The sequence below is a fragment of the Denticeps clupeoides genome, chromosome 20 (genome assembly GCF_900700375.1).
Source record: "Denticeps clupeoides chromosome 20, fDenClu1.1, whole genome shotgun sequence".
In the NCBI taxonomy this organism is placed as follows: Eukaryota; Metazoa; Chordata; class Actinopteri; order Clupeiformes; family Denticipitidae; genus Denticeps; species Denticeps clupeoides.
Genome location: NC_041726.1, coordinates 6,189,954 through 6,468,809, shown reverse-complemented (window position 1 = coordinate 6,468,809; position 278,856 = coordinate 6,189,954). Strand labels below are relative to the sequence as shown.

Here is a 278,856-nt window from a genome sequence, read left to right as displayed (position 1 = left end):
AGCCAGACTGGTTAGGATCCAGGAGGTTGTTCTGTGATAAATGGAGTGATAGCTGGTTGTAGACACAGCGCTCAAGGATTTTGGATAGAAACGAGAGGAGGGAAACTGGTCTGTAATTGTTAATGTCTGTAGGATCAGCAGTGGGTTTCTTTAGGATTGGAAGAACCCTGGCTGTTTTGAAGGCGGATGGTACGTGGCCAGATGAGATTGAGCCGTTTGATGAAGGCAATCTAAAACAAAGAAAAAGGAAGTTGGACAAGGCAAAACCTGATTGGTTGATGTGTTCTGAGACGTATTCTTGGCGCCAAAAGACTGGGCGTGTTTGCTGGTTCGTTCCTTCTTGGCCTCCACTGCAGCATAGTACCTAAAAGAAACCACAGGTTAATGTTAAGCACCACTGGTTTATGCATCTCTGGCATATGAACATGAGTTTGTGGGGTGCTCCGGGTTCAAGTTTTGTGTTATTCTAATGTCGCCCCAATAACCAGATTGTTTTCATCTGTGTTTCAGTTTATAAATGTATTCTGCTGTCATGTGTGCATTTACATTTACAGCATTTATCAGACGCCCTTATCCAGAGCGACTTAGAATCAGTAGATACAGGGACAGCCCCCCCCTGGAGACACTTAGGGTTAAGTGTCTTGCTCAGGGACACAATGGTAGTAAGTGGGATTTGCGCTGTCAGGTTTCACCTTTTTAGAGTGTTGAATATTTGAGTTTCAAAATCCCCTGTTTGTTAGTTGTGATTTGGCTTCCTTCCTTTCCTACCCTGCACTGATCCCCGACTAATAGTGCTGATTGGAATATTGGCAAAAAAGCTAACTTGTCTGTGTTTTTTTTTTTTTTTTTTTTTTTACTTAATTTAAGAAAGGTAAACCATTGTCATGCCTCACTGAAGTTGGACATTTATTGTGAGCTCAGATTTTACAAGAATTCCAATAATTTCCTATTTTTATGACTTATTAGCCATAATCAACAATACTGCAATACTTATGGCTAAATACTGATTATGGCTAATACTGCACTTAGCCATAATCAAAAATACTGCACTTGTAATGTGAATGCAGCACACATGAAGGTATTGTTTCTGAAAACAAGTGACCTTCTCCACAATGTCACTGTCCAACTCTGGACTGTACCCCTTGGTGAGGAAGTTCCCAGTGGCATCTAGCAGTAGAAAGAGCTCTTTTTGCGTCTTGGTGCTGTTTCCGGTGTAAAGGTGGTGCTCCAGCGGAACGGGTCTCTTCACCGTGCTGATGACATAGATGTTCCTCTTTTTGATGCGCCTTGGGAAAGAGAGACCACACACTTACAGAATAATAATAAACCAGGTATGTGTATGATACGGGTGAGTAGGGCTTTTAGGTGGTGAGACCCACCCAATCCACTCGCTAAACTCCAGCGCATTGGGCACCGTGGCGCTCAGCAGGATGATGCTGACGTGCTCCGGCAACATGATCAACACCTCTTCCCACACGACACCTCTCTGAGACACAGTTGGCCAGAGACCGAGACACAACAGGGAAATTGAATATTTCATCATCTTCAGTTTAGGGCTGAGAAACAAAGTCTTATTATAATAATATCACCCATCATAACAATTGCCAGGAAAGTAGTTACAATTCACATCAAATCTAGTGTGTTCTTACAATAAACATTGCATTTTAAATTGCTTCTGGTGTCATACCTCAGCATCGTTGATGTAATGAACCTCATCAAAGATCACCCATTCTAAATCACGTATGACCTCCGAACCGTTATAGAGCATCGACCTGGAACAGACACCCACAGTATGAGAATATACAGCAGTGGGGGGGTCAGTGGCTAATCTGTATCCCTCTTTGACATAAATAAAAAAAAAAAAAACACCTCAAAATCTCAGTGGTCATAATCAAACAGGAGGCTTCCGGGTTGAGCTGTACGTCCCCAGTCAACAGTCCCACGTCCCCAAACGTGTTCTTGAAGTCCCTGAACTTCTGATTGGAGAGTGCCTTAATTGGAGATGTGTAGATGGTCCTAGAAGGGAAGGCAAGTGAAAACATTAAGCCTGTCCAAGCAAACACAGACACATTGTCACATTTACAGCATTTACTAGACGCCCTGGAGACACTCAGGTTTAAGTGTCTTTCTCAGGGACACAATGGTAGTAAGTGGGATTTGAACACACTCACACACACACGCACACACACACACCTGGTCATGTGTTTCTGCGAGAGCGCAATGGCATACTCTGCCACCACCGTCTTGCCTGCCGAGGTGTGCGCCGCCACAAAAACTGAGTCATGTGCCTCCAGCCTCAGCACTGCCTGCTTCTGAAACACGTCCAGCTCAAACGGCCACTGCGGCACGTTTGTATCCAAGGCGGAAGAGACGAGCAAAAAAAAAAAAAAACATGAATTCTCTTTACTTTCAATAGTCAGGCTAAAACCATATCTTATTTTCTTCTGTTCTGATCTAATTCTAATCTAATCTATACTGAGCATCACCTTGATAGCCGGATCGGGGATACGCTTGGCGAAGTCGTCACACGGTGAAGTGATGTCAACGGGTATGGCCCATCTTTTCTTCTCACCCTCCTTCTCCTGCTCCTTCGTTTTTTTGGCTCCTTCCTCAATCTTTGTAGCAGTGGACGATGATGAAGGAGGGAAAGTATCCTTGGGAAGTAATATTTTTTTTAAATATAATTATGAGACTTAATAGTGAAAAAAATATAAATATTAAACCATATATTGGTTTAAGTAAAAGTGAAGTGATTGTCATTGTGAAACACAGCACACGATGACACAACGAAACGTGTCCTCTGCTTTTAACCATCACCCTTGGTGAGCAGTGGGTAGCCATGACAGGAGCCCGGGGAGCAGTGTGCGGGGAAGGTGCTTTGCTCAGTGGCGCCTCAGTGGCACCTTGGTGGTTCGGGATTCGGACCGGCAACCTTCTGATCACGGGTCCGTTTCCTTACCCGCTAGGTAAAAGAGTAAGAGTGGTTTAATATCATACCTTAATTCCAAGATCTTCCAAGCTGTTGGTTCTAGGAAATTTAGCTATGTCTTCACTTCCTGTTGTATCTCCACCTCCCACTTTTTCCTCACTCTCTGCTCCAACATCTATGGCATCGTCAAAAGTGGACAGCAGGGACATGAGGTTGACATCCCCAGTTGTCGCTTTGGCTTCTGCAGAGGGGACGTTGGACAAGTCAGAACTGTGCACAGGGACCAGTGAGAACTACGAGAGCGTTTCAGGAGAGGTGAAAGGAAGAGCGCCGCACTTGTCTCACTGAAATCCATCCCTGCTTTCAGTCCTGGGGGAACTGTGAGCAAACCTGAAAGAAATATATAAAGAAAAAAATATATAAAGAAATATACAACATGAGCAGAAAACCACAGCTCCTGGAAAACGGCCGAACGTTGTACCATTCGTAAAGTCAATGTCCTCCTCCAGGTCAGACCTCTGCTTTATCTGCTCCAGCGTCAGCTCCTCCATGCCGCCTGAAAAAGGTAAAAGACGATCATTTGCATAAGACCAAGAGGTGTCAGAAGACACAGACATGACGTGCTAGAAAGCCCTACCTGGCAGGAAAGGGTAGCTGGTATTACTTCCTCTAAGACTTTCTGATGGGGGACCTGGAGCCCTTTGCAAAGACAGTGAATTCTTGGCCGACAGGCCGGTGTTCTGCAACAAGACCTGAAGTAGAAGGAGAACGATTGGCATAATTTCAGCCAGAAATATCATTATAATTATAATACCAAAAGGTGTGTAGGCGAGGTTTGCCGTACCTCTGTAAAGTCCAGCAGCATTCCAGTAGTTTGGTCCCTCACCACTGAGATGCCGGAGTGCAGGGGAGAAGGGCCACAGTGGAGCAGAGAGTCCAGGTCTCGCTCCCTTTTCGTCAATCTGAAAGGGAGAAGAACCAACACACTGAGCATGACGCAGCTCTGTTCTAGGATGCCCTCTGGACCCAGCGCAGGTGGTGAGTGACAGGAGAATGTTCGCCCTGGTCATCTTCCCTGACAGCACTGAGCAGCTCCTTCAGTGGTAGGATATGTATGTGTGTGCGTGTGTGTGTGTGTGTGTGTGTGTGTATATATATATATATATATATATATATATATACACACACACACACACACACACACACACAGTACATATGTACACTTTATATTTTCATATATTTTAATACTCATCCACAGTTTTTTTTTTTATATTATACAGTCGGCATATTCTCTATGCTATAAATTTTTTGCTGCTCTTATATTGTACGGTCCACTTTCTGTCATGACAATATAGATTTCCCACTTGTGGAACTAATAAAGGATTATCTTATAAATGTTCTTTTTCTATTTTTATTTATAATCATAATCATAAGCATTTTAATGCATGCTTTATTAATTCCTCGGCATCAAACCTACTTTAGAAACTTTTCAAAGGCTGCATCAGTGTTGTGTATGGGAAGCCATGCCGGATCACGCAGGAACCGCTTCTCCACGTCCGTCCTGAGGTCATCAGCAAACGGAGGGAGCCCATGGGGGAGCTGGGGAAACAGGGAAAGGCATATGCTGACATATCCTCAGCTTCTTTCTTTTTCCAATTTTCCACTGCTAGCCTGTGACCACAAAGTCACAGGTCCAAACCTGTGACTACCATTGTGTCCCTGGGCAAGTGTCTCCAGGGGGACTGTCCCCATCACTACTGATTGAAAGTCGCTCTAAACCAATTGAACATCGGTTTCGAGGCCTATTAAAAGCTGGACAAACACGTCTAAATGAACCACTGACCGTGCTGAGGGGGGGTAGGGCCTGGTTGTTTGGCTGTGGATGGGTGAGAAGTTCAAACCTCCCTGAGCATCCCATCTCCAACAAGGATAGGGGCAGGTCTTCGGGCCCTGTAGAGGGCAAATCTTAAAAGGAGGAGAAACCAGTTCATGTGACGTGAACCCGTAAAACCAACACCACACAGCCTGCCTGTAATAACAACACTGGTACTAATAATAACATTCATTCATCTTAAAGCTCCGCGAAGCTGCCACGCACAGTCACCGGTTTAAAACAGCTGACTGCTAGCGACAGACAAAGCAAGTGTGCACAAACGTCTTAAGTTAAACGACCGCCTAAAATAAGTGGCATTTAAACAGCACATGGACAAACTTGCCTAGTCTGTCCATGTCGGCGCAGCTCCGCAAACTCTCGCAGTGACGCTCAGACCGGAAGTCGAGGGCGGAGGTCGATAAACCAGGCGTCGTCGTTCGAAACAGCAAACTAACAAAAAAATAAATATATATATATATATACATCAGTAAAGGCAACACGTTTATTTTGTTTCATTTTATAATAAAGTAAATATCAATAGCCCCGTTTAAAAAAAAAACTACCTACGTCACCGTTGTCGTCCAAAACAACTCGCTACGTCACATTTGTGCGCCCGCGATGGTTGGAAGCTTTGTCGAAATTTCTTTCAGACGTTAAGGTAACGTTTGAGCCATTTGGCTCTATGTTTACGTATGCTCTGCTGTACGTATTATAGTTTAATCACTATGAGCCGCTAGCTAGCATTGCCCGTGGACTGCAGGGTAAAGCACTCACCCTGCACTTTGCTCTCCAGTTTCTCATCTAGTTGAGTGGAGATGGTCGCGTTTCCCAGCTCTCTGACAGAGGAGGAAGAGTCGCTGCAGAAAAAGTATGCCAAATTGAAAAAGAAGGTGGGTAGCGTTTGCACAGGAGAATGCCGTGTTAAGCGACTGCAGAGAATTGCTGTGTCGGTATGAGCAGCTGCCCTCCACTTTCTCCATTCAGAAAAAAGCTCTGCTGGCCCTGAAGAAGCAAAGCTCCACCAGTCAGACAAATCAGGGAGGACTGAAGCGCAGTATGTAGCACGAACACAACCCAAATACATGCAATCTCCTCACAAACAGAAGGACTGACAATAATGTATCCATGCAATAAGATGAAATAATCGTTTTTGACACCTCAGGCCAAATGTTTGGACGCACCTTCTCATTCAATGTTTTTTCTTTATTTTCATGACCATTTACATTGGTAAATTCTCACTGAAGGCATCAAAACTATGAATGAACACATGTGGAGTTATGTACTTAACAAAAAGTGGAGATCTGGCCTCCACAGTCACCGGACCTGAACCCAATCCAGATGGTTTGGGGTGAGCTGGTCCAACAAGTGCTAAACACCTCTGGGAACTCCTTCAAGACTGTTGGAAAAGCATTTCAGGTGACAACCTCTTGAAGCTCATCGAGAGAATGCCAAGAGTTTGCAAAGCATTAATCAGAGCAAAGGGCGCTATTTTGTAGAAACTAGAATATAAAACATGTTTTCAGTTATTTCACCTTTTTTTGTTAAGTACATAACTCCACATGTGTTCATTCATAGTTTTGTAAGTTGTCATGAAAATAAAGAAAACACATTGAATGAGAAGGTGTGTCCAAACTTTTGGCCTGTACTGTATTTATACATTTGTAAAGTAATAGAAACTCTATTTAATAGTTGGTGAATGTATTCACTGTGAACAAGTGTTATGTAGAGCGTTGAGCATGGAAGAACAAAAAGAATAAAAGAAGCTCGGTTTGACCTCTGCACCTATTTACCACTCGGCCTGAATATATCGCACTAGCATTCATGGTCTCTAATTCAGTTCCCATAACCACTTTATCAGCTTTGTCGGACCAGCCAGTGCTGGACACAGCAACAGCCACTGAGCAAGCGAAAATGCTCATCAAGTCTGGTGCCATCAGTGCCATAAAGTCGGAGAACAAGAACTCAGGCTTCAAGCGCTCCCGAACGCTGGAATGCAAACTCAAGGTGAAATCGAAACCTTCACATATTCACTGTGGGGGTGTTAGATAATTGTAATGTTTTGGATGACTTGTTCATATTGTTTTTTTTATTTTTTGGTGTGTGTAGGATCCAGAAAAAGGTCCTGCCCCTGCTTTCCTCCCATTTCAAAGGAGTGTCTCAGCTGACGAGGAACCCTCTGAGGTTGGTTTGTGGGACCTTTTAACCAGCCTGCATATCCTGGGAAAACTCATTTCATCGAAATTTGATTAATTATAAAGTCTAAGGATTTATGACATTTTAAACTTCTTAAAATGGCTAAAATATATAACATAAAGTACCATGTTACACTGTATAATATTAGAAGTTTATCAGGACACTTATCTCTTATCTCACAGTCTGGCAAAAGAGCTCACAGGAAATCTCTGTATGAGAGGTAAGACTGTGCTGCTGCTGTTAAAAATACTTTTACAATCCTGGCCTGAAATATGTCTGATATATACGTATGAGGTGTTGTTTTTAACTTCTCACATTTTCAGTTTTGTCACCTCTGCGTCACGCGAAGATGGCGATGTCGGCATTCTGCCCTCCGCCACTCGGGAGCCTGACCGGGACAGAGAAGTGGACAGAGAGCGAGAACGGGACAGAGAACGGGAGCGGGATCGTGACCGGGACCGCGAACGAGACCGGGGCCGGGATAGAGAGAGAGAACGAGACCGGGAGCGGGACAGAAGCCGAGAGAGGGACAGGGAAAGGGAACGTGACCGAGAGAGGGAGCGGGATGGACCATCCAGACGTGAGTGTCCGCAGCATCTTTGTTCCAACAAATCATTGCTTAATCCTCAGTCTCCAAAGAAGGGAGGGATAGAGGGATATTTCAGAGGTGGGTTTGCAAATGTCAGATTCCCTAGTTCACCAATCAGAATGCTTGAATAAGCGATTTGGTTTTGCAGGAGACTTAGGACCAAAGTTACTATAATAGGAATAAAGTTTAAGAGGTAGAGCGTGCTTACGAACGTTCATTATTGTTTAAAGGGTCCGACTCGTATCCAGACCGCCGAGGTGCGCGGAAGGGCAACACTGTGTACGTGTATGGCAGCGGCCTGGTGGAAGACAGCCTGCGCACGGCGTTCGCTCAACATGGCAACATCATAGACGTGTCTATGGACTCCCCACGCAAGTACGCCAAAGGCTCTGTGGGTTCAGTATGATGGGATCTTGAATGGCAGATGGTTTTGAAACCACCGCGATCACGTTTGTTTTGCTCATTTGTAGCTGCGCCTTTATCACTTTTGAGAAAATGGAGTCCGCTGACCAAGCAGTCACTGAAGTAAGATCCACCCCTCCTTTTATGCTCATGGGCTGAAAGTTGTCAATAACATTAGATCTGATGGGTGGTGATGTCCGTCCCTCAGCTGAATGGAAGCACGGTTGGTGATGTCACCATCAAGGTCAGCATCGCCAGGAAACAGCCCATGTTGGAGGCAGCAACAGGAAAATCCGTCTGGGCGTCGCTCGGTAAATATCGATGTGTTCATGTCAATAGAGCAAACAGACCTGGTATTTTACAGCCAGAATGTTAACCGTCTCTCCGGCTTCTCTGTGTTTTTGTTAGCTGTGCAGAACAGTGCCAAGGGATCCTACAGAGACAAGAGAAACCAGGTTGTTTACAGTGAAGATTTCCTTCAGTAACATTACAGGGGGAAATTGGGTTTTTATTGCTTATTTTTGCTTACCAAAATGATGCTCGGCTTGCGTACGTCAGCAGTTTAGGTCATGGCAGCTGTGGTTCGATATTGTCTTTGTATTGTTCGCTCAATAAAGCTCGTCAATACAACTTTCCATGTGGTGAATTGTGTACAGATGTCCAATTAGACAGTGGCTCTGTCTAGTAAACATGCCATGGTGTGTAGCTTTTATGGTTTTTTCATCATTGGTGGTTGCATAATGTGCTTAAAATGTGTCCTCTGCATTTAACCATCACCCTTGGTGAGCAGTGGGCAGCCATGACAGGCGCCCGGGGAGCAGTGTGTGGGGACGGTGTTTTGCTCAGTGGCCCCTTGGTGGTTTGGGACTCGAACCGGCAACCTTCTGATTACGGGTCCATTTCCTTACCTGCTAGCCCACCCACTTCCCCATAATGTTTCAGGGAGGAAAAAGCATGAGAAATGGGAGGTAACATTTCCCCTCATGACGACTTAAGTGGACAAATTCCAGGACTGACCATCTGAGCTGCCGCTATCTGAACAGTCTTAACAGAATGACCAAAGCACTCCTTATTACATGCAGGGCAATAGACTGTTTAGGGGAACTTGTACTAATGTTAATCTCAAAAGTAAGTCAAATTTTCATGTTAGGGGACCTTTAATAGCCTGATTTCTTATGATACTGTGCGAAATATTCCCAATCCTTTTATACATTAATGGCATTTTCTGGGTTGAGGAGATCAAGATACTCTTGATGTAGCAATGATCTTTGAATTGTGGCTTGCTGCAGAGAGTTTTCAGGCACAGAGCAAGCGCCAGCCAATCAAATCAGTTTATTTAACGTGTTGGCCAATCATTCAGGCTTTATTACAGGAGCAGGAAACAACCACTGGTTGCTGCTCCTGTGCTTCCTGAATAGCAGCGTACAGTAAACCGTGTTAGTTTGATTAATAACACATTAATTCTGATAGCCCTACTAATAACGGATGTAATAGTCATGATTCATGATTCTAAAAATGATATTTCTATATATTTTACGCCCTCAGGTGAGGAGTGCAAAAAGAGGGGCCATTTTATCCAGTACATTGTCTAGATGAGAAGATTCTAGTAGCGTTTGCCAAGTCCCCTTCCCAAACCAGCCTTTTATTATACATGTGATGTTACGCTGGAGCCCCAACCACTGCTGCTAAACTCAAAACTCACAAATTCCAGAAGCCATCACTGAAACGGTCAGATTTATTAATGTGCTACAGAGTTACGCAGAAAGAACAGCTGGTTTTTCCCCGAACCATTTGTCTCCATGTCCTGCTTTCTTTTTTGTTACTGATATTCAGTGTTCAGTCTTTTGCTCACAGTGCAAAGAGGCACAAGTCTTCTAAACCAGTCTCGACCCTACGAAACCACTCGGCAAAAGCAAGGTACGGTGTAATCGTTCAACCATCACGTCCGTCTTGAGTTTAGCGCTTAATAACACTGTAACGCTCAGGCATTTCGGTGGCAGAACAGCCAGGTTGGCCAAGGCTCAAATCCCGCCTCCTCCCCTGTCCCCTCCGCCTCCGGCCTCGCTCTCTCTCTGAGCCTCCAGGCAGTTTTGGGCCGTGGTTTTGCCGTGCTGCTCCTTGAGGTGGCGCCGCAGGGCGGGCTTGTGGGCGAAGCGGACGTGGCAGTAGGCGCAGCGGTGCGGCCGCTCGCCGCTGTGCAGGTTCATGTGGTCGCACAGCGTCGCCTTCTGGGTGAAGGTTTTGTGGCAGAGGGGGCATCGGTGGGCTTTGGCACCGCGGTGGACGCTCATGTGCCGGTTCAGGTTGCTGGCGTGGGTGAACTGCTTGCCACAACACGGGCAGACGTACGGAAAGTGGGCGCCGCGCATGTGCAGAACCAGGGACTGGGCCGACGGGAACGCCAGGCCGCAGTGATCGCAGGCCACTGGTCCCGACGCACAGGAAGTGGAGCCGACAACGGCCACCGAATCATCAGCTCCGCCTTCCTCGTCTGCTGGCACTGCCACGACCCCCATGCCACCCTCGATGCTGGAATCATCAAGGCCATATCGTGCGGTTACGTCCTCCGAGCTGGGCTCCTCCCCAACAATCTCTTCCTGACCCTCGCCCACCGTGTACTCCATCCTGGGGGGGCTGTCCAAGTGCGACTGGGCAGCCAGGTAAGCGGAGCCAAAATCCACCGCTAAACTGCTCATGATCTCTGCGTGGGTCGGGAAGCGCCAGGCTTCCTGGTAGCTCACTCCCAGGGGCCTCCTTTCCCGAAATGAGCCACGCCTTCTGAGTTTAAAACCCCTCCCCCTGCTCACCCTCGGCTCGTGGAGGCGGCGTCTCCAGCGAAGACCCTCCCGCTCAAAGCCTCCGATGCGACTGATCGTTTCGACTGTCCCGTCCTCTATAGGCATGTCGGTCTCTTGACAGCGGTCCTCTAGCACGATGCTGGCTTCCCCTTGCTCCTCCTCTTGAGTGTGCCCTGGCTCCGCCCCCTGCTCATGTTCCTTGAGACACAGTTTGTAAGCCTCATACTCACCCCTGTCCTCATCTTCCTCCTGCTCTATTGAGGAACCCGACTGTCTTGCCTTAGCCAGGAAATATCAAACATGTCATATCATATTATTACTAACACAGCTTTTAGATTACGTGATTTGCTGTTTTGCTCAGTGTTGTGCCTCAGTGAGGTTTATTATTGTTTATTTATTAGTTATTTCTCGGCTAAAAACTGGATAAACCTCTTACCTTCATCTCAGGCAGAGAGAGAGCGCTTTGGTGTGGGGTAGAAGTGTGATTGCTCCCCAAGGCATGTGAGACCGCAGCAGGGCTTTCAGGGCGGGGTGACAGGCCGTCGTGTTGGGGTGATGAGGAGCTGGAACCATGGTCACTGTCACTCACCATCACCGGCACAGACAACAAGTCATCCATTTTGACCGACTAAAAGACAAAAAAAAAAAAACAATTTCCTTATTCAGATCATCCTAATTAGATATATCAAAGGTACATATTCATCTAGTGTACATGGCTTTTGATGAAGGGAGGAAACTTGATAACCCAGAGGAAAGGCAGGCATGAAAACTCTGCGCATTTAAATTTACATTTACAGCATTTATCAGACCCCCTCATCCAGAGCGACTTACAATCAGTAGTTACAGGGACAGTCCCCCCTGGAGCAACTTAAGGTTAAGTGTCTTGCTCAGGGACACAATGGTAGTAAGTGGGGTTTGAACCCACTAGGCTACTACCACCCTGCGCAAAGTCCAATGAGGCCACTTCTCTAACTCAGATTTGTGTTAGTGAACACAATTCGGACCAGCAACCTTCTGATTACGGGGCCGCTTCCTTACCCACTAGGCCACCACTGCCTGTAGTTACCGCACCTCAGGGTTAAGTGTCTTGCTCGGGGACACAATGGTAGTAACTGGGGTTTGAACCTGGGCCTCCGTGGCCACTACCACTTACTTCACTGGGACTGGGGTTCTTTGGCTGCAGGTACATACTGAGGGCGCCCCTGCATCTCTCCACCACATGCTCCATCTGCAGGTAGCTGGCTGCCGTCAGGTAGTTCACGATCTCTCTGGAGCTGAACTGCAGTGTGCCGGTGTAACAGGACTGGAGCAGCTTGCACACTACGTTGGAGCTGTGTAACACTGACACCTACAGGAATATTATACAATTTAATTACAGAGTGCTTCAAAGTGCAACTTCACATGCTAATTACAAGCGGAAGAAAGACAAAAAAGGCATGCAGGATTTCAACAAACTTTAACTGGACAACGGCATTATATTTGCTTTACTATGAAATTGCATCTCACAACTACTAGCCACTAGCCTAGGTGCAATTTCATACTAATTTTTGCTTTTATGTCGGTCTTATTGCTCCCCTAATACTGCATCTGAAGTCTCTTTCTGAAATTCAGCCTTCGTGCAGAATTACAGCCACTTTGATCCAGTCCCATAGTGAGATTTCCCAGGCTGCATAGTTTCAGTGTCTGTAGCTTTAAATATTAATGACATTACACATATTATATGTTTAAAAACATAAAATTGTAATATTTGGTTATGTTTGCAATATTTGCAAATTGGTTCCACTTGAATACTTGCAATATTGAGGTCTAAGAAAGTGAAGCGATTGTCACTTGCGATACACAGCAGCACAGCATTTAACCCATCACCCTGAGTGAGCAGTGGGCAGCCATGACAGGCGCCTGGGGAGCAGTGTGTGGGGACAGTGCCTTTGCTCAGTGGCACCTTGGCGGATCCGGAATTCAGCAACCTTCTGATTATGGGGCCGCTTCCATAACCGCTAGGCCACCACAGCCCCCTAAAGCAGTCACAAAAGCATTTCACTGCATATCATACCGTGTATGACCGTGTGTGTGACAAATAAAATTTGAATATGAATTTGAAGTGCGGCCTATAGAAGTAAGCAGGCATTCGCAGAAATTATATCATCAACACCATTCAGCAACAACAACATTTGGCACAGACAGGAAGTCGTGTCACCGTTTTTCCAGAAAAAAAACCCTTGTGATGACATTAGGGGACAAATTCCAGATTCCTTACACCTTTTCACATTTCAAGCCAATGCAGGACCATAGACAGGCTAGGGGAATTCGTATTATTATTAAATAATCTCTCAAAGTCAAATTTTCATGTTAGGGGACCTTTAAACAGTCGACATAATGTCTGTGCTATTGTTTTTTGCTGCTCTTATCTTGTACTCTCCTCTTCTGCCCTGACAATGTAAATTTCCCACTTGTGGGAGTAATAAAGGATCATCTTAGCTCATCTCTTATCTTATCTTAAAACGTTCAGTTCTGAATGCCAAAGAAATTAAATAAAAACCCACACCACACCACACCATCTATGCTGGGGAAATTCTTTTTGTGCACAATCCTCATATAGAAACATATAGAATTCCATTGTTAAAAATGAAATGTACACCTGAAATGTATAACCATTAAAATGTGTATTAAATGCATAATCAGTATCCAAGTTTGTTGTGATCCAGACATACGGCACGGTGAGACAAGGACAGTTTATTGCGAGGGCAGGTGCCAAAGGGTGGAATCACAGGGTCTGGCGCCCACCTGAAGCTCAGAAGAAGGGCTCAAGAGAAACTGGTCCCTGAGGAATGGCGAGCAGGCAGCCAGCACCACTTTGTGACCCCGGAACATCTGCTTCCCGCTGGCCACTATGGTTACGTCGCAGAAGTGCTGGTGGCTCCGGAGGGAGTTCATGTTCTTGAGGGCAGCGTCGCCATGTCCCGGCAACTGGAAACACACCACCTCCATCTAGGCGTCAAATCAGAAAAGTTCCTCGTTACATCTCCGAAAAGCCTGAACAACACAGACTGACTGCATACAGTGGCTCTAGGTTTGTGCTCGTGTGATCGAAGAGAATTTTTTTAATGTTTTTATTTTTTTTAGTAGGCACACTTATTTCAGTGGCCGGCACAAAAAGACAGGACCGTGTGTATGCATGTTTTTTTGTTTTTTTTTTGCCCGATTCTCCTTAATTACCTGTTAAAGGTATCCAGTAGGCTAAATGCCACCAGTGCATGGGCACAGAAAATTAGACAAATATTGAATGTATTCCATCTTCCGAATATTAATTCTGAAATATTTCAGGAATCAGCTGTCTAGTAACCCCAATAATATCCATGATGATGTCTAGGGTTCTGCTACAAGGACTCTTTAAACTAATGAATGATCTCCTGCAAGCAAAATACTGAATACTGTATTGCAGAACACAGAACAATTGGGAGAGAAGAACCTTTCTCTGCACGCATAATGTCAACGTTTACGACATTGTAGGGAAATTCTGCGATGAACGCATCAGGCACAACCAACATTTGATCGAATGTTGAAGACAGAAGTAGAGAAATGTGCGAAAGGGCACAGCGTGCGCGCCACCGTGGCGACCGGTTCAGTGGCGTGACCCTGACGCCGCAGGTTTAACACCGCGCTGCTCAACAGTAACACGAGCCACACTCAGGAGCAAGTTGCTAACTTCTTTATTACACTTGTTTTTACACTTCATACGCACATTGTGTTTTTTTTTTCTTCCAAACGCAACTGTACACACTCAACACGTGCACGGGTCTCTTGTTTTTTTTTTTTTTTTACGTCATACGTTCACTGCTGCGTATTTACTGCACGGCGCGTTGACATTTCAGGCAAAACGGCTCTTTTATAAAAAAAAAAAAAAGGCAGCACACGCACAACTTAACGCCAGCACGCTACGCGTTGTCTCCGGAAAGCCCGGCCGCGCTAAGGTGCACCGCAGTCGGCCGGGCGTCTGTTCCGGACTTTTGACAACACGGGTCCGGAGGCCCGGACAGCCCGGGCGTCGCGTTTCGGACGCGCCGCCTTTCGGGGCCGCGGTTGCCGGGGGCCGGCAAGCTACCTTGCCGAGCTAGCGACGCGAACAGGCAGCGAGTTCAGCAGCACTGCCGGGGACAGTCACTCTATTCGGCTTACCTGCTGTACGCGGGGAGAACGTTTAAAAGCGAAGGGTTTTGTAAAAAAAAATATCGTGTCCATATATATAAATATATGTTTACATGGAGCTTTCAGTTCATTTTAAAAGTGCGGCGATTCATATATCTATGTTTTAAGCGTTAATAACTAAAAGCGCAGCACGCGGCGCTAGTGGAGAAGCGCTGGTCCGCCGTGGTCGTACTTTAGCCCCGCTAGCTTGCCCGGCTGTCTGGTAACTTAGCGGACACCAGCCAACGACTTCCCCACGGCCCGTGTCAACAAGCCCGGCTCCCTGGCTGACAATTTAAAGGGGAACCGGCCTTTTCTCCGGGCTTCTCGGAAGATTATGGCGAACGTTAGACTGCAGCGAATTTCACATCATATTAAATATGTATATTTCGGGAATATATATATATATATATATATATATATATATATATATATATATATATATATATATATATATATATATATATATATAAAAAAACAGTACAGGCCACAAGTTTGGACGCACCTTCTCATTCAATGTGATTTCTTTATTTTCATGACCATTTACGTTGGTAGATTCTCACTGAAGGCATCACAACTATGAATGCATGAGGAGTTCTGTACTTAACAAAAAGTGGAGACCTGGCCTCCACAGTCACCGGACCTGAACCCCAATCCAGATGGTTTTGGGGTGAGTTGGACCGGAGAGTGAAGGCAAAGGGGCCAACAAGTGCTAAACACCTCTGGGAACTCCTTCAAGACTGTTGGAAAAGCATTTCAGGTGACGACCTCTTGAAGCTCATCGAGAGAATGCCAAGAGTGTGCAAAGCAGTAATCAGAGCAAAGGGCGGCTATTTTGAGAAAACTAGAATATAAAACGTGTTTTCAGTTATTTCACCTTTTTTTGTTAAGTACGTAACTCCACATGTGTTCATTCATAGTTTTGATGCCTTCAGTGAGAATCTACCAATGTAAATAAAAATAAATAAATAAAAGTGATTGTCACATGTGATACACAACAGCACAGCACACGGTGAAATTTGTCCTCTGCATTTAACGCATCACCCTGAGTGAACAGTGGGCAGCCGGGGAGCAGTGTGTGGTGACGGTGCTTTGCTCAGTGGCACCTCAATGGCACCTTGGCGGATTGGGATTCGAACCAGCAACCTTCTGATTATGGAGCCGCTTCCTTAACCGCTTGGCCACCACTGCCATGGTCATGAGATGGTCCAAACTCTTGGCCTGTACTGTGTGTATGTATGTGTGTGCATATATATGTATATATATTTCTCATTTTGCACGGTGGTTGTCGCTCAACTTGCCAGGGTAAATATAAACAAAAACACCAGTATTATAATACATATAATAATACCAACGTTGTATTGCGTGGCTACATTAATGCATTCATGAAATCTCGGCTGCTGGCTTACCTAAACCCTTTGTTACCGTAATGATTCACTAGTGACAAGTGCACGGCTAAATTAATTGTTATTATTATTAATATTTTTTCAATTAACCCTTTATTTAATTAGTTAATTTAGTTGGCTATCCGTGCACGCGTCCGTTCTTTTGTTCGGGCCGAAGCCGCCTTTTGTACGTCATGACGCAAAGTTCCTACGTCGGCGACGTGCTTACGTCAGACGTCTGGGTTTTTTTTTCCCTCAAAAAGAACATGTCGGTATCCGTACGGGTGGACGAGGTGAGAGACGAACAATGGCAAATGGTGTATTAAAAGACACAATTGTTACTTATCGGTGTCGTTTAGAGAGCCGAAATGCATGTCTCCATAGCAACGCGGCGACCGGACATCTTTGCTCTGTGCCGGTCCGCCAAGGGAAATGCGAACGGCGCTGCTGCAATGCCTCTAAATGAAAAGCTCTGTAAGCTCTACAGGTTTTAAGTAAAAGATATTCGCTTTGCGTTGTCGGTGAGGCTGAAGGGCCCATGTCTTTTGGTGAGTTTCACCTTTTGCTATAGAAACGCACGGCACCGGTCAGGTGCCCGTAGGTCGGCACCTAAGCTGCACGTGCATTAAATTTTCTGTCATATCTGCACATTCTGTATTTACAGAGTTCAGGAAATTTGAGTTGTGCAGGTTGTGGCACTCCGGCAGCCCGCATTCAGACGCCACTCACAGGCTTGCCTTTGTTTTGTAGGAATTGTCTGAAAGAAAGTCGGACCGATCCAGCTCTGATGAATCCGATCCAGGTACGTTTGCACGTGCACACGAGTGCACGCTTTCTGCGCTTTCGGTGGTAAAATCGCAGCAAAACTGTCACTGTTGTACAGGTGATCCATGTCCCTCTACATCTGGGATGTCAAAAAAGGCCAACATGGTGCCAGCAGAGGTGAAGCCGTCAAAAAGGAGCCAGAACAGCCAGTCAAGGGAGGGGGACGACGGCGACGCGCTTTCCATGTCCAGATGTTCTTCAGGGAAGACAGGTGACTTGTAGACACATCACAGGCGTTCCTTTTTTCTGTTGTTTGCTTTGCCCGACTGACACATTTTTGTATTTATGTAGCGAAGGGATCTTCATCTTCGACATCCTCATCATCGCCCTCTCACAGGGCAAAAATGAGTGTCTCAGGCCTTGGGAGTCGGACCCTTGCGACTGTTTCCTCCTCGCCCTTGTCGACCGCCTCGCCTGTTCTCCATCTGCCGAAGGTCCACCGAGCTCGCAAGACGATGAACCGGCCTCCCCCAACTCAGGTGGGCAAAGGCGGCATACTACCGCATACGTAGCATTCAAACGTGTACAAGCCTTAAATTAAAGTTATTTCGGCTGTTTAAAATCTTAAAAACTTGCTCAGGTGAGGTGTTTTGAGCAAGCGATTGTTCCGGCGGACCCCAAGGAGCTGATGACTAGTTTCAGTCCGGAGACAGGAACAGGTTGCTAGCAGATTTCATATCTCACATTTCATATCCCTCTGCAGAGTGCCCATGCATGTTCATTGTAATGCGTTAGCGCCTGTTTCGGTGTAGCGTTCGGTCGTGACCCCCGTCTCACCTTTTCATCTGGTCAGGTGTGAAGCGACGGAAGGTGGGGGCTGACACGGCTAGTCCTGTTAAAGAGAGGGTCGAGGCAGCCACACCAGACGAGACGGAGGTCAGTTGGGTAGCTGACCACTTTATTACATAATTATTACCGATAATCGGAACTTTTCCTTTCCGGAAAAGTAAAAAATGACTATTTAAGCGGTTACTAGTGGAAGCGTCCATACCTGCAGGCCGTGAGTGTGGCGTCCAGTCCTGAGGCTGCGGAGAAGGATGCCAAAGACCATGGCAGTGGTTGGCTGGAAGATCTGGACGACAGTGCCAGCGAGGAAGATTTTCATCTTCTGTACAACAGCTACGCTGGAGATGACGTCATGTTCTCGGACAGCAAGGTAGCCCAGCATAAGCTCATACATATCTTTCTAATGCTATGGGTGGGTTATATAAATATGGCATTATTATGGGAATGTATGCATTGCTCTGTAAATGGAATCCTACATTTATTTTATTATATGACCGCGTTCTTATTTTATGTGCTTATTACAATGATTTTGCAGTCTGAGGATGGCATGTTAGAAGATCAGCAGTGTGGGAGGGGTGAAGAGGAGTCTGGAAACCTCTCAGACCAAGTACGTGACCAGCAGCTTATAGGAAAAGTCTATGAAGAGTTTTTGGGTGCCAAGTATAAGAAAAAACGGACTAATTGTAAACTATTATCTCACCCCGTGACCAGAGTTCAGGGTCTGATCAGCATACGAGGACGAAGGAGAGGCGGAGCGAGTCACCATGGAGACAGCCAGGGCGGGGCAAGGGGAGAGAGCAGCCCACTGTGGTGGAAACCGATGAAAGGGGTAATAAAGAATGACAAGTTAAAGTTACACATTATGTACATTCGCTAGCTCGTGGCTAATCAGGGTTTTGGTGCTGATGCCCTGATGTCTCAGGCACAGAGTCCGGACCAGCGACAGCTTCGGCAGGTGGGTGTGGAGACTACACGGAGGTGCCTCTGGGCTCTCTAGACATCGCTGCCGCAGACAGCCTCACACTCTCGCCACAGCCAGGTCAGCGTTTTGTAGGCGATTGACTCATTTTCCTTTGGGATATTATGTTTTAGAGAAAGGGAATAAGTAAGTACTATCTTCCATGGTGTGGCATGAACTGTCGGGTTTTTTTTTTTTTTTTTTTTTTTTTTTGTACATGAGGATGTCTGCGAGTCAGGTGAGAATTGTGCTGAGGACCACAAGTGGGAACAGTTGACTGATTCTGTGGCTTTTGTGATTCCAGATGACAGCAGTGACAGTGGAGAGACAGAGAAGCTGGAGGAACTGCCACTCTGCAGCTGCAGGATGGAAGCGCCACGTGTGGATGGCCTGAGCGGCCCTGGCAATCGGACCTGCATGGCCACCGAGAGCATCAATGGAGAGGTGTGTATTTTGTTGTCAAAAGTGTTTTCAGTTCAACCAGTATTCACTAAACTAGCGTGTAATAAATATCACAGAGAATCCAACGATAGAATTATAGGGTCTTTTATCCAAAGCGACTTACAAGAGGAAGACACCAGCAATTATCATTTGGTTTCTTTAGATTTTGAGTTACAAAACTAAGAACCCTGATAAGGCCGAACTTGTCAAGAATAGAACATGCTAGGGAATTGTTAAGTGCTAGACAAATTATTATTTTTGGTTGTTGCTGTGTGAGTGCATGAAGGTTAGACTCGTCTGAAATACTTTTTAAACAAGTGGGTTTTCAAATGTTTCTTAAAGGTGGTGGTAGTCTAGGCTAGTCGAATGGAGCAGGGCAAGTTGTTCCACCAGCCAGGGACAAAAATGGAGAATAGAGCCGATTGGGATCAGAGACCCCGTGAAGAGGGAATTTTTTTTATTTTTCCACTCATCCCTTCATGAGGCCCAATTCATTCATGCCTTCATGTCGCTGGATGGTGAAGCGAGTTGCACTGCCTGCTCTTAATAAATCCCACTGCACATATCCGGCCCCTCTTTCTTAACCTCTTCACTCTGTGTATTCATCTGAGCCCATGTGAGTACCCACTAGGGGTTCTGAAAATAATCTTATAATCGATGAATTGTGATGCAGATGTGGAAAATTCTGCACCGATGCAGTTCATATCATAATCGATTATATCATAATGACATTGGTTATTTTTCTGGCAGCGGCATAAAAATTCTCATTAAAAAGGAAGGAGAATGGCTGCCTGATCCGAGTACAGATGTATTTTCATGCGACCAACAGATTTGAAGCAGTCTAGTGTTCAGTCTGCCCCTTCGAAACACACACACAAATGCAGGAAACGTAATAGCTGATGTAGATATTTGGACACTCAGAGGCTGATAACAACAAGAAGGATTGTGCTGAAAATGTATCATTCTTATCATTCAACCAGTTTATTGATCATCTCATCAAGTGGCTTTTGATGATTACAATAGTGAACATAGCAGCCATGAAGGTAAAAATAGGCGACTCTTTTCATCAGTGTTTCATCTTACATACTTCACTTTCTCCTGATACAACAAATACTAAATGTTTTTTGCATTTTATTTCTTCAAAATGGCTCAATTTTAGTAGATAGTTATATAGATACTTTACTCATCCCAGAGGGAAATTCACAGTTTCCGGCAGTTTAAACAAATAGGTTCGCACTGGACAGAGCGTATGTAGTACACACCATCTAGACATGTGAACATGGAACAAGATCTCCATAACCGCCACGGAGTAGGTGTGTCTAAACTTTCCTCTGGTGTATATATCTTTTTTTACTCTTACTCAGATTCAGAAATTTAGTTGTCTGCTGTGTAGAGGTGTTCACTTTTTTCCATGTTGTCTTATTACCCAGCTGGTGGGCTGCAAAAACACTGTCGTGAAGGGGGAGACCATGCGTCCGTCCAGCCGGGTGTCCCTTATGGTTCTGTGTGAGGGACATCGCTCACACATGGTCAAACATCACTGTTGTCCGGGCTGTGGCTACTTCTGCGTTTCAGTAAGTCCCTTTAAAGTGACAAAATGTCAGTCACAGTGTACATGGTGCTAGTCGAATTTACTACATTTAATATATATTTTCTATGAAATGAAGTAGATACAACTTGGTACAACCTTTTGTATTTTTGCAGGGGACATTCTTGGAGTGCTGTCCAGATCCGCACATCGCTCACAGGTTTCACCGTGGCTGCGTGTCGGTGCTGGGCAGTAGGCGTGGCCAGAGGATGGGCGTCTCCATGCTCTTCTGCCCTCACTGTGGCGAAGACGCCTCAGAGGCCCAGGAGGTCACCATCCCCCCCACTGCGTCATCGACGTCAACCGTCGTCACGGCATCCGCCTCCACCACTACGTCGCCACTTCCACCCCTTCACCCGTTGCCCGTAGGCAACGAGAGGCGGCCAGGGAGGCCCGTCAGGTGAGCAGGACAGACATGCTTATGAAGGGGTGGCCGGCCATGGCCCTTCAGGGGCAATTTGTTCCAAATGAGCGCTTGCCTCCTGAGAACATTCTTGTTACCAAAGACAGGAGAACACAGCCAATACATAAACACAAAAAATCCAACTTCAGCAAATATTCAGATTATTGATTTTTAACCAGCTTAGTCAAGTTATTTTCTAAATACAGAACATGGGAAGGACCTTTTTTTTTTTTTTTTTTTTTTTTTTTTTTTTTTTTTTTTTTTTCTAAATCACCCAGTGGACGGATGCGGGGGTGGGGAGATGTCAAGCGTCCCCCTGAGAAGGAGCCCCAGGCCCCCAGCCCAGCAGCAGAAACAACAGCAGCAGCAGCAGCAACAACAACGGACGCGGCCGCTCCAGCTGAAGGAGGCGTGGACAGTGTGGGACCCTCCCTTTGCCTGCCCAACGGGAAACCTGTCTGCCCCAGCGCACTACCTCCAGGAGACAAGCGGGTGGCGCTACAGAGGGCCATTCTCACCCAGGAGACTGAGAGGTGAGCGGCATTTAATACACATGAAATTAACATTTGACTTTCTAAATCCCACGTTCAGGGTCAGTTTTCGATTGTTTTCATTTTAGGAGCTAACTTTTTTACAAACTTTTAGAAATCTTGTGACATCACGTCTCCTTTTCTCATTTACTTGTCAGGAAGAAGAAGATGCGGTTCCATCCCCGCCAGCTGTATCCGGCTGCCAAGCAGGGGGAGGTCCAGAGAGTTCTCATCATGCTCAGTAAGTCTCAGTAGGCTCCTGATGAATCGTTTCAATCATCAGTATATATATATATATATATATATATTTGTTCTCCTGTGTGAAACGAGAGGTTTGCTGCTCTTTCTATCCAGTGGAGGGTATTGACCCTGCGTATCAGGCCGACTCTCAGAGCCGCCGGAGTGCGCTCCACGCCGCCGCACAGAAGGGTCTGCTGGAGGTCTGCTACCTGCTTGTACAGGTGCTTCTCTTTTTCGAACCTCCACTCTTCCGGCTCACAATTCTTGGTAGGTAGTGAGCTACAAATGGCTCACACAGTGAGAATATTTTTGGTTTATTTTAGGCTGGTGCTAAAGTTGATGCCCAAGACAAGACCTTAAGGACCCCTCTGCTAGAGGCCATTGTCAACAATCACATCGATGTGGTGAAGTTCCTGATCCAGAGTGGAGCCTGTGTTTACCATGTCGTAAGTGTCTATCTATAAGGTTAAACAAGTCAGGCTTTCAGTACGACACATGCGTTTAATAAATCTTTTTCACGTTACAATTGCTTTTACTTAATCTGCAGTCACAAAAGATGAACAAATTTCATATGTTTTTAATTGCACGTCTAATGTGATGTATGTAATCCTTGAGAAACAATTAATATCAGTTCCTTCTATTACCTGTATTGGAGCTGTACTTTGTATTTACTGAAATCAATTATTAATATACGTATTTTTTTTAAACCAGGAGGAGGACGGGTCTACGGGGCTTCACCATGCAGCCAAGCTGGGCAACCTGGACGTGGTCAATCTGCTGCTGGGAACGGGACAGGTGGACGTTAATGCACAGGTGGGGAAGAGGGCCAGAGGAGGGACGCTCTTGGGCTCAGGGCGGGGTGACGACACCCAACAAGTCAGTGTGTCTGTTTTTAACCTGCTTTTATCTGTGTGGGTGTTGGAGATGTAGTGACTTGATGTTAAGTATAGACAGAAAATTCTTAATAATTTTAATACTAATTGTAATTTAAGTGAATAATAAACAGGCTAGGATCATGGGCTTCATACTACTTGAGCATGTGTGTTGAGCGAATTACTATGATTTTCATAATAAATTTTTTTTGGTGTGTTCACTTGCCAATGATGACATTTCAAATCACCTTCAGAAAAATGTTCTATAGTCTAATACAATAACAGATATTATGTCGAACCTGCCAATCCCATATCTCGTCTTCTTATCCTGAATTTGACATTTTAAAAAAACCTGACGTTCACTCTGTGTTGATTGGTGTTCATCAGGATAGTGGAGGCTGGACCCCCATTATCTGGGCTGCGGAGCATCGCCACATTGACGTGATCAGGGCTCTGCTCGACAGGGGATCAGACGTTACCCTCAAGGACAAGGTCAGTCTGCGCCTGAGCCATACCCTATTTGCCAGGTGTGGAGATGCTGGTGGACAATCTACTGCTGGGCAGTTTATTTTATTCATAACATCCACAATTAATCAGATATAGATCATTATCACTTTCAATTTAAACCTCCCGGCCTGGTAACATTTGGCTCCACAGCCCCATAATATATTTTAGAAGCATGCTACAGGTTCCATTTTGCCAAATACAGCAATATCACTTTTTGATCATACACTTCCTTGTGATGCTTCGATTCCAAATAAGCACAAAAATATGTGAATCTCGTCTCTGTATCTTGCAAATTCAAAGGCATGTGTCATTATTATTCAGGTAAACAAATATATCTGTTTTTCTGCAGGATTTTCTCTTTCTACTGCTCTCTATTTTTATGAGGAGCAGAGTTCTCCCTATTACTTCATAATTGGTATTAAAGTTTTGCTATGCTGATGGAATCCATGTTGCGTTGTTCTGTGAAAGTGCACAGCTTTAAAGACGTTGGCCTGCCTTTCTCCGCAGGAGATGAATGTTTGTCTTCACTGGGCCTCCTTTGCTGGTAGCGTAGAGATTGCCGAACTCGTTTTAAACGCCGGTTGCCCGTTGTCTTCGGTCAATACGCACGGTGACACGCCCCTTCACATTGCCTCGCGGGAGGGCTACCTGGACTGTGTAACGTGAGTGATAACATAACCGTGATTGTAATTTTATTTTTATCATGATTGTAAAAAATTGTGTGTGTGTGTGTGTATATATGTATAAAATGACTTTTGCATAATGTTAATACCTTCAGGTTGTTTCTTTCGAGAGGGGCGGATATTGATGTCATGAACCGCGAAGGGGACACGCCTCTTACATTAGCACGGCATGAGTCACCGGTTTGGGTCGCTCTCCAGATCAACAGGAAGTTACGCCGGGGAATAGCAAATCGCATTGTCAGGACGGAGAAGATCATATGCAGGTAAACATGCTAAATACTGACACTTTTCAACATTCTTACAATTTTCCATGGATGACTTTTGATTGGTTGGAAGCTAAAGATTTTTCTTCAGTGTTCATCAATTCACACCCATTTTCTGCAGCGACGTTGCCCAGGGCTACGAGAACGTGCCCATCCCGTGTGTGAATGCTGTGGATGATGAAGGCTGCCCCTCTGATTATAAATACATCTCCGAGAATTGCGAGACGTCAGCCATGAACATCGACCGCAACATCACACACTTGCAGGTAGGGGTGGCCGGTGGTCGACAACTGCAGATCTAGATGCTTTAGATTCATTATATTTGTGTCATTTTATGCAATAAAGGGTTGAATTAAGCCATATCGCCCGGCCCTACTTACAGGTGACTCATGAGTGACATGAAGGTCACTAGATACATGTTCTGTTGTGTTGGAAGTCATTTTAAGACGATTGTTTTATTCTTCAGCACTGCAGCTGCTTGGACGACTGCTCTTCCAGTAACTGTCTGTGTGGGCAGCTCAGTATCCGATGCTGGTATGATAAGGTAAAAACTGTGTGGAACACTTCAGGAGATAGTTGGCGGGTCATTAATCTGAGAATAAGTCACCACTATTGTTGTCATGGCCCCCAGGACCATCGGCTGCTGCAGGAGTTCAACAAGATCGAGCCTCCTCTCATCTTCGAGTGTAACCTGGCTTGTTCTTGCTACCGAAGCTGCAAGAACAGAGTGGTGCAGGCGGGCATCAAGTAAGAAGTGACACGTTGTACAACATGAAACCAGTTCCAACTAAAATTATCCATCAGGTTTCAAATGGGGACCTATGGATTTTTTTTTTAATAATAGTCTCCATACTTTGTTTTGGTCTGTCCAATACTGATTCTATTTCTCCAAATAATGAATATAGAAGTGCTGCTGTTGATGGTTGGAATTTGCCTTCTCAGGGTTCGTCTGCAGCTGTATCGCACAGAGAAAATGGGCTGGGGCGTGAGAGCGCTGCAGGACATTCCCCAGGGCAGCTTCATCTGCGAGTGAGAGCCTCTGTTCATTTTTTTTTTTTAAAGAAAGTTGCCTTTATGGGTAATGTCATTGCGTCTTTTTTTTTTTTTTTTTTCTGCAATGGATCAGGTATGTAGGAGAATTAATATCTGATGCAGAAGCTGATGTCAGAGAAGACGACTCGTACCTATTTGACCTGGACAACAAGGTACTGTTTGCTCTCGCTTCTCACTTCAAAGCACTTTGTGCCTACTAATAAGACCATTTATTTTCTTTCTTTTTTCAAACTTTTTATTATGAAGTGCAAACATACAGTACAATGTTCAGTGTATAGTTGTATAGTTCCAAGTATAATGCGTTTTCTGTTTTATTTATATTTAAAGGAATTTCATAAATACACAGAAACCACATCAGTTACTAGATAAATAGGGAAATAAATTGGGATTCCATGTGGCCTTTTTTCCAGGATGGAGAGGTTTACTGTATAGATGCGCGTTATTACGGCAACATCAGCCGCTTCATCAACCACCTGTGTGACCCCAACATCATCCCCGTCCGGGTCTTCATGCTGCACCAAGATCTGCGGTTCCCACGCATCGCCTTTTTCAGCTCCCGGGACATCCTCACAGGGCAGGAGCTGGGGTCAGTCATTCCCATCACCAGTGGCTGTGTTACATTATGTAATAAATCGATCAATAAATCCCAATAAATCTTCATTCCACTGGGCTTGTGCTATGAACACATAATACTGGGAAATGTATTTATCCCCCTTGCAAATAAATAACACTTTTGAGACTAGGGATCAGCATATATATTATTGTGTCCAAGTAAATGAACACAGAAGAAAATGAAAAATATGGCCACCTAAAATAATTATACCACATTATCCAAATTAGCTGTGGAAACAGCAAAACCTTACACAATCATTTTGACCATAACCCGCACCAAAAGCATTGCTAAACAAAATGGAAAATCAGGAGATATTAGTAGATATATTAGTTATTATTAGTTAGGGGCCCATTTTGGCCTCATAGGTGCCATTTGAAATTTATCAGAGACAGAATTACGAATAACTCATTTGTTTCTCTTAATAGTTTTGGTGATTTATAATACAAACAGTATATAATATTAATTAATTTACATGAAGTACTGTATGTGTAATTATAATGATACAACACTAGTATAATCAGATTAAAAAACAAAATTAAGAAACATGTATTTTTATTTGTGCTGGAGATGTAGCTCAGCCGGTAGAGAGTGTGACTTACCATAGATAGTCCTGCTATCCTGGCAAATTCTGTGTGTGTCCTACTGACAGCATTCACATGACACTGTTATTTAAGAATCTTTAGGAGCATAAACTCAGAGGTAAGAGTGTATTAATATTGGACATGTGATCATTGTTTCAAATCCCCTATTCTAGGAAATAATTATAATATTATTATAATATTATTATTATTATTATTATTTTTATGTTCTTGATTTGTTTCATGGTTTCCAATCAGATTAGTACAGTATTGGTTTTGTGGGCTCAGGGTAGTGAGCGAATGAGAGTTAATCAAATTACTGCAAACTTTTAATTATTTATTTGATGTAATAGCTCCAAGATATATTTTTGTTGTGTCTTATAACACAGGTTTGACTATGGAGACCGTTTCTGGGACATCAAAAGCAAGTACTTCACCTGCCAATGTGGCTCGGAGAAGTGCAAGCACTCGGCAGAGGCTATAGCCTTGGAGCAGAGCCGGCTCGCTCGCATGGAGGCCTGCCCGGAGTCGGGAGGTGAATCGGGGGTGACCGTGCTGGGGAACTCCTAACACGCCTTTTTTTTCCCCCTCTTTTCCCCAAATGTGTCGCGGATGAGAAATTTCTCATGAAATAATGAACTTTTCACCTGCTGCGCTGTTACTTTCCACGATTGCTGGAACTGACTCTTGGAGAATCGTCCATGTCTATTAGGCATCAACAAACATGAAGGATTAACACTGTAATAGTTTTTTTTGTTTCTCTTAACAAAACACAAACTGGTGTCTTCTATTCTGAAGGTGTAGTACGACAGTACATGCAAAAACCTCAAATATTACAGTGCCACCCTGGTGCCATATCACATTTTGTGGTCTTACAGCATGTTGCAGATGTATGATGCTCAGTGTAGAGAGGACAAAACAATTGGAAACCACAGATTTCAGTTCTGTGTAGATTCATAGTTATTTCTTCTTTATTGGTCCATTTTTTTTTTATTCATGTCATTTAGATTCACCATTAAAAACATTTACTATTTCATAGATAAACGCCTGTCTCAGCTCTCATGTAATTATTAATGATGCGTATAATATGCGTGGTGTTTTTTGATTGGTACATAATTGTAGAAGCTGTGATGTTACTGTTATGGAGCATTGTGATTTTATTGCGATGTTCTCACATGGAGCCACAAAGGAATGTCTTGTTGCAAGGGCGGGGCTACGGTGCCAGGTATGCCTTTCGTTGCAGGTACCCATGTGACTATATCGCCTAGTAACTGGAGACGAGAGAAGTGAAAGGATTCACAGTAGCGCCTTGTTTTCTCAGCATACATCCGCCTCTTTTTTTTTTTCGTCCTTTTGAGGACAGGCCAACCCTCATAGACCTGGCCGCTTTTGAGAATGATTGATACGGTTGAAGAAAAGACGGATATTGATCAAAAATCCATTGATAAATTGGGGCATGGTAAGTTTTTTTTTTTTTTTTCAATCAGGCAAAATACAGAATACTGTATTTAAAATAAAATAAATAATACTCCCAGGATAATACAAATAATGTCCTAGTCCATGTACTGATTACTACTGCCATGTTTCTGACTATTTGTTTCCTGCCGTTACTTAATATCTACTGAATATATTATGCAGTTTATCATGGCCTTTCGCACCTTAAGTGTGTGGATCGACTTCCAGATGGCTGTTAATAATTTATACTTTAAAGTCTCAGTATTGTTGCCTGTGCTTCAAAGAAACTGGTGGTACTGAAGAGAAAATAATACAATACCAAAATGTAATTATTATATTCCACTCATTGTTAACATGTCGTTTTGAACGAGTGGGACCATGAAAAAAATGAACAAGGAAGTGACTCTTTAAGCATGCTGAGATTAAATTCTTTGTTAATTTCACGTGCAAAATGTCACAATTGAATGCGTGGTATTCATTAAACCAGAACAAAGGAAAAATATCAGTCATCAGCGCCTGAGCAAGACACTTAACCCTGAGTGTCTCCAGGGGGACTGTCCCTATAACAAATGCTTGTACATCAGTCTGGATAAATGTAAACTGTTGACCCAGTCTAACATGTACAATTTAGGCTTGTGAGAATTTACTAGCCTCATGAATAGCCGCAGGTGTTTTGGCCGGTTTTGACCCAGCAGTGACAGTGAAAGGCGTAAAGATTTTCACGTACTGTCAAAGCAAGTCACCCAAGCCTGGTTCTGGAGGAGCGACTGCCAAAACGTCTTCAATCGAACCCCACCTTCATTATGCCCAGGTGTTTCTTAACGGCATATTAATGAGCGTGGCAGGATGTGGGTTGGGCCAAAAACGGACCGTCAGACGTTCCTGCTGGACCAGGGTTTGCGAACACTCTGTTAAAGGTTATAAACTGTGTTAATTGTACATGTTACACTGGAGCTGCATTCTGTATTTGCCCAGAGCGCCTTACAGTCGGTAGATTTGTACGTGTTCAGACACTCGCCCCTCTCGACTGACTCCTGCCATCAGACTTTGACCTGATCCCACCCCTTTCCTGAGCAGTAATTGGACTCATCATCTCAGTGTGGTCATTTCAAGGAAAAGGAGACACACCTGAGTTTTTGTTCTCAACGACCATTTTATAGACATTTGGAAATAGTTTCATTATGTAATGAAACTTTTTTTCCCTTGACGTATTTGGTACAACTCCTATATACTAATTTACAGGAAACATTAAATACATGAAAAAAAAAAAACCCTCAAACCTTTAAAGCCAGGGTGATAAAATCAATAAAACGCACCAAAAAAAAGGTAGCAGCGGCCAGGCGGGGGCGCTGCGGACGCCTTCCACGCGTCTGGGGGGCGGAGCTTCCGCGCCAGGTGCGTCTCTCGCGGCAGGTGTCGGCGTGACGTCACCAGCTCGCCTAGTAACCGGAGTCGAGCGCAGCGAAAAGATTCGCACTCGCCGCGGCCGCCGCCGCCGCCACCGCCGATATATCGACCAGTTCACCGGCCAGCGCGCCGCTGCTGAACCGCGCTGGAAATGGGCAAAAAGTCCGAGGATGCGTCCGAATACGGTGAGTCAACTTCAGTGTTTTTTTTTTTTTTTTTTTTTTACATTTGTTTTCCAGTGGAACAAAGAGTGATTCGTTAAGCATTTGAAATGAATCCGCAGCAACATTTATTTCTTATGTAGCCCGAAATCATATACAGTATGACACCCCACACTTGACCCTTCTGCACACAAGGAGAAACTCCACTGTTAAAAAAAAAAAAAAAAGACTCTAGGAGAGGGAAAGGAAGGAAGGAAGGAGCGAGTCGGAGAGGGAGCCCCTTCCAGGGAAGACCGAGCCTGCAGGGTGGGTGAAGTCCCTTAGGCGGGGGAAGCCAGGCTCGGATTATCTTCTATTAATTTTTTGTTTTTATATTTTGCATTCATCTTTGACAACGGGAGGGACGTCAATCAAGAAACTGCCTCTTGTGTAAATATCGTTACGGAATATTTGTACAGTGTATGAATTATCACTAGTGAAATTATTATTTATTAAGTATTATGTCTATTTATTCATGCTGCATTGTCCACATTTGTTAAACTGAAACACAATAAAGCTTGAGGTGTGTTCCCATTTCTCAATAATGCCAGGTGATAATACCTCATGCTATGGAATTCTATATATTTATTAATTAATGAAGTTTTCATTTTAATTGTATGGCTTTGGCAGTGTTCCTCCTGGCGATTTGCATGTGTGTAAACTCAGTATATTGGGGAAATATCAGAGGCTCTTTGGATGTTTTGTATCTTACTTATTTAAGTTCTCCTGCAACTGGAAGCTCTGTCCGCCCATGGGCTGACAAACAGGTTCCTCTGTGGAGGTTTTGGGCCTGATGCTTCATTTCCTCCTGGAGATTTGTGTGTTTGTGGTACATATGCGGCCTCCATGGTTTCTCTGTGTTGGCTTATCGGTTGTAACAGGTCATGCAAGAAAAGTATCAGTCATCCTTGTGGTGGTGAAGATGAGGTCATGCAGGTGCCTGATCTTCTGGTTGATGAAGTCAGGCACATCTTGTTCCCATACTGCTTCAAAATTCCGCACAAAAAACACGTATTAATATACCTGGCAATAATCATAATATCTACCTGTTCTTCTGTTCATCCTGTTCTTATGTTTGGTCTGGTCGGGCAAGGCTGTTTTAATAAGAATATTTATGAAACACTTCGTCAGCTCCATTGTTTCATAGATTTGGTATAAAATCCTGCTCTCAAACCTTGAATTAGAATATAATAGATAAAAAGGATTAGGGCTGTATCTTGATATTTCGCTTGGTAAACCCTAATGGTCCGCTTTCATATATTGTGATTCCAGTCACCATTTTTAGTGTCATGTCCATCAAGAATGTTGCAATGCATTTTTTCTTTTTCTCAACATCTTTATCTACCCATCGCTACATAGTGCAACATCATGTTCATGTCCCATTAGTAAAAGTTAGCCACGTTCAGATCTAGGAAAAAAAAAAAAAAAAAGAGAATAATATACAATAACTGAGAATACTGACAGGACCATTCTTTTTTTGTGTGTGTGTGTTCTGTGACTTTTTTTTTTTTTTTTTTGTACATCAGCCTGTTACTTTTGTGTGTTTTCCAGTAGTAAAACTGACTTAAACTTTAACCCAAAATTAAAGAGAGACAAGACTGACCGGCCATCAGTTCCTCAGCTCTGGTGACTCTGCAGTTGTTTTCAGTCGTTTCTCTGCGTTCTCACTTCCCCAGGACGTCTGTTGTAGTTGTACTCTGTAACCATAAGTGATGTGTAATGTGAGTGGAAAGCAGGTCCTGGACTCTACAATTTCAACAACTTTAAATTTAATCTAGAAAATGCTTTCATCAATTTCAGCTAGGAGAAAACTCAGCAGAAAACTAATTAAAACAAGGTCCTTTTAAGAAAGACATAAATGTGTTTCAGATTTCTTTAGTTGATCTAGGGAGGAATGCACAACCAGTGAAAAGTTTGGATTCACCTACTCATTTATGGATGTGGTTATGTAATAAACAAACAAAAAAATAATTTTGAGGAGTTGCGTCTCTCCAAATGAGGGAACATTTGCTGTGATTGCAGCATTTCATGCTCCTGTTTAATTTCCCCACCAACTGAGGTTGGACGACGGGGACAGTTTCCAACAGTCCTGAAGGTTTATACTGAACTTTCTTATCGTTCACTCATGTTAATGAGCATCTCATCAAGCAGCTTTTGGTGACGACAGTGAAGGTAAAATAGGCGAATCTGAAACAACAACAACAACAACATTTATTTCTTATATAGCCCAAAATCACATACAGTATGTCTCAATGGGCTTTGACAGGCCCTACAGTTGACACCCTCCACACTTGACCCTTCTGCACACAAGGAAAAACTCCACACAAAAAACTCTAGGAGAGAGAAAAAAAGAAAGGAAGAAACGTTGGGAAGGAGTGATACAGAGAGGGACCCCCTTCCAGGGTAGAGTGAGCCTGCAAGTGGTGTCAGTGCAGGGTTGGATATGATATAATAATAAGTCCTACAGTTGTAGGGTTGGAGAAGTCCAGGATGTAGTCAGTGTCATGGTCTAGATTACGTGTCCGTAATGATGTTACTGGTCCATTTGAAGATCCCTGAAGCTGTAGTTGTAACGGTGGTGGTGGCTGTGGTGACCCTCTGGTTTGTTTCATGTTTTGTCCTTGTAAAGCAGTTGTCAGGAACCAGGATTTATTTGCTGGTCTGATCACTGGGGTCTGCCAGTAGTCTGGGCGCTTGATTCCGTGTCTCGGAGAAAAACAAACAGAAGCAGCGGCAGACGGTTGGACTGTACGACCGATACTGAAATATGTGGTATATTGGTGCTACAGTGGCCCGGTACCCTAACTAGGACAGCCTAACTGGTGAATTTAACTTTGTCTGTGTCTAACAGGGGGACTCTGTGATAAACTGGACTTTATAATTGACACTGCGTCAAAATCAAGTGAAATGAGGGTCTAGGACTTTAGCAAAAAGCCAGAGAAAACAGATAGGTTTTGAGATTGGATTTAAACACTGAGACTGTGTCTGAACAACTAATTCATCAAACATGCTTCACTTTCTCCTGATACAACGAATACTAAATATGTTTCCTGCATTGTACTCTTCAAAATGGCTCCATCTTAGTCTCCATAACTACCACAGAGTAGGTGCGTCCAATTTTTTTTTCATCTGAAAATGTTTGATCACCAATAAATCCCAGAGGCATTGTTCCCCACGTTTGTGTGGGTCAAAATGTCCGCATTGACATGATTTAAGCATTAAAACGTGTCATCAAATGTCTGACGTAGTGCTACATTTACGTAATTAATACCGACTTTAAAATCTGAAAATTTGGGCTTCATTATTCATTCTCTGAACTTCCTGGCAACTGGACTTGGTTCATGACGTTGTAAAAGAGTGCTTGTGAAATGCAAAGGTATTTTTCTTTTTTCCATTTCTCTGCTGTACCAGGAAGTGAGATTTTTATTAGATTAAAACCAGAAAAATCAGGATACACGCTAAAGTATCATACAGCAAGTGGTCACTAAGAATAACTAAATACATGGATAAACAGTGAAATGTGGCTGAATAAATTAAAAAAAAAATTTTTCTCCCCTTTCCTTTACAATACCCCACATGATATGTAAAGAAAAGCAGGACCATTACATTGCTGAAAACGTAATGGATAGGAGGTGGATTTTGATGCTATTCCCATTTATTTATTTATTTTATACTAGCCGTTCAGGATTTTTTTTCCTGTAATGTTGTATAATCTGTTGCTGATTAACTGTTGTGAACCAACACAAGTCCATTGTGGCTTCTAAGCAACAGATCATGGAGCTGACGAACTGGGGCGTTAATTTGTTGTCATCAAGTTACTCTTTAACCTGCTTCCTTTTCCCAAATCCTGGGCTGGACAGTCTTCCTGGAATCTATGAAAATGTCTACAAAAGTCCACCTGTCCCACGGATTCGATTAAGATGTTAAAGCTGATATGAACAGAAATGTTCTCATGACTCGTCTTTTTCTTTCTTTATTATTATTTTTTTGTATTTACATTTTGTTAATGGTTTTATTCCAGTCAAACAGGTTCATGGTTCAAACTGTCAGAGGTGTCAAATATCACTGAAACAGTATATTTGAATAAACATGAGTCTCTGTACGTGCATGATGTGGCAATAAATCATGACATCACAAGGGCCTTTTTTTTTTTTTTTTTTTTTTTTTTAATGATTCATCAAATATGTTCTTATCCCAAATGCCTATTTACCAAGGAACACGTGTTCATACAAAAAGCACATTTTTATCCATTTCATGAAAAATAATCACGTTGTACAGCCACACCTTTGAAAATTTTTCCTCTTCTCAGGAGAACCTTCCAATTTTGACCCAACCTTCAATGGACCCATTAAGAACAGGCGAGTACACATCGCATTACAGTTAATCCATATGTGTGCACAGGGACAAATAATGGAGAACAATACACACTGCTGGTACACTTTAAAAACGCGCACACGCACAAGCGTTTGTTCCTGGTTTAGCAGTGTATGTGTGGACCTGAAGGTACCACCCATTGGCAAACGAAACTCGAGCGTTTTGTTGGCCTGTTTTTAACCCGACATTGTGTGTCCTTTTCAGGAGCTGCACAGACATTATCTGCTGTATTCTCTTCATGCTGGTCCTCGTCGGCTACATGATCGTGGGAATTCTAGGTAACGCCGCGTCCCCCTTCGGGTAATCCTGGATGCCTTCCTGTCCGCAGATGTAGGAAACGCCCTCTTATCTCCAGTTTTATGGCTGGTTTTTAACGGGCCGAGGGCCATACTGTTAATGTCCTTCAGGACTACGTCAGGTGCCTCTGACATCTCTGAAGCTGTCGAACACGCGGTGAATGAGCTGTTGTGGTTTTATAATCTGGGGCATATTTTAGGTAAATATTGCTGTCCTGGTGGGACTCCCGTGCACACTTTCGTCTGAGTACGTACCTTATCTAAAGTCAACAAAGGAAATTGGGTTCTTGCTATCGTCTGAGTGTCATTACATTAGGTTAGTAGCCTAATGCCGAGAGGGTGAGGCTGCGGCAGAGATTAGACCCCCCCCTTACGCATGCCTTCATCCAAAAAAGATGAAATATTTAACCTATGACCTCTTCACCTTGTGCGAATAGGTTTTTCCCCCCGGCGCTCAGTCTCCACCGCTGCTGTCATGCCATTCAAATAACATTCAAATACCATTCTCGCATAGACAGAGGGCTTGGGTTTCCTCTCCTTTTTTTTTTTTTTTTTTTTTTCCCTCTCTCACATTCACCTGTTATGTTCCGAGTTTGCATGGTTTGTTGACTTATTTGTTATGGGCGGTAGTAGCCTAGTGGGTAACACACTCGCCTATGTACCAGAAGACCCAGGTTCAAATCCCACTTACTACCATTGTGTCCCTGAGCAAGACCCTTAACCGTGAGTGTCTCGAGGGGGGGAATGTCCCTGTAACTAATGATTGTAAGTCGCTCTGGATAAGGGCGTCTGATAAATGCTGTAAATGTAAAAAAAAAAAAAATGACTTATGTCTTGTAATAGACAATTATTTTTTCTTTGCTTCTGTTTGATTTGTGGTGTTTCCTTGCATTTGATTGCAAGTATTACCGCTCTAATGTAACGTTTCTATCCCCGTCAGCATGGCTATACGGAGACCCGCGACAGGTTCTCTACCCCCGGAACTCTACTGGAATGTTCTGTGGAATCGGACCAAACAGGTACGAGAGGTCACGCTGTCCTGTCCTCACATGGGACTCAGGGTTTTATTGTTTAGGATACAGAATTTAAACCGTGTCATGGTGAATCAGGTGCTCCTCTGCTCTGGAGTTTTTTTTGGTTATTTACAGACACCTATGATCTCTGTGTTCATGTTAATAAATGACATAAGACCCAATTCAAACCTGTCTTTAGTTCGAAGATGTAGACATGTATATAAATGTGGGTGATCATAATTAGTCATGTAAGACACTCGCCTCAAAGTCCCAGGTTCAAACCCCACTTACTACCATTGTGTCCCTGAGCAAGACACTTAACCCTGAGTGTCTCCAGGGGGGGACTGTCCCTGTAACTACTGATTGTAATCTGCTCTGGATAAGGGTGTCTTGTGCACAGATGAAAATGTAAAATATTGTCTCCTCCTCTGTACCACAGCGACAAGCCCAACGTTTTCTACTTTGACATCCTGAAGTGCGCAACGGCTACAAACATCATGGCCGCTGCCCTCAATGGACTGCAGTGCCCCACAGTTCAGGTTCTAAACGATTTATGCAAATTCTCACGCACAGCCTCATTTGTGCTAAGCGTCTGGTCCACATGCGCTTTGCTCTGATAAGCAAATGTTTCTATTTGTCTTCGTTGTCTTGCTTTTGCGTCATGTTGGGCCAAGAATTATGCCAGGAATTACCCTACCAGCCCTTTTCGGGAATAGTTTCCCTGAGCCATGAAACTGCTAACACAGTCGTAAATTCTGCCACATATGCAGCTTGGTTACTGTATAACTGCGCGCAAAAAGCAACAGGTAACATTCATTCACCCAGGCACACACAGACACACTAGCTAATGGACAAACAGACGTTTTCAGGCCCATTGGCCTAATTGAAATAAAATCCTCAATCCGCACCACACTCCTCAGCCCTTCTCCACAGACTCGTCCATAACAGAACCTTCCGTCCCCTGCAGCTCTGTGTGAATCAGTGTCCCAGTGATTTCTGGGTCCTGCCCGTCACGGCCTACCTTCCAGGCGCCCTTCCGCAGAACTTTTTCAAGCAGGAGTACTGCGTCCCCTCGCTTAACCTGTCCACCACTGCCCTGGTAAGAGGGTCAAATGTGTAAACAAGTAATAATTATTCTAAATATTCTAAATAATAAGTGTTTTTCGCTATGAAGAATAAACGTGTTTGGCTCCATGTGTTTCAGACGGTATCGCAGATTAAGGACAAAGAGCTGTGCTCATACTTTTATATGCCCACAGCCCCAGGTTGGTTTGACGCATTTATTTTTCTGAACCGCAGGTCATGTTCGTTTTATAGAGCTGTTTAGAAGATTGCCTTGGGAGTGTGTGTTTTTTTTTTTTTTTTTTTTTTTTTTTTTTTTTTTAACGGATGTCTGTCAATATCTAGAACCACCCGAATTCGGGATAATGTGGTGAACAGTAAAGTTTGTTCTCTGCACGGCTCTTAATATCTTTTATTCATTTATTTGTTCTCTAGTGTTAGGACGTTGCTTGCCAAACTTCAATAACCTGAACAACGCTCCGTCAAACTTCACCATCGGAGGGATGAATGCCAATCAAACCATCAGTGCGATTAAAAATTCCACCGGGTAAGGCTGAGTCGTGGAATCATGCGTAGATACCCACACAGAGAGAGCTGGTTATGCCGTGATAAAACACTCGTTTCTTGTTTTCTCATTGACAGACAAAATTCCCTGTGAGTCGCCAGAGCGTCTGGGTGGTTCATAGTTCCTACGGTGCCTTTAGAACACCTTAGAACCGTAGAACGTTCATGCCGTAGATGTAGAATTGTACGAAGTGCTCTGTGCCTCGCCAAAAGTGGATTTTTTGCTGCTGATCGGTTGGCTTGCATCGAGTTCGGCGCAGCCTGATGTGGGAAAAAACCCCCAGATTTGGTCAGCCAGTAGCGACTCGGTTTGGCGCAGCGTACTCGTACCTGTACAGTAGGATGGGAGGCTGTTAGTCATGTTGGCACTGTAAACACTGTGGTGTTTGTTGTTAGCGTTAGCGCTGCCACGTCATTATTTCCCGCCTCTTGCTTCCTCTCTCTTTGCATTTCTATAAGTTCTGAGCAGGTGCACTTTTCCATGTTTTACAACTTGAGGGCTCACTTTACTAGTTGCTTTTTAGAAACGTCTCAGCTTGGAACGTTTGGCTGCCACAGAGTGTTGACTTCTGAACGTTTGAACTGCATGCATGTACTGCAAAGTAATAACGTTGATTGCGTAATCCAGTTTGTTCTGCGGTAGAAACCAGTAGTCACTGTGCTGATCTTTCGAAGTGAAGACCGTCCGTCACTTCCTGTTTTCCATCATGCTAGTTTTTGTGCAAGTGGCTAGCCGCTTAATAATCTAAACCTCTTTTTCTTTTCTTCCCCCCCCCCACCAGAGATGTGCTGTCTGGCTTCAATATCAAGGACATCGGCGTTCGGATCTTTGAGGACTTTGCATCTTCCTGGCAGTGGATCCTCTTGTGAGTCCGGGTGCTCAGTTGTGGCCCTCTGGTGGCTGAGAAACCTAAAAAAAAAACCTTAAACTCTTCTCTAATGACACATGTGATATTTTAGGAACTATTTAAAAACGTTTTATATCTGCTTTTATCTCTTCTTTCAGGGGCCTGGTTATAGCCATGCTGGTCAGCTTGCTGTTTCTCCTGCTTCTACGCTTCATAGCTGCAATTCTGGTCTGGGTTCTCATTTTTGGGGTTCTGGCTGTCGGGGGGTTTGGTAGGTGTTAAAAGATTTTTTTTTTTTAATACACTGCCCCAAAAATAAAGGGAACACAAAAATAAGACATACCAGATCTTAAAGACTTTTGTTCTTTACATAATTAAATGTGCTGACAACAAAATGCAGGCTGACCCAACTTTGATGTAATGTCCTTAAAACCAGTCAAAATGAGGCTTAGTAGTGTGTGTGGCCTCCACGTGCCTGTATGACCTCCCTTCTACACCTGGACATGCTTCTGAAGAGGTGGTAGATGGTCTCCTGAGGGATCTCCTCCCAGACCTAGACTAAAGCATCCACTAACTCCTGGACAGTCTGTGGTCCAATGTGGAGTAATGTGGATGGAGCGAGACATGGTGTCCCAGATGGGAAACGGGCGGGTCAGTCGATAGCATCAATGCCTTCGTCTTGCAGGAACTGCTGATACACTCCAGCTTCATGAGGTCTAGCATTGTCTTGCATTAGGAGGAACCCAGGACCAACCGCTCCAGCATATGGTCTCACTGAGATCTCATCTCAGTACCTAATGGCAGTCAGGCTACCTCTGGCAAGTACATGGAGGGCTGTGCCCCCCAAAGAAATGCCACCCCACACCATCAGTGACCGACTGCCAAACCGGTCATGCTGGAGGATACTGCAGGCAGCAGAACGTTCTCCACGGCGTCGGACTGTAAGCACAACCCACCGGGGGTTGACCGTTTGGGTCATTTTGCAGGACTGGCAGCACACGGCCTGTTTTAGGTGTTCCCTTTATGTTTTTGAGGAGTGTATATACTTTTTATTTTAGTGTTTATATTTCTATAGATTTTAAAAATGTACTGAACAAGCTGCTTCCTGTGTTCTTCACAGGTATTTGGTATTGCTGGAATGAATACAACACTCTGAAGGGCTCCACGGTCACCTTCCAGGACGTGGGCTTCACCACAAACTTCAACGCCTACCTGCAAATTAAAGATACCTGGCTGGCCTTCAGTGAGTTGTAACATTTTAAACCAATGCTGCCTCTCTTCATGCCCCAGGGAAACCCTTAATGTCATTTTTACATCTCAGTGATCATTCTCTGCATCGTTGAGGGAATTCTTCTGCTGACCCTCATCTTCCTCAGGACCCGCATCCTCATCGCTATTGCCATCATCAGGGAATCGAGCAAGTATGAGGCCGGACATCAGCCGTTTTTTTTTATTTTTTTTCCCTCATTCTAATTTGCTGTGAATCAGCATGTGAAATGACCCGCGTTCTGTTGGATCTTTCAGGGCCGTGAGCTACATGATGTCCACGCTGTTTTTTCCGCTGGTCACCTTCGTGCTGCTGCTGGTGTGCGTGTCGTACTGGGGCATCACGGCGTTGTATCCTTGTGCTTTTTTGCATTTCTTGTGGCCACCTGTGTGTGTGTTTTCCATCTTGACTCACCTCTGCAGATATCTGGCCACCTCAGGAGCTCCAGTGTTCAAAGTGGTGGCTCTGAATGCAAGTCAGGGGGACTGCAGCGGCATCACTGGCAACCAGACCTGCGACCCAGTGGTAACACACGCAATTTAACTCTAATCTGAGACAGAACTACGCTCTTAAAGGGACTGTCTTTTTTTGTTTAAAATGCTTTATTCTTCCTTTCTCCACAGACCTTTAACTCGAGTAGTTATCCAACGTGCCCTTCAGCCCGCTGCATGTTCATCAACTACAACGCCGAGGGCCTCTACCAGAGGAACCTCTTCAACCTGCAGATCTACAACGTTGTGGCCTTCCTGTGGTGCATTAACTTTGTCATTGCGCTGGGCCAGTGCACGCTGGCCGGCGCCTTCGCATCATACTACTGGGCCTTCAGCAAGCCTGGGGATATCCCCACCTTTCCCCTGAGTCAGTCCTTCATTCGCACGCTGAGGTATGCAGAAGCTGCTCCTCTAGTGTTTTTCAGCCTGGTGGCCACCAGAGGGCGACCTAATTGTAGAAATACTTTCATTTATTAAACATATCAATCTGATACTAACTCGCTCTCCGAATGTACAGGTATCACGTGGGCTCGCTGGCGTTTGGGGCGCTGATCCTCACACTGGTCCAGATTGTCCGGATCATCCTGGAGTACCTGGACCATAAATTCAGAGGTTTGGCCTCCTTTATGATTCCCAACTAGTTCTTCATGAACATAGACACTGTGTTTGTGGTCTAAATGACGTTTCGTTGGCTTGTGTTGGTGAGCAGCAGCCCAGAACCCCTGTGCCAGGTTTGTGATGTGCTGCCTGAAATGCTGCTTCTGGTGTTTGGAGAAGTTCATCAAGTTCATCAACAGGAATGCGTACATTATGGTCAGTCATCGCTACCGTACACTGTTTTTTTTTTTTTATAATTTTATATGTATGTAGATCTATAAAAATCGAGATATCTGCATTAATATCTTCATATCTTCCAACTTGCCATCATAGAGGTAGGCACCTCACCCCCTTTACATTTTTTCCCAATTTCTCTCACAATCTTCACAGATTGCCATATATGGTAAAAACTTCTGTGTCTCGGCCAAGAACGCTTTCATGCTGCTAATGAGGAATATTGTGAGGTATGAGTTTTTTTTTTTTTTTTTTTTGCTTTTCAGGTTCTGGCCTTGTTTTGTTTAACCTTTTGGTAACTAATTTGATCAGGGTGGTGGTGCTGGACAAAGTCACGGACCTGCTGCTGTTCTTCGGGAAGCTGCTTGTGGTCGGCGGGGTGGGTAAGTGTTTGAAAGCTGAGGCTTCCTACCGCCCCCTAACGCTTCTCTGAACACAACTATTCATCAGTTAATCCTAACTTGTCGGCCTTCAGGGGTTCTGGCCTTCTACTTCTTCTCCGGAAAGATCCCGGTGCCAAGTGGCTCTTTCCAGGCGAGCAAACTCAACTACTACTGGATGCCCATCATAGTACGTGATTTCATCTTGGACCATCTTCAAAGTGACCAGATAAGATCAGACGTCCATCACTTACTTTGTTTACTTCTGTGACGTCACAGACGGTGATTGTGGGATCGTACCTCATCGCTCAGGGATTCTTCAGCGTCTACAGCATGTGTGTGGATACACTCTTCCTGTGCTTCTGTAAGTGCTGTCTTACTTACACAGAACATACACCTTAATCTGCGAGTAACGTCGACGTCACCTAATTTGCTCTCTCGTATCCTTCCCACAGTGGAAGACCTTGAGCGTCATGATGGATCCGTGGAGAAGCCATACTTCATGTCTAAAAACCTGATGAAGATCCTGCATAAGAAGAACAAGAAGCCCAAAGGCCAGAAAGACTGAGCAATGCATCCTTCGCATCTCTTTTGGGAATTGGCAGCAATCATTTGATGTGTAGCTGGTGTAGGTAACGATGCGTTATGGGGTTTAATTCCGACTGGAGTCCTGACTGTATATGTAGGGTGGAACATTCCTGTATGTTCCCTGATGACTGCAGTCTTTTTTTTTTTTAACTAACCATGTTGGGCAAAGGCACTTCATCACATTGATGTAATGTGTGAATTTGTTTTTCTTTTTGCACACATCACTTTTAGGAGAGCTGACCGTAGAATTTGCACACAACCATTTTTCTTTTTTATATTCAGCCAAGCTGGAAAACATCTTTCTTTGGATCTGGTTTGTATGACCTTGTGTGTTTTTGAATTTATGGTTGAAGGATTTCTATGTTCTAAATCCAGCAAAGCTATTTTAATATAAAAGAAATGCCATAGTCTGTACATTTTGTATATTTAAATACCATTGCAATTTTACAGGAAACAGCAATATTTATGAAACTGACTAGTGGATCACATAATAATGATTGTTTGTATACATGTTAAATAAAATATTTAATGCTTTTCATTGTAGCATTTCCCCCTTTTTTTTTTTTTTTTTGCAACGGTCACCCCATTTAATTCTATTTGTAATAGGCAAAATTAAGTGTTTTACATAATGGTTTGAACAAACATCAGACAAATAATGTATATTAAACATTTATTTAGCAATTTTTTTTTTTTTTTTTTTTAATAACCATCAACCATTTGCACAAAAGACTTGTTATACAAAGGTTATGCCTTCAGTTTTAGTGTCACATAAGAATGGTAATACAAACAGCTGGAGTGAAGAGACAGTGACTGAAGTGAGTCCACACAACATTCAATGCGTCAGAGCTCCGCCAATCACACAGCAGTTGATTATTTTATTTTTTACCCAAAATTAAAACTGGCCAATCGGCTATCCGGCTCAAGCTGCTCGTACCAGCCAATCGGCTTTCACGTGAGGGTGACAGGAGTGACTGATAGGACAGTGCAGTTGAAGGACCAAAAAAAAAAAAAAAAAAAAAAATCCCAATTTCATCCACGGCCACCAACTTTAAATCACTTAAACACAATTCCCATATATACACACAGGAGTATATATATATACATACACACCCCCACAGAGAAAGTATTACAAAAGAAACAGTTATGAACACACAAAGGAGGGTTTTTTTTTTTACTTAAAGGTGAGTTTTTGTAATGTGAATAAGCTTAGAAGGATATGAACAACGTTCCCCACAGTAATAACACTTTTTCCACGAAGCTGTCTGCTGGCCATTTTCTGCCATATGCGCGCACACACACACAAACACACACGTCAACCACACACACATACCTGCACATACTCATAACTTGGAACACTAAACAGCACACAGTGTGCGGCGTGCTACCACATTTAAACCGGTCGAACGGGTCCGCAGGAGGGACCCGATTGCCCAATTCCGAGGACAAATCCACTCAGATACACACCGACTTGTCTTCCGAGATCCCAACAGCTTGATGCAAAGTCCGTTTTCACGTAACCTTGCAAATTCCGCGATGCCCTTTGTGTTTAACGTTTTAGGTAAATGCTAAGACGTTTAGTGCACTGGAGAACACAGTGTTGTGGTTTTGTTCTGTGCTGAAATCTTCACAGACGCTTCTGTGCACCACCAAGATGTAGCTTTTGCGAAATGTTTCTTTGGCATTGAACAAGTTACTGTATTGGCCCGAACAGTAGACAACCTCTCCTTTTTCAAGATTCGTTACAAAATATATTGTATTTGGTACTTTGTTTTTTTTTTTTGTGTGTGTTGACCCTGCAGACGGCACCACAAATGCCAGCCGCATTTTATTACAATAAAAGTCTCATATTTGGACCAATTTGGTACTTTTCAGAGACTAGTGCGTGCTGCTGAACCTTCGGTGTCCCCCACTTCACCCAGTCTCAATGAAATAACACTACATAGCAGCGGTACTTTCTAATGTAGTTCCCACGATGCATTGCAAGAATTCGTTAAAAACGGGAGAAATAATCTGATTCCAGTTATGTAATACTGTCTATATACACCCACCCCGACCCAACACTGATACCTACTGCAGCTGAAGTCACTAAGTGCCATCCTCGACTGTGTGTGTGTGTGTGTATACATATTTTTACACATATAAACATATAAGTGACCAAGGGAGAAGGAAAATGAGAGAAAGTACTGCACTGTCACCACCAGACGCCAGCACATTTTAGTGCACATGTCCCCCCCCCCCCCCAAAAAGGTTTACGTTTTTTCATTTCTTCACCCCTCCCGAGGGAGGGATTCATCACATTTTATTTTATCCGTCTGACGACATTTCGGTCCTGTATGTGCAAAGGAGCACTGGTTTGTGTACGCGTGTGTATGTGTGTCCCTGTCCCATGACTACACCCTCTCACACACTCAAAATCCAGAAAAAGAAGAAGATGGCCAGAAACAGGAAACAGGAGTCTTGCCAGTTATTGCCGTTGTTGGGGTTCACGTTGGCATGTTGATCACCAGCATAATACGGTTCTGTGGGTAAAAGAAGACGCCGTTTTAATTGACGATGGCCACGATCAATATTATGTTGTGACATGTAACCGCATTGGTGGAGCGAGGAGGAAACAGCAGACACCATGTTCGGTTTGGAAAACATAATGGAAGACAGTAGAGCTGCGCAGATACAGCTGTTACAGATCGTACCGATACAGCTGTTAGAAAGGGAATGTGCAAAAAGATTTAATATCTATTCATATCTACAACAAGATTTTTTGAATATTTGTCATTTGAGTCACTGGTGCTGAAAAACGAGAAATGACACACAGTGACATGGTATGAAAAAAAAAAAAACAATATGATTGTTGTTGTTGTTGGATCACAGATCAGATAGGGAACAAATATGGAACTATTATGAAAGTAGCCCAAACTAGATTATTTTTTTTAATCTGAAATTATACAAAAGGACAAATTTAATCTGGGAGAGACTACTTCATTTGTACTCATGTTGTGAGAAGCTGTAAGAAAACTATATTGATACCGTTGGTGGAATGCTAGTTAATGCATTTTGCTTGCATGCCAACTGCTTTCAAAAGTGTAAACTGAAAGAGCAGATTACCACTTGCAGAGCTCTCGACTAACTTTTTGCACTGGTTGCACCTAACTAACTATTCCTTAGGTGCACCAGCACAAAAGTTAGGTGCACCAAATTTCCGACATCACGTTTAAATGAAATAGAAAGAAAATCTGCCTGTTGCTGAAAGGCAGCGGGGAGAGGGGACACTGGGCCAGTACATTTATCGCTTTATGCAACGTATTTTATTGATGCATTGTGCTTTTTGCATCATTTTACTAAGGCTAAGTCGTTCTGATTACTGCTAAAATGAAAGATAAGGCAGCGAAATGGATGCTAGCTTCTGGCGATTACAAAAACTAAATCTGAGGTGTGGAAAAAACTGTGACTATGAAAAAATTATACTTAAAAAATATTGTAACATGCGAAGCATATTGTTACAGTCATGTTGGCAGACATCTGCCGCCACGATAATGTTGGCTTGTGGTTTAAAAAGCTGTACTTGTCGAGTCAGTACAGGAATATCTGGACCTCAGCCAATCAGAGGAAGTGTCGCCCTTCGCGACCTCTGCTTGGTTTAGAATACGACACGGACCTAATATGCGTTTGTTGCATGAATCACATAGGGTTTACAGATTATTTTTTTGTCGCACCATTGAGAAATTGGTCACAGTTTAGAGCCATGAAGTTTTTTTGCATGCTAAAATTCTATTCTGACATTTGTGTTTTCTATTCCATCCAAATTATGAATTTATCTTATCTGTTGACAAGACGTCCTAATGTCTTTTTTGTTTAATAAAGGTCATAATCATTTAAAATGAATTCTCACCTGCTCTGTGGAAGGGGTCATTGGTGTTGAATATTGTGGTGAAAAAGCCGAAGGGAAAAGCACCGATACCAAATGACATGTGAAAGCCCGTGTCCCCAAATCCCTGGAAGGCCTGAAAAGCAATGAAGGGCTGCTTTATATTCACTGCAAATTCACATGCCCACAGTAGCCACCTAATATGACAAAAGCACCACTGAGCCATAACATCATGACCCCTTACAGGTGAATAAAATGAGTGACTGGTCATGGCACCCGGCAGTATATTACTCAAGTGAAAGCTTTGTCTTCTCTAAGGACTTGTAGCAACTACAGATGCCACCTCACATCTTACAGGCCACCCATTATGTCATGGGTGATTGGTATAAACGTGTGTGCGTGTGTGTGTATGTGTCTCTATCTATCTATCTATCTATCTATCTATATAAATTTTTGCCTCACTCACCCCTCTGCTTTCAGGTTCTGTTCTCTGTCCTTGGGGTCGGGGTGGGGTTTTCAATCTGTAACACACACACACACACACACACGGCCAATCAGCTCCGTCTACAATATCCAATTAATAGTTCATTTTATTACATTCCATGATCGGGTTACACCATGACAGTTTTACCATTAGGGCGAATGCAGACTCACATGCTCCATTTATTTTTTTCTAAAATGTCCCTCCATTTTTCACGAAGCACAGCAAAATAATAAAACAATAGTATGAAGTGGCTAAAAAAAAAATTCTTTACCAGAACTTCTTTACTCTAACTATTGTGAATGTTAAAATTCGTCGAGAGCTCGTACCTGGGGTCCTCCTGACTGGTGCTCCCCCTGCCATACAGTGGGATGACTTTGTCTCTGCTAATCCCTGCTTTACAAACTGGGCATTGCTGTCTACTGGGCCTGGTCTCCAGCCACTGAAACGAAAAGTACAATAAACAAATTAATAAATATTCTGAGGCTTCAAACACTTACAGTACCTGATAAAGTGCCTAATAAATCATGTGATGTGAGTAAAAAAGCAGAAAGTTTAAGCTTTCTGTGCTTTAAGATTTCTGTGTTACCACAGATATTAAACATGTAATATATATAAGAATTTAGATAGAAATATCCAAAATTTCACAATTCCATTTGATTACAATTATAATGCACCACAATAAACTCAAGTGTTCAAAAGCTACTACAAAAATAAGAGGCACAGAAAAATACATGCAACAATACACGTATGATGTATATTATATATATATACACACACAAAGCATTTAAGGGTGCCATATTGTTGTGCAGCATGAATATGTATATTGGGTACAGTTATACTGAATATAAAAGCAGAAATATTCAATACAAACTAAGCTGCATAACTACACATTATGTGTGCTGCAATGCAATATTATTGTTCTCCATCTGTACTTTTGTTTTTAGGCGATCATTCATTAGTTTACAGAGTTGGGAGAGACTGACACCCAGTTCTTGTACTTGATCACTAGTTGATATCATAAGATCTCATCTGAAATTAGACTGTAATGTGAAGATGAAAATTCTTTTTAGTTTCACTACTTCCTAAAACTTCTGCAGAGAGCCTTTGTGTATTAAACTCTAGACCTGAAAAATAAAATAAACATGAAATGGCTTAGTCGGAAAGCTACTGAAGTGGCGCTAGATAATTAGCCAGCACAGCCAACACTCACTGAATTATTGCTTAAGGGTTCAGAGTACAGTGCAGAGTGGACCGGCCATCGACAAAATCACATACGTAACTGACACCCAAGCAGGTGTGGGCTTCGGTCCTCACTGCCAACAGTGAGCCAACACGCGCTCGCGGCGCTTATCGTCTCGGGCCTTCTGCAGGCTCCGACTTACGCGACCAGGGACGTACAATCGTGCCATACTTACTTGATGCAGGCAGGGCCAGCTATATGGCAGGAGGCGGGGACAGCAGGAGGAAGGAAGGAAGGAAGGGGGAAAAAAACAAAAACAAGCATGAATATTCCGACCTTGGAATATGTTATCATATCAGTTGATGGTGATCAAAGTTTAAAATGCATTTAAACTAACGTTTTTATTGCCTTGCACAAAACAACCACCTCTGAAGTAAGACGTCTCGTGGCTTTCCTGGGGGGTCTTAGCCCACTCTGAATGGATTAAGATGAACAGCCCTGAACTGCACAGCGAAACTGTGAACTTGGAAGGACAACAAGGACCTTCCAAAAAAATAAAAAACTGAAACAAAGTTCATTTCAAGCGTCACGCATGTATCTAACGATGTTCGGCTTCCAGAAAACTCTGAAAAACGTCATCATGTCATCCAATCCCGTGACCCGAATCCTCCCCTGCTCCCTAATCCCGCCACCGTAAACTCATCGCGGACTATCTGGAGGCCGCACCATCCCTGCCCCGAGGCTCAGACCCACGCACGGCACCGTCAAGTCGGCTCTTAATGGGATTAGTGATAATGAAACGTTGGCTCCCCCAATCTCGCCGTCTCAGTTAATGTTGCGGGAGCAACAGTAAATAATACTGATCTCACGCAGTAAATGACACTGGAAGTACATTAAACCTTTTTTAAGGCGTTGAACGGTTTCCAGCTTCTGTTCCGAACTGGCTAACGTATCTCCAGACAGCCGGCTAGTGATTAGCCAGCTGGCTAACGCCAGTTGTGCATGACAAAATTCAGGAAAACAGAAAAAAAAGACATACATGATGGTACAAGGTGAACTATTCAAGCGTTTTTTAACGACAGCATGATTAAAAATTTGGTTAGAGTGAGGCTACAATAAATAAATTAAGATATGCTAACAATGCTAAGTTTACATTAGCTTAGTTTACCAAAGCAGGAACATCACTGACTAAACTGTCGTTAATATTAACAATAAGAAGACTAATTTTTCTTACATTTTTAACTACATTTCATACGATTTTGAACAACACCGGGACAATAAAGCAGCGAGCAGACCGGAGCCAGAAGCGCACCGTACCAGAACAGGTGTCCGCACAGGCTGATGACCGCGTCCCTGGCCGTGTCCAGGCAGATGTTGCACTCGAACGTGGCCCGGTCCCGCTCCCGCTCGCCCTCCCCGCCGCTGCCGCTGGCGCCGTCGCGCTCGTTGCTGCTCTCGCCGGACGGGAAGCCGCCCCTGCCGGCGGGCTCTCCGTCGTTCGAGGGTCCGGGATCCGCGGCCGCCATGGCTGTTTACCGGGGCAAAGTTGCGCGCTGCGCGACGGATCAGCATGAGATCGGAGCCACTCGGCAACTTCCGCCTCCGTGAGCGCCGGGGAGGGCGTGGCGCGCCTGACGTAAGAAGCGTCTTTACGGACATTCTCGGATCAGAAGTAAAGTGTCCGGACCGGGATTTTTGAGGCCACCGACCCGTAGAGACGTGCATTCAGGCGTGACCCACTCCCCGATACTCGGCTAGGGGTGCGACGATTCGAATCGATTCGAATACGATAATTAGAGCCTCGATATCGATGCATCACGATGCATGCCATACATTTTCTACATGGTCACACGAAGTTGCCTCTGCGGATGCTTTGATTTTGAGCAGAAAAATGTTTGTATTGTTCTCTTCCAAGATGGTGGCCTGTAACCACTAGAAACCTTTCAAAGTAAAATGTCTAAGAAGGTAAACGACAGCAACAGAAGGTAAAGAATTGAACTGACATTATCGTTCTGCAGTAATACAAACCAACCACAAATGTCGGTTTCTCAGTGCTTTATCAACTCAGTCACAGCATAGAAATGAGATGTTTTCTTTTGAAAAAGGTTACAGCCAATCACTCTGAAAGAGAACAATACAAATGCCTCTGTTGTCAATATTAAATTAAACAACATTTGTAATCGTAAACAATTGGATCTAACTATAGACCCGATTTATAGAAATATAATTTGTTTTAATGTCTAATACCTTTCTATTATTAATTCGGTACACAGTTGCATATTCAAAAATAAACAGTGAACAGCAATGCTGAGTGTAAAAAAAACAACCCTGATGTAATTGTGACATCTTAGTTCAAAACAGTTTTCTTTACAGAATTCATTTTTTTTATTTAACTGAATTAAACTAAAAATCCCATTTCACATGACACTGATGGGACTATTTAGACTGTGCACAGATGGAGAACTATGTTCTGCACTGCATCAATGCAATATCGATGCACATCTGCATTGCGATGCATCGATTATACGTTTAATTTCAACACCCCTATACTTGGCTGAATCAAAATTCTGGTCTGGATTTACAGTTTCGGCTCCTGGAATGGCCATTGCTGCAGTCCTTTATGTGTTACACTTGTGAAGCCCAAGTTATGTATATAGATTTTAACTGTTGATTATTCTCTTTCATGTAGACACATTTCCATAATATTTCTAACAGTGTTGCTACTCTTTTTATTTTATACTCCCGTTTATACATCTTAAGCAAAAATGTTCCAATCTTATACCTAATACACACCAAAATAAAAAAACCCTGGTTTAATTAGGATTAACACGCTCAATTTTTTAAACAAGTTCTTGAAACAATATGTTACTTATATATTATCTTACAATCAGTAGTTACAGGGACAGCCCCCTTGGAGACACACAGTGTCTTGCTCAGGGACACAATGTTAGTAAGTGGGATTTGACCCTGGGTCTGCTGGTTCATAGGCGAGTGTGTTACCCACTAGGCTACTACCACCCTACAAACGACAGTCTTGTCTGTCCTAATTAATCTCACCTATTAAATGTAATTAGAAACCTTATTTTTAAAGCCATTACCTTTGGTCCCTGTGAGTTCTCCTCTAACCTGATACATGTCCAGTGGCAGTTCAATGCATCTTAGATGTTGCCTAGAAATTATTTCCATTTATTTGGCACCAGTGCCACTTAATATTGTGTTGTTGTTTTTTTTGTTAATAAACCTCACCGTGTCATGCCTCTTCCTTGGTGTGACCATTAAACTGCCCCAAAAGACGGATTCACCAGTTCATATCCATGATAATCATTTGGACACTACTTACTTCAGATAGCGCCGTAAGACTTTATTAACACTGGAAATACAATACTGTTTTTATTTCAGTATTTTATTTTATTTACACTTGTATACAACATCTATATGTTGTATAGACAAATATTGTACAGAAGGTTTAGAAAATAAATAGTAGTTATACACAGTGTTTCACTAATAAATTCTAGATCTATATACTTGGTCTATATATAAGTACATAAAGTTGTTATTCAGGTGAGGACAACAGTATGGGCATATTACAGAGGTCTTTCTTCATAAAAAGGAAAAAAGCACCATAATGTGGTTTAGATGATATAAATCACTGACCAAAAATAGTATGTTTTATTAATACGGTAACCCATTAGAAATAGTAATAGTTCAGGTCTTACTATCTTGTTACATAATTTGATTTGTTTAAGAAAAGGCTAATTTAATAACTTGTAAGTGACAAAGAAAAAACAGTGCTTAATCTCACAGGCATTAAAAATGCAATGAACATCATTAAAATTACTCTGAAGCACATGGGCCACTAAATAGTACAGTTTTGATCTGAAACAGATAACAGTATTTATTAAAAAAACTCTTAAGTTCTGTGTATATACTGTTCATATATTGTTCATCCATCAGCGCTCAGCCGTCCGGTCATCAGGGTCCAGTGCAAATATTGCTGAGGCCTTAATGCTAGACATGCTTTTAAGTAGGCACTGCTTCAGTACTGCTGTTGCTCCCCAGGCCTAGGAAGATGAATCAGAATTTCATCAAACCTTCAGATGCTTCTGCCTTTACACAATGCATTCTCATTCTCATGCTCACGTCTGTGCTATCATTTAAAAAGACTGTATACATTGAAAATGATAACTTTGTCATTTGGAGATTTTGATTGATCATAGGCAATATTCTAACAATGCTATAAATTGATTGATCTGTAAAAATATTCTGTCACACTATTCTACTTTATGAAAATGTTGTGGAAACATCTTACTTGTTCTGTCAGCTGACCCTTGAAGACTCACATCGCTTCCATGGCCTACAGCAACAAAACACAGTAATGTTAAACCACATTCTGCAAATGAACAATAAAATAACATTATTATAGAGTAACATTACCTGAGTCTTGTAATTGGCTTGATCCTACAAGAGATTAATAAAAGCAATCAGAAAGATTCTACTGTGACCTTTATGTGAATACAAGACCATGGCACGTATTTTGCCTGTAGAACTAATGTATGTACAATACATATACATGTAAAACACATACTCATATTAAAATACACATGAAACCACATTGACCAGTGCCTAGACATAGAATCTTGTACCAGAATAACCTTAAGTCATGTAAGGTACGAGGTGTGGCCGCTATGGGTCCGATTTTTCTTTTACCTGTCCTGGTCAACACCTCGAACCCTATATCTGAATGGGAAATCCTTTTATTTAGTTATTTTAAAATTATTTTATGAACTGATTCCTTTTTCAATCCCACGTGAGTCCTATGAGGGTAAGTTAAAGTGCTTTATAAATAAAGTTGGTATAGGTATTGTATGTACATATCGTATGTATAATCTCATTACCACCAATGCAGAGAACCGAGCAACACAGTTTGAGATGTAGACTGAACGCTTACCCCACGTGCCACTTATGGGATTTGTGAGCACTGGATGTGTCACATTGTATTCATACTCTTGGAGGTCTGAATGCTGGATCTCAAGGGTCTTTGTCAGTGTATAAGTTCCGTCAGGGAGTTGTTCTGGCCCTCTGGCCTCAGTGGAAACTTCTTCATTCTTCTTCATGATAACCACATTGATGTTTTTTGGAAAGAAGCCTGAAGCTGTACACTTTAATTGCAAATGTCCTGGATCCACGTATTCTTCCGATACCTCAACAAATGGGGCAGTTGGAAGAGCTATGGCACATGAAAATCAGCATTCGTCATTTTGCATATTTTATATACAATTTATAATGCTCCTAATGTTCACAATAGTGCAAGTGGAGAAATATTTCTGTTTTTATACTATCAAATATTATATCATGGGAAAGTGTGCTTCTAAGGAATTGCAAAAGGCATTGTGATCACTACAGTACACTCCCATTCAAATTTGATACTGAGTAGATTTTATGATTACCAAATTTTCCAGTTATCAGCTGTGTCAGCTGTGCCAGTCCTGCATGATTCACCATGTAGTTATATTCCCCCAGCTCTGGCTCTGGAATCTCAATCGTCTTTGTCAGCTCATAAGTCCCATCAGGAAGCCTGGTTGGTCCGGTGAGATTAGTGGGCACCGCCACATTGTTCTTCTTGAAACTCATTTCTATGTTTTTGGGGAAGAAGCCAGTTGCTTTGCATCGCAGTTCAACCTTGCCTGGAGTCAAATAGGTAGATTCAAGAACATCTGGAGCTTCAGCAGGAGCTAGGGAACATGAAAAACAATGATCTCAGGAGTCGTTTCACTGGTCAATTTTCACGGGAAAAATCGTATTTTTTTATTTAAATGAGCTGCGAAATAAATGTTATGCAATTCAACTCCAACCATGGCAATTTGGCCTTCATCATTAGTTCATTTTCTGCCCCCATGCGGCTCTAATGTTCCACTCATTACGTTACAGTTTGGTTTAACTCAACCAACAATTTCATCTCATTCAATTTCTCTGAGTGTAGTGAGGCCATGTTAAATATCAAGACGCTTACCCCACTCGCCAGTTATGGGAGCTGTCAGTTCTGCGTGCTTCACTTCATATTCATAGCTTCGCAGGTCTGACTGCGGAATGTCCAGAGTATTTGTCAGCTTGTAAGTTTCATTTGGGAGTTTTTGCAGCTCGCTGGCGATGGAAGGCACTGGTTGATTGTCCTTCATGAACACAATTTTGATGTTCTTTGGGAAGAAGCCCGAAGCTGTACATGACAGCTTAAGAACGCCCGGTTTCAGGAATGATGTCGATCCCACAACATTTGGGGGCGCTGAAAGAGCTATGGCACATGAAAATTTGTATTATTCAATTTATTATTCAACATCAATCCGAGGGGTGACAACTATTTAGGCGCAAGTGACATTTTGCCAACTTTAAAAATATATTTTTTAATGAGAGTACAACATTTTTGAATTCTAATGGATTCATTTGAGTTTCACCCAAAATGTCACTTACACACATATGGCTCTCACCCCACGAGCAAGTTAAAGACAAATGCTACAGCTCTGGATCACGCAGCTCCTAATTTTAAAACACTGACCAGCCATCTTCTTACGGCGGCGAACAGCCAGAACTATGGTGGCGGGCACAGCCAGCAGAATGAGTCCAATCACAATGAAAACTGCAATCAGTTCAAAACGAGGCGTAACGTCACGGCTCTTATCTGCATAACATAAGAGGACATGGAGGAAGGTTAAACATGCACATGAGAAGGATGATAAGTTTTGTTACAGTGCTTCTCATATTGATTCAGTTTTTGTCATTCTCAGGTAATTAGCGTTGCTGGATGAAGAGAACAATAAGCAGTATAATTTAGCACTAAGTAACAGGGCATAGACAGAAAAGCCGGTTTGTCGATGTTTCTTCTCTCTGGTTGTGCTTTGGTGGCAAAGGACTCGCTCCACGATGGAAGAAGGTCAGACGTCTTACTAAACAGCTAAAGATGTAGCGGTGTAAGCGGCCCCTCCCGGTGGCGTGCACAGCTGAACCCTGCCTCGCACGGAACCGAACCTGACGCATGCCGCCTTCTGTCGATCCTGCATCAGACTGGTCCCTCCATCTCTGAAGGTAAAAGGAAAACATTCATCTAGACTCTTCTCCGTCTTGGCCCCTCGGTGGTGGAATGAACTTCCCCTTGAGGTCAGAACAGCTCAGTCACTGAGCACCTTCAAACGACAGCTCAAGACCTTCCTCTTTAAAGAATTTTTAGATTAAATTGTAATTTTCTTGTTGTCGAACTTGTGTACAGAATCTACAACAGAGTGAATAAAATAGATTGTATTCATAGTTGGGGTCCTAGCGAACCGGAATTGATCTCTTCATCGATGGTAACTTAAGCACGTTGTAAGTCGCTCTGGATAAGGGCGTCTGCCAAATGCCGTAAATGTAAATGTAAATGTAAAAGGGAACTGGCCAAGGTACATTATTTCAAACCCACACCAAAGTGGACTAAAGGAAAGGAAATTCCTGTTCCAGGAAGCTCGACTCATGGATTTTCCTAATATATGTATATATATTTTGAGGGAATGTATTAAGTGGGGCAGTGGTGGCCTAGCGGGAAAGGAAATGGACCCATAATCAGAAGGTTGTCCGTTTGAGCCCTGAACCACCAAGGTGACACTGAGGTGCCACTGAGCAAAGCACCATCCCCCCACACTGCTCCCCGGGCGCCTGTCATGGCTGCCCACTGCTCACTCAGGGTGATGGTTAAATGCAGAGGACACATTTTGTTGTGTCACCGTGTGATGTGCTTCACAATGACAATCACTTCACTTCGTTCTTCATCTTCATCAAAGGATGACTGGGATTGTGCATGCAAAGAGGACATCGACTTACCCACTAGATTTTTAATTTATTGATGATTAAAACGATCTGAAAAAAGCTGAAGTCGTTAATTAAGCAAAATATGAAAACATCACAGATAACGTAAAAGGCCCAATGTGTGTGCAGGTGAGATACAGAGAGAGAACTGTTAGATCCTTGGATCTGGATATTTATAACACTTACCCCACTGCACAATTACTGGTTTCTCAAGGCTCCTGTGGATCACCTCACATTCGTACTCTGCCTTGTCAGACTCGGGGATCTCCACGCTTTTCCTCAGCTGGTGGGTGTCATCACCGTTGGGCAAAACGTCACCAGTCCGCACACCGTCAGCTTCAGTCAGAGTAATGTTGTCCTTCTTTATATTCAGTTTAATATCTTTGGGATAGAAGCCTGTGGCGAAGCAGATCAGGAGAAGCTTGTCTGGAGAAGTTGTCTTCTTTGCCAATGGATAAACTCTTGGAGCAGCTTTAAAGATGAAAATATTAAAAATTTATCAGGTCACAGACACCAAACAACACCAGCAGTTTAGCTACAAGCAGACCGCAGCACTTACAATCTTTAGCAAATCTCTCAAGTTCTTTTTCCCCGTACTTCATGAATTTGCTGAGCCAGTCCACACACTCGCTCTCCAGGTAGCCCTTGGTGTACTGGTTGAGGATGGGCACCCCGTCCCACTTCTGTTTAGTGGGTACAGCTGCACTTGTTGGGGCGACCCACTGCAAGTTGGAGTCATCAAACGACAGGAAGTCCCTGCCGTCATAACTGTACTCGTCAACACCCTTCATGAATTTTGGTTTCCCATCTGCCTGCGGCTCGATCTCACAGCCATGTCTCCACTGCAGCACGTGAAGATCTAAAAAACAAAAAAAAAGTTATAAGGTTATAATGCCACTGTATGCATATGTACGTAAGAAAAATCAGTAAGGCCTTCTGACTCACCAGAATTATTTTGCTTCATGCGTTCCATCAGAATGTTGATGTTGACTTTGAACCACTGCTCCTTACTCCTCCGTGACTGAGTCCCTTTATCCCAGTAATCTTTTGTATTCCTTTCTTTCATCCAGTCCTGTTTAGGAACCTTCACCTTATCTCTGCTGTTGTAGTAGTCGATCTGTCGGTCATCCAGCAGGCCCATGGCCACAAATTCAAAGATGCCAGGAGCAGCCACGGGTTTCGACAGTGCAGTGTAGACATAGTAGAGGGAATGGCGCTCTGGGATCTGCTGTTCAGCTACAGTTTGGGCAAACAAGGACATCATACGTGCACTTATTTACAGGTTTGTAACTTTTACATAAGTCTGCGCAGTCCAAGTGTCCATGAACTTCGAACTACTGTACATACAAACACACACAATCCAGCTAGTCATAGAATCTGCTCTGTCAGCATTCCACAAAGTGTTTGTGGACAATGATTTGACACTCAATATGCAACTCTACCGGTCCATCCTGTGCATCAGGAAGTTGGTTTGAAACATTTTCATTTTCTTTTATAAAAATGATAATTTCTTTTATAAAAAAAAACACAGCCTAATGCTGTTTTGCAGGTTGTTTTTACACAACAAGAATTGTTACAGTCACACAACAATCAAGATTCGTTCAAATTTCAACCTCATAGCGATTAACATTTCATTAAATGACAAATAATGAATACTCACCACTTCCCACTACCAAAATGAAACAGACGAACAAGAAAATCCTGAGAAGTGCCATTCTGATCAACCTCCACATGCAGTTTTCCTCACCGTGACCCGAGATGAGGTGGGTCAGCAGCCACAATAGCCGCAGGACTCAGGATCAACAGGCTCTTTGGATAAACGCTAAAGAAAATGAATACATATAACCTTCACACCTCCCTCCTACATGCACTTCTCTTAAAATTACGAGCCAATGAGTTTACGGGAGCCTACAGTTCCACCTACATTAAAGAGCGTCATCTGTTGACTGGTGGAGTCATAGAGAATGAAACAGCTCTCGCACACCCTGCTGAAAGGTGTGTGGTTAACATATAGAATTTTTTCTGAACAGCAACTCAGAACCTTCATTTTTGATAGACATTTATCTATTTTCATTTGGAGTATCAATTTGAAAGACAAAACAATTAATTTCCTCTTGTTTTTTTTTAAATTTGGGTTAATTTGAAGTGGCCAGCAAGATTCATAAAACAAATGAATATTTTGTAAACAAATGAAAATTTCATAAACACTTTTCCAATCACTGAAACATACTTACAAGCAGCGAATCAAACGGAATGGGTAGGTACGATAGACTAGAAGAATGGGATGTGTATAGTTGTAGGCAGCCTGTCTTAATTTTAGATTTTGTCTAGTTTTTGGAATTGTCCATGTTTTTGAGCTGCATACTATGTGGGCCCATTTAGGAAATGTTTCAGACTTTTGTTACACAAACACACAAATATGAACAGAACGTGTCCATCACAGTGCTCCCTATTGGCCGTCATTTTTGTACAAGTATACCGCATACAAAGCAAATAAGAAACATATTTACAATAAACAATAAAAAGCATAACAATACCTTCAATGTATGTAAGAAAATGTTTTTAAAAAAAGTTTGCCCAGATTGTGAGGGACACAGCTACAACTATGACCAGTAGAAAGATTCCAATAAGAAATATGGGTTGTGGACAATTAACATGACTTTCATGAAGACAACAGAGGCTAAAAATAATCCAAAATTCAGAGAATGAGCGCCAGTGAGAATTCATTTATTTTGTTTATGTAAGGTAGCTGATAAGAATTACCCCAGGTCATAACTGTACTCATCTACATCAACACACAGTAGACTTAGGTAATGAGTAAAGGTCTGAGTAAAGGGAAGAAGGGCCTTAAGACAGATTTATTATAGCTTCAACACCCCCAAGCAGCCAAAATTCATGTTGTATGCACATTAACACAATGCAACCACTACAATTACACTAGATTTCAACTGACACAACAGACAGAAGGTTATGAAAAAAACATGTTTTAAAATGGTACAAAATATCATACATCATAACACAACCCTCTATAACATTTGTGAAATAAAAGTTACAAAATGAAATGACTGTAGTTATAAAAGAAATTTCACCGATTATTACCTACGGTTGTTTGAAATGTTATTTGTAATAAAACTGCAGAAGAGGATAGACATGGAAGAGAATTATCACCATCTGCTGTGACGTCTGATTATCATGCCACGATTACGCACACGCTCAACATTTATAAAAAAAAAGGTGAATTTCAATAAACAGAAGAAAGAGAAAAATGTACACACACCATGGAGAAATGGAAAACACCATAGCACTTGTGAAATAATATCAACACGGACCCCTGGTGCTCCAGCAGCACCTCAGTGTCACACTTTTGTTGGGGCCCGTGTCTGGTCATCATTGTGACATTCTGTGGTAAGTGTGCTGTGGGCCTCTAAGGAATTTTCCACAGCATTGAAATGATTGCCACATTAATTATTGCATTCACAGGACATGAAACATGAAATAACAATCTGATCATAATTGTGTGATTATTAAAAAAAAGGTGAAGTTGCTGTAGTTGGCGTCAAAACAATGCTGATCATTAATTGTTCCTGTAATTAGATAAAACAAAACAGGCAAAGTAAAAAAATTTAATAAACACAGGTGAACTCAAAAGTGCAACGAATTCATATAACATCTGTTAATAAGACGTAAATAATTTTAAAGCCATAGTTACATGCACGGCTCGACTGAAATGTTATTTTTAACTCTTTGTGCTATAGACTACAGATTATTTCAGACCAATTTGCTTTTATTGTCACATCACTTTTCATGCACGTCTTCTGGTCATTTGTTCTTCACACTATTCAGTTTGACAAATAAAGCTATCAGGATCTCCTTTATCATTCCACTGGTGATGCTTCATACCTTGCACAGCATCACCCAGCGGCTACTAAACGTTGTCCGCTTCATTATGCAACAGGGGATTGGATGTTTCGTCACTGCCAGCACTGCCTTGGCCTGGTCAAAGGGAATGAAATTAGGATGGAAAATTGGCAGCATATAAATATTCTCAACAAAGATTTCAATAATCTTACCTGAGTCTGTGCTCCTTTGACTACTTGCTGAATCTGAAAGAAGACAACATACCCTGGCTTAGGACATGTTACATGTCAAAAGTACACATCTGTTATAATTACATGGCCTGGTCAAATAATTATATGGACAAACAAATAATACAAAACATGAAGAAATACTTCAATCAGCTGCATCTAGCCACTGAATGTTGTCACCTTGATCTTTGGGGTTGTCTCTCCCAGCGCTGTCTAGGCCAGCAAAGCTGCTATGACCTAGTCAAAGGAAAAAGTTAAATACAGTCAGGTCCATAAATATTGGGACATCGACACAATGTTAACATTTTTGGCTCTATACACCACCACAATGGATATCAAATGAAACGAACAAGATGTGCTTTAACTGCAGACTATCAGCTTTTATTTACATATTTACATCTAAATCAGGTGAATGGTGTAGGAATTACAACAGTTTGCAGTTTGCAACAGCTTCCACTTGTTAAGGGACCGAAAGTAATGGGACAATTGGCTTCTCAGCTGTTCCATGGCCAGGTGTGTGTTATTCCCTCAGTATCCCAATTACAATGAGCAGATAAAAGGTCCAGAGTTCATTTCAAGTGTGCTATTTGCATTTGGAATCTGTTGCTGTCAACTGTCAAGATGAGATCCAAAGAGCTGACACTATCAGTGAAGCAAGCCATCATTAGGCTGAAAAAACAAAAGAAACATATCAGAGAGATAGCAAAAACATTAGGCGTGGCCAAAACAACAGTTTGGAACATTCTCAAAAAGAAGGAACGCACCGGTGAGCTCAGCAACACTAAATGACCCGGAAGACCACGGAAAACAACTGTGGTGGATGACCAAAGAATCCTTTCCCTGGTGAAGAAAACACCCTTCACAACAGTTGGCCAGATCAAGAACACTCTCCAGGAGGTAGGTGTATCTGTGTCAAAGTCAACAATCAAGAGAAGACTCCACCAGTGTGAATACAGAGGGTTCACCACAAGATGTAAACCATTGGTGAGCCCCAAAAACAGGAAGGCCAGATTAGAGTTTGCCAAACAACATCTAAAAAAGCCTTCACAGTTCTGGAACAACATCCTATGGACAGATGAGACCAAGATCAACTTGTACCAGAGTGATGGGAAGAGAAGAGTATGGAGACGGAAAGGAACTGCTCATGATCCTAAGCATACCACCTCATCAGTGAAGCACGGTGCTGGAAATGTCATGGCGTGGGCATGTATGGCTGCCAGTGGAACTGGTTCTCTTGTATGTATTGATGATGTGACTGCTGACAAAAGCAGCACAATGAATTCTGAAGTGTTTTCGGGCAATATTATCTGCTCACATTCAGCCAAATGCCTCAGAACTCATTGGATGGCGCTTCACAGTGCAGATGGACAATGACCCAAAGCATACTGCAAAAGCAACCAACGAGTTTTTGAAGGGAAAGAAGTGGACTGTTTTACAATGGCCAAGTCGATCACCTGACCTGAATCCGATTGAACATGCATTTCACTTGCTGAGGACCAAACTGAAGGGAAAATGCCCCAGGAACAAGCAGGAACTGAAGACTTATTATTAGAGGGTCTCACCAGATCCTTTTGCTAAAATGTGGCTGACAACTTGAGCAGATTCTGAAAATGCAGCACATGTCTTAAACATTCTGATTACAACAGCTCACATTACAAAATAAGACCTATCAGTTCCATTGGCTTAAGCATTTTGTCCTAAAAGGAACTATATTCATTGATGTGTGTGTAAAATTACATGACAATAAAGAAATGTTAAGGAAATGTAAAGCCCTGCCCAGTGTAAATGATGCAGAAATACTGAATTAAGCTATTCTTTTAAAGCCGTTCTCTATGGAGTAAAAAAAAAAATTTATATAGTAAACAAAATACTGACATATTGTTCAAGCTCCTGAAAATGCATCTCAGGTCTTTTATTAAAAATCCTAATTATAATACTTTGTATTTAGGCAAGAATTTGGACATGAGAACAGTAGATATAAATGTACTGATTTAAGATACAAAGGGGGACCTACCCGTTCCATTGGTTTTAGCATTTTCGCCTAAAAGGAACAATATTCATTGATGTGTGTAGCATCGAATGACAATAAAGAAACGTTAAGGAACTACCAAGTCCTGACCATAAACTAGTGTAAATGATGCAGAAATACTGAATTGAGCAATTCTTTTAAAGGCGTTTTCTATGATTCAGAAATGTAATATAGTAAACAAAAGACTGACATACATTCTAATTAAAATACTTTGTATTTAGGCAAAAGTTTATACATGAGAACAGTAGATATGAAAGTACTGACTAAAAATACAAAATGCGACCTACCAGTTCCATTGGCGTCAGCATATTTGCCTAAAAGGAACAATAGTCATTGATGTGTGTAACATTGAAAGACAATCAGGACATGTTAAGGAACTACCAAGTCGTGACAATAGACTAGTGTAAATGATGCAGAAATACTGAATTGAGCTATTCTTTTAAAGGCGTTTTCTATGATGCAGAAATGTAATATAGTAAACAAACTGACATATTGTCCTAGCTAAGTACTGAAAAATAATCTTTTATTTAACATCCTAATTATAACTGTGCTTGAATAATGATCAGTTTGCTCTTTAAACGATGACACCATCATCCCGGAGTTAAAGTTTAAAGTTCTCTACGTTAAAGTTCTCTATGTAATTAAAGTTCTCTATGTAATTTCTGAAGTTATGGAAATCTTTGACACGTAATTGTCTTATTTTCTTGTTCAATATTGGTGTTTTGTCTAGTTTGTTTTATTTAGGTTCACTTTATCTACTCCTGGTCTGACTGACTTATCCAACATACCAGACATCAACCATTTTCAAAAGGAACAGAAAAGCACGTACCAATTATTCTCCGCTTGTAAATGACAATCCCAACGATGAGACCTATGATGATAAGAACTACAATAATTCCCAGTATAATTCCCAGTATACCTTGACCTTGGTTTGTGGCATAGCTTCCATCTATAAAACAAAAGCAGAATAAATAATGATTTTATTGGATGAGCTATTTTATTATATCAATGATGTAAGTTATGTAGCTGATAAAAATTACCCCATTTCACAATTACTGGTTTCTCAAGGCTCCTGTGGATCACCTCACATTCGTACTCTGCCCTGTCAGACTCGGGGATCTCCACGCTTTTCCTCAGCTGGTGGGTGTTATCACCGTTGGGCAAAACGTCACCAGTCTGCACCCCGTCAGCTTCGGTCAGAGTAATCTTGTCCTTCTTTATATTCAGTAGAATATCTTTGGGATAGAAGCCTGTGGCGAAGCAGGTCAGGAGAAGCTTGTCTGGAGAAGATGTCTTCTTCGCCAATGGATAAACTCTTGGAGCAGCTTTAAAGATGAAAATATTAAAAATGTATCATGTCACAGACACCAAACAACACCAGCAGTTTAGCTACAAGCAGATCGCAGCACTTACAATCTTTAGCAAACATCTCAAGTTCTTTTTCTCCGTACTTCATGAATTTGCTGAGCCAGTCCACACACTCGCTCTCCAGGTAGCCCTTGGTGTACTGGTTGAGGATGGGCACCCCGTCCCACTTCTGTTTAGTGGGTACAGCTGCACTTGTTGGGGCGACCCACTGCGAGTTGGAGTCATCAAACGACAGGAAGTCCCTGCCATCATAACTGTACTCGTCAACACCCTTCATGAATTTTGGTTTCCCATCTGCCCACGGCTCGATCTCACAGCCATGTCTCCACTGCAGTACGTGAATATCTAAAATGACAAACAAGTGTAATTAGTACATTTATTCATAATAATCATACTTATTACTAATTATCAAGAAGGGTATAATTACACACTCAACAAAAATTACAGGACTATTACAATTTGATAGACATTTGCTACAGCAGTAAATCCTTCTGACTCACCAGAATTATTTTGCTTCATGCGTTCCATCAGAATGTTGATGTTGACTTTGAACCACTGCTCCTTACTCCTCCGTGACTGAGTCCCTTTATTCCAGTAATCTTTTGTATTCCTTTCTTTCATCCAGTCCTGTTTAGGAACCTTCACCTTATCTCTGCTGTTGTAGTAGTCGATCTGTCGGTCATCCAGCAGGCCCATGGCCACAAATTCAAAGATGCCAGGAGCAGCCACGGGTTTCGACATTGCAGTGTAGACATAGTAGAGGGAATGGCGCTCTGGGATCTGCTGGATTGCTGTATATGATGATACAGTCCGATTAGACAGGAACATGCAAACAGACCCAGCCGCCCGGCCATAGCAAATACATTCCCATTCGCATTACAGCAACATTATTAGTCTTTTATGAAGAAGATTAAAGTATTAATTATACGCTTGCAATGCATTTTAGACTCCAAGATCTATGAACATAAATACAATTAACTATAAATACTAAATACTTCATTTATGTTTTGTAAAATGCAGTCAAGTTATGTCTCACCAAGCTGTTTAGATGTTTGTAGCTATTCCAACACATTTTATGATTTCAAATAAATTTTATGATAGTTATATTGTGTTTCTCACCACCAAATTCATCAACTATTTTAGTCACAATATGAGTGCAAGAAAAAAGAAACATTAAAATAAAAATGCGACATACAGACACATTCATCATCTTGTATTTACAGTTTAAATTTTTTTTTAATCTCATGAATAATTAACAATGTAGTAATAACGTGACCTTGGATCTCTTTTAGATATAACCATGCATGTGAAAACACATGCATTAACATTTTCATATTGTCATTTCTACATGTGAGCTGGTTGCATAAAGGCCCGTCGACAAATTTACTTTCACTTTCAACTTTAACTTCATTTATTCATATCTTTTTTTCTAGAACACGACCTAGTTAACATGTAGTTAACATGTAACTACTGTAATCGTTCTAATAAAGTTCAACTGTTCACCAGTTTGTTTTTAAAGCATGGCAATACATCCAGAAAGGGATTAATCTGAAAGGAAGTAATTATTGAAAACGAATTAGCATTTTTCTGCACCGCACCTGTCGCAGATAGGACGCAAAAGGCGAAAACCACCGTCCTCGACATTTGTTACATCGCTCCGTGGCTGAAATGTAATAAAACGGCGTTCGTCGCGCCAGGCTGCGTCGCTCCTTCTCGCCTCCCGCAGTTCTCGCCACTTCTCGCCTTCCGCGTCTCTCGCCAATCGGCGTCCGCGGCTGCGCCATGTCAGCTGTAACCACGACGCGGCAGGCGCGCCGGGTATTTCTCGACAATCACGTGACGCCGCGCGGGGTTGACAGATCTGCTTCAATTAAACGTTTAGAATGTTGGGCTTTAAAAAAAAAATTATCAGCGATGAAACTATTTAATTTTTCAAACGCTACAATAAACCTTTAGGGCGAAAACGATATCAATTTAGGCGTCTTCCGTATCATTTGTTGTCACCCATTATGGTTGCTAGTTTCTCTAACATGATCTGGCAACATTTACCAGCAACGCCTGGCGTTCAAATTCCAGCTCAAGTTTTATTCTCACATACAGACAACAGTGCAACATTATTCCCCGCAGTGAAATTCTTCTACTTAGAACCGTCTCGTCTTAACACTTAAAGAAGATTATGAAATTTAGGCAATATCTAGAAAAAAATAATAATATATTTAATACTGTAATCATGGGTAGAAGCAGGTGAGTATTCTGCTGTGTGCTGTGGTTTCCTATAGCCTCATTAATGTCAGCAGATGGGGACTGAGTTTATGTCCAAAACCTCAAGTAGGTTTGCATGCAATTGTAAGGCTAACCCCTTAATGTTTAACTATACATAATGGCTATTTAATAAAACACATAGACCTGAAACTAACATTTTCATGTGAACACTTAATTGTTTTCTTTAAAAGAACATATGTATTCATTAAAATATATTTATTACATATTGTTGTCAGATCACGAGTATGTCATATAAACAGCATTATATTTACATTTACATTACATTTACAACATTTTTCAGACACCCTTATCCAGAGCGACTTACAATCAGTAGTTACAGGGACAGTCCCCTCCTGGAGCAACTTAGGGTTAAGTGTCTTGCTCAGGGACACAATGGTAGTAAGTGGGATTTGAACCTGGGTCTTCTGGTTCATAGGCGAGAGTGTTACTTACTAGGCGACTTCCACCCTACAATATATATTTTTTGCACTTACCACAATTCATACATTGTGTGAACATAAACAGCCTTTGCAGTGGTACTGGTAGTAGCCTAGTGGGTAACACACTCGCCTATGAACTAGAAGACCCAGGTTCAAATCCCGCTTAATACCATTGTGTCCCTGAGCAAGACACTTAACCCTAAGTTGCTCCAGGGGGTGACTGTCCCTGTAAATACTGATTGTAAGTCGCTCTGGATAAGGGCGTCTGATAAATGCCGTAAATGTTGCAGTAACACCAGTTTACAAAGAGCACTTCAATGAGAGTCATAAAAAAATAGCACACCGAAGTCATAAAGACATATTTTTTAAATAATAAAAATAAACCAAATGATTGTTGAATTAATTATTGTACTCACAGTACCCGGAACAGGGCAGAACAACATGTTCACAAATAATTGCAAAAGACCAAAATACGCAACCTGGCTGATCAACTAAAAAGTGCTAGTGCTACAGAAATGTCCAAGAATAAAAATATATATTTACTTTTAATTTTATGGTTTTATCTATTTTCTGACACCCTAACAGCCTAACAAATAGCACACATGAAGTAATATAATGTGTATATGTATATATATTTCTTTGCTGTTTAAGTGACTTTTTAATTCATGCTCGATTCACTTATTATACATTTTCAGAAATTACACTCTCAGTGTGTATCAAACAGCTTAGTGTACCAAACACAGTGACCAAGACCTCTAGTCTCTTCTTAGTCAGGAGCTTCAAGCTGCTTGATTTCTCATCAGAAGGTTTTGTTTATTGATCTCCCAATTTGTGAGACAGTGCTGCCTTGACCTGGTCAAACGCGAATTAAATCATGATAAGAAAAGGACCGCATATCAGTAACAAGTAACATGTCTGTAACAAAGATTAATAATAATATTACCTGAGTCACATCTCCTTTGATCACCTGTCATTACAGAATCATTGCTGAGGCCCACTTGAGGATCTGCAGATAATACAGGTCTGACATTAAACGTCATGAAAACATTTCTGCAAATGTAAGACATGTAAATCTATTCATGTCTTAAAACCAGGGGTGACCTACCAGTATTTATATGGATAAAGTGAAGTTTTTGTTCCTAAAAGAAATAACATTTATTTCTGTGATAAGACCACCCACTTCTTTTTCATTTTCAAAACAAACAGAATGAACAAACAAATGTAACAAATGAAGCACAAACCATTTCCACCAGCATGTAAATGGAAGGTATGGCTATGAGAACAAAAATTAACCCAATAATTCCCCACACGTATCCATCTTGAGAGCGGTTCCATCATGATCAGAATTTTACTGGATATCAGCTATTTTATTTATATTAATAATTGTCACATTTGAGGACATTTCCTGGTGCTTCAGTTCCATGTCTTCCTGACCAGAGTTTTGTATTTACTGTCTTGTGCTTCCCTGGTTGTTTTCATTTGTCAGAAATAATATAAAGGTATCCTTGTTGTGTCCTGTCCTCATTTTGTAATTTTTCGTTGGTCTGACATGTCCTGCATGTCCTGTTTTTAAGTGTGTGTGAGCCCCTATGTTTGTGAGTCCATCAAATGTGTCCTTCTGCTCCCTGACACACGTTCCTGACAATGATGTAAGTTATGTAGCTGATAAAAATTACCCCGTTTCACAATTACTGGTTAGTAGTAATAATTATATACTTTATGTCAAAAATGATTGATGGCATATCTGTATGAGGAAAAAGCGCGTGATTTATGACCATCTACCCTTCTACATTCTCCCCTTCTCCACTGGACAGTGGACACTGTGCGCGTAATTTATGGCCTTCCCCCTTTCAGCCTTCTCCATCGGACCCTGCGCGTAATTTATGACCTCCTTCCCTTCTCCCTGACCCTTCTCTAACCCAACCCATACATATGGCTAATGTGTTGTGTGTGTGTGTGTGTGTTTACCACGGTTGCATAGGGTAATAAAAGAGGCGTAGGATGTCTCTGAACAGAGTACAACAGATTCTGTTACAATGGGGAGCCCACTTGGTGCAGCTATGAAGAGACGTATTACGCCTACGCCTGTTACAAACAGGATAGTTTGTGATACACCATTTGCGCCAAAAAGGAGAAGGCCACGATCCTTGGTGAGTTTTCTTCAGAACCCTGGTGGCTGTGAAGAATACGAATGGATGTTATCCGATGGACGTGTCGGCGGTTATATTTTTGACAAGAAGGAGCGTCATGTGAGACTGTACTCGGTGGACACGGACCAGGAGTATACACCGGACGACCAATTGTGTGTGTCGTTTTATGCTGAAGACTGGTGTTTGTTCAAGAATAACGGGTGGAAAAAGATTGAAGATGTAAATACGGGGCCTTTCTACATATCGTGGACCGGTGCTACGGATCAAAACCACTACTACATGTGTGGTGGATGTCAAGAGCAGAAATCAGAGTCTTACATTTACGTGTGTAGTGGTAAGAATGTCAGTCGTGTGGTGCCTGACTGTGAACGCCGTGTGTATGGATCGCCAAAGGATGTGAAAGTGATGTACCCGTGGTGTGATGTGGCCATACTCCACAACGTCTTCAAGAAGATTGACAGATTGTTTAAATGGAGCGAGATTTTGGCCGGATACAACGAAATCAGGGTGTGTCTTTTTCATGGGGAGGCGGAGTGTGACAATGCCACGTCACACCCTGAACCACCCCCCACACCGGCTAGCCATTAAAAAGCAGAACAGGACCCCAGACCCCTAACACAATCTGGGTGATCACAGGTTCTGTTAAGTCATGGCTGTTAGACTGAATGGTGCTGCTGATGCTGTTGAAGACTGTTGTTGGATCGACAAACTGGGTGACAGTCTGGGGTTGCAGAATTTGACATACATGCCTGGACCATTGGTAGACATCCCGTCGTCGCAAACCTCTGATGAGAAGACACCACCGGCTGCGACACATGTGGGCGATGTCTCAAACCCGTGGGATGGCGACGAATTGACTAGTTCCACACTAAAAGCTTTTAAAACCATAAAGTTTTGCGTGTGCAGAATCCTTCAAAACATTATCGTACGACTGCTGCGGGAAACCTGTTATGGATGCATGGTGGACCATCCGAGTCAGACCCAACACCCGTGTCTCTATGAGCCGGAGGGATATTTCTACATTACCAACATGGACAAGATAAAGCAGAGACTTTTCCAGCCTGAGACGCACCACCTCATCACAAACGTTCTAACAGCGTGCGGTCTCTACGTACATCCTCAGAAAATCAACGGTGCTGTGGGGGCGCTGGCCTACGAATTAGAAGATGAACCTTTCTTTTTCCAGAGGCTGGATCAGATGACTGAGAGACTTGCTGACTCACAAAGTGCTGATGTAATTTATGAAGCGCTAAAGAGCTGGGGTGAGAAGACTGTTCTGTAAACATGGGTTTCAGTCTGTCAAAAGATTTGTTAAATCTGAAAATGTCATGATGAATGTTTATACCTTATTGAGAGTGATTTAGACGTATGTGTGAAATTTTTACATTACATCGACAACGCATAATTTGAAAATAAATAATGTGTGGCCAAAATAGAATGTGTCATTATTTCACGAAGCAACCATCATGACTGACCTTTTAAAAAAATACTACTATACGCCAGACAGCGAGGGCTCCTTCGGTGGTAAAACAAGGTTAAAAGATGCCGTGTTTAAAAATACAGGGGTCAGGTTGTCTAATAAGACGGTTTCTGACTGGTTATCAGGGGAGGATGCATACACGTTACACAAACCAGCGCGTTTAAAATACAAGCGGAATAGAGTCGTGGTGTATGGTATAGACAAACAATTCCAAGCAGATCTTGTTGACATGTCTATGTATTCAAAGGAAAACGATGGTTATAAATTCATGTTAACGTGTATAGATGTTTTTAGTAAACATGCGTGGGGTCGTATTTTAAAAAACAAGACCGGAGATGAGGTGACTAGAGCATTTGAAACTATTCTAAAGGAAGGACGAGTACCTCAAAAATTACAGACCGATCGAGGAAAGGAGTTTTTCAACAAAGGATTTCAAAATCTAATGAGAAAACACAGCATCACCCATTTTGCCACAGGTAGCGAATTAAAGGCAAGCGTTATCGAACGTTTTAACAGGACTATTAAGGGTAGAATGTGGCGATATCTGACATCGGTCAATTCTAAAAGGTATATAGACGTACTTCCTGATTTAATAAAATCATACAATGCAAGCTACCATCGTAGCATTAAAATGAAACCTGCACAGGTCTGCTCTACAAATGAAGCACGAGTGTTTCAGTCATTGTACGGTGTGAACGATGCGAAGCAGAAAAATGTTACGTTCAATTACAAAACAGGCGACGTTGTAAGAATTTCTAAAGCAAGAGGTGCATTCACAAAAGGATATGAACAAAACTTCACAGATGAATTCTTTACTATATCAGCATGTATCCCGCGTAATCCACCGGTCTACAAATTGGTAGATTATGACGGCGATATAATAGACGGTACCTTTTATGAAGAAGAATTGCAAAAGATCAAACTAATCAGTAATAAACCGTTTAAAGTTGAGAAAATTTTGGAAAGGAAGAACATGGGGAAAAGACGCATGGTCTTTGTGAAGTGGTTGGGGTGGCCTGAAAAATTTAACTCTTGGGTTGATGAAAAAGACGTAGTAGATGTTTAAATAGTTTGTTCCAGAATCAGTCTTTCATTCACGATAAAACAACGCCATGGGGGACGAAGGCTTTTATGTAACCCTGCCGTGTAATGCCTCACAGAGCGTATATCCTGATAATACCATATCAAAGTATAGGACCAAACTCGCGAAACCTATTATTTTAAAGGGCGATTGGGAAGTAGCGCTGATTGAATTCCAGTACCCGCGATCATGGCCGACTTTTGGAGAGGATGACAAAATCATCTTTTTGACTAATAATATAACAGGGGAGAGATTGGATGTTACAATACGCGTAGGTTATTACACAAGCATTACAGACATAGTCAAAGAGATAAGCGGCTATACCAGGGTACACGGCGTTACATTTGGTTATGATGACCTTATTAATAAGGTTTATGTCTATTCGAACAAACCTGTCACCATAGCGATATCAGGCAAGCTTAGGATTATTTTAGGATTTAAGAATAACGAATTTTTTGACGCAAGCATTACTGTGGATCCGTTGAGTCGAGCATATGCATCATATCCGGCCGACCTGTATGGTGGCGAATATAGCCTTTTTGTCTATACAGACTTTATAGAATATCAGGCGGTGGGTGACTATTTTGTACCCCTTCTACGATGTGTACATATAACCGGGAAAAACAAAGAGTTTGTCACAGTCAAGTATGACAGAGCGCACTACGTACGTGTTTCGAAATCACACATCAGCGATATAGCTGTAGAAGTGAAATCAGATCAGAATTGTGTCATACCATTTAAGTACGGCAAGGTGGTTACAAAACTACACTTCAGACCCACGAAGCAATCTCAAAGAATTTGAGAAACTATGAAGGCTTTTAATCCGTACACGATAGACCCTCATCGTTATGTGACGTATTATCAAAACCAAGCTGGGGGTGGGATTCCAGGTTTTTATGGCGCCCCTTCCATGTACGGCGCAGGGCTTGGCGGTATTTTCCGAGGTCTTTTCCGAATGGCACTACCGCTATTGAAAAAAGGTTTCGCTATAGCAAAACCCCATCTAAAATCGGCGGCAAAGAACATTGTTACCGATGTAGTAACGAATGTCATGAGACCTAGACAAAATGATGTTGGACAAGATGGTTCAGGTATGATGGTAATGAACAGGCGACATGAACACAAACCACCGGGTGTAAAACGAATCACACATGGCAAGAAAAGCAAAGTAAAGAAGAAACAAAACTCAGTGTCTAAAAGAAACTCGAGGGGTAAACAACGCATGCATGAGTATCGGACTAAAAGAAATTTAAAAAACATCTTTTAGTCATGGCGTTAATACACGGGATGTCCGATGAATGCGTAAAGTCAGAGTTGGATTTGTTTACAGTCCCCATGACGCAGTTGTCTATAGAAAAAAGTACATACATCGAAGTGCCGCCTATCTCGGCACTGACTGACTCGGCACCCCTGGAGTTTTTCATAGCTGGAAACGGTGAAGACTATATTGATTTAAACAATACACTTTTATACACAAGACTCAAGATCACTAAACCGGATGGATCCGATATAGATGAGGGGGCACCAGTCGGCTTGGTTAATTACCCCGGAGCTACAATATTTTCACAGGTCGACGTATCCCTGGGGGATCGGCTGATCTCACAGAGTTCAAATACTTACCCGTACAGAAGTATTCTTGAATGTTTGATAAATTATGACCGTCATGCGTTAGAAACGCTTTTCTCAGCGGGCCTATTTTACAAGGATACTGCGGGTCATATGGATACTGCGGATCCGGCTGGAGCAAACCGGGGGTTGAACAAGAGGGCCGCATTCACTAATGCTAGTAGCGTTGTTGAATTATTATCTCCCATACACAGCGATATCTTTTTTCAAGAAAAACTCATGTTGAACGGCGTTGATATAAAAATTCGATTAACACGTGCTAAAGATGAATTTTGCTTAATGCGCAGTGACAATTTGGGTTATAAAATAAACATACTGGCAGCGTCCATGTTTGTTAAAAAGGTTTCAGTGTCACCAGCTGTCAGGTTGGGACACGCGCAGGCATTACTCACAGCAACGGCTAAATATCCAATCGACAGGGTATACTTAAAAAATTTCTCAGTGCCCGCCGGAACACGCGTCGCTAATCAGGAAAACCTGTTTTTGGGGACACTACCAAAAGCCATTGTGATTGGGATGGTTGATAATGACGCATTTTCAGGATCTTATGCTAAAAACCCTTTTGCATTCAAACATTATGATTTAGAATTCCTAGCAGTGTATGTGGACGGACAGCAATTCCCTGCCAAGCCGTTTCAACCACAGTACATAGAAGGTTCTGCTATAAGAGAGTTTTATCAGTTGGCGTTATCAACCGGCAGACATCTAAAAAATCGGGCATTGTCTATCGACAGAGAGGATTTCTTGAACGGTTACACACTCTACGCTTTTAACCTCACGCCGGACGAAGAATGCAGCCAACACATGTCGTTAATTAGATCAGGGAACATCAGATTGGAAATGCGTTTTAGACAACCGCTTCGAAACACTATCAATTTAATAGTTTACGCTATATTTGATAGCATGATTGAAGTGTCCAATCGCAGGCAGATTCTTGTGGACCACTACTGAATTAATGAACACCGTACAACTATTAAATATTATGGACAAAATCTCCACAAACACGTGTTTTTTAGGCGTACTGCCGTCCGACCAATTACCCAAAAGACCTGTGGCAACATTACCAGCATCTGTGATAATTAACACACACAGTTCGGACCAACCGGGTGAACACTGGTTAGCTGTGTACATAACTGAAGACCGCATCGGTTGTTTTTTTGACAGTTTTGGAAACAGGCCAGACAGCAAGATGTTTCCGTCAACCGTTTATAAATTTCTAAAAACTACATGTTACGATGTACAATTTTCAAATAAACAGGTTCAGGATTTATCATCGGTTACGTGCGGCGAACACTGTGTATTCTTTCTCTACCACATGTCAAAGGGTTTGAGCTATGAAGATGTTTTATCTAAATATTCCAACGACTTGACTAAAAATTATAAAAAGGTCTCGCTATTTGTGAAAAAACTACACCCGCATGTCTATAATTGTGATATGTTTAAAAACTCTCAATGTATACAATCTGGTGAGGTGTTTATGAAAAAATCTTATTCTAAATAAATGAGTCGAAAAACAAATATATGTATCATCAAGTTTGTTTATTGTCATCGCATGTTCAAACACGTTTTAAACAAGACTGTATACACTTTTTAAAAATGTAACCATGCGCTTGTATCTAAACGTGGCGATGAAAACACGGGTGGTTCTGAATCACCATCATCATCACGGGTGGTAAAAGTCTTGTTAATGTTTTTAAATGAATTGACCTCATCTTTAACACGTCTGTTTGGAACCGTAGAAAGAGGTATGTTCAACATTGCTATAGCACTCAGGAATTCACGCCACCCCTCGGGTCTCCTATGAGGATTCATAGATTGAGACGTGGTAACGTTCTTAACCAAATCGAAAATGTGAGATCCTGGAATGATCGTACCGTTGAAAACAAATTCGCCATCTTTACCCCATGCAGCAACCCCCTGTGATTTCATCATTTTTTCTAATATATACCGGACATTCCTTTTACTTCTCTGCGGTACATTTTGTAAAACCTCTTTAACCGTAGCGTCGTCATCAACGGTCGCTGCTTCTGTGGGTGATGTCTGTACATTTTCAGATGCCTGTGGTAGGTTAAGCGTTATCGATTTAGTCTCATGATCACCCTGCTTAACCACCGATATATACCTCTGCAAGAGTGTCGAGTATAATTTGGCTTTTTCATAATCCCCCAAATCAGTTCTGTCCAAAACACTTTTTATCGATGCATCCAAATCATTTTCCGCGCGTTGTCTCAGAGGTATAGGTGCACCATCGTATTTTAACCTGTCCAGCTGTCGCTGGGGTACCAAATACATCCTTTCAGCGTGTTCCATTAGCCCCCCTGTCTTGACGCTATTAAACTGCTTATAAAGGGAACTGCGACGCTTAACAGAGGTAAAAGGAACCCGCCCTCTTGATTGATCACATATTTCTTTCTTAACACACCAATTTTTTTATCGGCTATGAATTTTATAGCTTTTTTCTTTTTTTCCAACTTTTTATATTGTGACTTTGTCAATGGTATTGTACCGCTGAGCACATTCAAAGCCACTTCGCATAAGGTTAGAATCAACTCATTCAAAGATTCTTGTAAAATGAGACGTCTCTGTATCGGCTTAGCCTTAAGTAAGAGTTTTAGAAGCGGCAGATTTCTATAAAGACGATTAGACATGTCAGCGTCTAAACTCTTTTTTTCTGAACATAGACCACCGGATACTCTGAAAGCAGATCCGTTCTGAGACGAAGTGTGTCAGGTGTTCTAGATTTATAATCAATCATGAGGTAGCCAAAGGGTTTTTCAGTAGCGTTTTTAAAACATTCAAGGAAGAATTTGGTATTACCCGGATACATCTGTCTCGCTAATACAGCAATCTGTGTATTGTCTCTTGGGTTTTTGAAAAGTATTAGGTAATTTGTGTTTAAACTGATTGTTCTGCTGGATTTCCCCTGAAAAAACAAATTCTGAACCATGTAGATAGCGCTGAGGTTTCTATGATGCACGTATTGTGTAAACACTTTTTCAACCTGCTTATTGCCACTCGCAACATCCATTAAGTCATCGATAATTAATAGCGATGGTTTGGTCGGCGGCAAGAGTTGGTCGTCCGATAGTGTGTCGGGAATACCTTGTATAAAATTAATATTCCTAATTTTTAACAACTCGTCATAAAGAGGTTGCCAGCAGTCGTAAATGTAGACAATGTTTTCAATCGTTGTAGATATTAAGCGGTCGGCATCGGCTATTAACGCTTTCACAAAAAACGTCTTTCCAGAGTTTGATGGTCCGCTTACTATACACGAGAACGGATGTTGCAATCTGAGATCGAATCCTGAGATGATACACATAAATTTTTATTGTAGAAAATAACACACATGCATATAATAGCATAAAAAATACAAATATAAATATACAAATGTCACAGACATATTGAAAAATCACACATATACAAATAATGCAAACATCCATATATACAATATGTTACAAACATGTTGAAAATCACACAGATACAAATAATAGAAAACTGTACATATATACAGATGTTACATACATAATGATAAAAAAAAAATAAATGTTTTATTTACATATTTACCTGTGACATCTCTCAAAGTCATCTTGTGTCAATACCCATAGGGGAGCGTCGTAAAGTCTGGGAGCAGGACTCGTTTGTTGTACACAACTTTGAACCTTTTGACATCTGATTTGTTATGTAATGTGAGGTGTCTTTTATTCCTGGTAATTGTGTTTGTGCGTGTTAAAACATGTTGCGACCGGTCTCTATCTATTACATAGCTGTTAACCAAATCAACCAGAGAGCGTAGATTTACAGCTTTTGAATTTTCAGCATTGAGAGTGATACCCTTGGCCTTCATGGATGTCTTACCGTTAGCGGTGATGTAACCATATGTTTTCGGACCGCCTGAACAAAATTCTGTAATGTAATCCCCGGGGCCTACCTCGTCAGTAAGATCGCCCAGATATGGACCTAGGGGCGGCTCCCAGTCACCATCTTTTGAGACAAAGATTAGACTGTCTGTGTCGCTGTACAGCAGCCGATCACCCAATTTCTCCATCACAGAATATAATTCTAGGCGTGCATGAGCCGTTGTAAACGCTCCAAGAAACACATTAATGTCACGCATTTGAGCGCCATAACCGTCTGCATAACGCCACTGAACCAATGCCACTTCGTCCGAGACAAATGCAAAATGTGTGATTTCACGACCGCCCCCAAAAATGTATCGCGAAAAGTCGTCAGGATCTTTCAACAACTCTGTGTATGGAAGGTTTTCCCGCATTGAAAATCGGCCCCAAAGTGAGTTCAATAGGAGTTTGTTAATATTTCTCCTTGCAGGGTTTGAACAGATTTTTTCAGGATTCAGACGGATACCCTGTTTTTGAAAATAATCTTCAATGTATGCATGCTTTTCAACATCCGTCACAACCCCCGGCGGGTACCCACTGGCTTCCTGCTTGTATTGTAGAAACGTTTTCACATAATCTGCAAACAACGTTTCTGATCTTTGTTCAAAATGCCACACTTCATGAATCTCTGCCAAAACATAGCCCATCTGTACAGCTTTCATCAATTCAATGCTGACCCAACAACCCGAAAGAGATCTCTCGCCGTCAGTATGAGTACATGGTGACGCTTGATTCTCAAGATGACAACATGTTCTACAAAGCGGGAACATTAGTTTGCCGCCGCATCGGTATGGCAACACAGGGTGTAAGAGACCACGTGGCGGGTACACCGTTGCTTTAACCAACCCATAGTAATTTTCGAGACTATCAAAGTCTTTCAAAATGATCTGTGGGTGGCCGATCGGATATTCCTTTGATGATTGACAAAACGGGTAGAGACTGGTGAAATCAAAGTAACGAATTTTTTCACCGTCCGATGTTTTGTGATAGAGTTTGTACGCATTCGTTCGACCGCCAAAGAGGCTGTCTCTCGGCTTTAGACGACTGGGGTGTGCATATGTCGACATGAACTCTATGACTGATGGTTCGACCTGTTTTAAACGACGCCACTGGCACTCCCACATAACTTCGACTTTTAAGCCGTACACCTTGGTGAGGGTTTCAATCTTATCATCAAATTGCCTTCTTAAAACACTGTACGGGAGCCTTGACAAAGGATGAGTCTGGGTGGGTGTGTATTTACAATCATGTCCGTGATGCATACACCCATTAAATTCTAAACCGTATTTACGACCATTTTTTTCATAATAGCCGTCAAGACAGTATTTCCCAACCACAACCTCACCCTCTGTCAGAGCGTGTTGGATGTACACATGCCTGGTTGTTTTGACATATTCCAGCCATTCGATGCTAATGTCTGAAAATGCCTTGTTTTGGCTTGTGTACGCGTTGTTATGTGTAAGAGCGAGTGTATCACGCGGTAGGTAGTGTGTTTTGTACACAGCCATGCAGCACGATGCCAACGTGGTTTGACCAAAAGGGTCTAGACCCGTGCATTCTATGAACTCGTCACGGTATTTCAGACACGCCTCTCTTAACAGCACGACGTCGTTTCGACCGTAGAAACGGAGTTCCTTCTGAAAATCAAAAACACCGCACGCTGATTCGTTGTACCAGTCATCAAATTCACGTCTGCCAGCATTGGACATGTTGTCATATCCATAAAAGGTCTTATCCGGGTATGGGCCTATGTAATGGCTGTTTGAGCGTGTGTTAAACTTGTGTGGGAAATAACCCTTTTCTGTGGTGGTGAGATTTAACGCAGCTGTTGTTTTTGCCAGACTCATCGGTAGAAAAGAATAGCTGTCGATAAAACGCTGTTTAAAACATGCATCATACATGAATATCAGACGGCATCCAGTCATTGTCACATCTAGTTTGATCCCGTTTTTGGAGTAATATTCCAAAAGTATGAAATTATCAAACCCTGCAGCGTTGTGTGCTAAAAATGTGAAACCGTTGAACCTCGGTCGACGGAGCCAATTCACAAATTCACGCACACACCCGTCACCCTCAGCCGTGAACTCCACACCTGTAAATGTAATTGCGCAAACAAAATTTGCATGATGTTTGCCGTTCTCGAAACGTGTTTCAAAATCAAAAAAAATGTAGCGGTTGTTTGTCTCCTTCAATCTAATGGGTTGTATGAAGCATTCATGCTTAGCGTCTGGAATCAGTTCTTCACGACAATGAACACAGTGTGGTGTCGGACACGTGTGTGGTTTGGGTTTTTTAACACTAACGTGGTAACGCCTGTTACAATTCTTACAAAATTTTGTAAGATCACAATTTGACGCCACCACGCCAGGATCGCTCTTCATAGGACGCGGCTGTTTATGTTTGTCAAAACAATAATCAGACTTGCAAAACCTCCCACAAGACGAGCAATATCTCGAACCTGTGACCCTTGAAGGGCATCCGGGGTCGTTACAAACATCACACCTGTATTTGCAACCATGCTCTCGGAACGAAGTGTAACCGGCATAGCAGAATTCACAGACATACGGCACCCCCATGAACGCCTTGAGGTTTAATATTCCGTAGTAATGGCTGTCGTGTATGTATAAAAAGGCTGTTTTTGTATGCGGTACAGTGCTAGTTTGAAATTTCTGCAACACCCCTACGTCTGATCTGTAAAAGATCACAATCTTGATGTCCAATAAGCTCTCAAATTTTGGAACATCATTAAAGCCGACTTTATGGTGAATAGGTAGTCCACACCGTGTCTGAAATGTGGCAGCCAATTTTTCTAAATAAGCTGTTGGTTTCTCAGGGTTTACAAAATTTGCCAGGCATATCGCGAAGCACAATTGGTTTGTGACATTAACGGGGCAGAATAGATTCATCCTGTTCTTGCTTATTATCTGATCATGAGCCAAATCACGCAATTTACGCCGTGCGCCCCCATCACGACCTCTAGCGATTGAAACAGTCAGGTGTAGTGTCTCATCGCACATGATTTTTTTATTGCTTTGGATTATTTTTTCGATGGCGTCCATCAGAATTTCATACGAATGGTTATTCGCGGGTGAAAGGATCGCATTAACATCTGAAACCAGGGTATCGCCACTCAGTGCGACGTCGAAAACACCGCTCTGTCCGGCCAGTGTGTGTGAGAATTTTACGATGTCTTTGAATACATCGTGGATGTGTGAAATATATGATGTTATGTCGCTGCTCGAAACGGATCTGAAATTAATATCACGACGCAGTACCACCCCATTGAACCGTGGTTTATGTGTAACATGATACCCGTCTATCACAGCATGCCTTATCGACGATCCTTCTAAGGATACTGGATCAGATTCAGCACCACAACCATTTTGAATTTGATGTAAAACATTATTAAACATCTCAATTTCCCCCCATGTCTCGACGTTTAACATGTCGTGTAGTGTTTTATTAAAATTGTCCACTGCATCACCACCAATACATTGACGTTTAGACGACTCCATTATGGTTGACAACAAGGTTTAAAACACCACTTACACACGTGAAATGCCACTTAAACGCAACAAAACCGTTGATAACGATGACCAATCAACACGCTTCAGATCTGATGTATGTTCTACAGCTTTGGCTATAATCCCCACAGTACTAATCAACTTTTCTTGCAAGTCATACACCTTAACAATGTTATCTAATACCTGTTTAAGGCATACACAGCATTCAGAATGATTAGAAAACCGCCGGTACCTCTGTGGGTCGATGTGGTTTGGTTCTGTTTGCGTAGCGATGTCTGATCTGGCAAAATCTACAGCATCCCACGCTTTGTAATCCGCGTTGGTCCAATCGGTGACAAAGTCGAGATCAACGTTTACGGGGATTCTACCTGTAACAAAATCACACGATGTTAAAATTAATATTTCATTAAAATAACGATTGCGTTAAAACCATGTAAATACACATCTTCTGGCTTTTCCGGGAGCTTGAAAGCTGTTTTCGTCTTCTTTCCTGATAGTTTTATCAAACCTGATTGTCAATATTTTATTAAAATAATAATAAATTGTGTTAAAACATATGTAATACACACCTTGCGGCTTTTTCACCATATGTTTTTGTGCCTTTTCCACGCACAGATCCACCACGGGAGCCAGGTGCTTGCGTTTGCGTGTAGCCTTCCGACCTGACGGCTTGTCGACCCCTGTATCATCAACGCGTGGCTTAGGAATGGTGCCCACTAGTTGTCTGATGGTTGCTGTACAGAACGAGAGATATTACAATCACAACCATATGATGAAAATTTCATAAAAACCGTATTAGATAGTCATAAATATATTACCTAAACTGTCGGCTGAGCATCCAACATCCTCGGTTACAACGTTGTAATTTGGATAATGTTCTGCTATTAGAATGCATACACGGTCAAAAACACACACTCACAACTATGTAGTGGTATTATTATTAGTAGGATCTGTGGTTTTTACAATTACCTTGGTATGAAATTTGTGGTTCAGAATCACCCGCACCAAAACCCTCGGTCCATAGACTTTCGAACCCCAGTGTTTCAAAACACGCCAGGTTTGATGGTCCTTCGAGTGGTTCTACAGAAAAGTTACACCTATTAACAAATAAATAAATAAAACACACACATACGTTGTAACAAGACTTATAGTTTATGTGTTATGAAAAACTTACTGAGAGTCCATAACCGGTGATGATCCTTGCGATGTCGAACCGTTTGAATGAAGACCTCGTGGGCCTCTCTTGTTAAATAGGCCTCTGTGTGTGTGTGTGCGCACGTGAGATTTGTAAGTCCCACGTGATTCGGTGTTTGCGAGAATGGTGAAACCAGATGACTCACGTTGTAAAAACATATGTTGCGTTAGGTGTTAAAAAGCTTTGTTGGAGGATGTGCTAGGGGGTCTGTGTGTGTGTGTGTGTGTGTGTGTGTGTGTGTGTGTGTGTGTGGGTGAGGGAAATCATAAAACGGGTTTCATTTATTTTAACAGTAGGGGTATGAAATTAACATTGTTTGAAGCCAAAATAGTTTTTCTTTAACTAGAAACAGTTTTTAAAACATATATCATTTAAATAAGGTTTCTGTTTTGGTCTGTGTGTGTGTGTGTGTGTGTGTGTGTGTCAATATGAGACTCTGCTAGGTGTCGGGGAAGAATGTGTGATGAACCCGGGGAGGGATGTGCGTGGGGAAAAGGGGTGTCATTGGGAGAAATGGGGCATAAGCCATCAGCAATAGCAGTAGTTGTAAATAAGTGATAAGAAATCTGTTTTAAAAGCTAGTCTAAGTGTATATGACATCTGTAATGCATCACATGGGGTAGAGCGATAGAGTATGTCCTGAAGGTGCTGTGATACTTCCTACATACAAAATGGGGGTTCTACCATATTTCAGTCAGTATATGAATAGAGTATGCGTTTGTATTTTTAAAATAGGTCTGTGTAAGTATTGTGTTTAAACGTGTTAAACACTGAAACAGTAGTTGAGTAAAACCATACACTTAAAAATAAGGTTTCTGTTTTAAAAGAAAGTTCTAAAGGGGTGTGTGATATTTGTAAAAGGTCACACGTTGATTCGGCGTTTGCGAGAATGGTGGAAACAGATGACTCACGTTGTAAAAACATATGGTGCGTTAGGTGTTAAAAAGATTTGGAGGATGTGCTAGGGGTCTGTGTGTGTGTGTGTGTGTGTGTGTGTGTGTGTGTGTGTGTGTGTGTGTGTGTGTGTGTGTGTGTGTGTGTGTGTGAGGGAAATCATAAAACGGTTTCATTTATTTTAACAGTAGGGGTATGAAATTAACATTGTTTGAAGCCAAAATAGTTTTTCTTTAACTAGAAACAGTTTTTAAAACATATATCATTTAAATAAGGTTTCTGTTCTGGTCTGTGTGTGTGTGTGTGTGTGTGTGTGTGTGTGTGTGTGTGTGTGTCAATATGAGACACTGCTAGGTGTCGGGGAAGAACGTGTGATGAACCCGGGGAGGGATGTGCGTGGGGAAAGGGATGTCATTGGGAGAAATGGGGCATAAGCCATCAGCAATAGCAGTAGTTGTAAATAAGTGATAAGAAATCTGTTTTAAAAGTTAGTCTAAGTGTATATGACATCTGTAATGCATCACATGGGATAGAGCGATAGAGTATGTCCTGAAAGATGCTATGATACTTCCTACATACAAAATGGGGGTTCTACCATATTTCAGTCAGTATATGAATAGAGTATGCGTTTGTATTTTTAAAATAAGTCTGTGTAAGTATTGTGTTTAAACGTGTTAAACACTGAAACAGTAGTTGAGTAAAACCATACACTTAAAATAAGGTTTCTGTTTTAAAAGAACGTTCTAAGGTGTGTGTGAGATTTGTATGTCACACGTTGATTCAGTGTTTGCGAGAAAGAGGTAATGGTATGCTGGCTTATAACACCTCCACAACAGCCATAGTTTGTAAACAAAGTGGTAAGACATCTGTTTTTAAAACCTGTCTAAGTGTTTATGTAAGAATGGACATCGCGGGAACATACTTGTCTTACATAACAGATGTCCGAAGGGGGAAGGATGGAAGGAGGTCATAAATTACGCGCTGGGTCCGATGGAGAAGGCAGAAAGGGAGAAGGCCATAAATTACGCGCACTGTGTCCAGTGTCCAGTGGAGAAGGGGAGAATGTAGAAGGGTAGATGGTCATAAATCACGCGCTTTTTCCTCATACAGATATGCCATCAATCATTTTTGACATAAAGTATATAATTATTACTACTCTGGTTTCTCAAGGCTCCTGTGGATCACCTCACATTCGTACTCTGCCTTGTCAGACTCGGGGATCTCCACGCTTTTCCTCAGCTGGTGGGTGTTATCACCGTTGGGCAAAACGTCACCAGTCTGCACCCCGTCAGCTTCAGAAAAGATCGCTGGTGTGTGATGCAGTTAAGCAGCTGAGGACGAAGAACATCAGAGCCAGGTGTATTTTTCTTGCACAGCTGAGAGTGACCCTAGAAGACGATGAGAAAACCTTTCCGACGATGTCAGACGCTCAACCTGTACTTGAGAAGATGGGTGTGATGGTGCTTCTTCACCAAAAATGAGTGGGCTTGTTTCTTTTTCTTATTTGTTTATTCGCCGAGTTCATCTGATATTTGAGATTGTTACCAGTCAGGAGAATCATAATAAACTTTTTTAATGCCGGACGGGGCGGGAGGAAAAGCGAGTGGATTTTCACCTTTCCATGGCTTGACGTGCAACAGACTGCTCTGAGAACCGGACGCAGCGACCCAAAACGCTCAGTTTTGTTTTGCACGGAGGACCAGTCACCTCCCTCTGCCCAGGATACACCGGGGACTGGATTAGTCAGGTTTGATATCTGACTGATCCAGTCTGATATGTGGAAGCCTACATTGTTCTGTTAATTTTTCTTGTTCTATGTTGTTAATGTTCTTCATGTCCTGAGATTGAAACTGGGCCAATTCCGGCTGGTTTTTGTGCTCCATGATGAAAAAGTTCATAATACGAGATGAACATCTAATTTGTGTTACTTATAATGTTAAAGGGCTGTATGTATAAAACGTATTCAACCAAATAAAAAAATTTAACTGTGCTATAGCTATGCTTCAGGAGACACATCTTTCATTTGAAGCTGTGGAGGGAATGGGTTGATCAGCAATATAGCTCCTCATATCACAATTGGAGGAAGAGGGGTGTCACAATGCTTTTCAATAAATCTATTTATTTTTCTCATGGGAAAATGTCTGTGATAAAGAGGGGAGGTATGTGATGGCAGTGATGGCCCAGCGGGGGCAGTGGTGGCCTAGCGGTAAAGGAAGTGGTCCCGTAATCAGAAGGTTGCCGTTTCGAATCCCCATCTGCCAAGGTGCCACTGTGCCAATGAGCAAAGCATCCCACACACTGTTCCCCGGGCGCCTGTCATGGCTGCCCACTGCTCACTCAAGGTCATGGGATAAATGCAGAGGACAAATTTCACTGTGTGCACCGTGTCCTGTGCTGCTGTGTATCACATGTGTCAATCACTTCACTTTTTTTTTAATGGTAATTGGAAGTATAGGGGGCATTAAAATAACTTTGCTCCAAACGAGGACAATCCAATTTTTTTTTTCAAGAAGATGGCATCATTGATAAAGCAGAAGGTATTATTCTGATTTGAGGGGACTTTAATTGTGTTTTGAGCTCCGTGCTGGTTCAGGTTTAAAAACCTGAAAGTCTCTAGCTCTTTTTACACTGCAGCCCCTCTTTCTACAGCAGACTCTCAGACATGTGGGTTTTAATGACAGCTTTATTAAATGGATCCAAATATTTTATTAAGACCCCAGGTCACGAGTGAGGGTTAATGGCCACTGCTCAGATTTTTTCTCACTGGGACGCAGATTAGATCCAATCCTCTCATACAGGGTAATAAGAGATTAAACCAATGCTCCTCATATGCTGTCTCTTTTTGCTGATGATATTTTATTATTTTTGGAAAATCCTATTACCACCATTCCTGCCCTTAGTGAGTCTTAATGAGTATAGTACTGTATCAGGATATAAGGTTAATACAAATAAATCTGAAGCATTAATGATTGTAGGGAACTGGCCATCACAGTTAGATAATTTGGTCTCATTTAGACATTCCACATAGGGGTTTAAATATTTGGGAGTAACAATTACCCGTAAGACCACACAATCTAATCATGAAAAGTTATTTAGGGAAATCAAAACTGACTTGAATAGATGGGACATACTTCCACTTTCTCTCCTAGGAAGACTTGAAAGTATTAGAATGAATGTTCTACCGAGATAACTGTTCGTATTGCAAAGCCTCCCTTTGCATTCAAATCATTAGAAAAATACATTTCAAAATTTATTTGGCAGAACAAAAGGCCAAGAGTGTGCCTTAAAATTCTGAAGGGAGATAAGGAAAATGGACGCCTGAGGTTGCCTAACATAAAAAATTATTATTGGGCTGCCCAAATAAGAACAATCCAGATACAATATGGGTCTCCATGGAGGAGGAGTCAATGCATGGAATATCTCTATCGCTGCTCCCATTTACTGGTCTAGTTATTGGACTGAAGTTAAGGGGCACGTAGAAAGGCTCCTTAAAGTGAATCTCTCCTGGGACCCTTGAACGTGTCTACTGGACAAATTCCCGGATTATCTGTCCCAGGATCAGAAGACTTTGCTACATCTCCTCCTAAAATAACACCCCCGTGAGTTTAAAAAAGTTTGACTTTGACCACAAAAACTGAACTTAGATCAGCCAGTTGGTTTTTTCAAGTTGCATCCTGTCAGTAAAAACTATGGCAAGACTCTCGATTTTAGTTCTGTCAATATCAAAGTACAATGTTGCCATGTCTACTTATTTTAAGTCAAAGTTAAAATCCAAGTGAACTTGATTTTAATCTCACTATATACATGTATACATAGAGACAAAATTGCAAAAGCTCTGGATTTGAAATGTAGACAATAAATTTACAGTGCATTAGAAAAACTAAAATTTGAAAATAAAATAAAAAAACAAGAGTGAAGAGTGCAAATAGATCAAGAGGTGGTAAGCAATGCATACATCTCTGTAATATATATGAATATAATGCGAAAAATGATATGATATTAAGAAAGAATATTTTAGAGTGGTAGCATGATTCACAGTTTAAAAAAATATGACAGTTTGTGAAAAGCATCAGCATGAAAGTGACAAACGCAGAGTGCAAAATACATACATGTATTGGATGCCCTTTTGGCAAATCAAATAATTCAGTTATTTGAACGCTGTAAAAATCCTACTTAACATGTTTGTAAGCTTCTTGTCTCTCTTTCAGGTTCAGGTTGCTTTTTTTGTAGCTGATCTGGCAACAGTGACAGCTGCTGCGGCTTCGGGTGTCATAAGGTTTTATTAATATCAGCACCTGTGGTATGAATTCATGTGCAAGATACAGGGCCTCTGGCTGGCCTGTGCCATTTACATACTGTGAAACATATTTATTGTTTATGATTTACTTGAACTGTGCAGATACAAAATTAATCCTATAAATGTTTTGAAAAACTTGTTTCTTTCAAAGACAGACTTGGCAACACTGCCTCTTTTTACACTACAGACCTGTGTGTCTTGACCTCTGATAATAAATAAAGTTGTGTTTCCTTACTCTGCTTTTTTTACATTGTACCATTGGCAGAAATGTTTTGATGATACAACCATTGTTCGGTGTGTCGTGGAAAATAAAGATTCCAATCATCTCAAATTCAAATTTTATTTGTCACATACATAGTCATACACGGTATGATATGCAGTGAAATGCTTTTTGCGACTGCTACAGACCACAGTATTGCAAATGTTGCAAGTATACAATGAAGACCAATATGCAAATATTGCAAACATAACCAAATATTACACTTTTACGTCTTTAACATAAAATATGTGTAACAGGTAGGGTGAAGGTGTGCAAATGAGTGAAAGCCAATGTATAGGAAAAAAAAAAAGAGCAGAGATTGTGCAAAGAGAAAAAAAGTGCATAGATTTTGTGCAAAGTGATTTTGTGCAAAGAGTCCAGATTGATTGAAGGTGAAAGTGCTGGAGTTCTATGTACTGTTGTTGTTGAGAGTTCGGACAGCCTGCGGGAAGAAGCTCCTCCTCATTCTCTCTGTGTTGGACTTCAAGGAGCGAAAGCGCTTCCCTGATCGCAGCAGAGAGAAGAGTCCATTGTTGGGGTGGCTGAGGTCCTTCACTATCTTCCTGGCCCTGGTGCAGCACCGTTTGCTGTAGATAGACTGAAGGTCAGGGAGCTTGGTACGGATGATTCGTTCGGCTGATCGAACCACCCTTTGTAGGGCTCGCCTGTCCTGCATGGTGCTGTTCCCGAACCAGGTTGAGATATTTATAATAACCCAGCTCAATGAGAAAAAAAATTATTGAGAGCCTCTGCTGCGCAGCAGGAAAAACTCTGTCTGACTAAGGTACCCACATGTATTTATATCGTGTTCACCTGTGTCCCTGAGAAAGACAATTAACCCTAAGTTGCTCCAGGGGGGACTGTCCCTGTCACTACTGATTGTAAGTTGCTCTGGATAAGGGCGTCTGGTAAATGCTCTAAATGTAAATGTAAAATGTAAGTGGGATTTGAACCTGTGACTCCGTAGTCTTCTGGTTCATAGGCAAGTGTGTTACTCACTAGGCTACTACCATCCCAACCCTGAAATGTTATTTGTAATAAAACTGAGCAGAAGAGGATAGACATGGAAGAGAATTATAACCATCTGCAGTGACGTCTGATTATCATGCCACGATTATGCACACGCTCAATATTTATGAAAAAAAAATTTCAATAAACAGAAGAAAAAGAAAACGTTCAAACACCATGGAGAAATGGAAAACACATTACATTTACATTTACAGCATTTATCAGACGCCCTTATCCAGAGCGACTTACAATCAGTAGTTACAGGGACAGTCTCCCTGGAGCAACTTAGGGTTAAGTGTCTTGCTCAGGGACACAATGGTAGTAAGTGGGATTCGAACCCGGGTCTTCTGGTTCATAGGCGAGTGTGTTACCCACTAGGCTACTACCTACCACTCAAAACACCATAGCAATTGTGAAATAATATCAACACGGACCCCTGGTGTCACGTCTACGGACTTACGGGGGAAGGAAGCGCAGAAGCAGGACATGCTGGGAAGGGGGTTTTATTAACAAATAAACAATAAATACAAAAAAACAGCGGCGCGGTGACCAAAACGGGAAATAAAGGGGAGTCAACTTAAGTAAAGAACATAAACAAACCTGCAGGCGTGTGCCGCTTGCCAGAACTCAAAAATACACACATTAACATACGTGCACTAAGGTCCACTAAAATGTCGTCCCTTTCGAAGGGACGGAAATCTAGGGGTTTTATGCATCGTCAGGATTGGCCACCGGTGATGAGCCCAGCTGCAGTCAATCCTGACCCCTGGTGCTCCAGCAGACCTCAGCGTCACACTTTTGTTGGGGCCCGTGTCTGGTCATCACTGTGGTAAGTGTGCTGTGGGCCTCTAAGGAATTTTCCGCAGCATTGAAATGATTTCCGCATTAATTATTGCATTCACTACATGAAACATGACATAACAATCTGATCATAATTGTGTGATTATTACAAAAAAGGTGAAGTTGCTGAAGTCGGCGTCAAAACAATGCTGATCATTAATTGTTCCTGTAATTAGATAAAACAAAACAGGCAAAGTAAAAAAATGAAATAAACACAGGTGAACTCAAAAGTGCAACGAATTCATATAACATCTGTTAATAAGACGTAAATAATTTTAAAGCCATAGTTACATGCACGGCTCGACTGAAATGTTCTTTTTATTTCAGACCAATTTGCTTTTATTGTCACATCACTTGTCAGTGTTTTCATGCACGTCTTCTGGTCACTCGTTCTTCACACTATTCAGTATGACAAATAAAGCTATCAGGATCTCCTTTATCATTCCACTGGTGATGCTTCATAACTTGCACAGCGGCTACTAAACTTTGTCCGCTTCATTATGCAACAGGGGATTTGATGTTTTGTCACTGCCAGCACTATCTTGGCCTGGTCAAAGGGAATGAAATTAGGATGGAAATTTGGCAGCATATAAATATTCTCAACAAAGATTTACAATAATCTTACCTGAGTCTGTGCTCCTTTGACTACTTCCTGAATCTGAAAGAAGACAACATACCCTGGCTTGTTACATGTCAAAAGTACACATCTGTTATAATTACATGGCCTGGTCAAATAATTATATGGACAAACAAATAATACAAAACATGAAGAAATACTTCAATCAGCTGCATCTAGCCACTGAATGTTGTCACCTTGATCTTTTGGGGTTGTCAGCACTGTCTAGGCCAGCAAAGCTGCTATGACCTAGTCAAAGGAAAAATTAAGTATATAATTGCTTCATGGTGAAAGGAGGGCTTCCAATATAAAATATATAACATTACCTGAGTCAGTGCCCTGGACACTTCCGTCTGGTACTGCAAGAGAAAAACACTCAATGCATGAAATTTTGATGGAAAAAATGGCTATATAAATTTTTTTGAAATTTGACATCCAATAAAGTCATGGACATCTAGACTGCCACCATCAACACAGCATACACAAAATATCATTCTGATGTTGATAACCATTTGTATGTGAATTATTAGAGGGTCTCACCAGATCCGTTTGCAACAATGTGGCTGACAACTTGAACAGATTCTGAAAATGCAGCACAGGTCTTAAACATTCTGATTACAAAATGAGACCTATCAGTTCCATTGGCTTCAGCATTTTGTCCTAAAAGGAACTATATTCATTGATGTGTGTGTAACATAACATGACAATAAAGAAATGTTAAGGAAATGTAAAGCCCTGACCATAAACCAGTGTAAATGATGCAGAAATACTGAATTAAGCTATTCTTTTAAAGATGTTCTCTATGGAGCAAAAATGTAATATTGTAAACAAAATACTAATATATTGTCCAAGCTCCTGAAAATGCATCTCAGGTCTTTTATTAAAAATCCTAATTATAATACTTTGTATTTAGGCAAGAATGTGGACATGAGAACAGTAGATATAAATGTACTGATTTAAGATACAAAGGGGGACCTACCAGTTCCATTGGTTTTAGCATTTTTGCCTAAAAGGAAAAATATTCATTGATGTGTGTGTAACATTGAATGAAATGTTAAGGAACTACCAAGTTCTGAGCATAAACCATTGGAAATGATGCAGAAATTCTGAATTGAGCATTTCTTATAAAAGCATCTCTGTGGAGCAGAAATGTAATATAGTAAACAAAAGACTGATCTACATCCTTATTAAAATACTTTGTATTTAGGCAAAAGTTTAGACATGAGAACAGTAGACATGAAAGTATTGACTAAAAATACAAAATGGGACCTACCAGTTCCATTGGCGTCAGCATTTTTGCCTAAAAGGAACAATATTCATTGATGTGTGTAACATTGAAAGACAATCAGGACATGTTAAAGAACTACCGGACAATAAACTAGTGTAAATGATGCAGAAATACTGAACTGAGCTATTCTTTTAAAGGCATTCACTATGATGCAGAAATGTCTTTTATTAGATGTAGGACAAGAAAACAGTAGGTATGAATGTATTGGACGAAGGACAATGTTGACAATTTTTACCTGAAGAAAATTATATTTATTGTTGTGTACAGGGAGGTGTAGTCACACAAACACACATACTGTCACAACCATGGTGGTATGACGAGGCAGGTGAACGGAGATGATGACGAGGAAGAAGGACCGGGGTTTAATGGGCAAAGAACAAGACAGGGGAGACATCCAGTAACTGGTGAACATGTAACATAACAAAGACCCGACAGCGAACAGAAACGAACAGGACAGCTTTATACATTAGACACAGGTGAACACGATTAGGGAACATTACACACAACAACACTGAAACTCCAGTCCGGATCCCGGACTGGAGTAACCCCTTCCGGACCAGGTCATGACAGTACCCCCCCTGCTAGGCACGATACCCGCCTGCTTTGGCGGGCCCGCCAAAGCAGTCCACGAAGGAGGGAAGGTAGTCCATACACTGAGTAGACGATGAAATGAGTCGAGATGAGTTGAGAAGAATCGATTCGAGACGAGAAGAGATGAGAAGAATCGATTCGAGACGAGAAGAGATGAGAAGATGAATAACTGAGATGAATGGTAAATGAATGATGACTGTTCCGGTATTCACAATGGACGAGCGACGGTAGTCCTGCGCAGACGGCTTCAAGCTAGTGTGGTACCGGCACCTCATCTGCCGTCTGCAGGCACCCGCCCTCACAGTCAATCTCCGGCTCACCCCGCTGAATGGCAGCTCCTCACCTTCAAAGCCACCATACACAGGACCTAGAGGCAGGGGTCGGGACCCTGCAGAAAATGAAGCCAACTTTTGCCAGGGACAAGGAAGCTGGTGGCGTCCTCCCGGTGAGTCGCGGCTCCTTTGATATCAGCGCTTGTAATTCTCCGCTTGTAAATGACAATCCCAACGATGAGACCTATGACGATAAGAACTACAATAATTCCCAGTATACCTTGACCTTGGTCTGTGGCATAGTTTCCATCTATAAAACAAAAGCAGAATAAATAATTATTTTATTATATCAATGATGTAAGTTATGTAGCTGATAAAAATTACCCCATTTCACAATTACTGGTTTCTCAAGGCTCCTGTGGATCACCTCACATTCGTACTCTGCCTTGTCAGACTCGGGGATCTCCACGCTTTTCCTCAGCTGGTGGGTGTCATCATCGTTGGGCAAAACGTCACCAGTCCGCACACCGTCAGTTTCAGTCAGAGTAATGTTGTCCTTCTTTATATTCAGTAGAATATCTTTGGGATAGAAGCCTGTGGCGAAGCAGGTCAGGAGAAGCTTGTTTGGCGAAGTTGTCTTCTTTGCCAATGAATAAACTCTTGGAGCAGCTTTAAAGATTAAAATATTAAAAATGTATCATGTCACAGACACCAAACAACACCAGCAGTTTAGCTACAAGCAGACAGCAGAACTTACAATCTTTAGCAAACATCTCAAGTTCTTTTTCTCCGTACTTCATGAATTTGCTGAGCCAGTCCACACACTCGCTCTCCAGGTAGTTCTTGGTGTACTGGTTGAGGATGGACAACCTGTCCCACTTCTGTTTAGTGGGTACAGCTGCACTTGTTGGGGCGACCCACTGCGAGTTGGAGTTATCAAACGACAGGAAGTCCCTGCCGTCATAACTGTACTCGTCAACACCCTTCATGAATTTTGGTTTCCCATCTGCCCGCGGCTCGATCTCACAGCCATGTCTCCACTGCAGCACGTGAATATCTAAAATAGATCATTCTAATAAATATAATGTATAAATATTCAAATACTAAATTAAAGTAATATTGCAATTTGAACAAATAAACGACAGTAAGGCCTTCTGACTCGCCAGAATTATTTTGCATCATGCGTCCCATCAGAATGTTGATGTTGACTTTGAACCACTGCTCCTTACTCCTCCGTGACTGAGTCCCTTTAATCCAGTAATCATTTGTATTCCTTTCTTCCATCCAGTCCTGTTTAGGAACCTTCACCTGATCCCTGCTGTTGTAGTAGTCGATCTGTCGGTCATCCAGCAGGCCCATGGCCACGAATTCAAAGATGCCAGGAGCAGCCACGGGTTTCGACAGTGCAGTGTACACATAGTAGAGGGAATGGCGCTCTGGGATCTGCTGGATTGCTGTATGTGATGATACGGTCAGATTAGACAGGAACATGAAAGTTAAAAGTGAATGTGTTTAGTTGTCACATGTGACACAACAGCACAGCACCCAGTGCACACAGTGAAATGTGGTCTCTGCATTTAACCCATCCCCTATGGGAGCAGTGGGCAGCCATGACAGGCGCCGGGGAGCAGTGTGTGGGGACAGTACTTTGCTCAGTGGCACCTTAGTGGCACCTTGATTTCCATACCAGCTAGGCCATATAATGGACATAATGGACATTTACAACACACGCTGCATCAGAAAAGCAACCAGCATTGTGAAGGACTCTACACACCCCTCACATGCACTCTTCACCCTCCTGGAAAAAGGTACCAAAGCATTTGGGTCTTCGCTATCAAACTATGCAATAGCTTCTTTCCACAGGCCATCAGACAACTGAACACTCAGAGACTTTTCTCTTTGGACTGACATACACACACACACAACCTCTGTCATTAGCTATTATTGCACTGTTCCATTTTGCAGAGCAGTATTTGCACTATTTTACTTTTTTTTACAATTTTTTTCAACTATTTTCTTAAGGCTAAGATGGACAGAGAGGTTGATGTCCAGTGGTGAGGCATTCCAGAGTTTTGGAGCTATAGCTGCAAAGGACGTATCACCCTTGGATTTTAGGCGTGTTCGAGGGACAACCAGAAGGACAACCATTGGATGATCTTAGGGTTTTGTCTAAATTTTTTTTTTGGAGTTGGTTAGCAATATATGCAGTTTGGTCATTCAGTGCTTTAAAAACAAGGAGTAAAATTTTGAACTTAATTCTAAAATCAACTGGTACCCAGTGTAGAGACTCTTAAACCAGTTTACTATTATCTATTTTCTATGTATCGGTTAAAACCCTTGCTGCTGCATTTTGGACTAATTGCAGGTGGGCAATTGAGGACTTATTTAGACCTGCATATAAACCATTGCAATAATCTTTTTTTAATGTTTCATTTGTGATTTTCAATTTTTCAACAACAAGCAAATAACAGCTGTTGACCAATATCCACCCACCACCCTCAGCCCCACCCGTCAAACAGCAAGGAGAAAAAAAAAGCAAATAAATAATAAAAACGAAATAAAAAAGTCTCCTCTCAGTGTTATAGTATTTTACTTTGTATATGCATTAAGAAATGACATGCCTATGCTGGATGATTTAACATAATCAATAAACGGTGACCATATCTCCTTGAACCTTTCCTGACGATTAGCTTGACTGCATCGCAGTTTTTCCAACTGCAACATGGAGAGCATTTCCTTAATCCAACCATTGAAAGAGGGGGGCTTGTCTCATTTCCACAACAGAAGAATAATTCTTTTGGCCATTAATGAGGCGAAAGCTACCACCTTGGCTTGACTAATACAAAATGCAGCAGCACGACTGATCTTCAACTTTCCCAAATTCTCCCACACCGCCCCTCTGTTACGTTCCCTCCACTGGCTTCCAGTAGCTGCACGCATCAGGTTCAAAATACTGATGCTGGCCTACAAAGCCAGACATGGAGTAGCACCATCCTACCTCACAGCCCTTATTATACCCCCAGAAATTGTCCAATGACTGGCAGTTCCAGAACATGTGGCCTAAAGTAACTGGCCCTTGGTGACATCGTAGGCACTCCGAGCTGGTATTAGGAAACATTTTTGCTATCTTATCTGCTGAGTAGTGCAGATGATGTAGTACTTTAAACTGGATCAAACATTGTCTAATACAGACCGAGGAGGTATGAATAGCTTCTAGGCACTGTTGCCAGCTCTCACCCGTAACTACAATGTTAAGATCCTGCTCCCATGGCACTTTAGTTTTCTCCCATGAATGTGAATAAATATTCTGGATCAGAGTATATAATTTTGATATATTTCCTCTCATGAAGGGGTCCAGAGCAAGAATTTCATCTGCAGCATTTTTAGCTGGTGAATGTAAAGATCTAAAGTGTTTGCTCACAAAACTTCTAATCTGTAGGAATCTATAGAAATCTATTGTAACCTTTTTTGTAATGTTTCGAATGTCATAAGCGTTCCATCAGCAAAGAGGTCTTTGATAAAGATCAAGCCATTGTTGTGCCAGGTTTGAAATGCTGCATCCGTTTGAGATGGTGAGAAAAGATGGTTATTGAAAAGGGGAAAGAATAAGCTTAGTTGTTTCCTAAACTGGAGCCAAATCTTAAGTGAGTGTTTTACTACAGGATTAAGGAGGTGTGAGTACGGCTGCATAGATGTAGGAGTGCTCATTAAGGAAATAGGAGAAAGCGCTGAATCACCGTGCAATTCCATGTCTGCCCAAGCAGGGCCAGGATTATCACGCCACGCAAAGATCCAGCATATTAATTTACTTATGTTTGATGCGCAATAGTAATACATGAAGTTTGGCAAACCCATACCACCTGCTGCTTTAGGCATTTCCCGGAAAATATTCCTCATCCACGGGACAGATTTATTCCACACAAATGAAGAAATTAAAGAACCTAACTCCTTGAAGACAGACAGGAATAATTTGGAATAAATACAGAAAGTGTGGTAGGACTACCATCTAAATGGTATTCACTCTTCCAGCCAAAGAAATGGGCAATGAAGACCATTGTGAGAAATCGTTTTTTGTGCACTCAAGTACAGTTTTAAATCTGCGCTCATAAAGGTCCTTATAAGAACGGGGGACATTAATTCCCAAATAGGTAAATTCCACAACCTGCTTAAACGGAAAGGAACTAAGATCCTGTGACATTGCTAACTGATTAACCTGCCAAATGGTGCTTTTTTGAAAATTTCAGTTTATAGCCTGAAATTAAACTATATGATCGTAATAGTTTCATGAGGACTGGTAAATGCTGCTGTAAATGGTATGGATTCTAAAGGGTTAGACAAATATATTAGAAGATCATCTGCATAAAGTGACACCTTAATGAGTTTTATTAAATTGGTTCACACCTGTAATCCTCTCCTCTTTCCTAAGGGAAATCACCAAAGGCTCTATAACTAAATCAAAAAGGAATGGTGACAGACAGCAACTAGGGCTGCAACTATTTAATATTTTTGGAATTGAGTATTGCATCGTTTTTTTTTTTCATCGATTAATCGAGTAATCGAATAAATCATACTTTTGTGTTTTTAAACAACTCTATCAATAGTGTGTTATGCAACATGAAAATCATCTTAAAATGAGCAAGCAATTGGCTGTTATTCCTCACAAAAAAAGTTTTTTATTCAAACTCACTACCTTTATTAGGTCAAAGCTTAAAACCTTTGGGTTACTGGCTCCATAACTAAGCCCATTTAATCAATCTTTCTGTGAAACATTCATGATGTACATGAAAAAAAAAAATGAAACATAGGTTAGCCTATTTGTCCTTAGTTTTATTTTAATTAAAAAAAGGAAAAAGGGGTGTACCCCCTGCTATAGCCCATCTGAGAATAACGAGAGAAAAAAAGTATAAAGGTACAAAAAAGTAAAAAGAAAATGTAAATAAACAATTCAAGTATTACTAATAATCCAACTTAAACAATATAGTTCAGTTTCCAGTTGTATCCAGATGAGGTAGGTACGTAAAATGTTTGTCTTTGTGCAATGTTATGTGCAAAATAGAGAGAGACAGAATTTGTCTTAGTGCATGTGTGTGCAATGCATGTGCAAGCCTGCGCCACTGTGATGTACAATAAATGCTATAAACTCGCCCCAAAAGTAAATCAATATGCTAATGAATTGTCACTGGCCGAGTTCGGGGACGCATTTGCAGGCAAAAGGGGGCAGGCAAACTCAAGGTCAATGGCGGGCGAAGGTCGTGGTCACACTGGAGAATCAGATTAGAGATCGTCGTCACAAGAGGGGCAGGCAAAGTTCTAGGTCGGGGACAGGCAAAGGTCGTGGTCATGGACATCAATCAGTTGGGCGTGGGAAAATAAGGCTGGCATCTATGGAAGTAAATTCGTCAAAGAGCGGGCAGTGTTTCCTCAGTGTCATCTAGCTTTTATACTTGGTGCTGCCCGCTCTCACTTCCGTTTCCGGGTTGCCGTCTCCCCGGCTTGTGTGGCACTCTCTGGTGGGCTGGAGGTGTATTGGCCGTGACATTAATGTATATTAGTCCATCTGTTGCATTTATTATTACTACCTAATGAATGGGGAAGGCGCGTTTTGAGATGTAACCAAATCAGAGTGTGGGTGTGGGTGTGTGTGTGTGCGGGAGAGATGAATTACATGAGGGAGATCTTGGTGTATTTGCTCTCTTGCTCGTCTTGCTTTTATGCCTCATCACTTTAACTGCCATAAATGTAAATTATGTCAAAATGTTTAATTTATTGTGTTTACTTATTTTCTTCATTTTATAAACATTGTTTCGTTTATGGGTAGGAACCAAGTTACATTCCGTGTTGCACACAGTCACATTTAAGTGACACAAAAGGGTTAAGAAGCTAGAAGATGCCGTAAATTAAAGAAGGCATAAATAAGTTGTTAAAGGTGAAAGTAAGCTGTGAAGAAGAGAAAGAAAAAGTTGGAAGTGTTTCTTGTTAAGTTTTGTTTCTAAAGCAAATTTATTCCCTCACGGTTACGTGCAGCCAGCGAGGTACGTTTAACTGTGTTTCTGTTTTATTGTGCATTTGTCAATTTTAGTTTAAATGTTTATTTGTTATATTTACATTGATCATTCTGTACATTTATGTAATGACAGTTTGACGGTGGATTTATGGTGGATTTATGGTGGATTTTATGGTGGATTGGCGGAGAAGTGTAACGAAGGAATAAATCCATCTGTGACTGATGAACCGCGGTGTCGTGTATTAACTGGAGGGAGTAAAATCACTATCGACTCATTACACAAATAATTACAAATAATGTACGTTCTTAGAAGCGCTAATGTCAGTTAAAAATGATAAAAATACGATACCTCGTAGAAGCCCTGACTCCGCTTGGAGAAGTGCGGTTCACGTAAGGATGATTTCGGTTAAGGTGCTGTAGCATTGACGAAGTACTACTATGGTAAGCCAGTTCCGTTTTACAGTGTATACACCGCACTACGTTGTCCACCTTATGCAGCGTAAAATGGTCCCAAACATTTATGCCTTTTACGCACACCGGTATCTTCATTTTCCGCCAATAAATCACGCCTCCTGAAATGCACTTCAGTTAAAACAGTCCGATTTGCACATATCGAGTTGCACAGGGGAGTGATCCAAGATCATAAGACCGGACCGCTATAGTGCGGTTTACAGTATTAAAACCCAACAGTAAAACTTACCTGTCGCAGAAAAGACACAAAAGCCAAATAACAATATCTTCCACATAACATAACACCCCCGTGAGTTTAAATTAAATGAAAGTTTGACTTTGACCACAAAAACTGAACTTAGATCAGCCAGTTGCATCCTGTCAGTAAAGATTATGGCAAGACTCTTGCTTTTGGTTCTGTCAATATCAAAGTACAGTGTTGCCATGTCTGCTTATTTTAAGTTCAAATCCAAGTGAATTTGAATGTCATCTCACTATATACGAGTATACATAGAGACATCTCTGTAATATATATGAGTATAATGTGAAAAGTGATATGATATTAAGAAAGAATATATTCGAGTTATAGCATGATTCACAGTTTAAAAAATTTTCAGGTTTAGGTTGCTTGTTTTTATAGCTGATCTGGCAACAGTGACAGCTGCTGCGGCTTCGGGTGTCTTAAGGTTTTATTAATATCAGCATCTGTGGTATAAATTCATGTGCAAGATACAGGGCCTCGGGTTGGCCTGTGCAATTTACATACTATGAAACATATTTATTGTTTATGATTTCCTTGAACTGTGCAGATATAAAATTAATCAGAAAAATGTTTTGAAAAACTTGTTTCTTTCAAAGACAGACTTGGCAACTTTTTACACTACAGACCTGTGTGTCTTGGCTTCTGGTTGTGATAAGGTTGTGTTTCCTTGCCCTGCTGATTTTACGTTGTACCATTGGCAGAAATTTTTTGATGACACAGCCATTGTGATGCAGCAGAAAAACTCTGTCTGACTAAGGTACACACATGTGTTTATATCTCAACCCTTGCAGAGCAGGGACGAAGCCCTGATAAGCATGTTTTTTCCATGCTGTTGTTTTTTCCCAAAGCAGATGATTAAGCTGATCACAAACTGATTCCTGCAAATACTAAATCAAAATACACCTTTGTACATGTATAGAAAAAGCACAGAAAAACAATGCAATTTTTTTATACGCTAATAAAATCCTTCAAGCATATAAACATTATAATTTTCCATTACAGGTGCATGGAAAATGGGGAACATGAACATAAACAAATCATTGGACACGCAGATTCCTTCAGACATACAAAGCATTTCTTATAATTCCACCTATTTAAAACAGACCTACTACAGCTGAGTCACACCACATACCATACCCCTCTAAAAACAGATCATTACTAATAGGGATAATGCCACGCCCCTAGCGAACATGAACTCTTCATAATGAGTCCTGGAACGTGGGGGCACACTCCTTTACCACCGCTTCCTCAGGATACACTACGATGCTGTGCAGCAAGTAGTTTTTGTATTCACAGTTATTATTCACCCTCCACCACGTGCCAGTTCTTGTGTATGTACGTGAATGTACTGTGTTTACCCACCTCTGTGTGCTCCAGAATATGTGGGTGCGTCAGACCCACCCGTCTTCTTAAATGCGAATATGTGTCACGACAGTCAGAACAACACAACACACATCAGAATCCACAAACACTACACATACATAGATGCTTATATTGCATACACACATACAGTGCCTAAAACCATACACTGTACATTGTCACACTACCATGTCTTTTTTTTTTTTTGTTTTATTAATATGTTCCTGGCTGCTATGATGACAATGTAATTTCATCACCTCCAGAGATTAGTAAAGTTCTATCTTAATATCTCTCCAACTATCTCTGCTAGTTAGATGGCCACCAAAACCATGATTATTCCTGTGTTCTCTAGTGTTGGACTGATGAAGTGATCTGTGTGCCATCAGCTACATCAGCATTTTTTATAATAATTAATATGTATAATTAGCTAACCATATGTACATCACTGCTTTACTTTTATACTTTAAGTTGCTGGGGACACATGGCTTTTTTTCCAGTCAGTGAATGGGGTGTGCTCAGTCAGTATTGAGGTGAAACTGACCGTGTTTGGGCAAGTTGTATAGTTTCAGGGATCATGGAGAGCACAACAGAATCAAATGTGTGTTAAAAACAGAATCCAAAAATGTTATCTATATGGCATCAGTGTTTAAGGCAAAATTAGGTACTAGGTCAATACCCTCTTTGTGAAAATAAAAATAAACATATTAATATTAATACAAATTAATTAAAATGTATAAATAAGCAAACTAATAAAAATTGTATCAAATAGGTTATGTATAGGTAGTTGTCAGGATTGCCTGCAGCTGGGCTCCACACCTGACTCCAATCCTGACACCCCATAAATGCCAGAGACTTCCACCCCTTCGAGATCTCCGGCATTTTCGTGGACTCTCTGCACGAACTTGACCTGGTTTAGTTTCATATGTGTTTTGAGTTCTGGCAATTGCCACACGCTTGCGGGTTTGTTTGTGTTTATTCCCCTTTATTTCCCGTTTTGGCCACCGCGCCATTGTTTATTTGTGTTTACTGTTTGTTTATTAATAAAACCCCATTCCCAGAATGTCAAACCTCTGCGCTTCCTTCCCCCGTAAGCCCGTAGCCGTGACAGTAGTATGACACATGCTTCTCTCAAAGAGAGGTGAAGTACAAATCCAATTGCAGAACATTTGGGGCTTTGTACAAAACTAAAGGACAATATTTTATCCACAACAGACCATATGTAACATCAGTGAAATTGTACACCTTCATGCACTAAATAGGCTTTGATGAAAAAAGTTTGCACAGGGGCAACTAATGACTGAAAAAGTGAAAAAAGGTTCAGCTGGTTGATCACTCACACTGCTCTGCTCTCTCCTGACCCTGTTCAAATTTCTCAGTGTCTACATTTGTTAAAATGGCTCCGGTGATTTGAAAATCTCTTAGTCTTCATTTTATTAAAATTCCAGAAGACCTTTCCTGAAATTTGACTGTAATATCACAATTTGATAAATATGTCGAACTAAATCTATAGAAGTAAGGCTCGCCAGAATTATTTTGCTTCATGCGTTCCATCAGAATGTTGATGTTGACTTTGAACCACTGCTCCTTAGTCCTCCGTGACTGAGTCCCTTTATTCCAGTAATCTTTTGTATTCCTTTCTTCCATCCAGTCCTGTTTAGGGACCTTCACCTGATCCTCACCCTGCCCCTTCTGTATACTTCTGGAGACTGCAGACCTGTGTGTCTTGGGAACATAGACATTGGGACAAGTACAGCGACCTGGTGGGGGTGTGCGATGGAATATGATTTTATATATATGATGCATATATTCAAGAGCCTTATTTAAGTATAAAGTAAGGTTTTTTAAGCATTTGCTTGGTGATCTATAGTGACTCAACTGTTCGAACACCCAGTGAAATTTCATTCCACCACCTGGTCACCGAGACAGAGAAGAGTCTAGATGAATGCTTTCCTAGTGCCTTGAGAGATGCTGGTACCAGTGGAGCAGTGCTGGAGGATTGGAGAGATCGAGTGATTTGAGCGAGGAGTGATGAGGGATCTGAGGTAGGAGGGTGCTGATTTTTTTTTGGCCTTGTAGGCCAGCATCAGTATTTTGAATCTGATGCAGGCAGCTACCAGAAGCCAGTGGAAGGAAGGTAGACATGTAGTATTTGAACTTGGGATGGTTTAAAAAAAAAAAAAAAGGTCATGCTGCAGCATTCTGGATCAGTTAAACCAGCCTGAAATGAATTACAGTAGTTCAGTTTGGAGATGACCACAGATTGGACGAGTTTCTGAGTAGCCTGTGTTGATAAATTGCCGATTCTCCTCTAAAATCATAAGTCAAAGTGAAAATCCATCAGTAAGAATTCAGAGTGTCCATGTCAGGGAGGACACATTTTAATACAAATGACCTGGATGTTATTGCTGTGTGCTGATAGGACCGTGTCTGCTAGTCCTGCATGTGTGGAACATCTACACCAACGTTTGAATGAAGGAAACAAAGAGCAATTGAACCATTTGTCCAAAAGGTTAATTCGCTGCACAGCGGCGCACTTATTAATTCCTTAACTGGTTTGAATTTGATACCCGTGGAAATGAAAACTGTCCCCTGCTGAAGTTAAGCCGCTTGGCCAATGTGGACGAGACACAGCCATCGATTTCCTGTAAATGGAATAAAAAGTGCCTCTGCCTTGGGGGGCCAGTTTAATAAGATACAGGAAGCGTCATCCATGGATGAAATAGGACATGCCCTATTGATCAGATGAACAGTGAACAGATTATTGTTAGGTCTGGGCTTCGCAATCTAGGAATTTTGCAGTCGTCTGCACAAATTATCTTAACAAATGATACAATTATTCGAAAGTGATGCTCTCATGTTATAGTTTTGCAATATACAGCAGGATGGGAGTACACAATAAGCTGACGCTAGAATTTTTAATAAATTCAAACTTCAATTCGTGTCAACTTCTCATGCAAACCTCACCTGAACACTAACGCAGTAATGCGGTTTTGTGCTATGAAACGTGGGAGTCATTAAGGTCAACTAATGGAAACAGACAATTTTCAAATTGTTTGATTACCTCATTGCCTCGTCTCTCGGAGCAGACGCTGATTGATTTATTTCGATGGCCTATAAATCCATCCCAGCCCAAGCCTAGCAGCGGTTCTCTTGCGGCTGTCATGCGGGTACAGGCGCGGGGAATACAGAAGATCAGCGGATTTTGAGTTAAAAAGGTGTGTTTTGGAGTTTCGGAACAAAATGGGAACTGATTCACAATGGGAACACGGCTCACTTATGTAATGGATGCTTTGTCCAGAAATCTTTAAATTAAAGGTAAGTGTCTGGTTTTTAAACATTTAATTGTTCGGAGACTGAATAAGTTTGTGCTCACCTTAGGATAAAAAAAATGATACCTTGATTTTTCAAAAATGTATTGCAACAAAATATTAGAAATACTAATAAAGCTGGTTTTTGATAGATATTTGATAGTCTTTAAAGACAGGTTATTTATCAGATTGCTGTAAAGGATGCAGTGAATCTGCTGAAGGCAACGGGTTGTTTTTAATGACGAACCTAATTCATAAATTACACATTACACTTCAACAGCCAGCCACTTAAACGATTCCCCATTTTTTTGTACTTCCAAGCAAATCCTGCTGGGTGATGGGGGACTGGAACTTCCTGGGTGGAATTCTGGAGGAGGTGCACATTCACTCCACCATGGTGGGGAAAATCTGGCTGACCATCCTGTTCATCTTCCGCATGCTGGTGCTCGGGGTGGCCGCGGAGGACGTGTGGAATGACGAGCAGTCCGACTTCGTCTGCAACACCGAGCAGCCCGGGTGCCGCAACGTGTGCTACGATCGCGCCTTCCCCGTATCGCTCGTCCGCTACTGGGTGCTGCAGGTCATCTTCGTGTCCTCGCCGTCGCTGGTCTACATGGGCCACGCCATCTACCAGCTGCGGGCGCTGGAGAAAGAGCGCCACTGCAAGAGGGTGGCGCTGCGGTGCCAGCTGGAGGCGGTGGACACGGAGCTTGCGGAGGTCCGGAGGCGCATGGAGAGGGAGCTTCGGCAGCTGGAGCAGGGCAAGCTCAACAAGGCTCCTCTGCGGGGCTCCCTGCTCCGCACCTACGTGGCGCACGTCCTCGCGCGCTCCCTGGTCGAGGTTGGCTTCATGATTGGCCAGTATCTGCTCTACGGCGGCGATCTGGCCGCCCTCTTCGAGTGCGAGCAGGAGCCGTGCCCCAACGCGGTGCACTGCTTCGTGTCGCGGCCCACGGAGAAGAGCGTGTTCATGGCGTTCATGCAGGCCATCGCCGCGGTGTCGCTCGTGCTCAGCTTGCTGGAGCTCCTGCACCTGGCCTACAGAAAAATGCAAAAGGGCCTCCTGGACTACTACCCCCGCCTCAAAAGCGAGCTGGACCTCTACCACGTCACCAAGTCCAAAAAGAACTCGATGGTTCACACGGTGTACCTGGGAGCCACTGGCGGCAAGCCCTCCATCCCCACGGCAACCCACGGCTACACCCTTCTTCTGGAAAAGCAGGGCAATGGCCCTACTCATCCTGTCCTCAATGCCACCTCTTCCTTCATCCCTGTCAGGACTGATCCGAGCAGGGAGGACGCTCCGGAGAGTCACAGGGACAGCAGGAATGTTGCTCCAAGTTCAGATGAACACAACAGTGACAACGCGAGTAAGAAGACACGCTCTCCTCTTGTCGATAAGAAGCCGAAATGTGTGGGTTTGGGGCGGCACGCCCTTCCGGTGGCAGATTCAGACTTGTGTCCCTCAGTCACGGTCAGTGCCGCGAGGAAGGCAGGCAAGGTTAACGCTCCTTGGAATTGTTCCACGGTCATGGAGGACAACGCCTCCGACAGTGAAGGCTCAGGTGGCCTGGAACCAGAAATGAAAACTCGCTCCAACATTTCCGTCAGCCTAGGCACGGCCTTCTATAGGGCAGACCTCAGGAGACCAAGCAGGCCTCAGACACCAGAGTCATCATCAGAGACGAACTCATCATTGCGGCACGGCCACGACTGTCACAACACGTCTCCGACCCACAGAATGTCTCCGGCGAGAAATACCCGCAGCAGACGAGCCCCCACCGACCTACAAATCTAACGTTCCAGACTTTCTCACGTGGTCAGGAACCAGAAGAGGTTCCACCCGAGGAAGCAGCAGGCTGAGCGGGTGAGACCAGACGTTCCCCACCCAGCAACAGGAGATGCAATCTCTCCAGCAGTTCCTGGGTCTTCCCCAGAGTGTTTGGCCAGTAGGACAGCCTTCTGAGGAGCTTATTACATGGGAAACCACCTCAATGTGGAGCTCCTCATCCAGTCACTGAGAACACCTGCTACAAAGAAACCTCATTTTGGCCACTCGTATCTGCAATCTGGTTCAATCTTGTGAACACAGGTGAGGGATAGGGACATTTTTACACTTAGCTCTGTCTTCACCACGGCAGATCGGTCCTGATGCTGGCCCAATCAGTTTATCAATCACACAATACATTTTCTTCTGCTTCCAAAAGCAATATCATACAACAGTGATGAAAAAGGCATCACCCTCAGGTTAATTATGCACCTTTGATGAGGAAAAAATATTTGCGCTACACCTATACATAATTCACTGTCATTTCCAACGTTAGCTGTTGTTTAGTTGTTGTTACTAGCATGATCCGTTCTGTAAACAGTTTCAAACACATATGTATCTGTTTCTGCCTTATTATGTTGTCTACACATTGTGACCAAAGCTGCTGCCTGGAACATGCTGGACAGGAACTTACTACGTCCTATTGCACAGGACCTATTGCGAGTTTCTCACTACATTATTTTTCTTCCAACAGCGACAAATGCATATTGATAGCTATGCATATAGTAATACACAGAAGACTGTGGTGCACCACCAGAGGCTGGAGACCTACGGGTGGAGTGAATAAGCCCTTTATCTCAGGATAACAAAGTCTGTTATAAGCCAGTTGTTAGACAGCAATCTGCATCATGTTAGCATTTCTTCCATGTTGTTGTGAGAAACACATGATTTCCATTTCATCCCCCTGGAGGAGCATGGGCTCTTGTGTCTTGCACAGAGGCACAGCCATAATAGGAGGAGATGTAAGAGGTTTTTAGGTCATGACTAGGTCAAGTGCTGCTGACTCAACCTTACTTTTAATGTCTTTATGCATAAATCGCTATTGTCTTCAGTAAGCATGCAGCAAGATCATGTAGTTACCGTTGTACCTTTGGAGATCCCATTGGTATGATATAGCTGGAATTAGAATTATGCTGACTAATTATTGTGAATTTTTCAAGCATCTAGATCTGGGAAATACTGACTTTTTACAGCATACATTGGTACCAAGTGACTGACATGACTGGGATACGGTGCTCAAATCCACCATCTTTACGCCAGGGACGTAAAGTGTCTTTGTTAGGGGCAGTGGTGGCCTAGTGGTTAAGGAAGCAGCCCCGTAATCTGAAGGTTGCAGGTTCGAATTCCGATCCGTCAAGGTGCCACTGAGGTGCCACTGAGCAAAGCATAGTAAAGTGTCTTGCTCAGGGACACAATTGTAGTGAGTGGGATTTGAACCTGGGTCTTCTGGTTCATAGGCGAGTGTGTTACCCACTATCCTACTACCTATATATAAATATATAAAGTGTGCTTTGTCGATTCTGCTTCGCCGCACAGAGAGTGGCAGCTCAGACAGCCAGACCTGGAATTTCTCTCCTTATGTCCTCATAAGGGGAAAGGTTACCTCCCCATCTGTCTGCGGCAAACATGACGGTCGGTGAATGGTGTTGATGACGTCATTTCCGCGAATGCATGCTCAACTGCTACAGGATGCTCTCCTCACTAGCATTTAATGCTACAGACACTGAAACGGCATGTCCTGGTAAAATCTCATTGTGCGACTGGCTCAAAGTGACTGTAATTCTGCACCAAGGCTGAATTACCGAAACAGACTTCAAACAGTATTGGGGGAGCTCATGTAAAGGGGACCATTAAAAAAAAAAAAAAAAAAAGTCATGTTGTGCATTAGACAAGACACACCAAAAACTTCACATGCGTAACAGTGTTTAATTAACTTAGGATTTTTTTCAGGAGTGTGTGGATTCAAAATGTTCAATAGCTATAAGGTATTTTACTAAGCAAGAAATTTATAAAAAAAAAAAAAAAAGATCTTCACACAAATATGTTTTCAATTTTTCCCTATTCATAAAAAAAAAAACTAAGAAAAAACATAGGTCATTCATTTCTTCCCTTCATCTTCGGGGGCTGGCTCGTACTGTAAAAGCTGTGAAAGCAAGTAAATATCGGCAAAGTAACGTACAGCATTGGCTTAAAGATGATGTCACTGATGTCTCCAAGACACTCACCCGATTCCTGAGATCCTCATTGTCCCGTGACAGCACTTCACATTTCTGCTGCAGCTCACTAATTTCCAGGCGGAGCGTCTCGGCCTCAGCATGGGCCACTCCGAAGTGGGTCTTAATGAATCTGTTGGCCTAGTTAAGGTCACCCCTTTACAAACCGATTAGCCGGGCCGCGGTCAGACCTGGCAGGGCAAGGATACTCCAGAGGGTCTTCGGGTTTATCGGTTTCCTCGTACAGGGCCACCAGCACTGCAATGAGGGGGGAAAAAACGTCACGGTCGTTAACAAACCCTGAGCTTCACACTCCAGTTCCAGGTTTTGTCGACGTCCCGGCACACCTGGTCCAGGTAATGAAGGGCTGGATGGTGATCTGGATCACGTGTGTTGGAGCGGATAAAAAAGAAAGAAAAGAAAAAACACTAGCAAATTTAAACAAATTCACCCCCAAAATTACCATTGGTGAGACTGTCGAGGACCCCGGCCCGTTCCAGGTATCTTCGAAACTGCTCGCGTTTGTTTTCCGACCCCTGAAAACAAGCACAGCGCGTTTGGTCAACGACGGAACACTCCGTGACAGCGAAATTGCGTCGCACGACTCGAGGCGCTGGCGTCCCGAAAATAATGAAAATAACGAACGAGTGATTATTTCCAAACGGCGCGGACTGATGCCGGCGCTGTCAAACCTCGCCAAGGACGCGTGGTGGCTTCGGTTCGGTTCTGTCGGCACACGCAACCGGGTAAAGTGAGAAGACACGCACTTACTCTGTAGTGCGCCATGGTTGCGATACAAAAAAAAAAAATGACAAAACGAAACCTTTCCGGTCCGGCTCGTTCAGCCGGCGGCGGCGAGGCGAAAACTTTCCCCCAACTGCGCATGCGCGGCTCGGGGCGACTGGGTTACCATGGGTTACCAAGTGAACACAAAGGGGACGGGGCTGGTCTCGTTTAGCATTCTTCTTCATTATAAAGGGCAAATAGACTCGAGAGAGAGAGGTTTATTGTCGGCACAACAGCACACGCAGTATACCGTGTCTTACGTTCGAAAGCCAAAGTGCACAAAATTAAAAAAAAAATTAACAAACAGAAAGTGTTTTGTGCGCCGTTGTTTACATGCAGTTATGCTGAGTGTTACGTGTCGCGCTTTTTTACAAGAGAACTCTGAATCACTGGAAGTTTCTGCAGACGCTGCCGCTCTCCAGCCGACAGGTGGCGCTCTGGGCCACTTCCTCATTGCCGTGAAACACCAGCGAGGCAAACACGAGCTTCCTAACGTAGCCGCCGAGCTAGCCGGCCAGCCGCCCGCACTGTCATTTTGTCCCGACGCCCGGTCTGTCCGTCGGTATGCGCCGGCCCGCGTCGAGTCGCTGACCGCAGGACCGCATCGCTTCCCGGGCCGCGACAGAAGGTCGGCGGCAGGCTCCCGGGCAGGGGTGGGGGGGAGTTATCCGGCCAACTTTCGCACCGCGGACCGTCGACAAAGGGGGAACCAAGATGTCGTACGAGGAACCGCTGGATGGGAGCTACGGCGTCGTCGATGCCTTTCCCAAGGACTTCGGCTACGGCGTGGAGGAGCCCGACATGGAGGAGAGCTCGGCGTCGCCCGACAGCAAGCCCCGCATTCTGCTGATGGGGTTGCGGCGGAGTGGGAAATCCTCCATCCAGAAGGCGAGTCGACGCCGTTTGTGGGGTGGGGGGACGTGGTTATTCTGGTGGATTAATTTCCACAAACTTCCCAAGTTGTTCCTCTACTCGTTTTTATCTCTTTTTTTTTCAGAATCGGACTGGCGCAGTTTTATGTTATGATTTAAAAAATATATACATTTTAAAGAAATAAAACGATTAGTTTCAAGCATCGTTCGAATCTGGACGTCCTGATTGTTAACGACCCTTTTAGAGCAGAATCTGTCTTAATTTTGCCTAATTTTGAAGGGGTGAAGGGTGTTCGTCGCCGGCATCAGCTGATAAAAACGGCACGTGACTGGGTGTCATGGCGGCAGAGTGACGATAACAAGCCTTTTTTAGATTTAGAAATCTAAATATTATTGATATTTTTCTCGCTTTATTTAACTTCTTTAGATTCCTTCGGCGTTGACTTGATGTCACTGAATTCGGTGCGATTCCGCATTTGGCGTGTCACTCTCGCACGCCTGGCGCTGAGGCCAGCGGGTTTCGTGGGAATATCCGGATATTATCCCGATATCCAGTGGGAGCGCGTGTCCACCACTGCAGCTGTACAACAGTGGAGTTTAGTTGAGATGAGTAATTAGATGGCATGTTGAGGCAAATTTAGACATATCAAATGAGCTAGTCAAAATTAGATTTATAATAACTAAAATGTTAAGAATAAAAAAAAAAAAAAAAAACAACCAAACACACAGGCGCTTATGACGGGGAAAATGTTTTTGAATACTTGCTTCTACCCTGCTGGGCAGCATTTTACACGCTTTGCTTCTGCCAGCCACCTTAAGTTCAGGGCTGGTTTTCCAGTAGCGCTCCCTCTGCTGAGATCTATGGCTGAACGATATATCGAAATCGCGATTTTATCCATTGCAAACACTGCGATTTTGCAACTCCATCGGCTAATGCCAGATTCGGACCTGACGCCCGCTCTTGCGCAATGCAAGCAGTAGAAGATAACGGGATTCATGCCGCGGTTTGTCTGGAAAACCACGCCCCCTCCACGTGTCTAATCACTGCCCGTGCGATACAGTCATGTCCACCAATCAGATGTGTCCCGTGTTAAAGCCACGCCCACTTGAACGCAACCACGTCACTCGCTCTCAACTCGTGGTATGCTAGTTACAGGGCAGTCGTATTTCCTTGTTTTTAATACATACAGCATCGTGAATAATCGTGCGTTAAATCGCAATCGCGATATTTATCAAATTAGATTTTTTTTTTTTCTCTCTTTAAAACGGTTCAGCCCTACTGTAAACCGGTTGTCGCTGTTCCTTAATTTCTTTTAACGATCGTCTCATGAGGCTGCTTATGAGAACCGTAAAGAGAGGCGTCTCTCAACGACCTTGAGTCATCGAACATGCTTTATTTATTTATTTATTTACTTTGCAGTATTTCTAGTACAGTGCTGCTATTCACACTTGCTGAAGATTGGCCTAATTGTTCAACAATAAAAATGTGCATCCCTCAGGTGGTGTTTCACAAGATGTCCCCCAACGAGACGCTGTTTTTGGAGAGCACCAACAAGATCTATAAGGACGATATATCAGATAGCTCCTTCGTAAATTTCCAGATCTGGGACTTTCCAGGCCAGGTGGACTTCTTTGATCCCACCTTCGATTACGAGATGATCTTCAGGGGAACTGGGGCTTTAATCTTTGTTATTGACGCACAGGTAAGAATTACCCGCCATGAGTCTGATATTGCATCTACATCTTTGAAGTGGTGTCCTCATTTCCTCTGTCATGAAAATGTCACTTTGTGAGATGATTTAACATTAATACAAGTTCGCCTAGCCTGTCTATGGTCCTGAAGTGGCTAGAAATGGTGATAGAGTGCTTTGGTCCTTCTGCTTCACCATTCAGAGAGCAGCAGCTCAGACAGTCGGATCTGGAATTTGTCCCTTTATGACATCACAAGGGGAAAGGTTACCTCCCCTTTCTCGTGCTTTTTCCGTCCACATAATTTCCCACCGCTCCTCTAATATATTATCTCCACTGACCGTCATGGATTCCAAACGTGCAAAGCATTGCAGTTACTCAGTGATACTTAGTTCATTACATCATTTCTGCGAATGCCCACTTACTTCTATTGGCCGCTCTTTCACTTCGTCCCACCTCTCCTCACCATTAACATTTAAAGCTACAACACCGAAACGACACGTCCTGGGGAATTCTCATTGTGGGACTGGATCAAAGTGGATGTAAATTTGTGCCAAGTTTGAATTACGGAAAGATACTTCAGATATAGCATTAGTGGACCGATATGTCAGGGGATATTTAAGACTCATGAGCTTAACGGCAGGTGGACAGAAGCTGTGCTGGAAGAAAGTGAATGAAACGCTGGACGTCTGTGTTTTGTTATCAGGATGATTATGTGGAGGCGCTGGGGAGGCTACATCTCACCGTATCAAGGGCCTACAGAGTTAACCCCGAAATCAACTTTGAGGTGTTCATTCACAAGGTGGATGGCTTGTCTGACGATCACAAGATAGAGACGCAGAGGGACATTCATCAAAGAGCCAACGACGACCTGGCAGACGCCAGCTTAGAGAAGCTTCACCTCAGGTATTTCTATTTTATTGCCCCGTAGCTCAGTCTGAACATGTCATATACTTGTCTTTAATTGTTTGTTTTGTTTCTTTTTCAGCTTTTATCTGACCAGTATATATGATCACTCCATATTTGAGGCCTTCAGCAAAGTAGTCCAGAAGCTAATTCCACAGCTTCCCACACTGGAGAACCTCTTAAACATTTTCATATCTGTAGGTATTGAGTGTAACTTGACACTTTTGTTTATTCAGTATGTACAGTATTACATTATGGCTGAGTATCCCATTCATGGCTTTTAGTCTAGGACTAGGCTGGCCAATAAGTTCTTCTGATTTTCATGCTTTTTGTACCTGAATCTGTGGTTTAGTCATGTGACTCTATATGTCTCTAAATAGAATTCTGGAATTGAAAAGGCCTTCCTCTTTGACGTGGTCAGTAAGATCTACATCGCCACCGACAGCTCCCCAGTGGACATGCAGTCGTACGAGTTGTGCTGTGACATGATTGACGTTGTGATAGACGTCTCCTGCATCTACGGGTGAGGATACCACTCTGCTTTGCTCAGCTTGGTCTGGGTTTCCACCTGCTCCATATAACAAAAGCATTTACATGCTCTCTCCGGGTGGTAGTAGCCTAGTGGGTAACACACTCGCCTATGAACCAGAAGACCCAGGTTCAAACCCCACTTACTACCATTGTGTCTCTGACGCTTAACCCTGAGTATCTCCAGGGGGGACTGTCCCTGTAACTACTGATTGTAAGTCACTCTGGATAAGGGCTGTAAATGTTAATGTAAATGTGTTGGCACAGGTCTCCTCCAAGGTGGATTGGTTGCTCTAAATTGTTCGTAGGTGTGAGCTTGTGCCCTCCAGCAGCCGTTACCCTGAGTGGGGTGAAGCGGCAATGGAAAGCGAGCGAGTGAAATGTTTCTGACGTTGCTTTGTTCGGTGTGAACAGCCTTCGAGAGGATGGCGGTGGGAGTGCGTATGACAAGGAGTCCTTGGCGATTATAAAGCTGAACAACACCACGGTCCTCTATCTGAAGGAAGTCACCAAATTTCTGGCTCTCGTCTGCATCCTGAGAGAAGAGAGCTTTGAGAGAAAAGGTACGAGGGCTTCTCACCCTGTAATCATGACATGTCGCAAAAATGATGGGCAACATACACCACTCACAATAAGTTAGAAGATATTGTAGGGATATATTAGGGATATTCTCTAAATTGCCCCACGGGGACAAAGTTCTTTGAAAATTGAAATTTTGAGAGACTTAGCGGATGTTTCTCTTCAGACATTTTTGGGATGGGGAGGCAATTGCATTAGACATGATAGACACGTCATTTTGTGTTTTCCATGTAATGGTCTCGTTGTGTACAGGTGTGCCAACCTTTCTCAACGTGGCATCAATTTCAACATTCTGTGGGTATAAAAAGCTGGTATTGTCAGTGATTGTCATTCCAAGTTCATCATTCAAGCAGCCATGAACCCACGACGCCACGTAACGGTCACCTGGCCATGGCGCTCTTTCGGGTTGGCGGCAGGCAGTCAGATGTCGCTCGTGAACTTGGTGTGTGTCAAAGTGTCACCATCAGACTTGCATCAAGACACAGAACTACTGGCGGAGTTCATGACAGACCCAGGAGTGGAGCCCCACGAGTGACGGACCGCAATGATGACCAGAACCTAAGGACCTATGCACTCAGACATCGTTATGCAACAGCCACACGGCCGCAGGCCCGTTTACGAGATGCGAGGGGTACTAGGGTTTCCAGACAAACCACTCGCCACCGACTCCACCGCTTTGGCTTGAATGCCAGACGACCGTTGCAGGTGACTCCACTGACACCAAGACACCCCCGTGGACATTGCAGCAGTGGTCCTACCGTTGGGTGTCCGGTCACCTTGCACAGAAATGATGGTTGTCAGCGTTACTGGAGAAGGCGAGGTCAGCGATACGCTGAGGTCTACATGGTCCCCAGGGTTTGCTTTGGTGGAGGAGGTGCGACAGTCTGGGCATCACCAGTCAGCACAAAACAGATTTAGTTATTGTACATGGCTCAGTCACTGCACGTTCTTACCTCAGAGACATCATAGAACCCATCATCACCACTGAATTCCACCAGCACACCCCCATCAAATTGTGGCATTACTGTCACAGCTCGACTTCAGGAAGTTGGAGTGCCTCATATGGTCTGGCCATCAACGTCCCCTGACCTGAACCCCATCGAGCACGTCTGGGACCAGTTGAAGCAGGGACTGAATGATCGTACCCCACCCCCACGTGACCTGGCAGAACTGCGTGTAGTACTTGTGGAAGAGTGGAACGCATTGCCTCAGGACAACATCATGAGGCTAGTGAGGAACGTGAGACGTCGCTGTCAAAATGTCAACGTGGCAAATGGTGGAAACACCTGCTACTGACATTGTCAGTTTTTGTTATTTGGGGCTGTCCCTGTTATTGTCTACATTTTTGGGGTAATAAATATTAAACTAATAAAAAATGGTTTTACCTCTCATACATTATTAGTAATATCAATGGGAACTTTTAGTTGTCCTATTTGCTCTAAAATGTAATGAAATATGTAAAAAAAAAAAAAAACAATATCCCTAACTTATTGTGAGTAGTGTTACTATGAGAGCATGATATTGTGATGCATTTCCAATTAGCCATTTAATATAATGTGTAATGCAAGTAAATAGAAAATAATTTCTCAAAGTGTCAAATTTTGTATCTACAGGTCTGAATTGGTCAAACTATTTTTTTTATTAAATAATATTATTACAATTCAATTTCGGAAGGGTTCGTAAGTCAAAAAATAGGAGGGTTAAGTCCACAGTTGATTTTTGCGAGGTTTGGTTAATCTGAGCTGTGTTTTTATTTAAATCTGAAAGAATGAATAATGGTTCACTTGCCGAGCTTGTGAGTGTAGGTTGCTTGATATGAGAGGGAATTTATATACTAAGAACTTTCTCTCTGCTTTTTCCCCGTCAGGACTGATCGACTACAACTTCCACTGTTTCCGCAAAGCCATTCATGAGGTGTTCGAGGTGGGCTCCTCCACCCAGAGGGTGGGCATGCTGCAAGCCAGCCCACCCAGTAGCAGCTTGGCCAGCCTGAAGGCAAGCACACTAAACGGCACCCCCAGGAGCGTTGTCTGATGGGGGCTGCTTCAGCCGTGAGAGGTGGAGGAGGACCACAGGACCTTCAGTCACCTTTAGTGATCGCACGAGGACTTCGCTTCCCAACTTCCAGGGCCCCGGGGGAAAGCAGCGACGGGAGCAGGAAACTGAGAAGCGTTGCACCACCGTCTGTGTTATTGTTGATGCCCATGACGGCAGCCTGACCGCCTGTACTGTACTTTACTGTACATTTCTCTCGACACCTTTTTGTTTGCACCTTGGCCCTTGGAATTCCGAGCAAAATATATCAGTTAGTCCTCAGGATTCAAATCGCTTTTTATTCACCTGAAACTCTTGGATTTCTTATTCTGTTTGGGGGGGAAAAGGGAACAGTAACACAAGACTTCACCACATGAAGTTGTAGCTGGCTAATAAGGGAAATGTGTTTTTTTTTTTTTTTTTTTTTTTTTCTACCGCATTGCAAAAGGAGGCGACATTCTAATACTATAATGCATTACCTGGACCAGCACTGATTAATAAGGCTAACGTTTATACTCTGCTGCCAAATGTGCTCCCCCACATCACCCTGGACCCTGCGCATCAGGTCACACTTGCTTGTGTCCGCCTCGTCTACGCCAATACACACGCACTGAATGCACACAGCGGCCATGTTTACATTTGTAAGGTTTTTTGCCGCTGACACACACAGAGCATTACACTGATCGAAGGTCCCTGAGATGAGCGGTTCCCTTTTTTGTTCCTTTCGTGAACCATGTATATTTTTTAATTATTTGGAATAGTTTTAATCACTTGTATGCGTCCATTGAGTATTGTGCGTGTGTCAGTGTGTGTGTGCGTGCACGGATGTATGTGATTCAGAGGATTGGTGTTCTCCCCTGAGATTTGGGGACCAATGTCATCTTCAAACCAAGTCCTAGGTATATTAATGGCTGGATATGGAAGACAAATAACCTGCCGTGTAGCACCAGTATTATGCTCACCTGGATATCGGCATTGTGTGAATATTCAGAATAATTTTATTTACCAGGCCCGCGCCATCATGGAAACAGCGTTCTGCTTCTTTGTGTCTACTCGCTTCATTTATTTTCAGCTGTAAATTTAAATCCAACCCACTGTCTGAAAGGACAAAGGAGCATTCCTGTTGGAAAGTGGTTGAGAGACTGCCTGGTATACCTCTGATTCCACTGTGCTTTGCTTGCCAGCTTCCACGACATGGTGTTCAGTTTCATTTTACACTGAGTTTTGGTTCATTTGTGTGATTGAGATGAGATTTGTTTAATGATATATTTTTTATATAAAAAAAGACTGTGGATTATAATAAAAATGGTATGGAGTATTCTGTAACAGTGTGGGTGGTGTTGTGTGTGTTTTTTTTTATATTCATTTTATTTTTTAGAAATCGCTTAATCTTGATATCGAACCTGATAATAAAATTTTAATCTGCTCTATGTGGTTTTTAACAGGCGCTTCTCAGTGACGCCACTAGATGTCGTCTGTGTTCCACTCACGTCACGTCACTAGTGGCCAAGAAAAGGCCTCAATAACCCCTGCATATCAATCATCTACTTATGAGTCCCACATGGATTGAAAAAAACTTTTAAGTGTCAGACAGCTTGTGTTGTTTGTGGCAAATATGAATTACGATATTTTTTAATAAAATAAGTACTTTTAACAGAATCTGATTGGTAAAGTGAATGTTGTGGCTTCAAACAACGATGTAACATGATTGTGAGTTCTGCGCTGTGTGCTTTGACACGTTTCTTATCACTTTGCTCTCAGCGTGCATGAAAAATGCACGGTTAATTGATCTTTTGCGGTAAGAAATTTGAGCTTTTAGTCGACGTTTACTTGCAAAAAAAAGTAAATACACACAAATCCGAACAGGTACATCCGTACAGGGCGGGCACGAGCCGTTTCTTCTGGTCTTTCTTGTTGCCAGATATTGTGAAAGATATTCAGCATTTCCCAACACTACCGTGATTAATTCAATTTCAATACGGGAGAAACGTGTTTGTAAAGGTCTCTTTTGACACAAAGCGCCTGTAGAATTTGGCGTTAGAAATTTAGCCCTGGCGACATGTTCGCCAACATGGCAACCCCGCGGTCTTTAACGGGGCGGCGGATTGTTCCACTTCAAATCTGGATGCCGCCGCTGGGCGTCCGCAGTCCGCCCGCTCTGCTGAAGACACCCGGGGCCGGAGCGCCACGGTCACGCAGGACGTCGGTTTTATCTGCGGTAAGTGACACACGAAGCCATAAGCCATGAACAAGCATATTACAACACTTCATATGAATGTTATGTGAGAAACATATTGTATTGCATTCAGTAATTATGTTCTTATTATTACAGCAAATGTGATCCACTTATCTATAAATTTAAAAACTGCATTGTTTAAAAATCTGCTTTGTGTGTGTGTGTGTATGTGTAGGATTTTTTAAGACTTTTAATTGAGTGAGAGCGTGTTTGTGAGAACTTTTTGGAGTGGGCATATTCAAAACCATGAAGCCATCACGCCCTGAGGCAGCATAGGATATTTTCGTCTGAAACACCCAGTTCAAGCCCCTCACAATATACAATGGAATTTTGTGGCTTCCTCCTATCTGGGGCATTTTTATTCCTGTTTCCACTCGTGCACATGCAGACAAGTTCCGTGTTCTGGGACTGGGACAGGTTTTTACAGCGTGTAAACAGTGTGAGCGAACAGTTGCACAATTTCGTTCTTAAATCTGACGCGCCCGGGAATACTAGCAGATGGTGAGCTTGTTCACAGGAGGCGTCCGTGCGGAGTGTAGAAGGTGCCAGTTATTTTCTGACGAGAAAAGGCCATGTGATTGTGACCCACAGAAAAATGATTCTGATCATTCTGATGGTTGTGATTGCAATCGGTGAACAAAAGCCCAAATAATTGGCACACATGTCCTCGTTTTTGGTGTTCTTTCTGAGATCATCGACTGCAATCAAAATGACAAAAAGTCTAAATTGCATTATTCAGTCATATGCAATTATCTGTGCCGTAGCCCGAGCTCTGCCGCTCTGAATGTGTGACGTCATGTATTATGCTTTAAGAGCAATTTTCCAGACATGAGCCACACTTTGGCACAAAGCGACATATTTTCCCCGGGCAGGGCGTAAAACGGCCTCAACGTACGCATTAAAAAGCGCCGCACCGGGGAGGAAGGGTGCAATGGCCGCAAGTCTTCGGTCATTTTCAACAACTGGCCCCCTGAAAGGGATCTTTCTCCATGAGTAATTGGCGGCTTTTTTGCAAGAACAAGGTCTCTGTTTTTTGGAGGTGGAATAGGCCTTTTTTTTTTTTAAACTGCGCTGAGGTGGGGTACAGGGGGGTAAAAATACACATTTGTTTTGTTTTTTTTGGGGTCGCATTCCTCGCGCGGGGCTCTGGCGAACCACAGGCCTTGGGTGAGAAGGCCAGCCTCCCTCTACCCACGCCAGTGTGGAGTGGATGAAGTCCACTGCCACATAATTGTGGATCCTGCTTCCGCCGCCTCTCCCACCTTCAAAAGTTTTTTTTTCCTTCCTCCTCTTCTTCTTTTCTGCATTTCACCTGTGATCTTCAAGTCTCCCCGGTTAAATATATACATTTACATTAACAGCGTTTATCAGACGCCCTTATCCAGAGCGACTTACAATCAGTAGTTACAGGGACAGCCTCCCCCCTGGAGACAAGTGTCTTACTCAGGGACACAGTGGTAGTAAGTAGGATTTGAACCTGGGTCTTCTGGTCCACAGGCGAGTGTGTTACCCGCTAGGCTACTCCCACCCTAAATATGTTGTTCTGAACGTGGAACGGGAGAGCCTCTTAAAAAGCCGGCTCCACTCTTCTATGAAGCACACGGTTGTGCTGCCCTGCAAATGCACAATCCCATGTCCCTGCTTTAATATCCCTCCAGATGTTTCGCAATACACCACCGAGGGCGAGTTACATAATGCGTTTGTAAATCTATTTTTGTTTATCTGCATATTTGTACCTAAAGTGAAGAGGGTTTTAGGGAAGAGGAAATTCTTCTTTACCAGGGTGGAAGTAGCCTAGTGTGTCCAGGGGGGGGGACTGTCCCTGTAACTACTGATTGTAAGTTGCTCTGGATTATAGCGTCTGGTAAATGCTGTAAATGAAAATGTTAACCATGATCACCACCAGCAAAATGCAAAGAGCCATTAACTGAACGCCGAGGCCATAACAGGCTTATGTCCAATATTAATGATTCCCATTTCGCTGCGCAATTCATTCACATCCACCTCGCTCCACCGTCCCTCGTCGTGGAACCATGATTTTGCCACACAGATCCACTCATGCAATTGAACGAATTTGGAATGGTATTTTACTTTTTATTGCCACAACGTCTGGAGGGGCTGGAACTGAGGTATTCCCATTTGCAGAAGTCCACCTTTGTAAAGTGGCCCGTTGATTTGTGTGGCCCAGATGAGGCTTGTGAAAGGCCGTGCCCTCTTAAACAGGAGCACGGCGACCTAACAATAAATCGATTATTAAATAAACAGGTAACACTGATGCAGTGTTTCGTTCAATGTATAAAAGCCAGAATGTGTAAACCATTTAATTTCAGTTCTATGGCGACTATGATAAACGTGTTTGTAGCTTCACGATCTTTGGCTCCAGAAAAAAATGAATCTGGGCAGACATTTTGGACCCATTTCGAGCCGGTTTTCGATTTTGTGCGATCCTGGAGTCGGGTCAAACCTCTTCATCATGCATCGTATGTTGTATAGTGTACACCGCTCCCGACCATGTCCCGACTGGCAATGGGAGAGGCCTGTAATAAATTTGGTCACCCTTTGTGACACGTCAGCTCACGGCGCTCATCAAAAACGTCCAAAAAACGTCCGAAAAACGTCTGAAAAACGTCCAAAAAACGTCCGAACGTCCATCACATTTTTTTAAAAATATGGAAGCATTAGCCAGATGCCCGATTTGTCTCCTTTGTCTCTCGTGCATCTTGCTTTATGCTCATGTCCTTCAATGTTGACTGCTTATTTGCCCCTAGTCTTGTGTTTAAAAACGATTTAAAAAAAAAAGAAGCTCATTGTTTCCCTGTGATCTCAGCAGCTGTATGTGTGTTTTTTTTCTGTTCTGTTCTGTTTTTTTCCTGGGTTATGGAATCGAGTTTGAAATTGAACAGGTTGGGCCATTTATATGGTTACACCTTAATAAAATGGGAATGGTTGGTGACATTGAACACATTTTATAAGTGGTCAGAAACTTGTAAATAACCCATGAAAGAATAAAGTTACGTTAAAACCAAGCACACCATTGTTTTTCTTGTGAAATTACCAAAAAATTCAATGTGTCACATGACCCTCTTCCTATTGAAAAAACGAAAGTTGGATCCAAGATGTCCGACTCCCAAATGGCCACTATGGTCTTGAAAAGTTTGCCCCTCACATATACTAATGTGCCACAAACAGGACGTTAATATCACCAACCATTCCCATTTTATTAAGGTGTATCCATATAAATGGCCCACCCTGCATTATCGTGTAACTGGGATTGTGTGCTACATATCTGGCCACTCTCATCCTTTGTTCGTTCGGAATGAAGCTGCATGTTTGAGGACAATCAGCAAAGATTGCTCTTATGTAATGAGTTCTTAAACTACTGGAGACAGAAGGTGCCCTTGCTTGAGCTCTGTTCCTTGCTTTCGGCCCATGGTTGTAAACGATGCTAATAATAACAGAGCGGACATGTTAACTACTAATCTACTCATTTCCTGGAACATTTTATCCTGGCAACAGTGTTGAAGAATTAATGGCACGTCTGTACCAGACGCGAGGACCCCTGCCATTAATGACATTACCCGCCGGTTTGGACTCCAGTGCATAAGTCCAAGCTAAGTCCCGACGGAACTGATGAAATCTCGAGAGAAGGTGCGTAAGGTTTCCGGAGCCGGGAAAGTAAACTCTCGGCTCCGCACTCGCGCGGCTCCATCAGGCCCGGGGCTGAGGAAGATGTCAGGTACTTGGAGAGACACTCGAAGCCTGGCCGCTGTCTTGCTCCGGGAGAGTGTTTGCGCCTGGCCCCTGGTTCAACACCGCCTTGGCCCCTGGCTGGATTAATCTTCAGCCCCTGGCTGCAGAATGAATCACTAAGGAATGCCCACATGTCCATTTGCCACGGACGTGGAACAGAGAGCATCCGCTGTTTACACAGGAAAATGCCAGAGAAAACCCATGTTCGGAGATATATGCGTAATTGGGGGTTTTACTCAGCCCATCGCACAAAAAGGAAGATGGAGCTCCCCACAGTGGCCTGTGTATACAGAATTCCTACCCAAAATTTAGCATGTGGTTTCTGTCCATCTATCGCTTCTGATGTTAGATGTTAGAAGTTGTAATAACAGCACAAACAACGTTGCCTGTTCAATGTAGCAAGTAATGCCAGTCTCCATTTAAAGGAGGGGACGTTGCACGGGACGTCGGAACAAATCCAGAAATGGAATAAAAACGTTGACGCTTCTGAGGGCGGATTTGACGAATCCAAACAAGAATCAAAAACTGGCTCCAGTGAAGCTCTAAAGTGGCTGAACACACTTCCTCCCCCCTCTTTCACCACAAAAAGGCTTCTCTCAGCTCAGAAAAGAATGGTTTTTCGCGTATGTCCACGTCCAGACAACGAGAGCCAGAGCAGAAATTTCTGAGGAAGGAAGACCATTGTTGTATCAATATGGCCAAATGAGTGCAAGAATAGATCTCCGACTGCTCCAGGGCTTTAGAGGGAAGTCAGCCTGATCCCTTGCTGATATTGTAACCAAACAATGTGCAGACATGAAACAGACATCAAGTGGTGTGAAGAGGCCTTCATTTTTCATTTTTCATTGGTTGCCCTCGTTTTGGAGGTCATGGGGATGCATTGTACTTACAGACTGCAAGTAACACAAATCAGACATACTGACAGAAATTGGGGATCATTATTTTGTACATACAGTACACGGAATGCATGCAACAGGAAAATGTATTCAGAATACAAATGTTAAATATTTGTAATTTGTAATATGTGCCTTTTTTGTCTCTGTTTTAAATGATTGTTTCCCTTTAGTAGATGTAGTAAAAAAAAAATCTTACCACAAAATCACTGAAATTGAGTTTGCTTTGTCAGCCAATATGCAATATAGTTGAGGCCCTGGTTAACATGTTTCTAGACCAGGGTTCACCTGGAGGGCACTTATTCTACACATTTTTGCACTCACCCTCTGTACTCATTACCACCCAGTTCTCGAGATGAATCAGGTGGAACATGGAAAGATCTCATCTCTGCATGGCTGGTGCCTTCCAGGACCAGGGTTGCTGACCCCTGATTAAAGACCTTGCATGTCGATAACCTTATGCAAAAAGGATGATGGAAAATAATAATATAGTAGTTTATATAGCTGTTTTAGACATGCATTTCAAAAATGGGTTTTTATATGTATTCTTAAAGGTTTTTTTTTTACTTTGGTGCATTAATTTATTGTAATGTATTCAGTCAAACATTGGGGGCTTACTGTGTTCCTGCTCGAGACAATGGTAGTGGCAAGATTTGTAAGAATGGGGTTCAGAGGTGAGTTCATTGACCGGCAGGCTGCAACCAGTCCTGTAAACAGGAAAAAGGTTCACACAGCAGAAAATCCATCAAAAAAACGGGGACTTCTCCATCTAGTCCCCATCTGGAACAAAGCAGCAGAACAGACCAAATTCTTTTGTTCTGGACTAAGGTTCTTCACCGAATAGAGTGTTTTTAAGCATTTGCTAAAACTGAAATCAACCGTTAGAGGCATTCCCGAAAACCGACTTTATACATATTCCCTCTCTGTCTCTGAGAAAAATCATACGCTTTCATTCAAGTTTCCCATTTCTGGCTTCAGCTAAGCCTTTGAGGGTTGTTTGTAATGTCACCGTCTCAGAGTGGGGATGACCCCCCCCCCAGGGAGCGCATTTCCTAGTTAGAACCTTATGTTCCACAAATACAGTGTCTGAACATTTTAAGAACTTCCATGTCTGTAACTGGGCCGGGAATAAAAGAGACGGACATTCCAAGAAAAGCAGCAACAACAACAAAAAAAAAGTTTTGCTTTGTAGTTTGCGCAAGTTCTGTTTTCCCAATATATTTCTTTCATCTTAAAGAATGTTGGATACCAAAGCCCCTACATACCACATGCCCTTCATCCAGCAACTTTTTGGAGCCTTCTTTGAGGGTTGCCAGACATGTCCCGGAGGCCTCGATTCCCCGGGTCACCTTCTGAGGCCATTTGTGGCCGTTGCTCTGTACTGATCATGGTAAATTTTAAGGGCCTGTCAAAGCCCATTGAGACAAACTGTATGTGATTTGGGAATTAAATAAGATATTAAATTCTCCATTACAGCAGCAGGACTTGTGAGAGTAGTGTTCAAAGTTTTGATTTTGAACATCAGGTTTATTCAGTTAGATCTGTAAATGAAAATAATTTTTCCAGAAACCGAAGGGCTGACATTCATCTGCTCTCAAAAACAAAAGGTGAGACATTTGTTTGGATTATTTAAAATCGTTGTCATTGTCTTTACATTTACATTTACATCCTTTATCAGACACCCTTATCAAGAACAACTTACAATCAGTCCCCCTAGAGACACTCACGGTTAATTGTCTTGCAATGGTAGTAAGTGGGGTTTGAACCTAGGACTTTGTGGTCTTCTAGTTCATAGGTGAGTGTGTTACCCACTCCCTTCCGAACGTATATTGCTATATACTAGAATTTTTATTGCAATACATTGGTAAATATATTTCAATATATGAGAAACTTCACCATATATTTCCAATGCCTTTTTCAATATATAATCTCATTTAATGTATTTTGTATACATTTTTTAGTATATTTTAATAATATATTAAATAGTATGACAATAGTATTTATTCGATATATGAAAACAGCAATAATTGCATATCTTGTCATACATTCTATTTCATATATTTATATATTGCTTACATATAAAATATATTATTATAGAATATATCAACATATATTACTATGTACAATTCACAATATATGAATATACATATACATAATAAGCTAGGCTACTACCACCAAATACTCGTTGATTAAACTGATTTGCACTGCATCCTTTAATCCATTCTCACCCACATTCTGCATCTCTGCAGAGCTTCTATAAAAAAAATTTAAAAAACTGGTCCATTTCTTTTTTAGACCAAGTCAGAGCAACAAGCCAGTATGAGTGATGCTTTTGACTGCGTCAACTGCAAGGAGTCCCTTTACGGGCGCAAGTACCTCCAGGTGGAGAGCAAGCCACACTGCATCCCGTGCTATGACCGCCTGTTTGCCAACACCTGCCAGGAATGCAAGGAGGTCATTGGACACAACTCCAGGGTGAGCGTGGTGCATTTGGCTTTGGCTACGGGAAAAATACAGACCATCTTAAAAGCAAACAAAACCCATATGAGGGGCAGTCATTATGGTGAATGTGGGTATTCTTTTGGGATGGAGTAAAAATGTGTTTTTCTGTGGAATTCCCACCATGGAATTTCAACATATTGCTCTTTAACAGGCCAGCGGCCCAAATGTTCAGAACTTCAGTACTCTCTTTAATCCATTTGAATTTTTTTGTGGACTGTCCATATTGTGGATTGTCAGGAGTGCATACTTTATAATATTTCTGAATATCTGGTAAAATTCATTACTGTAAAAATGTTAGAATTTTTAATGGATCAGGACATCATTTTTAGGAAGATAAAACATTCACCTAAAAGGCTGTACTTTAACAGGAATATTTTAATATTTTACACCGGCGTAAATATGTATGTTTTTCTATGTTCGAAACATACATGATTTGCGTTTTTATTTGTGTTGTGTCTGATTCATGCAGGAGCTGTTCTACGATGACCGGTATTACCATGAGCAGTGCTTCCGCTGTGTGCGCTGCGACCGCTCCCTGGCCGAGGAGCCCTTCACCTGCCAGGACGAGGCTCTGCTCTGCAACGACTGCTACTGCAACGAGTTCTCCTCCAAGTGTGTCGCCTGTGACAGGACCATCATGCCAGGTAAGGACAGTCCCCAACACCACCCACTCTGACCAAAATTGAATCGGAAAAAAAGTCTCTCAGTCTGAGTTCATCCACATCCTTTGTAAAGAATGATTAGAAAAGGAAGGCATGTGTGGGAGTAAGGGTTGGGTCATCTGACAGCTGGAAGTTCAGTGCCTTCTTACATACTTGAGGATATCTGTGGCCTTTTTTTATTTTAGGCAAAAAGTGGACTAGAGCCTTAATTGTTAACATGAATTATGTTCATTTAAAACATGACCATAAAATAAAACATTAATATTATTAATAGCAACATCAGTTCAAACAATTTGTCAGGCAAGTTGTCTTTTTTTTTTTATAGCTATGAAGATTTTTATAGTGACTGGTTTAATCAGAGTCCTGCTTTAATTGTATTACTAACTGCATTATTTATCTGTATTGAATATTTAAGGTGTTAAATATATAAGTTAATGCAGTTATGCTCATACGTCATGTCAGTGTGCGAGGGTGAGCCATGTATGTGCTGCAGGGAGCACATGAGCGGCAACCAGCCCTTTTTGCCTACTTATTCATAAATTTTAATAGATACATGTTCAAAGAAGAAACACTCACTAAACTATTCGACGTGGGCACTGGCATTATTACCATATATCACATATTTTATATCATATTGCTCAACAGAAGCTATTAAAAAAGGCTTGCTCAAGCTTGTTCATCATTGGGTTTAACTTGCGTAATTCTCAGTTTAGATCCAGATTTGAACAGAAAAAAAAACTTGGTGGTTCGTGTGATTGGTGCTCCCACTTCAACGGCAGACCCTAATGACTTTTTGCGACGCTGGGTGTGACGGCTTCGATGTGACAGAGCAATTGTGTGCTCGCCCGACTGAAAATGCCCAGTGGCGAAATTCTTGCCTCCGTCGACGGCACAGAATCCGACCGGCAGGCCCGGTGTTGGGTTACATGCAATTACACACACAGCCATGGCTGAGGCAGCGTGGCATCTGTCTTCAAATTTTCTGCTGAATTGAGGATCTGACTGTGTGCAGGGATTCTGTGGTGGGGGCAGCGATGGCCGCAAGGGCATAGTTTTGGTTTTGGGTGGTTTTGCATTTGTAAACCCATTCATGGTGTTAATGCTGTGGAACCTGAGAACATGTAGGAATAGGTGGGTTCATTTTCACTGAAAAAGCATCCAGTCAGTTTAGAATTGATTAAAAGGGCTTTTAATCCCAAGTCAATGTGGCTAAAAGCATCTGCTACATGATTGTAAAGGGATGTCTCCAGAATTGCTTCTGAATATAGGTGGGAGTAAAAGTGGGTGTGGCCAACAGATGCATACACTTTGTGTTCCAAAACCTGAGACTACCACTGATGAACCTGAGTTTCTCAGGTTCACACAATTTTGTGCAAAGCCTGATGACCCTGGTCTTCTCCCAGAAAGACGTGAGAGAGAATGGCAAAGAATAATTATAACAGAACACTTTTTCTATTTTTTATTTTATAACTAAATTGAGGACGCAGAATTATTAGATTATACAGTAAGAAGATTATGAACAAAGTTGAATGGTTCATATTTAAGGCTCAGCTACCTTAAGTGAGACAATGGGGATGGTTTTCGAACAGCCCTGCATTCTTATGTTAATGGTCATTTCAGGAAGCCGCTTATTATGATGACTGAAGTGTGACTCTGATTCATCAAACAGACATCGTTTTCATCCGCAGCCTCCGTCATCGCCCCTTTACTACTATGGGTGGTTGCAGCCTAGTGGGTAAGGCACTCGCCTATGAGTCAGACCCCACTTACTACCATTGTGTAAGTCGCTGTAAGTCGCTCCGGGTAAATGCCATAAATGTAAATGTAGACTAGGTGTGTCCAATCAGTTGGGTTTGCTGTGACCTGCCTCCCCTTCTATGCTCCCTGCGCGACGGACAGAACAAATCGCAGCTGAACTTTATTTAAATTTGAAACAAATTTATATAACTATATTTTAAGTTTCTCCAAAAAATCACTTTTTGTTTTATTTCTGAATTTTATTATTTCCCATATTTAATATTTGGATCCCGCGGTATTGCAGTCCGTTTTCACCTTTTACTGGGTGATTTCTTCCGAACATAAATATTTTATTTTGTTCGCAACTTATTCTAGATGGAATAGTGAAGACACCCCAGTCCAGCTCCCCACCTCGCTGTGGGACAAACTGACACAGTGACTGTTTATCGGTCTGCCGCTGTTGTCAGAGCTAATTAAGCAGCATTCCTGTACTGTGGAAGCAAGACGGGGGTTTATCAGGGGTGCACCGACTGGTTTGATTACTTCAGAACAGTTCCCGTGAAGTGCAGGACCGTAGGCGGCCTGGCGTGAGAACGCTGCGGGGTTGCGCAATGATTCTCTGAACTCGATTTTAATCTTCCATGACTTTAATCTTCGTGCGTTGCTTTGCTATTTTTGCTATTTTTATTCTTTTCACACCCTTTTCTTTCCCTCTTCTCCTTTCTTCTCCCCTTGTTCGCTTTACTTTCTCTGATGGAAGGGTCTCGAAAGCTGGAGTACGGCTCCTCTGCGTGGCACGAAGAGTGTTTTGTGTGCTGTTCCTGTGAGCAGCCCATTGGATGCCAGGCGTTTATCCCAGACAAAGACGACTACTACTGTGTTCCGTGCTATGAGGGCAAGTTTGCCCCGCGCTGCAGCCGCTGTAAACAGGTGAGTTTAGGACGCATCCCACAGGTCTGTCCTTCTAATAGAGGGTTGGTAGTAGCCTGGTGGGTGAGACACTCACCTGCAAAGAAGAGGACCACAAATTCACAGGTTCAACGCCCACTTACTACCATTGTGTCTTCAGGGTGACTGTCCCTGATTGTAAGGAGCTCTGGATAAGCGTGTCTGTCACGATGGCTGGACATGGCGAGGAAGGAAAATGAAAGTGAAGTGATTGTCACACGTGATACACAGCAGTACAGCACACAGTGCACACAGTGAAATGTGTCCTCTGCATTTAACCCATCACCCTGAGTGAGCAGTGGGCAGCCATGACAGGCGCCCGGGCAGCAGTGCGTGGGGACGGTGCTTTGCTCAGTGGCACCTCAGTGGTACCTTCTGATTACGGGGCCGCTTCCTTAACCACTAGGCCACAGGATGCATACGCACAACATCATGGGACAGGGGTTTAATACATAGTACACAGGACAGGGGAACATCACCAAACAATGACCCGATGGCGAACAGACACGAACAGGATAGTTTTATAGGATTTAGACACAGGTGATAACAATCAGGAAGCATAATAACATGAAACTCCGGTCCGAACTCCGGACCCGGAGTAACCCCTGCCGGACCAGATCATGACAGCGTCTGATAATGGCAAGAAATGTAAACATCTAATGTGTTCATTAAATATTTAACAGCAATATGAAAAATTCAATGATGGTGAAGCTGTTCTTTTTAATACTCATAACCTACATTTCCTGTTATATGGCACCAAACAGACTTTTGTAGGATGAACTCCTGGGACCATCCCTGTCTTGCAGGTTCTGGTGGAGGGGGGCGTGACCTACAGGGATGAGGCGTGGCACAAGGAGTGTTTCGTCTGCACCGGCTGCAAGACCCAGCTGGCCGGTCAGCCCTTCACCTCCCAGGGTGAAAGTCCCTACTGCGTTAAATGCTTCAGCAGCCTGTATGCTCAGACGTGTGAAGGATGCAGCAAGCCCATCACAGGTGTGTGTGTGTGTGTGTGTGTGTGAAGGCTTCTTTTCACTTGGGATTCTCTAGTGTAGGCATGAAAGTACAGCAGGACTTTACTCAACCCATCTCTTACCACTCTACGAAGTAGCCAATCAGGTTCCATCTTCCGTTTGAAGACGATCACAGATTAGAGGCAAACTCATGTAATTTGCGGGAAAAAAAGTGTCTGGAATAGGTGAGTCTCAGAAGACATGAAAAGATAGTTTCGTGAAGTTACCATGGGTGCTTGGTAATTTCCAAAAGAATAACGTGGCCTTCTTCTGGTTATTCAGCCACCTTGTGACCACATCATTAAATATTCACAGCCAGACGCTGCTTCTTCACGCTGCTGTGCTGCTGTCTGGCTGGTCGAGCTCAGACAGAGAGAGCATTACTTGCCGTGGTCTACTGACCTACTGTGAACTCGAACAGAATCATTTATGGAAACCACAGGCAACTTGTCACGTTCCCGTCGAGGGGTTATGGGATACGTGACACAAACAAGAGGGAGTGGGGAACGAAACACACATACCACAATAACCGAGGGTCGCAAATATAGTGTGTTTAAGTGACACGACACAACCTGCTCTCACCCCACCCCCCAGCCGTTCAACATATAACACAGACTATTCCCATTCACTGACAGGACGACACTACACACACAAGTAGGAGAATATTTACATCAGAGGATGTACACTGCTAGGGAAGGGCTAACAAACCGACAAAACTAACTCTACTACAACTCCTGCTGCACAGCCTTCCAACAATACTAGTCTCTCTACACCGATTCTTCACAGTCCAAACTCTTCCAGGGCACTCAGGCCCTATAAGGCAGGGGCTTCATTATATTGGCCAGAGTTGATGAGATGGCTTCTCCCCACAGTCAGCCTAAAAGGGACAAAGCACACACACACACACACACACACACACACAAACCCATAGTTTAAAATGATCAAATAATCCAATTCATTGAGCAAAGTGTTTATTTATTATTTCACCTGTAAGGATGTATGATGTGGGGTGATTTTTCCAGGATTTGGTGATGGGAAGTATGTCTCTTTTGAGGATCGGCAGTGGCATCAGCAATGCTTCAAGTGTTCTCAGTGCTCAGTGTCTCTGGTGGGCATGGGCTTCTTCCCCGACAGAAAACGGATCCTCTGTAAAGACTGCAACGGGAACTAGTGGACACAATTTCATCCGGCTTGGTCATTGGCTCTCTCCGTGTGGCTGTGGCCTGTTGAGATTGAGCCTTTTTTCCCAGTTAACTTAACATATTTCATGCACACTTTCTGCATATTGTGTATCATAGACAAATACTGTATATGACAGATTATTACTCAATACTCAATCCATATGTTTGCATTTTCATGTCTTTAACACCTCACATTTTTTCATATATTTGTGAAGCTGAGCAAACTAAACTAGAAAATGGTTTAAAAGTTTGTGAAACTTCAATTTTGGCTTGGAAAGCAATACAAATGTAAAGAGATCAGAGTACAAAAGGATAAAGGGGAAGAGTGGAATCATTGTTAAATTAGTTAATTTCATGAAAATGGATGAAAATTGAGATTATTTGTGTTTTTAAATGCATAAAAATGTTAGCATGCTAACATCAAAATGCTAATCAGGGGTATCCATAATGTGTAATGTGAAATTCGGTGACATTTGGGAGGTCAATTATTTTAGTTGGAAGATTGCAATGTGACCATTGTTGCTCTGTAAAATTAATGTGCTTCAATGGGATGAGGGTGGGATGAGGATGAGAATGGGAAGGAGGAGTGGAGGATAGGTGGTAGTAGCCTAGTGGGTAACACACTTGCCTATGAACCAGAAGACCCAGGTTCAAACCCCACTTACTACCATTGTGTCCCTGAGCAAGACACTTAACCCTAAGTTGCTCCAGGGGGGGACTGTCCCTGTAACTAATGATTGTAAGTCGCTCTGGATAAGGGCATCTGATAAATGCCCTATAAATGTAAATGCTCAGGGCAGAATTTAGGATAGGGGGATGAGTGGAAGGAGGTTAAATGTGGTTGAATATGTTACGTTTGTTGAAAAGGTGAAATATGTAATGGTTGGAAGGCTGAAAGTGCCACCATAGTACCTGTTTAAAATGCATGGGAGTGAATGGAAGGATGGATGGATGAAAAGAGAATGAGGGGAAATGGTTGGTTAATTGGTTAAATATATGTGGTGTTTAGAAGGGTGAATATGTGACCAAAGTGGCTCTGTAAAATCCATGGAGGTGATTGGTAGGATGGAGGGATGAAAAGGAGGAAAGGAGAGTAGGGGGATAGGGGGTAAGAGGGTATATTTGGTTGAATTGATTGAATAGGTCAAATATGTAGAGGTTGGTGCAATCACTGTTGGTGCAATATGAATGGGCTTCAATGGGACAATGGAGGGATGATAAGGAGGAGTGGAGGAGGGAAAAGACGTCAAATGTGGTTGAATTGGTTCAATTTGGTGAATAGGTTAATTATATGGAAGGCTGAAAGTGTGACCATTGTTGCTATGAGGGAGGCGAAACAGAGTGATAAAGGAGGAGTGGGGGTGAATGAATAAAAGAAAAAAATAAGTTGGCCTCAGATGAAGGTGTGATTATAATTATAATCTAATTATATAATTTAATTATCACGAATTATAAGTGATGGAGATGGAGATGCGGTATACTGATTTCTTTACTACTAATAATTAGAAGAAACAGAAGACCAAGAATTTGTCTTTCCAAGCCAAAATAATAAAAAGCCAGAATTTTTAATATATAAATGCAGTTCTTTGCTAAAACCACTATTTGTTCTACCTACACAGAGCATCATCACTTTCATTCTGAAGGTATTTAAGCACGTTTTTTGTTAAGCTGTGATGTAAAAGATTTGTTCTGGTCTGCTGTTTTGAAAATGTGTGTGTATGCAAGGGTTGGATTTACTTTATGTCGTCCTCAGAAAAAGGTTTATTGGGGTGTTTGTGTGGTCCGTTTATTTCACGATGGTAAATTTACGTACTTTTTAAAAGACAGGAAATTTTGGGATGGGCAGTGTTTGAAAATAAAAAGGCTGTTTTGTTGAAATGTTTCTGATGATTTTGTTCATGCTGAGTATGATCTATGGAATCAGTCATGGATTAAGCCTTGTCCTAGGTGAAAAAAATCATTAAAAAATTATTTTGGGCTTAATCTATGAATGGAACATTTAACACATCAAGAATGACATTCATATCGTTTGAAACAAAATTATTGATACTATAATTTAAATTAGAATGTTTTTTTCATCAATTTAGAAAAATCTGAGTTTTATTTATATATATATAGCTTTGTTGAAAGATATCAAAATTCCATTAAATAAAAAAAACTAATGTGGTGCTGTGAACTTTTCCCATGATCTTTCTTGAAACACAGCTGACCCCATCTTGTTTTTCGGTCTCATGAGGGGACTGTGGCCCAGATGAAAGAAGATGGCCCTTGGCACCCCCAACACATTTGCATCATCCTCAGCGGAGGGACTGAATGGTCTCCTCTCAGTACGACTTGGCCCGTTGCGGCTGTTAAACACATCAGAGCTCCTTAATGTGAACACAAACTGCCGTGTCTCGACAGGAAGTTGGCAGAGCGAAGAACAACTGCGCTATTGTTCACACGATGATGCCAATATTCAGAATCTCGTTTTTGGCTCGGACGCTGTGTAAATGCATCAGACCACACAAATGTTTCTCATTTGCATTGACATGGAGACCGAACTTCCGACACGCCTAGCCACAAACTCCTCCAGCTATGCCCTTCAGCCGTGATGCTGGACTTGCTGGACATTTTCCTCGAATCCAACACAACACAGCCATGGAGATTAAAATCTGATACAAAAGTTGGTATTTTATACCATTGAACATAGTATATAGGCTGAAGAATGCCTTCCCAGGAAAAGGTGGGGACTTCCAAGTATGCTATGTCAGGCCACTTCTTCATCTTTTGGCTATTTTCATCCCCGAGATGGTCAAGTGCCTCTTGAGCGCACAACATGTCCCTGATCTGGCTGACGAAGCGCTTCAACGAACGTCAACTACTGTAAATGGAATTTCCTCTTGTGCATCTTGAGCATTCTTGAAGACGATGGCCCATGCAGCAATGATAGCAGTCTTACGGTTTTAGGAACAAGTGTCAAAAAGGGTGCCGGTCATTTCAATAGCCTTTTCTATTTCAGACGTTATCCAAAAAAAGTCATAACCACAAAGCATTGCATTTAAATGGTACACTCTACCGCACCACCAGTTTTTAAATCTCACGCTGGGGATGTTCGCACAGATTTTCTGGGATAGATTCCAACTTGTGACCCTGACCTTGACCCGCAGGTTCAGAAAGACTGCAATTACCTTGAAAAAAAAAAATTTTTTCTTTCTCATTGCTATATAACTGTACTGTGAGCAGTTTTGACGCTATTACCATCAGCTGACAGGGTGCCCGAACCCGAAAGCTGCATACCATTCCCACGATGTTGAGGGTGGGGTTCAGCACCCCCAGCGATATTTGGGACATCTTTCTCCATTGTGTAGAGCTTGCAACGTTTTCATGGACTTGAATGCAACTGTGTTCTGTACTGCCACCTACTGATGACCATTGCCTTGGTCCTTGCAAATAAAACATCCACACAAAACTAAAAATAAAAGCATGAAAATAGAAATATTCTACATATTTCACCCACTCGCCTGTGAAGCAGAAGACCCCAAACTACTGAGTGTAAGTTACTCTGGACAAGGGCATCTGATTAATGCCGTAAATGTTTGCTGTCCAAATATAATGAGTTCCAATTACGCAGCATAACATGATAATGCAGTGGACGTTCAAAAGTTGGACTCAAGTTCTCCACGAATTCAGAAATTTATGGGAACCGCCACCGTCCGTCACTGGCCACTCTGACAAGGTCAGGCCAAGACAACACAGCAGCCCAGAACAGAATCCTTCTACTGTTTGATGAGAAAATAATACTGCAGATCACTGTCAGTCTTATTTTCATCAAAGTAATGATGCACTACGAAAATTACTGCATTGCTATTTTGTATTTTATTACATTTAATGCCAAACATAAAAAATACAATGCAATATTAATACAGATTACACCAAATCAAATAACTACAAATAAGTAACAAAATTGAATACAAGGATACAATTGAACGATTGTGTTTTTTCTTAAACAATATAAATACCTGATGTTACAGTGGATGTACAAAAATGATTTTTTTTTTATGTCTCAGCAATACCATATCTCATGCAAAGACTGATAATCCATAATATGATAATCTTCACTGCAAAATGGTGATTATTAAAATGAAGGCCATGCAGCACAGCACACAAAGACCTTTACGCCATGCGATAAAAGCAAGGGAAACTAGGTGCCGCACACATCGGAAAGAAAACGGCCCTTCCCCATCTGGGCCGGTGTCTTGGCAAGTCCTTCGCGCACCTCATGGTCTGTCACAGTCAGGCGGAGTAGTCCTGTTGACACACACACACACAAAAAAAAAAAAACCCAACATACATGAGACACAACGTCCACGAATTTTCACACAGGCTCCCCACTGTTCAAACTTACTGATCTGGGCTTCTTGTTCATCTTCATGTCAAACCTGGAATGGTAGAGATCACAGGTCAAAGCAGTGAAATCTTAATGGCATGAAAGTGCTTGGCATGTAATGAGCTCGAGACCAGGGGTCTGCAAGGGGTCTAGCCGTCTTCTTATTCCACCACAGCCATCGTAATTAGTAATTAGCAGAGACGAGTTAAATCTATGCCCTCCAGGAGACCCCTGATCTAGAACAAGCAGCGACACAGGAATACTGCAGGGCCCAAACAGCGTGGAAGGACGTTGAATACAACACACACACCACAACAGGACAAGAGACAAGACACAAGGCTGGGGATTTGGGGGGGGACAAACAGGACTTACTCAAAGTCATAATCAAACATGGCAGAGGGGCTGAGGGCAGCATTAAGAAAAGAAGAGAGCATCAGACGTTAGTACCAGAGACAACTGCTGTTATCGGGGCTTTAACTCGATCACTACAGACACATTTAATCTCCATATTTAAATCATTACATATACAGGACTGTGCAAAAGTAAAGTGAAACTAATTAAATTAACAAATTAACTCATTTGTTCAGATAGGGTCTATCTTAAAAGGGTAAAACACAGGAATAATAAGTGTCAATAATGTTCATTTCAAGAGATGGGAGAGCTGGGTGTCGGTCCCTCCCAACTCTGTAAACTAATGACTGAACTCGTACAGGCAAAGGTCGGGGGAACAGATGGAGAACAGTATCGTATTGCTGCTCAGAGGACAACAGGAGAACAGAGTCTCTTTCTGAATTAGCATAATGTCATTGTTTCATGAAACAAGGAAATTCTGCAATAAATGCTTTCAGTAAATCAACATATGGTTTGGGTTTGGCATATTGGGGGGGTTATTTTTAATACGGTTTCACACTTAACACCAAGTGTCTCCATCGGGGACTGTCCCTGAAACTACCCAGGATGAGGGCGTCTGCTCAACACCATGTGAAATGCTGGTTGCCGCAATAATGTATGCATGTGGAGGTTTTGTGAATTAAACATTTCGTCATTAAATTCCCAGAAGTAAATAGATGGAAATCTGTTTTTATTGGTGTGTATTTATGTCAGTCCTAATGAGTAGCATAGAGTTGTTCTACCGAGATTATTTAATAAACCTATACACCTGTAAGGACTAATGGATCCTGTAATGGAGGAACGTACCTGTGCCGGTTCTTGTTTTTGCGTTTCTTGTGGCTGCTATGGTGGCTGCCAGAGGAGGAGGAGGCGGCTTTCTGAGGCTTCAGGTCCTGCAGCGCCCCGTCCGCGTCCTCCGTGTCCTCCTGGCTCGGCTCGTTCTCTTGGTTCTGAAGGTCAGGCGAGGCATCGCTCTCTGTCCCGCTGCCAGGCTCGCCTGAAGGAGCGGTTATGTGAACAGAGACCAGGTTAATGATGCAATCCGTCTCTGGACGCCTCGGAGTTGGAATTTAGGGGATACATACGTTTTTCATTCATGTGATCCGGAACCCCACCGAGAACACAAACGGCCTGTGGATGCAAAATAAAAATGTATTTAATGTGCAGTTATTCGGTCGCTCAACACATTTCAATACATCAAATTCATGATTAACAATAAGGACGCACTGCAACTGAGGTGACAGAGGATTTGCTGAAGAGGCGCTCCGCCTCTTTGAACTTTCTGTTTCTTCTATCGGTCTTGCTGTTGGAGTTCCTGAAACCAAACAGGAGATTTTGGTAAAAGAAATTTCCCATTTTCCCCAGTAGTGCCAGCGCAGTCTTCTGCATAAAATCCCCCCTCACTTCTGGTTGGTGAGGTAGCGGTCCCAGCCTCTGATGATGTTCCCATACATCTGGGTATCCTCCAGGTAGCTTCCTTCAAAAGCATAAATCTGCCTTTCCAGGTTCACCAGCGTCTCCTGTTATATTTATATATAAAAAAAAACGATTGTACCTTTATTTATTAGGCGTAAGCACGAAAGCAGCTGCTTAACATAATTTAACCTAAGTATACAAGTAAATACCATCCTTAACTAACTTCCACCCAGTAAAGGCCTATAGAATTTATAGAATCGATGGGGCGTGGCTAGAACGCGCATGCGCAGATTGTTTTAGGACCATGGGCGGGAACGTAGGATACATCTTCGGCCGTAGGCCAAATTTTAATCGCGTACAGCATTGTATTGGGCACTTTTCTTGTCATTTATTCCTCGACGCGTCTCGTCCTCGAGCTGTCACAGGGCCTTCGGTAAAATGAAAGCCCAACACACCCGCTGCGTCACAGCCAGTATCTACCCAGCTCGGCAAGCTACGCGAACGCCTCTCAGCCAGCGGGGGCGACGGGTTTTTTTTTTTACCGCAAGCTCCTGCTTCCTCTTCAAGAGGTCGGACAGCTCCCGACGCGTGTCGGGAATCTGCGGCGGCGCAGCCTTCGTGTGCATCGCCATGTTGGATCCCCGGACAGACAAAAACGCGCCGGCCTCCGGCGTCACGTCCGGCACGAAATAAGACGCCGTGTGGCGCGTTGGCCGCCGGGTGTCGCTGTTGCTCCGTTTTTACAGGATGCCATGGCAACGGGTTTCAACGCGACGAAAGTGGCCCGAGTCGTGTCATGCTTTTAAATTTTAAATTGAGTGACAATTCTTTTAAATTGAGTGACAATTCACACGAGTTTTGTTTGTAAATACCACAGCAACTTATGAAATATGATTTAATCGGATTAAGCTTGCAAGGTGAGCTTTGTAGTTTTAAAGTTGAGTTTGTTTTCGTACAAACACTTCGCGATGGCAGGAACATGGCGCACACCGTCAAATAAATGTAAGTATTCAAATCATTCCGATTGTTGGTAGCATTATGTTTTTATAATGTAATTAATGCACATATTTAGGCGGCAAGGGGCATACCTCGACATTTCCAACAAAGTACCAGACAGTTGTCGTGAAAAATGAAGAAAAAAAGGGCTTTTCCACTCAGACAAAAAGGTTTTTTCACATCAGTGTGGTAAGCAACGTTACTATTTCGCAATGCATTCTTCTCAGTTTCAGCCACTTATTTTTTTTGGATGATTGTTGGTTTCAGAATGAAAATCCTGGCCCTGGCTCCTATCTATCCCACACGTCCGCAGAGATCTACAGCCCGTCGTTTTCCAAAAAGGGCACTGGAGGCTTTCCGTCTAAAGTCAGCCGATTAGCTCATTTTGGGCTGTTTTTACTTTGGGTTGTTTTCAGTAACGATACATCATCCTTCCCCTCTTATTAGGCTCCAAGGGTTCCCCGCAACCGCAGAAGAAGAAGCGTCCCGGGGCCAAACACATATAATCTGCAGTCGTCTCTGCTGCACAAGCCTGGTTTTGGCAGGAGGAGCTCGAGAGTTTTCTGTCTGCCTGTTGCAGTGAAAGCGGACAAGTCCACAAACACGACTCCGGCTCCAAATCAATACAACGTGACTGCAGTCTACACACTTTTTTTTCTGCCGCGGGCAATTTTGCCAGAGACAGACGATGGTTTCCAGCCCAGTAAATGTTCAAAGACCACCAAAGCTGACACAGAATTGCCCTTTTTTTACCCACAAATTCAAAGCTGCAGAACTGGGCAGGAAACAGTCTGACCTGGCAACAGAGTGTGTTTCTTATTAATAACGGAAACAGCTCATTAAGTAAATATTAACCATTTCACATTTTACAGGTGTCATACAGAGAAGTGCAGCAAAATACTGTAGTACCCGCTCACTCTGTTTTTCTGTCAAAGAGCAGAAGAAGTCCTGGCTTTTCAACTCCTTTGAAAGGACCATCGCCTTGTGAGCCTTGCTTAATTTTGACAGTTAGCAACTCAAGTTATCATTGTAAGTCAAGGGCGCGTAACCTTTTGAATCCATGAATGTGGTGCTTTTAAGGTCATTACGAGGTCAATGATGCTGTGACACAGAAGAACCCACAGGTGCCCTTCTCCTCTTTCAAATCAAGCACCTCACGGTTCCTGTTCTCAGGGAAGAACCTGGGTCCTGGGCCTGCTGCTTATAACCTCGACCAGCCAGCCGAACCCGCCAAGAGGACTGTTTTACCGTACGTTTTCTACACCTACACCTGCACCTACATAATCTGACGAGGGACTCATAAGCCGTGTGTGTTGCAGGCGGAGACGTTACTTAGTGCTGTCGGCCCCTCCGCTGAAACTTCCCAAAACTCCTCCTTTCCCTGGCCCAGGCCATTATGACATAGTGGACTATAAAGACCCACCCAAACACTTCATGTCCAGTGCAGTGTTTCTGTCTGGGACAAGTCGATGGACCCAAGAAGCGAAAGGAACATCAGTTCCAGGACCTGGTGAGTTCTCAGTTCCTAAATTCTTATATCGGCATAACTGTCTGCCCATGAATGAAAAATATTCATTCTCTCTAAGGTTCCTATGATCCTGAGATTGCACCGAAGAGACCGTTCCTGCTGAAAGATGAGAAGTATCTCCAGCGTATGGCTGAAAGATATCTATCTTAATCACCATGAACTGCATGGACAGACGTTTTTACCGGAACTCATTTTGAAGTACAGCGTCCCGTGTAGATCAGTGCATGTCTCTGCGATGACAGCTGCTGGTAGGGGAGATGGGGTGGGGACAGCACAACTGTGGCAAATGTTGTCGGTCCGCTGGGGGTGTGCAACATTTAATATGCGGAGTAAGGGTGTATAGCTGCGCTTTCTTTCAGGCTTTGTACAAAGGAACCCTGTCTTCACCTTCAAAATATTAAACCACGTTCTGGGCCTGGGGTACCACCGAGGCCAACTTTTCCCCCCCGGTTTGTCTGGTTTTGTGACATCGGTCGGAAAATCGCTCAGCCGGGTTTTATGTGCATTGCTCCCTACGCCACAGCAATTGCAACCGTGCACCTCTCCCACACGCCAGCAGCTGCGGATATATTCAGATTCTGACTTCACTATCACATTTTCCAACAGGCTGTCCCAACACAGCTGCTTCAAATATGCCCCAATTTCAAGCCTGACTCTCGTCCACGTGGGGTAAAAAGAAAAGTTCTGGGTCGCGTCTGATGACATTTGTTTTTTTTTTCCACCACTCAAAACAGATACGAGACATTTGTCCAAAAATTGAGGATACGCAGTTTTCCCTGCGTGCCCAAAATGGACTTGATCACACAAAATGTGGCGAGCTAGTTTAACCTGATTCAGTCTGCTACACTTTGAAATCCAAACTAAATTTGCCAGATGCTTTTTGGTTAGAACACAGCCGAATAGAGCCTGGGAGTAGGCTGATTTGAACAGGATGCGCCGATTAAATGTACTTACTGTCGAATAAAGAAGGGCTGTCTTCTTCATTTCTTGAATCTTAATTAGCAGAATATACAATTTGACCTTAACTGGGTTTTGGACCAGGGTGCGGAATTAATCTTCTGAGAACAGCTATATTAGCTCGCTATGACATCTTGAGGTGCATTACCACGTAGCCGTTTAGCATGCTACCCTCCTTAAATTTTTCATTTTTTTGTCACATTTTACAGCATTTACCAGACGCCCTTATCCAGAGCAACTTACAATCAGTAGCTACGGGGACAGTCCCCCCCTGGAGCAACTTAGAGTTAAGTGTCTTGCTCAGGGACACAATGGTAGTAAGTGAGTTACCCGCTAGGCTACTACCACCCAGTATTAAATAACACTGACATATTTTAACCTTTAATGTGTTTGTGTTCATAATTCCAACCAGGCTATGAAAACAGGTTGTGCAACACATTTTCATGTGACATGGCATTTCCAAAAAAGACCTCTGCAGACCACCTAACTTTATCTTTGGATCCCTGGGGGAGATCTCTAACATGTAAAAAAAAAACAATATCAAAGGCCTCAGAGCGCCGCCGTCCTCTGTTCAACAATGAAGCCCTTCAGTGTTGTCCGCTGATCATGCCGGGCGAACAGGGCGCTTTCTGGAAGAGTACGTAATGGATGCCCACGGCACTCCAGGGAGCGGTCCAGCACAGGTCTCTCTCTCGCCACATTGATTTTTTTCAATTCAGCCTCTTCCGCACGGTGGAGGAAGCTGACCCTCCAAACACATCCACAGGCTGGCGTCTCCGGCACGTTAATGGCAAACGGCCTAAAAATGCGCGCATCTTTCTTCATTAAAGTGCCACAAAAGAACATTGTTTGCACGGGAACAGAAGAGTGGTGCTTCAAGAAACGAGGTGACTTGTCTCCCTTTGTTAACGTGCCGGCGTGCTTTTGGTCCCTCTTTTCACACAAAACAGATTCCCTTGATGGAGTATGTTTAGTTTTACTCCAACAGAACCTGACGCTGCAAAATAAAGCTCACAATGCAAGTCGTCACATGCATGTCCCTCATATACGCTCAAGGTGCTGAACTTAATGAGTATTGATGCACTGTCACACCGTCATGACTCTTAATCTATAATTCACCCCATGTTACCTCTGAAGAGACACTGAAACTGGGGGAGGGGCAGAAACCGGGTTGAACTATATTTAGAGTGTCTCTTTAAAAAATGAAAAGTGGTTTCTGAAATTCAGGAGGGCCTTTTAGGGACCGGATCAAAAGCAAGGGAAAAAAAACATTAACATGAATGAAGTTTATATGATTGTATTACGTCCCAATGTCAGCACATGAACTGTTTATCAGGTCATGATATTAAAATGCACATTTTCGATATTAAAATGTCTCATTGTATCGTGGGCACTAGTGTGAAGTGGCTCCAGCGGAGTCTGGCTGCCTCTCCTCAGCAGCAACAGCGCCTCATGACGCGACGTCTGCCATCGTGGTGCCATCACCCTCCAGTCGTCAGCCTCAGGGTTGCCAGGCCTTGCGACAATAAATCAAGCGAGAAAATGCGTTCTTGGCTCTTGACACCTGCAGATTTCTACCAGTGTCGGGCACCGGAGCCTTTCCGTCTAATTCCGTGAGAACAAACATAAATGCCAAAATACACGAAGAGCGAGATAAGTTAAATGTGTTATATTTTAATGTTGACGCATGAAAATCAGAAGCCCATCTCCAAACAATCCCTTCAATTGGCTATTAACATACAATACATTTTTGCATTAGAGAAAACGCCAAATACTAATACAGTGGCACTGGAGTATGGGAGGACTTATGACCCACGAGAGGAGAAAGGGGCACATAGAGATTTGCTTCATTTAATTAATATAAATGGCCAAGGACCGATAAGGGCTTAATTTATGTACGCAGATCCTAGCAGTTAAATTAGTTACTTGACCATTGCGCTTCAACAGTTATTTTTCCGGAATAATTGCAGTCAAAATAAAGGTGTTGCAAAAAGGGAGGTGACCAAGTGCCCATAACTGAACGAATTACTTTATAGCATTCCTTATCGAGCCCGCGAAAGTCAAACTATATAGCTATAACCTGAAAATAACAATCGAGTAATGGGACTGAATCGATTCAGTGGGACTGAAATTAAAAAAAACGAAAACCAGCGGATCTGGCAACGGTGGTCAGAGTAGAGGACCACTGGGCTTTGGAACAAAACCCCCCGGCTACCGTTTAGGGGGTGTGTGATTTGTATCGGTCCGAGATCGTTAAAACTGACAAGCACAAATTACACTTTGAACTTAACGTCATAGAGTATAAAATGTGACATATATAGAAAGGCATCGTTCGAATGTATAGGTGACGAAAAACTGTTTTTTATGCGCTGCTGTGCCCGGCTCTCCCCCTCCCCGCCAGGTGGTACGATCCACTGGCGAAGCAAAGACCGTCCCGCATTCTTCAAGCAGTCTTACAGCTGCGATGGGCTTGTCCCCGGATATCGTCCCCCCAATCCGGCACTGTGCTTCCTCGACCTCTGCTGACACAACACATTTTTAGGAATTCGCCGTGCTTCATCTTAAAGCACGTCCGATCGTTTTTGCACTTTTCTTTTTGAGACAAAGTCGACGGCTATTCCCGAGATAAATACTCAGCGGTTACGCGCCGGATGCGTTGAAGGGAGGGGGTGGCGATCTGGGACTTTTCTTCCTTTCTTCCCTCGCCGGATCTACTGAAGGAATGACTTAAGCGCGCAGGGCGACGGCGAAGCGTGCAGAACGGATAAAATGGAGAGCAAGGATCTCGTGATCGATTTCGATACAAAACTGTCGTTATCGGAAAAAGGTATGTTGTCTTTTTTCTAAACCTCTCAAAGTCCAACACGACATTTGCGTAAATACATCACGTATGTTGGAGTTTTTTTCCCCCCGATGCCCCCTCTGCTGGCCACATCCCAGAAATCCCCGTCGTCCTTCGGCATCGGTTACTCGGAGAGCGCGGGGAACCCGGCAGGTCCACCACGACGGCTAGAGCGACACCGCTAAACAAATGATAGAAATTTAAAAATAAACACAAATAAATAAAATGTATAGTCGAGCTGGGAAGACGTTATTTACGCCCTACCGTTGTAATTAAAGTGACCGGGGCTCGTTTCTGTGCTCTGATTGGCCCGTCCGCCTACGGGCGAGAATCACGTGACGCCGCCGCAAATTGGGAACAGTCGCCCGCGTCCTCCAGCCTTGCACTCGAAGCGAAGGACGAACGGGCTGGAGTGATTGGCAAAGATCTGAAGGGCGCAAGTTGTTATGACACCGGTGAAGAGCATTTTTATTCTTCTGCGTTGATTCGTCCAAGTCGCGTGTCTTTGCGGTGACCACGTGACCTCTTTCGACAGCCGGCTTTACTTCGGTCTGTTTTATGGGCACCGAAGGTGGCGTTTACACATTTTTCCCCCGTGTATTTACACATTTTATTCCCGTGTAATAACTCTGTGTGACACGTTGATGACCCACATTAGTGTGCACGGGGTCATGGGGACACCTCTCGGTGCTGCGAGGTGTTTGGACTGGCCGGGCTGATAAAGCTCAACACTTGGAAGGGGGGGGGGGGTAGAAAAATCACACATTGTGAAAAAAAACACATTCCTTCTGTGATGACTCAACTCAGAGGAAAGTTCCATCCCGGGCAGCAGCAGCAGAAACGCGGCCGGTGTCTGTCGCCAAAACAGGGAGAGCACCCGGCGCTGACACATCACTGTTCCAAACGCTGCTCTTCAAAGGCTGTTCTATCTCAATATATCTGCTGTGGAATGAGCATGCACAGAATCGCAGATCCCAAATCGGAGTTTTCTTCACTTAATGAAACAGTCCAGTGGCAACATATCCAGGTCCAGTATAACTGTTTTATTAAGGCGCAATTGGTCCACAACCACTACTCCTGCTCATTATATGCAGAATCACACTGTTCGACACTGTTTTTAAACCCTCAAACACTGGACGTTTTTGGTAAATGTACATAAATACAAACCTGCTGTAGATTCAGAGTGGCGTGTGCGAGGAGGATGCATTCTACCTGTTGAAAGGGCTGCATTAGTCTGTACTGTGCAACAATACAAACCTATGCCTGAAAGGTGAGGCTTGGCAACTGGACGTTCTTTCTTTCAAATCGATTGAAGAAGTTCTGTGGATGCAGAATGAAACGTCTACATAAAAAAAAGGGAGTGCAATTCACCCGGACGGCTGAGAATCTTCACAGAAATACAGACCATTTTTATCTAAGCCGCAAGCAATATTGTTAAAAAAAAATTTGAAAATTGTTTACCTAAAATGTTTATTGCACAATTTCCTTATAGTCACGAAACAATGACGTAATGTGTGCAGCAAATGACGCTGTTATCATGTTGTTCTACAATGGCAAGCAATACAATATTGTTCTCCATCTGTCAGGGTTCCTACGGTCATTAAAAACCTGGAAAAGTCGGGGGAATTTCAAAAGAGAATTTTCCAGGCCTAGAAAAGTTTTGGGATACGAAATAAACATATAAAGTTCTGAGAATGTCATTGAAATCTGTTTGACACGTGAATGTATAACAAAATACACGGTTCCTGTAAGACTGCGACGGAAACGTTAATCTACTTTTACAGCTACAACGCTTAAAACTAGCACAGGTCTGCAGTATCTTTGCTGGCTTTACGTAGTGATCCACGTCACGTGGTGCTGTGTGCCTTGCTTCCGTGTTCCAACACCTCCGCAGCCGCCTTTTAAAAGTCATGTAAATTACAGCTGACGATTTATGCCGGAATATGATGAGTCCATTTTACTCGTGCTCAGCCTGCGTGAACTTGGTGGAAGAAACTCTGTCGTTTAAGCTTTTCCGGGTTTAGTTGAACAATATTTTGTTAAATTTGACTTTTTTGTGATTTTCCCCCAAACTCAGAAGACATACGGTCATAAAAACTTTCCTAAAGGCTGAAATGTACAGGGTGGGCCATTTATATGGATACACCTTAATAAAATGGGAATGGTTGGTGATTTTAACATCCTGTTTGTGGCACATTAGTATATGTGAGGGGGCAAACTTTTCAAGGGTGGTGACCATAGTCATTGGATCCAACTTTTGATGGGCCACGTGACACATCAAATTTATTGGTAATAAATTGGTAAAAACTTTATTGGTAAAAACTTTCATGAGTTATTTACAAGTTTATGACCACTTTTAAATAAATTGTGTTCAATGTCACCAACCATTCCCATTTTATTAAGGTGTATCCATATACATGGCCCACCCTGTACTTGCTGTTAATTACGTACATATGTACGTATGTACAGCCACGGTCCGTATCCCATGTACTTTTCGTAGTTTTTTGTGACCGTACTAAAAAATGAATCGAATGTATACGGATACGGATGCAATGGCTGCGTAAGTTTATGGGGGCAGTGTTGCACGATCTGCACTTTTAAGATACATGCGTTCATTCATTTATTTGGTTTGCGGCTTCAGCACTGACTCCTGGTGGTAAGGAGTACACACTACAGATTACGACGCACAGTATGGACGCAAGTATAACAGCGCAAACGTCAACAACGCAACTGTGTACGGAAACGCCATTGTAGCTCACAGCAAGTATATTTTTGGCTTTAGAGAACTTGGTAAAAATCATGGAATTCTTTATTTAAAATGTGTAGAAAGCCTGATCTGAAGTCAAAGTCTGCTTTATTATCATCTCAGTATATACAAGTACACAAGGAGAGATGAGATTGCAAAGCTTTGGAGACTCACAGCGTGCAAAAAGACACAGTGCATATGGAATAACGCAAAAACATGACAAGGGACATTGTGGACATTGGACGCTGACCCATAAAATAGTGCAGGTCGAGACAAACTAGTCAAACCAGGCAGACAAGTAGCAGCAATGAGTGTATGATACGCCATGACAAAATTGGGGGTAGTAGTGATATGAAATTATATGATGACCATAACCCAGCAGCGTAGTGTGAGGGAGTAAGAGATTAAAGTGCAGGGTGTAATACAGTACCGATGTTCAGTTTGTAATGTGCAGTTTGGGGGGGAGAAAAATCATCTGTAGATGGTTTAGGGCTTCACGTGAGGATGAGGTGTTGTGGACTTTTGCTTGTAGGAAATCATTAATTAGCACACAGAGTTGGAAGAGACCAACATCCAGTTCTTCTGGCACGCCTATGTATCAACACTCACTCCCTATCCTTAACCACGCAGTCCTGTTACCCATCTAAACTGTGCACACGCGAGGTCCAAGCCAGGATTCACACTCACAACCATGGAGGTGTGCCATTTCACACATTTTAATCATTATTATTTGTGTTTTACTCATTATGTAGTCCCTTCATGCAAATTTTGCACAGTTATGCAAACTGCTTTCATGCGAATGAAATTTCACTGCAAAATCAGCATTGTTTCTGTAAAGACTAGAGGAAACCTACAGGGACCACGAAGCACAGATCCTCTTCAGCGCAAAAACACACACACTCACACAGAAAGGAAGAAGTGGGGGAGGAAGGCGAGCGCCCTTCCTCTCGGATGCTCCACGTCAGCATGCGTCGCCTGCATTGCATTCAAGGGCTGATGTGAATCACAGGCCAGAACCATCATGTGACCCCCCCCCACCTCTCACGGGGCTCCAGGTCGCCCTTTAAATGCTGATCCGCTGCTCAGCCCTCACCGTGGCCCTTTCTGAAACCGATTCAGAAAAAAAAAACTTACATGTGTCATTGGAAGGGGAGGAAATGTGGCATCCGGTGGCGTAGGGCTCCGCCAAATGGCCAAGCTATACTGGCTCAAAAACAGACCTTTACTGATTTAGGGTCATTTAGAAATGTCCTGGTTTTTGTTATTAATTAGTTGAAATGACATCAAACTGATGAAGTATCCTGTCCAGACGATGCTGTGTTCACTGGTGCAATGCTGCATTATTAATTTTGGTCCTTTTTCAGTTCGCTTTTTGATCTCTTCAGGGGTAACAGGGACGTTTCTGAACTCTGGATAAATATGTGAGATAAGATAAGATGAGCTGGCCCTTCATTAGTCCCACAAGCGGGAAAATCAAGAAGGACCCACAAGGATGGGTGGGATCAAGGAATGCGACTGAATTTCGGTTGCATTGTCCCTTTAAGATCGCAGCAAAGGACACGTCCTCACCGTGTCCCCGACTCGGCGTCAGAGCATTGTCTTGTTTCCTGCACATTAACGTCCGCGAGGAAAGCCTCTCTGCGTGACACGCCAAAGCAGCAGCCATTGTGCGGCCATTCCGATGGAATGGCGAGTTTGCTTTGGAGCCATCAGATGTGGCCCGTGCGATGTGACCTGTGATCTGACCCACAGAGCCGAAGTGGCTGTTTGGTAGCTTCCCCACTGAGCTAGTCATACACTATAAATGCAGCATATCATAGATTTTATTGCAGCATGGCATTTCTTAGTACTTTTTCCTTCAACTGAAAACACCGAAAAAATAACGGCACCATCGACTTATTTATTGTTCGCTTCCACTGTCAGTACCGCTTCAGTATCTCCACAGCAAGTGAGGAGATAAAGAACTACACGGCATTGATGCCTAATGCACACAATATTCTATATTCTACTCAGTCTAGCTCTGTGCTCAATACACTGAAATCATTATATATTCACCATGGAATCAATTTAACTGCTCAATTATTAATCTAAGGGTTCTTAAAAATCTTTTTTTTTTTTTTTTTGCCGGACAACATTCTGGCCACTCCTTTTTCATGCCCTTGGCTTGTAATGTCTGCCCATACTTCATGCATTTAGGGTCTTTGAAGTTTTTCTATCTCAATCCTTAATTGCATTCGCTTTTATTTTTTTTTTATTTCTTTTTGTGTTGCCCCCCGATGAGCCACAGAGGTCAAAATTTCAATGACAATGCACAGTTGAACAATGCAGACCATTGTCTTTCAGTGACTTAATACAATGCAGAGAGTTCAATTTTCTGGGTTGCTGCATGCATATTAAACCAAAACTAATCATTACTGTAATTAGACCCAGTGTCTGCTTAATACATTGTAATTATGTTATATTAGCCCATAGAACGCCTCTGCGGCGGGGGAGACCCACCATTGCGGACCTCGGCGAGAAGGAGCAGGCCAGGATCTTGTCCGCCTGCTTTGTTTTGTCCTCTCCAGAAGCCCGCCTGGGACGCTTTTCACCTGTCGCCACAGTTCCGTCTTTGCGAAGTGCCTCGCCGACGGTACTTTGCGTTCTATAAAGCCCGCGTTATTTCGCATCACAGCATTTTATAGGGAAGCATTGCCTGGTTTGTTTTTGCGGACCCAGCGTTTGCTGCTCTGAAGAGTGTGTACATTCTAAAATGCACCGGTAGTGCAGATGGAATTATTGTTCTAGTTTTTCGGATAATAATTTTTTTTTATCTCGGCACAGTGATCAAGAACAAACAGTATATGCATGCATTTCTGCAAACAACGGAAAACTGGACGTTTGTAATGTGGAACGCCATGTTTTACAGGACTTCAGGGGGAAAGGTGGAATCGCTTCCATTGTTAATCGCAAGAGTTGCACGAACCTCTGAAATCAGGATTATGAAATGAGCAGAAATGATTCTATAAATATAATAATCTTCCTCGGCCCTGTGCGAGCGCTGCCTCCGAGCGAGTTCCTCCTTTTCGGCGGCCCACGCTGCCGCCCTCGCCACAGTCACAGGACACGGGAGCTGAAATTAGAAGCGGAGTTGAATAGTGCCCACGAGGGCATGGCTTCTTAAAAAAATAATGTCCCCTTGTTCCCTGGGCATTGCCCATGCACCCACATGCTAAACTACGAAACCACTACACATCTGTTACACGTTGTATGCACATATATACAGTACAGGACCAAAAGTTTTCTTTGGTCCTGTTTTCTTTATTTTCATGACCATTTACGTTGGTAGATTCTCACTGAAGGCATCAAAACTATGAATGAACACATGTGGAGTTATGTACTTAACAAAAAAAAGGTGAAATAAATGAAAACATGTTTTATATTCTAGTTTCTTTGCTCTGATTACTGCTTTGCACACTCTTGGCATTCTCTCGATGAGCTTCAAGAGGTCGTCACCTGAAATGCTTCTCCAACAGTCTTGAAGGAGTTCCCAGAGGTGTTTAGCACTTGTTGGGGTCCAGCTCACCCCAAACCATCTGGATTGGGTTCAGGTCCGGTGACTGTGGAGTCCAGGTCTCCACTTTTTGTTCTTCAGTGAGAATCCACCAACGTAAATGGTCATGACAAAGAAAGAAAACACATTGAATGAGAAGGTGTGTCCAAACCTTTGGCCTGTACTGCATATGTGTGTGTGTGTGTGTGTGTGTGTGTGTGTGTGTGTGTGTGTGTGTGTGTGTGTGTGTGTGTGTGTGTGTGTGTGTGTGTGTGTGTGTATATATATATCTATATATCTATCTCTATATCTATATATATGTGTGTGTGTGTGTGTGTGTGTGTGTGTGTGTGTGTGTGTGTGTGTGTGTGTGTATGAGAGAGAGAGAGGGGGGTACTGTTAATTGGCACACTATCATTTTGTAATGTGAGGCATCCCTTTCTTAAAGGAAGGAATCATTTAAATTAGACATTTGCCTGGCATTTAATCAACCTTCTATATAGAATAATAGGCATCAATGGATAATAATAGGCATCAATTATGTGGAATCCACAGATTATTATGTGAAATTCTATGTTACTTTGATCACATGGCAACTTGTTTACCCAGAGAGCTGCATGAGGTGGTGCATCCTGGTGTTGAATAGTGCCTCAGAAACGGAGGGGTTTGTGTATCTCCGAAAGAAAATGTCTGATATAATATCCCTCTCTGAGCTGTTCTTCCTGAACATCGAATCCCAATGTAAACCGTCTCACCTCTGTCCCTCAACCGTGCCTCCGTAAAGCGCCGCAGCTTCCTTTGGAATGTGGCCCGGGTCAAGGGGACCCCGTGCTTCCGGTCGTTTCCGGTCACTTCTCTTCCTCGCCAACATTAAGAGCAGGCTGGAGTGTGTGGGGGACGTTTGGATTCAGGCACCATTTCCTTGAGAGGACTTTTTAACTAAACAGTGTTTAATGCAGCTACAAGTAGGGTGTGTGGCGGTTTTATTTTTTTTTTTATGACTAGAAAAAAAAATAGCGATATTATAGTAAATCTTCTGTGGTCCCAGTGTAGACAGGGGTGCAGATACTGGGACTGGCAGGACCTCGAGTGTCCCCTGTTGCCCGCTGCTCTTATATGATGCCATGAAATGCCCCCGCTAACCCCAGGAAGGTCGCTCCTCCAGAGCCAAGTGGTAGATAATGTGAGAGGGCTGCAGCGGGCAGCTGGAGGGGGGGGATCATCTGCTCTCCGCGTGATGATGATGATGATGATGGTGACGGAGATTTGTGGCCTGCAGCTTTTGTGACTCTCCTGGCAGACAGCGTCACCAACACAGATGCACATGGGCGCGGGGGCGAGCAGAAACGGTCCAACATGGCAGTTTTTCTTCTCACTGTTGCTTTCCAGCTGTCCTGTCCCGCCGCAGTACATTCTTTCCCGGTAAAGGAATCTCCACGCTGCACCGGCCATGTCTGGAATGGCTGACCGCGCCGAATAACTGATACCGCGGCCTTTCGGTGGCGAGGGCACAATGAACGCGACTTTTGCAAGACGGGGCACCCGGAATTCCAGCCTCCCAAAAGAAATGCGGCGCATGTGGCCCGTGACAGGCCCAGATGTTGTTTACGTGGAAACAGAGTCTGCGGCAGCAGGCAGCGCGAGGACGTGACACTTTTCGCCAATTATGACTGTTCCGCAGGAAGGGTTCTGGCACTGGAAGACTCTTATAAGGTTGCAGAATTTAATCATTTTGGTGCTATTAGTTCTAAATTAGATTAGTTTTGTCCAACATTTTGAGAAAACCCTTGAACATGGCAGGACGAGACATAATGTGACCTGTTTTCTTACAAATCTCAGAAGCTTCATAAATTCGGTAGAACTTGAAAATGCTGATATATTGACGTGTAAATGGATTCGTAACGGGAGTTCATTTACATTAACGGCATTTACCAGGCGCCCTTATCCAGAGCCACTTACAGCCAGTAGTTACAGGGACAGTCCCCCTCTGGTGACACTCAGGGTTAAGTGTCTTGCTCAGGGACACGATGGTAGTAAGTGGGGTTTGAACCTGGGTCTTCTGGTTCATAGGCAACTGCCACCAGTTTGGACGTTGTGTCACGTTCCACAAAGGACGTTCATGCCTGCGTTGTTATTGGGAGTCCCAACCGCCATGATTTACACAGTTTTTATTTATACATTGTACAAAATGAATGTGCTGAAACACTATTCGAGTTTTTTTTTTAATGTAACGTTGGCGCTCCAAAGCCGAATACGAGCAGATATAATCTAGACAGACCGATTTTGTCTGTACCTGTTCAGGTTACACCACTTATCTGCCAGAAGCTGGAGGAACGATGCTGCGTCCACCATTCCTGCTCGTCTCTCTGCTCCGTATTGTCCACGCGAGGGATCATTGCAGAAGTGGGAAACCGAGTTCGCACGGCCATTCTGCGCCAGGGACGCTCCAGACAGCCTACTCTCGAAATACGGATGTGTCATTTGTCAGGAGTGAACGTGAAATCGCGGTGCCGAGACCCCACAGATCCTTTCCGTCCCGCGATTTCTGAGGTGGGGTCTATGAACACTGCATTTTGAGCGCCATTTTTGCACATGTACATCTCTGGTTTTATATTTACAACACAGCAACACCTTGCATTTGTGGAAATTCTGGAGTTTTGCCAGGGTTCTAACTCCAAGGGGTCTCATCACTTCAGGTCACCTTCCGGTAGTGGCCCTTGTAGGCCCTTTTGGTGCAGGACAGGGGTCAGTGAAAATGAGTCACGGCCGCATCGAGAGCAAATGACCATCGATGGAATTCCTTTCACCTGACAGTGGCCATAAAGCCGCGGCTGCGTCGCTGGACGCGACGCAGCTCAGATTCCCGGACTTGAGGCAAAGTCCTCCTGCAAGACGGCACAGGCCTGACAACAAGGCGGTTGTTTGTGCAATTGACGTCGGACCAGATGTGACTCGGCCTGTTGCAGATTTGGAGATACGCTATCTGCTGTGCTGCAAAGTGTTTGCCGGCCCACATTCCCGTGGAACCCGCTCGATGAACTTCGCGAGCTTTTAGGCACTTTGTGTGGTGACGACCTGGCTACTTTGGAGCTTCCTGGAAATTCAACAAATTAAGCAGTGACGACACGACGTTAAAGTCAACCTGGTGCACAACATTCGGTGGAACCACAGCCGTATTAAAAGCTGTAAAAAATCAGTTCTCCAATGAGGGTGAGGGGTAAAATGTGGGGTAGACATTTCATCTGTTGCCAACGTCCCCGCCCCACACGGGTGTGGCTCTACTCATCCTTCACAATCCTCTCTTTGTTTCTCTTGGTAGAGTAAGTCTGTATGTAAGGGTTACCTTAAAAAATGTTAAGAGATGCTGTGTGTACACTTTCATCCATTTTCCATGCCTGAGTCTAAGAGCTTTTCCCAGCAACTACAAGTGGACATACATGAGTGATATTAACGCAAATAAAGCTAATTTATGTCATGCAAGGTTGTAATTTTCTACATAAAGTCCATTTCTGTCACTAAGCTGCCCTGTATTTCAGAAGGCGCCGAGTATTTGCATATCTGATCAAAGCATTATATGTTTTGTCCATTGTCAAATGTGAACCAAAAATTACACAAATTAATATATTAAGATATTTTTCTAACTGATCAGTGGGAATTTAACACACATGCACATTAGGGCTGCAGCTAACAGCTATTTTGACGGTCGACTAATTATCGACTAGTCGGATTTGGCACATTAGAAGCAGTAAAACAGTGACATTTTATTGACATTCAATTAAATGAATATTAAACATGCTAATTTTGGAAACGTCTGCCGTCTGTCAACGGTGTGTTTACATTGTACAGGGCCCTATGAATTCCTTTTTATTTTATTTTTTTCCCCATTTTATTTTCTCTGAATTCCATGTTTTCTGTTATAAAGGTATTTATTCACCTAAAAAGGGTGTAATTATGGAGTGAATGGGGGGAAAAAAGAAGAAATGCAATATCACATTTTCTCACAGTTCAACAAAGTGCTTGGGCTTTTGTAAGCCATTTACATGTATATAAAATGTGCATTTCATGCAAAGAACAATCTCACAATATTACACATTCTTCCATGTGAAAAATAAAATGAACATAAAAAATGTAGCAAATAAACATTGAGGAGACCTGGAATACAAAGAGAGTTGTGCTCTCCTGCATTAGGAAAGTAGAACCATGATGACTCAAGTCACGTTTTGAATCATCCGATTTGTTGGCCTGAGTTTGCTTAACTGTGCGGGGCTTGTGCAGAAATTCGCCATAGCTTAGCGTGTTTACATTGCGTTGGTGTGCGGACGTTTTACAACGGATTCCATTTTATTTGTTGGATCCCGTCCGCGTTTTCCCCATCGTGGAAATCGTATGACCCTAATCGTAATGTGCACTTATCATCTCGATAATCTCATAAAACAGAAATAAAGTACATGAGCTACATGGGAAAATAATGTCTATGTAGAGGACAGGAACAGAGTCTGGTTTTCGTAATTACGCATGTTGGGCCACAGTGGGTGGTGATGGTGGTTTCGCCTGTTTGGGGTGGGGGAACGCAAACCGTAAATAAAGAGTTAACAGAAACATGCTCAGATTTACTTTACTTTACTTTATTTTGCAGACGCTTTTATCCAAAGCGACTTACAAGAGGAAGACACCAGCAATTCTCATTCGATTTCTATAGAATTTTGAGTTTACAAAACTAAGAGCCCTGATAAAGCCTAACTTGTCAGCAAAGAGCATGCTCGGAGATTGTTAAGTGCTAGACGAAGAAAAAATTATAATATATATATTGTATTGTTTTGTGCAATGTGTACGCATGTGCGTGTAAGTGTTAGATTTGTCTAAAATACTTTTTGAATAAGCGGGTTTTCACCTGCTTCTTAAAGGTGGTGGTAGTCTCTCAGATGCTTACATTTAAGACAAGCTGTGAGAGGTTTAGAGAAGTGCATGATTTGGAGGACAAGATTCTTCAATTCATGGGTTCCCCCAAAACAATTTTAACCCTCGAATCCTGATCCGCCAAGGTGCCACTGAGCAAAAGAACACACTGCTCCCCGGGCGCCTGTCATGGCAGCCCACTGCTCACCAAGGGTGATGGTTAAAAGCAGAGGACACATTTTGTTGTGTCACCGTGTGCTGTGGTGCAGTAATGACAATCACTTCACTTTCTTTTCGATCTTCCACAAATCCAGTTTACTGATGACCCACATGCAACCCTTAAATCACCCAGAATTAGTACCACAAAACTGCTCCACCTTATTATTTATTAAGAATGTCTTGTAAATGAGACAATAACATGGAACAAAGATTGGTATACATTCAATTTCAGGATCTGAAAGGGCATTTCAGTTTCCAAATCTCTAATGATAAAACCTTATTTTTTCAGCAGGCGTGTATGTTTGAAATATCCATACTGTTCCTTTTACCCCTCTGTGGCAGCTGGCTGTCACCTCGGCCTGTTGTGTCGTCCTCCCCTCTCCCGGACAGGCTGCCTGGGTGTGTGTTGCCATCTGTGCAAACAGAGAGGAAGTTCTCATTCCACAGATGCTTTAGGTCTGACCCAGTTCCAGCCTGGCTCTAGGCCCGTCATGGAGGTGTTGCTGACCCACTTCACAGCACACTGACCTTGTGCCGCTTAAATGGCAGTGTGGAGGCCATTGAAGAAAAAAGCAAATCATTTAAAAGAGCCTTCGATCATATTTGAATGTTAGGTTGGAGAAAATACATAGACATAAAAAAATTCATCAGAAAAGGTGCCTTAATGTTCATACCAGGCTTCTTTTAATAGCAGATCAATTCTAACTAGCAAGAAATACCTTTTGAGTTCCAAATATGAATTCCATATATTCTATTCTATAATAAAGAGTAGATTCTCTGGGGTTAATATGGTTCTATAATTAATCGCTGTTTATATACCGCATTCAGAAACTGAGTACACATTGTCTGCTTCACAGCGCCTTCGTGAGGCACGGGTTAAGACAAGACGCCTTTTATGGCCCTCATTCTTGTTGGGGTAGGCAGCTACCCGCCACTATATTTAACACACGTGCCCTTCCTCTGTAATTGGAGGATGCTGCAGTGGGCGTGGCTGGAGCCACTGGTCAGCATAAATACTGCAAGGGGCTGTTCAGGACCAGTACAGTGGGCCTTAAAGCTTAAAATGCCAAACAATGTTATTCTTTTTGAAAAGTATTCATTTCGCGCAGAATTTAAAAACCAATCTAGAGTGTTTTTTGCAATAGTGCATGGAATCAGGCAATGTGCAAGGCAAACAATACAAACAATATCACTAAACAAAAGGCAAAAGCAGAATGTCATTTTATCGGTTTATAGTTACATCTTTTTGAAGTAGTTGACGGGAAACAAAAATTTTGTTGGTGACAATCACAAACCACCATGTGTCAAAGCCGATGTGTAAAGAAACATTTGCGTATACTGCTAAGGCAAATGAATATATCAGATAATAAGTGTGATGTACGATTGCAAGCTTGCAAGTTTCTAATTCAGAGGAATATTTACTCAAACAAGCATTCGTTTAACGACCATACGTATATAATTGGGAAATGAGGCACTGGTGAGCAAAAATAAAGTTTGTGAACATAATCAAACTCAAAAGAACAAAGTCCTGTGTGCTGGTGGCGGCCTCTAGTGGATGGGAGGTTCTACAGTCGAGATGCAGTGGATAAACTATTATATTATATATAATAGTTAGGCAAGATGTGAGTTAGATTTTTTTATAGCGGCACTGTACAAGCTACATGTTCTACTACGCCATTTGCAGAGCCGATGTTTGTTTATGTGTTTACTGTTCCTATAGATAATGCTGTGTGGACCAATGAAAATTTAGCTAGCTACTGTTACCCTGATAATTTTTGCAAATTATTGATACAGTGTCTCTAAAACAAAAATATATAAAACATTTTATGAAATATACCTTGATTGTTGTCAAATAAAGCCTTTGATAAATTGATTGCGAATTGATGCTGTGTCTGTAGGCCGTCTGCTTAGCTCAGTGCACGAAATTAAACATATAATTACCACCATCCACTCACAGACTGGTAATTACGGTAATTATCAGCGCTTTCAGCAACACGAGCATTTTATTTGTTGGTTCATCTGGAGGGCAGCCCGTTTGAACACGTCTGTGTTTGCCTGTGTTCTCCCTCCTTCTCCGGAGGTCTCTGGAGTTCGCCCGTCATCATATAAACACAATACACACTGTGGTCACAAGGCGCATCAAAGAAAAAAACGTCTACAGACAAGAAAAACACGGTCGAACTCCCCGTCCACCCTTTCTTTGCTGTTCCGTGGTGACGTTCCCGTTGCTACGCACAGTCGTCATAATGGCGTCTCTCAGGCTGCGCAGCTCGGGGCAATTCTGAGGTCCCCCCGTGTTCTGTAGCCACGGGCTGTAAGAATAATCCCTCACTGTGTGACTCTCTCCCCGGGCCGAAGCGTACGTTTTTTTTTTTAACCGTCCTCCTGATTGTTGTCCAGCATACACTATGTTCTTAACGCAGTATTTACTTGTTGAATGCGTTTGCCCGTGTAAAACTCCCAGTGAAACAATGGCAGCGCACAGCAGCATATGCACAGTGGGTTTTTAGGAAAATTGCTGGGTTTTTTTCCCCTGTGCGATGCCAGATGGAGCGTCCACCTTCAACATGGTGATTAACGTATCACGCATGATCTCAGCGAGCGATTTCAGAGCCCATTACTCTTGCTGTGTGGCTGTGCCTGGCCCGACACGGAGCTGGAGGCGGGCCCAGCGTGCTGCCCTCCCATTGGCTCTCGCATCGGCACACGTCATTACAACCTTTTAGTGTAAAGGATGGATTCTGAAGGTATATATCCACATATGAAAAAAACTGATGTATAGAGCTGTCTGAATTTTTTTTCCTTCATTATTCACTGCGGCATTCACTGCAAAGATGGTGAGATGTTCATCACTATAATGGGATTGTGCCGCTGCGCTTCCTAGTGCATCCATTTTTCATCAACGCTGACAGGCCATTGGCCAACCAGCAGAGCACTTTCAGGGCAGAGGGCATCATCTCTAAATTAGCCATTAAGCAGATGCTCTTCTCGTGAGGAACGGGCAAATATATTGGGTTTTTGACATTCAGGCAAGGGTAAGAGTGTAATGTTTGAATGGTTGTGCAATGTTTGAATGACCAGTGTGGTACTGGAAGCCTATTTTTTTACAGTAATAGCATGGTGCGCAGATTCAAGTCTGTGAAAACATTACTTAATGCAAGAATCGTCTGCCTCGTAGCAGGCTGAAACGGGAAACCCGTAATACTGTCACTGTGCACTGGGTGCTGTATTGTGAATCAGGGATTCACAATTATGACTTGTTTAGGTTAGACTGACCATTCACAAGAATCATTATTCTGCGAAAAGATTTGCGTGAATGAGATGTTAATGGATTGTTCGTGACTGACATGCTAATGAGGGCTCGTGTGTCACTGATGCAGTTGCAGTTGCTACCTTTGGGCTAAATTGCATTTCTTTTCTTTTGTAGCGCTACCGTCTTCACTCGACACCAGCCCCAATGAGGAGACCGTCACAGACAGCGACCGCCTGAAGGCAGACGACACCACGATCACAGACTCGTCGCTGCTCACCGACCCACCGTCTAAAACAGAAACCCCCAGTAAACCAGATGTCAGGCCCTCCACACCGGCAGCCAGCACCAGCCCCCAGCCTAAGAAAGGTACAGCGCTGTTCGGCAACATCAAAGACTCGCTTCTGCACAAAACCAGATGGAGAGTTAAGACACAGCTGCTGCTATGAAAAAAAAACCCAACAATGTGCAATGAACACTAAATCGTTTTTTAGGAGTGGAACCCGGTGAGCAATACCCCTTGATCCTGTTGCTGCATCCAGCCAAGGATGTCAGTCACTTCATTAGCGTGACTACGCCTTCCAATAATATGATAACAGTTATGTAATAATACAAATAATATCAATAATCAGTTTTGGAGAATATGTGTGAGTCTGTTATTAGAGGGAAGGGCAGAAAGGACAGAAAAGAGCAATTTTGGCACTGAAACCCGTTGGGGTGGGAGGAGCTAGAGTTGTTCTGCCAGCAGCCAGCAGGGGCACTAGCTTCATTAAGATGAAATGATATGGATTTTAGGTGTGTTTTCTATAGAAAGTAGACTATCGTTAGCATTCAAAATTCTGCAGTATCAGTTGTGAAAAGGCTGTAGCATGCTGCTGGCCCCCATCATGACCACGTCTGCATCGCCTTGATGAAGCACAAATCTGCGTTGGTGGTTAATGTTGGGTGGTGGTGGATGGTTGGAGAGGCTGGGAAACCTGCAGACACAGGCCGGGTGTTCCCTCGTCTCTAGCCTGCCGACTTCAGAGCAAGACTTTTCCTACACAGACGGTGGTGGGAGGAAAGCTGGTTGCCGTGGAGACAGGCTGCAGGGGTCCACTGGAAAATATTGCGCTGCAGTTGCAAGGAAAAGAGCTTTTTTACCACTGCGACACCTTCAATCAGTTATGGGCCTGAAAAAGATTGAAATTGGCATTCAGGAGGAAAAAAGAAATAGTGCAGCAGTTTCCCAAGTGGCGTGGATCTTAATGGAATCAATATCGTCTCCGTTGGGAAATGTGTGAGGGAGTAAATGCTGGCTGTGTATGTTCGTGAGATTCCTGTCTTTCACTCCCAGCGTGACGTTACAGTATGAGAAAACGGCCGCATTTATTTGTTCATTTATTTAGTGCTTTGCTCATTTACCCAGATGGGACGAGCCCGGAGGAGAAACAGAAGTTGGCCAAGCAGCGGAGAGACGAAAGGGCTAAGTACATGGGTGAGCCTTATACCAGGCCAGAATTGTTTGTGGCTAAATGTGATGGTTAGAAAAAAAAATGTATTCACATTAATGAGATGTTTTTGCTTGATTTGTAATGCATTACACTTTAACCGGGCTGTCTTGTTGATTTGAATTGTTTGTTGCTTTATCGTTACGCGCCTTTCGCATGCCCAATTCAGACCTTTTGCAGCAAGATATTACATTATCTGGTAGCAAAATGGCCTGATTTTAACCTGCGTCCATATAGACCGTTTCTCTGGCATAAAGGCGGCGGCAGTGCGCCTAATCCAAGATCTCAAAATCCTCCCAGAAAAGTTTTCCTACCGCCAATTCGGAACAATTTTTGTCATGGACCCTCAGCCTTTGGCCTTGACAGGCAGTGCAAGGTGTGTTCCACTTTTTGCATGGTTGACAGTCTGTTCTTGTGCTCTTTTTCTCAATGCTGCAGAAATGCGCACTCAGGAGCAAGGTAAGGGACACTGTCATCGGCAGCAGGAGCCTCCCTTTCATCTCCACTAATTCACACGCTCATTACTGACTGATGCCGCTCATCACTATCTCAAGCAGCTCCAACGTTCATTATTTTTGGTTAATTAACTTTTCGATCTGCATTTTATCTGTGGCAAGTGAGGGATGGGTCATACAATTGTTCTGTTTTAGTAATTATAGTGTAATAAAAAATATATATATTAAATACATAATTATACATTTTGCTTATTTAAAATTTAAGTTTAATTTATTCTATTTTGAAAAGGTTATATTTAAAAAATATAATGTATTGAAGTTGAATTTAAAAGTTACCTTACATAAACAATCAATAATGCATAACAATTACTGCCCTATTTGTTTGTTAGCTCAATGTTTTTTTTTTAAAGCATATATATTATATATATATATATATGCATGCTTTACCAAATATATATTATCATCCTCCAGTTGCATTGCATTGCAGTAACTACAGTTGATTATTCAGAATAACAAATGACACTCTTAGGCTGGAAGGCATAAAAACCTGCTGCTTTACTCCAAAGAAGGACGTGTGGAGGATTCACTGAGTGGACCCACGCTTGAGTCCGGCCATTCGGACGTTGCAGTGATTATATGCAGTGAGGCGAGCTTCACATGGAGATTACAGTAACTAGCTGCTTCATCTCGGTCATTACTCCTCTGGAATAATCAGGCCGACTCAGACAAAGCTTTTGTCGAGAGAGATTAAGTGTGTGATCGCTGCTCAACACACACACACACACACACACACACACATTTGCTCAGCATTCTGAATGCATCTGCACGACAGATTTATGTGTAGGAAATAAAGGAAAATAAATCCGCCCGTGAATAGAAACGCTGCAAAATCCCCCCGTTGTCCATTTAAAGCTCCGAGTTGCCCTGCATGTTTTGTGTGTAAGTGATTCTGCGTAAGACTAATGCGATTAGCATGTCAGAGTTCCCGCGTAGTCATATTAAGCTTATGTATACAGGACTGGTTATAGGGAAAGAATTAGGATAATTTAGTTATCCCCCCCGGAGGAACGTTGTCGTGTTGTTGGAGGAGGATCCTGCTTCTTTACCTGTTCATACAGAGAATAGCATAAGTCTTCCATTTAACTTTCATTCATTTCTATACAGGCTTTGTAACGGTCCTGGATTTGTTACCTACTGAGGGAACTCAGTAGGTAACTACTTTTTTTTACACGACACAGTCTGCATCATAGCCTGATGCACACCTCCCCAGAAGTCTTTCTACATCCAGTAAAAACATACAGTACAGACCAAATGTTTGGACGCACCTTCTCATTCAACGTGTTTTCTTTATTTTCATGATCATTTACGTTGGTAGATTCTCACTGAAGGCATCAAAACTATGAATGAACACATGTGGAGTTATGTACTTAACAAAAAGTGGAGACCTGGCCTCCACAGTCACTGGACCTGAACCCAATCCAGATGGTTTGGGGTGAGCTGGACCAACAAGTGCTAAACACCTCTGGGAACTCCTTCAAGACTGTTGGAGAAGCATTTCAGGTGACGACCTCTTGAAGCTCATCAAGAGAATGCCAAGAGTGTACAAAGCAGTAATCAGAGCAAAGAAACTAGAATATAAAACATGTTTTCACTTATTTCACCTTTTTTGTTAAGTACGTAACTCCACATGTGTTCATTCATAGTTTTGATGCCTTCAGTGAGAATCTACCAACGTAAATGGTCATGAAAATAAAGAAAACGCGTTGAATGAGAAGGTGTCCAAACGTTTGGCCTGTATTAGATCCATATCAACTATGACTAATTAATTGGAATATTTAACACGTTGAGTATGGGCATGTCTCTGCCTCACAAAACATTTAGCATAGATCATTCATTGGTGATTCTGAAAGTTGATGGTTCATTCAGAAATTCTTAGCGGCCCCCCCCCGCTGCCACTTGTTTATATATTTCCTCTCCGCAGCGGGCTGGGGAGTGCGGTGGGGATAACCGGTGGAAGCAGAAAACAGGAAATGCCTGTGAGGGACGTGACGTGTCGTGGCTCCCTCTGGGAAGCAGGCGGCCCACAGACGGCTCCCAGCATGCGGCCGTTGTTTAAAGCTTCTGATTGTTCTTGCCGTGGAAAATGGAGCCGGTGGTCTTGTCAGCTGGAGTTGAATCGATGCCGTTTATCGCCCCTGCTTTTCTGGATTGTTAAACTTGCCATACGGCACATCTCCTCCCGTCAATTAATCCCCGGTTTTAACGCGGACGTTCCAGAAAAACAGACAAATAACAACAGGGGATTATAGATTAGTGGCACATTAGGCCAGAGCCTGCATTTCAGTGGCATGAGAGGTCAGGCTGTCGGAGGGTAGAACATTTGTGCTGTTGGTGTGTCTTCTTGAACCGTCCTGCCTCCCTTCTTGTCCCGCCAGCGGCAAAGAAAGCCCAGTGGCTGGAGAAGGAGGAGAAGGCCCGGCGTCTGCGGGAGAGCCAGCTGGAGCAGCGCAGGAGGAAGCTGGAGGAGCAGCGGCTGAAGGCGGAGAAACGCCGCACCCTGCTGGAGGAGCGGCAGAGGCAGAAGCTAGAGAAGAACAAGGTGAGGAACAAGGGATTTTCTTCGACTGGGTGGGCCATTTATATGGATACACCTTAATAAAATAGGAATGGTATGTGACATTGAACACATTTTATAAGTGGTCAGAAACTTGTGAATAACTCATGAAAGAATAAAGTTACGTTAAAACCAAGCACACCGTTGTTTTTCTTGTGAAATTACCAATAAATTTGATGTGTCACATGACCCTCTTCCTATTGCAAAAACAAAAGTTGGATCCAAGATGACAGACTTCAAAATGGCCACTATGGTCACCACCCATCTTGAAAAGTTTGCTCCCTCACATATACTAATGTGCCACAAACAGGACGTTAATATCACCAACCATTCCCATTTTATTAAGGTGTATCCATATAAATGGTCCACCTTGTACTCAAACCATACACAAGTATTGTGATGTCACGTGTGATCGTGGACAACACAACAGATTTACACCCATAGAGGGCACCACATGGACCTGGAACCGAGCGTGCGCCTGCTTTCGTGCACAACCGAATGGTGTCCTCCGGTGTGTTGCAGGAGAGGTACGAATCTGCCATCAAGAGGTCGTCCAAGAAGACGTGGGCCGAGATCCGCCAGCAGCGCTGGTCATGGGCCGGCGGCCTTAACCAGACCTCCCGCCGGGAAAGTGAGTAAAGACGATGCTGCATCCACGCAAAAAAAAAAAACGTTACCACAACATGCTGAGCACCACCGACAACCAAAACCTTCGCTCACGCTGCCCCGTTTATACAACGTTGTTGTAATGGGTTGTACTTTAACGCGGCTAGACAGTAGTTACAGTAATCAGTAACTAGACAGTTACTAGACAGTAATTGGGTGCATTAGCTGACAACTAATGTTCAACTGTCATGCAAATTCTTAGCTAAAGCTGGAAAAACTAGCAAGTCCACCATCTCAGGTTGGATATCTTTTGTATAACCTACTGAAAAAACAAGCTTTATACGATTCTATAGCAGGTTATTAGTTATTATTGTAAAAATTGTGCAAAAGTCATACATGGTAAATCAGCTAGTCATGCATTTCATTCAGTCCGTGGGTCAAGTGAAAAATATATCTATATATATAAAGGCTGAATTAAGAGGAATGCGGTAAACGTGCTGGTTTGAAAAGTTGATGAAGATTTTGTTATCTGTAGCTCCTGTTAGCCAGCTTTAGCATGCATGGCAAGGTGCAGGGTCCCTGTTTTAAACGTGAGTGAGGGGAGTTCAAATGAGCCATTTTGTCTATAGCATTTTTTTGTCTATAGCATTAGTTTCCACTTCATTCGCGCAGACGTGATGCTTCATTAGGTGGACGGTGTTTAAACTGCCATTTAGCAAGTGTCAGAAGGTAGTAGCGGTGCGTTTCACTGTGGTGAAGTCTTCAGTCTGATAACACGCCCATGTTGGGTTGTCACTGGCCACTGGAAAATGCTAAACTGTATGTCGGTGCGGTTTGGTCACTAGATGGCTCTGTGTAAGTGTTTATGTCCTTTCACAGATCACAGCTGACTTTGTTGCTTTTACTTGCCTGCACCTTCACACTTTGACCCAGAACATGGCTCAGATGCACCAGGGCGTAAAGAGAATCTGGTCAGAAGGAGAGCCTCGCGGTCAGGGTAAACCAGGGCCACTTTGTTGCAGGACCTCATAAGAAGCCTGACGGTTGTCTTTTATGAAGTCCTGTTTTATGAAGGCCCGAGACGTCCTTTTGCCCTGCGGACGGACTTGTCGGAGGGTCCTTGTGAACAGTGTTGTCTGTTGCGCTCTCTCCGGTGCAGGCAGATGCTCGGCCTCCACGGTCAACTTGCCGAGGCAGGTGGAGCCTGTGATTAGCAACAGGCTGTCCAAGTCCTCCGCCACCCTGTGGAACTCCCCCAACAGAAGTAAGGACGGGCCGCGTCGGTGTCCACCAGACTTCTTCCCCCCCTACCCCTGGTCCTGTGAAGTCTTACTGATCAGTTTTTCTTTGTTACCCGTCCATTTCGTTTTCTCATTTATGTTTTAAAAACTACGGTGGCTTGCCTGCCTGCCTGTGCTTGGTGATTGGTCATTTGCAGCACCCTATCCTCACCCATCTCACCAACTGTTCTCGTGTGCATCGTGGGTATTTTTTCACATTTTCTTTTGACCCTTCTGAGTGCATTCTGACCAGCCCTTGTGTGTTGTATCCATTTTATACATCTTGGTGGGTTTTTTGTTTGTGATGTGGAGTCACAGTCCACTTCCTGCCTCCCGTCCCACCCTGTTTCTGACTGGTTATTTTCTGTCATCCTGGTGTGTCTGTGGTGGCGGTGGTGGTGATAAGAAGGGCAATACATCAAAAAAGATTATTATTATTTATGCATAATTTAAGCAAATATGCAGTTTATATTTGCATAATCTGATTATTGTCTTAATATTATTTAATATTATATATGTACCTCAATGCATCTGCATAAAACAGGGGTTAGGGAATGTTTGTCTGAGTTAAGAACATTTAATTTGCCGCCGTGTGGCAGCCGCCCTTTGGCAGCATGTGATGCTTCGTTTAGTCTGGGCACCATCGGCCACAGACACGGTGACCGCCTCGGCCCTGGATCAGGTTCTAGCTGCCAGGTACGCCGCGTGAAGCATGCAGCACTGAAGAAGATTTCTTGCCGCATTGGAGACAGGATTCTGCTAGTTGCTTAGCAACACGGGTGAACAGCCAGCACCAAGTTGAACTACAAAAAAACATATCGACTAAAATCTATGATGTTGTTCCTTGACCTTGAAGGCTCGTGTCTTGTGTTTTTTGGCAATGCTGGTGGTTTGGACAAAAAAGCTTAAATGTAAATGTGCCATTATGTGTGGGTCTGTGTCTATGGAGAAGGATGTGTGTGCTGTCTGTGGGGGTGGAAAGAAGGCATTAAAATGCAATATAACGTAAAATATAGTCAGTACGGTGGGCTAGACTGCATTTATGTACATGACTTGTTTCGTCAGTATTCCACTATCTGGCATTTCCATGGCATTTGTGTTGGAAACCATATAACAGTAAGCAGGAACGGAGCTCTGCTGGTCTCCCATGTTTTCCTATATTCCATAACTACACACTTATTTGTTAGTTCAGGGTTCAGACAGAATATTTGCGGAAATCTCACATTTTATTTTGGATCAGTAAAACCAGTCTTTGTGAGTGTGTGTGATTTGTGTTACGACATTTTCCCATTCGGTCACGTGACATTTACATTAAGCTGGTCTGACCCCTATAACCATCCGATGCGGGGTTTGCTCTTCATCCACTGACACCAGTTTGAACCGGTAGTCATAATTCTGGATGCTCAGCATCACTAATGTCCAACAGCGTTGCTGGCGTGCGGTGTGATCCGCTTGTGCATGTCTCGGTGTTGTGACTCGGTGACAGTGACCTGTGTGCCTCTCACCACTGACCTTGTGCTGCAGGACGCTACGTGATTTTAAGAGGCACCGTGTAAAAGTCGAGGTCAGTGTGGCGTTTAAAATATGAAGCCAGGGGCTGACTCCTGTCTCGCAATATTGGGGGTGGGGCTAAAGAGACGTTTGTGTTATATCTTAGCCTGATTCCAAATTATTCGAGCCAAGGTCATAGGTAACCTCCTAAAGGCAGGACTTTTCTTGTTTTGCCCCCACGCCTCGACTTGCGTCTTAGAAGGACCGAGGTCTGAATGAACTTGGAGCGTTTGTAGCTTTCTGAGACGGACGATGTCGGCACAAGCTTGATGCTAATAGCCCCCTGTTGTGACAGCTCGCAGTCTCCGGCTGAGCCCTTGGGAAAGTCGCATCGTGGAGCGGCTGATGACCCCCACCCTGTCGTTCCTGGCTCGGAGTCGCAGCGCGGCCACCCTGCTGAACAGCAGCGACCCTCGTGAGTAGCTTTCGGCTGGTAGAGTACGTTGAATTAAAAAAAAGAAGCTTGAAGCTTTTGTGGTGGAGGTAAGTGTGTCTGTTTTTTTTTTTTTGTGTCGGTTGCCAGACTCCCATTGCTCTCGCTCGGCCTCGGCCAGCCCCCTGACTCCGTGCTCACACCACCACCCCCACCAGCGGGCCTCGGAACAGTGGAGGGTGTCTGCCAGCACGCCCGATATCACCCAGCGGCAGCGCCGCCGCCACTCCACGCCGGTCAGCAGCAACTCCCATTTACAGCATCGTAACAAGGTGATCCTGTGTTTTACAATGTGCTCCATTCCCTAAGGTGGAGAAGAAGAAGAAAGAGAAGAAAGACAAGGAAAGGGAGAACGAAAAGGAGAAAAATGCTCTGACGAAAGAGAAAGTGCAGAAGAAGTCCAGACAGTCTCTCGCCACACCAAGCCCGAAGGCAGAACCCAGGTACGGGACCACGCGACTGTAAACACAATTTTTGTATTTTTGCCCTTTATTGCACACGTAACGTTCAAGAAGACAGTTCTTCTTCTAAACGTGTTCCTAGATTGCAGCCTTCACTTCAGTATCTCACACATGCCACTAGGTACAGTTGAGCTGTACATCATCTTTACACTTACTGTTACTACACTAGTTACTACTCCACTATATTCTTTAATTCCTTGTCACTCGCACTTTATGTTGACCAGTTGTCTTTTTCATTTATTGTAACGTATGCCCTAATTCGACTGTCTGTCCACGGTGTTTGTATATCATGTTGCTGGTAAGCCTTGGCCAACAAATGAGATTTTGATTTTGATTCTGAGCTTTTGGAGCAGAGACCCTCATTTAATTTCATCGGTTTATGGAAAGCTCCGCCCCGGGCCAGGTTAAGTGGCAGGCTCTCTGACAGATGATGGCGAGTGCCCGGGGGCTGGGACCAGAGTCTAGAGCACATCCTGTTCATCTTGAGCGATGAACAGTCTACGAGTCTGCAGACGAATATGCATCAGGCGTTGTGGCGCCGTCTGGACAGTTGCTGGATTCTGATTGGCTGGCTTGAATGTTGATTTAATACACAAGCAGTTCTTGTGCTGATCATAAACAACAATAATGTAAACACGTGGATTGAGGTTTTTCGTCGCTATGAAGGATTTTCCGGCGACTGAGCTGAACACCATGAATGTGTTCAGCGTGGCGGTGTGCTTTGATTCGTATTTTGATTCGACGTGGCAAATCGACGCTCCACAACCTTCTGGAGACACTGTGGTTAAAGTTGAATATTGTTGAACTTTGACCTCTGCTCGATGTGATGCATTAACGCGCAGCCAATCAAAACAAAGCATGACAGTGACAGGTTGATTATAGCGGTGATTCTAAGTTGATTATAGCGATTTAGTTGAAAGGTATCATCTTACTGTCGCACCTCAAGGAAGGAGAGACATGTCAGATGCAGAGTGTAGGATCATCTCGTGAAACCCAGTAGTAGTTAGGTACAGTTTTAAAACCATGTGATGGTGGTGTTCACGTAATGACGTTTTATTAAAAATTGAATCCATGATTAACAACAAACGTACAAAAAATACAACCATGACAACGTAGCAGAACGGTTAATGGTGAACTCTGCTTTTTAGCCCTAACACCAAACCTAAGAAAAGGGCGTCCTCGCCAGCTCCACCCAAGAGCAGACCCCTGTCCCCCTGCCCTGCGGTGTCCCCCAAGCCCCCTGCCACATGCCGGACCCCCACTTCCACCAGAACTCGGCCGAAGAGAGCCCAGACGCCCGCCAGGGTGCAGCCTCCGACAGTCACCCCTGTCGCCGTGGAGATAAAGAAAGAGCCCTGTCAGCCAGATCAGCCGGAGACGACAAAGAGTAAGTCTGATCGTCATGGTTACCATATATTAACGGTGGTGTATCTTTTATAGACTGCGGTGGAATGGTGTGTAGATTTTACATCTTAATTTAATTGCACTCTGTCTCCCCCGAACAGCCGCAAACGTGCTCCCCTCCATCTCGGTGTCATCTGCCCCGGACACGCCCACCTCCGCCAGCCCACCAGCGGCAGCGTCCACCACGGCGACTGCTCCCCCGCCCGCAGAGTCGGCCGTCCCAGCAGCCCCTGTTGCCAAGCAGACGGCTGGAACAAGCGACCCGGAGGAGGCGTCCCGCGTGCTGGCGGAGAAACGGCGGCAGGCCCGCGAGCAGAGGGAGCGGGAGGAGCAGGAGAGGCTGGAGCAGGAGCAGAGAGTCCGGTCAGCTCGACAACGAAACAACACCAAAACCCTAAAATTAGTCCTCATGCACTTTGCTCTATGTTGCACGTCTACTCGTACACACACAACATTGTTGTCAGCGTTGTTAATTAAATAGGTCAACATATAAAATCACTTTATGTTTTTGTGCCCTCAAGATCATATAAAAAAAACACACACACACGCATATATATACAGGGTGGGCCATTTATATAGATACACCTTAATAAAATGGGAATGGTTGGTGATATTAACGTCCTGTATGTGGCACATTAGTATATGTGAGGGGGCAAACTTTTCAAGATGGGTGGTGACCATAGTGGCCATTTTTAAGTCGGTTATCTTGGATCCAACTCTTGGACCCTCTTGTCAGGAAGAGGGTCATGTGACACATCAAATTTATCGGTAATTTCAAAAGAAAAACAAAAAACAAAGGTGTGCTTGGTTTTAACGTAACTTTATTCTTTCATGGGTTATTTACAAGTTTCTGACCACTTATAAAATGTGTTCAATGTCACCAACCATTCCCATTTTATTAAGGTGTAACCATATAAATGGCCCACCCTGTATATTATATCAATTATAGCAGGTTTCTGTTAATCATCCAGATGAATTATGTAAATTATGTGAATTATGTGAATTGGTTTTAATCCGGAGCTACTCATATTCTGTAATTATGGAAATGGGCTCCACAAGCCCTCTAACAGAACGTCTCCGTGCACAGGGTGGAGCGCGAAGAGCGCGTCGCGCGGGAGGCGGAGGAGAGGACGCGCCGGGAGGAGGAGGCGCGCCGCATGGCGGAGCAGCAGCGGCTGCGTGAGGAGAGGGAGGCGCAGGAGAGGGAGCAGGCGCTGCAGGAGGAGAACGAACGCCTGCAGAGACAGGTGAGGGATGGTCCGATTGTCCTGATATACGGCGCCGTGCGAAAGGCACCAGTTCAAAACAGTCAAGTCGCTATGTCAAATATTGATCAAATATTGATTTATCTAAACTGTTAATTGCAGGATTTAACAGTACCTACTCATTTATGGGATGTTGAATCTTTTACATTATAAAACAAAACTGAAGACGCAGGACTACAAAATAACATGTGATGTTATGTAATAAATAAATAAAAAAATTAAGATATGCGTCTCTCCAAATCAGGCAGCTTTTGCTGCGATTGCGGCATTTCAGACTCTTGTCCAATATAAACAAAGAGCAGCAGTACAACATTGTTCTCCATCTGCAGACTTTTGCATGTATGAGATCATTCATTAGTTCACAGAAATGTATTGTAACGTATGCCCTAATGCCGCTGCGTATTATCTACACCGTCTGTCCACGTTGTTTGTATATCAAGTCGCCAACGGCCGGAACCAAATTCCTTGTGTGTGTTACACACTTGGCCAATAAATTAGATTTTGATTCTGAGATTTTGGAGCAGAGACCCTCGTTTTGATTTCATCGGTTTATGGAAAGCTCCGCCCCAGTTTACAGTTATGAGACACCAACCCCCAGTTCTTCTGCCACATCTTACTGAGCAAGTATATTAATATACACGAAGGTATTTGGTTCTCTCAAGCAACACGGCACAATATAAATTGCAGAAAAGTATATAATATAAATTGGGGCATGGGGTAGTGAGTTGCTGGCTTGTGGCACAGAGCAGACGTGTCGATGAATGTTCGTACTGCTGGCCGAGGAGCAGAGTAAAGAAATAAATAAATAAAATCCATTATCTGGACAGAGAGAGGCACAGCCTGGTGTGCCACCAGCTGGTGTCCTTCAGTCACCGGGTCTCCAGTGGAGACAGTTGTCCTTTGTCCTTCACGCGTCTGTGCGGTGCATGGCTGTGTAACCGTTTGGTTTTAATACCCGAGGTAAACGTGTTTGAGTTTCAGGTGTTCGCTCACGTACGTGAGCGTGGAATGGCAGCATTACATAAATGAGGGACGGGATGTTTTTTTTTTTTGCTCTCTCCCCTCCCCCTACATATGTGTCCTGTTACTGAGTAGAACTGACCCGAACGTGGAGAACGTAGGGTCTCTGTCGCCCCCGTGTGGTAGAACGGGGTCCTTTCATTCAATCGAACGACTAGCGCGGGTACTACTTGTTACGTGTTTGTTATTTCGTCTCCAGAAAGAGGAGGCTGAGCTGAAAGCTCGGGAAGAGGCCGACCGACAACGAGTGGAGAGAGAAAAGCACTTCCAGAAGGAGGAGCAGGAGCGTCTGGAAAGGAAAAAGGTACGACAGGAACGGAATCCACACTGAACATAAATATAAACCCAACATTCTTGTTTTTGCTCCCATATAACTCAAAGATCTGATACGTTTTCTGCGTACACAAAAGACCCATTACTCGCAAATATTGTTCACAAATCTGTCTAAATCACTTCTCCTTTGCCAAAACAATCCATCCCACCTCACAGGTGTAGCATGTCAAGGTGCTGGTTAGACAGCGTGAATATTGCACAGCTGCGCCTACAGGCAGAAATATACTATATACCGCGGTCCGTATCCCACGGTCTGGTTTTTGTGCACGTACTCAAAAAATGAATGGAACGGATACGGATGCAATACCGCCGTGTTGCACGATCTGTACTTCACAATGGATGGTTTTAAGGTACAGGTATTCATTCATTTATTCGGCTTGGCATCGAAACTGACTCTACACACCACAGATTACCACGCACAGTTCAGACGCAAGTATAACAGCACACACGTCAACAACGCAACTGTGTACAGATACGTTAAAGGTTGTATATAACTAGAGTGTTTCAAGAGGAAACTTTTTATGAACTGTGTGTCCTCTGATTACAGCGCCTTGAGGAGATCATGAAACGAACGCGCAACTCGCAGCCCCCTCGTGCTGATGGAGGAGATAAGGTTGGTGTTTTGTCTGTATGTATTTTTTTAAACGTTCTCGCTGCATTCGGTTCTGCCTGGATTCCGAAGGGTCAAAGGGTAAAAATCCTTCATTCCTTGTACACTGCAGAAAGATACCAAGTCTCCAGCCCAGAAAGATGGAGGTGACCAAGAGAGCAACAGAAGTATGTCCAACATCTTTCTGCTTACATTTTAGTCTGAATATGTATGCCATAATTAGCTGGAATAAACTTTTAAACGCAACAAGCAAAATTTCTTGATTTCTTGGATTTCTTGAATAAATATTTTCTTCTCACAGCTCCTGAAAGTCAGAATCCTCCCACAATGATGACAGACAGGTAAATAATTAGAGCATGCGGCATTAATATTATTCATAATAATATGGTTTTTATAAACAATGATGCACTAGTGTTGAGTCATAAAAGTGATAAAGGAAGAATAATTGAAAGTTTAATTTAAGCAATGAAGTCTGCATTCCGGCCTGGACAGTTTTGAAGTTGAGATAATTCTTTTCCTCAGTCACACTGCCTGGAATTCTGCCCCCCTGGTGAACGGCATCCAGCCCGCCAAACACCAGAACGGACTCAGTTCAAATGGGGACACAGCCGGCTTTGAGGACATCATGCAGCTGTCCAATCACAGCAGCAGCAGCAGCAATGGTGGGCCGAGCCAATCAGCGAGCAGCATGGTGAGCAACCCGATGCTGGCATTTGACAGTGGCGAGCCGTACCTGATGAAAACTGGTCCAATGAAGCCTCAGCATGTTGCAGGTACGTTGATAGTCTAGTTTATTTTCCGAACACTTGTGACCTTTGACCCATAAAAAGAGAGCACTAATTTATTTTATTTGCACCACTGAGTAGCATATTTAATAGTTCATAAGTTCATATTTTAACAAAGATGCTTGGTCTGTAAATCAAAATGCATCCGTATCTGCATCAGCTTACTCACTTTCTGTTTATTTGTACATATCTTGATGCTAGATGTTTGTATTATTCACAAGTATTGCTGTCAAGTCATATTGATTTCTTCAATTAACCTGAAATAACATGAATTTAACATGTTAAAATAAATTAACTGCATAAATTAATGCAAATGTGATTTTGTTCATCGTATGCTCACACTGTAATCAGTCTTGTTTCTCACTCAAAATTGGCCAACACATGTTCATGTTCAAGAAAAATTAGGTATATTAATTTAATTGGCTTGAAAATGTAAACTTTTTTCTTTACTTTCTGTTCCAACATGAAGCATGATATAACCCGTTCAAAATATTTTAAATAATATAGCAAAATATGAATTGCAATTAATCATTATTAATTCTATGAAAAATGCACAATTAATTAAAATGTAAAAATATTTTAATTGATTGACAGTGCTATTCACAATAACGTCTGCGTTCCTTGAATCATCTGGCTTTGTATCAGATGACCTCACATTCAGACTACATCCCATTACATTGAGTGGGCTGGCCTGCGGTGATGGAAATCGGATCCTGCTGCATGTCTTCTAGGTTCCTCTCCTTGGCAGGTGCTCCTGATAGGAGAGATGATCAACCTCCTACTAAAATGCTATCAGCTCGATCCACTCATTTGCCAAAACTAACCTGAGCCACTTTCCAAATTTAGATTTATACTGTGAAGGAAAAAAATAGCACTGCTTGATAAATAACAATAACAGAAAAGTTTAACTTTAATCTATAGGTGACTCAACGAACTATGAACCATAAGATCACAAGATCACAGGTTCCAACCACACTTAACCCTGAGTGTCTCCAGGGGGGAGACTGTCCCTGTAACTACTTATTGTAAGTCGCTCTGGATAAGGGCGTCTGTTAAATGCTGTAAATGTGACTAAAATCCCAATAAATAGCCCCAATGGTCACAAAGTCCCACTTGTTGGTGCATGCAATTCTCTTTTGGCATTTTTGCACACAAAGGCTATAGTTTGTTTATACGTTTTTAAATATAAATTTATATACATTTATGGCATTTATCAGATGCCCTTATCCAGAGCAACTTATAATGAGTAGTTACAGGGACCGTCCCCCTGGAGCAACTTAGGGTTAAGGGTCTTACTCAGGGACACAATGGTAGTAAGTGGGATTTGAACCTGGGTCTTCTGGTTCATAGGCGAGTGTGTTACCCACTAGGCTACTACCACATTTTGAAAGTGAAAGTGAAGTCATTGTGAAACATGGGACAGCACATAATGGCAGAACGAAATGTGTCCTCTGCAATTAATCATCACCCTTGGTGAGCAGTGTGTGGGCACGGTGCTTTGCTCAGTGGCACCTTGGCGGTTCGGGAACCGGCAACCTTCTGATTACGGGTCCAATTAGGCTAGCCACTGCCCCTAAATGTTGTGCGAGGTGAGATTCCAACCCAGGTCTCACGCCCCCAAGCCTCAGGATGTAAACGCTTGTCCATAGGGGTGCTTATTTTACAAAGGTTACAAGATTATTACCATAACTTATTCATTCATTTCACATTCATGTCCAAAATGTAAACACACAAACACACTAACCAATCAAAATGGAGTATTCAGTATATTCTCTGGTATAATATAAAGTTACTAATATAACGTTACTAGCGGTTAACTAAGTTTTGTAAGATAAATTTCCTTGAAATGTTTCTAATGTTTTCCTTTCTCTATTGTCTCTTTCAGAAGTCCTATGAAGCGAAAGTGAACATAATCTTTAAAGCAAAATAACGTGCAACACAGCATCTGCTTCCAAAGTGTGCCAAACAACTGACTGCTTTTATCTTAGAACAAAATATATATTAAAAAAAAGAAGATATTCATGCCAAGCACTTTCCAAAACGACACGGATGAACTGTGCAAGTGGACACTGACACCCCCCCCAGAAAAATAAAATAATATCTCTTTTGTCTAGTTCACTGTGTGTCATGGTGCAGCAATGTTGAATTTTACTGAAACGTCACATGCCGATTTCTCCGACGGTGCACCTTAAAAAGACTGATGATATAATTCATTTTAGAGTATACAACTCAGTATTGTTATTATTGTTATTATTATATGTATTGCTGTTGTTATTACCTTTTTTGGGGGGGTCGAGTGTGTTTTGTCTGGAAGAATTTAAGTAAACATTGTGTTATTTAACTTGAGGAGCATAGCCAGACTGGGGTACAGTTTATGTAAATGTATATGAGCCTGAATATGAATGACCTGTGGAATAAAGCTTTAAGAAAGGGAATGCTGTTGGTGTGTTTTATTTTTTGGCTTCAGTGTCAGTTAAACAGGGCTGCTATTCATTCGTATTTTCCGCTGTGCTGTATTTCACTCAGCGCGGTTTCAAAAACAACATTCATTTCATGTAACGCCCAAAATGGGCAGAACATTTACACAAGGCCCCCTTTCACTTAGACGCTATCTGACCTCTCCTGAAGGGTGCAATAGATGTCAGGGCAATCTTGATATTAATTAATCTGTGATCGTGGTACATAACCGGACATATGATCCTTTTAAAGATGTTGCTTTAGGCAACAGTTAGCTGGTTTAACTTGATCTAGCTGGTTTAACTTGATCTTGTCCAATGATAGTGCATATAAGCAGCATACCGGTTGCCAAACATTCTTTCTCTCTGCTTTTAACCATCACCTTGGTGAGCAGTGGGCAGCCATGACAGGCACCCAGGGAGCAGTGTGTGGGGACGGTACTTTACTCAGTGGCACCTTGGCGGATCAGGACTCGAACCGGCAACCTTCTGATTACAGGGTTGCTTCCTTAACCGCTAGGCCACCACTGTCCTAAAGTATGAGTTACCGCTGTGCTAAACAGGCATGATTCCGCTGAATCACACAATGTCTTCAGATAAAGACGATAAGACAGGATAAACCTTTGCAAAGGCAGGCAGCTGCACACCAATGTCAGCAAAACCAATCAGCTTACGTTTGAGAGGATTCAGAGCAGGTAACCAGCCCCCCCAACAAGCACAATGTAGACCACCCTCGGTTTACTTGGGCTTTGACCAAAGTCCAAGTGCACATTTTCACCAACAGCAAGGGCTTTTTTTTAAGACACTAGTTTTACAAGTAAGGAAAAGATGGTCTTTTCCAAGATTAGAGAAATGCTTGTGAGCATTTGAACCAGCAGGGGGCAGCCTCTGCATTGAAACACCAATCACAGCAGGCCAGTGACTCTTTCTACTTGCCCTTTCCTATCGCATCTTTTCGGCCAGGTTAATAATATGACGGGGGTGATATCGATACAAATAGCCTTTTGTTAAGCCTTCTGGCCTCATGAAAGGTCCTGCAATGCCAGCGCTCTCTGTATATTTGGCCGGGCGCTAACAGACGATGGATTTATGGGAAGGAGGCAAGGGCCGTGCCAAGAAGCTTTTAAATCTGGAGGGGGGGCATGGAGCTGGACATCCTCCCAGCTGGACAACATCCTGGGTGTCAGAGACGCACCACGCTGCCGTGACCTCTGTGCTATTCTCCCTGGTGGCCTGGTGATGGCTGATGCTGTTATCGACCTTCATAACCCCCATTTCAGAGGGATAGTTAATCGAGGGACAGATAACAGATCTCCTGAAACTTTGAGAGGAGATATTTGTGTTTCATGTATTTTTTTCTTTTATTTTGAAATGTGTTTTGACTGCCAAACGCAGGGTTGGTGGCAGACTAGGACCAGCCGACACACGCTTTCTCTCTGCTTTTAACCATCACCCTTGGTGAGCAGTGGGCGGCCATGACAGGCGCCCGGGGAGCAGCGTGTGGGGACGGCGCTTTGCTCAGTGGCACCTTGGCGGATCGGGACTCGAACGTTATATATGTACACTTGTGGTATTATTTCTTTAATCTTTGTATTTTCTGTATATAAGACATTAGGCAATGTCGTACATTGTTGCTGTGTTATACTGCTTTGCTTGAGACTGTTGGGCGTGTTCACTCGCATACTTGTCCAAAATTGTGGTGCAGTGACCGGCGTGAGTTGTAAAAGGCTTAACAAAGGGCTATTTGTATCGAAATCATATTATTAACCTGGCTGAACAGGTGTGATAGGAAAGGAAGGAGTCACTGGCCTGCTGTGATTGGTGTTTAAATGGCGAGATGGCGGCCTGCCTCTGACCTTTGCATTATGGTCAGGCGGCTGTGTGGCGATCACTCTGACTTGCACGGGTTGGATGGGATGTAAAACGCTTTAGAAGCAGCAACCTTTGAACTATTAGCTGAGCTCCAATTGCATCAGTTACTTTAACAGGGTAGCTTGATAACTTGGCATTGTTCTCACCTGTATCTTAAAGAGGTTTAACCACACTGGATCTGCCGGGGTTCGATTGGGTTGAATGAATCCGCGCGTTGTGGGCTCGCCGGTCTGTGCGCAGACGCATCACATCAACCACATTTACACTTTCTACATGCAAAAAATCAATTTAGGGAGACGTATAACACTTTTTGGTAGATTAAGCTGGTAGTAGCCTAGCGGGTAACACACTCGCCTATGAACCAGAAGACCCAGGTTCAAACCCCACTTACTACCATCTAACATGCTAACCCTGAGAGTCTCCAGGGGAGACTGTCCCTGTAACTACTGATTGTAAGTCGCTCTGGATAAGGGCGTCTGGTAAATGCTGTAAAATGAATATACTTGATGAAAGGCCTCTTCCAGGAAGTGAGCGGTGAAAGTTGAGAACAGGGAGGATCCCAGAGCTCCAAAACTCCAGTGATGGATTATGCAAACACAAACAAGCTTTTTTTTGGTTTTTGAAATGGTAAATAGGCAAATCAGCTACCTGTAAATCTGTCTGTAAATGGCTGCCACACCCTCTGTATTCAAGAGGAAGGCTGTCTGGGGTGACGTGCCGATGTCATCAGCCAATCAAATTTCAGCACATGTAGCCAGGAAGGAGAGTTGTAAGAGACCAGTATAGTTTTGGTTTCTGTTTTCCCACAAAAGACGACAAAAAAAGGTGAGATTGTTTGCGTCAATCTGAATACGCTTCATTTATCAACCCTGGCAAACGATACACACACAGCGTTTGCCTCATAGATTTTGTTCATTCGCGAAAAAGATTATGCTGCATGCTTCACAAAAATATTTGTGAAAGCGTACATATGTACAGAGTGGGTGTATATGCACATATTGCACATTAGAAAATGAAAATGGTGTATTAGATGTGTGTGTTAGTCTATGTATGTGGGGTCAGCTGTTGTTGTTGACCAAGTACTACCATTAAATTTTCCCTGATTAGAAAAGCCGCAAGCCCTGACTCCTAAATCTCTTTTTAAATTGTATGTGTATATTTTACGTTTTTTATTCCCTTACATTTTTAGATGTAAAATTTGTTTTCCCTCAAACTAAGGCAGGAATATCTTGCAAAATACACTTTGTAATTTGTGCAGAATTCAAATGCTTCCTGGATTTTGTTCTTGCTGTGCTGACCCAGTTTATGCAAATTTACATTTACACTTAAGGCATTTGGCAGACGCCCTTATCCAGAGCGACTTACAACGTGCTTTCAAGTTACCATCGATGAAGTGATCAGTTCTAGTTCAATAGGACCCCCCAACTATGAATACAATCTTTTTATTCACTCTTGCTGTAGATTCTGTACACAAGTCAGACAATAAGAAGGTTACAAGTTAATCAAAATATTCTTTAAAGAGGAAGGTCTCGAGCTGCCGTTTGAAAGTGCTCCGTGAATGAGCTGTTCTGACCTTGAGGGGAAGTTCATTCCGCCACCGAGGAGCCAAGACAGAGAAGAGTCTAGAGGAAGTGTCTTCCTCCCTTAACCATTAGGCCACCACTGCCCCAGTTTAACTTAACTTTCGGAATAAAAAACTTTTCTGTAGAAGTCAAAATTCCAGATGACAAATTTCTTACAGGGAGCATGACAGTGGAAGACCGAACATGCAGAAGTGTGTGGCATGGCCCAGAGTTCACTCCTTCAGGGTCGGGCCGTCGTGCTAATTTTAACGCCAACTGTCACTGTGACGCCTTGGGTTCCAGGGAGAGTGATCAAATAAAGGATGAGTTTTCCCCAAGTGGCAGCTGGTAAAAACACAGGACCAGCATGAATATAACATCTCTTAATGCATTGACACGTCCTAGTTTTAAGTCTAGTGGTGGTAGCCTAGTGGATAACACACTCGCCTGTGAACCAGAAGACTCAGGTTCAAATCCCGCTTACTACCATTGTGTCCCTGAGCAAGACACTTAACCCTAAATTGCTCCAGGGGGACTGTCCCTGTAACTACTGATTGTAAGTCGCTCTGGATAAGGGCGTCTGATAAATGCCATAAATGTAAAATGTAAATGTAAATGTGTTGTATAGCCTGATGGCACTGGGGTAGAAACGTGTGTGAATTGTCCTGAGTCTCTTGCCTGATGGCAGGAAAAGTAAGTCAATGGACAGAGAACACATGTATTTAGTAAGTTTTTTGTATGATTTCTCTCCACTTATTATTATTGTACCATAATGTATGAAAGCCAGTGGCCACTGGTGTAGAGAATGTTATACTACTACCATGGGGTAGTAGTAGCCTTGTGGGTAAAACACTCGCATATGTACCAGAAGACCCAGGCTCAAACCCCACTTACTACCATTGTGTCCCTGAGCAAGACACTTAACCCTTCTTCTCGTGGGGGGCTGTTCCTGTAAAATACTGATTGTAAGTCGCTCTGGATAAGGGCGTCTGATAAATGCTGTAAATGTAAATGTTATGAATTCTGACTCTATGAAATTCTCGCCAAAACACAACGACTGCTGGTCTACACGTTTAAGAACGGCCACGGTTTCCCTGCGGGTTTACGGTAAAGAGGCAAGACTGCGTCTTTAACCGCAACGGGGCCACAGGTTGCCAGGTTAGCCAGTTTTAGTGCCAGACCTGTTTCTTCTTAAAAACCAAGCGCACGCACCTATTATCGATACTGCATCTATTCTACTTTATTTAATTCGTGTAATGTTTTGCTGGGCGGCGACGTCTGCGGTTAGTATCGTTCTGGGAAATTTGAGTTTTCAACACGCGTGATCCGCGCAGCGGTCTGGCAACGCGTCACGGGGAACCAGGAAGAAAATTTGACCCCCCGCTTTGTGACTCCGCTTGCGCCGAGGCGACCGAATGGCGAGCCATAAAAGGCTTAACGCGGTACCGCTCAGCGCGTCTCTCGGGCCAACTCGCCTCGTCTGATTAATAACAAAACAAAACAAAAAAAAAGAATAATACTCGTTTTAAAAGATAGAAACTCGCGTTAAGCAGCGGCTGGGACACCGTGCCCGACGGGCAGGACGCGTTTAAAGCCGTCGCTCGGCGTCGTGCTGCCGCCGTGCTAGCCGGGCTAGCCTGCTCCCCCACAGCGTCTTCACGCCGAGGAAGTGTGCTGCGTGGCTCGGTCTGAGGCGAGTTTCATTTTGTGTGTATATTTTTGTGTATATATATATATTTTTTTTAAATTTCGTCTTTTGTGTTGTTGTGGGATTTTATTTTCTTCTGCCGCCTGCCGTTTCGAGCGATTGTTCGGAACGTCGGCGCATCGCTAGCTGGCGGCTAAGCGCGCCGTGAAATTAAGACGCAGCGTGTTAGCCTTCCTGGGAGCGATTAGCTAAGTGGCTAACGTAAAGAATCGTCGCGGTAAATCGCGCCCGTGGAAGAGAACGCTTTTAATAATGCGTAGGCACCCCCCACTAGATGTTGTAATTGGCGTCAATAATTAACGTCGACGGGTCGCGTTACGCGACCGTCGTCGGGTTTTTTTAATTCGGTATTCAGCAGATTGATTTTTGTCGAATTGTGGAAAACGTTGGCTATTCCAATGAAACGAGAGCAGTTGCTTGCAGAACCGAAACCCAGTTTAATACCAGCGGTCCTGGGTTCCGGGCCAAGCCGCGGTTTATCGCTGACGGCCCGGCGCTGGGGACGCATGCAGACGCTCCCCGGGCTAATATTTCACTAGCAAATGGAGTCGCCGAGATAAGAGTGCACCTTCCCGATCCGTCCGTGCACGATTTGAATACGACTACGCGCCGATGAAAAAAAACAAAAAAAACAAATTCTATTAAGAAATGCAATTTATATTTGCACAAGAGAGGTTTTACATACCAGTGAAAACAGCCACTCTATCGTAGCTGCACTTGGTCAAACGTCGTCAAATATTGATGTTTTTTTAGAGGATTTCCTTATTTTCACTATCCAACGACGTGGGGTGTGTAAAGAGAGACTTTTGGAACAATATTTTCAAGTGTTGCCGTACCTTTTGTATTATAGGGACATGTTGTGTACGGATTGCAGCTGCTGGCAGGTTCTATGTCCCCTTCTGGACTGAAATGTGTACCATCCCTTTGTGGTAATAAGTTGGATTAGTCGATCCAAGGTAAACAACTGTTGCTTGCAGGGCGATAGGCTTTTTATTTCTCTGTTTTTTTTTATGTTAGGCTGGATGATGTCGGCAGGCTTTTATTAGGTTGTTTAAATCTCTCGGCCGACACCAGGGACCCCAGACGGAGGCAGCTGGTCCTCATTGGGGTTGAGTTTCAGTCTAATGCATGGTTGACTGCACGTAGCTGCGTCTCTCTAGCCAGTCGCTCTATTTACCTGGTTCTATATCGCTGGCCGTATCTGTTGATGAGGGATTGACACTGGCCTAGGTTGTCTATTTGATGACCTCAAGAAGGCTAAATACTGCCGTTCTGGTCTCGTGAAAGCATCTCGACGTTGTTCCCGTTTTGTTGCTGTGTCCGGTGGTTTTCCTGTTTTCCCAATGACATTTTTCTCTTTCCAGACGTGTCCGACGAGGATTTGGCCGAAGAGATGTCGAAGCCCCCGAATTCGCCATCACATTCTCGGTCCAGGTCAGGATCGCGGTCCAGATCCCGTTCTTACTCGCGATCCAGATCCAGGAGCCGTTCACGCTCCAGAAAGCACCGCTACAGGTACAGGTTTTATTTATTTATTTAAAATAATCTTTGTCCTGCGTCTGCTCGCGCTGAACATTTGTCCATGTTGCAGAAGCAACCGTGCTCTTTGCCGCTGCTGTACATGGATCTCTGTTGTGGAGGTTTTTTTGTCCACTGTTCCCTTCACACCGAGCATTCTGATGTTTGTGTGGAGGTGGTGCCTTTTGTTTGAGGAAGCATTCAGGCTACTACGAGATACACCACGTTGTTGTAAACCCAACAAAGGGTTTACCGGAAGTACCCAAAATTAAACTGTTATGGTATTGTTTTCTCTTCCATAAAACACAGCAGTTTCACTCCCAAGCTCCACCCCTCCACCCCCAAGCTCTGCTGTGAATGTACTTCCCTTCTGGCCCACACGGCTTTATCTTTCCACTGCCTGCTGCACACTTGCTAGACTGAGTAGACTTAGAATAGAAATCAAGATGTTCCATGCGCTCTCTCTCACTCTTTTCCAATGAAAAAACGCAAACGGTAAGTCAGCCTGGATTTCTTAACCCTGTTTCTGAAGCTCTCTGGTTATTTTATTTTTATGTTCTTGCAATTTGCATTGCTTTTATGAATTAAGCCAGATAATGGTTTCTGGTTACCCATTAAAAGTAAATTTTACTCAATTGATGAAATGCTACCATTGTGTCCATGTACTTGAAACGAGTCGTTTTGTTTGGTGCGTTCCTCTAGCTCAATGAAAATATCACTAGTAAAGGTTCAGTTTGTTTATGCTATTCACAGTATTTGGCAGGCAGGTGTCCGTACAAATCCTAACAGTTTGTATTGGTAAGGAGTACTTACTCGAACTGTTTAACATGAGACAGTTCCCCTTGATATCAGTGTAGCCCAGCGGTATGTTCTATTTAAACAGGGCCCAAATGGGGGTGAGGAGCCAGGGAGATAAAAAGGTGGGGGTGGCATTCTATTCTCTGTAAAATTCTAATGATGTGCTCTGCCACCAAGTGGTCTAATGGAAACATAGTTTGTTTTTACTCTAACACAACCCTGACATGAGCTTCTAACAAATTGTAATGTATTTGTCACACTAGACATCATGTGCTGTGTATCACAATGACAATCACTTCACTTTCATGGAGGGAGAGTGACCGGCTGAGCCTGAGTTCTTTTGTATGTGCATCATCTGGTACCATTTTTTTATACTGTCAGTTGATAAAATGGATGATAAAAATCAAAGGAAGGCATGTAATTGTTGAAGATCAGTGGACCAAGAACAAAGCCCTGTGGGACACACGGATTGATGAGGGAGGTAGAACATGCTTGCAGGGAGATGAGGAAATTCTAAGATACAGAGCCAAATACTGACTGAACAAGAATGCAGAACCTAGCAATGGCTGGTTGGACACAAAATATGCATGTTTATTTAAAAACTCATGAGTGAAGCCATTAAGGTGCCCAGCTGATGCCTCTTTTGATATTTCTCTTTCAGCTCAAGGTCTCGGTCCCGCTCTAGGTCACACTCCCCATCCCATGGTCGTGACAGAAACTACCCCAGCAGGGACTACCAAAACAACCGCGGGCACTGGGGCTACAACCGAGGCTATCGGAGGCCATACTACCCGCGAGGGAGGGGACGTGGCTTTTTCCCACGTGGCCGCTACCAGAGAGGAGGCAACAACTATGGCTACCGCAACAACAACTGGCAGGGCTACAGGGATCATCAGCAGCCTCATGACCACCACTCTTCACACAGCCCCAGGAGGGGGCGCTCTCGCTCGCGCACCCCGCGGAAAAGGTCAGGCAGCCGCAGCCGCTCGCGCTCCTTCCGCTCGTCCTCCGCTCACTCCAGCTCCTCCTCTCGCTCCTCGACTCCCCGCCGCCGAAGCTCCAAGCTTGCCTCCAAAGACCCCAAGGCCAAGGCCTCGCCTGCCGAGCCCCGAAGCGGCTCTCGAGGAAGCAAGGAGGGCTTGCCTTCACCCCGCGACGCGGCAAGTAACGCCCAAGACAGGAGCAAGTGGAAAGGCCTGACTGATTATGAAGCCACGACCAGCCCGCAGGGCCACCCGAGCTCCCAGAATGCATCTGCTGAAGCAAAGCCTGTCTCTGAGCACAAATCCCCTGTGCCAGCAGCCTCGGGGAACAGCGGCACCCTCTGGAAGAGTGTTGATCCTTCGACTCAATCCCCCAAAAGCCCACCCAAGCCACCGGGCACATCCACAGGCTTTGGGTTTTTCTCGAAGGGGGATATGAAGCCTGGGGAGAAGTTGGCCTTCTCTTCTGCCCTCAAAAAGTATGTCCAAACTCACACCCTTCATCATGTTCATCATGACTACATGCCTTTTTTCCCCCTCCAACGTATGTGATTTATAATTATTCTTTCAAATGTGTTTAGTGTGTGCACAGCTACAAAGGTCCTTGGAAGAATAAGGGTTAAAATGGAGGCCGTAGAACACAACTCAGTTGAAATGCAAATAAGAAATGCCCAAAAGTCGCTGCCTGTTGCCCTGTGCTATGCGTTGTTTGCAATCCCATAATTTAGGAGACGGTGGTTGAGTTATGTAAGTATAATTGATATAAATCCTGGTCAGTCATGTCTCCTATGGTTCCATTTGAGTGTCCAGTTGTGTTTTGTGCCCAGAAACTTAATTCCTTAAAAAAAGAGCTGTCATATCAGCTTGCAGAACTGTTCCATGTCCAGCTGTAGCTGTATTAACGAATTTATTATTATTATTTTGAATTTCCATAAGAAATATCTCTGTGGTGGTGTTGTGGTGGTGTGATATGCAGTGCTGTGCTTTGGTCCCCCAGGTACATGTCAGAGCAAGGCAAAAAGCCGGAACGGGAGAATGGCCGCGAGGGCGACCAGAGCTCGGCCGATGCAGAACGTGAGACCAACAGTAGTAAAACGGGAAGAGGACTTTTTGATCTCAGCTCGACCTACACCACTGCGAAGACTACTGACAAAGGCCTGCCTTTCCTCGACCCGGAGGAAGAGGACTTCCTCAAGGGTAGGAACAGCATCGAGGAAGAAACTAAGATGACCGTGAAGGCGCCCCTCTCAGTGCGAGACCTTGCTGAAGAGCGCTTTGGGAAGTGGGACGATTCGGACTACCTGCCTCCCTCCAAGGAGACGTCCCACCGAGAGATGCAGGAAGATGTTGAGGAAGAGCTTCAGCACATGGAGGAAGAGCTGTACCATAGCCGCAAGCAGGCCAAGGAGGAGAAAGCCTCCAAAAAGAAGGAGAAGAAGAAGAACAGGATTAGTCCGTCCTCTCCTACCATCATCACTAAAAGCCTGGAGGGCAGGACCAGGGCTCTTTTCCCAGCTGGAAGGGAAGAATCTCCTCCACCCAGAGTCTCTGGGAAGCGAGATGGCGACGTTAATTTCACCATCAAATCTTTTGATGAGAATTTGGATGGGTATGAAGCATTCTATTCGCCCCCCCTTAGAATGGAGAGCATCTGGAGCATTAAACTCAAACATTTTTGGTGTTTTACCTGAATCCTCTTCTATATCAGACCCTTACTGACTGGCTGATGCCCCTCTGGACAGTGTTAGTTGTCTTTCCAGTTGTCTCTTTTTTTATTTAGTTGAATTTATTTTAATAAATTATGCAGGAGAAAGAATGTCCCAGCAGTTTAATGCCGAAAACCATAGATTATGAGGCTCTTGTTCCAGCGTTTACTGAACTAATCTAACTTTATTCCTTTCCTCTCACGCATTCTTGCGTTTTATGCGCATTTAACTCCTAGCATGTCTGGCATAATGGCCAAGGAGAGACGCATGTCCCGGGACCTGCTGCACCAAAATAAGAAGGATCAGGAGTTTCGCTCCATCTTCCAGCACATTCAGTCCGCTGAGCTTCGGCGGAGCCCATCTGAGCTGTTCGCTCAGCACATTGTCACCATCGTACACAACATCAAAGGTAGGAAAACTGAACGTGTTTCTCGGGCCCCGCCCTTTTCACTGTTTGTTCAGATGGTCACATGGCTTTGCTGAATCTTGTGGATAATGTGATGTTGCCCTCTACAGCTCAGCACTTCCGCTCCTCTGGAATGACTCTAAATGAACGCTTTGCCATGTACCAAAGAAGGGCAGCTGAGATGGAAATGATGAAGCCGAGAAAGAGCCCGGAGATCCACAGGTACCAGCACAGCCATTTTGAAGTTTGAGAATTATTAAGAAACTGGTGCAATTAACACCATTGCTCGTTTCAAGTCAACTGTGTTTTATTACCATGCTACATTTGAGCGTTTGACAACATAATGAGGATTAAAGGGGTGGTAGTAGCCTAGTGGGTAACATATTCGTCTATGAACCAGGAGACCCAGGTTCAAATCCCACTTACCTCCATTGTGTCCCTGAGCAAGACACTTAACCCTAAGTTGCTCCAGGGGGGACTGTCCCTGTAACTACTGATTTTAAGTTACTCTGGATAAGGGCGTCTGATAAATGCTGTAAATGTAAATTAAAGCAATGATGTGTGGGCGATATATCAGGGTGGTAGTAGCCTAGTGGACCAGAAGACCACATGTTTGAACCCCACTTACTACCGTTGTGCTCTACTGGTGGCTCATCAATGAATCACAGCACTCGGAGGTCAAAGTTCAACAAACCGAAACTTTGGCCGCTGTGTCAGGCTCGTGGAGCGTTGCTTTGCCACACTGCTGTGCAGTGAAAGACCATTACAGAGACATTAATTGGAGGAGGCGGATGACTTAAACTTTAAATTCATTATATTGGTGTCATTTCATGCAATAAATGGCCAAATTCACCATTTATGCAGTGAGGAGCTTAATATCTCTTATTACTTTTAGCCTATATCGCCCAGCCCTAAAATAAATGCATATTGAAGTCAATTTCAATAAGTGTACGCGTAGGCAAAAACGAAAATAACACCCAAATGTATTGAGCATGCCTGATCTCTGACCCTTTGGGTAATGAGTGTTCTGTCTGTCTGCTTGCAGGATAATTGATGTGTCTCCCACTGCCTTTAAGAGGCACGCTCATCTGTTTGAGGATGTGGAGGAGAGCAGCCAAAAGGTGACGGGCCGTTTTGAAATCTGAAATAAATGTTTGGAGAGAGAAAGTTGAAAAGACAAAATAAAGAGAGAGAGAGAAAAGCCAAGTGCAAGCGAGTCGAAACAGCGATGTTGAGCTTGTGCTTTTCTTTTAAAGGAGGTGCATAAGTCTAATGCGCAAGAGCCCAATTGTGTGTGTTTTAACTGAGCGTTATGAACCCCCATCTCTCCGGCCTATGTGATATGATTAGACGGTGGGTATGTACAGACCCATACAAAAAGGCTAATCAAAAAGGATGTGGCAATTGATCCAAGTGTCCAAGCCTTTCAATGGACAACTAAATCCCATAGTAAGTATTTCTCCTCAGCGTGAAGTTCTTGTACTAATAGCTTGGTGGGAAAGTATTTTGGAGCATGCTACTTTTCCCATGAAATGTTGTTGGGGTTTCATTACTTAGGCTAAAATATTTGTATGTGTTTTTTACATTTTTTTAAATAAAATACTTTTATCGTACGTACAAATTTTTGGTATGTGTGGCAAGTCATTTTTTGACGCAGGTGAACAGTCTTTAGGACTTCTGGGAAAGTTGTGTCCTAAAATCCACACCAAAGGAGCGTAATTGTGGGCCAAAGTCTTGTTTGATGTACCAGAGGAGGGTAGTCACTCCTGCTGAATGTCATGTTGACATGGTACAATTATTTAACTGTGTGAAGAAACAACGTATGAAGTAATAGAAATAATCCCCCATCTTTGTTTTTAAAGTAAAATTTTGATATTTACAACAATTTTGAAACAAATATAAGTGTGCTCCCGGATGCTGTAATGAAATTCAGCCACCGCGTCCTTGTTTTAACCTGACCGCACGTTGCTGTCTTCACAGGATCAGGGTAAAAGACAGGAAGCAGACCTGCGTTTGGATATCGAGAGGCGCAAAAAGTATCCCGCTAAGGAGCGAAAGACCTCAGTGGGCTCACAGGGGCCCAGTAGAGAGAGATCCCTGGAAAAATCCTCCAAGCATCACAAAAAGTCCAAGTACGTTTTCTCACGGCCCACTGAGCAGTGGAGCATGCCGCCATGCAGCATTTCTGTTATCTAACCCAACTTTCTTTTCTTTCCAATCAATTCTTTCCCTCTGTGATCTTTTTGTTTTTTCCTTTCAGGGTGAAATAAGAACTTTATCAAACAGGATTTTTATAAAGGAAGCCAAAATTCATCTGAGCCTTGTTGACCTTACACTCGTTTCTAACTGGAGTGATTTTTCTCCCATGCTTCTTTTCAGAAAAAGCAAGAAAAAGCGTGAGCGCTCCCCATCGTCCTCCTCCTCTTCCTCCTCCTCCCACTCCTACAGAGGTAAGGAGTTTCCGGGGGAGGACATGGAGCACATGGAGGAGGGGTACGGGAAACCCCGCATGGGTCACCGGGACTACAATAATCCCATGGACAGAGGACCCCGGGACTACGAGGGCCATATGGAGCGGGGCAGAGGGGGCTACATGAGGGGGAGAGGGGGGTACGACCCCACTCGTGGAGGATTTGTAAGTTCCGTTCTGACCGATATTATTCAGAGATTCTTCTCATTTATCTCACATTTGGAAGTCATGTTCAACTCTGCTTCTTGAGCACCTCGTCTTTTGTTGGCTGTGTTGTATGGAGTGTTGTTGACCTGAAGGACCTGAAAGTCCATGTTCAAGCTAGATTCTTCTTTCTATTAAAGCAGCCCAGAGTCCGAGGCAGAGGTTGGGGAAGGGGTAATTACCCTGGCAACAATAACATGGGTAACCCTCCACCTACTGGTGGACCAGTGCGCCCCCCAGAGGAGGAGTGGGACCCAGAGTACACCCCCAAGAGCAGGAAGTACTACCTGGTGAGTTTAAGAGCGCACACACGTACATTGGCTTCTAAACCTGAAAAACTGACTTCTGGAAGATGTTGGTTTTTAAACCATTCAAAATAAGTTAAACTTGGTGGTAACAAGCACCCTGTCGCCTTTGTGTCTGCCCAGCATGATGACCGCGACGGTGAGAAGAAGTGGCTGGACGCTCGTGGGCGTGGCCGGGGCAACACGTACTCCCGTGGCCGCGGCTTTGTCTTCCGTAAGGGGGACAACAGCCCCAAGTGGACCCACGACATGTTCCAGGGGTCTGAAGAAGGGGCTCTAGCCGACGACAGCGCCGACCTCAACCACAAGGATGAAGACAAGTCCGGCGATGCGTCCAAGCTGTAGAGGCTTCCTGTGGGTCCCTAATTTCCCCGTGTGTGTCTGTTCTTTATCATTATTTTTAATTTGACTGTACCTCTCTCTCTCTCTCTCTTTGTAAGTAAACTCATTACTAATTCAGCAGAGGTGCAGCCAGCTCAGTCACAGCACCGGAATGTACGGTCACGCACTTTTACGCCATTTTTTTTTTTTTTTTTTTACTTGGGATGGAAATTATAGAAAAATATAGCACAGTTTCTTCATTATTTGCCTTTAAATAACAAAGTCGTCCCATCCCCAGTAGATATGTGTAATATTTGGACTAATTCCTTCTGGCTGCTTAACCAATCAATACTGTCATCCTTTGGCTGGATTTGGCAATTCTACTGCTTGAAAAAATGTGTACCCCTGTAGGAGACTAGTTTTCATGTAGGAAGCCACACTTTCGGTTCCCTTGCAAAACATTTGCATAAATTAATCGGAGATGCATTTGTGCCTTAGATAAGAACCACTTTTTCTATGTATGTGTTTCACTCTTAAGTACGTAGATTTTTATTTTTTTTTTTTTGGTCCCCTTGTCCTTTTTTGTGGCGATATCCATGTAGGCCTCTCACTTTGCTGGGACCAATGCACTGTGAGCCGAGGGCTCATCTGCTGGCTGACGGTTTTTGAAATGTGGCTGTTAGTGTACAGTTTAACCCATCTGTCCGATATCACGAGTGGTGAAAAGTCCCCTCCTCCTCTGAGTTTGTTCACACTTGCGCAGTGCATTTTCTCTCTCTCTGTGTGTGTAATGTTTGAGAGATGGCAGCAAAAGATGTGTGGGTATTTTTTTTTTTTTTTTGGAAGGTATTTAGTAACCGGTTTAAGTTTGTGCCTCCTGTCTTTTTCATTTTATATATCATTTGGGTTTTAAGTGTACATATTACACAAAAAGTAAAACATTGCTTGTAAAGTTAAATATAGTAGTTATTACGGCCTTTATACGAAAAGTCAGTTATATCATTTTTTGTTTCATTTTAAAGAGCTTGAACATACGAGCTGCAAAAAAAAAAAAGGCATTTCTACGTTCAGTTTGGTTTTTAAAGTGACGTACAGGATCCCCAAACTGTCCAGTCCAATGCCTCTGGTCTGTGTAACGCAGAACCCAGAGCTACTGTAACCGGAGTCTCCCGGCCTCTCCCGGGCCGCCCTCGAGTGTCGCTGTACAACCGTGAACTCACGTGTCACCTGCGCAGCACTGCGGATTTTCTGCTTTTCGTTTTCAATAAACTCTTCCTGGTTTACTGACTTCGTGTTGCCTGTGTGAAGAGTTACGTAATGGGTCATTGGTGTTTTTAATTACGTTGAGTGTGGTGATTAGGACCTGATTCAAATTAATAAGTTGAAATGTGCTTAAAGCAGTGGGACAATCATCATCTATAAAGACAATTATGCAAAAATAGAACAGTGAAACGGGGGAACATTTCCAAAATGCAGAGTCATGTCCATTTTAACAACTCTTCAGTTTCTCTTGTTCGATAGTAACAGGTTGACTGGATAAATACAAGAGGTATAGAAGAAATAAAACTATGGATTTTGTTTACATCTGTAATACAATAAAACCTGCAGTTAAAAAAAATAAAATAAAGTTCAGAAGGTCGTTGACCTCTTGTTGCTAAGGGAAGCCTAGTGGTAGTGAACCCTGCCCAGGGTCCCGGTGCCCGTGGCCAGTATGTCTGGCTGGCCGTTCCTCCAGATCTCCCTCAGGATGCGTTCCCGCTCCTCGAGGCGGCGGGCGCGCTCCAGCTCCTCGGCGGAAGCGAAGACGTTGACGCTCCTCAGTGTCCCGTTGGACTGGCTGCGCTCGCTCATGGCGGCCACAGTCACTCTGGGCACCTCGTCGTCGCTTGCGAAGCTCTCGCCTTCTTCTCCGGCCTCCTCCTCGTCATCTTCGCTGGGTTCTCTCAGCTGCCTCCTGTCCGCTGCGGACTTGGCCCTGGTGCGGGGCCTGCAGGAGATGCCCAGGAGGAGGAGGCAGAGGGCCACGAGGAGGCCGGAACACACGCCCAGCATGAAATACAGGGCAAAGCTCTCCATGTTTTCTGTATGGAGAGAGAACAACACTTAGAGCATAAGAAATATTTACAGCATTTATCAGACGCCCTTATCCAGAGCGACTTACAATCAGTAGTTACAGAGACAGTCCCCCTGGAGCAACTTAGGGTTAAGTGTCTTGCTCAGGGACACAATGGTAGTAAGTGGGATTTGAACCTGGATCTTCTGGTTCATAGGCGAGTGTGTTACCCACTAGGCAACAGTAACAGACCAAATGAACCCTTATCTGAGGAGAGGAAAGAAATTAAATCTAAGACAGACATAAACAGCATCACACAGGAACGGAAGGGAAGTTCTTACTCTGGACCAGATCAACAAAAGGAAAGTTAGATTTTTCCCAATTTAACAAGGACAACCTGTATTCCTGTAGGTTTTGAGGATGTCCAATTTGTTACAATTAACCTTCTGGTCAGCAAGGTGGCAAAGGCGTCCCCTTGCAAACTCTCATAATGTGTCAAATACCTCAATCCAGAATCCAGAAAACAGGTACAATATTTATCACACAATGGAAGGAACGCATTCGGAGACCAGCTCCAAGTCTCAGGTTCAAACCCCACTTACTACCAATTGTGTCCCTGCATAAGACACTTAACCCTGAGGGTCTCCAGGGGGGGACTGTCCCTCTCGCTACTGACTGTGAGTCATAAATATAAATGAGATATTTATCTTTAGGCTGCTCACTGTTAGGTTGGCGCCATCTATTGGTGATTCATTATTTGACACTGAAAACAGATTTAAGGTCCATCATTTTTTTCATGCCTTTTGTTGTCTGATAATATTTGTTTTTTTATTATGATTGTTGTACAAAAACGGCGTGGGTCTCAAGACTAATGAATAGAACACAGGGCTGTATCCGCTGGAGGTAGAGGAAACTGCGGAGATCTTCTCTGGGCCGATTTCACGGCATGGGGGTGGAAAGCCAAGCCAAACAGAACAGTTAAATCCCTGGAATGAGCCGCTGCATGGTACAAAGGTCCAGCTGCCGAATGAAGGGGCAGGGACATGGAATCTCCCACCGGGCCTTACCTCTGACATGAGCGAACGTGGCCATGCTGTTGCTCAGCAGCTCCACATCTGCGCCTTTGTCGCTCATGTTGACCCGCAGTCCAGGTTCCGTATCGCTCCACTATCTCAACATGGCGGCGCTTACATTTCCCTCCACGCTCGGAATTCAACGTCTGCGTTTAAGGAGAGCAGAGCATATTCATTGTGACAAGATTGTGAGCGGGTTTGTTTGTGGTGCAGTGACCCTGCTGCCGTTCCCCATTCCCAGCCCTGGGGTGCCGGGTTTCCCACAGGAACCCTGCACGTCAGTGTTCACATGCGTGGGAATAAGGAATGAGGGTCCAGCGGGTCACCATCGCTCTGATAACAGAGGAAAGGCGGGTTTTATTCTTCCTATAAATCTCACTTGAGGCATCCGTCCTTTACTCACGTCACCATATGTCTTTGCCTTCTGTGGAAGAAGAAAAAACTTTTGGCATGATGCACTCTGGCTCAATAAAACCCATAGGCGCTGTTCGAGTCGAGTGAGAACGAGGCATGGACTCAAAAGGCATAAGCGCAAAGGCACACTGACAAACGATAAGAAAAGAAGTGGCAATAGTGGCAATAAAGGAGAATAGTTTCAGTGCTAAAAAAAAAAAAAAAATACCCACCAGTGCCATAAACTCATTGCCATCATGAGCAGCTGCTCTCGAGAACAGCGATCTGATGTTCCGCCAGCTTCCCCTGGGGACGCCGCAATTTCCCCCCACAAGGCTGCTTTCTTCCCGCCCCTTAATCCTAAAGGCTGGGGAAGGAAGTCGAGGCGCTCGATGGCCGTCACTCCGCAACGATCGCGGCTGTGGTGTGTCTTTGCGCCTCAGGAGAAGGTCCTGAGACCCGGCACGGCTCATTCGCTTTAAACCATGACCAGATGGTCTACGGTGGAGTTCGAGGTTCCGAGACCACATCTATTTGTAATCTAGTAAAAAAAAATTATATTTCTAGGTCACCTCATTCCAAATATTCTGTAACATTACGTTGCTCTTTGGAACGTTCTCACGCAGTGCGAGCGTCAGGTTTACGCTGTCGCCTAAAGATGGACAGATCTCGGTGATACGGTTCTGATATGACTGCATTTCCTTCAAAATACAATTTCGTATAATGTGAAACTGTACACTGTTGGTCCTTTTAAACGTATTATTATGTGATATCGTTTTTGAAAAGATTGCCAGTGAAGCACCTTGGTCGACTGAGCATGTTTCGAATGAGGAACAGGCTTCTCCAGAAGTTTCCTCAGTAATGTCTACTTTCCTGCCTGGAATGTCCGGAGCGCGGCGGCCGTCGGCTTCACCGCTGATGAGTCTGCTCGTCAAACAAACTATCCGACCCTAAAGGTCACGAGCCTGAACCCCGCTCTTCACAACCGTCCCGCTGATCCCTGGTCAGCTCGCATGCTGCTGCGGGGGTCTGACCCTGTCAAATGCTGAACTGAGGGCGTGTGTCTCGTATTCGCCGAAACGCTGTGTTCCTGAGACGGTTGTGTCTCGGGCGTGGCCACCATCTTCCTGCCACTGGGCATGTTGTCTAAACGTGAAAACCACATGCTGAACCACACACACACACACACACACACACACACACTAGAGACCAAAAACATTCATTGCGGCCAGACGGTGTGTTTGTGTGGACGCTAAACCACTCGGGACTCAAAATAGGCTTTTTACAAAGGTCATTACATGCCAGCGGTGCCACCCGGGCACCGGCTAGAACCCGGGGCTGTGTTGGGCACCGGACGAAAGCAACAGAGACGTGAAGATGCCTCAGCATCCTCGCACTCACCCCAGCGGACGGCGGCGGGGGGCTCGGACCAGTCCACCGGCGCGAGCGGGGTCCGAGGGTGACGGGGGCCCGTCCGGCAGCCGGGAGCCGGAGACGAGAGGCGTGCTTCGCATGTGGCCCGGTCGAGGGGGGACGCCGAGATACAACACGAGCCTTCTCCGCTCCGGGAGGGACGGCCAGAGAGGGCCGAGCTTGGCAACGGGGCGGCGGGGTGGGGGGTGTTTCCTGAAGAGAGTTTAGGGGAGGGGCAGACAGCAGCCGTTACTCATGGGAATCGGAGCCCGCAGGCTTCATTATGTCAAAAGAGGGACAAAAACACATACCACAGAGGCAGGGCGGGTCACCGCGGTGTCAGCCTCATGTGACCCGTGCGTGGCTCCCAGATGTGGCGGTGGCAGCTGTGAGGCTTTGTCAGCGGGGACGCTGCAGACGGGCCAGTGGAAGGTCTGTTCAGTGTTGGGAGGGGAGGGTGGAACAGGAAATAGCTCCTGAGGTCTGCAGCGGGCACGAGAGCTGGCGCTCCGGGCCGAAAAAACCTGAAGGAGCTCTTTGTGTTTGGGCCTGAGGAACGGAGCTCATGCATTTCGAGGCAGGCCGCAGTGCAGAGGAGAATCAGCAGGAGACCAAAACAGGTGCATTGTGGGAATTTATACAAATCTGGCTGAACCACTGGCCCGATTTCAGTGAAACATGCTAGACTGGAGTATCACGAGTAGAAGAAGCACAAGATCCACAAATTGGGGTGAAAGTAAAATGATTGTCATTGTGAAACACTGCAGCACAGCACACGGTGACACAACGAAATGTGTCCTCTGCTTTTAACCATCGCCCTTGGTGGGCAGTGGGCGGCCATGACAGGCGCCCGGGGAGCAGTGTGTGGGGACGGTGCTTTGCTCAGTGGCACCTCAGGATTCGAACTGGCAAACTTCCGATTACGGGTCCGCTTCCTTACCCGCCAGGCCAACCACTGCCCTAGAAATTTACTTTCACTTTGCATTTCACTCTGATGCTTTTGTAGTAAATGTTTACGTGACAATCCACATTTGCAGGTAGTGGTTCTAGGGGTTTAGAGTGACCACATGTGACAGCTCTGCATTAAGCCTGACACAAGTACACCACAGCCACAAATATTCAAATGCCATACTAGGCATGTGCACGTCAAACGTCCTGAAAAGCTTTGTGACGTTTTCTGGAGTTAGTTTGGTCTACTGTGACATCATAATACTTTTGTGTCTGTTTAAAGCATCATATTGGTTTTTAGGATGCAAAGTGTTCAAAATTAATTAAATTAAATATAAGATGTTAAATAATAGAATGATATATAAAGGTACTTATTATTGTGAAATAGTTTCACACAAATTTATTTTTACATAACAACACCGATAATTTTACACAACAGATCATTTCAGAGGCCTTTTATTTCATTTCAACAGTTTTTATTCCAAAATGTCCAATAACGTTCCACAGTTATTATGTGGTTGTTGTGCGTCCATGAAATGTTTGACTTCCTGTGCTAGTGGTGGCTTCTGGTAGCAAAATGTATTTATTTTTTTTAAAGAAGGATGAAGAAAACCACGAACATTTCTAACACAGACATGGCAGCAAATAAACCTTGTCCAGGGAACACTATTTTCTTGTAATTATACTAAACACTGGCACAGTCACAAATAATTCGTTGACATGTATGTAATAAATGAAAAAATAGCAAACAAGGCAAAAAGTTTAACATTTGTGTGCTAGTAGCCTAGTGGGTAACACACTCGCCCATGAACCAGAAGACCCAGGTTCAAACCCCACTTACTACCATTGTGTCCCTTAGCAAGACACTTAACCCTGAGTGTCTCCAGGGGGAGACTGTCCCTGTAACTACTGACTGTAAGTCGCTCTGGATAAGGCCGTCTGATAAAATGCCGTAAATGTACATTTGAGTCTCTGCAAAGCAGGGAGCATTTGACGTGATTTCAGTATTTCTCAATCTTGTCTTCTCTTCTCTAACCCCAACCTTAACCCTTAACAGTCCTGAGGGTTCATGCTGAGCACTTTCTTATCGTTCGCTCGTGTTAATGAGCATCTCATGAAGCGGCTTTTGATGATGGCGACAGTGATCATGGGTGCAAACATTTGACTGGTAATGTACATTTTATATTACGCTGACGTAGAATTCTGAATTAGCTGAATGCAAATTTTATTTATTTGTTTCCAGAACGTCTATCTAATTCATGAGGCTGGTGAGCCTGCAAATCAGAATGTTGGAGAACCTGGTAGGAGCAGAAGATTCCTCTACTATTCCTCCATTGGGAGGGTTCTGGACGCTGTTAATGGTCTCCTGCGTCTTCCGAGCATGGTTTATGTCAAATCAGGCCTTTCATGATAAGACTCACGAATAACAAACCCCCTTTCTAAATTCCTAAAATTCTCCAACACAAAAACTGTACCCTTACTTTAGAAACCTAGAAAATTTTTAAAAAAGTAGAACCAATTGTGAGCAGCGACCTACAGGAAGTGTGCGAGACGGCTGTGTTGTTAGAGGGCGATACGATCCCCGGAATTGCACTCCTGTTTGTTTTTCTCCTGCCCGCCGCTGAGGAGGATTGTGGGCAACGTTTTGCCCGCCGTGCACTTCAGTCGGGGCCGGGCTGCAGACGGCCTAAAAGCGTTTTTGCCCCGCAGCAAGAATCCAGCCATGTTCTGCTTCAAACACATTTCAGATCCTTGTTTTTCAGAAGCACAATTTTAAAGCTTAAAGATGAGCAAATGACATTTAAATAAAATGTTATACCAGCAGAAGCTGGACTCCTGGACCAATATATATATACAGAGCTGTATATCTTGGTCAGCAAACATGAACTTCCCGTCCATAGTATCTACCCTTAGTCTAGATCTCAAAGCGCGCGCAAAGAAAGCTGTACTTGTCGGGTCAGATTCTGTCAGGCTTGGGCCAGAATCCAGGGAATCCCCAAATCTTAGAGATCTAGTGCAAAGTGAAAGTGAAGTGATTGTCATTGTGAAACATAGCACACGGTGACACAACAAAATGCCCTCTGCTTTTAACCATCACCCTTGGTGAGCAGTGGGCAGCAGCGTGTGGGGACGGTGCTTTGCTCAGTGGCACCTTACATTTACAGCATTTACCAGACGCCCTTATCCAAAGTGACTTACAATCATTAGTTACAGGGACAGTTCCCCCCTGGAGACACTCAGGGTTAAATGTCTTGCTCAGGGACACAATGGTAATAACTGGGGCTTGAACCTGGGTCTTCTGGTTCATAGGCGAGTGTGTTACCAATAGGCTACTACCACCTTGGTGGGTTGGGATTCGAACCAGCAACCTTCTGATTACGGGGCCGCTTCATTAACCGCTGGGTCACCACTGCCCCCAATAAAGGGGGAAAGCAGCCTAATGGGTCGCCTATGAAACAAAATGCCACAAAGTCAGAGGTTCAAACCCCACTTGCTACCATGGTGTCCCTGAGCAATTCACTTAGCCCTGAGTGTCACTAGGGGGACTGTCCAGGGGGACCTGGACCAAGACGGCGGCGTGCACACATGCAGCGGCTGCAGGCTCCCCGCTTAGGTTCTACCTTTCTTTGCCCTGATTGTGGGTGAAAACAAGGCCAAGCTCATCTTCAGTCATCTGGAGTCGGATATTACAACCCGATCCCTGTTACCAGTGGGCGGTCCTTAACAAATCCCGTGACAATAACAGGTCTTGAGTCTTAAATTCATATGAAGAACCACTAGACGGAGCTATCTGGACATAAGAGTGCAAACCAGCGGCTCAGCGATTATAACTGAGCAGCCTGGCAGTCCTCGTCAGAAGGGTCCGGTAAATGTAGAGCACAACCGTGGATTTTCTTTTTCCCCAATTACCCACAGGCCCATAAATCATTGTGCAAAATGTCAGACGTTCAAAAATGTCACTGCAATTGTTATTTTGAAAATGAAATGAAATTTATTTCACGATCACCGGAATGAGAGTAGCTGCCAAATTTCTATATAAATACAATTTCATTGTAGTTACAAGAGATGACTTACATTTAACACAAAAACGGAAATGTCTAAATGAAAATGTGCACAACAACACATACCAAAGAGGAGGTCTTTGGGTGCATAATTTCTTGACATCATTTTTTCATCGTCGCAAACTCCTTCCTTCCACCCTGGTTCCCGGCAAAGTTGCGCACTCTGTGGATCTTGGCCAGTTGTGCCTCAATGGTCCTGCCGATGTCCACATGATCGGGAATGTGGACGTAGCGGACGTTGCGGCCCGTGACGAAGAGGTCGTCCAGCCGGCTGATGCGGCCCTTGCGGTCGCGGTACAGCACGCCGTCCAGGCGGATGTTCATGAAGGCGTCCACGTTGAGAACTCGGCCGCGGGCCGTGCTCTCGTCCCGCAGGTCCACCGTGGTCACCTGGCCGTGCAGGCCCTGCAGCAGGATCACCAGGCTATTCTCCGCGATCGTACGCTCCCGGATGGAGTGGGACACCTCCATTGCACCTGTAAAGAAAAAGAAAAGGCGCCCTTGTGCAACACTCCAATGCAACCTTGGGTGTTGCTGTGCTGCAGTTGAGCGCCATGGGGCTCAATAGAGCTGGGAATTTCAAAAAAGGCAACTCGTCTAAGCTGCCATGTTGTCCGGATTTTGTCGTGCATGTTAAAGAAAAGCTTCATCACTGACTGCAACTATAAAGGTTTATTCTAAATTCTGCCACTCTTCGGTTCCTGATTCGGTTTCATGAGAAAGCACAAGCCAGCTGAACACAGAACTGATCACGAAAGAACAAAGCTTCAGGGCAGATTCTATCGAATACTCCATACGACGTTGACGATTCTGTTTAACTTCGTAAGGACGCGTAGCACAAATGCACGACAATAGATAATAATAAAAAAAAAAGACACAACGCGTGCAGTGTGCTTCTCTCATTTATGAAACTCAACAACACGGCGAGACTTACACAAGTCTAATCTTCTCTCGTTCCGACCAGAGACCGATAAACCATCAATAACACAACTCTCCTGTCACGGAGTGAATCCGCGCCATGCACCTTCCGGGTGTGTTACGTCATCAGAGAGAGACGTGTGTTGGCGCGCCCTCTGGTGGCGATTATCGAGACAATCAGCAAATCGTACATATACATATACATATACATATACATATGCATGCAAGTACACTTGCTACGCGAATTCCTTTCCGACACAGTTATTATACATCAGCGAATGTTAAATATATTCTGCTCAGTAGGATTTGTACACATTTGCATTGCCAGGTTTACACAAAATGTATTAATTTAACAGCACAGCACTATTTCCCCCCGAGACCAGTGTTTTATTCCATTATCAGAGGTCGTCCATCATGGCTAACAGGTCTTCCCCTTTGCTGCTGGGCTCGTCCGGTCGCTCTCCGTCCTCGGCAAATTCTCCGGCGATCCGCGCCAGCTCGGTGCTGGCCAGCTGATCCTGAGAGTGGGCCAAGGCAGAAAGTCACACGGGAACTTCACAGCACCACACACCGCGATATAGCAACGGGTAGCCATGAATGGCTTTTGGCCTTCGGTGACATTTGCATTGCTTCGATATCTGTTCTGAGACAGCAAGTACTTTCACTGGACCAACATGTACATGCAAAGCAGCCGACCTCGAATCGGCTTGAACAAAAGACTAGAATATTTAAACCAGGGCCAAAAAAATGACAACCAACTGATAATGCAAAAAAAAAAAAAAAAAAAACTACAACATTGGGGCTGTTCACTGAGGTTATCTCCCGACCTGACAAAAGCAAGTGGATGTAAACTTTTTACTGCACCGTACCGTTGTGGCTTGTATATTTATCACTCCAAAGGGCTCCCCTTCCACCTCTCCTGGAGCGCCACTGAAAGCAACACAGGTGGCATGTCACACGACAGCTGAGCGGAAACGCTGCCGCACTCTTATTGATATGTGTTGGGAGCTAGAAGCTTGCGGCTCCTTCAAGGACCAGGGTTGGAATCAGAAGACTGACCAATTAACCTGCGCCAATGAACAGGAACTTACGTGCCGTCCTCTTCCTGGCCGGCGATGAAGAGGTTGACCTGGAAAGCCCCGTCGCCACTAAGGTTCCCCTGACCCTCCACGCCCCCCATCAGTCTGGCCAGAAGGTTCAGCTCCTCTTTGGCCATGGGGTTTGGCTCTGCGGTCCCCTGCCGGCAAAAGAACGTGTGACATTTACTGATCTGTGCCCTTCTGGATTTCGTGAAATAAAGAAAGAGAGAGGTCTGCATCTGCCTGGATGTAGACCTGACCTTGGGGTGCTGACTGGGGTTCATGGACGCCCCTGAAGTTTTGCCGTCCGCAACTGGCGTCACGCTGTACCTGTTCAAAAGCGCCTTCTTTAGACGCAAAGCCGATGCGATCGGTGCAAATGTAAGCGCACCGCGATATTTACATGTTTGTGCCCAGTCGAGTGGCCCTGTCCCCGAACATCTCGAAGGAGCCCTCTCGCATGGGGCTGGTGTAGGAGCCGCCGGCGGGGAACTCACGCCGCTTAACCTCTCTCCCTTTGCGGTTAAATATCCTGCAAAAAAAAAAAACAAAAAAAAAAACTTTCATTTGCACACGAATACATAAGAAATAACTGAAGCTGCACAATGGAGAACAGGACAATAACGACCAAGCTCTGGTTTCAGAGAACCGATTTTACTTCTACAAGCTAGAAATGTTATCGTAATTTACAGAGACATGTCCTGCGTGTGCTGAAGGGTCAGACGTCCTTTTCCTGCGAATACCTGATCAGTCCAGGGACGTCTGAGGCGTGGGGCACCGGCCCGGTGGTCACCAGCACGAAACGCCCGCTGGGGTTCTGCAGTTTGTCCTTCAGAAAGAGTGAAACCTGGTGGAGAGCAACAACTCGCGTCCAGTGAACCCGCGTCACCAAACCTTGATCCACAGCAGGACGACGTCCCTGAGTACGAGGCCGTTTTGGGGCCACTGCATATTTAGGGTGGTAGTAGCCTGGCGGGTAACACACTCGCCTATGAACCAGAAGACCCAGGTTCAAACCCCACTTACTACCATTGTGTCCCTGAGCAAGACACTTAACCCTGAGTGTCTCCAGGGGGACTGTCCCTGTAACTACTGATTGTAAGTCGCTCTGGATAAAGGCGTCTCATAAATGCCGTAAATCTCTCAATGTCTCATAGAATTATGCTGGATGACCTTTAACCAGACATGACCCAGTAAACAACCATCTTTAGCCATCTTCACGTTTTCCCACAGATCTGTGTGGTTTTTACATTTACAGCATTTACCAGACACCCTTATCCAGAGCGACTTACAATCAGTAGTTACAGGGACAGTCCCCCCCTGGAGACACTCAGGGTTAAGTGTCTTGCTAAGGGACACAATGGTAGTAAGTGGGAATTGAACCTGGGTCTTCTGGTTCATAGGCGAGTGTTTTACAAAACATATTAGGCCTCAATATTATAATGGCAACGTTACGGACGCGGGGCTTGTTGTGTAAAGTAAAGGCATCCGTGGGATCTACTTATATAAAAGTGTATGCCCGGCTTGACACGTCTTCAGACTGGCAGGTTGTTGGCGAGGGGGGCGAGGCTTTTACAGCGCTGACTATGTACACCATCCACAAAGTGAGCAGGTTTTTACGTTTGGAGCTTACCCGGACATGCATGTCTTGCAGGAAGGTGAGCAAGGTTTGCCGAATGAGTTGGAACTCGCCCTCAGACAGGCGCGTGTACGTCTTAGACAGAAAAAAAAACACAAAAAAAAAAAAAAACACACAGATGAAACACCTACAAAGGAATGTAGTTGCTGCCACTGCGCCACTCCCCCATTCGGAACAATGAAGAGGGGGAGCAGAGAAGTCCCGTTTACTCTGGCACAGTTTCCGGCACATTCTTCATCATTCAAGGGATAAGCTCCCACTGAACAGGTCGCACTGAGATTTGCATACAGCTGTCATATCTCACTTGTAAATTATTTTACTCGAAGCCTAATGAGTGTTAAAGGTCGCTTTCATGGAAATTGTACTTGATTTAACAGTAATACGAGTTCCCCTAGCCTGTCTACGGTCGGATCTGGAATTTGTCCCCCTTATGACATCATACAGGGAAAGGTTACCTCCCCTTTCTCGTGCTTTTTCCGCCCAGAGAATTTCCCACCCCTCCCCCTAAAACATTATCTCCACCGACTGTCATGGCTTCCAAACGTGCGAAGCATTGCGGTTTCTCAGCGATTTGATGTATAAATTAGCACAAATGTAATTTTTTAAATTTCCTCTGAAGAACCAGCGGCTGAATTAAAACTTTTTCTAGGAAAATGCCAACACGACTTGTGGTTAGTGAGTGGTGTCCACGGCGTCATTTCCTCCTCGTCCCAAGAACGATATAAAACAATTTCATGCCATGCCATGCCATTAAGAGTCTACCTCGATGAGCCGCCGCTGGACCTCGTCTACTTGGTTGACCGTTGCCGGGCTGTGTTTCACAAAGTTCCGGATGGCGTCAGTGTGATTGAAAGTGATCAGCAGCAGGTCCCTGGGCCTTGGACAGAGCAGCACTTGGTATTTGAAGGCCATGACGACCAGCTCATACAGCTGCATGGAGAGGGGAGGACAAAGAGTCGGTTTCTCTGGACGCACTGCGGTTCTCGGAGCGTTTGGCCGAGCATGGCTGCGCCGTACCCTGTCCATGCTGGCCGCGTTCAGCCTCATGATGGACGCATGGGCCAGCCGTGTGAGCAGCGTCCTCATTGCCCTGTGAGAGTAGAGGCCTTGAGGTTTCAGCAGCTCCTCCATGAACCCCTTACTGAACATGGCGCTGATTATGACGGTCAGTACTGCATGACGCAAAAGGAGAGTGAGAAAAAGTGCATGTAGGCGTAACAAAAAATGACGTCACTCGAATGGCACGTCGGTGTGACGTCATGCGACGTTTTACCTGTTTTCCTGTCTTCCTCGGACCACAGGGCTTTAGCGAAGGTGCAAAGTAGGAAAAAGTAAATATAAAATATGCATATAAAGGCCTGAGAGGGTCTATTAATGGAAACTAGTCTCTGGGAGGACCTGCTACGTGAAGGGGGACTAGGAGGCATAATCCGTTCTGACCGGTTCGATTGTCGGAAAGGTCCGGCGCTCGGAGCCGCTGGTCGAGGATGTAGAGCATCTCCCCACCCAGGTTCGCGACCAGCAGGGGAAGCGTCCGCGTGGACATGGTCCCGGCGCCGCGGGCTGCTTCGCGAGGTGCGACGGGAGGGACGCATTAGCAGGGGATTGTCCCGCATGCGAATAAAGCCGCGGCTCAGGGCGCCTAAGCGGCCTGCCTGCACCCTCCCTTAACTCGGTTAAAGCGACTGATCCTCCTCCCCCCCTCGAACTCGGAATTTTCAGAAATGCACAGAAATGCATCTCTCTCTCTCTCTCTCTCTCTCTCTCTCTCTCTCTCTCACTCTCCCCCTCTCTCTCTCTCTCTCTCTCTCTCCCTCTCTCACTCTCTCTCTCTCTCCCTCTCTCTCTCTCTCTCTCTCTCTCTCACTCTCTCTCGCTGTCTCTCTCTCTCTCTCTCTGAAACTGATATAAAGGAAATATAAAGAAAATCGAGTCACAGCGGGGCAAGGACACCCTGTAAAATACGGAATCAGGGGAAGCCGAAGAGGGGGGAGGAGATGGAGAACCTGGTGGGGTTACGGGAGAACAAGGTAAAGAAGGAGCAGGTGAGGAAGTTGAAACAGACCAGCAGGGGAATGGACAACCAAAGACAAGGACACACAGGGCAAGATGCAACGAGGAATAAAAGTTCAGCAAGCGCGGGAACCGAAACCAGTGGGAGGGGAGACAGAAAGAGGAAGAACATCTGGAGAAAGAGATGATGGAGGACATGAACAGGAGATTTATGGTTCCTGTGTATGAATACAGCGACAAGATGTCTGAAAGTTGAGTCATGGCAACTGGACTTTCTTTCTTCGCGGTAGAGACAGAACTTTGTCAGTCTGAGATTGACAAAGTTCTGTGGATGCAGAACGTAACGTCTCTACGGTAAAGAAAGAAAGTCCAGTTGCCATGACTCAACTTTCAGACGAATTCACCTGGATGACTGAGAATCTTCACAGACACATAGACCGGACGTCCTCCTGTACTTGGTGACCATCCCAGGGACCCACGAGAGCCTCACGTAACGGGATGGGTTTTAAACACGTAGCTGAATTCAGGGGTTCCGTTTTTCGACATGGAGCTGAGGAGGGGCATCCTGGATAAGGAGTCGGGAACATGTTTGAATCGATCACCTTCACGGGCGCCCTGATGACGTTTAAAACGGGGTGATCGCCACCGATGCCACCATCAAGACGATTATTGATTGGAATTTTAAACCATCCAGGCAGGCCGCAAAGTCAAGGGAGGAACAGGAGGCTCAGAAAGGGGAACTAAGAAGACAAAATACCATTGACGATATGCGCAAGCATCTACGTCACACTCACTCCAACAATGATGATATTTCCATGTTCTGAAGTTCCATCATTAGAAATTTCAGGACGCCTTATATGACTCAGTGCCAGTGGTCAGGTGACACAAAAAAAAATACAGAATATGTGTCCAACGTTATATAATATAATGAACACACAAATTTCAATCCAGTGCATTAAGGAAGTAAATGTGTGTGTTCAGTTGCATTTCAGGCTTATCTTTATTGATTCAACATGGATCTTCCAGAACAATCGTTTCTCATTTAAAGCCATTGAATCTTTAACCATTTATAAATGTTTTATTACATTCATAAAATGACGTTGACAAGTCATTACACTCGCTGGGTAATTTGAAAGGTTATTTCACGGTTTCTTTTGCTGTGGTGGAACAGTGGGCTGGGACGGCTGCAGAAGACAACAATACACAGCGGATGGTGACAGTTCACCAGAGGTCACCAGATAAAGGTCAAGCCAGTAGAAAGGCGGGGGTCTGCTGAAAGTCGGGGGATTCCCAATGGCCGTGCAGTCATGTGTCATTCCAGATATTCATTTTCACAGTTCCACATCTGCACAAAGCAAACAAACAAAAAATCATGCGACGTTACACTGACAGTGTTCCAAAGAGCTCAATTCTCGGCGTGTTTGGTTGCATAACGTCATCAGCCTTCTTTCTCACATCATGCCGACAGTGTTATGGATGCGGAACATGAATAGATAGCAAAAAAAAACGTTATTAACAACAAGAACGATTTGCATTAATACAATGAATACAAATACATAACAGAGGAGTACGGTGCATTAAACGTTAAAAATAGTTCTAATCTAAAATCAACTTTAGTTATTATTGAGTGATTTAATTCAAATAAATGTATCTCCGATGGGCAATTAAAGGCGCACATGGCAGCTGGATAAGCACAGTGTGTAAAAATGCTGTAGAAAGTTGCAAATTTAAATATGAACCACAAAATATGCATAAGACGTAAGTGTCTGAATATGTGCACTAAGAGGTCGCAACCTGCTTTCACCAGCGCCACCTGCTGGTGGGGCGACGCGTCTGCGTGGTGACGTCACAGCCGGGGAGCTCGTCTGTCACGGGAAGTCTGCGGGCGGCGGCGGCGGGGCAGATTCGGGTCCGATTAAAAGTTGCCGACAGCGGCGGCGCAGGCCAGTCGGAGCATGACGCGAGGAGGTCGGAGGTGGAGGTTTGCTCGCTCGGGTAAATGGTCCACTCCCGCGCCCCTTCATCCGCTGCTACTGCTTCTTTTGAAAAGAAAGTTTTCGTCACTCGTCGTCTCTGGTGACTTCGCTTTAACACCGCCGTGAAATATCTGCACTACGAGTGTAGATGCTGGTGTGGTGAGGTATTGTACCGTGTACTTACAACGTGTTAAAGGTGCGCGAGTGCAACAAAGTAACAGGCAGGCGGCTCTTAAAGAGACCGCGTCCCTTTTCACAGGCTGGAACAGGCGCAGGGCGATTGGGTGCGAATGAGATCGTGTGGCGGCGCGGTCCCGTGTGCTGTGGAGAGTGTTGCTGAAACTCTGCGTGTGTGGACAGGTGGGACCGATGCACACGGCTATGCGGACGGCGGACGTTGGCCTTCTCCCTGGGCACCACAGTCCGAGCGCCACCCTTGAGTTTCCCTGCTGCGACGGGATGGACTCCGGCTCGGGCCTCGAGGACCCCCCTTCGGATCAGGAAGAGTGTCGGACTCAGCTGGGCCTGTTCCGCAAGCTGGGGTTTTCCCCGCAACAGGTGCAGGCGGCGCGCCTGAAGCTGGGACTGGGCGCCGACACCAACACGCTTCTGGGAGAGCTGGTGCTGGCAGCTGGGGGACCTGAAGACAAGGCGCTGGCCGCCACCGGCATGCCTGTCCTAGTGCCTCGGGGAGAAAGTCCAAGCAGGAACAACACCCCGCCTGTCCTGGCTCTGGGTGTGGACGAGACCTCTGAGGACGATGATGCTCTGAGGCCGATAGTGATTGATGGAAGTAATGTAGCTATGAGGTCAGTGGGGTCACTTTTACATACACACACATTTTTAAAACTTGATCAATTTGCGCTCAGCCTGATTCGTACGTCTAGGTTAGTGTCGTAGAGCAGAGCGAAACGAACGACCGCACATCTAATGAATGAGTTGCGTGGTTGAGCTTACGTTTGCTTCCTCTTGGCCCCTCGATGGCGGAATGAACTTCCCCTTGAGGTCAGAGCAGCTCACTCATTGAGCACTTTCAAACGGCAGCTCGAGACCTTCCTCTTTAGAGAATATTTAGATGAACTTGTAACCTTCTTATTGTCAAAACTTGTGTACAGAATCTACAACGAGTGAATAAAAAGATTGTATTCATAGTAGGGGGTCCTAATGAACCAGAACTGATCACTTCGTCAATGGTAATTTGAAAGCACGTTGTAAGTGGCTCTGGATAAGGGCGTCTGCCTTAAATGTAAATGCTTTGCGCTTGTTGATGTAGATGTTGCTTCAGCTTTGGTCGTCTTCGTGGTCCCCCAATCTGGCAACGTAAGGAACCTAAAACTAATTTATCAGACCTTCATTTTCAACCCCGCGCACCACTGGTTGCTGTAGAATATATGGCGTGCGTATACAGATGTTTTTTTTTTTTCCTGTTTTAAAGCACTTGTCTGACCTCGAGGCGAAACTTTTTTTTTTTTTCCTGCCTAGTGTTTTTATTTGTTTAGATATTGTAAGAGTGGCATTGCCTATTTCAGCACGCTTAGTGATCCAATATGCAAATCCACCAACATGCAAATAGCAACATTCCTCCGTGGGCGGAGCTCACGTCTCAAACAAGCCGAGCAGCATTTGCGCCGTTCTGAACGGAGCTTTGTATTTTATGTGCTGACAGTCAGATGGATTTATGACATTATTCTTCAGTTTACTTTTGGTGCCTAAGCCGGTGTACCTAAGCCAGTGAAAGACACAAAGCCATGAAATAGACACGCCGGATACGGCTATATAATAGGAAGAGGTGGGTAATTCCCGTATTTCAGCGGAATTGTGATCCCTGCATCAGACTGACATCACGAACCACTTCCCTGTTTCTCGCCCCACAGCCATGGCAACAAGGAAGTGTTCTCTTGCCTAGGAATCCGGTTGGCGGTCAACTTCTTTCTGGACAGAGGTCACACCGACATTACCGTGTTCGTGCCCTCGTGGAGGAAGGAGCAGCCGAGACCCGATGTGCCGATAACAGGTGACATCCCCCCCGGCCCCTGAAGATGGAAAAGTGATGCCATAGAAAGAATTTTCTCTTTCAGCTTCTAAAAATGACCCCATTTACTCAATTATGACAAACAGTTGGGTTATTTGCAACCTTATCACGAGAATAATATTGCGAAAAATGGTCATTTGTGTTTGTAATTTAGTTTAAAGAGGAAATTTAGTTTAAAGAGGAAATAAAGAGGTAAACATGTAGGTTTACCTTTCAGAAATATGAATACTATTTTGCCCCAATGATATTCATTTTTTTTTTTTAGATTCCACAAGACCATGTCTATTCATTATTGTTCTGAAAACATATATTTTAAACTGCAAAAAAAAAATTATGCCAGTTCTCATAATGCCTGACCCTGCAGACCAACACATCCTGCGAGATCTTGAGAAGAGGAAGATCTTGGTGTTCACGCCCTCGCGGCGAGTGGCGGGCAAACGGGTGGTCTGCTACGACGACCGCTTCATCGTGAAGTTGGCGTGCGACTCCGACGGCGTCATCGTCTCCAATGACACGTACCGCGACCTGCAGGCCGAGCGGCCGGAGTGGAAGCGCTTCATTGAGGAGCGTCTGCTCATGTACTCCTTTGTAAATGACAGGTGAGCAATGATTGACTGACATATGGACCCATAGGTCATTTCTCTTATTAATGCTAGTTTATAAAAAAAAAATCTAACTCATTTGAAGCATCTTATCTATACTTTGGTAAGCTTTATGACATCCTATTAAAAATGGAACTCTAAATATTATAGTATGATGGAGAAGGCACATAAACCCCTCTATATACTCAATTAAATAAAAGATAAATTAAAATGAATACATTAATCAATGTGAAATAGTCCAGAATGAAATGTGTTTACTGGCAACAGGTTAATAGCTGAATGTTTCATTTAATTTACTGTCATTAATGCTGCCTGACAGGTTCATGGCCCCCGACGACCCCCTGGGACGCCATGGCCCCACGCTGGAGAATTTCCTCCGTAAGACTCCACGTGCTCCCAAGCGCCAGCCGTGCCCTTATGGTGAGTCAACTGGGGCATTTCATTCCATGGTGCGTTGGCCATTAACCAATAGCAATATAATCATTTTAATATTTGTCATGTGAATTTAGGGAAAAAATGCACCTATGGGATCAAGTGCAAGTTCAGCCACCCGGAGAGAGCAAAGCACTCCAATCGCTCCCTGGCTGACGAGCTTCGTGACAAAGCCAAGCAGCCCGCCGGGCCCGTGCAGGACCCGCCGCTGGAGGACGTGATGGAGCACAAGCTTTCAATAAACAACTGGAGGTCTCTGAAGAAGGGGCAGGCCAGTGAGAATATTCTAGTCCTCAGGGGAGGACCGCACCCCACCCAGAAGCACCTCTCTAAGAGGGACGATCAAATCCACACGTCCGGCTTCAGCCTAGACTCCTTTCCTAGATCTCATGACTCCGGATTGGGTTCCTATGAGTGCCAAAGCCCCGAAAGCCGTAACCACTGCGAACCCTACGCTGCCGGGAATCACAGAATGTCGAGACAGCAGTTTTCCACCCACGCCGGGCAGCCGTGCAGCTGCTGCAGCAGCCACTCGCACCTCAGCGCCACTGGCTCCCAGAGCTCCAACCGCCTGTCCTACCACCAGCCCAGGTACCCTTCATACGCCGCTTCCACGCCCCAGGGCGGCATTCACCAGTACAGCCTGCCTCCTCGCGACTTCCCGCAGGGACGGGCTCGACATTCCCAGCCTCCCTACTGGTCTGAACCCTCCGGGGCGTATCCCCCGGCCGGCGATCGGCTGCAGTGGGGCCCGCCCTGCTCCGAACCACGCCCCCAGTGGTCGGAGCGAGAGGACGTGAGGAAGAAACTCCTGGCCATCTTTAACGCCCGTCTGGTGGACAGAGCCATGGACATGTTCCCCCGCCTGATGGATCCACAGAGGCTTGCGGCCGAGATCCTCAGTCTGCAGGCCCAGGATGGCAACATGTGACTTCGTCTGGTCCAGGGTCTGGATCAAGGTGTGAAACAACCATCATTTGATCTGAGTGGCCTGATCGCAGCAGTCATGAAGTTGTTAATGATCCATTGCACCATGATTGTTATTTAAACGGAGATCATATTTAGGACAAATCAACTCCGACAGAAAGCAGTACCACCACAAACATAGTTGCTGCGCCCCCAAAATTTCGAATTATCTTCCATCCATGATAGTTTTTTGAATGTCCGTTGCACAAACAATTGGATTTCTGAACAACTTTATCATTAATATATATATATATATATATATGTTTTTTTTTTTTTTTTTTTTTTAAATGTCCCCTTTCATGAAAATGTCACTTTGTGAGATGATTTAACATTAATACGAGTTCCCCTAGCCTATCTGTGGTCCTGCAGAGGCTAGAAATGGTGATGTGTATAAAGAGAGCTTTGGTCAGTCTGCTTCCCTGTTCGGAGAGCAGCAGCTCAGGATCTGGAATTCGTCCCCTTATGATGTCATAAGGGGAAAGGTTACCTCCCGTTTCTCATGCTTTTTCCATCCAGAGAATTTCCCACCGCTCCCCCAAAAACATTATCTCTACCGACTGTCATGGCTTTCAAACGTGTGAAGCATTGTAGTTCTTTAGTGATTGCATATAAAAATTAACACAAATGTGTTTTAGTACTCCAGTGGGTTCATTTTATATTACTGTAAAAAAGTAAATGTCTGTGGCAAACATTGTGGTTGGTGAACGGTGTTGAAGACGTCTTTTCCGCAAATGCCTGCTCAACTTCTATAGGCCGCTCCCCTCCTCGTCCTGCCTCTCTCCTCCTCGTTAGTTATTAAAGCTACAGACAGCGAAACTTCGTGTCCTGGGGAAATCCCATTGTGGGACTGCATCGAGGCTGAATTTTGGGATTTTTTTTCCCCTGCATCACCTCTCTCAGAGCTATGAGTGCCGTTTTAGTTTTTTTAAAAAAGGAATTTTTCATTTGGAAAGGTCCCTCACGTACAGCTGCATTGTGCGAAAGTCTTACCTCAACTCAGAAGGCACAACTCGCACTCAAGTTTCAACTCGCGCAAGGTATTTAAGCAGAGCCGTGCTGTAGGTGTTTAAAAAGAGAAAAAAAATGTAAATGCATAAATAAAATAAAGGCTTGACTTTATTCCACTGTTGGCACCATGTGCTGTATTAGTCACCAGCAGAACTGCCTGTCTGGGAAGAAGAGTAAACGCCCTGTGGGTCATCGCTCCTTCAGTACGCAAAAAAAAATTTAAGATTAAAAGGGGTGGGAGAATCCAACACTGTTTAAAAAAAAAAAAAAAAAAAAAAGATTTAAAGGGGTGGGAGAATCCAACATTCTCCCATTGGATTTTCCCACCCCTTTTAATCTTAATTTTTTTTTAAACTGAATTTTTCACACAGTTGTGTTTGCCTGTGTTCAATGTGCCTTCAATAATGATCTGTATTGTTGGAATTTATTAAAAGAAACTGAAATAAATGACTGAAAGCCTTTGTTTGCTTTCGTTTCACCTATTGTGTTGCCTGCCTTCTTTTGACATGAAAATGCCAAAGTTAAGTGTGCCCTTTACAGAGATAAGCATCATCAGTGTTGGCAGATGGAAGTGATCGTCATTGTGAAACACAATAAGCGGTGACACAGCAAAATTAGTCCTCAGCTTTTAACCATCACCCTTGGTGAGCAGTGGGCAGCCATGAAAGGCGCCCGGGGAGCAGTGTTTGGGGACGGTGCTTGGTGGTGGTTCAGTACTCCAAACCCGAGCCCTTCCGATTACGGGTCTGCTTCCTTACCCACTAGGCCGCCACTGCCCCAATTCTGACCCCGGTCTGTCTGTTGCACAACTTTTGACATTTACTGCTGTTTAAGGTCTGCCAGTTTGCTCTCAGCTATGGGGAGTGTTCCTCTCTGCACCCTTAAAGCCTGTTTTATGGGTTCTGTGCTCAAAAAAACTGGTGTGAAGTGTGAAGACGCATCATCTCAGTACTGCCACAGGTTGTAATAAAAATCACAAATGAAACTCTAGCATGTTCCATACCTGACAATTTAGGCCTTATCAGGGCTCTTAGTTTTGTAACTCAAAATCTTTAGAAACCGTACGAGAATTGCTGGTGTCTCCCTCTTGTAAGTCGCTTTGGATAAAGGCGTCTGCAAAGTAAAGTAAACTCTTCAGTATTGTGCATAAAACATGCCAAGCAATTAACAATAAGTAGAAATCATAATAATTAAACTAGATATGACTGTATAATATAGATACAGTCAGGCAAGATGCATTAAAAGTGCAAGCTAACCAAAGGGCATGAGTGTGATCACAGGTGGACAAGTGTAACAAACCTAAACCATGGCAATATGAACGTGAACCGCTGCAGCACAGCACACGGTGACACAACGAAATGTGTCCTCTAACCATCACCCTTGGTGGGCAGCCATGACAGGTGCCCGGGGAGCAGTGTGTGGGGACGGTGCTTTGCTTGGTGGCACCTCGGCGGATCGGGGTTCCTTAACCGCTAGGCCACCACTGCCCTGTAAGAATGGACATCCCGGGAGCCTGCTTTTGCCTTGCATAACAGATGTCTGCAGGGGGAAGTGTGACATTCCTGTGTTGATGGTTGTGATGTTTTACATGTCTTTTGTCTGACGGTTACGTGTGAAGTATCAGCCGTCAGGACCGCCCACCCTCTTTGTCTTCCCCAAATGGGAGGCACCGGGGGCGTGACATCAGAAACAACAGGTTCTGATTGGTCAGTGACAACTTCCTGTAGGCCAGTGACAACTTCCTGTAGGCCAGGGGTATAAAAATCTGCTCATTGGTGGAAAAAAGGACCTCTGAGCTTCTTGCTCAGGGGTTTTTCCATCGGAAGCCGGAAGGTTTCTGAGTCTTTCTCTCCCCCTCTCTTTCTCTTCTCCCTCTTTACTCTTTCTTCTCATTTTTATTTTCTCTGTAACCTTGGTACCTTTTTACATTCAATATTCACATGTAACTACAATAATTATTTACCGGTGTTAATAAATTAGAAACTGTTCATTTTTAACCTCTACTGTGCCATGCCTCTTTCTGCCAGGTAACATCAAATTGGAGTGGTTGAATACAGTGCTTTGTGTGGAGGGAGAAGGAGTTTTTTCTACACACTCTATTCTCTTCTCCCACACCACATGGTCTTCATTGTTTTTACAGCCCCAAAGGGCACCGAAGTACGAGCCAGCCAGGAGTCGAACTTAGAATCTTCGGATTTGTAGTCGGACGCGTTATCCATTGTCCCTGCATATAGGAACAGACGTGCTAGACGTCCCATAGAGGGACAAGCTGGATGCGGGTAGAGGGAGAAGCCGAGGAGGCGTCTGTGTGTCAACATGGCGGCATCATTTCTGCTTTCCACGTAATGGCTGTCTTCAGAGCTCATCCTGATAAGCAGAGCGAACTTCATGTATCTGCATTTCAGATGGACTACGCATTACAGCGGACGTTTGAAGATTTGCCGTCTGATGGACGGCGTACTTTCCCTCGGGTGTGCGCTCCGTCGATCCCTTATCTCTTATCTTAAAACGCTGCATTCACCGTAACCACCAGCCCCGCCAAACAACCCGTGCACCTCGGCGGAGGAAAGTGTGACAATGATGTTCTTTTCCAAATTCCAACAAAAACCGCAGCAGCCGTCAGCATGTGACTTCTCGGCCTGCCCTGGATTGCGTGTGGTCGGGGTGAAACAAACGAATGCCAGAGAGAGTTCCGGATTCTGCCGTATCAGAAACTGCACTTCCCCTATCTTGGCAACTTCACGCCATTCGTCACACACGCCGCTCTGGCAACGCTCCCGCCGACTGGAAAGTGTTTATTGAAACTCTGTGTACCCCCACACAGAGCCCCCCTGTTCAGCTTTGGTTTTGAACCAGCCTTGTGGGAGGGGTGGGATGGAGTCTATTCATAATTCTGTATTCATAATTTGCATGGTTTGCCTACCCCCCCACACAGGACTTTCTTTTACTCCGCGGCTATGCCATAATGAAACTGAACCGGGGAGAATCGGTTGAATCTGACCTTTACCTAATTTATTTGACCCGGTCCTCGCAGAGGTTTTTTTTTTTTTATATTTTTTTTAGGTGTTACATGATATGACTCAACAGCCCTCGGTGTTGAATCTGAGATTCAAAAAGGGAGAACAGAGGTTCTGCCAGCCTTTCATTTTCGCGACTGCCCACGTCCCAGATCCTTATCATCGTTTTCTCTGAAACCTTCTGCCGTAGTCTTACAGGGAGGGAACTCCCAAACGTGGTCAAAAAGGCCACGCTAGATCAAATCAAACTTTTTTTTATAAAAAAACAACACAGTGTCATACAATGACTGTGCCATTAATATAATATAATATAAATATACAAACATACAAGAGTGTCTCACGAACATTTCACACAATCACTCCTTGTTTTAATAGTTTGGCACGACCAGCGATTTCTGTTTAGAAGAAAGGAGTGATCTCAAAGGCATGTATGAGCCCATCAGCTCAGCCATGTTGGGTGGTGCAGCACCATTTAAGGATTATAAAAACCATTTTGAACTTTATTCTGTGTTCTACTGGAAGCCAGTGGAGCGAGGACAACACTGGGCTAAGAGACTCAAATTGAGCTCACTTATTTTAATTTACCTAAATTAGACTAATTGAGCTGCGGCGTTTTGGACCAGCTACAGTCGAGAAAGAAAAAAAAAAATGATAGAGCGTAATAGAGTCATTTACATACGGTCATCAGTCAATCTTGCACTGCAAGTGCTCCTCACCACATGCTGTCAGGTCTTTTGAACAGGCGCAAGTTTAGACACGATCCAGTGCCAGAGTGTATGCAAATATTTACGGTATCATGGGTTTGTGTGGACAAGTATTTGCAAGTTTAACTCTATAACATAAATGTGATTAAGATTAGAATGCAGCCAATACAACCTACTTGTCACATTTGCCTTGCATTACCTTTAACACACGAATTAAGAATAATCTGAACTTTTGTGCTTTGTGCTCAACAGTGTTGCGTTCTGCCAGATGAATGATAAGTGTCTAAAGACACATGAGATTTGATTTGGGGTTGGTTTTCTAGGTAGCTTTGGTTTTCCACTGGGAACACAGGATTCCTCCTTTGGTTAGAAAAGTTGGTTTCCAAACATATGCAATATGAAAGTGAAGTTTACATTTGCATTTAATAAATGCTGTAAATGAAGTGATACACAGCACAACACAACGAAATGTGTCTTCTTTTAACCATCACCCTTAGTGACACGACAGGCGCCCGGGGAGCAGTGTGTGGGGACAAAATTGATCAGTGGCACCTTGGCAGATCGAGATTCGAACCGGCAACCTTCTGATTACGGGGAACCTTCCCTTAACCGCTAGGCCTCCTCTGCCAATATGTGCTGTAACCTGCATTTTGTATCATTAATGTGTCACCACAGTGAGTTCAAGTCATTATTTTGGGGGCAGTGGTGGCCTAGCGGTTAAGGAAGCGGCCCCGTAATTAGAAGGTTGCCAGTTCGAATCCCGATCTGCCAAGGGATTCCACTGCTCACTCAGGGTGATGGGTTAAATGCAGAGGACAAATTTCACTGTGTGCATCGTGTGCTGTGCTGCTGTGTATCACATGTGACAATCACTTCACTTTAACTTTAACTTTTTGTTCATTAGTTTACATATTTTTTTTAAGAGAAACGCTGCACCCTGCTGGCCAAGATATGACACTGCAGGCCTGACGTTATTTACATTTACATTTTTTTTACATTTACATTTTACAGAATTTATCCAGACGCCCTTATCCAGAGTGACTTACAATCAGTAGTTACAGGGACAGTCCGCCCGGAGACACTCAGGGTTAAGTGTCTTGTCTTAAATGAAACGGTAAATTGAGACTCTGGAAATTGAACACCTTGGCAGGTGTGTCTTCTAAACGTCTGTCACCTTAAAAACACGATTCATAGCGTGACACTGTCATATTGATATTATTCATAATAATAAGCGATCAGTTCATTCACGATGCATTGAAATGACAAAGATGACGAACGGAGTCACTGTGTTCGCCTCAGTTTCAGGAACTGAGTATATATAATGTATGTTCCGGTGCAAGGTTACAGCACTTGAGGATATTCCACGGCACAAGATCATATTGGGTTCAAAATATTCAGTTTGTTTTACTTTAGCGGCGGACGCGCCCACGCTCCGAACTACACTACCCAGAATGCATCGCGCCAGCGGGACAAGAACCCCATCCGGGCCCCCGGCTGCCGGAGAGCCATTTGTTGAGTAGCCGTCGTTTCGTCCGCGCCGCCGCCTGTAATGATGTAGGTCGGCGCCAGGTGACACGCGTGTCCGTCGCTTCGCTCGTGGGTGCGCCCGGCTTCAACGCGGACGTGATTTGCTGTGAGTTCGCCGCACTCCGGCGCGGCCGGCCTGGCGTTAGCCTCGGCGCTAAAAATGTTGTGCGTGTCGGTCAGAAGTGGCTCCTGGACTCGTCCGCGGCGCTCCGGTTGCTTTTCCATTCGTTGACATCTTGCTTCCCTCTCCAGGAAAAGCCGAGAACGATGTGGCAGAGCGTCGGTCTCACTGTGCTGGTCATTGTTGCCACACTAATATGCGTCCTGCTCTTCATGCTGTTCGGTGGGTGAGACTGTTCCAAACGTGCATGCCAACTTGGGTGCCCTGGGTGTCCTGTAATGGGCAGCAGGCTTTTTGGTTCAAATTAAGACGATCCTTTGATAATATGCAGCTTATAAATCGCATTGCGAGTGTTGTGCATGTCTTAGTAATGTTGCCACAATCGGAACAACTTTAACTTTTTCGCTCATTTCATGACCTGGAAAGTTCTGGACGAGCAAAATCAGTCGACAGCATTTATCAGACACCCTTATCGAGAGCGACTTACAATCAGTAGTTACAGGGACAGTCCCCCCCTGGAGCAACTTAGGGTTAAGTGTCTTGCTCAGGGACACAATGGTAGTAAGTGGGATTTGAACCTGGGTCTTCTGGTTCATAGGCGAGCGTCTTAACCACTAGGCTACTACCACCCTATGTAGATAATGTCAAATATCAGACAGGACTTTCCTCACCAACGGAAATCACAGAGAGCAATTCTCTCTGTGACATTCCGAAAACACAATTTTTGTAGAAATTGGTAAAAAAGAAATTATAAATATTTTCAGAAACTCTTAGCATTTTGGTTTGGTAATTCTCCTGAGAATCGCCCCACCGCATTGTTCTCCATGTGTTCTCATTCCTGTGCATTTAAAAGCAAACAAAAAAAGTCGTCTTATCTGTGTAACTGTGCAGAATATAATGGACGTTGCCGTGTTCTTAGTTTTTTTTTTTTTTTTGTCTCTGTTACCAGGTTGGTATGTGGTCTGGCAGCTCTTCCTGTCCAAGTTCAAGTTCCTGCGTGAGCTGGTGGGCGATGCCGGCTCCCCGCAGGCCGAAACTGAGCCGTCGGAGTCCGAGGGCGAACGCAGCTCTCCCCCGACTCCCCACCACAGGCCCAAGACCGCCCGCCAAAGGTTCACCCAGCAGGACGCCGCCTCGTAGACGCTCTGCTGCAGTCAAGCCACCACAAAAAGCCATGCATCCACCCCCCTGCCCACCCCACCTCCTAAGCGTACAGCTTCCTGTCACGATACTTCACCGGGCTGCCGACGTATAAACGCAAGGCCATCAAGTAATCCAACTCGCCCGTGGTATGGCCGCCTGTAATGGCGCCTGTGTTTACGCCAGGACCGCCGGCCCCTTCACCCTCTGAGGCGTTTAAGCTGTAGCCGGGGAGGAGGAGGGGAGGGGGGGGGGCTGTTTTTTATTTCGAGTGTGATGTGAACAGACGCCTGAGTCTTAGTAGGCTATCCGACAAGAAACGAATGGACGCCGGTCCTTCGGATAATATTGAAAACTGACAGTTAAGTGTCCATCTGGACAATTTTTAACACAGTCTTGTCATTATTTTTCGTACCTTGATGTGTTCCGTTACGTGCAATGGGAAGAGTGTCCTTGGTCAGATGACCAGATGATAACAGGACGGTTCATATCCTGAACACACAAAAAGGGTAAAAAAAGAAACTGTCCAAAACCTTCAGGGTCAGCAAACACTATTTATTCCTTTGGTGACCTGCTGTTTTTTTTTTTTTTTTTTGCCCCGGTGCTGCAGACTTGATGCTTTTTTTAGCGTCCAAAGGTTCCGCTGTGTGCCTCAGAACAAGAATGCTTGCAGTAGGCACCGCTGTAGATCTGACAGAAGTGTAAACTGGCCATACATGTATTTTCCCTTCATAAATAAAAGTGTTTTCATAAAAACTTGGATTGAATTATATTTGAATTGAATGATGTGTGGTGTGACTGATCTTTAGGCCACGGCTTATCGGTGGCCTTGTAAACCTGACGAGCTCCGAGTAAAATATGTCTTGGTCTTGGCCACATGGTGGCAGAATAGCGCTGTTTGACTTACAATCAGAAGCTCCAGGCACAGCGAGGTTTGAACCCGTGACCGTGTGTTCTGGTGCTCTTTTTAATGGCCCTCATTACCTGGCTGGTAATTATTTGATGCAGTTTGTGTCTAATTTACATAGGAATTGCTTAATTAAACCTGAACTCCCTCATTTCCAGAAGCATTTTTTATTTTTCTCTACCAACTATGAACCATACGTTCAGAATTTGAGCTGACTGTTCATGTACGTTGGATGGTAAAGTCAGACCTTTCGACCTCGGCCCACGTTAGTACGTGAGCGCGGTGCGAGCGGGACCGTCGGATGCCTGCTGAGGGTGAACAGGGTGAGGGCGAGAAGCTGAACGCAGAAGCTGTAATTTTGGAGCCTGAAAATACTTCGCAGGAAATGGCTGCGGTAAGCCAAGGAAATGACATCGCCCGCGCTGCCGCTCGCCTCGGGGCCTACGCCACGCACTGCAGGCAAACTGTGGTTCTGTCTCGGCCCTGGACGGTGACACAGGGCATCCTTAAGGCAGCACTTTATATATACCCTGTGACTACTGATTGTAAGTCGCTCTGGATAAGGGCGTCTGGTAAATACCGTAAATGTAAATTTTCATTGTGCGTGTGCGTGAATTAAAAAGAAAACCCCCACAAGAGTGCACTAAGCTTTGGGAAGAACTAGAACCTTGCCCAAGATGAAGAAGATGCAGATGAGAGATGCCTCACTGGATTATGACTGTGAGTCCTGAAATGGTTCATCGATTCATTGAGCCGATATTGAACCTTCCCCGAGAGCCGTCTCTCTGGCATGGGATGTTCCTGGACGCTGTTATTAGCAGTCTGTTATATCACCTTTGATTTGGTGCCACAGCCTGTTTTCTTGGCTTAAATGTAACAGAAACGACAAGGAAATTTTAAAACATTAATGCTGTGTCGATTGTGGGCCATTTGCAGGTCTGATGAGAGATTGATGGTAGTTTTAATGGTACTGTGTGCTGCGCTGATATCCTTTATTAAACATTTTTGGTGATAAAATAATGGTTAAATATTGTACTTCATATTTGGTTCTTGGCAGGTTACGGTTGCCTGGCAACATGGGACCACTGCATTGAATGAAAACTGCAAAATCGCTTCAATCCAATTCGACAGAGTTGCTCGCGACTTTTCGTTTGACAACGGCATTTTTATATACGTGCATTTAGTATCAGCCAATCAAGCGGTAGAAAAGTCGTTGGGAGGTTTTTTTTAACACTAGCCATTCTTTCACCTACACTAGTGGTGACTGCGGACAGTTCACCATTCAGTGCGTTATTGTGGTGAGGTGGCGTAATGCTGCACCATCAACTAATTTAGCCCCTAAATCATGTGCAAGTCTCACCAATATTATCATCATTTAAAACGATGCTAAGAGCTATCTATTCAATTAAACACTACCATTTCAGTGCCTGCCCACTGCTCAGTTAATGCAGAGGACGCATTTCGTTGTGTCACTGTGTGCTGTGCGACAAAAACAAACTCGCTTTCACAGATCAGATAGTTTGAGTGGGAAAAACACGGCATAATCACAATAATAATCTGCCATTCTACTTCCCCATAACCCGTCCCGGGATTACACAGAAATCCATTTAGTCTGGCCTTTCATCTTTCGTTTTTGAGGATCATCCGCTGCGAAAAATTCCCTTTTAATTACACCGTGTGGGCAGAAAAGCTACGTTCATCTCATAGATCTCCACACAGACAGTGATGAGTTCAACTTACGTAACTGGATAGTAAGGGAACCGAGGCCTTCTACCGGCACGTTGTTCAAAAGACTGCTCATTTCACAACTTTAACATCTGAACAAAGCCGAGGACGTTCACCGAGCGCCCCTGCGATTAACGCGTGTGTGCGCAGTAAAAATGACGGTAAACACGAGACCAAAGGTGGCCCTATGTTCCAACCTGAAACGATTCCATGAGAAAAAAAAAAAAAAAAGACAGCGATAAAGCCGAGGAACGATCCTTTACTTAGTTACAACCCCACCCAGAGCACAAAGGTGAACACAACATCAAGGGGACTTGCACAAAGACCTACATTCATTAGCGGCAAGCAGTGTACGTCTTGGATCTACAACTGGGAATGAAATAAGGTGCTCGGGAACGATCAGGAATGTTATGGAGAACGTGTGCCATTCTACAAAAAGCAGTTATTTAATATATATATTTATAGCATAATTATATAAAATCTACACAAAAATATAGCCAATTATTTACAGATAATAATACACTATGTACAAGAACAACATACATTTTGAGGATATCTGATCTATGCTACACATAGGGCTTTATAAGGAAGCCATCTGGTGAAGCTGTGTTTTGAACTGCTGGGCCTGATGGGAGAGCTCGGCGACACGATCCACCATTTCCTGCACGGCGGCTGTGTTGGGGTAGTGGAGGGCGGCCGTCTTGGTGGCGCCCACCACCGTTTTAAGCATGTCGCACAAGACGTTGCTCGAGTTCATGACCCGGTTGGCCACCTCGGGGGTGCCGGCCTGCCGGGACAGGGTGTCGCCGATGAACACCAGCTTGTGGGCGCTGAGGATGACGAACTTGCTGTGCGCCACGAAGATCCGCGGAGGCTGGCCGGCGGCCACGCAGCCGAAGAAGGCGTCGATGGCGTTGAGAAGGGTGACGAAGTGCTGCTCACACTGCTCCGAGTAGAAGCCGAGCAGCTGCCGGTCCCGCCCACACAAATGGGCCCCGCCTCCAACAGGATCCGAAGAGGAGCCGGACGGGTGCTGATGCGAAATCCACTGTGTGATGTCGTTTTCTACCGGCTTGATCACTTCCTGCTCAAGTTCCTTGAACTGTTTAAGCTGCAAAAAGACAGAATGTTTCACAGATCTGTCTAACGCTCCATTCATACGCCTTTGAAATGCCTACGGTAAGAACCCTACCTGTTCTTGCTCCAGATGGACCTTGTTTTGCTTAATGATGTTCTCTTTATCCAACAGCTCCTTCTGTTGTCTCTCAAACTCCTCCTTACCCTGGCGACAAAAAGCCGCGTGAGGTTCATATTCCGTAGCCAGCGCTATTCTTGCATGCTCGTGCACTAATGTGGCTGTTGACCTCAAACCCAACTCGGTGCCGGAGCATGAAACAGGCATAATTGAATCGAAGCGCTCGCATTTCCCTGCTTTGTGGACAAACAGATGGACGAGGAGAGGAAAGCCAGGCTTTGCATTAAAGACCAGGCCTGGGACCGTAATGGGACCATTAGGACGAAGGACGAATGGCTTAACCGCCCAAAGTTTACCATTACCGGCGTTTACAGTTTTACTCTCAGGGATCGGAGAAACGATGAGCTCGAAATTCAATGAATAAATTCTTTATTAGCCATTTTGTTGAGTCATTGGACTGTCTCTTACCTGTAGATGGACGTAATCATAATCTTCCATCCAACTCTTGACGCACTTTTCACTGTTGCTCATGCTGTCCTTGTCTTGGCCGAGGCCAGTTGGTACAGGGAAAGGTTTGGTACGACCGCCATAGTTTTCATTGTCTGTGGAACTATGGGTAATGGGTTGGACAATACCAACCCCATTGTCGCCCGGGCTCCGTAGGTATGACCCCTCGACAGGAGCTCTTCTGAAAAGCAACTCGGCGTTGCCCCCGACCGTAGAGGCCAGCTGCTTGGCGTCATCCGGAACCGTCCGTGCCACCATGACGAAGCGGTCCAGGTCGTCGCTTTTGTTCTGAGGCCTCATGGTACCAGCGAGTATGTTGAGAGACCACCCGCAGGCCTCCAGAGCCTGGAAGGTCTGGCCGAGGATCTGGTGGGAGTCTTCCAGCCGCTGCAGCTGCCTCCTCAGCTTGTTGTGAAGGCTGTTATCGGACAGGGCCGTGGCGTTGGCCGCCGCCCCCTTCCCGAACACCAGGAAGTCGGCCAGCGTCCCCCGGACCCACTCCAGGGCTATGCGGACCTCGTTAGCGTGGCGCTCCATGAATGGGAATGTCCTCCAATGGGGGGAGGCCGCAAGAGCCAGGAGGGTGGAGGACGAAGACTCGACAGCTTGTTGCAACCGGCACAGCCTCTGCATGGCCGAGTCCAGGTCCAGCGCCAGACGGCTGTCCGAGGGGGACCCAGTGGAGGACGAGGAGGTGGACATACTGCTGCCAGTGCTGGAGAAGGACAGGCGGTTCACGCCATCCGTCACGTCCCCCAGCAACCGGACGTCCTGCTGGGGGACGTCATAAATGCCCTTGTTGCGATCCTTCTCGCCCCCGGGGGGGACCTTGTGGTACGGAGGTGGACGCATTCCGCATGGAACATCATACAAGTCTTTCTGCGCCCCCGAAGACAGCTGGCTGGGGGGTACGTCATATATACTGCTGCCGTCGTTGCTGCTGAGGCCGCGGTGTGTCACAGACTCCGAGCTGGAGGGAAAGTCGTAGTTGGAGTGGGAACACTGGGCGGCTTTGTTCAGGGAAGGAGGAGGTACATCGTAGATCCCTTCTTGCTTGGGTCTGTGAGGCTGTGGGAAGTCATAGTTTCCCTCTTCTTGGACGGGGTTGTTCCGGCAAGGAGGAACGGAGTAAATCTGCAACAGCAAGCATACCATTAAAGCCGAATGTTACATCAGGGTGGTAGTAGCCTTCTGTGAACCAGAAGAGCCAGGTTCAAATCCCACTTACTACCATTGTGTCCCTGAGCAAGACACTTAACCCCAAGTTGCTCTGGATAAGGGCGTCTGGTAAATGTTGTAAATGTACCAATATTTCGTGCAAGTTTTGCAAACTTGACTACTGAAGCCCATTAGCAGAATGGCATGACCGGATCTCAGTGTTCTACCCTTGTTTTCTCTTTTTTTCCCCACAGAAAAAAAAAAAAAAGGCGTGCAAGCATTTCAAATCATCTACTTGACAGTCTAATACGTATTTGGACATACGAGGACCACGCCACGAAAACGGGGCTCGGTAACGCTGAGCGGGCTGTAAGTGATTTCGCTGCGCCCGGAGCCAGCTTTAGGCCTCACTTCGGGATAGGCCTCCCCGAACTGTAATTACGGACGACGCAAATAACAGGTTCCCACATTTTTCAGTTTATTACAAACAAACTCACGGCACTGGGCCGGACTGCGCTGGGAAGCGCGGTGAAGCGCCGGGAAAGCAATTATGCCGTCCTCAACTTTCCTTCGCTGGAGAGCTCGAAGTCAGAGAGACAGGGAGAGAGAGAGAGAGAGAGAGAGAGAGACAGAGAGAGAGGTTTCACTTCCTCGAGACTGCCAGGCCACCCTTTAATTTACTAACCAGGGAAAAGCAATAAAAATCACTACAGCGTCTTTCTTTTTTTTTTTTTTTGCAGTGACTACCGCCAGTCAAAGGGGAAAAACAATAATCCTTCAGTAATAAGACACAAAAGGACAGGAAATTTTAGACGTGAAAGTCTGACCACAACTGTAGTCTCTGTAGAGTTATAAACGGCCAGAGTTGTCTGCAGGTTCTCGTACGTGGAATGGACCATCTTACCCCCTGCGATGAGCCGGGAATGTCGTAGACCCCTTGTGCTTGGACGTCCTGCTTCGGTGGGGGGACGTCGTACACGCCTTGGCCGCGAAGATTTCCCTTCTGTCCCAGCTGTTGTGCAGGTGGAATGTCATAGAAGTTGCGTTCAGAAAATATTTTGGAAAAATCACACGGTTTAACGGTCGGAGAAAGCAGCTCACCCCTTGCTGTCGTACAGGAGGGACGTCGTAAAGGTCCTGATGATTCGAATGTTGTCCAGGACTGTAGACATGGGACTGTCCCATTCGCACCGGGGTCACAACCTGAGGGGAAAAATAAATAAATAAATAAATCCGAAACCTTTCATGCATGCGTCCCGAAAACACCCCGCCCGCCGCTCGATCCTTACATGACCCTGCCCTCAGCCAAATAGTGCCTGACAGGAGCGGCCGCCCAGCGCCGCGGGATCGGCCCCGTTCGCCGACCTGCTTCCAGACCGCGTGATCAACAGGAATTCGGCGAGGGCCGTCGCTGGAGCGGGCCTCGCCAGGCATGTGGTAACGCCGCTGCAGCCGCGACGGAGCGACCGTGCCACGGTGGTCGCGGTGCCGCGCAGCCCGTTTCAGATGGCAGCCGCGAACGTGAGCTTTGCCGAATACCAACAGGAAATGGTGGAAGAGATGTAAGTGCAGTGAGGGGTGTTTTCCTTGGAAGGCGTCCCTCCGCTAACTCCGGTTAACTCTCCTCACATCCCTGCCACGAATGCCGAGCGGTAGCGTGGACTGGTGTGTCGGACAGACAGTGGAATGTGTGGACGGCTTCAGTCCCCCCTCTCCCATACCCAAACACACACTGACACGCCACCCTTACCACACCAGAACATTTGGGGTTCACCGACAGGCCTGGAAAATGGGAACCATGCGCAGGAGCTGAAACACTCTTGTCTCTGTGTCTCCGTGTCCCGCTGGCGGTAACAAACAAACATTTCCGTAGAAGAAAGCGATTAATACAACATCACAATCTAGGCTATTCCTAATTAATAAGGTTTCTGGCAACAGAAATGCACCGTGACCAGATGGGTCCCATAAACACCCTCATGCGCATTCTTGCCTTAGCGCTGTGGGGAAGGGGTGGGGGGTTGGGGCTTAACGTACATCGTTGGCGTTCCGGCATACATATGTATCACTGGAAATGGTGGGCGGGTGTCACATCAGCCCACAAAAATTAACACAGACGTTCACCCCGAGCCATTTTACCGCCCGGAGTCCATCCTTCCTCACACCTGGCTGGGGTTAAAATGGTTGCCCCTGCCAGCAAGGGATTCGCCAGGGACATTTGGACTGCTGGGGGGGGGGGGCACACGCCCTCCAATAAACCAGCCGTAGGACATCCAAGGCAGAGTGCGAGAGCCCGATCAGATGAAGGTAGATGTCGGCACCCCGTCTACATTCCAGTTCCAACAGGTTCCAACTCTGTTTGCCCTCCTCCACTCCAACGGTGCCATCATCACAGGGTAAACGTCGCCCTGGGGGCATATAAGCCTGTACGTTCTATTTCGCTGTGCGAAAGCATGAAGGTTGACGTCAGGACGGATTCGGCGGCTGAATAAACGCGAAATTCCGCCACACACAAGTTGAATGGGATTGATCTGGGTCCAACATGTCTTAACTCAAGGAGAAGGTTACTGCTGTAACACGTATGGCGTGTTGACCCGTCATGGCGAGCACATTTGTTATGCGTAAGAAAGATTATGAATTGGCGCCCGTCACCTGCATTTTCCCACTGCAAACTAGGCTAAAATGCGGATTAAAAGGGGATACATGAATTGCTGGTTTGTTAGTGCGGTTACGTGCCGTTCCTGTTCGGCGGTTAATGAATGTTGAAAGGAGACGGAAGTTATCTTTTTATACCCGCCGGCTGTGTCCTTTTGCTCGGGCCTCTGCCAGCGAGCTACTAGGGAGTGGCACCGAGTAACCTCAACAGTAACCCAGCAGCGAGGCAAGGGTCCCCGTCCAGAGATCCAACCGCCGCACGGACGTTTCTGACCGTCAAATGAAACGATAAGCGGTCGGCAACTTAACCTAAAAATTTCATTGTGAATAAAGATTTATTAATAACGGAATGGTGAGTGCAACAATGTGATCCACCATGGTTAAATTTCATTAAAATATTTAATCGTTGCCCAGCACTAACAAATAATAATGTATTAAGTTCCCACACAACACGCATGGCCCTGAAAAAGGCAACAATGTGAGGAGGAGGACGGATCATTTCAATTATTAATGTTCTGTGGTACAATTAGAATGCTGGCACCCTGGGACAACTGTTTATTTGGTGATTAATATGCATTGTTAAAAAAAAAAAATCTGCTCCAAAATTTGTCACTCGGCTCACAATGGTCCAGACAATGGCGGAAAGCAGCGGAAACATAATCGTCTTATCTGCCTCTGGGAACGTTTCAGACAGACCACAGTCTGTTCCTTAGACAGGGTGTCGGTCGGTCCCGTCGTGCCGCGCAACGGACTAGCGCTCATGGCCGTTCAAGTCGCGGTATGTTTGCTGAACGATCCCGTGGCGACGGAAAGGGCCAAAGAAGGAGCTGGCTTCCCCCCCCCCCCGACCGGGGCGAGACGGGAGGAAGTGAGCGTAACCTGCGCGGAGTTGATAAGAGGCTTGCAGGGTCCTTGTGATTCACCCCTTGACTCATGGAGGGGGGGGCACGTCTAAAATAAAGACTTGTACGGTCATCTCATAACACTCAACGCCCCATGTCCTATTTTCAGCAAAAACACTCTTTTCAGCCACTTTGCCTCACTGGGTCTCAAACGCTGAGGTCGTTTTGCGAGGCGTTCGCCCCCCTCCCCTCCCATGGGACAGGCCCAGCCGCCCGAGGCCGTGAATGGGGGTCGGCCAGGGACAGGGGCGCAATGCACTGAGCCAGGAGCCGCCAACCTCACACCGAGTCGCTCTGTTCCAGCTCGCTCTGCTGGCGGTCCTGGTGTATAAAAGCGCCGTTAAGGCTGTTCGGGGACGCAGCGGACTGAGGGCCAGGCTTCGTGGAGTCGGTTGGCGCCGTAGAATTCATCTAATGTAGGGTGTTGGTAGCCTAGCGGGTAACAAACTCGCCTATGGACCAGAAGACCCAGGTTCAAACCCCACTTACTACCATTGTGTCCCTGAGCAAGACACTTAACCCTGAGCGTCTCCAGGGGGGGGGGACTGTCCCTGTAACTACGCCCTCTGGAAAAGGGCGTCTGGTAAATGCCGTAAAATGTCAATTAATCTCACTTCCCCTCGAATGGCAGCGTTTCAACGGTGGAAGGGGGAAACGGTTTGGTCCCTGCCTTCTTCGCGGTTTTCGGAGTCGATTTGATCTGATTATCTGCCCGGAGCACGGCAGACATGCCACCGCAACGTTCGCAAAAGCCGCAGTCTGCAGCGTTCCGAGCGCATTCTGCCCGCTCTGCAGCCGCATTAACTAGACCGCGTTACAAAAATGTTCAACTTCCGCAGGGGCCGCCTGAAGCGAAAAAGCTCCCCGCTTGCAGCGACAATTCCTCAGCATCCACATAACCGGCACCGTAAGCGGACGAGTAGGCACCAAGAAGCCTCTCCGAAATCCCTGCACCTCAATGCGCATTTTTACCCCGCCATCAGGGAACCCGGCGGCTCAACAAACTTCCTGCGCGGCGAATCACGCGGCTCGAACCTGGCGCCTGCCGCGTGTTGGCGCAACAAAGCGCGGCGTGGGCCGATCGTTAGGGCCTTCCTGCGAAAACCAAGCGGCAATTACAACCGCCCCATTCCAGAGGCGGAGCCTTCGTAATCTGCGGCCTCGCTTACTCACCGAGGCCGACCTGCCAATGGCCGCGTTGCGCGCCGAGATAAATCCGCATTATCTCGCCGGTGACGCCGCTTTCATAGGAGGCCGTCTTCTTATCAGAGGGAGGGGGGCCAGATTTGTTTTTTCGACCCGTGATCCACATGTTCAAGGACACCTCAGGAATGTGAACTGGGTGCGTGTCACACCGTCCCCATAGCAAACAAGGCTCTTCGTGTAATTACGAGGAAATTGCCATTCGGAGGTGATGACTTTTATCATGACTTTGTGAGATTATTTAACATTAATACGAGTTGCCTCAGTCCGTCTACGGTCCTGCAGTGGCTAGAAACGATGAAAGGTGTAAAGAGTGCTTTGGCCATTGTGACTTGCCGTTTGGAGAGTTGAAAACGCGCACGAATGTATTTTCTTTTTTTGGTTACGCGTCACGCCAGCGGATTAATTGGATTTTTTTTTCTGGAAAAACGCAGACATGGCCTCCTGTCAGCGGCAAACATTGTGGCCGGCGAATGGTGGCTGGCGAATGCCCGCTCACTTCGATAGGCCGCTCACCTCCTCATTAGCATTTAAAGCTACAGACGGCGAAACGGCGCGTCCTGGGGAAACCTCACTGTGGGACTGGATCAAAGTGGCTGTAATCTCAGAAAGACACTTCGGACACTCTATTAGGGGACCACTAAGTCCTAAATTAAAAAAATAAGAATAAATTAACGTCAGGGTACCTGTAAGCGTCTTTGTGAAAATACATGAAAACTACGCGAAAATTCAGAGCGCTCCGTGACCCAACTTCGCTGGACGTCCGGTGAAAACATTGCCGACGAGAAGCTGTTTGTTTTTACACCAGCCAGCCTTCCATTCGCGGCCCTTTTTGTGGCTTCCCTAAGCAGAAAACAGCGGTTCCACCAACAGGGATAAAACAGTGGACCAGAATGGGACACACACCCTATGAGCTCGGAAGGACAGGGCAGGGCACGGCACAGCCCGTCCACATTTTTAGGTGCCAGGAAGCCTCTGGCTGGTCACGCAGCTCATAAATTTCCGCCCGTAAAAAGCGTACAGTGTGTGTCTGGTTGTGGCGGTGGCAGCGCCTGTTCCACCGGGTCAGCAGATGCCTGTAATTGAATTGTGTCCCTCTCGCCCATAACCAGGTTCTCTCATTATCTGTCCAATCTGCCCGGTCACGTCGGCGCAGGTCACGGTGAACGGCCTCGGACCTTTACCTTTGCCGGGGCTGCGTCCGCGGCCAGCACGCTTCTCGGCGGAATCTGGTAGATGTCCTGGCCGGGGGGCACCTGGTACACGCTCTGCTGGGACGGCGGGATCTGGTACAGGCCCTGCGAGGAGCCCTGCGTCGGGAACGCCGGGTGGGGGCTGTCGAACATCGGCCCAATGAGCAGCTTGAGACGGTTGCCCGGGGCGATGCCCTGGCGTCCATGGAGGGAGCACAGCCACCAGCCCTCCAAACCGCCGGTGTTCTGTTCGATGACGGTCAAGATGTCCCCCTTCCGGAAAGCCAGCTCTTCTGGGGACTCTGGCACGTTGTCATACAAGGCCTTCGCCATCAGGTTCTGCAAAGCAGACAAGTTTCACAATTACTACACATATATATGGCGAAAAAAAAGTGCTTCTAGAGCTTTCTTCAAATGTATAATATATATATATATATATATATATATATATATATATATAAAAGTTTATTAATTCTCCAAAATGACTCCCAATTAATATAGTGTATGACATGAAGCCAAGTGGGGGAAAAACAAGAAATGAGACGGGAAGAACAATTTCACATTATGACCTTTGGCCTCTTTGTTCACGTCTTGTTCAGACTCAATTCGGGGTGACGCAGAAGCGACTCTTTCCCACGGGCGTCCGCGTCACTGTGGCCACCAAATGGTTTATGTGCCACTATCAAAGCTTCCAGATAACGGAACACGAAAAAAAAAAAAAAAACGACGTTTCCTTTTTTAGCACGAAGCAGAGGAAAGTGTCCCAGATCTGCATAAGAGACGACGAGCCCACGCCTCCCCTCCCATCGCCATCAAAACACTGCGGTACTAGAAACTTCTCACAAGGTTCCTCCTATCAATAGAAGTACCACGTGGTTAAAAAAAAAAAAAAAAAAAAAAATCCAGGTCAGACCGTAATCAAGACCATTTTCGTTCTTCTTATTGTTGCATATTTTCTACTCTGTGGTGCCTCCTCTCTGCATCACATCTGATAAATTCATTCCAAACATTACATTTCTACAGGAAGACAAATAAAACGGTCCGAGACGCTTCTGCAAAAGGTCTTTCATCTGGAAATTAAATTTTTTTTTTTTTTAATCTATCTGTCGCTCAGGCGGCCATTATCTGTCGTGGAAGCGTTGTGAGAACCAGGAAGCTTCTCCTTCTCCTTAAGTGCATCCCTGCAGACTCCAGCCATCCCCAAACCAGCGGAGATTAAAATGGTTCCCACGTGAACGTCGCTTTTCAAAACAGCCCCATTATCTCCCACCGCGTGTCTGGCGGGGCCCGCCGCCGCCTCGCTGCGTTGCCTTGGCCACCCACAGCAACACCACCCCCCCCCTCCCCTCCTGCCATCACAATGGCCAACGGTTCGGCCGAGCAGCAAACCGCGTGCTTGAACTTGACCTCGAAAGGTCACGTCCAACGGAACAAGAAATGAACGAACAAGGTGAGCATTTTGGGGAGGGAAAAAATAACGAGCGCAACAAAGCGCTACGGCACGAGATCAAACCCGATGACAACAAGGACGAAAAATTTTAAAAAGTGAGCAAAAAGCTCTCTGAAATATGACGAGCAGAACGGTCATTCGGTTTGGCTGGTGTGGATTTTGTGCAGAACGTGGATTCTTTATTCTAAGCCCAATGATCCATCGAGTCTTTAGTCTGTGGGAAGCCCAAGCGAACAAAAGGGAGAACAAATAAATTCCACACAGATGGCAACGCGGCACTGGCACGCCGGGCTTATGTAACCCTACATCGCCTGTTCTGCGACCGTACCGCAGTTTACGGCCTGTAGTCCATACGCATCGCTTACAACAGCGAGCGGCAAATATCATATTGTATTAATAAACTAGTAACGTATCTGACCTAAGAGTGACGATGACACACAAACACACAAACATTATCAGAAAAAAAAAAAAAAAAAAAAGTCACCTTCACACCTCAGGCACCCACATAAACCCAGCTTCCTGTTATGAATAGCGCTCATTGCAATAAACTGCAGAGACAAATGTATATATATAGATATTATCCGATATTATTATTATTAACACGTTCCGTTTGAAAGCCACCCCCATGTCATGATGCGTGGTTTTAAACAACGAAAAAGACGCTCGTCCTTGTGTGAGACTCTCGCAAAGACACCGGGAGGGCGTCTTCGTTTGAAGTCCTGGTCACCAGGGGCAGGTGCTGCTTGTCCTTGTTTGTGCCGTGCCGTGGTCGGCCTGTAATCGGCGCAGGTGTGCCCAAACATGAACTCACCCGCAGCACAAACAGGGGCTTAGTCACAATATGGTGACTTAATCAGCCATTGCCGACTTGCTCGTAAACACACGTGTTTGCCGTTTGCCTGGCGGCCTGGAGACGGAACCCAACGTTTAGTCACGGGGATCCAATGAGGTGTTCAGTATGGAGGCCAGAGGTTCTCACGATCTTAAATCGTCCCCTTAATCATGTAGAATAAACATATTATGACAAATTATCTTGGCAGCTACTTCTCAATACATATCAATTTAATGCACATATCTTTTTATTAATAACAAGTTTATCATGTTGCACAGGACAAAATGCAACATTTAAACGTTAAGGGTGTCAAACTTTCTTTAAAATCTCACTAATCACATCTAAATGCATCTTTATCACCTCTATTGGCAGCTACGATGTCACATTAAGTAGCACGTACGCCACCAGTCGAAAGTTTGGACGCACCTACTCATTTATGGGTCTTGCATTTTTTTTTTCCTACATTATAGATCAAAGCTGAAGAGACACGACTATGAAATAAGAAATGTGAGGTTGTGTAATAATAAGAAAAAGATCTCGCCTTCTCTCCGCCACCTTAACAGTCCTGACGGTTCATGCTTTCTTATCGCTCACTCGCGTTGATGAGCATCATGCAGTTTTTGATGACGGCGACAGTGGACGAAGCCGCCACGAAGGTAAAAAGAGGCGATCCATCTTAGTCTCCATAACCGCCACAGGGTAGGGGCGTCCCATCTTCTCGCTGGTAGCGCATATCCATAATCAGTCATCCGGCTTGGACAGAGTTGCATCTGTGCCCTTCAGTGGCGGCCTAGCGGTTAAGGAAGCAGCCCCGTAATCAGAAGGTTGCCGGTTCGAATCCCGATCCGCCAAGGTGCCACTGAGGTGCCACTGAGCAAAGCACCGTCCCCACACACTGCTCCCCGGGCGCCGGTCATGGCTGCCCACTGCTCACTCAGGGTGATGGGTTAAATGCAGAGGACAAATTTCACTGTGTGCACTGTGTGCTGTGCTGCTGTGTATCACATGTGACAATCACTTCACTTTATTTATTTATTCTTTCATGACGAATAAAGGGAAGCCATGCAATATTACTACCTCTTCAGGCAGAGATGTTCATATTAGCCCAGCTAAAAGGTCACACTGCAGAGCAGGAACTCCGCCTTTCGACCCTGGTACGTTCTCATTGGGTGGCGTTGGCGCTCACATTAATAAAAGGTGACTGGGCCCGTATAAAATTTGGCTGCCGACATCCTAAAAATCCCAACCTAGCGTAACTCTGTACCCTCGGGCAGACCTCCAAGAGCACTGGGTGCAGCCCCGGTCCTGTCCTGGGGACGTGGCGTAATCTCGTTGCAATTTAACGAGGCGCAGCGAACATTCGGGACAGTCCGCGTCAAGCTGGGTCCCCGGCAGGGAGATGAGGGGCAGACACGGTGTACCGGCACACTCCAGCGCCCTCATTTCGCAAAAAAAGGTAAATATAGAACATAATTATGGTAATGACGATAATGAAGACCCGATGACTTCGCATGGCCCATCCCGCTGGGTGGCTGAGAGGAAAAAAAAGTCCAAATAAATGGGCCGTGTGAAAGGCTTCAAGGAAAACGTGTAACCTCATACCGGTCTTTTTTTAAAAAGGCCTGGACTCTTTCCACAACGTCTGGGTGGCTTGTTAACACCGTGAGTAATTTCGTTTTTCGCAACAGAGGTGGGTGCCGTTTTTAAACGGCAAAAAAATAAAAAAATAAAAAATAAAAAAAATTGAGAAACACGATCTGATCGTAAATTTGCAGCACACTCAGTTTCCTGTATTCTATGAATCAGCACACACTTCACACACACACACACACACGGTGACAGAATCAGCCCTTGCTTCAGAGAACGCCATTGATGGGATTAATCAGAGACGCTGATTACTGCGTCACCGAAGACTTTTTACGCCGCTGTCCGTCTGACAGAAAAGAAAGTGAGAAAGTGACGTGATTATCACATGTGATACACAGCAGCACAGCACACGGTGCACACAGTGAAATTTGTCCTCTGCATTTAACCCATCACCCTTGGTGAGCAGTGGGCGGCCATGACAGGCACCCGGGGAGCAGTGTGTGGGGACGGTGCTTTGCTCAGTGGCACCTTGGCGGATCGGGATTCGAACCGGCAACCTTCTGATTGCAGGGCCGCTTCCTTAACCGCTAGGCCTCCTCTGCCCCCAAAAGATGGAAGCTGTCTGATGGAGATGAAAGGTGAAGAAAGCGGATGCCGTTTTCCAGAACTGCTTCATCACAACCGATGCGCTTACATGCTCTAATCTGCTCTCCTGCTCCTAAAGGAACCAGCCACGCCCTCAGACACGCCCACGTCCCCGAAGAACTGTGCATAGATTCTCTACAAACCTACAACCATTCTTGTAGATTGTAAGATCTGTAAAACTTTGTCATTTGATTTTATTTCCACTTCTCCGGGTCGTTTGATTCTAAAATCGATTTATGAAGGAATAAAGGTGTTAATCTAGCCAGAGACGCCACGGATTGAGCATCTGACCCAAAGGACATCCCCGAAGGATTACTCTTACGCAATCGGGGTATAGATTTTTAACCTCCGTTAGATAATATTAATAACCTCCCACCCACCACCAGGATTACGGGCTCTTGCGTCCACGTCGGATTGCACAACCACGGCATGACAGATTTGTCAGCGTCAGCTCACTGTGACGCAACAGAACGTGCACGAGCTGGGAACGACGTGGCAGGGTATGGAGATCAAGGCGGGGGAGGATTTGCCTGTCCAGAAGTTTAATCACCTGGAACGTCATCAACAACTCAATATTTGAATATTAATTGTATTATTTATTCATACTGTCGGCCCAGGTGATGGCGGCCGGCGGCAACAGACCCGCTCCTCAGCAGGAAACCGGCCCCCCGTCACGCTGGGCCAGAACATCTCCAATCAGCCAGTCAAATGTTTGACCTTCGGCAGGCGTGAAATGCCCTTCATCAGAGGGTCGAACGGGGCAGTAGTGGCTCTCATTGTGGCTGGTGACAATGCTGTCAGTCTCTCCCCGCTGGACATTTTCAAATGGTAATGCTCTGGGCCCGACGGGAGGGAGGGAGGGAGGGAGGGACGCCTTTTGTCCATTCAGGGTTTGGCGGAGCGCTCCGGGGAGGCATTGATAACAGATCTGCATTCCTTCCAAGGTAACAGCAACAACAAGCATTTTGGGAAAAAGCCCATGGACCGCAGCGTCCGGAAAGTACACCTGCATCAAGGGCCCTACTTTCATGGTGCTATATAAGGCACTGAGCACTTTGCTATGTCACATCAGTAAGCCTATTGGCTTTACAGAAATAAATTGGTGTAAAATTGGGAATAGTCGCCAATGATGGTGGTGGACGCGAGTAAGGAAGAGACAGACAGATAAAATAAGACGACGGCGTCCGTGGCTCTGCCTGCACCACTGTGGCCGTTTCTGCCTGCCTGCGGTGAAGTCCACATTTTGGACAACGGTCTCAGTGAAAAGGCGCTGGGTGCTAGTAGCCTAGCAGATAACACACTCGCCTACGAACCAGAAGACTCAGGTTCAAATCCCACTTACTACCATTGTGTCCCTGAGCAAGACACTTAACCCTGAGTGTCTCCAGGGGGGGACTGTCCCTGTAACTACTGATTGTAAATGGCTCTGGATAAGGGCGTCTGGTAAATGCTGCAAATGTAAACGCATCCTGCCAGAGAGGTGAAAACGGGAGTGTGCAGAAGCGACGTGGGAACGGGTTTGGTGAAATAAACCGGCCTGTGGACAGGCTGCGCTTTCTTCAGGTGGGGAACCGCCGCGTCCGGCTCCGCCTCCGACTTCCCATACCCCTCCAAAGCCACACCCCCACACCCCTCCCCTTTCCTTTCAACACAGTCTCCACCCTCCCTCTTCAATCACCAACACTGAGAACAATGTTGGCGTACTCTCCTCCCTCCCTCCCTCCCTCGCTCTCCTTGGACTTCAGCCTGGAACCTGAACCCATAAAAAAAAATAAAAAAAGAAAAATCCCAGAAAGTTTCGTTTTTTTTTTTTTTTTTTTAAATCACACTTTATTGTGGCGGAGAAGCGATACGAGCCAGGTTACGTAAGCCTTAAAGGAACGCCGGAACAAGGCCAGGAGTGTTCCTGTCTGTCGCGTTGCTGTGTGCAACTCCGAGGAAGGAGATCGAAAACACCACCCGAGGCGGCTAAATCATGACTTCCTGTTGAAGGCTTCTGGGTGGAGGTTTGGAAAGGCAGGGGGGGGGGGGGGGGGTCACGACAGGACCTCGGTTAACACCTGCGCACCTGACGGAAAAACACCGCCGCGCACATCACGGAAGCCCCTCTTCTGCGTGACCTTCGTGAGGGCAGGCAAGCAAAAAGACCAGAGGATCACATGAGCCTCTTCCGCATGGTACGGCGAAGGGTGGCAGCCTAGTGGGCAACACACTCGACCCTTTACTACCGTTCAAACCCCACTTACTACCATCATGTCCCTGAGCAAGACACTTAACCCTGAGGGGGACCGTCCCTATAATACTGATTGTAAGGCGCTCTGGATAAGGGCGTCTGGTAAATGCTGTAAATGTAAATGAATAACAGGGCAAAGAGGTAACATCAAGTTCCATAAATAATTCATCAGTGGCAAAGTGGTGCATTTCACCTGACGCGTTTCGTAAATATTCAACCAAAGCTGGGACACAAGCCTCAAGAGGTCAGAACATGTGGATTTGACCTCAGCTTTTTTTTGTCAAACTAAAAAAAAAAAAAAAAAAAAAAAATTATATATATATATATATATATATATATATATATATATATATAAAATTTTTCACCATAAGTCTCATTTGCATAAGCGCATAAAATACACCTCCAATAAGAACCTGCTCTCTCTGTTGTGGTGACAAATATTGGCTTTCCACAGAGATAACACACCCTGTGGGAGTGACCTCTGACCCCGACAGCCGCCCTCTACAGACTCCCGGCCTTCTTTATGTGGCACCATGACCGGGGCTCCGGTGCCGGGTAATGGTACCATGACCTCTGACCCCTTACAGCCACCCTCTACAGACTCCAGGCCTTCTTTACATGCTACCATGACCTCTGACCCCTTACAGCCACCCTCTACAGACTCCAGGCCTTCTTTACACGGTACCATGACCTCTGACCCCTTACAGCAACCCTCTACAGACTCCAGGCCTTCTTTACATGGCACCGTGACCCGGGCTCCGGGTTTGGTACGGTACAGGAATCCACACAACTTGGCCCGAGCTAAACAGCCCCATCCTGCCAAGCGCCCCGCATTCCTCAGATAGTGTGAAGGAGACGAAAAGGAGACATTTCCGTCCAGGAATGTTAAGGGCCGCGAAAACCGACATGCTGCCCACCTCCTCCTCCGCGACTTGCAAAGGAACCTTCTGTAACAGTAGCGGCATACATCTTCATACATACTTTTTATATATATATATATATATATATATATATATATATATATATATATATAAAAGGAGACTCCGTGGCAGAACCGCGGTGAACCACCGCCGTTTAACGGGCCGGCGCGTAATAAACCCCCGAGAAGGACCCCGGACCCCGTTACTCCGCAGCTGGGCTGAGTACGCGCCGGCAACTTACTTTGTGCTTCATTTTGAGCGTCTGCTGTCGTCTTCTCCTGGGACGGGAAAGAAAAAAGAAAAAAGTGGAATAAAAAGATCCGGTTAGGAGAAGCGCATCGGAAGGCGGAACCCCGGTCGCCTGGCTTCGAAGGTGATTAGAAGATCATGCCGAGGTCATCAGGCGTTCGCGGAGAAAGGGGCGGAAAAAATAAGAAAAAAATAAAAAATAAACAGGCAGAAGCGCGACGGGCGCCGAGTTCGGTCTTCCGAGTCTGCGGCGCGAAGGACGGCGCTACAGAAACGACCTGCCCGGCTCATTTGCATAACGCGCGCGCCATTGGTCAGCTCGGGACGTGCCCCGCCCACTCATCACAACGCCATTACGTCATGCCGGACCTGGTTAACAGACTGGTCACAATTCTGCCCGTTCTGGACTTGATCGCGTCTCAACGCTGATCAAATGTTAATTCATCTGAACAGTTTATTGCCAAATTTCCAGACTTTTGCCTGTAGGAGATCATTCATTAGTGTACAGAGTTGGGCGAGAGGAAGGCACGTGTCTACATATCAAGATCAAAGTCATTACCGCTTTCATTTTTTAATCAGTGTTATTACACTTTTAGACTGGTGCTAGTGGCCTAGTGGGTAACAAACCAGAAGACCCAGGTTCCAACCCCACCTACTACCATTGTGTCATTGAGCAAGACACTTAACCCCAGTCCCAGGGGGACTGTCCTTGACTGTCTACTGATTGCAAGTTGCTCTAAATGCTGTAAATGTAGGTGTAGACAGTCCGTTCCTGAACAATTTCACAGTTACTGTTGGGAAGATGAAAAAAAAAACTTTAATTTGTTCACTGCACAGTACTGTACCTAATTTGCGAGAAACAAAATGCGCATGGCTCTTGTCAGGCCCAGTTCTAGACTGCACATAACATGATAACACTTGTAAATAAAACTGATCTGAATAACTGTTTCATGCATTTTCAGTCCATTATATAATGGTGCTGGTATGATGTCAAAATTAATTTTTTGACCAGAATAATTTCAGTCAAGGTACTCAGAGTGACTTACAATCAGTAGTTACAGGGACAGTCCCCCCCTGGGGACACTTAGGGTTAAGTGTCTTGCTCAGGGACACAATGGTAGCAAGTGGCGTTTGAACCTGGGTCTTTGTGGTCTTCTGTCCCCGTATCTGCTGATTATAAGGCGCTCTGGATAAAGGTGTCTGATAAAAGCTGTAAGTGTAAATGTGAAAGCTGCACAGTTAATAGCTCAATGTCGCCTTGATTGGCCTGTTTACTGTTATTCAAGCTAATAGAACATGAACACATGGGTGGTACATGTGGAGGAGGGTGGTGACAGAAACCACCAAGGACTGTAACGTTTAAATCACTGTCTTTCCCCTTTGGCACTTAATTCAGCACGACACATACCCACAAATAAGACGGTTAGATTAGAACTGATGCTCGCTATGTGTGTGTACATATACACACACACACACACACATAGTAGATGAGAAGGAAGTAAAATCGTCTTGCGTTCAACAGCAGGAAGACTATTTTTAGCAGAATAAAACTTATGCTAAATACTAAACTAAACTTATACTACACTAAAACTATACTGAATAAATAAACGTATTCTCTTATGCTTAAAAGCATTTCTTTTATATTTGCCTGAAAAACTGTGTGGATCACACTGATGCCGAGAGTTTGGGGAAGTTTGTTATTGCCTTTTTTTTTTTGCAATATGAAGTGAACACACTGCCTTTGTAACATTAGATGTTGAAATGCCAGCAGGTGAGATAATAATATGTTACAAACACAAGCTATCAAACACACATGGTATTTTAAGACGGAGAGATTTAAAAACATTTTACTTCATCAACTGCAACAGTGAAACGCAAATGGAATAGCTTACCACGAAGGGCGTGCACAGTCAGTCAGAACCAGAAACTAGTGCATTGGTGAGCAAAAACTAAATTGATTCCGGTCGATGATGTCTCTCAAGCACAACGGTAAAAAAAAACAACAAAAAAAAAACATTATAAAATATAGTCAAAATCTTATATACTGAAAAAACTGCGACACCAGTATCTACAGTGACAGGAGTGACAAACAGAGAGGAAATGCATGATCTCAAAATACATCATCATATCAGATAAAGGAGGGCCTGTCATCACGTCCTGCAGGAAGACAAGCAGTGGTTAAAACTAACGAACCTAATTAGCATATTCTCCTGATTTCAAAAAGTGGCTCCATATATTGCTGTATTAAAGTCTACACTTCATGAACCTACTACAGCAGCCCTGCTCACCATCAGAATCCATCGTGGAGAAAATGATCAAATGTATGTTGAAAGTGAAAGTGATTGCTTTTGTCATTGTGAAACAACGAAATGTGCCCTCTGCCTTTAACCATCACCCTTGGTGAGCAGTGGGCAGCCATGACAGGCGCCTGGGGAGCAGTGTGTGGGGACGGTGTTTTGGGGACATCAGTGGCACCTCAGGTTTGGGACTTAAACCTGCAATCCTTCAGTTACAAGTCCACTTCTTTAGCCAATAGGCAGCACTGACTTCATTCAATTATACAATCATTTAAAAAAGAATCCACCTGTAATAATGGTTTTCCATATTTAAAAAAAATTACATTTACGGCATTTATCAGACGCCCTTATCCAGAGCGACTTACAATCAGTAGTTAGAGGGACAGTCCCCCCCTGGAGACACTCAGGGTTAAGTGTCTTGCTCAGGGACATGATGGTAGTAAGTGGGATTTGAACCTGGGTCTTCTGGTTTTCTGCGTTATATTAATATTTATGCGTTACACAGCATGGGAAAAGATCACTGCATCATTAAATTTACTTTAATGATTTCCTCACACTAACCATCTCCAAAGGAGACATCCCCACTTCTGATGTTCTTTCTTCAGAGCCTCTAATTACGAGCTGTTATTAGATCGCAGCTCCGGGGCGACACAAACTGCAGCCTTTGTCTCATGGTCACAATGAAAGCCGCGGCTTGCACGCGGCGGTGAAAACTTCACGCGCAGCTGGAACAATGCGGCTAACGCGGGCCAGGAAAGCCATTCTCAGGGTTGCGCCACGGCTTGTGCTCCACTGCACCTGCTTCCTACGCAAACATCCACTCATTTCCCCGCTTGTCTCACTGCACCAAGACTTTTCCTGACAGGGTGCAATAGTCATTTCGGTTTATAAATGAAGAGTTTTGTTCAGTTTCAGTTTTTGCCTTCACACTGCAGAGAGACCTGAGGGCTTTGGGTCCAAACAAGCCCTTTTTATTTGCAGAGGCCCGTAAGAAAGATTGGTTCAAGTATTGGGCCTGAATGATGCCCCGTGTACCCACGACGACCGTCTCCACGGATCTGGAATCCTACAGTCCATTCGTCTCCGCACCCGGGAACATGTTCCTGCGCGCAGTATTTACGTGAGAATTCAGCAGTCGCCATCTTTCCACGTATCCCAATGCACAATGGCATTCAGGCCGCCTCACCCAGCCCCCACCTCCACCACTCCAGATTTAACCTTGGCCAGGGCGGCCATTCAGTTCTGTAGCTGGGTCTGAAGGAGAGCTCTGTGAACCCGGCCAGCGTAGGTAGGAGGTCTGAGATCAGGCCTACTGCCTCTGAAAGTGTGTGTGTGAGTGTGTGTATGTGTGTAAGTGGGGGCTGTGTTAAGGTGAATGTGTGTAGATGCTTAATGGGTATCCCTTCATGGATTACAGGGCTCTGTGACAGAGGGTCTTCACATTCAGGCAGATTTATAGGAAACCTCCTCGACCAAGAGACAGACAGGCTCCCTGAAACATCTCCGCCCCCACGACCCCTGATGACCTGAACGCGAATTCCCAGAAGTTTCTCGAGGCTATGTTATTTCCCTAGTTGCAAATTTCATTCAAAATTTAAAACCTGAGAGAATAAATTTGAGATAATTGTTTTCCTTTTCTTGAGTAAAATACCTTCCATAATTTCTTACCTTTTATATATAATCATGGAAGATTATTTATAAAGATAATGCATTCCTTCCATTACATTTAAAATAAATTTCAATATAAAAATGTATTTACATTTATGCCATTTACCAGACGCCCTTATCCAGAGCCACTTACAATCAGTAGTTACAGGGACAGTCTCCCCCTGGAGACACTCAGGGTTAAATGTCTTGCTCAGGGACACAATGGTATTAAGTTGGATTTGAACCTGGGTCTTCTGGTTCATAGGTGAGTGTGTTACCCACTAGGCTACTACCACCCCATTATATATTTTCCCATGGATTATGGTTAAGATGCACCTAATTTCACCATCCACCACGTTAATTGCACAACCACCTCATTATGTGTTGTTGTCTTGTTTGGAGAGTGATGCTCACCTGATATATGGGTGATAAACTAGCATGGGTTATAAAGTAGCATCATTTTTACTTTACTTTACTTTACTTTACTTTTTTTGGCAGACGCTTTTATCCAAAGCGACTTACAATGGGAAGACACCAGCAATTCTCGTTCGATTTCTATAGAATATCAAGTATACAAACTAAGAGCCCTGATAAGGCTTAGACTTGTCATTGAAGAACATGCTCGGAGAGTGTTTTGGGTTTCAGACATTAAAGTTGATCACTGATGTAGGATTGGCTGTTTTACGTTAGTTCGGTTTTACTTCTTTAACAACAAATGGGTCCAAATCTCATCTGATTTTCTTCATTCCAGTTTAAGTGTGGACTGCAAGGACATAATACTGTGGAATTGGTGCCATTCACCCGCTGCTTCCTTGTGTTGCACTGTATCAGTAAAATGTGTTCTTCTCTCACCTTGTCTTAATTAATTATTAAGAAGCACAAATGCAGAGGAGCTGGAGATTAAGCGCTGCAGCACTGGCAGTCCCACTTGGCCACGTTTTCCTTCCGGAGAGCATGAAAGCGCCACAGTCGCCAGTAATTATCCAGCGAAGGCTTTAGGCCTCCTGACAGGTCAGGGGGACGTCATACTGGTCTCACCGCTGAGGGTTGACGCTCTCACATCGAGCGGTCGCGCCCTCACACCCATAACCTGCAAATGTAGTACTTGCAGTCAGAGGTGCGAAGTTGCAGGGATGTGGTGTTGGGCGCAGTGACATGTGACTGATCGTCTTTGACAGGCTGACGGTCTCAATATCCAGACATGCAAACAGACCATGAGGGACAGGTGGACAAAACCCATACTAGAAGTGATAAGGAGGATGTCTGGCAGGAGAGACGTAAATAAAATAAAATAAAATTAGATGCCGCTGGAGGAGCGGTGGTGATATCAATCTCTTGGATTATTGCCCTCGCTTATTGAATTCGCCTTAATGGTCACAATGTAACCTGACTGTGGTGATGTTGCTAAGCAACAGCGTCTACCAACCATTTTTCACCATGGAACCAAATGTCTCTCACTAAAGTGTCTTCATACGTTTCTTGTAAACGCAATAATACGCAGTCTTGATAACATATTAAATATATATTGGAGTGTTATTGATGCATTTTTGCTGCTTATTTGTGGCTCCATGAACATAATTTTCTTTTTTAGTTTTATGAAGACACTGGAATCCTATTTGAAGATGTTATACTGGTAGAAGTTGAAGCTCATCCAAGACTTCTGAAAGAATGTTTGGTGAGAGAGAGAGAGAGAGAGAGAGAGCCTTTTCACAAGAGTGGTTTTCAGCAAGCCTCCCTGCTGGATATTTATATAGATCTATGCCTTCGTGACCCATTCTCCAGCACGATTTGGGAGGGCTATCTATGAGCCACAAGCCATAAATGAGGGTCTCTTATAGGTTTTGGGGTCTGGTGTGTCTAGTTTGTGCCGGAAAAATGTCTCTGCCACTCACAGACGCACACAGCATTCAAGCAAGATGGAGAAACAGAAACTTAAGTAGCCAATAAATCTTCCTTCTCTCCTGTTGCGGTTGTTTTGTCTGCACTAAGTGGACTGACCTACTTTGGCCTCTTTTTTTAAAATGACCATCGCCTCCTCCTCTTCTTTATTTAAAGCTAGGTGGGTGAAAATAAAATGATATGTGCCCAGTAGTGCATGTTTCATCCGAGCAGAACGTGCCAGATAACAAAGGTGTAGAGGCTGAGCAAAGTCTCCAAATAAAGTTACAAGCCATTGCACATATTATTCTGCTAATTCTAAATCTTCCTGCTGCTCTTGAAATACGGGTCCTCCTGCTCTTATGCACTTCAGGATGAAAAGGTCTCCTGTGCCAGGTTGCTGCCCAGTCTGATGTATGGGTGTAGTCTGGGTATGTTCCTAATGAACTCATTCGGGTGTTGCCTCGGGGATCGGCGTCTGTCGGAAAAGTGTTTCTCAAGACCCTGCGGCTGCAGAGCCAAACCGCCCCGGTCGCTGATTGGGCCGGAGAAAAGCTCAGACCAAACAGACCGCATTGCGTCGCCCTTGCTGTTTTTTTTTTTTTTTGCGTGTGAATTAATGTGTGAAAGCCAGCATCGGCCTACAGGTTAATTATTCCATCGAATGGCTTCTTGTGTTTACTGCTCGTTTTATGTGGACTGTGCTTTGGCTGCATCACGTTAAGGTATGTTGCATTGAAGCTATGTTATGTTAAAAGCCAAGTTGCCCACATCTAGTGGTGCTTTGCGTATTTATTCATAACATTATTTGCTGTTCCACTGGAATGAACCACCTCTTCTAGGCAATGAATAAAGGCCATGAACAAGCTGCACAAACGTGGCAAAATCCCAAAAGTGGTTTGTACCAAAAAGAAATAACCCAAAATTGGCCTGAAAAAGATACTCTACTGATTTATGCCATGAAGGAACCGAACAGAAAAATTACACGCCCCCATGTGCCAAGTGAATGCTGGGAATTATTTAATCGAAGACCTCAAATTTAAGAGAAAATTGTGGCTGTGGGGACATTTAGGTCCGGATCATTTTCACTTGGCTCGAAACGAGCACCTTCTATTAGCTTTAAATGAGTAACGCTTCACACCTGCCAGTTCATGGTTCGAGACGCTGGCAAACACATCTCCATTCATCAGCTCTGCAGCCAATTTACCCTCCAGTTTTCCCCACATTCGCCCCGCACGCGCTGCTCATTCACTCCAGGCCCAGTGGCCGATAAAACTATCACCGTTCACCGACAGCACAGCTCAATCGGATTCCCAGGTGCCGCTCTTGGAGTGCATTCAGACATCCGGAGAGGTTCCAAGTTTTAAAAAAATCGTACAGACGTAGAAATCATCAGGAGTGGAATTTGTGTTGGAATGTCTAAGCCCTCCATTCGGGTTTATTGTGAACGGCAGTGGGCTGGTCTGGTCTAATGCGCATCCAACATTAATACTTGATATCAGCTACCAGCTATGGACCTAGAGGGTGTCCCACATTGCCTCTTCCTTTTAAAAGTGAAGTAAAGTGAAGTGATTGTCACATGTGATACACAGCAGCACAGCACACGGTGCACACAGTGAAATTTGTCCTCTGCATTTAACCCATCACCCTGAGTGAGCAGTGGGCAGCCATGACAGGTGCCCGGGGAGCAGTGTGTGAGGAGCACACACTGCAGTGTGCAGTGTGGCACCTCAGTGGCACCTTGGCGGATCGGGAATCGAACCGGTGACCTTCTGATTACGGGGCCGCTTCCTTTACCGCTAGGCTACCACTGCCCCTTTTACCATCCTGCTCTCTAACCATCACAGCATGAGCTGCATTTCATAAACGTACATGAGAGCAAAAGGTTTAAACAATGGGACAAAAAAAAGCACACATTTGAAATCGATTTTCGTCTGGCGTTCTTAAAAACACCCCAGGACGTTCAGTACTCAGGAGGAGGCCCCCCGACAGAATGGGCAAATCAGATTAGAGTTCTGCTTGTTTATGTCCGTGGCGAGGGCCAGACTCGTCACGTTCACGTCTCGAGCGAACCCCCCCGGCTTGACCTCCACATTTCACCTTAACATTTCACAAGAGCACATGCCTGCCGTGTCTCCCGTGGTGGTAGTTTCTCCTTGCCTGTGTTTTTTTATTTATTTTGCGGCGGGGGTGGGTTAAACCACATTCGCTGCTGTGGAACAATGGTGTAGTTAGTCAGTTACGCAACAGAAAAATCTTGCCAGTCCGACCGCCTAGTGGTCATTTTGGGTCAGTAAAGTAAACTCCAGACCAATCGTTCATATGACTGCTGCTGGGACCGCCACACTGTTTATAGAAGGAAAGATGTTATTCATCCTGGCTTGGAATAACAAGCCAGTGTTAGTTCTGCTCTCTGTCTGCTTTCATTTTTCCCAAGTGGAAGGAAGTCCATTAATGAATCCTGTATGAATGTTTGGAATATACACAGACTCCCTATATCTGAATGAGTGAAAGTTTCATATTAAAAATGTTGTTCTTTACATAGTTGAATGTGCTGACAACAAAATCACACAAAAATTATCAAGGGAAATCAAATTTATCAACCCATGGAGGTCTGGATTTGGAGTCACACTCAAAATTAAAGTGAGAAAAACACACTACAGGCTGATCCAACTTTGATGTAATGTCCTTAAAACATGTCAAAATGAGGCTCAGTAGTGTGTGTGGCCTTCACGTGGCTGTATGACCTCTCTTCAACGTTAGGACATGCTCCTGATGAGGTGGCGGATGCTCACCGACAACACCTGGACAGTCTGTGGTGCAGCGTGGAGTTGGTGGATGGAGCGAGACATGATGTCCCAGATGGGAAACGGGCGGGTCGGCCCATAGCATCAATGCCTTCGTCTTGCAGGAACTGCTCATACACTCCAGCCACGTGAGGTCTAGAATTGTCTTGCATGAGGAGGAACCCAGGACCAACCGCACCAGCATATGGTCTCACAAGGGGGTCAGAGGATCTCATCTCGGTACCTAATGGCAGTCAGACTACCTCTGGCGAGTACATGGAGGGCTGTGCGACCCCCCCAAAGAAATGCCACCTCACACCATCACTGACCGACTGCCAAACCGGTCATACTGGAGGATGTTGTAGGCAGCAGAACGTTCTCCACAGTGTCTCCAGACTCTGTCACCTCTGTCACATGTGCTCAGTGTAAACCTGCTTTCATCTGTGAAGAGCACAGGGCGCCAGTGGCAAATTTGCCAATCTTGTTCTCTGGCAAATGCCAAATGTGCTGCACGGTGTTGAGCTGTATGCACATGCACATTTGTGGCCTGAACACATTGTTTCTTCAGAGTCGTGCGTGCTCATTTTTACATAAAATCACAGAGCAATTGCAACGCTTTGCACGTTTGGAAACCATGATGGTCGGTAAAGATAATGTTTTAGAGGAGTGGTGTGAAATTCTCTGGGTGGAAAAAGCATGAGAAACAGGAGGCAACCTTTCCCCTTATGACATCATAAGGGGCCAAATTCCAGATCCTTCCGTCTGAGCTACACTCTTTACACCTATCGCTGTTTCTAACCATTGAGGACCATAGACAGGCTAGGGGAACTCGTATTAATGTTAAATATTCCCACAAAGTGAAATGATCACGATAGCGGACCTTTAAGTCATAAGGCAGCATAGCTGAATGTGACAAAGCACTTAAATAAATGCTGGAGTTCATTAGCTGACGTAATGGAGAGCTAAGATGGCAGGCGGCAGGTTATAAATAGATGCAGCTATTTATGATATATTACCAATGGCATCTTAATATTCACAAGACTCATGTGACGCCCTGTGGGAGGCTGACGACCGGGAAGGAGTGATCGCACCTTTCCGTCTCTTTGTTTACCTGGTAGCGATGAATACCAGAAGCAACGGGAGCTCATTTACGGGGCAGTAACTGCGCCAGTTTATGAATATATCCCTCCGGGAGAGCCTGGTTCAGGATGGAGAAAACATTTCTTTAAGAAGCCTGGCCTCTGCACGACACATGCTGAGCAGAAAAGAAAAAAAAAAAAGCAGCCACGTTCATTTTTCTTGTGGACTCTGCCCTTCAACCCAGACCTGTTGACAGATCCTCTTGACTTGTGCCACATGGGTTACATCTCTCAGCAGGACAGTTACTTTTGAAGGGAGTCATAGCTCATGTCACGACGATTGACAAATCGTGCGATGTACTGCTCACCATCAATCTAGTTTTTCCACATATTGGGCCTGTGTGGATCGTTTTCCTCCTCCACGGCACTATATCGAACCCAGCTGCTTTTGCAGCGTTTTGGGTGCATTTTAAGATATTTAAATTAGGTACTCATTTTCAATTTGATTTGAATTGTTCCATAAAGACTTGGCCCGTGTGTCACATGCCCCGGCAGTGTTGTCAGAGTGTTAAGACAACACTCCGAAGTTGTAATAGAGGACAGCGTGTGCAGGTGAACTGTGGGACAGGAGAGGGCTCTCACCCCAAAAAAAACGATTTGTGTTTCCAATAACAAATTGCAAACTATGATGTAACTTGCAATTTGTAAATGAGATTTGGAATGACATTTATTCCGTGGCATTCCTTTGCACAGGGATCTGGTTTATCCAACGTCAGGGTGTCAAACACCAAGGGCCCTGTTTTCACGGTGCTATAACTGACATAGCACACAGGGAGAGTTTGCTAATGTCATATCAAGTATGTCTTCGGGACTTACGGAAATGACTGCTTGTCAGGAAACTGTTCCCACGTAGACATTTTCAGGTGGGGTGAACCATGCTGATGACCGACAGCTCTGATATGCCCTACTGCCTCATTCTGGAAGTATAGTGGAAGGTCCCATCCGTTCACCAGTACATGCTGGCCTGTGGCATAAAAATACGTAAACACAACCAAAGAAGGTGGAGCTTCCACAACACAACAGTACTGTACCACTTTTGTGTACAGCCATCACGATATGAACAGAACCTTTCAAACCAATGGCGCAGAGTTACAAAAGCTTCTTACAAACTTAAATTCCGAATGATGGTACAACCACACCAACCATTAAATGGTAATTACTCACCGGATGCCGTGTTGTTTCCAGTGTTATTAACGATATAGGAATCGTTAATGCTATCATGCAGTTTTCCTACTGCCACTGGTCGGTGTTAGTTTGGCTCCGGGTTAAAGTGACTATCCTGTCGCGTTGGCCAAGGAATGTTCACAGCTGGGGTTTACTGCACAACAATGCCAGAGAATAGGCTGGTTTTGTTTTCATGCCCCTTTGTCGCCCCATGAACACGTCCATTCACATCTCACCATAAGTGAAATTAACAAGCGCCTTTCCCACGTACTCCTCTTTCTTCCTGCACTCCATTAGCTAGAGGCACACCGTCATTACCTGGGACTGTCGTGGGTTGGTGACGGAGGACTGTTCATCAGATTGTCCCGCTCGTACGAAGCGGTAGGACAGTCCAGACAGAGCCGGAACCACCTCATGCGCATCTTGTGCATACAAAGCTGAGCGTGACGTGGCCCATTGCTGCCTTATCTGGTGCAGGCTTGCGCTGAGGCCTGTTCAGACACCGCAGCTGGAAAACAAACAGAGATCGAGATGCTGACACGGGGACGCAGGCCAACGACAAGGTCGGACGAAATTCCGCATGCTGGTGGTGAAGCTTGGTCTGGTGTGTGCCCGCCTTTGTGTCCGCGTATGAGAAAAATGCTGCTGACGTCTGCACCGAGGGAGGCTTTCCTGTGTCGAAAAAATGCGCTTTATTGAACGCCACACACGTTCTCTCACACAGAACGCTGCGACGGACAATCGGTAGCCTGAATCAGGCTACAAATAAAAAAACAAGGCAATTGTGTTGCACTGCCAGACTTCCTGCCGGCAACCAGGACCCACACGGCAGCCTGCAGCAGGTGCCTGTTCGTTTACTCCCACTCACAGGGAGGGACTCCGGCGGGACATCTGTGCCTACTGGCTGGAAGAAGATAACCACAGAACGATCTAGGGTTGAAATGGCTCAAAGTAAAACCTGTGTTGCATCTGACAGTGTCACGTGCTAAACCGTTGGTTGCACATATGGTTTCACAATTGGTTGTGACGCGGCATCCTCTTCAAATGTGAGACAGAGCTAAAATGTCTTATTGTTAGTTTAATGTTTCTTAAAATGAGATACAGACTTTGCATGGTCATGCACGCACACATACATTAAACTTAACATCAACTAAGTATAAACCAAATATCATGACACTTTTAGATCTTTTTATAGTAAATATCATTGCAATTTTTTCAAACACACGTAGGCACTGGCCGAATGAGAAAAACACCTGCATCCGTCTGCCTCCCTGCAGGGACAGCATTTAACTTTTCTTGCCGTGATTTACTGCTAACGTTCCATGATTCGCCATAATCCCTGCATCTGCACTGGAAGTTATTTAATACCTACTTTAACTTTATCAGACAGAGCCACGAAAACAAGACATGGGGGTGACAGTTTTCGGTTTGAACTCTCATGTTTGCATTCACATTTACAGTATTTACCAGACGCCCTTATCCAGAGCGACTTACAGTCAGTAGTTACAGGGACACTCAGGGTTAAGTGTCTTGCTCAGGGACACAATGGTAGTAAGTGGGATTTGAACCTGGGACTTCTGGTTCACATGTGAGTGAACCAGTGGTGGCCTAGCGGGGGCAGTGGTGGCCAAGCAGTGAAGGAAGCGACCCCGTAATCAGAAGGTTGCCGGTTCGAATCCCCAGCCGCCAAGGTGCCACTGAGGTGCCACTGAGCAAAGCACCGTCCCCACACACTGCTCCCCGGGCGCCTGTCATGGCTGCCCACTGCTCACTCAGGGTGATGGGTTAAATGCAGAGGACAAATTTCACTGTGTGCACCGTGTGCTGTGCTGCTGTGTATCACATGTGACACTTCACTGTTTTACCCACTAGGCTACTAGCCTATTAAAAGGTGTATGTTCAGCGTAACGGGACGGCTTTGTTACGATCGAGCCTGATTACAGGCTTCCCCTCGGCATTGTGCAGCTCAGCCATGCTGTTCATTGTTGTAATCAGGTCATGTGAGGTGTTAAGACCCCATTGCCACAGATGTCTTCCATAGGGGGAGTGTTGAAATTGAATATTTTAGGTCATTCTCTCTCTCCATTTTCCAGAACAACAGAGGTGACTCTGTTCCCAAGGGCAGCATGCCCTTGAGCAGAACTGAGCAAGTGTTTTACGATTTTCTTTAGTGTGAGTGAGAAAAAAACTGTTTGGAATATTTTAATATTCAATGGACCAATATAAATATATTCATAGATGAATTACTCTTAAATATTTACTGTCATTTTAAGATAAATGTACAAAGGTGAGAAAAGTAAATTATTATACAAGATTTTAGAACGCCCCTTGTGGTTTTGATATTCTATGGTATTCTATTATTAGAACAGGGTAGTTTTTGAACATTTACATTTACATTTACATTTACAGCATTTATCAGACGCCCTTATCCAGAGCGACTTACAATCAGTATTTACAGGGACAGTCTCCCTGGAGCAATTTAGGGTTAAGTGTCTTGCTCAGGGACACAATGGTAGTAAGTGGGATTCGAACCCGGGTCTTCTGGTTCATAGGTGAGTGTTTTACCCACTAGGCTACTACCAGCACCACTAACTAAACTAATGCTTGCATGCTAATGGGCGTGGCCACAATGTATTGGGATATATGCCTCAGCTGGAAGGCTGAAATTATGTCCACTGTTGCTGCATGAAATGAATGGGCTTCAATGGGAAGACGGAGGAATAAATAAAGGCGGAGTCAGGTGAGTGGGTAGAAGAGAAAATTAAGTTGACCTTTGATGAAAAGGTGTACCATGTTTCATGTTGAATCATGATAGGGTGGTAGTAGCCTAGTGGGTAACACACTCGCCTACAGAAGACCCAGGTTCAAACCCCACTTACTACCATTGTGTCCCTGACCAAGACTCTTAACCCTAAATTGCTCCAGCGGGGGACTGTCCCTGTAAATACTGATTGCAAGTTGCTCTGGATAAGGGCGTCTGATAAATGCTGTAAATGTAAATGCAATCCCATTATAAGTAAATGGAGAAACAAACAAGGAGTTGAAAACATCGGTTCGAGAGGGGTCATGTGGGAAGAAAGTGACTGGATGTCAAGAGGGGGTCATGGACATGCTGTGTATTGAGCTATAGGTGTTTATAATAAAAGTGAGAGCTTGTTGAAAAAATTAAAAAATATTTAAGAATCCCGATCCGCCAAGGTGCCACTGAGGTGCCACTGAGCAAAGCAACGTCCCCACACACTGCTCGCTGGGCGCCTCTCATGACTGCCCACTGTTCAGTCAGGGTGATGGGTTAAATGCAGAGGACAAATTTCACTGTGTGAACCATGAATAAAGTGCACTTCACTTTATTACTGCTTCGAACCTTTTCTGAATGTCTTCATTCATGAAGACGCTGTGACCTCAATTTCATGGCTGATTAATGTCACACCTTGATGCCACATATCGTATAACACGCCGCTAAGCCTGAAGACATTGTACTGTGTTGCAGGCCTGAACGGCATCATTAAACATTAGTGCATGTGCATATGGACGAGATCAGGCAAGGGATTTTGCCCTCGTCAGCCCAGTCCAGGCACGCAGGCATACAAGTAGACAAGGGCCCTTTGCTAAACTCGCACCCCCTTGCAACATCTCCACGCCCATTCCTGGAAACGTGCACATCCCCACACCCCTCTCCCGATAATGAGCTCCTCTGACTCTCTTATGTAATGTCGGTTTAAACAAAAATGAACTCTTTGGCTGTCTGAGGTGCAGCATATGGCTCAGCCCGGCCATGATTGCAGATAAAACGCTCGACAGACACAATAAACGCTTCCTGCCCTTCGCCATGAGTCAGCTATGCAGTCTTCTTCATCTGCTCAGACTTCTTCAGACCTCTTCTGATGCACATGTTTGAGACCCCGTCTCTGGGAAGTGCGTCCTGGCAGGAGATTTACTGAGCTGGAGTGCCGATGGATTGTCGCAGGGAATTCACGTCCTGTCCTGGAAATAGTACCATTTATGGCGCCCACAAGTGTAAACAGGAAAGTGCCACTGGACTTTACCAACCATATACTCTGTCACCTGGGGCCCTGGTCCTATTACTTAATCCTATTTCCCTTTATCCCTTTTAAAGGAACAAGCACCAGTAATTATGTGAAATATTGAATGGGTGTCTGCGGCGATGGGTGCTCATGGTTTTCGAGCCCCCATTAGTGACCATCCTACTTTCATCGATACCAGCTTTCCTGTCCAGCTGAGGCTGATTGAAGCAACAGAATGCAGGTCACAGAGCGAAAGCAGCACGCTGATCTGTTTCCAGTCTGAAAGGCCACCTGTTGTTGGTGACTGTCCCCTTTAGGAACCGGGGCTATTTGCTTTCGTGTGTGTGTGTGTGTGTCAACACAAAGACAGAAAAACCTGCCAAACGCCTGTCAAATTTGGGAGATTGTACATATAATTGTGCTGTGATGCCTGAGTCTACAAAGAACAATATCCAACCAAGGTAGAAGAGTGAATGTGTGTGTAGTCCCCGAACGTTCATGTGAAGCCGCTTTGTGTCCACTGCTGCAGTAAAGACACTCACCTTGGACCTGTCAACCCACTGCTTTTGCCCCCCATTGCGCCTGACAGGAAAGAGTGAATCATCTCAAGGATGAAAGGCACAGCGTTGGACGAGCAGAAGTAACCTGGCGAAGGAGGGAGGAGGTGGAGGCCTGCCGACAGCCTGTCTCAGCGGGAAAATCGAACTTCTGAGCTGCCAAAAAGGAACCCGGAGGTGACGAGTGGCGCCCTTTTCCCAGCACTGTGGCCTGGTGGCACTGTGGCGGGATTTGCACCCCTGTATGATGTGGTTACTGTCTTCCGCGGTAAGACTTCTCAGCTCCCCCAGGGGTTGATTTGCACAGTCAGGGATGTACTTTTACTTTTACTTTCTGCACAGTAATATGTTACTCTGACCATGTTAGTGCGGTCAGGGCCGAGTGAGGTGAGCGGTGGGGTGCAGGGTCAAGGCGCCGGGACTGGTGGGGGCCAGGTATAGTCAGATGTTGTGTTGGTGGCACAGTGGGAAGCACTCAGGCGGTGGGGCTACATGATCGTAGGTGGTAGTAGGCTAGTGGGTAACACACTCGCCTATGAACCAGAAGACCCGGGTTCAAACACCACTTACTACCATTGTGTCCCTGAGCAAGACACTTAACCCCAAGTTGCTCCAGGGGGGACTGTCCCTGTAACTATTGATGCGTCTGTCGATTCGAACTTCCAACATTTCGCCTCTTCTTTGCTGTCTCTCACCTGTGTGACTAGGAGATGAGTTCTTGACTGGACAGCGTGGCCTCTAGTTCATCTGCCCAATACTTACCATTTACATTTACATTTGCAGCATTTACCAGACGCCCCTATATCCAGAGCAACTTACAAACATTAGTTACATGGACAGTTCTCCCCCCTGGAGACACTCAGGGTTAAGTGTCTTGCTCAGGGACACAAGTGGTATTTGAACCTGGGTCTTCTGGTTCATAGGGGAGTGTGCTACACACTAGCCTACTAACCACCGACCAGTGCTCATGGGGGTCAGGGTAGGCTTGACCCTCACCTACTGAGGAAACCCTGATGGAAGCAAAGATAAAAAGTTGACCATGTACAACCACCAAAAACCAGGCATCTTATTTTCTCCCACTCATCCACATCATCCACAGAGGACCTTGACCAGGACAAGTTCTGAGTTAACATCGGTGGAGCAGGAACCCCGAGGAGAAGCAGAACACACGTTCACTGCCTGGAACTGTTCTTTTTTTTCTGTAGGTGACACCAATAAACAGCCTCTCCGGGTCTGTAAAAAACTTTCAAAAGACTCTGTGGTGTTGCGCCCTCATGTGAGGTCGTGACAAAATGTTTTTGTCGTGCTGAGAAGAAACAGAGAAGAGGAATGGCTGCAGAAGGGATTTTTATTTTTTGACCGATGATCTTATTTCATTCCACCATCTGAAGGCCAGCACTGCGCTAACCAGGCAACAAAAACCAAAATCCACTTCAAAGCGCCAACCCGAACCCAGTGGACGTGTCCTTCAGAACATTTATTGGCTAAATGCACTCTCCTCAGACAGCTTGTTCTTTATTTTTGGATGAGTATTGGACAGTGTTGGTCGCTCCCAGGGAGCGAGAAAAACAGGCCCGAGCGCAAAACACACATAAACACGAGATCAGTCAGTTATATAGATTTTTCTTTTTCCGTTTTCATGTTCTGCCCAGCATATATATATATATTTTTTTTACCAGGAGCGCATGCAGGTAGCTTCTTGTTCCTCCTTCCTGCCTCAAGCAAACCTCTTTCCAACATCTGGAGCTCGGCAGACACCTCTGGAACAGAATTTGCCGGGGGCCTGATATTTTTTCCTGTGTGTCCTCGACCCCCAAAAAACGTCCTGGTCTGCTCTTCAAATTGACTCAAGAAGAGTCCAAACCCCAGGGTGAGAGGTGGTCATCAGCCAGTTCATCAGTCAGTATGTGGTCAGGTGGGACCGGCTTTGCATGATCTGATGTGGTACGGGTGAGGACGGACGCCATGCTATTACCGGCCATTACTGGCGATGTGAGGCTGATATCAGCGGAGCGGCGCGGCCCAAGCCACACCTCATCACCGGCCGCCAACCCTCCTCAGATTCTCCCCGAAGCCTGGAGCTCCAACCGCGGAGGAGAAAACCGGGCAGCCTCCATTCGGCGGGATGTGTTCATTGGCACAACTCGCCTGCTGTTCTCACCCTTTCACTGTGTGGCTGAATCGTCTGCCGGCTCAGTTGGGCTGCTTTAAATACCACAGGCAGCAAGATGATACTGTTCCACGTACCATCTCCACATGGTGGTTATATCTAAGTGAATAACAATGTTTTCAGTGATAAAAAAAGAGGTTGTGAGTTTGAATCCTGGATGGGCCCTTTTGTGGGCAGAGTTGGCATGCTCTCCCCGTGTTGGTGTGGGTTTCCTCCAGGTGCTCCGGTTTCCTCCCACCACCCAAAGGCATGAACACTAGGTGAATTGGTGGGTCTGAATTGTCAATAGGACCTGTCAGCCGTGACCGAGTAGGACTAGGTGGTTATGGGAGTGAGTACTATAGTTATTACATAGTTAGTACACCGGGTCCTTATAAAGATATACACTTTTATACATATACACAAAGCATTCCTTCTTCCTCCCAGAACTCTTTCATAGCCTTATTCAATCACACTTTAACCATATCATACCATATGTATTCATAGTTGGGGGGTCCTAGTGAACCAGAATTGATCACTTCATCAATGGTAACATGGAAGCACGTTGTAAGTCGCTCTGGATAAGGGCTTCTGCATAATGCCTTAAATGTACATATATATCACACACATCTGCATGTACACAACACACAAATATATACACAGACTAAAAGGTAAAGTGTCCCCATTCCCACCCACACATTTACCTTCACTCAGCATATCTGTTTCTATTTCTATTTACTCACCCACCCACATGTCCTCCTAAAATAAACTGTGTGTTAGTTTGTGCTTGAAACATCCTAAATTTCAGCCTGAGCACATTTATCCAAAAAAAGACAACACACGTACTGTTAAGCCAGGAAAATGAGTGTTTCAACAGATTCAATCATAGTTTGGGCTCCGGGGGTGCAGGTCAGGACATGAAGGTGACTCCCACTATTGTTCCATCTCCATCTCTAACTGAAGACAATGGGGTGGAGGCGAGAGAGAAGTTTCCTTATGTTTTATGTTCATTTAAAGTCAAAATTGCAGGACAAAAACTGTGAATTTGTGTGCAGACTGTATATAATACCTAAATATACAAAAATGTTAGAAATTCTGCAATATGGTTTTTTACAAAGGATTATTTGAATTCTATTTATGACATTAAAATGGAAATGTTAATTGCTGCATAATATTTGTAATATATACATTTAAATAAAAAAAAATGCCATTAACACAGATGTGTTTTTATTTTTTTCTCATGAACGCTGACATGTGCAACACATATATGGAAACCAATCCCTTTTTTCTCACTCATGATGACATAGCATAACCTGAAATAAACCAGAGTTAATGGACAGTGTGTTCATATTTGCGACAATTGCATAAAGGATTTGATTAACAGGTGTTTAAAAAGTTTACTGTATTTTTCAATATGGGTTTTTATGGTGCCACCCGCACCACAAGCAACATGAAGTGATGATGCACTTACATTCTAAGTGAAATGTAAACACTTTTAATACCTTTACCATTTACTACACGTACAACTGTCATAACTATACCCTTAAATTTCTTAGTAATTGAGATATGTGCATAATCACATTAATACTTTTTCTTTATTCATGTAAATAGTTACATAAAATGTAACAATGGCACAATCGCACAGGTTCAAGCAGCATAGAACAGTGTGTCTGTATTCAAAGTTCTTCCTCAGTTCTTCCACAGTTCTTCCTCTTCCCATTTATAAAAGCACTAACCAAGTCTGTTTTGGAGTGCTGGCTAAAGTTCCCTGTAATTTTCTACCAAACAGAAACTGGCACCCTAGGACTGCCAGTGACATCAGCTTTAAACGCTGTTCCCTGGCACCTTTTCTCGTGGGCACAGAAACAACAATTGTGTTTAAGACTTGTCCCTCGTCACGTAACTGTACAGAGGGTTTGGACAAATTGAACTATATTTCGCTCCCCCTTTAGCTTGTCCAGAAGCCTCTGACTCGCCCATAGGCATAATCGAACCCTGAAGCATAGCCATCATAAACCCTAAACGTCCATTAACAGCTGAATTACTGCAAATGACTGGTATAAACTTGAATGGTTACAGAAGAACAATTCAGAGGTACAGCCTCTGCTCTTCATTCCCCCTCCAGCCGTGGCATATTTGTATTCATACCCCACATTTTACCCTCTGATAATCTCTTTCTAAAAGTTATTACTTGTACATTATACAAGGCTTTGTAAACAGTAGGAATCAGATGAGGGTGAAGACTTTGTGCTCGGACGGGATCTGACGTGTGTGTCATGTCTCTGTTCTATTGTGTACCGGGACACAGATCCCTGCTAAAGTGTAAACAGCTCTGAAACTCAATATGGTGAACGTATAGGGCGGGGTTCTCGTTCTCCCCTCATTTTTCCGTGGGACATGGAGAGGCTGAATGCTGCTCTTTCAGTTCTTTTGTGCTCCTAAAGATAGGGCAGAAACGTGAAGGCACATGCCCAAACTCAACTAGCTCATTGTCCTGGTCCGTACAATATTTTTGTTCATGCATATACCTGGGTTGACCTAAGGTTCGGATGATGAAACAAAACATTCCATGAAATGCAGCTGAAAAAGTAAACTGTGTGCACACAATGTTCAGGAATTTGTGAGTCACGTGAACAATCATTTGAACAATACAGTAACAAAATGCTCTCCGTTATTCTCCATTATTTTACTATCACGCCTGCATTGACTATTCATCAACAGCATGAGGTGATGTTTTCAGTGGAGCACTAACCCTGGGGCTTATCTGATACTGTAAGGCCAGAGGTGTCCTCAGCCTTTACATAAATTGTTAGATAAAACAGGACATGTCCAGATAATCCAGAACAAGAAAGCAGCATGCGTGAGAGCTGGCAATGATGTTTTTAAAAACTGGGTGACAGGAATAATTGCACATTCCTTGTCAAGACAAATAAAGCAGTTCTTTCTCTCTACTTTGACCTTAGTTAGACACTAATGAAGCCCCACGCTTAGCGTGTAGTGGTGCACTAGTATGAAAATATCTGATGATGACCAGACCATCGAATAATTCAACAAACATCTCATCATCTCGTATGAAAGATAAGGAACACAACACCCTCATCCTGACCGGAGAACCATATCGACGCTTCTAAAACACAGCGAGCAGTCCAAGCAGGTTGTAAGTACATACAGGGTTTAGTGACACGAACAAGCTATGCGGTGGGTCTACACAATATCCCTAGATGAAAGAGGGAGCTGATGAGTCCGGCTGATAATGTGACTGTACAGTCGACCTCAAAGTCTAAAATAATGCCTGTTTGAAATCAATATTCCACAGTGTCATAATACATAATCCACGTTGGTGTTGGATTACTTTTACACAAAGCCGCCATTGTTGTTAAAAATTTGGGAAGGCAAAACTTTTGTGTCTGTGTGTGTGTGTTGCTGCTTGGGTTCATCTTTAGGCAGAAGAGCCTTGTGAACTCTGGGTCAAAGTTCACGGTAAATCTTTTACTAGATAACACGTCAAAAAGACTGGCTACAGTTATTCTGGACCATAGTTTTATTATGTTGAGATGAATATATCTCTTTTACATTACGAAGTAAAGCCTTTTCTATAAGTAATCATTAACGTGGTTGGCACGATGGTTGAACATGGCGTAGAAGAAGGATGCATACGCCCGATGTCACGAAACATGGGTTTAATACATGTTTCCCTTGACAGGACAAGGGAAACATCACCAAACAACGACCCGATGGCGAACAGACACAAACAGGGCAGCTTTATACAATCATACACAGGTGAACACAATCAGGAAACATTAACAGATAACAGAAACTGAAATTCAGCCACAGCGGAGAGGTTGCCAATTGGGTGCCAGTCTATGCCAAACTTAATAAAACTTTCTACAACTGGTTACACAGAGTCATCATGCTATGGCTTATCAGGCCGGTTAATCCGCTGTGGCGACGCCTAACGGGAATATTATCAATACAGAATGCTACAGAAAACTCACACAAGAAAACACATCAAATTACCCAGGGATAATTACAGTTACAAAGATGAGGGTTTTGAAGCACACCAATCACATTAATCACATTACGCCATCAAAAGCCGATCAAGTCTGACGGTTAGGAAACGCCTCTGTAGATTCCCAAGGCCTCAGGTGCACAGTTCCTAGGATGAGTCAGTCTAATAAGTCACTCTGATTCGTGTTTGCTTTCAAGCCATAATGACAGGCCTCCTCTCCCTTTCATCTGGGCAAGCGGCTGAGGCCGGTTCTGAAGCCAGCACCGCCGGTGCATACGGGCATGGAGGAATGGGCGGATTTTGACTGATGTGGCTTGCGCCATGCTTTGGGAAACAGCTTTTGGTATCACTGGCTGTAAGGCTCGCACACCCTGTCATTTCGGTCACTAATCCGCCCCTCTCTCTCCGGCTGAGGGCGTTCCACTGTGTAATTACTGCCGGGACAACTGAAGTGTAATTATGCCGCCAAATGCGCTTTATCTGAAGTGAAAGCTTTTCCTAATTGCTGCAAAATATTTCAACGGCCTTTTGTCCTCCCACATGCTTGGATCCTAGAAGTTAAGCGAAGAATGCACACTGGAATTCGCTGGCAGTTATCGCATTTACACACTTGACCACATGAAACGGAATCAGCTCACACATGAATCCACTTTCATTTGAGTTACAGACGATGCCCACGTGTTGTTTGTTTAGGTGGGAAGTCAAATCGTCCAGAATCATGGCCCTGGGCTCCTCATTTTGTTAATAAAATCCTCATGAAAGTGCACCTTCTGGGTTTAGTAGTAGTGACACTCAAAAAGGGGCAGGGTGGTTTGACCTCTCCAAGAATCAGACCAGCAGCCGACAGACTTTCTATTGCATTTTTGTAACCCCAGAAGACATGCTTGATGTAATGTTAGTGTTATGTCTCATCTATTGGCAGAAAATATGGCTGATAGGGACAAGATTGCAAATTTCGTGCTGCTACCGTATGAATGCTTCAGGATCAGGTCTGTGAAGATTCTCAGCCATCCAGGTGAATTTGTCTGGAAGTTGAGTCATGGCAACTGGACTTTATTTCTTTAATGTAGAGACGTTTCATTCTGCATCCACAGAACTTGACTAAGCAGATTGTCAAAGTTTTGTGGATGCAGAATGAAACATCTCTACATTAAAGAAAGAAAGTCCAGATGCCATGACTCAACTTTCAGACGTTTCAGGTCAACAGGGGCTCGTCCTCAACAGGATCTACAGGACACAAGCATCATTGATGACTATGAAAATCAGGTAAATCTTTTATATAAGTAATATGATGCAATCGGTCAGGAAATCTTGGAAATCTTTCAAATATTGGAGAGGTTCTGGGGGGTTCTCACAAAGACGACTTTAAATTGATTTCCATTTAATTTGTCACTCGTCTATATATACAGTCTTCACGTTTTCCCTTTCTTGGGTCGAATCTTCAGCCAGTTTTACACCCTCGAGGTGAATGGAACGTGTTAAAACAGAACTAAAATGGAACTGAATTCAGCTCCCTCGGGCAACCTAAGTATGGGCACGAAAAGGAGGAAACGAGGCGGGAATCTCTCTCGCGGAGCCACACCTGTTATGGGAAGACCGCAGGAAAAGGTCCCCAAGGAAGTGAGTAAGGTCAGTGCCGTCATGCTCTGTGAGTAATGCAAGTGAAGCCCCCCCCCCAAAAAAGGACCCCTTTCCTTTGTCATCGCACACGATGAAGCAGATCCCCTCTTGGTTGTTACAGTCCCTCTGATGGTCGAGGCCGCTGGATGAGACTCAAAGCCTTGCTCTGATGCCGAATGAAGTAAATGAACGTAATAATTAGGCTCTGATTGGGTTTATGCCTTCGTTGGTTTGCAGTGCAGTGACTCACAGAGCAATGCGGGTGCTTCCAGGAAAGGCCACTGCTTAAGTGAGGACACTAAGCAGACTCGTGACTCAGCTGCCACTGAGACCTCAACCCCTGGGAGACGGGGGCCGTTCCGGAGTGACGGGATGAAGAGGTGAGTTCTGAAACCTCCCTGCTGCATATCAGGTTTCTCAGAAGCAAAGAAAAGACTGGAGTTATGAGAGAGCCTCATGGTCTAGATCCAAAACCTGACAGGTCCAGACAGCCGTAGCTGGATCTGTGCAGCAAGACAATGCAGGAAAGAAACTGGCTGAAGGGCTCAAGCTTATCGTGTTGCAAGAAAAGTCCCCAGTTCCAGGGAACAGAAATAATATATATCACAAAAAATGTGCCACTCAGCAATTCTATTTCATATTCATATTGTACCGTGTAATGGTAACAACTAGTTTGATTCTGTTATGCCTCCATTGCTTAATCCTTGGAGAAAAAATCAACCTACATAGCTTTTGCTAACTAGGTGTATAGATAAAAAAAAAAGTCTCAGCAAATGTACTTTTAAATCTTTACAGTCTTTGGCAGGTTTTGTCCTTTCCTTCTTCCTTTGTCTGTATTTAAACCTTGAGTCTTAAAAACTTGCCTCCTAATGGAAAACTACTGGAGCACAGACCAGAAGGCAAACGAGATGAAGGCACCACCTACAGGTAGACAGGAAGCATTACAACAACAACAATTTACATTTACGGCATTTATCAGACACCCTTATCCAGAGCGACTTACAATCAGTAGTTACAGGGACAGTCCCCCTGGAGCAACTCAGGGTTAAGTGTCTTGCTCAGGGACACAATGGTAGTAAGTGGGATTTGAACCTGGGTCTTCTGGTTCATAAGCGAGTGTGTTACCCACTAGGCTGCTACCACCATTTACAGCATTTACAGCATTTATCAGACGCCCTTATCCAGAGCAGTTACAGGGACAGTCCCCCTGGAGCAACTAAGCGTTATGTGTCTTGCTCAGTAGTAAGTGGGATTTGAATCTTCTGGTTCATAGGTGAGTGTGTTACCCACTAGGCTACTACCACTCACTGAGTCACGTGGTGGAGTACAGTCCCATATGACATTTGTTCAGTGTCAGTCGACATCTAATTCATTCAAGGTCAAAACATTTGATGTGGAAATTACATGCTATTTTAATTTAATTCATGTTTTTAATGGAACAGAATATTCTGTCAAACAAGGTCAGATTACCATACAAAAAAATTAGGCAGAATGAACGGTGATTTAATGTTATATTATTTGTAAGTGTTTACCACATCGCACAATTACAATATTTCTCCTCTGACTCAAATAGATAATTATATGCGACTATACAAGGATGCAAAATTGAAAAGAGAGGCATCAAAGGCCTTGCTGACTGTGGGAAAGCCCACAGGGCCTTTCATCTGCCTGTATAGTCCCTGGCCTGTGAAGGTCCCCTGACACTCCAAAGGCAACGTCCCTTATACACCCAAAACGCTCAGCGGCTCAAATAACAGGTGTAGTTCATCGCCACCAAAGATGCGACACTGCCATCCTTTTTTTTAGTTTTTTTTTATTTACTCTCACTCGCACGATGGCTTGTCAGTCACTTGTATCATTTTCAAGGCTGTAAAATGAATGATTGTCCTTTTGTTATTCTATCTGCGGCGCCCTTATGCAGGATGAAACTCTATTAGTAAATGGCCTTGACTCACCAGTATGGACACCATGGCCCTCAGCTACTTTCACACACACACACACACACACACACACATAGAATAACTTCAAGTGTGAGACAATACCTTGCATGTCATGCAGGAGTTTTTTTTCTCTCCAGAGACTATTATAGTGAGTCTGTTCAGCCAGAAAGATTCCAATATTGAGAAATCAATAAACATTTACATTTAAATTTAAGCCATTTGGCAGACGCCCTTATCCAGAGTGACCTACAACGGGCTTTCATGTTACCATCAATGAAGTGATCAAAGTAAATGAATGAAATAAATAAACTATTTATTTGCAGTGGAAACAACACAATATATTGTTACAGTAATAATAATATATTGTAATAATAATATACAGTAATATAAAATGGAAACTAAATTATATTTGATATATCCAGTAAGACTGACAATGGACATAAAACAGTCCTTTAATTATCTAAGAATATAGCCCAATAAAATAATAGACATTCACTGACTACTCCACTGATTACAAAAGCAATTATGTGGGGCTGCAATATTGGGTAAGTAAAAGTGAAGTGATTGTCATTGTTAAACAATGCAGCTCAGCACACGGTGACACAAGGAAATGTGTGCTCTGCTTTTAACCATCACCCTTAGTGGGCACGACAGGCACCCAGGCACCCCACAGAGCAGTTCTTTTCTCAGTGGAACCTCAGTGGCAGCTTGGCGGTTCGGGATTTGAAAAGTAAAGTAATGTTGGTTTTAAATAGTTAAGATAGTAATAGTTAAGTTTCTACCTATGATTCCAGTTTGATCGCAAAAAAAAGAGACAGGTACCAATTGATATTCTTTGCCAAGAAACATAGAGATTTTCGAATTCGAAGTCTGAGCAATAATATTACTACGTCTTATTTTTGTGTTGGACTCTGAGAATACAATTTGAATACTTATATCAGTTAACGCTCATTAACTACGGTGTTGCCAAATATTTTATTCACACGGACGTTCAAAGCTTTTGAAATTCCCCTGTTTTTCCATTGAAAGAAAACCATGAAATGGGTTTGAATAGAAAAAAAAGACAAAATGAATAATAAAGAACCATTGACAGAGTTCAATATTGAGACTTTTGTCGAACCCACATCTGCTGGTGCATTAGATACTGCACTAGTGTGAATTTGGTCGCACTGAAATGAATGAAGGGGGCTTTCTAATAATGAATTAAGTGCCAGAGTTGGGTTAACGAACACAGCATTCCACTGGAAGTCGATTCTAATTGTTGATGATAACGTCTGGACTGGACGTCAACGCAAAAAGGACATTTCTAAATTACGCTAAACTTTTGAACATTTATATAACATGTAAAACCAGTAACAGACTTTAAAGTAGACATAAAAAGAGCTAAACAACTAGTCGGCTCGTCATTTAAAAATAATGTAGAAATGGTGGTAATTCACCCAATCTGGCAACCTCGACCCAACGTTCGGTTTTAATTTTTGTCGGCGCTCATTTATTTACGGCCCCATCACCTTTAACGGCGCCCGCGCCTTTAACTGGTGTGTTTTAACGCTTTGACGCGCCGCCGTCGCGCCGCGCCTCCCCTCCCGTCCCGTCCCGCCGCCCAACATGGCTCCCGAGCCGCCGCCGTCTCCGCCGCTGCGGTCGGCGGTGCTCAGACGCGCCGCCGGCGCTTCCCTTCGCACACCGGCGACCAACGTCAGACCGAAGCGGAGGCACCGGTAAGGTGGGGCGCACCGGGGCACGGCCTCCGCTCACCTCCCCGGTGTCCTCCTCCATGCCTTCGCCGAAAAGCCACGTACGGCCATTTGACAAAGAGGGGCTGGAGCCCGGGCGGCGGCGCCGGCGGCGGCGGCGGCAGCAGCAGCAGCAGCAGCGGAACCATGAACAGGGATTACTCCGTTAATCTGTCCGTGCAGCAGGTGCTGAGCCTATGGGTGCAGGGCGCGGTGCCGAGGCTGCAACACTTCGCAGGTACGCCGCATGCAGTGATGGACGCTGCTCTGTGCGCCGTGCTCTGGCAAGGCCAGTTCCCGAGCTTTCTGCATGACGTTACTTTTTTTTTTATTTCTTATTTTTTAATGCAGCATATAGTCTGTAAATTGTCTTTTATGGTGTGTGGGGTTGGGCTTAAAGACGAATCACCATGTATCTGTTCCTTTGTCCAGAGGCAGACCTCGGTCCGGCCTCTCCGTACCTATACGGTGAAGGCAGCTGTGCTGCTGCACTCTACCTCTCCCGTGGGTGCCACGGTCACCCACCGCCCTCCGTTTATTCGTCTATTTTAAGGGAGCCGAGAGGTCCCAGAGGTGCCGGGGAGATGTGGCACCCTGCCTGCGGCCCGGCGGTGACGCCAGTAGGCCGTCTGGCCGCTGCCTGCTTCGCCGGCGCACTAGTGAGCTCCAGTGCGGTGGCCCGGGTCTCCGCTGCCACGCCACGCTGGTGACACCGCAGGTTGGAGATACGAAGGGGGTGGGGGGGGGATCTGCGAGGCTTTCGTCCCTCTGCTGATTCGAAAGACACAGATGCCTTTGTTCCCGGCTGCCCCCGAGTGGATAATGTGGCCACATCTCAGATTATGCTTTATGCAATCGTCCAGGCATCTGGTGTGTGCACAAGGGACTATAAAAAAAAAAATGCTAATGCTGCTGATCGTGCAAAAGCTCCGCCTCGCCCCATACAGTTAGTAAAGGGCAGAGTTACGGCAGGAAGTGGGGGGCACGTTTGCAACTTTCTCCCGTCGTCAGTATGCACATCATTACGCTCCGTAAAATGGAGCGTTTTTGGCAAATCGCGGCTTGCGTTGTTGCACATCTCGGGTACTGGTGTGAGTCTTCGAGGACGGTAGACTGGAATCTCAAGCAGGTTTGAAGGTGAATGCAGAAGGCAGGACGTCCGGCGGCGAATTCCTGCCGATGGATGATGGATTTCACACTCAAAACTGCCAAACTCGCAGGAAAAGCGTGAACTTTGCGGCACCTGCTGTCTCTTGTGCATCATCCGCAATCAATGGCCTGACTGGCAAGATCAGAGATCAGCACATGTCTGTTGCTTTATGGTCCAGACCATTGTACTGAATCGTGTGTATGTGTGTGTGTGTGTGTGTAGATTTTGAAAGCTGCCACGACAATATGAGATTCAGACGTTAATTATGTCCCTGACAGAAGTGGTTGGGGGGGAACAGTTCCTGCGTGGCATTTCTTCTCCTGAGCTGTGTGAAGCTGGCCTTGAGGCGTGGCCCGCCAGAGACTTGGCAGGCCCTCGTGCCAACACCACTCTCGGCACCCGCTGCCGTGAAAAAATAAATAAATGAAAAAATCCTCTCGCTGGCTTTGACCCAGACACAGGTGACCAATGGTGTGGTATGTTTTTCAATGTTTGTGTTGAGTCCAGACCCAATATAGTAGTGAATGTGAAGTGATTCTCGCCCGGGGAGCAGTGTGTGGGGGGCGGTGCTTTGCTCAGTGGATACTTGGCGGATCGGGATTCGAACCGGCAACCTTCTGATTTCAGGGCGGCTTGCTTAACCGCTAGGCCACCACTGCGCCATTGGCAGTGGGGTTGTGTATTGGCAAGGATCTTATGATACAATATGGATCACGATACGATTATATCATGATACTGTATATTATGGCTGTGTATTGGCAAGGTTGCCAAGGTGCCACTGAGCAAAGCACCGTCCCCACACACTGCTCCCCGGGCGCCTGCCATGGCTGCCCACTGCTCACCAAGGGTGAAGCGTTAAAAGAAGAGGCCAATTTCGTTGTGTGCACCTTGTCCTGTGCTGGCTGTGTATCACAATGACAATCACTTCACTTAAGATATCACGATATGATGCTACATGGAGGGTACGATTATATCACAATACCTAATATTAGGGCTGTGTATTGGCAAGGATCTCACAATATGATACGTATGCAAGGGTCACGATACTGTACATAAAGCAGAGCTGAAATACAGGATGCTGCGTGCGATCTGGGTGAATCACATTACATTAATAATTCAGTCAAAACAACATAAATCAAAACAGAATTTTTACTTTAATTATTTTGAGAAAGGAGATCGTTTGCAGTGTCCCACATACTTTGTCTTTTTGGGTCGATAAGCTTCGGTTGTTGCCGTACTGCATCTGGAGGGTTCCTGCTGAAATGAACTCGTAAAATGGTTGTGTTGCCTGAATATTTCACAGAAGCGTGACAGCTTGCAAATTGTGTTTCCTTTATCTGAGTGTGTACTGCCTGGGACGATATGACTATAATGACCGCTGGTCTGTCCTGTTTTGTCATTCCACTCTGCCCGAAATACCAGGCAGTAATTCAAAGCGCCCAGCTGTACAGCGCCATCTACAGGAGCGGAGGTCGTAGTCTCAAGCCGACCTCCCTAAAGAAAACTCACAACAGCGCCACCTGGTGGACTCAATTTGTATACAAAGACATCGATATTTGGTGTCCCTGTATCAATACAGTACCACCACGTAAAATATTGTTGTATGGATATTTTCTAACACCCCTAGTGAACAGGTCTCCTGGTTTTTCCACTTCCCACAGTATTCCTTTTGTAAGTGTCAATTTGACAGTCGATAGCAATGAGCGTGTTTTTCATCTACCCTTCTGTATACATTTGAATTTTTGTCATGACCACAAAGTTCTTTTATGGGCCTGCTGGGAGGATGGCAGTGTGTCATTTATAGTCTAACCGATGGAAAATGAACAGTGTTTAGATAAGGGGTCGAAATCCAAAGAATTTTTATTTGTCCCCGCGGGGCAATTTAGGAGGCACAGTGGACCAGTGCACACGTCATAGTTGTTACGCAGCAGATGACACACAATGACAATGTGTATTGCACTAGAAGAAACTCAAATCTGAGTAGATCTGGGTTTGGGGTGGAGGGTTGGGAGGGTGTGAAGTGATAATGGTTGATTTGGAGGGGTGTCAGCAGTTCAAAAGGAGGACCGCTTTGGGAAGAAAGGTGACCTACCTCCTCTGTGTCCTGCAGCCGGGCTATCGCAGCCGGCGCTTGGAGGGGAGCCACTCAAAGGCAGAGTTCAGAGTACGTGAGGGGTCTCGAATTATCTTGATTTCTAATGTCTCCTGGACTCAGATGTTTGACATGGATCTCACAGTCAGTCCAATAATCTTAAGAGCACACGCTGACAGCGCTCTGTGGCTGGTTTGTGTGCTGCACGCGGGTGGAATGGAACCAGCAGATGATGGATGTATGATATGACACTCTCTATGAAGGACTAGTAAAAAAAAAAAAGTCAGTAAAATGTCTTTCCTAAGGACTTATTGCCGCTGGTGACACTTCCTGAGTTGAGAAGGAGTGTCTGGAGGAGAACTTCAGCTAAGATGGTGCCCAGATATTTATACTCCTCGACTAGCTCTGCTGGCATCCCGTGGATGAAGGTGGTAACTGCTGGTCCGTTTGACAGTCTTGTTTTCAGTTGAAAACTAACAAAGCACGAAACACGCATTGATTAAACTTTTCCGTCACAATGACTGATTTCCATCGATTGAGTGCATTAAAAAGGCCGAAAGCGTCCAGCTTTGGTTTTTTTTTGCGGTCTTGTCCAGCAGAGCAGGCAGTGGCGCGAGCCTCTGTGGCACAACCATTGGAAATAAAGCATCGGTACAATCCCAGGTACAATGCTGAATATGACTGAGCCTTTACCCAAAACTGTGCCGCAGTCCTCTAAAATGTCTGTGTGTAGTATTGGTGAAATAAACTGGTCTATTTGCATTGTTGGTCAGCAAATGAACCTCCAGCTCATAAAGTTCTTTATTTGAAGCACAATTCTACATGAAAGGTAACTTGCTGAAGAAGTGTTGGTGCTTATAAAGTGCTTCACTGAGCTGAAGTTAAAACAAGATAAATTAAATAAAAAGAAAATCTAAATTGAAAGTGCCAGGGCTCGAAGTGGATTATTGTTTGCTGCCGCCTGTGGTGAGAGGGGACACTGGGCCAGTACATATATCGCTGTACGTAATGTGTTTTTTTTTTTTTTGTGCTTTTTCAACATTTTATTTCTGCAGTTCTGATTGATTTTGATTTAGCGCAAAAATGGATGCTGAGACTGCGAAATGGACTCTAGCGTCATGCAATTGCGTTCTGGTTGCACTGGCAATGCAAGCAAAATCTGAGGTGCTGGGGGGAAAAAAAACAACTTTAACCATGAGAAATTACGTAAAAATTATTTTCATTAATTATTTAATATAATTATCTAATTTTAAGTCCTGATTTAAAGCTCTAATCCATGCTTACATCCACTCAGAATGCAATATGGACCTAACATGTGTCTGTTCCAACCACGGGGAGTTTACAGAGAATCATTGAAAAATTAGGTCGTATTGCACTCGAGAGGTAACGGCGCTTTCCTGAAGAACCTGCTTTGTCGATGTGACGTTCTAGAATGATCAGAGGTGCTGGTGCCGCCCAGACGGGTTCCGAGATGCCCGGCTCTCCGCAGGCTGCGCGAGGTGTACCCAGGTCCCTTGATGCATGAGGGAGTGCGGAGGTACAAGGCTTGGCTGGACTGTGTTTGAGAGTCTGAGCTGCTGTCGGTTTTCCAGGAATGCTAAATCATTGCTTCTGGTGTTGTGTGTGTGTGTGTGTGTGTGTGTGCGCGCGCACTTTCACGGAAGGGTTTGTCTAAACTGTTCCAAAAAGTCATGGAGCTACTTGGTTTAAATGTGCTAAAACGTCTGAGGAGCTGACATTACGTTCATCGATTTCACGCTGCGCAACCTGGAACTTTCGTAACGTGATAAACAGTGACAGTTGAGGGCTGCTGATGGCGGCGACCTTACTCCCGCTGCAGTGGCGAGACCGGTATCTCGCTCGCATGCTGCATGTAGGGAGCACGTTCCCCAAATTGGGCCAGTTGATGAAGACGCACCCCGCGCTCTAATATCTAATTTCTCGTTCGCACGTCCCCCCCACGGGAGTCTCGGCAGAACGAGGTCGTGCACTGAAACGGGCACTTCGTTTAGCCCCGTAGCGGTGAGAATAAGATGGGGATTATTTTTGGCGAGGGCTGTCGAGGAACAGGAAAGAAGATCATGTCAAAATCAGGTGCTGCATGTGCATAAGTCTCTTATTTTTCTTTAGTGTGACCTGTGTGTTGATTTAATTTGTTCAAAAAGCAAATTTCTTTAAATACATTTAATACAATTTTTTATTCTAATACACTTTAGGAAAAAAAAAAAAAAAAACAGTAAGTGCCAAGTTATAATTATTAACAATTTATTCATATGCTCTTGCCAGTAGGAAGAGCTGATCAAGAGCTTTCGTTTGATATGTTCTGTATTTCTCAACTTTGCCCATCCCTCAAATTGGGGGAAAAAAAAAAAAATCTGTGTGTGTTCCTTTTCAGAGATGTGGTACTGGGTGTTCCTGTGGTGTCTGTTCTCCTCGCTGTTTGTGCATGGCGCAGTGGGTCTGCTAATGCTGGTCATGCTGCAGAGACACCGGAGAGGACGGCTCATCACCCTGGTGCTGGTCAGCGTCGGCTTCCTGGCCTCCCTCACGGGCGGAGTAATCACCAGTGAGTTCCCTGTTTCTCTAGGCCTCCGGCCTGTCTTTTTATGCCTGTTCACTCTAGAAAAAGGGCAAGTGGAATGGTCATAGGAACTTTGTCCAAATTGTGGTGGTTCGGACATGGGCGTAATTTGGGGGGGGCAAAAATCTGATCCAGCCAACATAACCCCCACAATGTGCTCACATCATTTCCATTAATAAATATATTTGTTATCTATCATTAATATCTAGGACAATTCTATATGTGATGCACAGGACAGTTTGATAACACAAGTTACTTCATCCCCAGGACTGTGTGTGTAAAATAAATAAATAAATAAGTAGGGCTGCACGATTTGGGGAAAAAGACATATTGCAATTATTGAGATCAATATTGCGATTTGCGATATGATAAAGGACAGTTGCTTGTATATCAATGAAAAGTCGCAAACTAATAGTGAAATGTTTAATTTCAAAGTGAAACATACAAACTACTTATAACAACCTGAAATGCCCAGTGCTTTCAAAATACAATATTCTACAAATATAAAATAATCACAAAAAACTCTTTACATTACTGTCGAACGACAAACCCGGGTAAGGCTAAACAACTGTTTTGATTATATTTGGCCATTATAAAATCCCGTATTATAGTTCTTACATTTAACCAAAACGTTGTTTGGAGGCTGACTTGAACACAGGGATGCATAGCTTTGCTAGCTTAGCTAAGGTTAAGATTTGTAAACTGAGGTGAATTTCTTTAGGAAACCTTCAGAGTTTGAAAAAAGTTAACTAAACAGCTAAGAACAGTGTAAATAGTTAATGCCTACGTTTAGCCAAAACGTTGTTTGAACACAGGAATGCATAGCTTCGCTAGCTTAGCCTAGCTTAGCTAAGGTTAAGACTTATAAAACGGGATTTTATAATGGCCAAATATATTCAAAACAATGTCCAGCCTTACCTATGAAATGTAATCCCCCGGGATCTGGTTTGGAGCGTACAGAGGTTTGTACAGCCCCAAGCAGCACAAGAGTGAGGCATTTTTATGCACGTCCCTCCATAGACATGTATATGCTTCACGCCACAGCAGAGCCTATCGCAATATGGCGGCGACGTTGACGTACGATGAAGCTCGTCATGCGCCGTCTACCCATATGTCTCCGAATCGAAAGTCATGTGACCAAACACGTCACATCCGACTGAGATGTGAGACGTGAGATGTGAGACTTTAGTCAGCTCGCCAACTTTGAGAGAATGAGAATGGATCGGCAACATATCCGATCCAATCCATGTACTAATCATTTAAATCGCATATTTTTGCGTTCATGTAATCGCACAGACTGACATCGCGATTACGATTGCGATTAGATTAATCGTGCAGCACTAGTAATATGTAATTTAATCAAACTCTCAAACACCAGTTCATGTGATTGGCTGTAAACTTTGGAGACGTTACATTGGCTTCATTTTGGGGGGAAAAAAAAAATCGAGCACTGTCATCCACAAATAAATTCAGGTTTATTGGTTTTTGAATACATTTTGTGTATTTTGTGCATCACGTTGTGTGATGCACAAACGCATTTGTGAATTTATTTGTAAGTCATAAATTATGAATTGTTACGTTTGTTGCTGAGTCACAAAATATATTGTGAATTGTTTATTCGTGAATTTTAAAAATTTAAACTAATCTCCATAGGTGTGTGAGGGGGTTTTGTAGCTGAGTGAGGTCTCTTGAGGCCAGCAACACAATTGTAAATGAATGAATGACTGTCACTTATATCCAGTCAATCACAAATGCGGCTTACCCAGAATAGACATGGGCTGGAGCGCCGGTGCCCTCTTGTTCTTTTATTATTTATGTGCCGCGGGCCGTTGGGAGTGTTTGACCCAGGTGAGCGTCTGAAAAGGCTTCCACAAAGCAGATCCGATTCGGGCTCTCCGTATAATCGCTGGATCTGTTTTTCAGAGGAGAGCTGTTGCCATGGCAATGATTTGAACTTTACATAGAACCAGGGTTAAGTAATATGTGAGAATACAGTAAGTAAATATGGTGTGTGGGTAGGCATTGCGTGGAGCACAGAAAATGTGGCCATTTGAGAATTTCAGTAAGGAATATCACCAAAATTATTTAATGTAATTTTTGTGCATTCACATTTAGAATGTCAGAGCGGTATGGATTTTCAGATTAAGGCACCATCCACAAGAGAACGCTTTTCTTTAAAACAGGTTTTCTAAAAAAAAACCTGCGTCCAGGTGATTTGTTACTGCATATAGAACATATGTAAAATTTCTCAGGGTTTATCCAAACGCCACGCCTCAGTTCTTACTCAGTTTTCGTTCGCCACTCAAAGCCACCATGTACAAAAAAGCTTCTCTCTTAAAGCAACGCTCACATTTTACGGGCCGGATGTGATATCACAATGCAACAACTTTAGATGACACGACAAATTTGTATCAGCACGTAAAACATCCCATTCATATCCAGCAGTTTCTGAATAATACTATATGTAGGACATTTCTTAAAATGTGCCTGGTTTTTGAGAATTCTTATTGCTTCATTTATTTTTTTTAGTGAATGTTATTGGGAAATAACATTTTGAAGTGATTTTAAAGTTTTCGTAATTGATCATTTTATGTGAGTTTTAATTGATTGTTAAGCAAGTGCCATTTATCATTTTGCAATCGCATATTGCAATATTGAACTCTGTAATATCAATATGACATGCTGATGTAAATATGGGCTTATACTGCTTTATTTCAACTTTTTTTTTTTTTTTTTTTTCTCCCCCCATTTTTTTTTTTAACACATTGCAATCATTACACAACCACAATGGAATAGCAGCTTTGTTAGAATACACTTGCTTTTTTTTTTTTTTTTTTTTTTAAATAAATGGATTACATGGCGTTCTTTTCCTGTTTCATATGTTAGGCTATCCCCTCTCTATCTCCTCTCTAATTTTGGTAATTCCACGCTGCGTGGACCATGCATAACACGGGTGTTCCGTCGAAACATGCTGCCTATCGAGTTGTGCTACCTAGCGGATCTGCGCATGCGCTGTCCCTCAAGTTTGCACTCTGTTTCAGCGCCCATAAATCCATGCCACCCCTGAAATTGTAAATAAATATGATTTAATTCACTATTACACCATGATCTTTACACTCTTACAGTGCATATGGACTGAGTGTGTGTAAGGTGACACGCCATCACCCGGTTTAACCTCACTGCGTGGAACGGGGACGGCTGTAGTTGGCCGCTTTCCGCTGCGAGGAAGGTGCGGTCCTAATCAAAAAGAGGGTCGTTTTTCTTGTGCAAGGCTACTTTTTATTTTCACTAAGTGTTTGAATATGTTGGTGGCCATAACAGTAAATACTTTTCAATGCCATATTTTATGTTTCTCTTCCACTTTTCAGCTTTATAAATAAAGAAATGGTAAGGGAAAAACAGGGCTTTTTTATTATCTGTGATTGCTACATTCATGTAGTTGTAAAAAGCATGACAATATATTAAGTAATCCAAAGTATTCAGAATACGTTACTCACATTGTAACGTATTCCGTTAAGTTACTCAAACTACATTTTGGGGCATTTATTCTTTAATCTGTAACGGAATACATTTGAAAAGTAACCTTCCCAACACTGCATACAAAATATATTTCTCCTGCAATGCTATTAAAATAGAAATAAACTGAGCGTTTCTCAGCAACTACAAAGTCTCTTTGTGTAATTTTAGTATCATAATAGTATCTTAAAGGTAACATTTCGGAGACTCTGAATCACCATATATGTTATTAGGCAGGGTAAGTGAGGGATGAACACAGAAGAAAATGAAAAATATCATGGCTGGCAAAACATTTTTTACACCTTTTTATAGTAATTTACTCATCTGAAGAGAGCTGTGGAAGCTGCAAAAACATCTAGACCATAACATGTGCAACAAAAGTATTGCTAAACATGATTGGAAAATCAAGAGATATTAGTAGATTTTTATCTAGGTGGCACATTTTGTAAATGTAACTTAGAATTTATACAGTTGTAATTTATTTCAAGCCTGAATGAGTACGTATTTTTTTCACGTTACATCATTATAATTATTTTTAATACTAATTGGACACTAATCATATATATTATAATTTAATAATATTATATTGAAATGGTTATAATGCCCAAAACATAAAATATACATTAAAAATGTTCCTGAGGATATAGCTGAACTGGAAGAGCTCATGATTTCTTTAGATTATATGGTCGTGGGTTCTTTATTGTCCTACTGACAGCATGAAACCCTGTTCTTTAAAATTCTTTAGGACTTTGTATAAGCTCAGGGGTAAGCGTGGGGTAGAGTGTGTGATCACATGGTCATGGGTTCCCTAAATTCTTTACGGTCTCCTGCAGACCGCGTTCGTATTAAAGAAACGTTTCATCTGAAATGACCATAAGGTGCACGAAAAATACTGCTAAACAAAATGGAATAGAAGAGATATTAGTTGAGGTATTAGTGGATTAGTTATCCACGTGGACTCTCCAAAGGGCAGCTATTTTGAAGAAACTAGAATATAAAACATGTTTTCAGTTATTTCACCTTTTTTTGTTAAGTACATAACTCCACATGTGTTCATTCATAGATTTGATGCCTTCAGTGAGAATCTACCAATGTAAATGGTCATGAAAAGAAGGTGTGTCCAAACTTTTGACCTGTACTGTATGCTCAGTTGGTAGAGCGTGTGACACTAGATCATATGGTCATAGGTTCGAATCCCATTATCCTCGTAAATTCTTTGTGTCATGCTGACAGCAGTCACATGACACCCTTTTCCTTAAGAATCTGTAGCATTTCTTTAAGAATCTGGTTTATTGCAGCCCAAACTTCATATAAAATAATTGGTGGGGACATAGCTCAGTTGGTAGAGCGTATGACTCTAGATCATATGGTCGCGGGTTCGAGTCCTGCTGTCCTCGTAATATCTTTTTGTCCTGCCGACTGCAGTCACATGACACACTTTTCCTTAAGAATCTGTAGAACCATAATGTCAGAGCTAAGAACGTATTACTGTAGGCTAAGTCGCCCCCCAATTATCTATTTTGGCATTTTTTGGCACTATATGTGCCATTTGAAATTTATTAGAGCACAAACTACGTAATTGGCCTAGGATTATTAATGTTCATGTTTTCATAAACATGAAACTATTATAATAATGTTAATAAATCTGAGGTTGGTCTGGAGTGGATCAGTACCAGTGTATATCTGGGTGATTTGTAATACAATCAGTATTTAATATAAATTGATTCATATGTTTTGTATATGTAATTATAGTACTAGTATAATCATATTGTATATTATATAACATTGTATAGTATATAGCATTAACATAACAGAGTAAAATATATATAGTTCTATCTGTTGGATATAGCTCAGTTGGTAGAGAGTGAGTGAGACAGAGTTAATCAAATTATGACTGCAAACTTTTATTTATTAAAATAAATGTTATTTATTGTAATCGCTTCAAGATGTTTTACTTTTTTCCATTTATAAGAGGAGCAGAAAGCAACAAAAAAAATCATGTTACTGATTCAACTGGGGATTATATGGTTTAATTAAAAGATTTATTTGACATAATACTGTCTACAACCTAATAAGCACACAGGCTTTTATAGATGTTGGTGATTAGTATATAATAGTACAATAGCACAAAAAACCATGCTGCATGTTTATATGATTTTGTTAGTTTTATATTTTTAAGTAGTGGGATTGAGTTACATTTTTGCTAGGAATCAGTAGGTTTAGTTGGCTTTAAAGGAATGTTGGTTATTGCATGTCACTAATAAGTATAGTTCCTGTATTCTGTCTGATTCTTGTGCTTGTCTGTTTAATGTCCATCTAGGTGCCGTGGTGGCTGCCGTTTATCGAGGGGCAGGGAAGGACATGGCTCCCCTGGAGGCGCTGGTGTTCGGCGTGGGCCAGACCGCTCTCGCCATAATCATCTCTTTCTCCCGCGTTCTGGCCACCCTTTGAAATGGGACACATGCAGTGACTGGCACGTTGATCAACCAATGGCATACCAGAGAGGAAGGGGAGGCGGGACCAAATGCCTTGCTGGCAGGCGACAGGGCTTGATTGAGCCCAAGCTGGGGAATTTTATGTTTTATTTATTTATTTATATATTTATTTATGGATTCGTCCCCTTCAGGAACCATTAAATGCCTCTCCACCGTGCAGTTGTGCAATTCTGATCAAATTTCTATAGACTACTGAAGCTTGTGTTTTTTTTGGAGGTGTGTGCCAGCCAAGGAAAAAACAAAACCTTTAACCACAGCCAGCACAGAGAAGACTATGTGGCCATCTTCGTGGCATTTTTGTTGTACTTGTGGGTGGGTGGGGGAACAAAAGTATTAATGTATTAATGAATGACCATCTCTGTAGCATCACAGCAAGCTTGTGGAAGACCACAAACTTGTACAGTCTCTGGAAGCTCAGCACGGCCGCCGTGCGCATCTTATAAAAGACGCCAGTGAGACTGTTAACGCTTTGCACTTTCTACATGTACAGAATGAAGAATTATGTGTGTATGTGTGTGGGTGTCAATTATGAGCTCCTGCTGTGCCACGACTAAACAGCAATAATGCCTTAGTTTCCGCCAAAACCATTTACCCTGTCGCATTGCTCGATATTAACTTCACCAGTAATGTCATTAGAACTAAAAGAAATTCCACAAATTTACCCTGTAAGGTATGGTCTTAGAATGATACTTGAGTTGTTTATTTATTTATTTATTTAATTTTTTTATTTAAAGAAAATGAATTATGGTGGCCTGTTTTTAAGATGTTCCTCCAGCAGCAGAAAAACCAGATATCTCTTTGTTCTTCTTGTTGGGCATTGGGTGGAGGAGTTCCGTCGTGCCCTGTGTCCCCGTCCCCTCTGACGTTTGAGAGGCAATTGGGCGCCCAGCATGCAGTTGGTCCTGTTGTATTTATTTATTTTTATATTTTTAACCTCTGGCCTTAATGGTACAAGTCTAGTCACTGATGCTGGAGTGAAGTTGGGCCCTCATATCGGCATTGAGATACTCAGTCCAGATTATGACAGATGTAAGGCAGAGGCCTTCAGGACTAAGCCATAATTATTTCCAATCATCTTCATCCTGAAATATGAAGGTTCCTCCTATAATTTCTAGATTGCAGGCATTTGAAGATTCTACATTTGAAGATTATTTTGTAAGGAAAGCTTATGGAAAGCTTGGTGATTATATACAGTATATTTATTTTTTATGGAAGAATCTTGCTTGCTCTCATTTGGATACAGAAAAGCAGGTCACCTGAACACAAACTATAACTGGTTCTGCTCATTGTACATTTAAAGTGGATTTTAGGACCAGGGCCCACTGGGATGCATTTTAGAAGGTATAGGCGTGGCAGTGTAACAAAAGTGTTATAGAACTTAATTTCCGTTAGTGTTAAATTTATCTGCTCTACATCTACATCATTTAAGCCAAAGCATTCCTGAACACTTTAAGCTTTAACTATGTTTATTTAAAAATACTATGAACAAGTTTTTAAATTTCATTTTAATGTGTTTTATGTAAGTATTTATTTATGTTAATTTATAAATGCTGAAATGAGCTTTGTGGTGGTTCTGTGATCTGATCCATGGATCCATAAGTATAATGAAAGTATTCCCACCCCCATAATTTTATGATTTTTCCTGTACTTACATAAGTCATTAATCACCTTCAGTACCATTTCTGTACACCAGGGGGCAGCAGCGCGCCGCTCTGTTCAGGCTGGAGGGAAGAAGTGACTCATCTCATAGAAGCTAATAACAGATCATTAAAAAACAATGACAGAAGAGATTACAATGCTGTTAGGACTTGATGTGTATGGAGTATTATTAGTTTTCTAATAATTTTTTTTTTTTTTTTTTGCACCCTGAACATCACTGTGTGAGATTTATTTTAAACCCTGTACAGATGTGTCAGTGTTAAAATCGATCGTTGCATCATTTGTAGTGGCTGCTGTGCGCTTCTTGTTTATGAGTGAAATATGTGAAGTATGAAAATGTCGGTTTCTGCAGGTTTTCAGAATGCAGATGGGTGAGGTCTGGAGAAACGCAGACATCCTTCCATCCTGTGTGTTTTGACTGCAGGCCACACTGGGCCCGTCCGCATATGTTTGGAGGTGCTGACGCTGCCCACGTAACTCTCCTGTCTGCTCGAGCCTCAGGCCTGGCAGACGGGTAACCAAACTAGATGTCTGAGGAATGGGACGTGACAACAGTGAGCAGTCACGGGCCGTTCTGAAACGTCTCACGTAATGTGAATTACTGTGCAAGGAAACAGGAAAAAGTTCGATTCTCGTATTAATCCCATTCGTTTTGATTGTAGTTGCCTTCACCGATGTAGGATGGGTGTAAATTCTGACTGACGGAGCCTGTGAAACTTGTACGTGAGGGTGGCTTTTTAGTTTGCATGTGGGACCTGTAAGTCCACGCGATGGACTTGTCCTGTTCTTCGGCTGATAATGCAAACTTGTGCTTGTACGTGCCATGAGGTGGCGGGGTGTCGGGCACGACGACGGAGGGACCGGTGCTGCCATCTTGGGAACCCGCCCCGCCCAGCGCAAGCCTGTGGTCAGTGCGACGTTCGGCGCCGTTCCCAGCCTCGCTAAGCCACGCCCCCCCACGCCTGGTGGGCTGAGTGTCTCTGTACCATAGTGGTCTGCACGTCTGATGCAACTCTGAAGTTTGCGAATGGATTCCGACAATCCTCTTTTAACGTTGCTGTACAGACTATACAAGCGTTTTAAAAAGTGGCACGTGTAGATACTGTACAATATGTCCCTTTTTTTTAATTTTGTACCAGCAAGAGCTGTGGTTTATAACACAACTATTTATGTACAAATGTTCTGTATATACTCTGCAGTCAATTTAAATAAATCCTTTTGCAGAAAATGGTGCGCTCTCGCCGTTCATTCCACATGCATCTTAGCAGGTTATCGGCGTGGCAGTGGAACAAAAGTGTTATAGAGCTTTATTTGGGCCTGTCAGCATGACAGACCATTTACTATTGTGCTGGGACCAGCAAAAAAGGACATGTCTTATGTTCAAGGCTGCCATGCAAAAACCGTGAAACGTACAGAAACTCCGCACAATATGACATATTGTTTATTTTGGTAGGTCGTACGGCCCTCCCACAAATTGGGTTCAAAGTGTAAAAAGTACCGTTTACTATTGTGCTGGGAACACGTTTTTGGCTCCCCGTGACCAGCCGTAAAAGCTAGAGACACACAATCTGACATATTGGATGTGTTGCTACCACGAACAGTGGTCAGGAAAACATGGGAAAAAGGGAAGAAGGCCAAAAAGGCCATGTCTCGCATTTGTGGCTGCCACGCTAAGGCCGTGAGACACACAAAAAAAACACACAAAATGACATATTGATTGCTTCTTTGGGGACTACAGGAGGGCCACAAATTGTGACCAAAACATTAAAAGTGTGAAAAAATTGGGTTTCTTCAAATTTGCGATGAAACGCTTCACAGCACACTCAGTTTCATGTCAGGACGTGCGGCTTTTCCTTCCGCACGGTTTGACGTATGGCTCGGCTCGGTCGGATTTACGGTCGGCGCGCAATTCCCCAAAAAGCGTTTTCGGAATGCGTTTATTATCCTAGTCCAAAATTGGACTTTTTTTGGACTTTGTGTCCAGATGGTTTGACATAGAAAAAATGGTGTCTCGTAATGGTGTCTCGTAGATCTCATCAAGACCGATGTTTTGATGTATGGTTTGTCTCTGTCTGATTTACGGATTATTGACAAATTTGAAAAAAAAAAAGGGTCAATGGGCAAAAATTTTTTTATTTATTATTATTTCAGCCTCACTCTTCGGCAATTAATGTGGGTCGTACCGAAGCACGCACACCGGCGTGCTACATATCAAAAATTAGTACTATATTGTGTGAGGTGTGCTATTACTTTTATAAGCGATCGGACTGGGCGTGGCCGAGCTATTAACGCTCAAACAGGGTCATTTTCCCATTAGAATGCATTGAATGCTAATTTTAGCATTGGTAGCATTGGTAAAATGGGGCCCCTTTTAAGTGGTACTGCTACTGTGTCATTGCCAGCAAAGGGGGTCCTACAAGGGGTACTGATACAGCAGCAGCGCCAGCACTGTGATTCAATGGAATCTTAAACCAGCAGCTTCATTAGGATGCCAATCAAACACATTATTAAGACCGCCCGGTCCTTTGGCTGCTTTATTGGGGATACCCTGTCCTTCGGGTACTTCATTAGGGACGCCCTGTCCTTCAGGCACTTCATTAGGGACGCCCGGTCCATCAGTCACTTTAGTAGGGACGCCCTGTCCTACAGCAACTTTATTAGGGACGCCCTGTCCTACGGCCATTAACATGCTACGCCTTGAGCTAACATGCTAATTTTTTCAACATTGAGCTAACATGCTAATTTTTTCAACATTTTCAACATTAACATTTTTCAACACACCAAATTTAACGTGACGCATCTTGGCCACGCCCTGTTAGCATTTTTGATGTTAGCATTGGCATGTTAACATGCTAATTAATAAACATGCTGCAAACATCACCAAATTTAACATGACTCATCTTGGCCACGCCCTGTTAGCATTTTTGATGTTAGCATTAGCATGCTAATATGCTAATTGGTAAACATGCTACAAACATCACCAAATTTAACGTGACGCATGTTGGCCACACCCTGTTAGCATTTTTGATGTTAGCATTAGCATGCTAACATGCTAATTGTTAAACATGCTCCAAACATCACCAAATTTAACGTGACGCATCTTGGACACGCCCTGTTAGCGTTTTTGATGTTAGCATGCTAGCATTAGCATGCTAACATGCAATTTTTTTTTAACATGCTCCAAACGTGACCAAATTTACAGTTAAGCATCTTGGCCACACCCTGTTAGCGTTTTTGATGTTAGCATGTTAGCATTAGCATGTTAACATGCTAATTTTTAAACATGCTCCAAACAACACCAAATTTAATGTGAAGCACCTTGGCCACGCCCTGTTAGCATTTTTGATGTTAGCATGCTAACATTAACATGCTAACATTAACATGCTAACATGCTATTTTTTTAACATGTTCTAAACGTCAACAAACTTCACGTCACTGCCTGCTCTATCGGATACTTTAATAACACCGCCTGATTGCACAGCTGAGACCAGCTCAGGAGGTTATGCCCGCGCTCCTACGAAAAACGCCCGGACAGGCCCATCAAAATTTCCTCTGGAATTTTGGTTTCTAGTTTCCATTTACTGTTAAATGTATCTGCTCTACATCTACATTATTTAAGCCAAATAATTCCTGAACAGTAAGCTTTTACATTTTTTTTTTTTAATAACCCGCCTACAACCGGAGGACCACAAAAGTTCAAACCCCCCTTACTACAACTACGTCCCTGAGCAAGACACTTTACCCTCAGTGTCATCAGGGGGGCTGTCCCTGTCACTACTGATTGTATGTTGCTCTGGATAAAAATGCCATAAACGAGACTCCTTACCAGAGAAGTACATGGGACGTGATGTCGACCGCGTGATTATGTCCTGTGTAAAGTCCCAAAATAGGGATGACGAATGACGCCAAGAAGCCCTATGAAGTTCATAGAATGTGAATGACATAAACGGAGCACGCAAGGATAGGAGTATACATTGAGATTTAAGATGTTCTCTTTGAACAGTTCGAAAGCTAACAACACTTTCAATATTTTACCAGAATGTACCATTCTAAATGGCTGGGAATTGTCAAAAGTCAAAGTGATTTTTTTTGCACCGACTATACAGAGAGACAGTGTGCAAAAGAACATTTAAAAACATGTAACACAACATGACAAAGGACCTTTTGCACCGACCCATAATAAAGTGTAGGTTGAGACTAACCAGATAAGTAGAAGCAATATGATAATATCAGTATAATTAGTGTAAAGCAGTATATAATGTGGTGAAAGTGAAGTGATTGTCATTGTGAAACACTACAGCACAGCACGCAGTGACACAACAAAATGTGTCCTCTGCTTTTAACCATCCTTCTTGGTGAGCAGTGGGCAGCCATGACAGGCACCCGGGGAGCAGCGTTTGGGGACGGTGCTTTGCTCGGTGGCACTTTGGCGGATTGGGATTCGAACCTGCAAGCTTCTGATTACGGGGCCGCTTCCATAACCACTGCCCCAATAAGAGAGTGCTACTCTAATGAGTTGTCACCACCCTGGCCAGCGTGGCACCTCTGGGTGCATGGCACAGACTGTATTTGCCCACGCCACCCTCCAGCCAAGTAGGCGCAGGGCGTCCAGCTGGTAGCTATTTATAGACCAGCGGCCCGTGCACTAAATCTGGCGGCGGCCATTTCTGTTGGATGCCGATGAAATGCGGGCAGAAGGGAGTGTGCCAGGCACCCTATTCTGCCCAGTCGCCACACATCAACACGGACAAATGAAACCGAACAATCCTAAAACCGGTCATGACCTTCTCCAGACGCCCCACCTTGTTCGCACAATAGGCATTTCAGACGAATTCAGGCCACTCTTCCACCAGAGAAAGGAGTCTTTCCGCGGCTCCTTGATCAGTGCGCTAATGAAGACGCACCGAAGATCAGCACGTACACAAGTTATTCTAAACCTGCCCCGCTCATAACAGCAGCGGGCCAGGAAGGTGGGTGGCGCAGGGGGGAGGAGGGCGATGCTGGCCGGCTGGTGAAGATTAATGAAAAAGCACAATGGAGTCACGCCGCTGGAATTTAATCAGCGACTCGTGGAGGAAAAAGCTGAAGGTCCTGCTGCCTTTATCACCACTTTCTGCTGTGTTTTTGTTATTCAGTCCCCGTCCCTGCCCCCTCCGTCTTGTCCAGTGCAGCTCACCGTCCTGGCTGAGCTTTGTCTGCTTCTGTACAGACTACATCTCATGACTGTTTTATAACCAGTGGACAGCTAGGGGTCAGATACGGGGTCGGGCGCTGCACCAGAGGCCTGGCCTGGGTGAAAACCAGTTCCAAGGCCGGTTCAGCCACCTTTTTGTTCATCTAAAATGTACTCCAGTGAGGACAGCGTTCTATTTTGGAAACCCAGATTTGGCCGGGATGCATTTGACCAGGAATAGACTT

General features: G+C 44.1%; 23 protein-coding genes and 2 long non-coding RNA genes across 53 annotated transcripts in view; 12 read left to right on the top strand and 13 right to left on the bottom strand.

Moving 5' to 3' along the window:
- Positions 1-5,930, bottom strand: part of skic2 (SKI2 subunit of superkiller complex) — a 15,723-nt gene extending 9,793 nt beyond the window's left edge. The window contains exons 1-16 of the mRNA XM_028963342.1: positions 5,577-5,930; positions 5,146-5,252; positions 4,773-4,894; positions 4,407-4,528; positions 3,774-3,891; positions 3,567-3,681; positions 3,411-3,485; positions 3,266-3,319; positions 2,998-3,170; positions 2,487-2,654; positions 2,194-2,339; positions 1,870-2,016; positions 1,688-1,772; positions 1,380-1,486; positions 1,140-1,286; positions 268-364 (exon numbers count right to left, since the gene is read on the bottom strand). Of these exons, the coding sequence (XP_028819175.1) occupies positions 268-364; positions 1,140-1,286; positions 1,380-1,486; positions 1,688-1,772; positions 1,870-2,016; positions 2,194-2,339; positions 2,487-2,654; positions 2,998-3,170; positions 3,266-3,319; positions 3,411-3,485; positions 3,567-3,681; positions 3,774-3,891; positions 4,407-4,528; positions 4,773-4,894; positions 5,146-5,158 (1,689 nt within the window). The 5' untranslated portion in view covers positions 5,159-5,252; positions 5,577-5,930. The remainder of the gene's footprint in view (positions 1-267; positions 365-1,139; positions 1,287-1,379; positions 1,487-1,687; positions 1,773-1,869; positions 2,017-2,193; positions 2,340-2,486; positions 2,655-2,997; positions 3,171-3,265; positions 3,320-3,410; positions 3,486-3,566; positions 3,682-3,773; positions 3,892-4,406; positions 4,529-4,772; positions 4,895-5,145; positions 5,253-5,576) is intronic.
- nelfe (negative elongation factor complex member E) lies at positions 5,400-8,616 on the top strand. 2 transcript variants are annotated; one of them, XM_028963345.1, is made up of 11 exons: positions 5,400-5,460; positions 5,596-5,692; positions 5,787-5,856; positions 6,661-6,806; positions 6,909-6,983; positions 7,178-7,215; positions 7,319-7,575; positions 7,815-7,959; positions 8,055-8,109; positions 8,195-8,297; positions 8,395-8,616. In XM_028963345.1, exons 2-11 carry the CDS (start codon positions 5,618-5,620, stop codon positions 8,469-8,471), a joined length of 1,041 nt encoding a protein of 346 aa, XP_028819178.1. In that variant the 5' UTR covers positions 5,400-5,460; positions 5,596-5,617; the 3' UTR covers positions 8,472-8,616. The 2 variants fall into 2 exon arrangements, with proteins under 2 accessions (XP_028819178.1, XP_028819179.1); XM_028963346.1 differs by lacking the exon at positions 8,395-8,616 and having other exon boundaries at positions 7,815-7,975; positions 8,195-8,285.
- A 1,086-nt stretch (positions 8,617-9,702) lies between these two features.
- On the bottom strand, positions 9,703-15,266 carry LOC114769926 (zinc finger and BTB domain-containing protein 12-like). Its single transcript, XM_028963344.1, has 5 exons — positions 14,961-15,266; positions 13,569-13,772; positions 11,938-12,132; positions 11,221-11,412; positions 9,703-11,063 (listed from the first exon to the last, which is right to left on the bottom strand). The coding sequence occupies exons 1-5, from the start codon at positions 15,021-15,023 to the stop codon at positions 10,008-10,010; spliced, it is 1,710 nt and encodes a 569-aa protein (XP_028819177.1). The 5' UTR covers positions 15,024-15,266; the 3' UTR covers positions 9,703-10,007.
- A 1,332-nt stretch (positions 15,267-16,598) lies between these two features.
- ehmt2 (euchromatic histone-lysine N-methyltransferase 2) lies at positions 16,599-28,193 on the top strand. 6 transcript variants are annotated; one of them, XM_028963572.1, is made up of 28 exons: positions 16,605-16,647; positions 17,105-17,156; positions 17,238-17,390; positions 17,471-17,658; positions 17,760-17,838; positions 17,973-18,055; positions 18,177-18,335; positions 18,501-18,572; positions 18,677-18,794; positions 18,888-18,920; positions 19,228-19,367; positions 20,795-20,938; positions 21,069-21,352; positions 21,634-21,888; positions 22,044-22,126; positions 22,240-22,346; positions 22,449-22,571; positions 22,837-23,001; positions 23,385-23,489; positions 24,012-24,166; positions 24,283-24,450; positions 24,572-24,716; positions 24,917-24,994; positions 25,082-25,197; positions 25,393-25,479; positions 25,577-25,655; positions 25,914-26,089; positions 27,084-28,192. In XM_028963572.1, exons 1-28 carry the CDS (start codon positions 16,621-16,623, stop codon positions 27,262-27,264), a joined length of 3,555 nt encoding a protein of 1,184 aa, XP_028819405.1. In that variant the 5' UTR covers positions 16,605-16,620; the 3' UTR covers positions 27,265-28,192. The 6 variants fall into 6 exon arrangements, with proteins under 6 accessions (XP_028819407.1, XP_028819405.1, XP_028819403.1 ...); XM_028963570.1 differs by having other exon boundaries at positions 18,888-19,004; positions 27,084-28,191; XM_028963571.1 differs by having other exon boundaries at positions 18,888-19,004; positions 22,837-22,938; positions 27,084-28,188.
- Positions 28,194-29,606: 1,413 nt separating this feature from the next.
- On the top strand, positions 29,607-42,013 carry slc44a4 (solute carrier family 44 member 4). 2 transcript variants are annotated; one of them, XM_028964460.1, is made up of 23 exons: positions 29,607-29,741; positions 34,066-34,114; positions 34,335-34,408; positions 35,367-35,445; positions 35,879-35,978; positions 36,407-36,538; positions 36,644-36,704; positions 36,937-37,048; positions 37,144-37,155; positions 37,848-37,931; positions 38,072-38,184; positions 39,034-39,156; positions 39,235-39,334; positions 39,438-39,530; positions 39,603-39,705; positions 39,804-40,063; positions 40,189-40,283; positions 40,381-40,484; positions 40,659-40,732; positions 40,815-40,885; positions 40,978-41,072; positions 41,162-41,246; positions 41,338-42,013. In XM_028964460.1, exons 1-23 carry the CDS (start codon positions 29,708-29,710, stop codon positions 41,448-41,450), a joined length of 2,166 nt encoding a protein of 721 aa, XP_028820293.1. In that variant the 5' UTR covers positions 29,607-29,707; the 3' UTR covers positions 41,451-42,013. The 2 variants fall into 2 exon arrangements, with proteins under 2 accessions (XP_028820293.1, XP_028820294.1); XM_028964461.1 differs by lacking the exon at positions 37,144-37,155.
- A 1,182-nt stretch (positions 42,014-43,195) lies between these two features.
- Positions 43,196-48,595, bottom strand: rnf5 (ring finger protein 5). The gene is made up of 6 exons (XM_028964049.1): positions 48,314-48,595; positions 47,232-47,250; positions 46,143-46,255; positions 45,799-45,853; positions 45,357-45,468; positions 43,196-43,989 (listed from the first exon to the last, which is right to left on the bottom strand). Exons 1-6 carry the CDS (start codon positions 48,520-48,522, stop codon positions 43,871-43,873), a joined length of 627 nt encoding a protein of 208 aa, XP_028819882.1. The 5' UTR covers positions 48,523-48,595; the 3' UTR covers positions 43,196-43,870.
- Positions 48,596-50,336: 1,741 nt separating this feature from the next.
- LOC114770272 (class I histocompatibility antigen, F10 alpha chain-like) lies at positions 50,337-64,104 on the bottom strand. 4 transcript variants are annotated; one of them, XM_028964046.1, is made up of 12 exons: positions 63,907-64,104; positions 63,089-63,099; positions 55,772-56,051; positions 55,386-55,685; positions 55,013-55,297; positions 53,547-53,669; positions 53,007-53,285; positions 52,444-52,728; positions 51,945-52,223; positions 51,431-51,454; positions 51,306-51,350; positions 50,337-51,057 (listed from the first exon to the last, which is right to left on the bottom strand). In XM_028964046.1, the coding sequence occupies exons 1-12, from the start codon at positions 63,950-63,952 to the stop codon at positions 51,017-51,019; spliced, it is 1,998 nt and encodes a 665-aa protein (XP_028819879.1). In that variant the 5' UTR covers positions 63,953-64,104; the 3' UTR covers positions 50,337-51,016. The 4 variants fall into 4 exon arrangements, with proteins under 4 accessions (XP_028819879.1, XP_028819878.1, XP_028819880.1 ...); XM_028964045.1 differs by lacking the exons at positions 63,089-63,099; positions 63,907-64,104 and adding an exon at positions 56,487-58,407 and having other exon boundaries at positions 55,772-56,062; XM_028964047.1 differs by lacking the exons at positions 50,337-51,057; positions 51,306-51,350; positions 51,431-51,454; ... (5 more) ...; positions 55,386-55,685; positions 55,772-56,051 and adding exons at positions 57,538-58,410; positions 58,727-58,819; positions 58,897-58,929; ... (4 more) ...; positions 61,981-62,265; positions 62,354-62,653 and having other exon boundaries at positions 62,809-63,099; positions 63,907-64,069.
- A 15,298-nt stretch (positions 64,105-79,402) lies between these two features.
- LOC114770275 (uncharacterized) lies at positions 79,403-79,796 on the bottom strand. 2 transcript variants are annotated; one of them, XR_003743330.1, is made up of 3 exons: positions 79,740-79,796; positions 79,589-79,648; positions 79,403-79,504 (listed from the first exon to the last, which is right to left on the bottom strand). It is a non-coding gene; the product is annotated as an uncharacterized LOC114770275 (long non-coding RNA). The 2 variants fall into 2 exon arrangements; XR_003743332.1 differs by having other exon boundaries at positions 79,589-79,651; positions 79,740-79,781.
- A 7,770-nt stretch (positions 79,797-87,566) lies between these two features.
- Positions 87,567-89,522, bottom strand: LOC114770274 (uncharacterized). Its single transcript, XR_003743329.1, has 7 exons — positions 89,153-89,522; positions 88,859-88,885; positions 88,420-88,461; positions 88,206-88,238; positions 88,077-88,128; positions 87,889-87,921; positions 87,567-87,810 (listed from the first exon to the last, which is right to left on the bottom strand). It is a non-coding gene; the product is annotated as an uncharacterized LOC114770274 (long non-coding RNA).
- A 100-nt stretch (positions 89,523-89,622) lies between these two features.
- LOC114770182 (class I histocompatibility antigen, F10 alpha chain-like) lies at positions 89,623-96,894 on the bottom strand. 4 transcript variants are annotated; one of them, XM_028963875.1, is made up of 5 exons: positions 96,735-96,894; positions 91,194-91,484; positions 90,788-91,087; positions 90,415-90,699; positions 89,623-90,340 (listed from the first exon to the last, which is right to left on the bottom strand). In XM_028963875.1, the coding sequence occupies exons 1-5, from the start codon at positions 96,859-96,861 to the stop codon at positions 90,126-90,128; spliced, it is 1,218 nt and encodes a 405-aa protein (XP_028819708.1). In that variant the 5' UTR covers positions 96,862-96,894; the 3' UTR covers positions 89,623-90,125. The 4 variants fall into 4 exon arrangements, with proteins under 4 accessions (XP_028819708.1, XP_028819710.1, XP_028819711.1 ...); XM_028963877.1 differs by having other exon boundaries at positions 90,463-90,699; XM_028963878.1 differs by having other exon boundaries at positions 90,144-90,340; positions 90,431-90,699.
- A 4,375-nt stretch (positions 96,895-101,269) lies between these two features.
- Positions 101,270-104,586, top strand: LOC114770015 (gap junction alpha-9 protein-like). Its single transcript, XM_028963596.1, has 2 exons — positions 101,270-101,420; positions 101,735-104,586. Exon 2 carries the CDS (start codon positions 101,751-101,753, stop codon positions 103,209-103,211), a length of 1,461 nt encoding a protein of 486 aa, XP_028819429.1. The 5' UTR covers positions 101,270-101,420; positions 101,735-101,750; the 3' UTR covers positions 103,212-104,586.
- Positions 104,587-105,147: 561 nt separating this feature from the next.
- Positions 105,148-106,470, bottom strand: mycbp (MYC binding protein). Of its 2 annotated transcripts, XM_028963600.1 has the most exons (5): positions 106,226-106,458; positions 105,918-105,990; positions 105,664-105,712; positions 105,467-105,587; positions 105,148-105,384 (listed from the first exon to the last, which is right to left on the bottom strand). In XM_028963600.1, the coding sequence occupies exons 1-5, from the start codon at positions 106,337-106,339 to the stop codon at positions 105,340-105,342; spliced, it is 402 nt and encodes a 133-aa protein (XP_028819433.1). In that variant the 5' UTR covers positions 106,340-106,458; the 3' UTR covers positions 105,148-105,339. The 2 variants fall into 2 exon arrangements, with proteins under 2 accessions (XP_028819433.1, XP_028819432.1); XM_028963599.1 differs by having other exon boundaries at positions 105,148-105,587; positions 106,226-106,470.
- On the top strand, positions 105,193-114,179 carry LOC114770016 (ras-related GTP-binding protein C-like). 2 transcript variants are annotated; one of them, XM_028963598.1, is made up of 7 exons: positions 105,193-107,128; positions 108,612-108,815; positions 109,508-109,707; positions 109,790-109,904; positions 110,088-110,230; positions 110,650-110,798; positions 111,067-111,320. In XM_028963598.1, exons 1-7 carry the CDS (start codon positions 106,955-106,957, stop codon positions 111,171-111,173), a joined length of 1,092 nt encoding a protein of 363 aa, XP_028819431.1. In that variant the 5' UTR covers positions 105,193-106,954; the 3' UTR covers positions 111,174-111,320. The 2 variants fall into 2 exon arrangements, with proteins under 2 accessions (XP_028819431.1, XP_028819430.1); XM_028963597.1 differs by lacking the exon at positions 111,067-111,320 and adding an exon at positions 112,682-114,179 and having other exon boundaries at positions 105,203-107,128.
- A 672-nt stretch (positions 114,180-114,851) lies between these two features.
- On the top strand, positions 114,852-128,471 carry LOC114770184 (four and a half LIM domains protein 3-like). Of its 3 annotated transcripts, XM_028963883.1 has the most exons (7): positions 115,015-115,066; positions 121,294-121,334; positions 122,023-122,202; positions 122,699-122,873; positions 125,389-125,558; positions 126,383-126,569; positions 127,609-128,471. In XM_028963883.1, exons 3-7 carry the CDS (start codon positions 122,047-122,049, stop codon positions 127,755-127,757), a joined length of 837 nt encoding a protein of 278 aa, XP_028819716.1. In that variant the 5' UTR covers positions 115,015-115,066; positions 121,294-121,334; positions 122,023-122,046; the 3' UTR covers positions 127,758-128,471. The 3 variants fall into 3 exon arrangements, with proteins under 3 accessions (XP_028819714.1, XP_028819716.1, XP_028819715.1); XM_028963881.1 differs by lacking the exon at positions 121,294-121,334 and having other exon boundaries at positions 114,852-115,066; XM_028963882.1 differs by lacking the exon at positions 115,015-115,066 and having other exon boundaries at positions 118,234-121,334.
- Positions 128,472-131,606: 3,135 nt separating this feature from the next.
- Positions 131,607-134,614, bottom strand: meaf6 (MYST/Esa1-associated factor 6). Of its 2 annotated transcripts, XM_028963641.1 has the most exons (8): positions 134,485-134,614; positions 133,931-134,046; positions 133,754-133,841; positions 133,612-133,657; positions 133,334-133,523; positions 132,509-132,538; positions 132,155-132,188; positions 131,607-132,057 (listed from the first exon to the last, which is right to left on the bottom strand). In XM_028963641.1, the coding sequence occupies exons 1-8, from the start codon at positions 134,572-134,574 to the stop codon at positions 132,043-132,045; spliced, it is 609 nt and encodes a 202-aa protein (XP_028819474.1). In that variant the 5' UTR covers positions 134,575-134,614; the 3' UTR covers positions 131,607-132,042. The 2 variants fall into 2 exon arrangements, with proteins under 2 accessions (XP_028819474.1, XP_028819475.1); XM_028963642.1 differs by lacking the exon at positions 132,509-132,538.
- On the top strand, positions 134,227-136,907 carry stpg1 (sperm-tail PG-rich repeat containing 1). The gene is made up of 8 exons (XM_028963639.1): positions 134,227-134,944; positions 135,015-135,127; positions 135,206-135,304; positions 135,386-135,568; positions 135,811-135,922; positions 136,019-136,187; positions 136,258-136,448; positions 136,525-136,907. Exons 1-8 carry the CDS (start codon positions 134,911-134,913, stop codon positions 136,614-136,616), a joined length of 993 nt encoding a protein of 330 aa, XP_028819472.1. The 5' UTR covers positions 134,227-134,910; the 3' UTR covers positions 136,617-136,907.
- A 2,958-nt stretch (positions 136,908-139,865) lies between these two features.
- Positions 139,866-171,650, top strand: LOC114770254 (MAP7 domain-containing protein 1-like). 4 transcript variants are annotated; one of them, XM_028964008.1, is made up of 19 exons: positions 139,866-140,250; positions 155,086-155,277; positions 156,317-156,385; positions 156,837-156,857; positions 159,289-159,452; positions 159,990-160,098; positions 161,233-161,337; positions 163,200-163,319; positions 163,428-163,573; positions 163,647-163,780; positions 164,947-165,185; positions 165,304-165,565; positions 166,290-166,449; positions 167,687-167,791; positions 168,368-168,433; positions 168,543-168,597; positions 168,732-168,771; positions 168,953-169,203; positions 171,101-171,650. In XM_028964008.1, the coding sequence occupies exons 1-19, from the start codon at positions 140,193-140,195 to the stop codon at positions 171,109-171,111; spliced, it is 2,307 nt and encodes a 768-aa protein (XP_028819841.1). In that variant the 5' UTR covers positions 139,866-140,192; the 3' UTR covers positions 171,112-171,650. The 4 variants fall into 4 exon arrangements, with proteins under 4 accessions (XP_028819841.1, XP_028819842.1, XP_028819843.1 ...); XM_028964009.1 differs by lacking the exon at positions 156,837-156,857; XM_028964010.1 differs by lacking the exon at positions 161,233-161,337.
- A 2,650-nt stretch (positions 171,651-174,300) lies between these two features.
- On the top strand, positions 174,301-186,812 carry thrap3b (thyroid hormone receptor associated protein 3b). Of its 3 annotated transcripts, none has more exons than XM_028964002.1 (11): positions 174,301-174,368; positions 178,178-178,328; positions 179,791-180,591; positions 181,110-181,721; positions 182,055-182,227; positions 182,335-182,446; positions 183,270-183,345; positions 184,205-184,356; positions 184,604-184,859; positions 185,039-185,188; positions 185,327-186,812. In XM_028964002.1, exons 2-11 carry the CDS (start codon positions 178,207-178,209, stop codon positions 185,546-185,548), a joined length of 2,676 nt encoding a protein of 891 aa, XP_028819835.1. In that variant the 5' UTR covers positions 174,301-174,368; positions 178,178-178,206; the 3' UTR covers positions 185,549-186,812. The 3 variants fall into 3 exon arrangements, with proteins under 3 accessions (XP_028819835.1, XP_028819834.1, XP_028819836.1); XM_028964001.1 differs by lacking the exon at positions 174,301-174,368 and adding an exon at positions 176,478-176,798; XM_028964003.1 differs by lacking the exon at positions 174,301-174,368 and adding an exon at positions 176,857-177,769.
- Positions 186,813-187,009: 197 nt separating this feature from the next.
- On the bottom strand, positions 187,010-190,612 carry eva1bb (eva-1 homolog Bb (C. elegans)). Its single transcript, XM_028964004.1, has 3 exons — positions 190,445-190,612; positions 188,645-188,796; positions 187,010-187,605 (listed from the first exon to the last, which is right to left on the bottom strand). The coding sequence occupies exons 2-3, from the start codon at positions 188,709-188,711 to the stop codon at positions 187,190-187,192; spliced, it is 483 nt and encodes a 160-aa protein (XP_028819837.1). The 5' UTR covers positions 188,712-188,796; positions 190,445-190,612; the 3' UTR covers positions 187,010-187,189.
- Positions 190,613-194,373: 3,761 nt separating this feature from the next.
- Positions 194,374-195,507, bottom strand: lsm10 (LSM10, U7 small nuclear RNA associated). Of its 2 annotated transcripts, none has more exons than XM_028964815.1 (2): positions 195,401-195,507; positions 194,374-195,005 (listed from the first exon to the last, which is right to left on the bottom strand). In XM_028964815.1, exon 2 carries the CDS (start codon positions 194,935-194,937, stop codon positions 194,569-194,571), a length of 369 nt encoding a protein of 122 aa, XP_028820648.1. In that variant the 5' UTR covers positions 194,938-195,005; positions 195,401-195,507; the 3' UTR covers positions 194,374-194,568. The 2 variants fall into 2 exon arrangements, with proteins under 2 accessions (XP_028820648.1, XP_028820649.1); XM_028964816.1 differs by having other exon boundaries at positions 194,374-194,942; positions 195,401-195,506.
- oscp1a (organic solute carrier partner 1a) lies at positions 195,355-199,834 on the bottom strand. Of its 4 annotated transcripts, XM_028963651.1 has the most exons (11): positions 199,543-199,648; positions 199,376-199,405; positions 199,120-199,274; positions 198,865-199,032; positions 198,097-198,177; positions 197,207-197,310; positions 196,867-196,995; positions 196,724-196,793; positions 196,476-196,621; positions 196,254-196,314; positions 195,355-195,902 (listed from the first exon to the last, which is right to left on the bottom strand). In XM_028963651.1, the coding sequence occupies exons 1-11, from the start codon at positions 199,646-199,648 to the stop codon at positions 195,783-195,785; spliced, it is 1,170 nt and encodes a 389-aa protein (XP_028819484.1). In that variant the 3' UTR covers positions 195,355-195,782. The 4 variants fall into 4 exon arrangements, with proteins under 4 accessions (XP_028819484.1, XP_028819483.1, XP_028819482.1 ...); XM_028963650.1 differs by having other exon boundaries at positions 198,865-199,274; positions 199,543-199,832; XM_028963649.1 differs by having other exon boundaries at positions 199,376-199,831.
- A 2,116-nt stretch (positions 199,835-201,950) lies between these two features.
- zc3h12ab (zinc finger CCCH-type containing 12Ab) lies at positions 201,951-206,386 on the top strand. The gene is made up of 6 exons (XM_028964061.1): positions 201,951-202,110; positions 202,452-202,900; positions 203,966-204,105; positions 204,488-204,722; positions 205,045-205,145; positions 205,235-206,386. Exons 2-6 carry the CDS (start codon positions 202,461-202,463, stop codon positions 206,086-206,088), a joined length of 1,770 nt encoding a protein of 589 aa, XP_028819894.1. The 5' UTR covers positions 201,951-202,110; positions 202,452-202,460; the 3' UTR covers positions 206,089-206,386.
- Positions 206,387-212,306: 5,920 nt separating this feature from the next.
- smim13 (small integral membrane protein 13) lies at positions 212,307-214,396 on the top strand. The gene is made up of 3 exons (XM_028964391.1): positions 212,307-212,485; positions 212,632-212,722; positions 213,450-214,396. The coding sequence occupies exons 2-3, from the start codon at positions 212,647-212,649 to the stop codon at positions 213,638-213,640; spliced, it is 267 nt and encodes an 88-aa protein (XP_028820224.1). The 5' UTR covers positions 212,307-212,485; positions 212,632-212,646; the 3' UTR covers positions 213,641-214,396.
- Positions 214,397-216,511: 2,115 nt separating this feature from the next.
- nedd9 (neural precursor cell expressed, developmentally down-regulated 9) lies at positions 216,512-233,229 on the bottom strand. The gene is made up of 7 exons (XM_028963786.1): positions 232,991-233,229; positions 225,074-225,421; positions 220,234-220,335; positions 220,037-220,144; positions 217,936-219,108; positions 217,465-217,554; positions 216,512-217,383 (listed from the first exon to the last, which is right to left on the bottom strand). The coding sequence occupies exons 1-7, from the start codon at positions 233,000-233,002 to the stop codon at positions 216,853-216,855; spliced, it is 2,364 nt and encodes a 787-aa protein (XP_028819619.1). The 5' UTR covers positions 233,003-233,229; the 3' UTR covers positions 216,512-216,852.
- Positions 233,230-259,958: 26,729 nt separating this feature from the next.
- tmem170b (transmembrane protein 170B) lies at positions 259,959-274,666 on the top strand. Its single transcript, XM_028964856.1, has 3 exons — positions 259,959-260,183; positions 265,583-265,753; positions 271,605-274,666. Exons 1-3 carry the CDS (start codon positions 260,093-260,095, stop codon positions 271,733-271,735), a joined length of 393 nt encoding a protein of 130 aa, XP_028820689.1. The 5' UTR covers positions 259,959-260,092; the 3' UTR covers positions 271,736-274,666.
- Positions 274,667-278,856: the final 4,190 nt, after the last annotated feature.

Coding starts and splice junctions, on each gene's coding strand:
- nedd9 (XM_028963786.1), bottom strand. Junction 220,336..225,073: donor CGGACGCAGCCCCGGCAAAG/GTAAAGGTCCGA, acceptor TTTTCCCCTCAG/GTTGTGACCCCGGTGCGAAT. Junction 219,109..220,036: donor TTCCCGGCTCATCGCAGGGG/GTAAGATGGTCC, acceptor TTGCTGTTGCAG/ATTTACTCCGTTCCTCCTTG.
- LOC114770016 (XM_028963597.1), top strand. CDS start 106,955: ATGTCGTACGAGGAACCGCTGGATGGGAGCTACGGCGTCGTCGATGCC. Junction 108,816..109,507: donor TCTTTGTTATTGACGCACAG/GTAAGAATTACC, acceptor TTTTGTTATCAG/GATGATTATGTGGAGGCGCT. Junction 109,905..110,087: donor TCTTAAACATTTTCATATCT/GTAGGTATTGAG, acceptor GTCTCTAAATAG/AATTCTGGAATTGAAAAGGC.
- stpg1 (XM_028963639.1), top strand. CDS start 134,911: ATGGCAGGAACATGGCGCACACCGTCAAATAAAT. Junction 135,569..135,810: donor CGGCTCCAAATCAATACAAC/GTGACTGCAGTC, acceptor CACATTTTACAG/GTGTCATACAGAGAAGTGCA. Junction 136,449..136,524: donor AACATCAGTTCCAGGACCTG/GTGAGTTCTCAG, acceptor ATTCTCTCTAAG/GTTCCTATGATCCTGAGATT.
- nelfe (XM_028963345.1), top strand. CDS start 5,618: ATGGTCGCGTTTCCCAGCTCTCTGACAGAGGAGGAAGAGTCGCTGCAG. Junction 7,216..7,318: donor AGGAAATCTCTGTATGAGAG/GTAAGACTGTGC, acceptor TCACATTTTCAG/TTTTGTCACCTCTGCGTCAC. Junction 8,298..8,394: donor ATCCGTCTGGGCGTCGCTCG/GTAAATATCGAT, acceptor TGTTTTTGTTAG/CTGTGCAGAACAGTGCCAAG.
- rnf5 (XM_028964049.1), bottom strand. CDS start 48,522: ATGGCGGCCGCGGATCCCGGACCCTCGAACGACGGAGAGCCCGCCGGC. Junction 45,854..46,142: donor ACCAGTCAGGAGGACCCCAG/GTACGAGCTCTC, acceptor TGTGTGTTACAG/ATTGAAAACCCCACCCCGAC. Junction 45,469..45,798: donor CAGAACCTGAAAGCAGAGGG/GTGAGTGAGGCA, acceptor ATTGCTTTTCAG/GCCTTCCAGGGATTTGGGGA.
- thrap3b (XM_028964002.1), top strand. CDS start 178,207: ATGTCGAAGCCCCCGAATTCGCCATCACATTCTCGGTCCAGGTCAGGA. Junction 180,592..181,109: donor TTCTCTTCTGCCCTCAAAAA/GTATGTCCAAAC, acceptor TTGGTCCCCCAG/GTACATGTCAGAGCAAGGCA. Junction 185,189..185,326: donor AGAGCAGGAAGTACTACCTG/GTGAGTTTAAGA, acceptor GTGTCTGCCCAG/CATGATGACCGCGACGGTGA.
- smim13 (XM_028964391.1), top strand. CDS start 212,647: ATGTGGCAGAGCGTCGGTCTCACTGTGCTGGTCATTGTTGCCACACTA. Junction 212,723..213,449: donor CCTGCTCTTCATGCTGTTCG/GTGGGTGAGACT, acceptor CTCTGTTACCAG/GTTGGTATGTGGTCTGGCAG.
- oscp1a (XM_028963647.1), bottom strand. CDS start 199,718: ATGCGGGACAATCCCCTGCTAATGCGTCCCTCCCGTCGCACCTCGCGA. Junction 197,311..198,096: donor TGCAAGACATGCATGTCCGG/GTAAGCTCCAAA, acceptor GCTCTCCACCAG/GTTTCACTCTTTCTGAAGGA. Junction 196,315..196,475: donor GGCCAGGAAGAGGACGGCAC/GTAAGTTCCTGT, acceptor TGTTGCTTTCAG/TGGCGCTCCAGGAGAGGTGG.
- meaf6 (XM_028963641.1), bottom strand. CDS start 134,574: ATGGCGATGCACACGAAGGCTGCGCCGCCGCAGATTCCCGACACGCGT. Junction 133,842..133,930: donor CGCTACCTCACCAACCAGAA/GTGAGGGGGGAT, acceptor GTTTGGTTTCAG/GAACTCCAACAGCAAGACCG. Junction 133,658..133,753: donor CCTCTGTCACCTCAGTTGCA/GTGCGTCCTTAT, acceptor TTGCATCCACAG/GCCGTTTGTGTTCTCGGTGG.
- tmem170b (XM_028964856.1), top strand. CDS start 260,093: ATGAACAGGGATTACTCCGTTAATCTGTCCGTGCAGCAGGTGCTGAGC. Junction 260,184..265,582: donor GAGGCTGCAACACTTCGCAG/GTACGCCGCATG, acceptor GTTCCTTTTCAG/AGATGTGGTACTGGGTGTTC. Junction 265,754..271,604: donor CACGGGCGGAGTAATCACCA/GTGAGTTCCCTG, acceptor ATGTCCATCTAG/GTGCCGTGGTGGCTGCCGTT.
- LOC114770272 (XM_028964045.1), bottom strand. CDS start 56,559: ATGTGGAGGTTGATCAGAATGGCACTTCTCAGGATTTTCTTGTTCGTC. Junction 56,063..56,486: donor CATTTTGGTAGTGGGAAGTG/GTGAGTATTCAT, acceptor CCCAAACTGTAG/CTGAACAGCAGATCCCAGAG. Junction 53,286..53,546: donor CCGCCGTAAGAAGATGGCTG/GTCAGTGTTTTA, acceptor CATGTGCCATAG/CTCTTTCAGCGCCCCCAAAT.
- ehmt2 (XM_028963570.1), top strand. CDS start 16,621: ATGTCGGTATCCGTACGGGTGGACGAG. Junction 16,648..17,104: donor TATCCGTACGGGTGGACGAG/GTGAGAGACGAA, acceptor TTTGTTTTGTAG/GAATTGTCTGAAAGAAAGTC. Junction 17,659..17,759: donor ACCGGCCTCCCCCAACTCAG/GTGGGCAAAGGC, acceptor AAACTTGCTCAG/GTGAGGTGTTTTGAGCAAGC.
- zc3h12ab (XM_028964061.1), top strand. CDS start 202,461: ATGCACACGGCTATGCGGACGGCGGACGTTGGCCTTCTCCCTGGGCAC. Junction 202,901..203,965: donor GGAAGTAATGTAGCTATGAG/GTCAGTGGGGTC, acceptor CTCGCCCCACAG/CCATGGCAACAAGGAAGTGT. Junction 204,723..205,044: donor TACTCCTTTGTAAATGACAG/GTGAGCAATGAT, acceptor GCTGCCTGACAG/GTTCATGGCCCCCGACGACC.
- lsm10 (XM_028964815.1), bottom strand. CDS start 194,937: ATGGAGGTGTCCCACTCCATCCGGGAGCGTACGATCGCGGAGAATAGC.
- eva1bb (XM_028964004.1), bottom strand. CDS start 188,711: ATGAGCGACAAAGGCGCAGATGTGGAGCTGCTGAGCAACAGCATGGCC. Junction 187,606..188,644: donor CACGTTCGCTCATGTCAGAG/GTAAGGCCCGGT, acceptor CTCTCCATACAG/AAAACATGGAGAGCTTTGCC.
- LOC114770184 (XM_028963881.1), top strand. CDS start 114,908: ATGTTCGCCAACATGGCAACCCCGCGGTCTTTAACGGGGCGGCGGATT. Junction 115,067..122,022: donor GGACGTCGGTTTTATCTGCG/GTAAGTGACACA, acceptor TTTCTTTTTTAG/ACCAAGTCAGAGCAACAAGC. Junction 125,559..126,382: donor GCTGCAGCCGCTGTAAACAG/GTGAGTTTAGGA, acceptor CCTGTCTTGCAG/GTTCTGGTGGAGGGGGGCGT.
- slc44a4 (XM_028964460.1), top strand. CDS start 29,708: ATGGGCAAAAAGTCCGAGGATGCGTCCGAATACG. Junction 38,185..39,033: donor TCTGGCTGTCGGGGGGTTTG/GTAGGTGTTAAA, acceptor TGTTCTTCACAG/GTATTTGGTATTGCTGGAAT. Junction 41,073..41,161: donor ACTACTGGATGCCCATCATA/GTACGTGATTTC, acceptor GTGACGTCACAG/ACGGTGATTGTGGGATCGTA.
- mycbp (XM_028963599.1), bottom strand. CDS start 106,339: ATGCGCAGTTGGGGGAAAGTTTTCGCCTCGCCGCCGCCGGCTGAACGA. Junction 105,991..106,225: donor CAACCATGGCGCACTACAGA/GTAAGTGCGTGT, acceptor GCTTGTTTTCAG/GGGTCGGAAAACAAACGCGA. Junction 105,588..105,663: donor AAACCCGAAGACCCTCTGGA/GTATCCTTGCCC, acceptor CTAGGCCAACAG/ATTCATTAAGACCCACTTCG.
- LOC114770182 (XM_028963875.1), bottom strand. CDS start 96,861: ATGCAACTGGCTGATCTAAGTTCAGTTTTTGTGGTCAAAGTCAAACTT. Junction 91,088..91,193: donor CATGATGCAAAATAATTCTG/GCGAGTCAGAAG, acceptor GATCTATTTTAG/ATATTCACGTGCTGCAGTGG. Junction 90,341..90,414: donor ACCAGTAATTGTGAAATGGG/GTAATTTTTATC, acceptor TTTGTTTTATAG/ATGGAAACTATGCCACAGAC.
- LOC114769926 (XM_028963344.1), bottom strand. CDS start 15,023: ATGGACACGATATTTTTTTTTACAAAACCCTTCGCTTTTAAACGTTCT. Junction 13,773..14,960: donor GTTCTCCCCGCGTACAGCAG/GTAAGCCGAATA, acceptor TTTGACGCCTAG/ATGGAGGTGGTGTGTTTCCA. Junction 12,133..13,568: donor GCCCTTCTTCTGAGCTTCAG/GTGGGCGCCAGA, acceptor ATATTCCTGTAG/GTGTCAGTGTTACACAGCTC.
- LOC114770254 (XM_028964008.1), top strand. CDS start 140,193: ATGGAGAGCAAGGATCTCGTGATCGATTTCGATACAAAACTGTCGTTA. Junction 156,386..156,836: donor CGAAAGGGCTAAGTACATGG/GTGAGCCTTATA, acceptor TCAATGCTGCAG/AAATGCGCACTCAGGAGCAA. Junction 167,792..168,367: donor AGCGTCTGGAAAGGAAAAAG/GTACGACAGGAA, acceptor CTCTGATTACAG/CGCCTTGAGGAGATCATGAA.
- LOC114770015 (XM_028963596.1), top strand. CDS start 101,751: ATGGGGGACTGGAACTTCCTGGGTGGAATTCTGGAGGAGGTGCACATT.